Source organism: Carcharodon carcharias, chromosome 15 (assembly GCF_017639515.1).
Source record: "Carcharodon carcharias isolate sCarCar2 chromosome 15, sCarCar2.pri, whole genome shotgun sequence".
Classification (NCBI taxonomy): domain Eukaryota; kingdom Metazoa; phylum Chordata; class Chondrichthyes; order Lamniformes; family Lamnidae; genus Carcharodon; species Carcharodon carcharias.
In genome coordinates this window covers 103,659,480-103,947,837 of record NC_054481.1, presented here as the reverse complement: position 1 = coordinate 103,947,837, position 288,358 = coordinate 103,659,480, and the positions used below count along the sequence as shown (strand labels likewise).

The 288,358-nt window shown below is 45.0% G+C and overlaps 1 protein-coding gene across 4 annotated transcripts; it reads right to left on the bottom strand.

Annotated features, from left to right (window-relative positions):
- Nucleotides 1-72,035: 72,035 nt before the first annotated feature.
- On the bottom strand, nucleotides 72,036-262,335 carry LOC121288594 (kazrin-like). Of its 4 annotated transcripts, none has more exons than XM_041207218.1 (8): nucleotides 262,312-262,335; nucleotides 145,754-145,945; nucleotides 100,496-100,632; nucleotides 98,148-98,318; nucleotides 92,963-93,046; nucleotides 82,518-82,704; nucleotides 80,544-80,674; nucleotides 72,036-75,456 (listed from the first exon to the last, which is right to left on the bottom strand). In XM_041207218.1, exons 2-8 carry the CDS (start codon nucleotides 145,887-145,889, stop codon nucleotides 75,289-75,291), a joined length of 1,014 nt encoding a protein of 337 aa, XP_041063152.1. In that variant the 5' UTR covers nucleotides 145,890-145,945; nucleotides 262,312-262,335; the 3' UTR covers nucleotides 72,036-75,288. The 4 variants fall into 4 exon arrangements, with proteins under 4 accessions (XP_041063152.1, XP_041063151.1, XP_041063153.1 ...); XM_041207217.1 differs by lacking the exon at nucleotides 262,312-262,335 and adding an exon at nucleotides 165,240-165,370; XM_041207219.1 differs by lacking the exons at nucleotides 92,963-93,046; nucleotides 262,312-262,335 and adding an exon at nucleotides 165,240-165,370.
- Nucleotides 262,336-288,358: the final 26,023 nt, after the last annotated feature.

Sequence of the window (288,358 nt, the reverse complement as noted above, 5' to 3'; positions counted from 1 at the left end):
GGCTTTAAGATGCTGCAAACCGTACGCTTCCCATTGGTTCTTGGAGGCGGGAGTGAAATCTGGAATTGTTTGCCAGTTAAATCTAAGCTGCTTCACCAAAATCAGGACCTTGAAATATTTCCATTAACTTTTCAGAGAAAAAAATGAATAAAGCCTTTCCACTGTATTTAACTTTCTGTGGAGAGAGACTTGGTGATAAAGATGTGTGGCTGACTGGATGAGAGATGACTGCCAAACAGGAGTTGAATCAATCCCTCGGCAGACGCAGAGTCATAGAATGAAACAGCACAGGAGGAGGCCACAGTCGGAGATTGACAGGGCTGTTGAAGCTGATATGTTTCAAAACATTCGGGAGGTTCACAATCTTCCCACTAATCCAATCATTTCTATAAAGAGCAAGTTCAAGTGACTGAACAAATTTTATTTTAACATATCAGAACACACTCCTTCAATACTGGGTTCCCAGCACAAACTCATTCTAATCAATTGATCTCAGTATTAAAATGCAAACCTCTGAGTGCTTTCTATTGAATGATACCAAGCTTTAAAATTGGAAGAGAAAATTAACAGGTTGGACCATCACAGGCGGCTATTATTTGCAACATTCATATGAGCATACACAATCGATGGGGCAGAAAAAGGCAAGCTGGGCAATCAAGCCATACCTCATGGAAGCTGAGCTGTTGTGACAAAATACTCCCAAAATGCCCTCCCAACCACTGCTCCCTGCAATCCAGCCCCAAATGCCATGTAATCTGCTGGGAGGGATAAAGAAAAAGCCCAGGGACAATAAGGGAAAAAAGTACTCCGGAAAATACCCCTCAGACCCCCTGAGGTGATCTCAACTAGTTCGGAAGAACACAACTATCTTCTATATGAGTCATCCAGCTCCCTCTTGAAGGCACACAGAGAGTCAGCAGTCACTATGTTAGCTGGATCCTAGAGGCTCACTGCTCTCTGGGAAATGACAACCCACCAACATCCAATCCATTCCTATCTTACACAGTGTAAACTCATGTCCCTGGATCTGCCCAATCTATTAAACTGGATTTATCTATCAATAGGTATGTTATCCAGGCCTTTAATTATGTTAAAGGCCTCTATCAGGTCACCTCTTTTTATGCTACTCTAAAGTAATTAGGCCCTTAAGCCTATTTGAGTAGTTGGTTATCCATGTTAAGTGAGCTGATGTCAACCAGGATAACAGTCGGGACACCACAACTGGCATCAATGCCCCTGGCCTCACAAGGGGGAAATTCAAGCAGGATTCCAGCTCCTGATTATGATATGGTGGCACCTGCACAAACAGATATTGGCTACGAAGAGATTTGGGCTGGGCTGTGATGCCACCTGTGGTCGAATAGTCAACCAACACTCTTGATTTTAACTTGGCCTGCCCCACATAAACAGGGAGGGTGGATTAGTTACTGTGGTGATTGAGAGGATTTAAAAAAATTGTTCAGAAGGGCTGACTTTAAATTCAAACCTGAGCTCAAAGACTTCAGCGAGGTTTTAACAACAGCGGGATACCCTCAGGTTGCAAGGGCCACCAGTGAGACCTGCGGGAGGCAGCACAGGTGGCCAAAGAGGCCGAGCTAAATAATTTTTGTCAAACGTTTCTGAGGATTCTTTGTGGGCCAGAAGCAGGAGTGCTGCCCCTGAGCCTCACAGGGAACTTTTGGGCCTCCCCATCCCTGACAAACCCCCCCCCCACCCCATTTCCCCCGCCAGATCCCCACTGGTAATTCTTAGGAGAACCCCTCCTCTCCCAGCACTCAGTCTTGTGCTTGGAACCATTCCTTTGGGTCCCTGGTGGTATGCGCCCCCTGCCGGATGTTTGCCCCCTGCCTGTTGAATCATACATCATTCCTGCTGACTTTGGGTGGGAGACAGTCCAGACAAATATAATCAAAGCCTCCTATTTAAAAATATCCCAGGCCTCTTGCTGAAGCCTCATGGGTGGGGTCACTCACCCAGCCTGAACTGGACCCAAGTTAAAATTGGGGATTCCCAGTCCAGGCCCAAACTTGGACCAGGTACTTGAAGGTGCCTGTGGCACTGCCTTTAGGAGATGAGGAACTAGAATGGGAAGTAAAGTAATCAGTCCACAGTGATTTTAACCAACAGAAGAGTGATGGTACTTTCCTACCAAATTACTATCTCCATTAACACCTTTGAGGAATCTTTGGTGTAGAATTTGAGCTTCAGCAGTAAAGCTTCAGATGTCTGTTATTACCCCCGCCTGATACTGAGCTTTACTGACATTAACGGAGCTGAGCGGTTGGTTCTTGCCACCGGTTAAAATTCGAGGACAGGCTAGAAATGTCGAGGGAATTCGATGTGATGAAGAATCTCGGCCATTATGAAACCTCCACACACACACAAGTGACAATAGTTCCAAACAGTCTGTCACTGATACATTCACTCTGATCACAGAACAGTACAGAATGATGCAGCACAGTAAGAGGCCATTTGGCCCATTGTACCTGTACTATATCCTGAGTCAAAGAGCCAGCCGCTATTTTAGGCCATCACTGAAAATACACAATTGGCTGCTGTTGGACTCAGTGGGAGGTTACATTTAGACTGCATTAGGCGGCAGTTGGCTGAGCTGTGAATCGCAGCCGGCATGACCCCTATTCGAGTCTGAGCTACAAATCACTCTGTACCAGGTCAACATCCATCCGTTAACTGACACAAGCAAAGAAATCTGGTCATTCACTCCATTGCTGTGCGTGTTGGACTGTGCTGTGGTCGCATTAATGGCTGCCCTGTTTGCTTACAAACAATGACTACAGCTGAATGGTTAATCGTCAGCTGGGAAGTGCATTGAATGCTCTGAGGATGCGAAGGGCTCTATATTAATGCAAGTTCTTCGTTTGTTTCCCAGGAAAGGCTCAACAGAACCCCATGAGCAATTTATAAACCCGGCTCCTCATTGGATCTGCATAGGTAGGGGTAGTAGCACGCAAACCTTGGAATTATTTACAATGCTGTGACTGGGGAATGAACTAGGCTGTACTCCCTTCCACGCTGACTGTGGACTGTGATCACAGTATAAAATAAACAGTGTCACTGGGCCTATCGTACAGTTACAGGAGAAAGTTAAAGGAAAAATCCTCTCAGGCAGTTGAGGCCCTGAGATTTGAACCTATTAAGCAGTGACCCTGAGCTTCAATAGTGCCTGTAAGTCAGCAGGTTTTCCAATACAGCGTGCAGCCTAAATTGCAGCTAATGTGCCATTAATACCCAAATGCTTTACTGTTCCACAGAATCAGGACACAGATATCCCAGCCCCCAATCTACTTCTCAACAGACTTCTGGCACTAAACTGTCCACAATTCCACACTGATTAGCAGTAAACTGGCAGCCACACTGCTGCAGGAACACACAAAGGAACAGGGCAGGGAACATTTTAGTTTACACTGAACCTGTTCTTTACTTAACTTGAGGATGCTTGGTTCTGGGCTGGGGTGGGTGGGTAAATGAATATTTCTCAGTCTGGCACTGATATCCTGACTATGAGATACATAAATCACAACTCAATACTCAATAACAACAATAAGCTTGTATTTATATAGTGCCTTTAACACAGGGGAATGTGCCAAGGGCTTCACTGAAGCATTATCAAACAAAATTTGACACTGCATCACTAAAGGAGATATCAGGATTGGTGATCAAAAGCTTGGTCAGAGAGGTAGGTTTTAAGGAGCATCTTAAAGGAGCAGAGACGCAGCGATGTTTAGGGAAAGGATTCCAGGGCTTAGTGCCTTGAAAACTGACTGCAAGACAACCAATGTTGGAGCGATGAAAACTGGGAATGCACAAGAGGCCAGAATTGGAGGAGGGCAGATATCTCAGAGGGTTGCGGGGCTGGAGGAGGTGACAGGGACTGGGAGGGACCAGGACATGGAGAGACTTGACCACAAGAATGTGAATTTTAAATCAAGTCCTTGCTGGACTGGGAGTCCACATAGGTCAGCGAGTACAGGGATGATGGGTGAACGGGACTAGGTGTGGGTCAGGATGCAGGAAAGAGAGTTTTGGGTAACTTGAATTTTATGGTAGGTGCATAGTGGGAGGCTGGCCTGGAGAGCATTGGAATAGTCGAGTCAAGGTAACAGAGGGATGATAACATTTACACCAGCGTGCATAAAACCATAATTCTGATGCTGGTTTGGATTCTGATTTTTTAGTTTTACTTTTTTATATGAAGCTTGAAACCTTTAGGTTTTTTTAAAATCTGTTCTCGGGATGTGTGTGACACTGTCAAAGCTGCATTTAACATGTGTGGGCCTTCTTGCTTTTTTTTTATAAGTGAGGAGCTTATGATTCCTCTTCAGTGGACATTAAACCAGTTACATAGGATTGAATTTTCATGGAGATTAAAGGGCTGTGGAGCCATTTTAAAATAGCGGGTGGGACCCGATTCTGGGATTCCTGCCCCCATTCCCAGTGTCTCCAATTTTTGCTGGCACGGAATAAAGGTGCGAGTAGTGAGGCAACCTGGCCTGCTCCATTGCGGGGGTAGGCATCTCCTAGCTCTCTCACAATTCTTGTGCATTCGGCCAGCTTCTCCATGACTCATGGCTCATGGATCTCAGAGAAGTTGTGAACCATAGTCTGGATTCGGGAACCTTTTGCGCGGTAACTTCAACAGGTCTTAACCATGCCCTCCCTGCGATGCCAACTCATGCCCTTCCACTCACTCCCATGGCCCCTTAATACCCTCCATACAAACTCCTGACTCTTCCATGCACATTCACTCAGTATACACTTGTACAGAGCCAATGAAACCTATAGTATCAATCATATGTGTGAAACTACTTAGAAAAAAACACCCATTCATATTTTTTTCAAAAACTGGTGTTCCTACAACCATATAAAAGTGTCAATCAAATAGACCATTAAAGTATCAATAACAGAACCTTTAAGCACTTCACATTGACAAAGTAGATCACAGAAAAATAACTTCTTATAACCTCATTCAAATGTCAATCAAGCAAAATCAACATTTCTCTGCACCTGTGTAAACAAACTCACTCACATAACCCTTTTATAAGAATATGGGCCTCTCAGTCAACATGCCTTATGAGGGTTGTCTCAATGTTTATCATTATCACATTGCTGTTTGTGGGAGCTTGTTGTGTGCAGATTGGCTGCTGCATTTCCTACATTACAACAGTGACTACAGTTGAAAAGTAATTCATTGTCTGCAAAGCACTGTGAGACGTCCAGTGGCTGTGAACAGTGCTATATAAATGAAGGTCTTTATTTTATACACAATTTTTAAAATGTTGTTTTGTGATTTTGTTTTTCCCCTTGATAAGTGCTGGAAACTTTGGGCTTCTACTTCGGTCGTGTCGACATCACAGACTAACATCTGTATTCCGCCAACATTTGTATTGTTAGCACAAGTTAACCGGACGCGACCTGCTGAGATGGTACTTCTGATAGTGGAAAGACTTATAAATGGAAATAATCTAGAGATGGGTCTTGAAGATTTCAAGTGATGGGGCTGTGAGTATTTCCTTACAAAGTAAAAGTTCTGTACATCACCATCAAGCACTTATCTGCCGTGCAAAGCACAAGCTAAATTCAGAGTAAAATTTTCTCCATTTTGTCCCAAGAATATACTTTGACCTCAACCTCGGCAGACCTCCCCCCTATACACAAGTAGGACACATCCCCATACCCTGCCTGTCACTCTGTGGTCTCCCTGAATAAAGTTGCCAATTTTATGCAAACTGCGGGGCATCATTTTGTGCGGTGGTTCTCTGTCCATTAGGCAGACTGCTCAACCTCACAGCCACCAGGCACAGGAGATTTGCATACTATCTGTTTAGGCTGGATTGAAACTTAGGTTGCAAAAGTGAAATACACTGCCATATCTAATCCTCTTTTTTATCATGTAATATGTGGTGAGCCTGCATTAGGGTTACGGTTAGGGTTGGTTTAGACTAGGGTCTTGGTCGAGTGGAAAATGGGAGGGGGACATCCATAAGTACCTTTGTCAATGTTTTCCTCAACGTTGGAATCTTCACATGTTTTTATTATGTTTCAAATCTGATCTTGAGAGGCAGGTGAGCAGGGTGAGCAAGGAATTGACATACCACTGTATCTCGGAGAATGTTTTCATGTAAGGAAGTGAGAGGGGAAGGTTTTTGATCCTCAGTTGCAGTACTGAGGGAAAACACGTTACACCGAGACCTTTTCTGCTCTCTCAGGTGGACGTAAAAGATCGCACAGCACAATTTCGAAGAAGAGCAGGAGAGTTATTCCCAGTGTTCTGGCCAATCTTTACCCCTCAATCAACATCACGAAAAGCAGATTATCTGGTCATAATCATACTGCTGTTTGTGGGAGCTTGGTGTGTGCAAATTGGCTGCTGCATTCCTACATTACAACAGTGACTACACTTCAAAAGCATTTCATTAGCTGTACAGCTCTGTGACACGTGCAGTAGCTATGAAAGACGTTATATAAATGCATGTCTCTCTTTTTTATATATGATTGGGAGCTAAAAGAAATGAAAAATAATCAGTTGGGGAGGAAAAATGCATTGAGACTTTAAACACTTTAAACAAGGGAAAACAAATGAACAAACAAAATGTAATTGTAAAGATGTGGTTGACAGTGTAATACTTGTGTTGTGCAAATGGTTCTGTAGGGTAGTCTGCCAGGCAGCACCACCACATTAAAGTTAAATACTTAATGGGATATTTTACTGATACTTGCTGATTTACCTGCACACCCCAATGGATGCCCCGGTTCCTTTAACAGCTTGACAGTACCCAGTCCTACCTGGCAGGGTTGATGATTAAGTTTAGCTCTTCAAAGAGATGCCGCCTGATAATGTGCTTGTTGCTGGGAATTCCTAGGGCCGTTGCCATGGCTTCCGAGTTAAAGGTCGGTTCAAGGACGAGCACTGCACCATGGATACCGCTATTCAGAAGGTTGTCTGCATATTCCTGATTAGGACAGAAAAAAGGCCCAGGCTATGATGAGTCAGCATTGTGAAAACTCTCTGACAGTCACAGGCAACAATAAAGGAGAGTTAAGAAGGAAAGGAGTGCATTTTATTCAAAGTACACGTCCATTCTATATTTTAATGACTATATGTTTTGGGAGATTATATTACCACAGGTTTAACTGAATGGAGGGCTGTCGAGTTGCTTACTGACATTCCTGCCAGGGAGTCCTCAAGCAGCACCATAGAGAACACGAGAGGCTGGGAGTTGATCCAGAGCCACACATATTGCTTCCAGCTGGGTGCGCTTGCAGTAACTCGCCTGGTATTGAGTGCCTCTGATCTGAGACAAATCCAAAGCTGCATTCCCCATCCTCAACCTCACCCCTTCCCCCATAAAGGAAACACTGGGGGTAACGGTGGCTTTGCATGATAGTGTAAACTGAGCGATAGCAAGTCGGCACCCATCTGCTCCCATTTTTATTTCCGGAGCTATCAGCTGACCGCAAGGTCAGGAAAACCTGAGGGAGGCCTACATGACGTTCCTGCTTGTTGCCTGCCACCCTGACGAAAGTAAACTCTCAAATGGGCTGCTGTGTTGGGGGGTGCTGGGTGGGGAGCATCCAGTTCCTAAGGAGAGGCAAACTGGAAAAAAAGGATTTAGGGCTCCGTGAAAGCTTGCTGATTTCCAACCACACATCCTCTCAGGCGGTGGAAGGGCAGCTACAGTCGTGGAGCCAGCAGATATTAGAATATGTGGCATCTGTTTGCTTTCTCAATGTCTGTCAGTTTTGTTCAGCACGTCTACGTTCACTCCAGAGAGTGAGCACATTAGCAAGACTCATTAAGGAGCACTGCACTGTCAGAAGTGTCATCCTTCATGTGAGACAATGATTGTTCCAAGGCCCTGCGTGCAGTCAATGTTGAAGATCCCCTGGCTCTCTTCGGGGAAGAGATATGATTCTCCTCATGCCCCCTGGCCAACATTGCTCCCTCAACCAAAGCCATCCAAATCTATTAATGAAAAATAAAATGCTGCATTTTGAAAACAGAGAAACAGAAAATGCTGTCACCACCCATCAAGAGAAAAGATAGGTTAGCATTCAAGCTCTGACAGAAAAAGAAGCTCTCAGTTCTCAGAAAGGATCACACCCTGAGCTGTTATCAACAACTTGTATTTATATAGCACCTTTATTATACAGAAAAAAAAGTCCCAAGGCACTTCACTGGAGTGTTAGCAAACAAACATTGACACCGAGCTGCATAAGGAGATATTGGGATAGGAGGAAAGGAAGAGAAGCGGAGATATGTAGGGAGGTGGTGACTGACCTATTGTGCCATCCACTCAAAAAAAAACTGGCTTTAGATTTTCCAGGTGAACATCTTCACTGGGTACATGAGTGACAATGTTGAATAATTTATTTCCTTTATTTTTACAGTTTACAATATGCCCAGCCATATATTTGGGGAAGCATTGTATATTCCCCTCCACATCTTGGCAGGGTGAGGTGTGGGAAGATCCTGATGCAACCTCAGCAGCGAATCTATTCATTCATGCATATCACTTATTGCTTGCAGATTCTTTCTCTGTACCAATTAGTGCAGATTTTAATCGCTCCACCATTGGTGGCCATGCCTTCAGTTGCCTAAGCCCTTAACTCTGGAATTCCTTTTCTGCGCCTCTCTAGCTCTCTACCTCGCTTTCCTTCTTTAAGACACTCCTTAAGTCTCCCTCTTTGACCAAGCTTTGTGTCATCTGACCTAATATCTCCTTATGTGGCTCCATGTCACATTTTGTTTTATAAAGCTCCTGTGAAGCGCCTTGAAACGTTTAACCATGTTCAAGGTGCTATATAAATGTAAATTGTTGTTGTAGCTGCCACGCCTTCCTGAATTGACTCATGGCTGTGAAGTATTTTGGAGAGTCCTGAGGAGATGGACTACTAAATAAATACAAAATATTTCTTTATTTGCCAGAGGCTGAAACGAGCCAACATTTGCAAAAACTGAGTGAAGATTCAGCCAGACCCACTGGGTAAGGTTGCCAACTCTCCTGGGTAATCCTGGAGACTCCGGGAATTAAAGGTTGCTCCCATGGAAATGGCTGGGGTCAATCCAGGAGGAAAACCGCAGGGGCATTATGTGTGTGCTTTATTTTAAATAATTTTTTTTGAGCATTTTCACTCTTGGTCATGACAATATTGGAGATGGGGAAACAACTGTTTGACCAACAGTCAAGAATTGTCCAATCAGATAATGAAGAACCTTTTTGCTTTCCAGTTGGTGGGCGAAGGTGTCATGGTGATGAACCGTTGAGCAACCAATGGGAGGAACGTGGGAGCAGGGCAGTTTACGGCGGCAGGTCACATGATGAACGCAGAGTTGGCAATCCCCCTTTTAGATGCAGGAGACAGGAAAACAATACCATAGCCCCCATGCTATCTCCTGCACAGCCTTACAAATTTGTGTCCAGTGCTAATGCTCCTCCTCAGGAGCCGGCATCAACCTGCCCAGGGTTGGCGGCGGGAGTTCCAGCCAGATGGGCAGAGACAAAAATAGTGTTGGGGCCTAGGTAATGTCACCTGACCTCCGACTCGCATGGATGCATGTGGCTCTGGCCTGTTTCTGGTGGTTTCTGGCCAGCAGGACTCCAAGTCCTGGAAAATTGGAACAGACGCCAAGGCAGTGGTAAATCGATAGGCCGAACAGCTGCTCCATTTCAGTGCTGCCAGTGCCGGTAGTGAGCTGAAAATCGCCCTACAATTTTTCCCTGACATTCCCCTCTCCTTATCCTCGGGGAAGTGTTGACCCACATTACTCAAAGTAACAGAAAGAAAATGTCACGCAGACAGAGTCAGTGATCGGCCTCTAACATTAGCCATATACAGATCTGTATCCTGTGTGGTAGAATGCCTGGGATTACCTACCTTCAGATCAATCTCCCTCACCCACTTAATGACCCTCTGGTTGGTCCAGACCAGCGGATCCACATTGTGATTTTCACACCAGGCTCTTCTTTCATGTAAAATCTGTAAACAAGAGGCACTAGATAAATACAAAATATTTCTTTATTTCCCAGAGTCTGAAACTAGTCAAAATTTACAAAAACTGAGTGAAGATTGGGCCAGATCCACTGGGTAGGGTTGCCAACACTCCAGGGTAATCCTGGGGCTTCCAGGAGTTAAAGGTTAATCTCATGGAAATGGCTGAGATCAATCCAGCAGAAAAATTGCAGGGGCATTATGTGTGTGCTTTTTACAATAATTTTCTTTAAACATTTTGTAAGGAATATATCTTTATTTTCTGTTGGACTCTTGATTAGAACTACAGTGGCTACAGCTTGAAAGACACGTCCAGTGGAACAGGATGAGAGATATATACAATGTTGCAGTCCTGGAACAGAGTGTGCCATGAAAGACTGGATGGTGCCGAAAAGGAGTCCTAGGCCAAGGGAGGTGCCTGACAACAGCATTTTAATTGGCTCCTGACCAGGGTTTTGTGTGGTAGCAGTGAAGCAGAAAGCTCCTGGCCTGCAAAGAGAAAACATCTAAAATCTCTTTTTCTCATTTCTCTGTAACCTGCTCTCTCTCTAAGGAAGCCACTGTAAAAAGGAAAAGAGGAAAACCACTGTTAGAGACATTGAAAAGCAAGTTCTCAACCAGTGAACTAAATACTGAAAGTGCTGGAAGACCACCTCATGTCACCAACAAGAACTGAAAGGAATTTGGAAGACATCAGTCAAAATCAACCCATCGAATCCTGTACTCTGGTGCTATCGAACTGTTTTATCCCACCCTTAAAATACATGTTTTTGTGTGTCTTATGTGTTGTGTGTGTGTGTATAGGGATTTAAGAAGGGGGTAGAGGTTAAATTACAGTGTTAGTAATTAGCAGTTCCTATTTCTTTCCTTTGCCACTGGTTAAAGACAATTTGTTCAATAAACAGTTAGTTACTTATTAAGTTTACAAACCTAGTGCTCATATTCTGTTAACCTAAATTAAATAGTTAGGTAGAATTGGGGCAATCTGGTCGTTTGATCAAACTTTTCGTATTTGTTGCAGTTCGGGGAACAGTGGGGCTTGATATTACAACGGACTATCCCCAGTGAGTCGTGACAATTTTCACTTTTTAGTCATGACAATATTGGAGATGGGGAAACAACTGTTTGACCAACAGTCAGGAACCATCTAATCAGATAACGAAGGACCTATTTGCTTCCCAGTTCTGTGGGAAGCTGTCATTACAATGGACTGTCAGGCAACCAATGGGAGGAGCGTGGGCGTGGGGCACCTTCAGGCACCAAGTAACCATTATAGACCCATTACCACACCCATCAGCACTTTGGCAATCTAATTGAGGTGTTTAAAATGATCAAAGAAGTGGGTCCATAAAAAGAAACTATTTCTTTTGGTGGGTCAATCCAGAACAGAGAGTCATAACCTTAAAAAAGGTATTAAAGTGACATGGAACCAGGCGGATAAATGGAGCTATGAAGCAAATCATGATCTAATTGAATGGTGGGATAGGATCGAGCAGCTGAATGGCCTATTCCAGCTCCTATGTTCCAAACATTGCCAATGCAGTCAGAGCTAGAGAGCAAGAAACACGGGCTCAACAGACTCAGGGACTGTTAACATTTCGGGTAGAGACTATGATGATGAGTTGAGAATCAGAATGTTAACTTGACTTTTCATTTACAATTTTCCAGCATGTCCTGTCCTGGACTCATATCGCTGCAGATTGGATGTGGGAGGTGGTGCCACGATGGTATTGTCACTGGACAAATATTCCAGACACCCAGGTTAATGCTCTGGGGACTTGGGTTTGAATCCCACGACGGCAGATGGTGGAATTTGAATTCAATAAAAAAATAAATTGGAATTAAAAATCTAATGATGACCATGAAGACATTGTCATAAAATGCTCTGTAGGGAAAGAAATCTTACCTGTTCTGGCCTATATGTCACTCCAGACCCGCAGCAATATGGTTGACTCTTAGCCTAGCAAGACACTCCCTTCTCAAGGACAATTAGGGATAGGCAATAAATGCTGGCTTAGCCAGTGACACCCTCACCCCTTTAACAAATAAAAAAGGAATTTGGACCTGGCTAAAATGTGGGCAGTTCAACTGCTAACTTGGAAAAATAAAAGCCAGTGAGGAACTGTATGCTGCACTCAAACATTTTTACCTCTTCTAGTCTTCAGTTTAAATATCAAACAAGAGCACAGAAACAGCAGGAAGTCATCCAATGTACAATGACAAGAGCAGAACACTGAAAAATGAGCTGCCTTGTGAGACAACTGAACTATCTCTCCTCATCACAAGGCTTGGAAAATTATTCTAATATTCAGATCATGGGGTGCAAGTTTCTGTAGCTCAGGCTATTTTAATACAAGGTACAATTCCATACTCTTTTCCAAGGTTCATCTAAATGTTCCCTTGTTGAAAGCAAGCACACTCTGCTTTATACCACTTTCATTAAATGTGGTTCCCAGGTATTAATTCATTTGCTCTCCTCTGCCTTCACCACTTCTCAGAATGGTCTCTTTATCTCTGTCTCCTGCCCACACCCTCATTTCCCCTCCCAGCAGTAGAACCACTCTCTCCAGGATCATCTGTCTCTCAAGCATCTTGAGAGGAATCTGCTCCCTCGGAGACAAACAGGAACATTTCAGAAAGACACAAAAGGTTCAGCACATTCTGATAAAGAAGGGAGTGCAGCTCCCAATGTGTGTGAAAATTCTCCAGGGAGGTCAGAAAAATTTTTAAAATGGGATTATACTGTTTTAACGTTTCAGGTGTGATGAATAAACTCCACCTGAAGAGTTAACCTGTTTGTCTTCCTCCAGACTTTATCTAACCTATCCATTTGCTGCGCTTCCATTTCAGATTTCCAACAGTTGATTTTTTTTTTCCCACTATTGCTTGAATCCTTGTCTCTCTCTCTCTCTCTCTCGTACATTCTCTCTATCCAGAAGTTGTCAAAGAAAGAACTTGTAGTTATCAAGCATCTTTCAGGACCTCTGTTCTTCCCAAGCTGCTTTCAGCCAATTAAATATTTTTGAAGCGTATTTGCTGTTGTAATGTCAAAAACATGGCAGCCAATTTGCACACAACAAACTCTGACAAACAGAAATGTGATAACAAGCAAATCACCCGATGCTGGTTGAGGGCTAAATATTTTCAAGGACCCCAGGGACCACTCCCCTGCTCTTCTTCAAAATAGTGCCATGGGATTTCTTTACATCCACATGAGAGGGCAGACTAAGTTTCAGTTTGGCATCTCATCCAAAAGACAGACCATTCAACAGTGCAGCACTCCCTCAGTACTAAGCTTGGAATCCCAGCCTTGATTATGTGCTTAAGTTTCTGGAGCAGGTCTTGAACTCCCAACCTTCTGATTCAGAGACAATTGTACTACCCACTGAGCCACAGCTAACACAGTCAAAGCTATTTGTCTGAGTCCTGCCATATTCTCTATGTTCATGGTCTGTTTGTCTCTTTGTGCATCTCTTTGACTCTCTGGGAGCTGTTATCATACATCCCATCGTTGAAAGAACAAATACCACCTCTCTAGTGAACTGAGGTGTCCTCAGCTTTCCGGCATCTCAAACTAATAAAACCCAGATCAAGAAAAGAAAAATTAAGTTAAATTCTATCATTAAAACTCAATTTAATCTGTAAATCCCCAGGCCGCCACAACCTATAATCAGAGTGACTCACCTGTTCAACCTCACAGTGCAGCAATAGCGCTCCATTGCACCACTTGTCCTGCAGTCTACATTGTATGCCAAACAATAACATAATTACAGTGTTTGGAGTTTGTACAGAAGATGCACACCAATGATCAGGGATTGACCTAAGCTGACCTTGACTGGCATTGTGTGATGCGACTGAGCAGCTGAAAGGTTCGTAACAGCCATGACATTTATAAGAATAAATCAGTGCTCCTTGTGGATTCAGCCTAAACACTTGAGGATGGCACAGGAGTCAGAGAGTCTGGTGCTGGTTTCCTACATGGATGGGAGATAGGGTCTGAGTTACACTCCATGCCAAGGCAGCAGTTGTGACACCACAACTGACGTCACTGCCCTGGGTCAAGTTGGGCGAGTTACTGGAGCCCCTGTAACTGACCCCAGTAAAGATTCAATGCCTTCCAGGGAGAGGTTTGGTAGAGAAGAGAGTGAATGATACAGTACAGAAGGAGGCCATTCAGTTTAATGTATCTATGCTGGTTCTTTTAAAAAGCAATCCAACAGCTCTGCAGATTTTTCCTCTTCAAGTATTCATCTCATTCCCTTTTAAAAGTTACTAATGAATCTGCTGCCACCGCACTTTCAGGCAGCGGGTTCCAGATCACAACAATCCGCTGCATAAAAAAATCTCATTATGCCTCTGGGTCTTTCATTTTAAAGGAAGCAGCAGATGTTCTCATTCTCTCACACACACACACACACACACTTCACCTCTCTGTCGAAGTCCCACTGTCGGAACAGCTCAATGGCAAGCAGGAGGCTGATTTGGTGAAATTTCTTCGACACATTCAAGTACTTCTCCAGGTCCCGCTTCGTCAGTGAGTTCAGCACTCGACCGTCAACAAGGTGATTGTGGAAAGCCTGGGAATACTGCAGGAGGCCCACGTCATTCAGCCATGCCTTAGCAACCCAATGGTGGTCCAGCTCTGAGGCCTTGGACAACCTGCGGAGATAATAACCGGCTCAGACAGAAATGCTGTCAGCTTTGCTGCAATCTCCGCCAGATATAGAGTTAGTTTGACATTTACTTAGTCATGTGAAAAGGTTAGGATGTCTTCAGGGCAAAGAAGTCCAGTGAGGCGTAATCAGCCTTCCGATTGGTTGCCTCCAAAAGAGAACACAGGTCAAAAGTCATCAGAGGCCGTGTCCCCCACAATGCACTGCACATGCAGGGCAGGCAATGAAATGCCTTAATGCTCGGTTTTGCACAGAGTTTAAGAGAGTCTTCACCCATCCTGGGGAGGGAAGGAGGCTGGTAGAGCTCAGTGCCAATTTTGTTAAAACAGTGAGTCATAAGTGACTTACTTTTCATAGTTTATCTTTCTGTCCTTTAATAGCTTGTCTTAGTTTAAGGTAAGATTCAGGATTTACTTTACCTTTGTCTACAATTATTTTAACCAGTCTCCTTAACAGTCTTCATGCTAGCTTATGGAGAATGAGGTATTTAAAAACTATTTTTTGTATGTTGACCTCCCCTCACAGTCGGAACCTTGTTGCCCTCCTCTTAAATCCCTAAACTTTCCCATTTATTCATTTGGAATTTGTGTGAGTGTTTTCACTCCATTTTGGTGACGAGATGTGGGGTCAGAGTGAGAGTGTGGGGTGAGGTTGTGGATGTTGGGATGAGGGTGTTCTGTTGAGGGGGAGAGGAAAGGTGAGGAGGGTGAGGAGGAGGTGTTGGAGAGGTTATTGAGGTGAGGGGAGGGTTACGGTGTTTGGGGAGGGTATTCAGGGAAGGTGTGGGGTAAGGGTGAGGGTGAGATTTTGTGGTGAAGTGCACTGTTAATGGCGGATGGGAGGAATTCCTGTTTCGAACCCTCCAAATGATGAGTCTAAATCCTCGGGGAGCTACTGGGGTAAAGAGCCACATACTGTGGGAGTGGGGGATGTTAGTGAGGGGAATAGGGAATGTCTGGAGTGACATTCCAGATATTCCCATGGGACTAATTTGAGGAAGGCAGGAAGGCTAGGGCTGACAGCAGATCATTCATCCACATTCTCAACTGGGCTGTGCGTGAAGAACAACATGGAACGTTAAAGGGAGTAAAATAGTTTAAATGGCAGATTTTTACCCCAAAATTAAACAGACATCTTCAGTTCATACTGTGACAGTGATAGGTAGAGACATCCCAAACCACTTACTGGAGCACAAATGATTCGTGTAGTGTAGAGTCAGGACTGATGGAGGATGTCTGGTTAAGGCAGCTGATCAACCTCGGTTAGTATAGATGGGATGAAGGGCGATTATTTGTGGGATTCGGGAGTATTCATATGAAATTTTCCTAAGGGGGCTAAATATTGAGGTAGAGTCCACTAGTCAGGGGCTGGGAAAGGAGTGGTCTTGATGGACTTACTGGCCTTTACACAGCCCGTGCTAGTTAAGAAGCCAAATTTGCCATATGGCAAATCTGCCATATTTGTTCATTGCTCAGTGTGACAACCACAATTATCAGCAAGAAACTGGCCCAAAATGGGCCCCACTGTGATGTATATTGTACAGTGAGGCTAGTCAGTGTTAAGGATGTCAATGACTATATAGTATTCATGCAGTTTACTGGTGAGTTTCTTGCTTCCTGGACAGTTTCCTACCCTCCATTAGGGGGAGATGAAGCATAGTGATAGTGTCACTAGAACCAGTAATCCAGGGGCCCAAGCTAATGCTCTGGGGACATGGGTTCAAATCCAACCATGGGAGCTGGTGGAATTCGAATTCAATTAAGAAATCTGGAATTGAAAGCTAGTCTCGGTAATAGTGATTGTGAAACTCTCATTGATTGTCGTGAAAAGCCATTTGGCTCACTAATGCCCCCCCTCCCACCCCCACCACCCACCATGTTAGGGAAAGAAATCCGCCATCCTTACCTGGTCTGGCCTACATGTGACTCCAGATCCCACAGCAATGTGGTTGACTCTTAACTGGCTGCTGCAATGGCCTAGCAAGCCTCACAGTTGATGTGCAAAAAATACTGTCCTTGCCACTGATGCCCAAATCCGGAGGGAAAATCTGATTCTGAGTGGGAGGAATCCCGGCTCCTCCCGTGACATGTCTATCCCTCCAAGTCTACCTCCTCTGGTTCTCTGAATGAGCCAACATGGCCAGTCAACCAATGCAGCCCTGAATTACTGCATATGGGCTGGGTAAGATGTTGTTACAAAGTCTACCAGGGGGCAGCTAACTTGATTCCAATGTCTATTGCCACCCATGTGAACAGTTATCTGGTCCCTAAAGGTGTTACTCACTCCCTCACCTCCCTCCGCAAGGAGACCAGAATATCGAATGTAATGTGTTTCCAGGATATGGGGTAGACGGATCAAAAGTTTTAAATAGTTTGAAAGGAGCAAGAGTAAAACACTATCCCTGCCAAAAAGTGGAGAATTGGCTTAGAAGTCTCGCTTTGTTGGCACTTGAGACATACTGTGGGATATTTTATTTTGGCCTGAAGTTTGCAATCAATGGTGATATGACAGTGCTCACTGCTGACCTTGAAGAAATCTATCCAGAAAAGATCTAGTGATCTCTGTAATGTGGATTTCCTCTTTCCTGACATCAGTTTGAATCTGGTGCCAAGCCAAGGGGATCTCCAGGGGTCTGGCAGCAGTGATGTCATTAAGAAGGGCAAGCAGTTTCCACTGTCCTTACCAGGGCCCTGTGGCATCTGTTGTCAGGAGGCTACCAGCCATCTGGCTGTGGTTTACACTGTATGACCTCAAGGCCTCTGCTCACCCTTTCCCATTCTCAGCTTCCCGGTAGTCCTCAATTGCCAGCCGCAGTTTACGCCGGTGCATCGAGCTATTTACTCCCAGGCCCAACTCCAAATCATCATCATTCAGGCTTAACAAGACCTGTGACAGAAAGGAGGAAAGATTAGAACTGATAAGTGCACTATGGTCTGCACTGGAACACACACTGATGTCAACATGGACTGGAGGCTGCACTGGAGTCTGCACGAGAATGTAGACAGGAGGCTGCACTGGATCAGGCACTGGCGTCTGCGCTGGAGCCTGGACACATCAGCAAGGGAGATCGGGACTTGGGTCTAGGCTATCAGTGGGAGCCAAAGCTATAGGCCCAGGTAATTAGGAGTTAGGGCTTCGAATCCAGGTAATCAGTGAGAGCCAGAGGTTTGGATCAAGAAGAATATCTCACTTTAAAATGGAGAAAGAGTTTTATCTAATTTATCTTACTCTAAATAGGCCAGTTGGAAACTAAAACTCACCACATCAGACTAAGTGGTGTGAATTCTCAATTATCCATCAATTTATATTACTCAATGGGCTCAGTGTGGGTCCATCTATCGTGGCAGATAATGAAGGTCTAACAGTATTGAACTATAGTGGGGTTCCTTTATTAAAAGCTTTATAAAATGTGAAACTGTGATTAAACACTAGTAATGGATTCTATATGTGAGGTACTAGGGTGTTAAGGATCATATACCAATTGAAAGATGGTCCTGGCGAATCCTGAGTTCCTCTACACAGTCCAGGTGGACATCGGCTATAAATTAATTCAAAGTCGCTTTAATCAACAAAGTGTTTGGGTCATTTCCTTTGAGCTACAGAGTGCAGTCACCGGCAGCTGAAGTGGTGCTTACTCTCCACGAGGTGTCTCCCTTGTTATGGATCCTGTTTCCTGCAGCCAGTAACTGTGACAGGGTCATGCACCAGTTGGAGATTCAATACACAACATGATGACTTGAACTATTTAGAAACTGCCAGAACCATTAAAGACAGAATTGATTTTATTATCAGTATCATGTCCCCCAGCTGACCCTCTCCAGAGACTGTTCCCACTCCCCGGTTTCCTCACTCCCTCCCTCTCCTAAAGACACAGATTCTGCCTAGGCTATGGTGCCATGAGATTTCCAGTAACTCACCCATGTGGACATAGACTCATAGAGTTGTAATGGCACAGAAGGAGACCAGTTGGCCCATCGAATCCATGTTGATTCTCTGTAGAGCAAACCAGACAGTCCCATTCCACCACCTTAGCCCCATAGCCCTGCATATTTATTTCCCTCAGGTGCCCATCCCATTTCCTTTTGAGATCATTGATCATCTTTGCTTCCATTACCCTTATACTCACTATGTAAAAAAGTTCTTCCTCACATCTCTTGCCCAAAACCTTCAATCTGTTTCCCCTTAGTCTTTGTACCATCAAATAATGGAAACAGTTTCTCTTTGACACTGGGGGCATTTGCTGTTCTTTTTGAAATAATGCCCTGGGTCCATTGCCTGGCCCAGTCTGAGCAGGCAAACAAGGTTTTAGTTCTGATGAAGAGTCATACAGACTCGAAATGTTAACTCTGTCTTCCTCTCCATAGATGCTGTCAGACTTGCTGAGTTTTTGTTTTTGTTTCAGATTTCCAGCATCCGCAGTATTTTGCTTTTATCTTAGGGTTTTAGTTTAACTGCTCATTCAAAGGTCAGAGCATTAATCCGCAGTTTGGAACTGGGCTAACACATTCTGCTATCTTACCTTTATGCCACTATTAGCACCTTTAGTCTTTAACACTGCCATTAACACTCCCTTTGTCCTGTGTCCATGACATCTTTGTCAATCTCTCCTGAGCTCCCACCTATTCCTTGACTTTCTATTTTGCTCCGCCAACCCCCCCGGCTTAAACAGTATAAAATTCATCACTTTCTACTTCTCTTTAGCTCTGAAGAAGTCATACAGACTTGAAACGTTAACTCTGTTTCTCTGCCAGACTGGCTGAGTCTTTCCAACATTTTCTATTTTTATGAAACATTCTCTAGTTTGGGGCTTGAACACACAATCCTCTGACTGGGAGGTGAGACACATGGGCAGACAGGAGAGGGTCACTTACTTACACTGACCAACCCGTAACACAGCCTATGACCAGAGGCAGGAATAAATATCTGACCTTCAACCCTCAGCTCCACCTCTCCTCCAGGCTTTGCAGACTTTGACCCCAGTAATTCAAAGTGAATCACACAACTAACAGCCTTGGATTAGTGAAAATCCGAAGAGGATGAAATCTATTAGCGCTGTTTCACACAAAGCCTCTTAATTGTACTTATACTTCATATTCTGACCGTTTATCTGCAGTGGGTGTAACTGCTGAGAGTGCATGGTGTTGCCTGAAGGACACAGGCATCAGAGAGAGAATCTGTTGTGCTCATGAAATCTGCAGTAATTAGGTGGCATCAAGCTTAGGTATGATTCGCCTGTAGGTTGTAGGAGGGAGAGAAAATAGAGAGTTCGCGTGGGGACAGGGGGTGAGCGGGGGGAGGGGTTGGTGGGTGTGGTGTTAGAGCAGGAACCAGTGCATAATGGTTCTTGAATGCAACAGACTGAAGATATGGGAGCAACAAGAGTGCGTGGGAGAGGATATTTGGAGTTAATAAATGGGGTTAATAGCCTAGTCTACTTCAAAACCTCGGGTGGTTGTTATTAGAACTGAGCATGGTCCCAATCCAGTTGTTCTTCATCTGTGAAGATCATGAAGAGCGGATAGAGAGAGCATGTTTCCTCATGTGGGGAAGACCATAACTAGAGGTCATCAGTATAAGATAGTTACCAAGAAATCCCATAGAGAATTCAGGAGAAACTTCTTTACCCAAGGAGTGGTGAGAATGTGGAATGCGCTCCCACAGAGAGTGGTTGAAGCAAATAGCAAAAATGCATTTAAGGGGAAGCTAGGCCAGCAGGTGAGAGAGAGGGAATAGGGGGATACAATGGTAGATTTAAATGAGAAAAGATGGGAGGAAGCTCAAGTGGAGCATTAACACTGGTATGGACTGGTTGGGCTGAATGGCCTGTTTATTTGCGGTATATCCTATGCACTTGACAAATTTGGAGGCTTTTCAGCTCACTGATCTCTGTGTAATGCTGTGTTATAGTCCACGTCTTCCCTAAGTGCTGAGGTTGCCCCGACTCCTCACTCACTGGGAGCTGTTTCTGCAGCAACATGTGCCAACATTTACCGCAGCTTCAATGCCGATCCTGCCGACAGACACTTAACACTGAAATTTCCTACCGATCTCCCTCAGTGTATGCTGGAAGGTAAAATCCAGCTTCATCCAGCCGGAATCAGTGTGAACAATCAGAGGCCGAGGGAATGCTGAGCTTATGACACTTTCCTGGGGCGCAGAGGGCAGAATTTTGAGGTCGTTGGGCAGGCATGGCAGCCGGGAAATGGTCCACCACCTGCGATCGTCCCCTGACCTTCGTTCTACGCTGGCCGGCCAATTAAGGCCCGCCCAGCATGAAAAGCAGCTCTCTATTGGTCAGCAAGCGGCGGGCGGGGGTGGGGGGGGCCTGTCGGCTGCTGGGTCCAATGGCAACTGGGCGGCCAGTTTAAAACTGGCACGGCCAGGCCCTGGAAGGCTGCCAGCGATGAGGAGAACTCCAGTGTTGTGAGCAGGTGAGTATAAGTTATGGAGAGTAATGTGGCTGCAGACGTCAGGCAGGGGGGCAGGTCGGGTGAGTGCCTCGTGGTCCTCCTGGAGGAGGTGGCTGCCAGGAGGGACACCCCTGTCCCCAGGGATAGAAGGAGGAGGGTAACAAAAAGAGCTTGGGAGGAGGTGGCAGTGCTGGTCAGCAGCCATGATGTGGTGCGGCGCACCTGGGTCCAGTGCTGCAAGAGGTTTAATGACCTGCTGCGCTCAGGAGGGGTGAGCACCGTGTTGTGTGGTGAAGTGTTAAGGTCTGGCCATCCGCCTGTGGAGCTCAGGGGTGTCAGAGCCTGAGTGCCAACTGTCAATGACGTTGGAGCTGCCAAGGGGGTAAGCCCTGGCGGCTTGGCTTGAGTGTCTTGCGGCTCGAGGGTCTTGACTCAGATGAGCCCTGCGAGATGTTCCTCAGCTGGGGTTAGCCAGGTTGCAATGGTGCTGCGGGTAGAGAGTGGACTCATCAATGCTCCTCTGTCCTTTCAGGAGAAGACGGCCCATAACAACATTGAAAGGTTGCGGACTGGCAGATGCCCCGCTAACCTCCTAATCCTTTCCAGATACAAGCAGGATATCTTGGACCCGGAGAGGCACCATGCACCTCGGTCAACCGGCTGCGGAGAAGCTGGGGTGTCAGAAGAAGGTAAGGGTGCAGTGCACAGAGGCGAGAGCGTCTAATGGTGCAAGCATTCTTGTGTAGTCTCATCATTGATGGGACCTCAAACCTGGAGCCCCCATTGATCATTGAAAGATGATGGCACCATGATGCAGATCTCCATTGTCTCACCAGGGTGCCTGGCATGCACAGTGACAGTGTGGTGACTTAAACTAATGACATGTCATTGTCCTCACTTATACTTGCCACCACACATCCAATCGCAGGGCCCCAAAGACCCACCCCTGATGCCAGAGGACCGCCAGGCTCCAGGTGTACCTGCGTCAGACCTGCTCTCCGAACCAGGCACCAGCGCAGATACCAGCACCTCGGTGGGCATTAGATCTTCCGCTAGAGTGTCGGTGCACAGCAGTAAGGCCACTTCACACTCACTTGAGGAGCAGTTGGAGGCAGAGAGTGCCCAGGGCACTGGCAGTCAGAGGACTGCTGGAGACCAGGCCGATGCTGAGCCATAGGCAGATGATGAGCCTCTGGAGTTGTCCATTAAGTGGCAGATGCTGGATGTCCAGCGGGATGTGCGGGAGGATCTGGCGGAGATCCATGAGGATATGCGTGCCATGGTCTCCGTTATGGAGGAGTCCATGCGGAGCATTGGCACTGCGTTGACCCTCATGGCCGAGCGCACTGCTTCATCCATTGAGAGGGTGGCGAGTCTCATGGAGAGGCAGCTCCAAGGACAGAATCAGGTGTTCCTGGGGTTGCACACGGACCTGCAAACCCTCACACAGGCACTGACCTCAGGTGGTCAGCGTCAGTGTGGGAGATGGATGAGGTATCCAATATCCCAGCTAGGTGCCTGTCCATCAATGTGAGCAGGGAGGTCCAGAGCGACCTCACACTGGTACACTGGCTGCCTGTCATCTCTGCGGGCTCCTGTCAGGGCACTCTGGATGATGACAGCAGCTCCTCCGCCCCTCTGCCAGTGACCATGGCATCTGATGAGGCTGCAGCGACTGGGGAGATGCCAGCCATGGCACTGGCCAGAGAACGACCATCAAGGTCACCAAGGCCAACAAGACAGCAGAGTCAGCGGGCTGTCTCCAATGCTGGTGCCAGCGAGGGGATGGGCGGGCACCAAGAATTAGCACTCGTAAACCTAAGTTTAAGGCACCATAGGCACAAGATGGACAGGTCACAGGTGATCTTCTGTTGTGCAATGTTTTGTTTATGTTCACTGGTCTGGGGTTGAAGACCAGAGAAGGTTCTGTTAATTTGTTTTGAGTGTCAACACAAGATAAATTTTCTTTTGTCATAATGACCTGAGTACGCTTCACCTTTTTTATTTAATGTGGTGCAGGGTATGCCAGAATGCTGGGCGTGGGCAGATCGAAACTTTATTGTACAGGCACCGAATGGACTTTGGGGTCAAAGGAAAGTGTCATTTCAGACATCTGGGATGCAGGCGGCAGCCCTGGCATTTGTTGGAAGCAGATCTTTGGCAGTCTAGCTTAAGGAGCATTGGATTAAGGTGTCACTGGTGTCCCTGCCTCCCTGGAGGTTACCGAGATCTGTCTCCATGCCCTCAGCACTCTCTTCACCATGCTCCTCTTCTGACTCACTACTGGGTTCATCTTCTGTGGCCTGTGCAGCTGCTTTAAGATCCTCTTCCTCCAGTGGGTTCCCCCTTGCCAGTGCCAGATTGTGGAGAGTGCAGCATGCGACCATGATCAGTGACACCCATTCTGGGGGTAATTGGATTGCGCCCCCGAACAGTCCAGGCATTGGAAGCGCATCTTGAGAAGACCTGTGGTCCTCTCTATCATCACCCTTGCGGAGGCATGGCTCGTATTGTAACGCTCTGTTCTTGGGTGGCTGAGAGGTGTCATGAGCCACCTTTTCAATGGATAGCCCTCATCGCCCAGCAGCCATCATTCCAGCCGGGCTGGAGCACTGAGGAGCCCTCGGCACCTGGAAGTGTCTGAGGATGTAGGCAACATGGGAGCTGCCAGGCTACCTTGCACAGACTTGCAGAATCTGCATCCTGTGATCACACACTATCCACACGTTCATGGGGTGGAATCCCTTCCTGTTGACGAAGGCACTGGGCTCACCCGCTGGTGCCTTGATGCTACGTGTGCGGTCGATTGCACCCTGGACGCGGGGGAACCCAGCAATCGCTGCAAAGCCTCTGGCTCACTCAGCCTGGCTGGCCTCATCCATAAAGAATAAAGGTCAGGACCTGCCTGAACAGAGCTTCTGACACCAGCTTGATGCAATTATGGACGGCTGATTGGGAGACTGTACAAAGACCCCCCATTGACCCCTGGAAAGAGCCGACGCATAGAAATTGATCGTGACTTTCAGAGCCACTGGCATGGGGTGTCCAACCATAGAGTCGGAGCTGATCTCAGGCCCAATCATCTGACAAATGGAGGTTACGGCCTACCTCGAGAGGCGGAGCCTCCTTCAGCATTGCACCTTTGGCATATTGAGGTATCTGCTTTGCCGCCTGTAAACCCTGGTAGCAGGATAGTGGCGTCTTCTGTGGCCCATTCCGCCTTGGACAACCTGCTGGCCCTGTGCCCCTTGTGCCTGCGCCTCTCCTCCCACAGGCCCCACCCCTGGAAGCTGCATAGGGACACCTGGCCTCCTCTCCCTTCTGCCCCTCTCTTCCTTCTCAGAGGACCACAGCGGAGACCACAACCTCCATTACCAGGGTAAGGGAAGGATGTCTGATACCTGGAAGGGTCCACACGGTCTGAATCTTCCGGAGGCCTTTGGAGACACCAAGGAGACCTGAAATGAAGCCTAGAAATGCTACCAATGAAGCACTGAATAGAGATGAAGCTTACTAGTACCAATAAGTCACCAGCAGCAACCTATCGACCAAAGTCCTCACTACTCACGCTGGCAATGCTGCTGACTCTTTCTATCCTGTCCTTGGATGAGGTTTTTGAAATTGTGGGTTGCCCGCCTGCCCGTTTTGCCCTTGCAACGAGTGTGAAATCGCACGGGCAACGAAAGATCGCCATCAAGTGGCTTCTTAATGGCCTTAAGCAGCCTGTTAATTGATGGTGGGTGTGGCTCCGGCACCCACTCACACCCGCTGACCAAAATATCGCGCACTATTTTACATCCGATTGGGTCGCCCGCCCGTGGAATGTAAAATTCTGCCTTAATTTTCTGCTATGTGTTCCCATGCTGATTCTGATTTTGTGCCCAGCATCAATTGGTGAATGATTAAAGGGGCAGGAAATAGAATAAATGGGTATGCTAATCGCCATGGTAACAGGACAGCTGCAAACATCAAACAGCGCGCAGCCTGAACAGGCAACCAGCTCCTTTCATACTTAGAGCAGCAAAGTAATCCCACCTCAGTGCCACCTGGATATGCAACTCTGACTTTCCCTGGGTCCCATGGGTTGGCTGCCAGAGAGAACAGAAAACATGGGCCTTGTTCCTTCTGCACCTTCAACAGGCCCTTCATTCATCAGCGAGAGACTGGGAAATAGGACAAGGGGAGCAGGGAGGTCGTAGGTCATAGGTCACTACTTCACCAAGGCAAAAGTCAAGGGCCTTTAGTGTCACAGAAATAATGGGGAAAATCTGAACTGTGTTTGGCTTTAAGCACAAACCCCACTCCCCCACCTGAATGACTAATAAACTCTGGGAGGCGATGGGCCCCTTTATTAAAACCTCTGTGTGGCAAAGTTTCAAAGGCACACATGATCCTAATTTAAATACAGGTGGGAAAGGCCATTTGACTAACGCCAGTTTGTTAATCCTGAAAGAACACTCACTCCCCACGTCCCTGCATCCAGCTGTTAAATAGGTCCAGATGTTCTGCCTCCACTGGCCTACACTCCACATCCCAGGAGGGAAAAAAAACACTAAAACATGGGAAATAAGGAAACTGGTCCCGAACTGGTCTTGTATACCTTAAAATGGAACACCCGTAAAACCAGGGCTTAAGAGTACTGGTCCGAACAGTTTTTTCTTTCTGGGATCCTGAATGCTTCATTTGGGGTTTCAGGATTAATCCTGATGGTCACTAGGAACACTAGCTATTCTTCATTCGGACATACCAGGAGAAGATTTCAATCGGTGGAGGCTCATATTCTTACCCTTCCACTTTTGACATTTTCTGTGCAGGATTTGATGTACATCGGCATCGCCATGACAACCTCCAGCCAGGCCTGCACGGTACCAGCTTTCCATTGGGACATTGGCATCGTTCTTGCAATCTCCACTTGCTGTAACCTGTCCAGCTGCTCATCCCCTTCTGATAAGCTGAGACTCAGGTGTGTAGGGCTGGACAGACTGTCCGAATCTGTAGGGAATGGAAAAGATTAACATCAGTGACATCACGGATCCACATTTTGTATTCAGATCCAAGTTTATGATAGATTTTGCAGCAAAACGCAGCTGTTTTTTCTTTCAGTTCACCCTCAGGGTTCAAAGTGACCGTGACGAATTAAGCAGAAGTTTATTGTGCATACTGTTATAGAAACACGTGCATAGGAGTAGGCCATTCAGCCCCTCGAGCCGGTTCCATCATTCAGTTGGATCATGGCTGATCAATACTTCAGCTCTCTTTACTCACCTTGATCCAGGTCGCTTGATAACTGTACCTAATAAAAATCTGTTGATCTCATCTGTGAAAATTTCATTTGATCCACAGCCTTTTGGGGAGAGAGTTCTGGATTCCCACTGCTGTCTGTGTGACAAAGTGCTTCCTGATTTCCCTCATCAATATCCTAGCTCCAATGTTAAGGTTGTGTCACCTTGATCTTGTTTCCACCAACCAGAGGAAATAACATGTCTGTATTGACCTTGTAATTTTAAACACCACAACTGGATCACCCCAACCTTCTCTAAACCCACAGGAATAAGAGTTATGTTTATGCATTCTGTGTGAGGGATGTGGGGGGAAGGGGTGGGAGGGGGCAGGTATGGTTGGGAATGGTGAGGGTCTGTGGGGAGTGGGGGGAAGCGGTGTGGGCATGTCAAGGTGTAGCAGTGGGGGAGGGGGTGTGGGAGCAGATATTTTTGGGGCTGGGGGTAGGGCTTGAGGGAGGAATGCAAGGGGTGGGGAGTGCAGTGTGTGCAGAGATATGGGGGGTGGGAAGGGGTTGAGGGGAGGGGCTGTGGGTTTGGGTGAAGGGGTGTAGAGGTGGGGAATGAAGTGTGGGAAGGAGGTGAGAGGACGAGCTGTGGAGGGTGTTGGAGGGAAGGGGTGTGGGGTTGTTTGGGGTGCAGGAGGGGGTCTGGTAGTGGGGGAAGGAGATCTGAGGCCGGGAGGGGGAGAGGTGGGGGAAGTGTGAGGCTGGAGTCAAGGAGCATAGAGGTGGGGGAAGCACTGTGAGGAGGGGGTCAGGGAGGGGCTGTGGGTGTGCAGGTATGGGGGTGGGGGGAGGAGATGTGAGGCCGAGGGGTGGCGGAGAGTGTGTAAGGGTGAGTGGCTAGGGGAGCGACTCTGGGGTTGGGGGGAAGGGTGTGGGGGTGGGCGTGTGGAAGGGAGTGTGGTGGTGGGGAAGATGGTGTGGGTGTTAGGGAATGGGGTATGAGGGCAGGGGCATTGTGGGGGAGTTGTAGTGGTTGGGGTGTGGAGACAGTGGGTTGGGGGAGGGGGCTGTGGGGATCAGGATGTGCGGTTTGTCAGGGAGAAGGGGTGTGGAGGCAGGGGAGTGCCAAAGTTCCTGATACAGACTGCTGATACAATGATTCCTGTTCAAATTGCGAATGGATGGACATTGAATGAAGCCATTTTGAGGCTGAGGTTGAGGTTGTGCTGACCTGATAATGGAGGCTTACAAAGGAAAAGTGGCTGAGGGGAGAAGTATAGGAGCTGATCCCGAGTGGTACAGCAGCAGTAAAGGAAGACTTGCATTTGGAACCAGACCCAGTACAGGGGAGTAGAGGTAGGCAGAAGAGTTATAAGGCATGTTTAGGTGCAGTACCAGAGAGGTACAGGAGAAATATGGGAATGATATGAAAGTGTTACAGGTGTTTTATAGGAGAAGAATGAGGGACATATAGAAGAGATTCAGGAGTAATATAGGAATGGTGCAGATGTGGTATGGGAGCGGCATAGGGGGACATAGGCGCATTATCAGAGAGGTACAGGGGAGCAGCTTTTTGTCAATTTGGACATCAACAATGACTAAAGAAAGATAAAGGGAGAAAGCTGAAGAAGCAAAATAAAATAGTATGTCATAGTGAGGAGTATCGGGGTATTAACAGTAATATTGAGAGGAGTGGGGTATTAACTAATATCGAGGTGAGAGGGTTGTTAACAGTAATACTGAGGAGTGTGGCATATTAAAAGCAATACTGAGGGGAGTGGGGCATTAATGCTAACAATGAAGGTAGTAAGGTATTAACAATAATATGGAGGGAAGTGGGGTATTAACACTAATATTGAGGCTAGTAAAGTATTAACAGTAATATTGAGGGGAGTGGGGGTATTAACATATATTGAGGATAGTAAGGTATCAGCAGTAATACTGAAGGGTATGGGGTATTAAAAGTAATACTGAGGGGAATGGGGTATTAACAGTAATGCTGAGGGGAGTGGGGTATTCACACTAATATTGAGGGGACTGGGGTATTAACATTGATACTGAGGGGAGTGGAGTATTAACAGTAACTTTTGAAGGGAGTCGTGTATAAACAGTAATAGTGAGGAGACTGCGGTATTAACACTAATATTGAGGGTAGTAAAGTATTAACAGATACTGAGGGGTGTGGGGTATTAACAGTAATACTGAAGGGAGTGGGGTATTAACACTAATATTGAGGGGAGTGGGGTATTAACAGTAATATTGAGGGGAGTGGGATATTAACAGTAATACTGAGGGGAGTGGAATGTTAACAGTAATACTGAGGGGAGTGGGGTGTTAATACTGATATTGAGGGTATTAGTTACTGTTAACAGTAATATTGAGAGCTGTGGTTTATTAACAGTAATATTAAAGGGAGTAGGGTATCTACAAGATGCACTGCAGGAACGCACCAAAGCTCCTTAGGCAGCATCTTCCAAACACATGACTGCAACTATTTGGAAGCACAAGAGCAGCAGATAGATGGGAACACCACCACCTGGAAGTTCCCCTCCAAGCCACTCATCATCCTGATTTGGAAAGATATCACCGTTCCTTCATTGTCGTTGGGTCAAAATTCTGGAACTCCCTCACTAACGGCACCATGGGTACACCTAAATCACATGGACTGCTGCAGTTCAAGAAGGCAGCTCAGCATCACCTTCTCAAAGGCAATTAGGGATGGGCAACAAATGCTGGCCTAGCCAGCGATGCTTACATGGTGTAAATGAAAAATAAAAAAGAATACTTAGGAGTGTGGGGTATTAACAGCAATACTGAGGTGAGTATATATTAACCGTAATAGAGAGGGAAGTGGAGTATCAACAGTGATATTGAGGCAAGTGGGGTTTTAACAGTAATATTCTTAGGAATGGGGTATTAACAGTGATATTAAGGGGAGTGGGGTATTAAAAGGGATATTGAAGGGAGTGGGGTATTAACAGTAATACGGGAGTGGGACAGCAACAGTAATGCTGAAGAGAGTGGGGTATTAACAGTAATACTGAGAGGTTGGGGCATTAGCAATGATATTGAGGGGAGTGGGGTATTAACAGTGATATTGAGGGGAGTGGGGTTTTAACAGTAATACAGGGAGTGGGGCATTAACAGTAACACTGAAGAGAGCAGGGTTTTGACAGTAATACTGAGGGGCATATGGTATTAACAGTGATATTGCAGGGAGTTGGTATTAACAGTGATATTGAGGGGAGTGGGTTATTAACAGTAGGACTGAGGGAAACGAGGTGTTTATAGTAATATTGACTGTAGTATTAACAGTGATATTGAGGGGCATGTGATACTAACAGTATTATTGTGGGGAGTTGTGTGCTGACAGTGATATTGAGGGTGTGGGCAATTAACAATGATATTGAGGGGTGTGGGTTATTAACAATAATACTAAGCGGACCGAGGTAGTAATAGTAATATTGACGTGTGGTATTAACAGTGATATTGAGGGGCATATGATTGGGGTATTAACATTAGTGGTGGGTGGAGAGGTGTATTAATAGTAATACTGAGGGGAGTAGGGTATTAACAGTGATATTGAGGGGAGTCGAGTATTAACAGTGATATTGAGGGAAGTGGGGTATTAACAGTAATACTGAGGGAAGTGAGGTATTAACAGTAATACTGAGGGAGTGGGGTATTAACAATGATATTGTGGGGAGTGGGATATTAATACTGATTATGAGAGGAGTCGGGTATTAGCAGTGATTTGAAGGGAGTGCGGTATTAACAATGATATCGAGGGGAATGGGCTATTAACAGTAATACTGAGGGAAGTGGGACATTAATAGTAATACTGAGGTTAGTGGGGTAAACAGTTATAGTGAGGGGCGTGTGATATTAACATTAATACTGAGGGGTGGGGGGTATTAACAGTAATAGTGAGGCTATTGGGGTATTAACATTAATACTGAATGGAGTGGTGTATTAGCAGTAATACTGATGGGAGTATGGTATTAATAGTAATACTGAAGGGAATGGGGCCTTAACAGTGATATTAAGGGAAGTGGGGTATTAATAGTAACACTGAATGGAGTGTGGCATTAACAGTAATACTGAGGGAAGTGAGGTATTAACGATGATATTCTGGGGAGTGGGGTATTAGCAGTGATATTGAGAGTTATGGGGTGTTAACAGTGATGTTGGGGGGAGTAGGGTATTAACAGTAATACTGAGGGAAGTGAGGTATTAACGATGATATTCTGGGGAGTGGGGTATTAGCAATGATATTGAGAGGAGTGGGGTATTAACAGTGATATTGGGGTAGTGGGTTATTAACAATGATATTGAAAGGAGTAGGGTATTAACAGTGAAATTGAGGGGAGTGGGGTATTAACAGTAATACTGAAGGGAGTGGGGTATTAACAGTGATACTGAGGGGTGTGGGTTATTAACAGTAACATGGAGGGGAGTTGGCTATTGGCAGTGATAGTGAGGGAGAAGGGTATTAACAATGTATTGAGAGTAGGGTATCAACAGTGATATAGAGGTGAGTTGTGTATTAATAGTAATGCTGAGGGAAGTGGGTATTAACAACGATGTTGAGGGGAATGATGTATTAACAGTGATAATAATAGTCATACTGAAGGGAGTGGGGTATTAACTGTAATACTGAGGGGAGTGGGGTTTTTACAGAAAAATTGAAGGGTGTTGGGTATTAACAGTAATATTGAATGGAGTGGGGTATTAACAGTAACATTGAGGGGAGTTGGATATTAACATTAATACTCAGGGGAGTGAGGTATTAACAATGATATTGAAAGGAGTAGAATATTAACAGTGATATTGAGGGGAGTGGGTTATTAACAGTAATATTGAGGAGTGTCAGGTATTAACAGCAATATTGAGGGGTGTGGGGTATTAATAGTCATACAGAAGGGAGGGGGTATTAACAGTAATGTTGAGAGAAGTGCATATTAACAATGATAATGAGGGGAGTGGGGTATTAACATTGATATTGTGGGGAGTTGAGTATTAACAGTAACACTGAAGGAAGTGGGGTATTAACCATAATACTGAAGCCAGTGGCGTATTAACAGTGATGTTGAGGGGAGTGTGGTATTAACAGTAATATTGAGGGGTGTTGGGTATTAACAGTAATGTTGTGGGGAGTGTGGTATTAATAGTAATGCTGAAGGGAGTGGATTATTAACAGCAATACTGAGGAAATGGGGTATTAACGATGATATTGAGGAGAATGGGGTAGTGACAGTAATGCTGAAGGGAGTAGGATATTAACAGTGATATTGAGGGGAGTTGGGTATTAACAGTAATACTGAGGGGAATGGGGTATTAATAGTAATATTGAGGAGAGTCAGGTATTAACAGTAATATTATGGGGAATGTGGTATTAATAGTAATGCTGAAGGGAGTGAAGTATTAACAGTAATACTGAGGAAATGTAGTATTAATGATGATATTAAGAGCAGCGGGGTATTAATGCTGATATTGAGGAGAATGGGGTATTGACAGTAAGGCTGAAGGGAATGGGGTATTAACAGTGATACTGAGGGGAGCAGGGTATTAACAGTGATATTGAGGGAGTGGGGTATTAACAGCAATACTGATGGGAGTGGGTATTAATAGTCATACTGAAAGTAGGGACTATTAACAGTAATACTTAGGAGAGTGGTTATTATCAATGGTATTGAGGGGAATGTGTATCAACACTGATATTAAGGGGATTGGGGTATTAACAGTAAAACTATAGGGACTGGGGTATTAACAGTGATATTGAGGGGTGTGGGCTATTAACAGTAATATTGAGGGGAGTTGGTATTAACAGTAATATTGAGGGGGATATTAACAATGATACTGAAGGGAGTGGGATATTAACAGTGATACTGAGGGGTGTGGGGTATTAACAGTAATACTAAGGGGAGTTGGTACTAACAGTAGTATTGAGGGGATTGGGGTAATAATAGTCATACTGAAGGGAGTGAGGTATAAACAGTAATACCGAGGAGAGTGGGGTTTTTTACAGTAATATTGAGGGGAGTGGGGTATTAACCGTAATACTGAAGGGAGTGGTGTATTAACAGTAATATTGAGGGGTGTCAGGTATTAACAGTTATATTGAGGGGAATTATGTATTAATAGTCATACTGAAGGGAGTGGAGTATTAACAGTAATACTGAGGAAATAGGGTATTAGCAATGATATTGAGAGGAGTAGAGTATTAATAGTGATATTGAGGGGAGTGGGGTATTAACAGTAATACTGGGAGTGGGGTATTAACAGTGATATTGAGGGGAGTGGGGTATTAACAGTAATACTGGGAGTGAGGTATTAACAGTGATATTGAGGGTAATTTGGTATTAACAGTGATATTGAGGGGACTGGGCTATTAACAGTAATACTGAAGGGAATGGGGTATTAACAGAGATATTAGGGGGAGTGGGGTATGAACAATACTATTGAGGAAATGGGGTATTAACAATGCTATTAGGGGGAGTGGGGTATTAACAGTGATATTGAGGGGACTGAGGTATTAACAGTGATAATGAGCGGAGTAGGGTATTAACTGATATTGATGGGAGTGGGGTATTAACAGTAATACTGAGGGGAGTGGGGTTTTTACAGTAATGTTGAGGGGAATGGGGTATTAACATTGATACTGATGTGTTGTATTAACAGTAATATTGCGGGAAGTGGGGTATTAACATAATAATAAAGAGGTTCTGGCTTCAAGAAAATTGAATTTTTCCAGCTATTTTTATTTTTGTGACTTTATTGGGCATTTTTCATGACTTCAAGATGTCCCAGAATGCTTTACAGCCAATGAAGTACTTTTGAAGTGTTGTCACTGTTGGAATGGTGGCAGCAATTTGCACACAGCAAGCTCCCAATAACAACAATGTGATAACAATGAGATAATCTGTTTTGTGATGATGTTGATTGAGGGGTAGAAATTGGCCAGGACACCGGATGAGCACTCTTCAAAGTGTTTCCATGGGATCTCTTCAGATTTAACCTGACAGATTTCTGCAAGTGCCTCCATCATTTTGTTTCTATTTCCGACATCTGTTGTGTTTGGCTGTTTGGTTTTCATGTGCAGTGGAAATTTGGAATTGTACCTGTCTCCATTTATGCTGCCCATCCTATACTTGAGCCTCATCCTCATTTGGAGCGTGCAGAAAGATACTTGGTTGGAGAAGATTGTGTGGTGGAGAATGGTGAGGCTATGGGTATTTGAAACTATAAGGGTGCAAAATTTGGCTCTGTAGTGTCACTGAACGTCCTCCTAGTTGGATGTGTGGCACCTCCAGCTGATTCTAGCGCAGCTCACACATTGCCCCATGTTGAGAAGGACACTTGTGAGTGCACTGGAAGATTGCAAAGTGGCAATATCACAACCTCATTTAGCCTTTGTAATGCCCAAATTTCAAATTTAAACCACGCAGATCCATTGGATGAAGTTATTCACCAAAGAATCTGCAAGATAGCACCCAGCACGAGTGTTATTTAAAGGGTCTGGTACCCAACTCGCAGGTAAAATCAATTTAAAATAACATCTGCTATTGCAAAGCCTCTGGAAGAACAGTGGGGTGTTTCAGGGCAATGTTGTAGTGTGTTTTGGGGAATGTTAGGGTGAGTTTCTGGTTTTGGCAGGGAGCAACACCTCATCCTCACAGGGCAGGCAGGGGATTTGGTGATCTGCCCACACAAAGGCTGCCCTAGGTCTGGGATGAGCATTGGCAGTGCCTCTGGGTCAGCAATATGACAAGTAAATGGAGCAAAAGGTGCAGCAAGGGAGAGGTCTGCACAAGCCCGCTGCCAACTTAGAGGCAGACTCCTCCATGATCTTTGACAGTGACAGAAGACTGTCTGGCACGTCAACTAACGCACCCAGCATCTCCCCCGTGCATGTCCATTAGCGTTCTCCTGTGTACCATTCCAAACAGTCCCTCACCTGAGTCCTCTGCAGCAGAACTCACCTGCCACCTTGCCCTCTGGTGAGTTGGCACATGGAACATCTTTCCTCCCTGGAGTGGCTGCAGCTCACATGTAGCTGGTGATTCATCACATGCAGACTGAGATTCTAAACTAGCCTTTAAGGTAAGTGCAGTGCCAGTATCTGAGCTGGTGTTTACGAATGTCAGTTTAAGTGATGGGGTCTCTTTATTAGAGCTATTCTTCTGCTCTCTTCTTCTTTGGACTGCTGTGTCTGGGCAGGGATGGATGGGGCTGGGGCTGGTGCCTGAAAGCAGAAAGTCTGAAGGGGAGAGCTGGTGTGAGTGGGGATGGGTGGGGTGAAGCAAGAGGTCCATGGTCACACCATCAGCAGCTTGCTCATCATGCCAGGCAGCAGGATGAGGGTGAGCTGAGAGTTTAGAAGCGGCATAAGGTATGAACACATCCTCAATGTTCTCAGTGATGCTCGATCCCATGGGTTCCACTGCAGCCAGTTCCATGAGGCAGAAGGCCATCACCTCCATAAAGCTTAGGAGATGCAGGCATCCTTGATCCTTGCTGGTTCTGTTCTACCCCCTTCTATTATGTGCCACTTTGTCCTGCAAGAGAGAGGGTAGAATATCAATGATTGTGTTGCACTGTGTTTGGGTGATGTGCCTGCCCACAGCTGAAGGTATGTGGAAGCAATGGGAGCTAGATTTGAGGCTGGCAGCATTGGTAGGTGTGTGAGGGTGAGGTGGAGTCTCTGGATGTCAGGCATGAATCCTGAGGGATTACTGACGAGTGAGTAATGGGGATTGTCTGGTGGGTTGAGCAGCATTTGAAGTTTTTGGAGCAGCGAGTAGAGGATGTCATGTGAAGATGCATTCACTGACCTTGACCACCCGCATGAGGTCATTAGATTTCTTGTGGCGCTGCTGCCAGGTCCTCAGGTCCAGATGCCAGGAATTGACCTTCTTGGCCATCTTCTCCCAATCCCAGTTTTTGAGAGACTCGGCCTTCTGTGGGATCAGGGTGTCTCTCCTCATCTCCACCTGCACCATGGAAGCCTATAGTGCTATATCTATAGACCCTAGAGCCCTCTCTTTGCCTTGGTGTTTCATTTTCCTTGTTTGATATTGCAGCAATAGCATTCAGCAGCTGCCGCTTGTAATTCAGTGCAGTGCCCCTTTAAGAGGGACAGGCTGCCTTCATGAACAGGAAGTTGGCTGCAGCACATGCTGCCTGGCAGCCAACAGTTTGGAAGTTATTTGCCCAGTGTTACAATCAACCAAATTAGAAGGTAGCACCCAATTTGCATTTGACCTCCACCTTAAAGATCACAGGCAGATCACAAAACACAACAATCCCAAGCCCAAAAAATGGTGGGGACATATTTTTAGCCTCTGAGCTGGATTTTCATGGAATCAGAATGACTCCAGAGGCCTTTAAAAATGCTGCATTGGAAGTCCCACCCCCATTTCCTGTTGATAAAATTTTCACCAGTAGGGGAAAGGGGGCACAGGTGCAAAATACAAATCTGCCAGGCCATTTGAAAATAGTGCTGAGTTAAAACAGACCCCCTTTCCGCTGTTCCAAAGGCCTTAACCCGCACTTTGGGACAAAAAGAAACACACACTGCTGGAGTGCATTGATTAACAGGTCATCTGGTGTAACTTAGAAAAAAAATTACCATCTGTTCCTGCAGTTTCAATCGACTTCATTGTTGACATTTCCCAAGGGCTATTGTAACAGATGAGCCCATTATGAATGCTTGTCTGAGTTTCAAAAGGTCCAAAACCACTTATCTTAGCAAGGGGGCCGCGTTCACATTTTGATCAACAGTTTTAAGAGGCTATTAAAGAAATGGCTGTGCTGATGTATTTACTAAATAGAAGCTTGTTTATTTTTATAACATGTTGACCACTTGAGGGGATTTAAAATTTTTGAAAGGGTTTCCTGAATGAGAGTTTTATTTCTGTATCTGGCGTGTATGAGTGAGAGCTCTATTAAATTGTTAGGAGCTTTTTCTTATCTCCACATGGCTCCTGAGGTCTGCCCATAGTGGATACTGGGTGAATGCCTATGGAGGTGGCATGAGGGGCATGGGTGGGGGTGTGAGGTAGCATGGTGGGGGCATTTGGATGGGCAGGGTGTGAGGGATCAGGGCTAGTGGGCCTTTGATAAAACCATTTTCAAATGGCCTGGCAGATATGTGTTTTGCACATACGCGATGCACACCCAACCCCCATTCTCCTACCAAAATCTCAGAGAACTGAGGCAAGCCTTCAAACCAGCTCGCCACAGCACCTGCCCGCCTCTGAGGCCACTTCCGAACTGCCTCCTCGGAATGAAATGTGTGTGTGAGACAGGATGTCGATATCGTGGTGGGTCTGCCGAGCCGGGAAATGACCCAACTTGAACTGGTAGTGAAAATCCGGCCCTATGACTCAAATGTGCTGTGCATCGGAGCACCTGCTGTTCTCATTCAAATTCTAACCCCTATTCAGGGAGTTGCTGAACAATGAAACCCTATTAGTGTGTGTGGTTATCACACAGCAACATGCTCATGTCACACGTTGATTAAGGATTGAAAATACCAGTTACCAGCATTCTAAAAATATATTATTCATATTTTAATTAAGTCCTTTATACAAATCCCTGCCCTAGCCAAGAAAACTTCAACTGATCATCCCTGAATCCCTGCTGCAGTAACACAGATCAGATCCTATCCATCAAGCTAACCTTTCGGTTTTTACATCAAAACACTGCTTCCATCCACCACTGCTGGAAAATCTTTTCCCAAAGACAGCATACTTCAATTTTATATCTATCAGCTATTTAATTTCTGGATTCCAATTAATAAATTTCTATTCTAAATATTGAGTTCCAGTATTTGGCCTTGAACTCCGGGGCATTAGAGTCACTGTTAATTTAGTACTAATTGCTAGAGAGTGTTTGGAGGGTGTGAATTACAAAGCAGCCAAGTGAGAAGCCCAGTATGGAGGGAGCATGGACCCATTTTGTAGCCTCGTCTCCAGCCTGCGTTCCTTTTGAGTGAGGCATCCTGGTGGGAGTATGAATTCACCTTGACACTGTCTCCAAAACTGGAGTCAATGGGATTCAAGGGGAAAACTCTCCGCTGGTTGGAGTCATACCTAGCACAAAGGAAGATGGTTGTGGTTGTTGGAAGTCAGTCATCGCAGCTCTAGGACATTACTGAAGGAGTTCCTCAGGGTAGTGTCCTCGGCACAACCATCTTCAGCTGCTTCATCAATGACCTTCTTTCCATCATAAGGTCAGAAGTGGGAATGTTCGCTGACAATTGCACAATGTTCAGCACCATTTGCAACTTCTCAGATACTGAAGCAGTCCATGTCCAAATGCAGCAAGACCTGGACAATATGCAGGCTTCAGCTGTCCAGTGGCAAGCAATAATCACACAAGTGTAAGGCAATGATCATCTCCAACAGGGGAGAATCTAACCATCGCCTCTTGACATTCAATGGGATTACTCTCCCTGAATCCCCCACTATCAACATCTTGGAGGTTACCATTGACCAGAAACTGAACTGGACCAGCCATATAAATGCTGTGGCTACAAGAGCAGGTTAGAGATAGGAATCCTATGGTGAGTAACTCACCTCCTGACCTCCCATAGCTTGTCCACCATCTACAAGGCACAAGTCAGGAGTGAGAAGGAATACTCTCCATTTGCTTGGATGAGTGCAGCTCCATCAACACTCAAGAAGCTCAACACTATCCAGGGCAAAGCAGCCCGCTTGTTTGGCACCCCATTCACAAACATTCTCCCCCTCTACCACCAACGAACAGTAGCAGCAGTGTGTACCACCTACAAGATGCACTGCAGGATCTCACCAAGCCTCTTTAGACAGCACCTTCCAAACCCACAACCACTACCATCCAGAAGGACAAGGGCAGCGGACACATGGGAACACCACAGCCTGGAAGTTCCCCTCCAAGTCACTCACCATCCTGACTTGGAAATATATCGCCGTTCCTTCACTGTCGCTGGGTCAAAACCCTGGAACTCCTTTCCTGACAGCACAGTGGGTGTATTTACACCACATGAACTGCAGCAGTTCAAGAAGGCAGCTCACCACGTGCTCGAAGGCAATTGGGGAAGGGGCAATAAATGCTGGCCCAGTCAGCGACACCCACATCCCATGAAAGAATAATATAAAAATATTGGGGCATGGGCTCAAAACCCAGATGGAATCATGAGATGAAAACTCCCTTTCCTTCATGTGAGAGATCTGGTGTGAGATGGAGCTGGGTATGCACGTGTGCACGGAACATATGGAGCAGAACTGCATGCAACTGGAAACAAATTCAAGAACAGATTGGCAACCTGAGTCTGATTAGGTGAGTGGAGTGAGGTACTGGAAGCTTTACTCCATATCTCAACCCTGCTGTACCTGAGCAAAATACACGTAATGCAATGTTAAGTGCACAAACAATTCATGAAACTGAAAAAATGAGAGATTTTAATTTAATACCAGTGCTCTAGATCTGCACCAGAATCACTGCAAGGGAATAATAACATTGCATGAGCTGGAAGAGGTTCAACACCCCCTCAGCAGCTCCACTTGTAGCTCTGTTTATAATTGCATGTTGTGTCTGAGCCACTCGGGCACATGTGTTTGTGTGTGTCTATGGGTGGAAATTTTCGTGCCCCTTGGTGGCGGGCATGAGTGGATAATATGGTGAGGCCAAAAATCAGTTTCACAACGTCGTGAAACCAGTATGTAACCGTCCGCTCTGCCCATCAATAGCAGACTGCATTCCCTGCCGTCAGGAACTTCATTGTAATACATTTGTATACTAGTGTAAGCCCAGCTCGCCGGAATCATCCCCCTACGCTAGATCATCTGGGCACGTTGGCGTCATTGCACGTCTGATGTGTGTCACAACTGAACATAAGCGACATGCACCTGGTGAGCTGCACTTTGCTCAGGACTTTGAGGCTTGTTTGCCTATCTTGCTTTGGGCAGCACTCACAATCACTAGTGCCAGACTTTGCACACAGCACCACATCACTTTTAGGGGGGACTCATGGGCAGGTCTCTACCTACCCGGACCAGCCATTAGGCAGGGGAGGCTTTTCAATGGCTGCAGGGCTAGGCCTTGCTTGGGGAAGGGGGAGAAGTGGCCTCAGGTAAGGGGAGAGGTTGCAGGGTGAAGGCTGTACTGGGGAAGAAGGGTTTCCCAGGGTTTGTGTGGGGCACAACTTGTTCTGTGCAAGTGGCCTCAAAATGGCGAGGGCTGAGGAGGCAGTCTCCAGAGGAGATGAGGCCTGTTGGAGATGTGAGGGTGTGCGTGTGAGAATGGGTGGTGATGTCCCTTGAGGTGGCAGCGAGTGAGATGCCAAGTGAATGTGTGATGGGTTTGAATGTGTGAGTTTAGAGTGCTGAGGTGGTTGTGTTACTGGACAGCACGGATGAGATCATTCATCCTCTTTTTGCATTGAATGGCCAATCTCCTCTGTGCATCATTGGCACTGATCACCACTGCCACCACCTGCCAAGCTAGAGTGGTAATGTAGCTGCCCCTCCTGCAGCCAGAGCGGAGGTAGAGGACATCATGGTGGGTCTCCACGGCGTCCAAAAGGTGCTCAAGGGATGCATCACTAAATTGGGCAGCTGCAGGCTTCTGTGCAGCAGTCCTGGGCTGGGGGCACTGAGAGGTGCGCGTGTGGCACTTGACCTAAGGAAGTGGCGAGGTGATGGTGTGGCAGGCAAATGAGAGACCACCCGCCATCGAAATAGCATGTTTCCCAGGAATGCATGATTTGGGGCGATACGGTGTGAAAAGCCGCCATTGCAGCCAGCAGGTAAAACGTTCTTTGTCTGCCTGCTACCACATTTAGCGCAAATCGGGGACCATACTGCCCTATGTGTCTGTATGTGTTTGTAGATCAGTTGGACATGACTGTGATGCCTTCCATCAACGAATAGCCTTCCTATGATTTTGGAATGAAATGGACCTTGGGAAAGGTTACAGAAGCCAATCAGTACCAATGTACCACACCCAACAGGAGCCAACACCTTCAGAAGACAACAGAAGAAAAGTGCAGAAAATTGTCAAACACAACGCTGGTTACAACGCTGATATTACAATGTCGGTGAGTGGGCCACCATTTGAAGTCACTGACTCTATGTGTGAATCATACTAGTGGCATCTGACATCACTTTCAATTCATTCACAGCGAGGTCAGGGACAATATGAGTTTTGCATCCACTCTGATTCTAAAACAACCATGCCATCACTCCCAGAATGGACCGGGGGAGAGAGCAGCAGTGACAACAATTGCCGAGTCGCGGTTGGTTAATGTGTTTCACATTTTTAGAGGGATGAGTTAAGAGGGAAGACTTGGTAAGAAATTAGGGTCTCCCCATCAGCAAAAGGTGCCCTTCATAAGCATTTGCTGACAATCCAAGGTACACTGTTCACAATCAGAGACGCATCTCTGACACGCAGCCACATGCTCATAATCAGAGCTGCAGAAAAATAGTTAAAAACCTCAATAAAGTCAGCCGACACAGATTTTTTTTTTAAACTTATCCAAAACTGAATTAATTTCGATTCCTCAGCTGTGACAGGCATTTTATCTAATGCTTAGGGGAAAACAAGTTAATAAACAATAATTTTTTGCACCTTGTAGCAGGATGTTCCAGACTGTCAGAAACACAACTCATCTGTACGGGACCAAGGGTGTTAAGGTTGTGACATATTAAGCACAAGATATACCCCAGGTAGACATTATCCTATCCCAGACTGGATAGAACTCACCTCTGTCGAGAATCCTCCTCATCTCCAAGCACACGTCAAAGGGCTTTATCCTTGTCAGAGAGCTTCCTTGACCAGGACAATGCAGCACGAGCCCAGTGAGGAAGGAAGCAGTGCTGAGTCTGCTTCTAAGGAATTAAGTGGGGCAAGTGGGTGTGTTTCAATGGGGGAGCATTTGGGAAACAATGATCACAATATAATTAGGCTCAGGGTAATCATGGAGAAGGACAAGGAACATTCAAATTTGAAAATACTCAACTGAACAAGGGATAATTTCAGTGAGTTGGAAGAGGATTTGGCTCAGGCGGATAATAAGTGAAAGCCAGCATGGATTTGTAAAAAGCAAACCAGGTTTGACTAAACTGACTGGTTCTTTGATGAAGTAACAAGAGAGGGTTGATGAGGATAGTGCAGTTGATTTTGAGTATATGAACTTTCAAAGGTGTTAAGATACTACATGATAAACCTGTTAGCAAAATTAAAGCCATTAGCATTAAAAGGGTAGTGGCTGCAGGAACACAAGATCATAAGAAATAAGAGGAGTTAACCATATGGCCTGTCAAGCCTGCTCCACCATTCAATACGATCAATGCTGATCTTGGGCTTCAACTCCATTTTCCTGCCCACTCCCCATATCCCTTAATTTCTTGCGAGACCAAAAAGCAGACAGAATGCAGAGTAGTGATGAACTTTTACTTCATGTTAGAAGGAAGTGTGTAATGGTGTTCCACAGCAGTCAATGTTGGGATCATGCTCCTTTAGGTAGATATTAATGGCTTGGATTTGGATGTACAGGCCATAATTTCACTGTTTGCAGATGACACAAAACTCAGACATGTAGTAAACAGAGAGGACAATAATAGACTTCAGGTGGACACAGACAGACCGGTAAAATAGGCAGACACATGGTAAATGAAATTTAATGGACAATAATGTGAAGCAATTAATTTTGATAAGAAGAATTAGGAGAGGCAATATAAACGAAATGGTATAATCTTAAAAGGGGTGCAAGAACTCAAACACCTGAGGGTGTATTTACACAAATCTTTGAAGGTGGTGGGACAAGGTGAGAAAGCTGTTAAAATAAGCTTTTGGGAGCCTTGACTTCATTAATGGAGGCATAGAGGACAAAACCAAAGAAGTTATGCTGAACCGTTATATAGCACTGATTAGGCCCAAGCTGGAATATTATGGCCAATTCTGGATATCACATTTCAGGAAGGAAGGCAAGGTCTTAGAGAGGGTGCAGATTTACTAGAATGGTACCGGGATGAGGGGCTTCAGTTATGTGGAGAGACTGGAGAAACTGAGGTTGTTCTCCTCATAGCAGAGAAGCTTAAAGGGAGATAAAAACAAAAAACTGCGGATGCTGGAAATCCAAAACAAAAACAGAATTACCTGGAAAAACTCAGCAGGTCTGGCAGCATCGGCGGAGAAGAAAAGAGTTGACGTTTCGAGTCCTCATGACCCTTCAGCAGAACCTTCTGTTGAAGGGTCATGAGGACTCGAAACGTCAACTCTTTTCTTCTCCGCCGATGCTGCCAGACCTGCTGAGTTTTTCCAGGTAATTCTGTTTTTGTCTAAGCTTAAAGGGAGATTTGATTGAGGTCAAAATCGTGAAGAGTTTTGATAGAATAAATAAGGAGAAATTGCCAATGGCAGAAAGGCACAGATTTAAGGTAATTGGCAAAAGAACCCAAGGCAAAATGGGAAAACCGCTTTTTACACTGTCAATTGTAATGATCTGGAATGCATTGCCTGAAAGGGTGATGGAATTTGATTTAAGAAGCATTTTCAAAAAGAAACTGGATGAACACTTGAAGGGGAAAAATATTCAAGGCTGTGGTGATGGAGCAGGGGGATGTGAATAATTGGATAGCTCTTTCAAAGAGCCAGCACAGACACGATGAGTCGAATGGTCTCCCCTGTACTGTATCATCTTACGACTCATTGTTTCCTGCTCCTGACATCACTGTTCCATGTTGGGCTACAGTTCTGCCAGTCCTCTAAGGACATTGCTTATCTTCCATGTGTGCACCTAGACTGAGTGTGTTGGTGGGTTGTTCGATCACAGACGCATCACAGCCCAGCTGGATCCTGCACTTTCCCAGTGTCTGCATGTATGCATTTTGCATTTGGAACCACCACATAGTGAGTGGGAGTGGGGACTCTGGCTGATTTTACTCTCCTTATCACATGGGTGCTGAGGCCAAAGTCGTGCTCCAAACATGCACTTTGGCTGAGATAAGGAATTCAAGAGTTGAACCCAGGGTCTTCTGATCAGCGTTGTTCAGAGTTACGCTGGGTGATACATTCATTCACTAAGCCATTACCATGGATCTGTCTCAGTTTTAAATAAATGCAGGGGAGTGGGACTAAATTGATAGCTGCAACACCACTCAAGAAGCTCAACATCATCCACTTGATTGGCACCCCATCCACTACCTTAAACATTCATTCCCTCGATGCACAGTGGCAGCAGTGTGTACCAAATACAAGATGCATTGCAGGAACACACTGAGGCTCCTCAGACAGCATCTTCCAAACCCATGACCGCTATCATTTAGAAGGACAAGGGCAGCAGATGCATGGAAACACCACCACCTGCAAGTTCCCCTCCAAGTCACACACCACCCTGACTTGGAACTAGATTGCTGTTCCTTCACTGTCGCTGGGTTAAAATCCTGGAACTCCCTTCCTTATAGCAATGTGGGTGCATCTACACTATATAAATTAGTTCAAGAAGGTGGCTCATCATCATTTCCTCAAGGGCAATTAGGGATAGGCATCATATGAGCCCACATCCTGTGAAAGAATAAAAAACAAAGATGACAGACACATTGAGCTGAATGGCCTCCTTCTGTGCTGTATCATTCTATAATTCTATTCTATGATTTATTCTATCTCCTCCTCCCTGTCACTGTTGGAGATCCTAGACCAGAGGAAGCTTTAAGATAATGGAATGGTTGTGGAACTGCTAGAGTGAAGTGTACAGTAATTCATTTGGACAATTTAACAACAGTACTGAATTATACTTGAGGCTGAGGTAGAAGGTATCAGATGGTGCATTGGCTCATTTATAAAACAGTAGAATCTCTAAATTTGTTACAGGGCAATCTACTCTTATAGATTCTACATGCAGCCTCTGGCTGCACCTTCTATTCTGAGCATCCCGAGTGATTTACTCCTCACATAATGACAGCAAGTGCCAGTACGAAGCAATCTTAAAGGGTTCTTTGGCTAATTACAGACAGAATGTGTGACAAACGCACACAGCTGGAGAACATTAAGTCATTCATTTCCAGCGCAGTCAGGAAGCTATAATGATACAAAGAAAAATTCCACCTTGTTCAGAGCTGAAGGCTTCGGAATGTCAGAAGCTTGGTAAAGCCAGGGCCTATAATAGGGAGCAGTCATTCCCTTGGTAACCGTGCTGCGCGTGTGTAGTGATCAGCTCCTTCTTATAGACTCTCTCTTTAGCACACAGCCCTAGCTTTTGCTTAGAGCACCTCTAACATTTTGCTCACACTCCATAACAACATACTCCTAACTCAAAGTTCTGGCCTGTGCAACCACCCTGAGCAACACTTCCATTGGTGACAGATTCTAAAGTTGGCTAAAAGGCTGAGAACATTAAAAATGTTGTTGTTGTCATGGAAACAACTGGGCTTAATCTAGGGATGAAACAAATGCTTGCGATCATAAGTGGGAGGTTTTTTTTAAATTTACTATTCAAATAATTCTCCCTGGAAATCTGCACAGAGCTGATTAGCATAATTATTAGTATGCTTGCACTCAGTTTTTAATCCCAGTTTATTTCTCTCCTGAAAGTGCCGACTCTTGGCTCAGATACAGCTCCACTAGAACACAGCTTCTCCCCAATGCAAGTGGTAGTCACATGAGAGTCTAGTCAGAATGCCCCCAGGCCTTATTCCTCAGTCCAATCCTATCCACACACACAGACACACACTCACAACTTGCAGTGGTACTGGCTGGAGAACCATCTGGAGTGGGAAGACTGGCTGATTTTCCTTCACCCACCCCAGGGGCAGAGCCTAAATGTGCCACTCCGAATGTCACCAAGATAGGATTCAGCCAGCTTGGAACAGATCTGCACCTTGTGGTCTGCATGGCTTTGTAACCACACAGGTGCTGAACAGCCCCCTAGGCTGCTGAGGGAGCTGTAAGATTGCCTCAGAAAGTTGTGGGCTCAACCCCCACTCCTGGACTTGAGTGCGTAATGCAGGATGACACGCCAGTGCCATACTGAGGGAACACTGCGCTATCAGAAGTGCCATCTTCAAAGAGGAGGGGGCAATCCCCATGTTCTGGGCAAAATTCTTCCCTCCAGCAAAATCATGGAAAAGCAACGGAATCAATCGTTCATCTCCTTTTTTGTTTGAGGAACTTTGATGTGCTCCCCATGGCTCCATGTTTATCTACTTAACCACGGTGGCTGTGCTGAAAGTCTGTCATGTGATGTGTCACGCTGAGGATGTTAGAAGGCAATCTATAAATGCAAATTCTTTCCTACTCCCTCTTTTGCTGGACAAGCTCTATTTCACTGGATAATGCTTTTATATAGTACTTTCATTAAAAATAAGCACAAAGTGGACCCACCCTTGTGAAGAAAACACTCAAACATGGGGAAACAACTTCTTTCACAACATGCTGCTCGCTCAGATGATTGGGCCTTGTGTGGGAGGAAGCCATTGAAAGGTGCAATCTATTAATACTTTTCAATTTAGCTCTCACAGATTGCTCTCCCTCATCATTTTCCATAGATTCAAAAGCATTGAGAAGACAATGAATCACCTGCTAGGTCAGGGTGCCTTTGAGGACTCGGTTTGACTCCAACTCAGTCAGAAAGGAGAAAAGACCTCCCTCCCCTACTGATAAATAATTGGTCGTCCAACAGTCTGTACTCCTCCGTGTTCACTGATTCTTGCTGACTTTGGGAATCAAGTGCTTGGGAGATGAGCATAAAGAGATTTAAGCTCAGTGTCTAGAGTTGAGGTTAAGGTGAGGGCTTTAAAACTGTGGCTCCCTCACTTTTTCAGTTTGCTACACTATTATTTTATTTGTTAACTTCCAAACACGTTATTTCGGTTGCATAAACCAATTGTAAAAGACACTTTCTGCAAGGGCAGCACTGTTTTCCCTCAATAGTTGGGACCGGGGTGCAGAAGGTCGTGGTAGTGAGGGCAGTGGGGGTTGGGAGTGTTAATATTTCAAAGGGACCCCCATGCCCTCCTCACACTGAAAATGTGAAAAATCACAGGTTATGTGATCTTGAGAAAATTACGGTGATAATCATGGGTCTTTTGATCTACATATAGATTGGATGAATCGTATTTGCAAAGGTAGCCTGGAAGATGGGTTCATACAGTGTATTCAGGATAGTTTCTTAGAGCAGCATGTTCTAGAGCCAACCAGAGAGCAGGCTATTCTAGACTTGGTAATGTGCAATGAAACAGGATTATTTAACGACCTCGTAGTAAGTGAGCCCCTAGGTAGCAGTGATCATAACATGATTGGGTTTCACATTCAATTTGAGGGAGAGATGAGTGGATCTAAAACTGGCGTTTTAAATTTAAATACTAGTAATTATAAGGGTAAGAGGACAGAGCTTGCTAAAGTGAACAGGGAAATTAGATTATGGGTCAGTAGAGATGCAGTGGAAGACATTTTAGGAGATATTTCATAACACTCAGCAAAGATACATTCCAGTGAGAAAGAAAGACTCTAGAAGAAGGATGCATCATTTGTGGTGAATTAAGGAAGTTAAAGCTAGTATCAAAGTTAAAAAAAAACATACAATTTTGAGAAGATTAGTGGCAGGTCAAAAGACTGGACAGAATATAAAAACCAGCAAAGAATGATTAAAAAATTAATATGGAGGGAGAAATTAAGTACGAGAGAAAGATAGCTAGAAATATATAAACAGATTATAAGAGTTTCTACAGGCATTTAAAAAGGAAAGGAGTAACTAGAATGAGTGTTGGCCCTCTACAAAGTGAGTCTGGGGAATTAACAACGAGAAATAGGAAATGGCGGGTGCATTGAATAGAGATTTTATGTCTGTCTTTACTGTGGAAGGCACAAATAACATCCCAGAAATAATTGTAAATCAAGAGGTAAAAGAGAGGGAGGAACTTAAAACAATTGTAATCACCAGGGAGAGGGTACTGAGAGAATTATTAGAACTAAAGGCTGACAACTCCATAGTCCGAATGGATTTCATCCTTGGGACTTTAAAGAGGAGCTGCTGAGGATATAATTGCTTGGCTGGTCCAGTTCCTACAAAAGGCAGTGGAAGCAAGGCCTTTAAATATTTTTTAAAGCGCAGCTAGATAGATTGCTGAATAACAAGGGGGTGAAAGGTTATCAGGGGGAGGCAGGAGGTTACAATCAGATCAGCCATGATCTTGTTGAATAGCAGGGTAGGCTTGATGGGCTGAGTAGCCTACTCCTGCTCCTAGTTTGTATGTAATTCAATTTCTGGTCAATGGTAACCCCAGGATGTTGATAGTCAGGGATTCGGTGATGGTAATGCCATTGAATGTCAAGGGAAGATGATTGGATTCTCTGTTGTTGGAGATGGTCATTGCCTGGCACTTGTGTGGCATGAATGTTACTTGCCCAAGCCTGAATATTGCCCAGGTCTTGCTGTATACGGACATGGAATGCTGTGGTATTCAAGGAGTTGGTAATACTGTTGAACATTATGCAATAATCTGTGAACATTCCCACTTCTGATTTTATTATGGAGGGAAGGTCATTGATGAAGCAGCTGAAAATGGATGGACCTAGGACACTACCCTGAGGAACTCCATTACGGCCTGGAGCTGAGATGACTGACCTCCAACAACCACAACCATCTTCCTTTGTGCTAGGTATGACTCCAACCAGAGGAGAGCTTTTCTCCTGATTCCCATTGACTCCAATTTTGCTAGGGCTCCTTGATGCCACACTTAGTCAAATGCTGCTTTGATGTCAAGAACAGTCACTCTCAGCTCACCCCTGGAGTTCAACTCTTTTGTCCATGTTTGGGCCAAGGCTGTAATGAGGTCAGGAATGGAGTGGTCCTGGTGGAACCAGATGCCACATCAAAGGCTACTACACAAAATGAGAGCTCATAATGTACGGGGGCAGCAAATGAGCATGGATAGAGGACTGGTTAGCTAACAGGAGACAGAGGGTAGAGATAAATGGACACTAGTGAAACAGATGGGTTTTTACAAGTCCGTAGTCACATGGCCAGCATTACTGAGACTAGCTTTTTAATTCCAGATTTGTTTAATTAACCAAATGTAAATTCTCCATCTGCTGTTGTGGGATTATAAGCTTATGTTTCCAGATCATTAGTCCAGGCCTCTAGATTTTAAATCCAGTAACATATAATATCTTATCTTTTACCCCACTAGGAGTTTCAAGATGGAGGTGGATGCTGTTCTGGGTGAGGTGGGTGTCAGGCTGGGTGAGTATTGTTGTGGGTGAGGTGGGTGAGTATTGGATTGGGTGAGGTGGGTGCTGTTCTGGGTGAGGTGGGTGTCAGGCTGGGTGAGTATTGGAGTGGGTGAGGTGGGTGAGTATTGGATTGGGTGAGGTGGGTGCTGTTCTGGGTGAGGTGGGTGTCAGGCTGGGTGAGGCAGATGCTGTTCTGGGTGAGGTGGGTGAGTATTGGATTGGGTGAGGTGGGTGCTGTTCTGGGTGAGGTGGGTGTCAGGCTGGGTGAGTATTGGAGTGGGTGAGGTGGGTGAGTATTGGATTGGGTGAGGTGGGTGCTGTTCTGGGTGAGGTGGGTGTCAGGCTGGGTGAGTATTGGAGTGGGTGAGGTGGGTGAGTATTGGATTGGGTGAGGTGGGTGCTGTTCTGGGTGAGGTGGGTGTCGGGCTGGGTGAGTATTGGAGTGGGTGAGGTGGGTGTCGGGCTGGGTGAGGCAGATGCTGTTCTGGGTGAGGTGGGTGAGTATTGGATTGGGTGAGTAGGTGTTGGGTTGAAGGAGAGTCATATGGACTCAAAACGTTAACTCTGTTTCTGTCTGCACAGCTGCTGCCAGGCCTGAATTTTTCCAGGACTTTCTGTTTTTATTTACCAGAATGGAGCTGGGTATCAAAGACTTCAGTTATGTGAAGAGACTAGAGTAGTTGGGATTGTTCTCCCTACAATAGAGGTCATGATAAAGGTGTTCAAAATCATGAAGTGTATTGATAGAATAGATTAGGAAAATTGGTTTAGAGGCAGTGGGGTCAGTAACCAGACAGAGGGTAGAGATTTAGGATAATTGGCAAAAGAGCCAGAAGGGAGATGAGGTGAATTTCTCTGATGCAGCGAACTGTTACAATCTAGAATGCACTGCCTGAAAGGGTGGTGGAAGCAGATTAAACGATAACTTTCAAAAGGGAGTTTAACTACTTAAAGGAGAAACATTTGAAGGGCTATGGAGAAAAAGCAGGGGAACGGGACTAATTGGATTCTATGGCAGGGATTTTTTGTTCCCGCCCAGGGCGGGAATCATTGTGGGCAGAGTGGAAAATATGATGGACGCAAAAGGAATTTCCGGTCCCACGGCGGGTGGGACTGGAAAATTCTGGCCTGTGACTCTATGACTCCTGGGGCAGAATTCATAGGTATCAGTTAATGTCCAGCCCCTCACCCAAGAGGACATTTTTTAAAAGTGTGACCGTAGATATTAAGTGTCACAGCCAAACCGGAGATTGTGTACCCGTATTTTTCATTTAGTGTCACTGGATAATTCCAGGAGTAAGAACTTGGAATTTTTTTGCCCTCCGTAGCTGCAAGGACCCTGAGTAAATCATAGTAGCCATACTGCTTTCTCAGCTGAGATGAACTAACTCAGCACTGGCTGAAGATTGAACATTGGAGCATCCAGGTTTGTATGGCTTACTACTACACTGGATACCAGGGATCACTGGTGGTAAATGTATTGCTTCCAGAGTTACCAGTCACGATAAGGCTTGGACTCTACAAACATTTTCTGTCAATCCGCTGGCCCATTCCAGTCTGTATAACACAGCAAGTGAATAAACAAAGAGGAAACTGTTAAGAGTATTCCACCTAATAGCAGAGAAGTACAATCTGTTGAATCATCCTAAAGATTCAATTAGGTGGATGTGTTTTCAAGCGGTTCACAAAACAGATGCACGGCACCATTTTAAAGACTGGAAAATTAAGTAGCTATTGTGAAATGAGACAAAACAAACAGGAGTCCCAAACCTCTGGGCAGGGGTTTACCTTCACTTGCAAAGGGAGACAGATATAAGCCATTCTGTAGAACGTATTGACATACGTTATTATAACCCTAGTAGTGTGATTCCATGACTCACAGATATCAATGTGCTGTTTGTTGGGTTTGTGACCTCGTACAGTTATGGGAATGAGGCACTTGCTGAAGAGGACAATAGAGGTTGAAACTTTGGTGCACCTGGCAGCTAGTTTCAAAGTAGGTGGAAGACCTGTGGAGACAAAGTCCAGTCTTCACATTGAGGATACCCTCCACCAATGTGCTAAATCGGATAGATTTTGAACAGATCTAGCAGCTCAAGACTGGACAACCATGAGGCTCTGAGCTATCAGCAGCAGCAGGATTGTACTCAAATACAAACTGTAACCTCATAGCCCAGCATATCCCCCACTCTACCATTACCACTAAGCTAAGGGATCAACCATGGTTCAATGAAGAGTGCAGGAGGGCATGCCAGGAGCAGCACCAGGCATACTAATAAATGAGGTGTCAACCTGGTGAAGCTACAACACAGGACTACTTGCGTGTCAAACAGCATAAGCAGCAAGTGATAAACAGAGCCAAGCGATTCCACAACCAACATATCAGATCTAAGCTCTACAGTCTTGCCACCTCCTTTCGTGAATGGTGGTGGACAATTAAACAACTTACTGGAGGAGAGGCTCCACAAATATCCCCATCCTCAATGATGGGGGAGCCCAGTACATCAGTGCAAAAGAGAAGGCTGAAGCATTTGCAACAATCTTCAGCCAGAAATGCCAAGTGGATGATCCATCTCAGCCTTCTCTGGAGTTCCCCAACATCACAGATGCCAGTCTTCAGCCAATTTGATTCACTCCACGTGATATCAAGGAACGGCTGAAGGCACTGGATACTGCAAAGGCTATGGGCCCTGACAGCACTCCGGCAACAGTACTGAAGACTTGTGCTCCAAAACTTGTCGCACCCCTAGTCACAATGTTCGGCACCATTTGCGACTCCTCAGAGACTGAAGCAGTTCATGTACAAATGCAGCAAGGCAAAGCCAGGCTTGGGCTGACGAATGACAAGTATCATTCAAGCCACACAAGTGCCAGGCAATGACCATCTCCAACAAGACAGAATCTAACCATCTTCCTCTGAGATTCAATAGCATTACCATTGCTGAATCTCCCACTATCAACATCCTGGGGGTTACCATTGACCAGAAACTGAACTGGACTAGCCATATAAATACAGTGGCTACAAGAGCAGGTCAGCGGCTAGGAATCCTGCAGCGAGTAACTCACCTCCTGACTCCCCAAAGCCTGTCCACCATCTACAAGGAACAAGTCAGGAGTGTGATGGAATACTCTCCACTTGCCTGGATGAGTGCAGCTCCAACAACACTCAAGAAGCTTGACACCATCCAAAGCAAAGCAGTCCACTTGATTGGCACCCCATCCACAAATGTTCACTCCCTCCACCACCGATGCATAGTGGCAGCAGTGTATACCATCTACAAGATGCACTGCAGAAACTCACCAAGGCTCTTTTGATAGCACCTTCCAAACCCACGACTGCAACCACCTAGAAGGACAAGGGCAGCAGACACGTGGGAACAGCAACCACCTGGAAGTTCCCCTCCAAGCCACTCACCATCCTGACTTGGAAATATATCACCGTTCTTTCACAGTTGCTGGGTCAAAATCCTGGAACTCCCTCCCTAACAGCACTGTGGGTGTACCTACGCCATATGGGCTGCAGCGATTGAAGAAGGCAGCTCACCACCACCTTCTCAAGGGCAATTAGAGATGGGCAATTAATGCTGGCCTATCCACTAACACCCACATCTCATGAAAGTATTAAAAAAAAACCCTCAATGTACCTGACGGTAAGCTGGATGATATTATGCTTTTTAAGGACAGGAGTAGTATACTTTGCAACACAATGGATTGTTTGGCTATCCTGAGGCTCTTTAAGGTTACAAATGTTACGGACAGGATTTCACTAAAGTCCAATGGGTCTTTAAAACCAGCAGGAAATAACTGCCTTAGCCTTTTAAGAAATGTTTTACACCTTTTACTAAATGTGACATTTGAAGGTGTGACAGTTAATGGTTATAATGCAGCAAAACATCCCAAGACACTTTTCAGGAATATCATCAGACAAAATTTGACACTGAGCCACATAAGGAGATATTAGGATGGATCAAAGAGGTAGGTTTTAAAGAAAGACAAAGAGATAGAGAAGTGGAGAGGTTTGCTAAGGGAATTCCAAAGCGTAGGGACTTGGCAGATGAAGGCACAGCCAACATTGGTGAGGCAAAAAAAACTGGGGATGGGCAAGATGCCAGAATTAGAGAAGCATTGAGATCTCAGAGGGTTGTAGGAGATTGTAGAGTTAGGAATGGGGGAGGCCAAGGAGAGATTTGAAAATAAGGATCAGAATTTTAAAATCAAGGCATTGCGGGACTGCTGACCACTAGTGCCATTGCTTATAGTAAATGAGAAGCAGTTAAAGCACAATGTATTATTCTGCTATTAATTTGTGCAATTTATGCTGCTTTCATACTACAAGAGATCTAAACCTGTTCACTAACTCCCAACACACAGGTGGCATGCAGCCAATTGCAAATCTGAAGATAAGCCAACTGGATTGACTAAGACTGTCTGTCAAGGAAGATGTGATTAAAAAAAAAATAAACTTAAAGAGTAAAAGCGTATCCCGTTAATCCTAAGTGTAATTTCTATGCCTTTCTGGGTCAAATAGAGATTGCTTATTCTTAAACATATCCTTGGATCAATTAAAGATCAGGCTGGCTTTCTTTTTCTAAACTCTATGATACCAAAATTTGCACGTGTGACAGTTAGATATCTGAAGTGCGAGAGATAAGTCTCAGCTTCGTTGAGTTTACCATGTTAGTAGATGTAAGTGTATGAGGAAGTAAGTGTGCCACATGCAGGTAGTGTGTGCTACATGTATAATCCTTAACATATTACCGACCATTGTCTGTTGTCAGTTGATAATTAAACACAGTGTCTCCGGCCAACGCAAGATGGCCTTTGACACACGGGTCTGCAGATGCACAGAAAACCCATGACGCTGAGTCCCAGCGTGTGACTTTGATTTATTTAACCACGGTCTGCGACCTTAATTGCAGAGCTGACTCTGACCTGCACCCTGAATAAAACTTTTTTTTTGCTGTGTGTAATTCATCGTTAAAATTTTGGGAGAGAAATAGGATCAGGATCCGCCTTATCCTCAGGATATTGAACTTAGTATGTCCATGACTGAAAATGCAAAACGCTGAAGCAAAATTTAGGATCTGAGGTTAGGGAGGATATGATATCCGAATGAGAGAATCATCTGAGTGCTCGTCCTTAACTTGTCTGCAGGTTAGCTGGACAAAGTCATTCAAAACTAAATCAAAAATATTAAGCCTTCTTAATTTAAGTGTCTCAGGGATGTGGCAGATATGATGATTCAAATTATCTTCCAAACAAGCTTTGCCAACACATTTCTAAGAAAAACATTTCATAGCTAGATTGACAAGTGTGATTAAGTTCACTGTCGCGTTGCAATGATGTCACGGAGTAAAACAGCACAACAGTGCAGACAGCCAATGCAGCCATAAATAAAAGGGTCTTTTTCATCTACAAGATGTTCAACAGTGTCGGGAAAGAGACTTGCAGAACTTGTTGGTCTAGGTCACCTAGTGGACAGAGCCTGAAACCACACTGTGACAGTTGACAGAGCAAAATTGAATGGAATATCTCAATTTATAATTGTAAAGTCATAGGGCAGAATCGTCCCACATTTGCACTAAGTGTGGTAGCAGGCAGGACGAATTTACCCGCTGGCCGCAATGGCGAGTTTTCAAGCTATATCGTCCCAAACCCGCTGCCTATGTTTCCATGACGGGTGGGCACTCATTTGCCCACCATGCCATCACATTGCTGCTTCATAATGCCGGGCGCCATATTTAAAGTCCAGCGGCGCGCTCACATCTCAGTGCTTCCAGCCCACAACTGTTCCGGTCTGCAGGGAAGATGTCCATGAAAGGCAAAAAGACTGCAGCTCCCAGGTTTAATGATGCTTGACTGGAATGCCATTTGGATGCCATGGAGGTCTGCCATGATGTCCTCTACCACCGCTCTGGCAGGCAGCGGCTTCACCACTCCAGCATGGCAGGCGTGGCAGTGGTGGTCAGTGCCAATGCTGCACAGAAGAGGTTGGCCATCCAATGCCACTGAGGATGAATAATCTCATCCGTGCAGCCAGAGTATGGCAACCATCTCATCACTCTAAACTCACACACTCAAGCCCACCACACATTCACTGGCATCTCACTCACTGCCAGCTCAAAGGACATCACCACCCATTCTCACACACACACCCTCACGTGTCCATCTGACCTCCTCTCCTTGGACTGCCTCCTCACCCCTTACCATCTTGAGGCCACATGCACAGATCAACACATGTCTCTCACACACCCTGGGATACCCTCCTTTCCCAGTACAGCCCTAGCCCTGCAGCCTCTTCACTTGCCTGAGGCCACTTCTCCCCCTTCCACAAGCAAGCCCTAGCCCTGCAGCCATTGAAAGGCCACCTACATATGGCTGATCTGAGGTAGAGACCTACCCATGAGCCCCCCTAAAAGTGACGTGGCGCTGTCTGTGAAGCCTGGCGCTGATGACTGTGAGTGCTGCCCGAAGCAAGGTAGGCAAACAAACCTTGAAGTCCTGAGTGAAGTACAGCCCACCAGGTGCACGTCGCTTATGTGTTGTTGTGAAACACGTTGGTGTGTATTCCTGCCGACGTGGGAAGGTGATCCAATGGGGTGGGTGGGATGAGCCCAGTGGGCTGCCCTTATAACGATATGCAGATGAATTACAATGAGGTCCGATGGCGGGAAACATAGCCTGCATCGGCGGGCTGAGCAGATGATCGCAAACTGGCTCCACGCCACTGTGAAGCCGATCACACCATATTGTCCGCTCATGCCAACAAGCACGCCTGATGCCAGCAGGCACGGAGCATCCTGGGCGTAGGGTCACAGGGTGGAATTTTCCCCTCCAGCCTGTGGAGCGGTGGTGGGCGGGACCACAAAATTCGACGAGAGGCCAAAAATCAGAAACCTGCTGTCGGGAAAAGAGTTTGGAATTTTCCCCTCACCACTTTCATGGTGCTGACGGCAGGTTGGATTTCCCACTGATCCATGGCGGGAACCCCATTTGCATACATTCCCATGTCATGAGTGCTCGCCGAATCACAAAGCCCCTCCCAATCCAGTGCCACGTCAGTGGGAAATTAGACTGGGCTGAAACACGTTTGGAAATAAGTGCCATGCAGCTGTCGGCCTTCACTTTGCTCCTGAGTTTGGGGCGAGTGCAACAGGGAAAGCCTACCTGCAACAGCGCTGCTCCAGTTTTTCACCAATCAACACTGACACCACACTGGACTGGGGTGTAGGTTTGCTCTGCCCACTGGCTTTCTCCATTCAACAAGAGGGTGTCTTCTACAGGGCTCGGGCAAGGGTGCATATGATACAGAGGCCACCACTGTGACCGTGGGGAAAGGAGAAAAGGAAGCCAGAGACATGGGGTGGGGTGGGGGGGTGTATTTGGGCAATGGTGGCAATAGAGGTGAGGGGTGGGGTGGGGGAGAGAGACGATGGCAGGCAGAGGGGAGACCTAGGTTGGGGAAGCTGGAGTCCAACAATGCAGACTGGAAAACAGACACTTTAGGGGTTGGAATTGGAACAGAATTGCCCAAATTGAAGGAAGTGCACGTGGACTCTGGAATACGAGGGGATTGTGTTAGTGTGGCAGAAGAGGGTAAGCTTGGATAGAGACTCATGGAGGTAGGGGGAGGAGGAAGGCTTGCACATGAGGGACGGATTGCACAGAGACTCATGGAGTTGGGGGTGATGGGGGGAGTAAGAGATACTCTAATGTCAGCAGTAAAGGAGGAATGGGAAAGCTTATTGAAAGACAGTCATAGTCCCTGGTCCGGGGCCAAGCAGTCAGGGTGCAAGAGTAAAGGTATTCCTGGGGTTGAATAAGCCTCATAGTCACAGTGAGAGAGTAAAGTCAGTCCTAGGGCTATGCATGGCATGCACGTTGTACTCCCGCTCCAGGGAGGGGCAAGGGCTCTATGCTAGCTGAGCAGGGTGTGGCCATGGTCTCATTGTCGCTGGCCATGGTTCTTGTCTGGCTTGGTACTGGGCTGTAGATGGGATGGTCATGGTTAGGGGAGGCATCGGCAGCCTGTAAAGGTGGAGAATATAATACAGAGGGGGGTATTCGAAAATATCCTGGGTGGAGGGGGTCTCCTTTGTGACCTTGCAGACAGCCTCAAGATGGGGAGGGGTGAGGTCCACAGTGGGCATGTTAAAGGTTCAAGTGGGAAGGTTGGAATATCGACCACAATTACAATGGGATCCAGGATTATTGGGAGAGGCTGGAGAATAACAGGAGGGAGTTCTACCTGCACACCATGGGGTTCCAGGAAGATTGGAGGGACAGTGACACTCACCGTGGGAACGTTGAAGCTGGCCTAAAAATCTTAACACCACCACCTTGTCAACACAAGTAATGGTGCAGTAACAAATCAAAAGTGGAAAAGAATTTGGACGGGGGGGACTAAGTCAATGTGGGAGAGGCCAGGGCTGCACTCGGGCCCACCTCAAACTGCTTGGACTCTAAACATGGAAATGGAGTCAGAGCTGATAGAAAAGAGGAAGATTTCTTTGAGAATGTTCCATTGGAGCCATTGCCTTTTTTTGGGCTTTAATGAGAGACTGCAGGATTAACTAGTTTTACAATGCAGTCGCCCCATTTGAGCTTCAACAGAGAGGTATGTGAGAATGGAAATGAGGGCAAGCGTATATGAAGCACAGCTGCTGCATATGTGTTAGAGCAGTGAATGCCTGTAATGTGCTTCATCCAACTGACATAGATCACAGGCCAAAGGGCAATCCATCATTGCTGAAATGTTAATTAAGGTTGATCAGTAAACAAGATAATAGAGGTCTATTATTAATGTCTTGCAACTATCATTCTCCAGGGAGGAGGAGGATTGAATAATGGAGACTGTGGTCAATGTTGCCTTATTGATGGCACTGAGGAGGATGAGAAGGGCCCGGTGCCGCCGAGCCCAGCTTCGAGAGAAGGCCCAGCCTGAGGTCCAAGGTCCAAGAGAGCCTCAGCATCAACCAGAGTATGAGGAGGTTAGACTCATCCCATGTAGGCGACTCACTCAACCAAATGTCTAACGAAGGAGACTCTCCTATCTGGTGATGAGTGACAGACAATGCCGTGCCCATCAGTGCTTGTCGAGATGGTGGATCACATCTGCCACACTCTGTGGGAGGATCTAATGCCCCATGTACTGGGAGGACATCTTCTCTGAAGGTCACCACCACACTCGACGTATTTTGCCTGTGCATCGTTCCAGGGGTCCACAGGGACCTATGCAGCATCTCACAGTCCTCAGCACAAAAATATCTCAAGGTGGTGACAGATGCCCTCTACAGTAATTGTGTGAAATACATCATTGTGTGAAATTCGCATCATTGTGTGAAGTTGGCCAGGCTGCTAGATTGCAGGGGTTTGCAGCTATCTCAGGCTTCCCTAGAGTTCAGGGTGCAATCGATTGCACACATATGGCATTGAGGGCTCCATGGGTCCAGCCCCTGATGTTCATTAACAGGAAAAAGGTTCCACCATCAACATTCAATTGGTGGGCAATCATCAGAAGCACATCCTGTACGTTTGTGTCAGGTACCCTGGAAGTTTCCATGACTCATACATCCTAAGTCACTCCCAGGTGCCTCCCATATTCTAAGGGCCTCAGCGATTACAGGGCTGGCTGTTTGGGGATAAGGGGTACCCACTGAAACGACTGCTCATGGCACAAGTGCATCATCCTCAGAGTGCCTCGGAGGAGAGATACGACGCTGCATGTAAGGCAACACGATCAATCATTGAGTAGACCATCGGCATCCTGAAGATGTGCTTTTGATGCTTGGACTGCAGGGGTTCTGCAGTACTCTCCACAGAGGGAGTCCCTCATCATCATGGTGTGTCGTGCCCTTCACAATCTGGCGCTTGAAAGGGGGGATCCCTTGCCAGAGGGAGACATGGAGGAAGCTGAGAGCTCCTCGGATGTGAAAAACAGGAAGGACAGGAACATGCGATGGGAGAGGAGGGTCAGTTTCCATGTGAGGGTGTCCTCGAGGAAGAACAATGTGGAAGATGTGCCCATGACACCCTGATAGCTACAAGATTCCAGGGATTAAGGTACAGGCAACAGGACACATCCACCTTCCTTCCATCCCTTAGCGCTATGCCTGTGGACTGAAAGGCCTTTACAACCAGTGACATCGAGAACAATCTGAGCATTCAGCCTTGCACCTTCAAACCTCATGATTTACTCTGTTCTGTTCATTGGAAAGGTCATCGCTGCGCTCTGGGAAGTGACAGTCACAACAGCAGATGCTGTGTCAGAAGTCTTGATGCAGCGGTGGTCACCTTTGAGAAGCTTTTAGCAGACATAGATGCATGCATGGTTGAAGAGAGCATTGTGGCTGCAGGTCTTGTGCTTTGGCACTACCAACGAAGGCAGCCTTCTCCATCGGAGAGACAATTACAGTTACCCTCCAAGGCTAGTGAGGACGCATAATTCCCAAGCTGTCTTGTAAGGAGTATGGTTATGAATGCATTTTGCAGACACTTCAGTAAGGAGTTTGATACATCTCCCTGACACAACAAAAGGGCAGAGTGACTATCACAAGCCAACTACACATCACTTGCACGTGAGGCTCACATAGGAAGGTGAATACTGAGTGGGAGCATGGCTCACCCTCACAATAAGAGGGCATATAGATGCATATGCATGACTCTTTCAAATGACAACCCCTTTCTCATGAACAGCAAATCTATTTACAAAGGTGCATGATATTAACAGTGATTGAACATCTGTGACCTAGAAGTGATTTCAAAGCTTAACTGTTCTTACCCTACCTTGACATCCACAGCAGAGGTGGAAGCAGCCTGCCCTGTCATCTTTGATGACTTTGGCGGGCATCACCTAGCCTGTACAGCGGCAGGTGATGGGGTCACAGTCAGAGGGGATTGGGATTGGCTGGGTTCTCTCAGTCACCTGGGTGGTTGGCCCCGGGGTGTTCAGCTACTGGTCCCCCTCCCAGTGGGTGCCCAAGCGCCCCTGCCTGACTTCCTGAGAAAGGGCACCTGGAGGCAGATCAAGGTGCCCTGCCCCACTCTCGCCTAGCCACTGATGGATCCCACCAATGCCTATAGCGATGGAGCGCAGGCCCGAGCGCAAACCTGGCAGGATACAGGTCTCCAAGGCCACCTTCCTATGGAGACCTCAAGACGTTCGCAAGTCGGAGCCACAACATCAGAGAGACCACAAACGGACTTCTCCATTCTTCACTCTAGTCTGTTGACTGCTTCTCGCAACTCTACCTGATTTTCTGCCATCTGTCGTTGGATCTCCAGCATTCTTGCTTTCAGAGACTCATCATCAGACTCAGACTCAGCGGGTGTCTGTTCTCCAACAGTCCTCCGAGTGCTATAAACCTGGGCTGTCACTGCCTCCGACTGCTGTGGAGACATGTTTGTGAAGTATTCCCCAGAACCTACTCTATAACCAGGACCCACCTGGGTGTGTCTCTCTGAGCCGGTGGAGGGTGCACGTGAATGCATTGACAGATCTTCTTCAGATGGCTCCTCAGCTTCCTTGTCTGAGGTGGCCTGGGGGCTGGGGCTTATGTTGGGACCCAACGTGTGTCTGGACCTGCTGGTGCCTATAAGAGAGAGCAGACAGATTTAGTTCAGGAACAGACTGAATACAACATTGCATGTCACTCACTGAGAATATCAGGATGTGATGAACTCATGCAGGGCTCATCTGTCCTGCCTTCCTGGGAGAAGCCGATCTTGCCATCCTCACAGAAATGGTCCCTGCCTTCCCCTGCTAACTCCCCGGCATCCTCCTCAAATTTTGTTAGCTCCACAATGTTGACCCTCCCTCCTGCCCTCTTGGATCTCTCCCTCTTGTTGTGCGCAAGTTTGGCCTGGATGAAGACAAGTGGATGGAATGTGATAAGAGGAAATGGAGAAGAGGTTGGGAAGCATGCATGCCTGCTGTGTGCTGAGTCCTTGTCAGTAAGGGCTGAGGATGGCGTTGGTGCAGCATGATAGATGAAATGCTGGTGATGTTAAAGTGTCTGTGAGACAATCAGTAGTGATGTGTGCTCCTCTAATACTGTGCGAGATCCCTGAGCAGTGGAACCCTTTGAGTGCATGATGCCATTAAGAGAATGAGAGATTGGAGTGAGCTGAAGGTTGACTTACCCTGGTGGAGTGAATTAGATCATTTATCCTCTTCCTACATTGGATGGTGTTTCTAGGACATTACCCAATGCACTGATCGCTCTTACAATGGCCTTCCAGGCCAGCGAGGTGAGTTGGTGGGCCTCCTGGAGCCATTCCTGGGGTAGCGGACATCCCAGTGTTGCTGCACACCATTGATGAGGGGCCCCAGGGGGTCATTATTAAACTTTGGATCAGCTCTCTTCTTTGTTGCAGCCATTTCAAAATGTCTTCTGAAAGCTGTGCTGGAGAGAGTGAGGGCGGCGTTTAAATATGGCATCCGGACCTTCAAGTCCATTAGGTGATGGAGGGGCGGGTGAATCAGTTTCCAGCCCACCACATGATTTGGAAACTCGCCCATGCGCCCGCCATACACTTAGTCACAAAAATGGAAAAGTCCACCCCATATTGTCTATGACTCAGATTTAAATGTGACCGAAAATGGTGACAACTGGGAATAAGATTTGTGGTTAGGACATGGTATCTACTCAAGATTTTTTAATATACATTTCCGACCTTTCTGCTTGTCCCATTATCTCTGCTTTTCGGTCTTGTTTCTGTCTTTTGATTCCTGTCTGCTGCTGACCAATCCTGTCAGTCAAGATTGTGCTTAAGGCAAACAAACTAATGGCTGTTTGAATCTGTAACCATCGTTAATGGAGCTGGAGGTCCATTGTAACTGAGGACAGAGCTTTGGAGAGTGGGAACTATTGACTCAGTTACTGACTCTACAGCCTCAAAGACTTTAGCACAACAGGCTGTGTCATCACCTCACTGAAAGCTGAAAGCTCAATAACAACTGAAGCGGTGCCATCTCTCTTTTTGTCTGCCACCTCCTGCATCTAGTGAGCAGGAACTGCTTAGATCCTTAGACTAATCCTATCCTGCGGGATGTCACATCTGTTTAACCATAAAATGTTTAGGACTGAAGGTTTATGTAAAGTCTGGGTTTATGGTCTGGGCCCTGGGGGCATTTGTCACTGCCAGACATCTGCTGACCAAATGCTATCGGCTCCTTGTTTATGGTAGTGCTGTGATCCGATTGGCTGTTAGTAGGCAATAATCCCCATTAAAGTCTTATATTCGTTAAATGCTCTTCAAATTTCTGAAGGAATGTGGCAAAATGTTATGAGGGCGTGTACTGAAAATGGCTATAGTGTTAAAAACATAACCAACTTCATTACAGAATTGAGACCTAGAGATAATTAGAAAGAATGAAGGCAAAGCTTCAAAGCTTTTCTCACGCTCAGGACATTCCAAAGCAATTCACGGCCAGCAGATTATTTTCAACGTGCAATCATTTTTCTTTGGTAGCAAGTTCCCACAAACAGCAATGAAATATGCGACCAATTAATCAGTTTTGGTGCTGCTGGTTAAGGTAAGAATATTGGTCAGACCAATCTTTTGCAAGTAGCTTTATAAAATCTTCTACAATCACCTGACAGATAAGATGGGACCTTGGTTTAATATCCCTTACGAAAGACGGCACCTCTAAAAGTGCAGAACTTGCTCAGCACTGCACTGGTGATTGTGTGTGAAAGTCCCATGCCCTTCTGACTCGGAGATGCAGGCTAACAACTGAACCAAGTTCATACAAACAGGAGGACCTCTGTTGTTCAATGCAAATGCTCTTCCACCTCCATCCAGTATTTCGCCAATCTTTTGTAAGATTCTTCTGCCTGCGTCATGGTATATTTGAGCTTGTCTCAATTTGCAGGAGTTGGCTGGATGGAGGTAATGTCCTCAGTGTGTTCCCAATTGCAGTTGCGCTCCTTTAGATGGAAATCAACCATTTAATGGCCTCACCCTGCTTCCGCTGGTATTAACCCAGCAGTGGTGGGGGGGGGGGGGGGGGGGGGGGGGGGGGGGGGGGGGGACGTTTGCTTGTAGGCTCCGGGGTGGGGGAGGGGAGTTCCCTGCTCAAAAGCCAGATTGAGGGACCTGGCCTTGGGAAGGAAGAGGGTTCTGCTGAGAGCCAACCCCTGTCCTTGCTGCCCAACCCCCAATATCCCTCCCGCCACTTACCCGTGCCTGAGTCCCTCTTCGATCAGAGGACTTGGGTAGATGTAGTACCAGCTGCAGCCACCACCTCCCTGGTGGCGCAGCTGAGCACAGAAGAGCAGCCAGTTTCAGGTTGGCCAACGGTTCTTGGTAGGTGGGACTTCTGCCCTCGGGGTCTTTGATTCCTGGGGAAAGCCAGCCAAAGTGCCGGATTGGCACAAGGCGCTGTGGGCCTTCCCAAAAAGAGGCAATGAGGGGGTCTTGCTGGCTCTCTGGCGGGTGGCCGAGACTCCCATTGGCTTCACAAGATTCTGCCCATTGTTCCACAAGATTCTGCCCATTGTTCCAGGTCACTGACCATTCATTGGAAGAATAGCCATTGACTGAAAGTGAAAGGTTAACTCTCTTTTCTCTCTCCAGATACTGCCAGACCTGCTGCGTGGTCCCCCAGCATTTTCTGTTCTTTTTTCAGATTTCCAGCATCTGCAGTATTCTGCTTTTACCCTAGCTACAGACATTGTCTTTGCACTTGCTGGAAGGCATGGGCTCCTTAATGGGGTATGGTCCACAGGAAGCTGCAGTCGTCAGTAACTCACTCAAATAACCATTCTTCATAAATGAATCTGGACAGTAAGTGGTAGCAGGATATCTTACCATGGGGTGGATCACGTCTGAATCTAGTCCTTTTGTTTTTAGGCAGATATTAATGAACATGGGCTAGTTCAAAAGAAGGTTGGCCTGAAGCTGAGAATATGAACTCGGTTACTGGAAGAGAAGGGGGCACACCCTTACTGTATGAGATTGGTCAAAAGAGTTTAAGTCTTCCGGAATAATGGAAGATCACAAAAAACAAAACTGTAACCGTTTAGGCAATAAATAGGCATCAGGAACATTGGCAACTACCTGTTCTAGTTACCTGCCACAAACAAGAGCCTTCCACGTATGTAGATTAATAAATTTCAGTAACATACACCATTCCCAGTTAAAGAGGAAAGCCAATGGTCTTTCTGACAATGCCATCAGCTACTGATAGAGAACCTGGATTAACTTTCCCTAATATCCTCCATTCCACTCTAGGGCATCTGCTTTCCATCCAGTATCTTACCAAAGCCAGAACGGAGATCAGAAACTCAAGTGCATGGAGAAATTGTAGGCACATACCTGTACCCTACTGCTCCATTTCATGGCGTCTTGATGTTACACAATGTGCCAGTGCCAGCCTGCGAACACTTTCATGAAGATGTAAAAGTTGAATGAACGATTTGGGATTCCATTTCTATCCATTGATAAATATTCACCGACTTTCCTCCTCTGGAGGATAGCTGGAGAGAATGTGCCCGTTTCTTTGCTGCTCATTCATCTCAAGATTTTGGTCTGGACGCTGAGCTAAACTAACTGAAATCAGAGGGGTCTGTGACAGAGCTATGTCCGTAAACCAATAAGGAGGATGGGTAAACGTCCAGTCGCTCACCAACCGTAGAGGTGGTGCAGAGATGACCACAGCTTCACTGAGTTGCAACCATTAAAATTTGGACCAACTCCCTTCAAAGCTGTCAAGAGTACCACGTTCTGGATTTTCAAAAGTTCACCTAAAAGAGGTGTCAGTTGTTACCATTGGATCAGTAGGAGGGAGGAGGGACCTGTTCAGCATGGAACTCTCTCTGTACCTCGTCAGCACATCTTCCAGTAAGTTCACTAAAAAACAGAATGCCAGTTTTTGTGGAGAGATGCTGCTGGCTGAGAACACAGCACTCGGAAGTTGTGATGGGTGCTAACTTTGAAGGAAGGTGAAAATGAAAGGAATTATTTTTTGCTGTCTTTTTTTTCTTCCCTTGAGGGTGCAGACATGCTTGTTGCCTATGCTTTCATGGGTGCTGGTTACATTCAGGTACTTCAGCCAGGTGATCACACTTGGAGTGTGAGTCAGCTAAGGTCCATATTGCTGAAAGGATGTAGAAAGCTTTGGAAAAAATGCAAAAAAGCTTGATTTACAAGGATGAGACCAGAACTAAGAGGGTATAACCATCAGAAAGGACTTCGCAGGCTGGGCTCCTTTCTCTAAAAAACAGAAGAGTGAGAGTTGATCTGATAGAGGATATCGTACACATATGTAAGTGCATGAGGGAGAATGCAATAGAAGGACATGTTGAGATGAAGATCAGACGAGACTTGTGCAGAGACCAAACACTGGCATAGTCCTGTTGGGCTGAAAGGCCTGTTTCTGTGTAGTAAAATCTGTATAATTTGATGCAATAGACAGTGAGTGTCAATGGGCTATTTCAGTGCCAGGCAGCGAGGGGACCCCAGCCAAAATGACCTTAACCTTGGTCAGCCTATTCAAGACTCACAATAGCAATTAGGAATGAAAACTCTGGTTGGCTTTCCCAGGCCATTGACATTGATGGTAACAGCATGCCTGCTCCAGCTCAGACCAGTTAACCCAGTACAATTTGGGGATCAGAACTGGGTGGCATGACTCAGAAACTCAATGGATAAACTCACTGAATCAACGGAAGAGCTTTTTACTGAGGAAACATGTTTTTTTCCCCCTAAAAGCAGGTAAGGTGCCCACCTAGAGGATCCCAGAAAGATCAATCAGCCCCTCAGCTAGGCAGCTATCATGGACCTCTCAACTAACAGTTCAATGGTTATTTGAATGGGCAGAGAGGTCTGAGCCATGCTAACTGCCTTCCTGCCTACTATTGGCTGGACAGCAATGCACAGGACATGGGCGAAAAATTAAACCGATGCAGTGGGGTCAGAAAGAGGAGGCAATATAAAATCATTTAACCAAGGATTGTCAAGACATATGTCAGCCATAAACTGTGGAATAAAATTACCTTCATCACCCTGTCATTGCACTTGTAAATTGTATCGATGCACTTCAGACAGAGTGGAGAGAAAGCAGACTCACCCAACCAACGACTCAGGATAGCTGTTCTCTTGGGTACGGCTAACATGACAGCTTTCCCGACACATGCAGAGTTTAGGAAGGGTTAATGTCAATGAGTTTTGACACATTGGGAGGGAGGGTGAAAAGTTCTTCACTGACACACACGCACAAAGTTCAACCAATGCTGAACAGACTTTAAATATTGAACAAAACACAACACAATGGAAGGTGAGAAGACGGACATTATAAAATGGTTAGAAATGTAGTTTTCCTTTTGCAAAAAAAGCTTATAATTTTGATAAGAATGAATTGTCAGAATTTTCCACAAATCAATTCATCCATTTTTGTTTTTATAGTCACAATTTTCAGATGAATTTTTTAAAATGTTGAAAAATCTAAGAACACAACAGCTGCTGTGTTGAGCATTGAAGTTCTACAGTATGAGAAACTTTTGATCTCTGACTTGCTTCTCAACCATCTACTTGTGTCTGCAGCTCTGCTGGTACAAGATCCCAGAACAATGTACGGCTACGTTGTTCTGTACAAGTTTTCAACAGTTGTTTATACTTAGCCTGAGAATGGTGTAACACAGAGATTTGCATGCCAGGGGTAGAAACTATGTCTTGTGGTTGGTTGCACCTGCTACACACATTTGGAGGCTCGCCAAAACTACTGGCGGTTAATCCTCAGAAAGCATGGCTGTACCTCTGTACCTCAAATAGAGAGGTACCTGGTTGTTGCAGTGTTCAGGTAGGGTGGGGGGGGGGGGGTTTGCAGACTGGCAGTGGAAGCTTTTCCTGCATGCAAGTTAAAACCGCTTTCTTCAAACTTCGTCAAACTGTCCCTCAAACATCTAACATGCAATGGTTCAGTGAAATTTTTAGAAGCCTAGGGCTGTTGAGAACTTTTATTCCTGTGGCAGTAAACTGGAAACTACGGAATTAAGTTCTTGCTGACTCAAAACCATCTCAAAACAACGGCACTAAAGACAAACTCGCCCAAGTCCTAGTTTGATCTTCAGACCTCATTTACGCCTGATATTAGAAACTTCATCAGACACTGAACGTGCTAAAATGGACCTGAGGAACACAATGTTGAAATAATGCTGCTAGTTAACTGACAAATTTAGGATTCGTTTCTTTCAAAACTTCCCCCTCTCATTTGTTGCCAGACCTCCTCCATCTCTTTCGCATGGGATTTGGGCTGCAAACTTCTCCCAAAGCTTTCTCATGATTGACCAGACTAACTGCTACCCCAGCAGTCAGGAGGGGATTCTGAACCTTTCAATGAGGGTGAAGGTCATAGAGTGTCACTTAACTATGGGATTCAAGCTCTTTGTTCAAACGGTCTGGCAGTTTTGCTGTCAGGGCCACCCCTGCTCCATCTGCACACATCCATAGTTGGGGGTAATGCAGGGGAACGCTGCGATTGAATTCATAGTTGCACAGGTCTATTGTGAGGAACTTCTGTACACAGCAGACTCTAGGCTCCAGAAAGGATTCCGCAGGCCACCTGGCAGGTTCAGAAAACAAATAACACTTCCCTCAAATATCCATTCGATTCTCCCATCGTTTCCACATTATTTGTCTCCACAATCACCCTGGGCCAATTGTTTCCCCTCCACACCAGCACTTCAGTCCCTCTATAAAGCAGTTAGAGCTAAACTGCTCCGCCTTCCCTCAAGTTTCCAGGTTTGAGAGTTAAGTGGCAACCTCAAAATTGTGTTCAATTTATCTAATTGCTCAAGAATTTTGAATCTCTACCCCCAGCTGAATTAGCTTTCTACCCACCTCCGTGGAAGGGTCTCACAGATGCTGTCAGACCTGCTGAGTTTTTTCAGCAATTTTTGTTTTTGTTTCAGACTTCCAGCATCCGCAGTATTTTGCTTTTAGCTTTCCATCCAGTTCCCTATTGACCAATGCCCTGATTATGAATTTATTTGTTGTTTGCCGTATGCAAACTGCCTGCTGTATTTACCCACAGAACAGTGACTGCACTTTAAAGCGATCCATTGGTAAAGTCATTTGGGACATTCCGAGGTGGTTATAAATGCAAGCTCTTTCTTTAAATTCAATGGGTTTATAGGTGGAATGTGTCCCTACAGGGGAGAACATGTACACCAGGTCAGGAAAACCTGGTTTGCCTGCTCGGAAGACTCAGACATGGAGAATGGGTTTCCACAAGAGTCAGACACTGAGCGGCAATCTTTGATTTTCCAGCCAGGGTTTGTCATTGCTCAGTAGCTCCACTGGGGAGGTAGTGGCTGCAGCCTGGAAATCACCTACCCAAGGCCCAGAATCACCAAGGGACCCAGGCAACACTTGATGATGGCAAGAGGGGGATCGGCAGCAAGGGCAGAGGGGTAGCTCACAGAGGATACCACCCATCCTCCTGCACCCCCTCCATCATCCCCCTGCCCCACCCCACACCCCCGCCCCTGTCCTCCCCACCCAATGCTGGTCCCTTGATTGCCTGACAGCGAGGGGTCCCACCCCTGGGAGCCCGCAAGCAACCATGACAAGGTTTGTTCTTTGGGCTTTCTGCCTGGCAAGTCCCTCACCCACTGCTAGATGAATAGCAGCCAGGGTGGAAAGAGGCCCTTAAGCAGGCATTAATTGCTCACTTAAGGGTCTCAATTGGCGGCGGGGTGGCAATGTTGTCCACTAGCCTTCCCGCCATGGACTTCATTGGGGCAGAGGCAGGAAGGCAGCAGGTTCCCCACCCACCATCCTCCTATTTGACTAAATGCTCCCGCCAAACTTGCCATCAGGAAGGGCATTAAATTCCACCCATTAAATTTAAAGGTGTTATAGTCTCCATCAAAAAGGTTAAAAATACCGCCTGATCAGCCACAAAACTACAACATTCTGCAGCTAAGTTACAAACCAACAAGCATTTTAAAATTAGCCATTTGACAGGAGGAAGGAGTTTTGAGGAACTATGCTGGGCACCGATTAACCTTTGGTCAGAAAGGATATCCTATCCATAGATATTGTAAACATTCCAAACAAAATAAAATGGGCCTGCCTAGACTATACTAATGCCTGATCAACACCTCCATTAAAACCTATTGTCCAGTTATATTACAGAACTGTTCCCATTGCAATGTAATTGTTCCCACTGCAATGTAATTTAATTTACCCATGTCCCTGAATTTTCCCTATTGTGAGGTGAACTCATAAACAATGCATGACTTGGGAAACTGGGCTGCCTCCCTTCTAGCCTTGAATGACAGTGGCCTGGACAGAAAATGAGAGAACATGACCCTGCATGACCAACCTACTGACTCTCTCACTCATGGGAAAGGACCTAATCTGCTATTGATGGTAACTCTGTCTGCAAAAATTACAGACCTTTCAAATGGTATAGTCCTGGTGCCGACATCTCTGGGTGCATTACTCTGGGCTGTTTGCATGCAAAATTGATATTGGATTATGTTGCTGGGGGAAACATAAGGAAGCAGAAATTTTATTTACAAAAAAGGAATGGGGGAGTAGTGTTAAAGCAAATACAGGCACTGTTGAAGAGGCAGCAAGATGTGGCAGTGCAGCGAAGCTTCAACACATTGTGCCCTGAATGACATAGGAACAGGAGTAGGACACTTAGCTCAGAGTCTGTTCCAGCTTTCAATTAGATCATGGATAACCCCCATCTCAACTCTACTAGCTCCTTAAGCCTTTATATCCAATGATGCGGACATTGGGTATCTATAATTGGAATGCTTTATTCATCAGAACAAACATCAGTTTCTCTTTGATGAGTAGAAAATTCCTTGAAAACTCCAACTTTCCCCCCAGGGCCCCACAACCAAGAATCAATATCAGTGTTTAAAGGGTCAAGTACTTTCACAGACTGAAGAGTTCAGGTTTTATCAGAGTTTATGTCTGGCATGCAGTGGAGAGAGATCTAAAATTTTCTCTCTCTCTCTCTCAATATCACAAAGGCCTGTGCTACATTTTTAATGAAAGTGGAAATCACTACCATGAATAAGCTTAGTAGAACTCTGGAATGTTGCTCCTGGGACTTGGAATGAAGACAGCGTGCTATCTGAACATGCTGTTAATTAGTACAAACGTTCAAATGAGACCTAACAGCCAACGATTATAACGCTAGGCCTCGACCTCCAGCTTTAAGCAAACATACAGATGAAAGAACTTGAAACAAGTCACTGCCTTAGACATCTGGCTGTATGGCAACTCTTGCCTGCAATTTGTGCTGATTGTCTACACGAGCTTCCCAACATTAAATCTTCACCTCTTTGAATTATCAAAAGGAGAGTTTCCTTAAGCTTTAATGGAAGGGGCACATCTAATAAACCAACCAGCCCAGACATATTGGAGCATCAAAAAGAAAGACCTGTATTTACATAGAACCTCATCACCTCTCACAAATACCTCAAAGCACTTCACAACCAATCAATTACTTCTGAAGTGGGGTCACTGTTGTTCTGCTGGCAGATGTAGCAGACATTTAATGCACACAATTTCACAAACAGCAATGATGAAAAAAACCCCAGTAAATTTGCTTTTGGCAGTGTTGATCGAAGGATAAATGTTGAAGGAGTGAATTCTCGTCAGGACTCCAAGAAAGCTTCCTGTTCTTTGGACGGTACCACAGGATCTTTAACATCCACCTGAACTAGGACATACAAATGGGGCCACAGTTTAACCTATCATCTAAAAGGTAGTAGAGCACTCAAATATCAGTTTTAATTTTATGCTTAAGTCCTGTAGCAAGACTTAAGCCCTTGTGGCTCAGTAGACAATGTTGGCAACTGAACCAAGCTAAGACCTAAACATTGGGTTAGGTTTTTGGACAATCTGATGATTAAGTTTAGAATGTAAGTGGTTTCAAAAACAGCACTGATGGAGCAATACAAGCAAAAATAAACTGCACTGTTGCAACACTTGAATGTGTTGTAAAAATGAGCAGAACGATTGCTGGTTGTGTCACTGAATAGGTTCGAGGGGTGGTCGGATGGTCACAGGTGACCAAGTCCACTCAAAAATCTGATCCTCCAATTGAAAGGGAACTTTTGGATAAGTGGTTTCTGGGAGCCAAAGCAGGAACTGGGAAGCTAATGAGTACTTCAAAAAGCAGCAATTATCAGAATCACGACACTGTTATATCTGAGAGTGCATTGTAAAGGGCTCTGTGAATCCAAATTGGGGAAACTCAGTTCTATTTGAAACTGCCTATGTTGACTGCAATAGGTGTAGATGCTGGAGAACAGCACACTGAAGCTACTGAGAGAATGGAACGCCAGATTAAGAAAAAAATAAATTGGAGGGAAGCGATATAATGAGGCAAAGGGGCATAATCTTAAAATTAGAGCTAGGACATTGGGAAGCAAATTCAGAAAGCACTTTTTCCACACAAAAGGTAGCAGAAATCTGGAATACTCTCCCTCAAAAGGTTGAAATTGCAAGGATAGTTGAAGCTTTCAAGGCTGAGATATACTGGTCTGTTAGGTAAGGGAGCAAGGAGTATGGCCCAAAGATGGACAAATGCAACCATGATCTAACTGGGTAGCAGAATAGGCTTGAGAAGCTACAAGGGCTACTCCTGATTTAATGTTCCTATCATATTTTACATCTCATTAACTAAAATCAAATGGCTGCTCTATCCCCTCCCTCATATTAATCCATCAGTTTATGGCTTTATGGTGGGGGGAGAGAGCAGATAAAATCAGCCAAGGTTTCTGCACCTGATCACTGTCTAGTAATCTGTGTTTGTGTGGACATTGGGCAAGGACAGGACCAGAGTCAGCAATGATGCTTTCCATATTAAATACTCAGTCTAAAAGTACACAGAATAGAATATCTGTTTAGCCAAGGTGCCAGTGTGTGCTGGTGCCTTTGGAACTGTACCCAAGATCCATCAGCTCCTCTGTAGCATTATAGAATATTCTGGCATAGAAACAAGCCATATGGCCCAGATAATCTGTCCTGTGTTTTTCTCCACATTGCTTCCTAGTCATCTCCTGCTTGCTTCACATACTCCATTTCTCTTTTTCAACATGTATGTTTTTTAAACAGACTTTGAGTAGACAACAGTTTGTGGTGGAGAACTCCATTTTCTAACTGCCTTCTGTGGGGAAAAGAACGTTCTAACCTCCTCTTTGATTCTTTTTGTGATCATTTTAAATTTGGACCTTCTTGTTTCTGCTTTGCCAACTTTATTGCTAGTTTCTTCATCATAACTCTTCACTTATCCTGAAGATCTCTAGCAGGCCACCTCACAACCAACTCAGCTCCAGGGGGTGAATCCCTAACTTCTCCAGGAGACCAGGGGAGAAGCTTGCTGTACAAAGAAAATAACACCTGAAGACAGACACTAAGTTCTGTGAGCCGCTCTGCTATAGTGTCTTAAACCTCGATAGAGGAAACCACAGAGAAAATGTGCCATTTATTTTAAAATAGGTTTTATTTTAATTTGCTTGCAATTGAAGCCGCACTGCTGAGCTTTTGGTAGCATTCACAGTGCGGGGATAAAACAATTTGACTCTAAACTTGCCCAGCATAAATTTTCTATTTAGTTTCTTAAATAAATCCATTTTCTTTCCGTATCGGTAGCATTATTTTACCTAATTTACAAAAAAACAAAAGAACCCCCGAGTGAATGGGAATGCTTTTAAAAAGATGTCGAACTTGCAAGTGATTTTAAATTCCAGTATGCTGCCTTACATCACATGCAGGCACCAGGCTCAGGGAAAACTGCACAGCCCTTCTGATACTTTTTGAGTTAATGTGCGATCGCTTTATTCCAAGAGGTTTTTCTTTTGCATTGCTCTACAGAGAATGGGGAGGTCTGGCTTTCAAAGGCCAAGAGGAAACCATCTCGATGTATTAATACATTTCACCTTGTCAGAGTTGAGATCGGTAACTCCAATCCTCTTCAGTCTCAGTGCAATGTCGCGCAGAACTGGGGCGGAGACCATTCCCCTCCCCACATCTCAAATCATGGTGACCTGACCCTTCCCACAGCCCATGAGGCAGGAAACCTTTCTCTCCTACCTGGCAACTCCTGGGGCAAGGGTTCCATCCCTCCCCAGAATTTCTATGCTTCCCAGAATTGAGTGAACAACTGCCTAGAGTTGAACCCAGGCCTCTAAAGGCCAAGGGGCAGTCACATTAATGAGAAGATATTGGTTTCCCTTATAGTGATGGCTGCTTCACAAGTTGGACAGGCCTGCAACGCTCTGAGGCAGAGCGGAATTGAAATGACTTGCAAGTTCGACAACATCTTAACAGGAATAAAAACTGTCTCCTTGGGAAATAAAACACAAGACTTACAAAAATGTCCAACATCCCATGCGAGGTCAGCCCTGCAGCTGCTCTTCCAACAGCATGTGAAGTCACCAGCTCTCCAATTCTGACAGCTCCCTTTGCAAAGCAAGATGGGGAGCTGTATTTCAACAGCTCCCCATATGATGGCGGTGTGTTAGTTTGACATTACTCGCAGTTTGACAATCTTTAAAGAGACCGTATCCCTTTGCCTGGTCTATATATACAGAATATTTGGAACAGGTCAATCCCCATCAATAAGATCAGTGTGCAGGTTGCAATATCCAACAGCTAAATATTCACAGATTTTTTAATCTCAAATTTATTTATTTATTTTAACCTTGAATCATTTGGATTTTGAAATGGTTTAAATAGCTTATGTCATCTTTGGTTTCTTTGCAGGGCATCAGTGCATTGAGAACACACAGCAGTGACAGAGGCAGAGAACTATCTCACTGTTTCCAGTGCCTTGGAAGCAGTTGGCCCATTTCTTACAGCTTTGAAGATTTACGTATTACTGCAATTTCGCAACCAAAATTCACCCAGGGCTACACTTTTGGATGATGTTTACATGTAATAAGAGTTATGATTTGGAAGCAAGGTTTCGAATTTGCTTACTCTCCCAATGATTTATGAACCAATCCTTCTGAGTGGAAGGATTCACAGCTAGCCATTGTAAGTAACTAGGCAATTATTGGCCAGTCTGTATGATTGTAGAGGGGGACAGTGTAGTGGTGGCTCATGTAGTCAATGCTGATCAAGAGAATGTACCTTACGATAGCATCAGATCAAAAAATAATAAGGGAGGAGTATTAAGTGGGTGTGCATTTGATCTTATGATTCTCCTCACAATGAGTTCCTCATCTTGGTCCTGTCACTGTGGGGGGCACACCAAGTGGAGTCCAGCTAATTACCCACACAGCAGGCATCACTTTGGGTCTCAAATATGCATGTTGGGGAAACACTGGGTGACAGCTGTGAGGATTGGTGTATGCTATGAGGAAGCCTTGTTTAAAATGATTGGGTTCTGAGGACTTGTTATAAAAAGGCCATTCCTTCATGCCAAATGGACTGTGTTGCATTTCACCCTAAAAGATGTAGTATCTTTCAGTATCAGTTCAAGAAATCAAAACAGTGTAGGATTCCCAAGAGCAGCATCTCAATATCTTTCTATTGTTCTTGCACCGAGTGGACTACAATGCAGAATACCAAAATTGAATTGGAATGGAAACTGAAGTGTAAAAATATGTCAGTGGAAAGAAGGTTTTACGTGGGAATGTTCAGAGTCTTATTCTCTGCTGACCAGTAGAAATGACAAGTGACAGACGCCAGTCACCTCTCAAAAATTCAGTCAAATCTCAACAATCCACATGTGGGCCAATGAATGCCTTAACCTTTGACTGAAACTGGTCTGTGGAATTCCTCAGTGCCCCCACCCCAACAAAAAACTTCCATAGGGCATTCTCCTGATGGTTCAGGGAACGACAAGTGTGTTAGATGTTAAAGTAAGCTGTAACTTACTTTACAGTAAAGTAAAAGTAAGATATTTATAAGATAAAAGGAGAAATTTTGCAGTGAGATCTCTGATATCTGTTGGCAACAATCTTGGACTGTGATGAGGGTTAATTTTTCCCTCCCTGGGTCTAAATCTTTATTACACCACTCACGGTCCCTGTAATTTTACATCTGCTTTCTCTATATCAATTAGTACCACTGTGGATCTAACATGCTGTAGACCATAAAGCTAGGACGAGGTCCCTTTAACAGAACCATCTCATTAATCTGGACAAAGCATGCTCAGCCAATGAATGTGATGCATCAAAGATACTATCAACACACTAATAGCTCATTATATGATTAGGAAGCTGACCTCTGGATGAACAGAAGGGTGGGGTTAAAGGAGATGGAGGTCTTGAGCATGCCCAGTTGAAATGAGGAAGTTCTCTTAAATTGTCAAACCGATGGAACACAACACACACTGGGACATGGGAATAACAAATAGGAGAAAATACCTTACAAAGAAGCACAAAGTGCACGATTGCAGTTATTTACAGTTACAGTACACAGCTGTCCTTCAGGGTTCCAGTCTCAGTAAGATTAAAACACAGCCGTGTCCCTCCACAGATTCACAGGTGACATTATCCACAAAGATTTTTATATATATATATATATATATATATATATGTATATATATACACATTAATTACAGAGTGCGCTGGGCCAGCCCCAGGGCTCACATATTTCTTAAGTTTAAAAACAGACAGACCTACACACACACATTCAATGAGCACACAAGTGTACTTGCACACACAAACACACACAGCCCCAAAGAGCACATGCGCACACACACGTACACACAAGCATGTACACACACACACACACACAAAAAGGTTGAGTGGATGGCTGTTTATCACCAATCTGCATCTTCCTCTACGTAATAATCGGTAGAAGTACCATCAAACAGGCCGGGATCCAGAGATTTCCGTTGCTTGCCCCTGGCAAACACCCGCGAAATGGAGCCAAACACCAACTTCTCTTTCTTCTTCTTTCTCTTTTGTTCTTCTAGGTCTTCGAGAGACTGGATAATTAAAACAAAAACATTCATTTGTTGCTTTTTATTTTCTAGCTGTACAGCATGGCATAAAAGGGCGAACTTCCTCTCCTCCCCCGAAAATGGGATTTTAGCTGTTCTCCAGGACTTCACCCAAGCTGTCGTGTGTCAGGAGGCTATTCAGCCTTGGAGTCAATGCAGCCAAGCCCATTTATATCCTTGCCCAATGTACACACTTTCCGACAAGGGTTCACTGGTAATTAGGAGGGGGAAGCCCTGGCTGATAATGCTCCTGAGATAAGGGTGAGACTAAGGCCAAACATAACATCTTCTACTGCTACCCTGGCTGCGAGTAGCTGATTCAGCACAAACCAGGGATTGAATCTGGTGGCTTCCTGGTCTGTAAAGCTCCCTTCCACATCCAGCAGCAAAGGAGTGATGGTGGAGTGCACTGCTTCTCAACAGTAGCTGGACTAGGGAAAGGGAGCCTGATGACTGACTAGTCTTGCTCTACAACCATTCTAAAAGCCACACTAGCAGCAAAGATGGGGCCTTTCAGCATAAAAACCTGCCAGGGAATGAGAGAGATGATTCTGAGTAAGAACATGTTCAAATTTGCCAAAAAGGAAAATTCATCTCGCATTGCTATTAATTGACCCCTGAACTGCACTGTGGGGATAAATGGTTTCTGAATGGCTGGACTTCATTTTATCAGGCACACAGATTGTCTGATAGCTGTAAACAAGCAGTGCTACACACGTGATGGCCACCACTCTGCATTATTTTTTACATTGATCAACACACAGCTTCTTCCAATCAGGCCCACTGGTGGGGCTGCAGGGAGGGTGGCTGTGGAAAACAGCTCCACCTTTTTGGCAGTTTTAAAACAAGGAACGATTGGGTACCTCTAGAGCTTCTGCATCCAGCTCCTTAAGATATTATGGCTTTGATGGAGTACCACCACACACCTGGCTTTTAAAGAACTTAACTTCCCCTACGTTAGAGCCTCCAATATATTAGGACTAAAGATACCTAGGATCAGTGTGAATTTGTTTTTTTTTGAATATTCATTCTTGGCATGTAGGTGTCACTGGCAAGACCAGCAATAACTTGCATTTACATAGTACTTTAAACATAGAAAAGCATTCCAAGGTACTTCACAAGAGTGTAAGCAGACAAAAGCTGATAACAAGGTAAAGAAGAAGATATTAAGACAAATGACTAACAGATTGATCAAAGAGTTATAAAGAGGATCTTTAGGGAAGAGAGAGGTGAAGGGGTTTAAGCAGGGAACTCCAGAACTAAGAGTCTGGACAATTGAAAGCACGGTTACTAACAGCTGGGTGAAAGGAATGGGAGGACTTCAAACCCATGGGAGTGAATAAGTAATGGGAGGGAATAAGTAATTGGGAGGCTGGAGTTGACTGAAGTTTCAACCTGAAATATTCCAACCTAACTTTACAAATACCCATTGTATTCATCCAGCCTTGAGATCCTGGTTAGAATCAATGAAGAGTCTCACTTCAGACAGACACATTTTCCAAAGCAAGCAGGCTTTGGTCAAGCTTGACTCACCAGTGACCAATAATCTGAAGCTCAGAGTTACTCAGAATGCAGCACTAAATAAAGTAACTAGATACAGGCAGGAAAAGGTGAGAGAAATCCAGTGTCTGGAGAGACGGTAACCAGAGAACACAGGTGTAAGGTAATCGACAAAAGAACCAGAGGCGGCATGAAGAAAATAAAACTTATGCTGCGAGTTGTTTTGATCTGTAATGCACCGTCTGCAAGGATAGCGGAAGCAAATTCAATAGTAACTTTTAAAAGTGAAGTGGATAAATGCTTTCTGGGGAAACATCAGTTGGTCAACAGGGAAAGAGCAGGGGAGTGGGAATATTTGGGTCATTTTATAGACAGTCGATACAAGCACATTGGGCTTGAAGCCCTCTTTCTGCGCTGTATAATTCTATGATTTTACAGAATAGAATACTGATATGGGGGTGTGGGAAGGGTGGGCTTCCGAGACTACAGTCCAGAGGGCTTTTCTTTTAAAAAAGAGTTCCAACCGTAATCTAATCAAGAGGTTAAAACAGTTTATAAATCGAATAGGATACTTGGAAATTAGTTAAAGATAAATCAAAAATTATTGCTGTAAAGAGGGACATGTTGGCAAAGCTTTTCATCCTGCACTCATCTGGACAAATGCAAGAATACCAAATTTCAAATTATCACAACAATTTATACTGCAGTAGAAAAGGGTGCTGATTGGTTGGTAAGTCAACTCAAAAGAAAGCGGCTTTTGCATGTAGTATAAATAGTTGTGATCGTTTGAAATTTGGCTTTCTTGCATTTGTTCTGATGAGTGCACGATGAAAAGCTTTGGCAGCATTTTTTTCATTCTTTCACGGGACGTGGGCTTTGCAGGCTGGGCCAGCATTTATTGCCCATCCCTAGTTGCCCTTGAGGTGGTGGTGGTGAGCTGCCTTCTTGAGCCGCTGCAGTCCATGTCATGTAGATACATCCACAGTGCCATTAGGAAAGGAGTTCCAGGATTTTGAGCCAGTGACAATGAAGGAACGGCGATATATTTCCAAGTCAGGATGGTGAGTGACTTGGAGGGGAACTTCCAGGTTGTGGTGTTCCCATGTGTCCGCTGCCCTTGTTCTTCTAGATGGTAGTGGTTGTGGGTTTGAAAGGTGCTGTAGAAGGAGCCTTTATGAATTCCTGCAGTGCATCTTGTAGGTGGCACACACTGCTGCTACTGTGCGGTGGAGGGAGTGAATGTTTGTGGATGTGGTGCCAATCAAGTGGGCTGCACTCATCCAGGCAAGTGGGAAGTATTCCATCACACTCCTGATTTGTGCCTTGTAGATGGTGGACAGGCTTTGCGGAGTCAGGAAGTGAGTTACCTGTCGCAGGAATCTTAGCCTCTGACCGGCTCTTGTAGCCACGGTATTTATATGGCTAGTCCAGTTCAGTTTCTGGTCAATGGTAACCTACAGGATGTTGACAGTGGGGGATTCAGTGAGCAATCAAAAATTAATCTCACTGCCCTGTGCTCTGCCCATAGCCCTGTATCTTCCTCTGCCAACCTCTCTCCTGGCTCTTTTAGTGCTAATTTTAAATTGGTCTACTCCCTAACCAGAGGGGGTAGTTTTTCCCTATTGACTATCAAAAACATCTCTGATCACACCTCTACTTAGTCTTGTCTGCTCTATGCAAAAGCAAAATACCACAGATGCTGGAAATCTGAAACAAAAGACAAAACAGAAGTTGAGAGGAGATTTGACAAATGTGTTCAAAAACACAAGGGGCCTGGTCAGAGTAAGTAGTGAGAAACTTCCCATTAGCCGAAGGGCCAAGAACCAGAGGAAATTGATTTAAAGCGATTGGCAAAAGAACCAAAAGTGAAATCAGGAAAGTCTTTTTTACACAGTGAGTGGTTAAGATCTGGAATGCACTGCCTAAAAGCGTGGTGGAGGCAGATTCAATTCGGCTTTCAAAAGGAATTGGGTCATGATCTGAATATAAAACAACTCCAGAGCTACAAGAAAAAGATGGGGAGTGGGATAAGCCGAGTTGTTCTTGTAGAGAACCGACATAGACACGGTGGGCCAAATAGCCTCCCTTTGTGCTGTAACCATTCTATGATTCTGTTAAAAACTCAGCAGGTAAAACAGCATCAGGGGAGAGAGGAACAGAGTTAAAGTCTCAGGTCCATGACCTATTCTGATGAAAGGCCATCGACCTGAAACGTCAACTCTGTTTCTCTCCTCAGATGCTGCCTGACCTGCTGAGTATTTCCAGCATTTTCTGTTCTTACTTCGCTGCTCTGTTTGTTTAATGTGAGGGTTTCCCTTTGTTCCTGTTGCCAGGATCAGCACCAGCTACACTGCACTCTGCATGCAGTCACATTAGACAATTAATAACGGTGCTGTGATGACTGTGGGCTTCTGCAAAAATTAGGTGCAGTAGATTGTCCACAATACAATGCACATTCCATCCAAACAAAAACAACCTTCAAATTAAACAATTAAGCTTCATTGTAATTTGATGCTTTACAAATGAAAAAAAAACAGGATTTTTCCATTCATTTCCCATAAATTTTGTGTATGGGCTCCCGAGGTAGATTTTGACTTTGCACAAGAGCATAAGAAATAGGAACAGAAGTATGATGTTCAGCCCACTGGGCATGTTCCGCCATTTAATAATCAGATCGTGGTCTTAACTCCACTTTCCTACCTGCTCCCCCATAATCCTCGACTCCCTTGTTGATCAAAATCTATCTAACTCAAGGGTCTCATCCTTGAATATATTCAATGACTTGGCCTCCACTGCTCTCTGGGGAAGAGAATTCAGAATGACCCCATGACTATGTAAGAAGGATCAGATAACTGTTTAACACTATTCCCCATTTTTATCTCCATGACATCCCCTGTAAGGGCAGCTGATCCAATATTGCCCATTTAGCCTTTCGTCCAAAGTCAAAAATGACCGCCTTTGTGCAAGGAAGCCAGAACTAATAACTATTGCGATCTGCTCCCTTCGCAAGAAGCACAGTTTCCAGCCAGAGTTCCAGAAGGTGAACTAGAGGGCAATTAGAGTGAGCTGGCACTCCCATGGAGGAACCTCTCTAAACTCTCCAGTCTTAGATAGCACCTTCCAAATCCATGACTGCTATCACTTAGAAGGTCAAGGGCAGCAAAGACTTGGGAACACCACTACCTGCAAGTTCCTCTCCAAGGCACTCACCACCCTGACTTGGAAATATATCGCCGTTCCCTCACTATCGCTATGTCAAAATCCTGGAACTCCCTCCCTAACAGCACTGTGGGTATACCAACACCACATGGACTGCAGCAATTCAAGAAGGCAGCTCACCACCACCTTCGCAAGGGCAATTAGGGATGGGCAATAAATGCTGGCCCAGCCAGTGATGCCCACAACTCATGAATGAATAAAACTCAGAGCTCCCAATCTTACCATCATTTGTTATAAAATTGAGTACACCATGAATTGGGTGCCCTGATCTTTTTGGTGGACTGGTGCAGGTTATTGTTTGAGAGATTTGTCCAGTTACTGAATGTGGAATAGATCCCGCAAGTGTTTCTTACATTACAGAGCGAGTGCGTCCGGTGTCGTGGTGAGTTGATGTCGCTTGGTGTGGACGACCTTTCACCCTCAAGCACCGAGGCGTCTGAGATGATGGATGGTTGCCTTGAGTGACATGGACTGACTCGCACTCCTGTGTGAAGATTAAGCATAAAGATTAATCAGTGCGTGACTGCTCACCTTGAAACTCAACTAAAGTCATCTGGCCCTGCTCTTTCTGAGCTGAAGGCAGCAAGATTTAGCAATGGGACGGAAGGTTCAGGTCAGGCCAGGGTTTGTCAAAGAGTGGAGAAATCTTTCAAAGAAACCAGAACAAAAAGATCTCCCCCAACAACCTACTCCCACCCAACTCCCTTGGTTGAGTGGATAAACGCACCAGGTGCTACGGCACCCAGAGTAAAATACCATGTTCAATCCCTGCTCCATGTTAACTGATCACTGCTGAAGGGGCAATGGAGCGCTACAGTTGTACTAAACTTCTCTGGGTTTTCAGAGTTTGACTGCTGATCACTGTTCAGTGGTCCCAGCCACAAAGTGCATCAAGGTGGACAGGATCTGACTCGGTTCTAATGCTCTCCCATGTTGAAATAGCCTGCCAACACCAACTACTTTGCTAAGCACTCCCAACATTGGCTAGATACTGGGTAAAGCTCCTTCTGTACTGCCTCACTTAGCTCCAGAGTGTTAGTTACAGAGTAATGCAACATCACGCTGTTGAACAATAACCCTAGACTCAGTGGCGCCTTGTGCCTAGCATGACAATCCCCTTTATTACACCCACTACTCATTGCCCCTAAGAGTGAGACTGCCAATTAGTGACAAATTGTGAACAAATGTGTGCTGTGGGTTCACAGACTCTAGGTAAGTATGCTCAGCGTACACCAATACATGGCGCACAAGGCTCTTTTAATCTCATAGCGCAAAATTAGTAAATTTAAAGCCCAGTTGGTAAATTTAAAAGAACAATCTTCCATTTTACTCAAAACATCAAATGTGCCTGTTAGCTATTCTATATTCATTGGATTTGTTACTGAGTCATTTACAGCACAGAAGGAGATCATTTTGGCCAATTGTTCATATATTTAGAAAGATTTCATGCCAGGTTCACTATCATTCACTGTACTTCCCCATCTGTTAAACCCTTTGAGACCAAAACAGACTTTGAGCCACCAATAGCTCACATTAAAATACAAAAGGAATCAGGTGTAACCCAGTGAGAGTTGCTGGAATCTAGTTGAGGGGTTTGGACAAGTAACAATTAAGTGAGGGCCAACCAGTAGCATTTTGCTTTCATTACAGTAGCATTTCACACTTGTTTTAGGATTCCAGTCTGTATACCTACTTTTGCTGAGGAAACAGATGGAAACGTGTTTGTACTCGAAAGAGTTACTTTTGCTGAGGAAAATCAGTGTTCCCTCAGTGCGGCGTCCCATCTCTTCCCTCTCTCTCATTCCTACATGAGTCTGACTGGGTTTGAGTCTCTCTCTTTATAGATAACTTCTAAATGTGGAAATCAAACAAATGCCATCAATATGTATCGTCAAGTGTATTAGGGATATAGACTCAGGATCATCACTAGAAGAATGAAGGGAAGTTCAAGGATTAGTTCCACAAGAAGGTTCTTAGAACATAGAATGCTTTACCACAGGAGAGACAGGCTAAGGTGTCAAAAGGGAACTGGATAAATATTTCAAAAGGAAGGATATAGAAGGATATGGCAAATAGCAGGAAAATGGGATTGGAATAGACTGCTTTAGTTGAAGAGCTAGTGCCAGCAAGGAACAATGGGTTCAATAGTCTTATTCTGCACTGCAAATCTATAGTTTGGTAGAAAGGTCCAAAGATGTTAGTATGGGATTTATTGAAGGGAATCAGTGGTTTTCTTAGAGAAATATTCCCTGTTATTCCATCAAACTCAGGCACCACAAGAGACATAACTGACAAACATGAAGAATCTTCAATCTCTGACCTCTTACCTTGCCTGTCTACCGAGTGATGATGTGTGTGATACAACGTTTGCTGGCTCTGTCGGATCGCAGCAGTGAGTGGGAGGTCTGACTGCGTCACCCACTCCTGATTCCCGTTCAGCATACTCTCGCTCGGCATTGCCAGTGAGTGTCTCTTGGGGACGTCCTTGGTAAGCGTGGCTAAGGACTGCTTGGCCTGCAAGAAAAACAGAAGCTGGATGAAATCCTGTGAGCAGCCAGGCAACTGCGTGGTCTGAAAAGGGACCTCTGTACGGAATGAACAACTACAATGGGGAAAAGCGTGCAGGGCTCCCAACTTCATCTACAGCACAATCACCAAAAAAGGTTAAACGTGTTTCAAACCAAGTCATTCAGCAAGGACCTAACACTTCCTAGTTATTGAGAAACTCATGCAAGACTGCATGCATTCACAAAAACATACAATATTACCTCTGATCAGGATTCGATTACTCTGAAACGTCAGTACTATAGATGGTGGGCCTACTAGAGAATTACTTGTGTTGGCCTCACACTGACCTGGACATCCATTTGGGGTCTTAAGTTGACAGTCCAATTTTGATGGTTACCATTGCAGGACTGAGGCAGCTTCCCAAGTGGGGTAAGCAGGTGTAACAATTTTCTGAAGAGCTGTTCTTAGGGAATTGGGGGTGTTCGCAGCTCTAGCCAGAATACTCCTGGATAATAGGGGAACAAAAGAAATCTCCTGCTGAATGGATCATCTTGGCTGGGCCTTCTTGAAACCTTGTTGGCAAGACAAAATCCAACGGCCTTGAGCGTGGAAGTTAAACAAAAAATATTTAAATACCCCAATGGTTCCATGGGTGAATGCAACACCCAGTGTGCTGAAGCACCCTGTAATGTGCCAATTTGCCAATGAGTCCCTGTCCAATCCTACTGGCCTCAGTGGCCTTAGCATAGAGTGAGGCGTGGAAAAGATTAACAGTCCCTATTTCTCATCACAATCCAATGTCTCCAGCTAGAAAGCCAGTGTGTGTGTGTGTGTGTGTGTGTGTGTGTGTGTGTGTGTGTGTGTGGAGCTGTTAGATGATGGCATGTTTGGTTTTGGTACTGATATCACTCATAATTGCAGGGTCCAGAGCTATGAGGCTGACACATTGGGCACGAAAATTTGTGTCAGGATTTAGATGGCAACCAGCACTTTTGGTATTGCATCCAGCGTCTTCAGGAGCAGAGCTGGCAGGGTGGGGTGGGGGGTAGAAAACAGATTGAAGAATGATTTCTCTGGTTACTATGGTGAGCTCTGCTAGGGATACGAAGAAAGACTGCTTGACTTGCAATTTATAAAGCTGGCTGAAAATTGTAAAATCAATTGGACCACCCTCAGCACAAGGTAGTGGGAAAGGATACCAGTTAGATCAGGCTTGTCCCTTTAAGGGGACACAATTGAATGTAGCTTTGTATCATAACCATAAGCGAAGAGGCAGAAGCAGTATTTAGAATTTTCCCACTCAAAGTGATCAAATGCCACTTGAAAAAAAATTGAAAGTATTATCTGCAATGGAGCAGGCAGCACCTTGGGAACACTGCCAACAAGCCATAGAAAGAAAACATAAATGCTCAGAAAGAAGGCACTTGTCACATCTGAAACAGGGATTGCATGCTTGAAGAGGCTGCAGACTGATACACAAAGACCCATGGCTTCTTTCCCAAACAATGGAACACAACTTGTCTAACATTGTACTGGGCCATCTGAGCACCAACTATTGAGGACTCTGGCTGGCAGAGTGGGGATACAGCTTGGGGATGAAGGCATGTTTAGTTGCAGGCATTAACCTGGGTCCTCCAGAGGTGAAGAGTTTTCCCCCTAGAGTTTTTGAACACTGCAGATCAGCAGCCTTTTGCATTGTGCCTACCAGTCCACATTACTGACCATTTCACAGACTCCGAATGCCAGAGGTGAAGGCAAACTAGACTACCACCACATTTAGACATCACTACAGCACCTGGGAGGTTGGAACCATTTTGCGTGTGCTTGTGGTTTATTTTGTATTTCCCGTTTTGTAGACAGAACTGCTGAGTGTTTGTACTGATCCTTGAGCTGCTAGTTATTGTCATCCCAACACTGCAACATACCCTGAGGAACTAGTACGCAGGACGTTGAGCATGCTTAAAGAAACAGTACATCTTCACAGGGTGCCAATACCTAACACACATGCTCTTGCATTAACCTTAGAAATGATTAGTTTGACTTTAAAATTTTGCAAACTGGCTTGAAACTACCACTGGGCCGCACTGGTTAAGTACCAGGTCACCGTAAAACCATAAAAATAGCATGTAAGAAGACATTAACACATGGACAGATCTGAAATGTTGGACAGTGTGGCTAGCTTTTGGGATTCCAAGTCAAAAGATGTGCAGGTCTAACACCTGTAAATGTTGTCTTCTATTGGTCATGGTGGGCAGGGTATTGCCTAAAACTGTAACATCCAATCTCCTAAACAATCCAGAAAGTGTATCAGCAGGGTAACATCACGACAGATAAACAGAATGCTTCAGTGCAGAGTCTTGCTGAAGTTTTGCCTTTACAGTTTGTTTTTTCTCTCTCCCAGCTGCATTTTATTCCTCATTGCTCCATTATATGATGCAGCCTGATATCCTGTGACAAACTGTTTGTACTGGAGCCTCCATTATCCACACTAGAATCACCCATCAGAGATTGGGTGGAACAAACTAATGCTCAAGATATTACCTCACTGCCCAGCTTCTATGGTTTGGATTTTACTGCTTCTCAGCACATTGTTTCTTTTGCTACTTGTATTGTAAAGTGTTTATTTCTTTGTGCAGAGCTTTGTGATACCATACATGCAAGCGCTCAGGGATTCATCATTATCTAATTACCCATTAGGGAGAAGGAGAGGGGGCTAATCCATTATAGGTGATAATGGAAATTCCAATAGATTTTTTCTGATCTGCAGTGACCTGTGTGGTTCACACATGTACAGAATGTTATAACTGATTAATGATATTTTTAAAATCCTTGTAAACAGGCTTGGCAATGTAATTATTAGAATGGGAGTTGATGTCAACATCCCGAGTAATGCCAGGCTCCATTTGATTCCTTCTTTATAATATATTCCTGACATTGCAGAAGAAAGAGGCATGCTGTTGAAGGTTCTGTCTTTCATTCATCAGGACTGATGCAAGACTGCCAAATTTCAATGGGAAGAACAATATATATTGTATGAGAAAAGGGTGCTGATTGGTTGGCAACTCAATCCTGACAGGTCAAGGCCTTGCCATGGAGAATGGGAACTACTGTCCCCAGGTTTTTGTTTAATTCAAAGAAGTGCAATGCCTGGACACGTTCTTTCTGCTTGCAGAGGACAGGTCACTGCATATGAATGTATGCAGCCAGAGTCAACTTGCCAACCAATCAGCACTCTTTTCTCATGCAGTATAAATTGTTGTTCCCTTTGAAATTTGGTATTCTTGCATCTATTCTGATGAGTGCAAGATGAAAAGCTTTGACAGCATGTTTCTTTTCTCTGCATGACTCAAGTTCTGTATTACCAAGCGATTATACATTCCTGTTACATTAGACTGCATAAAATATCATAAATGGCCTAATGATTCCTGTATCTAGATCTCCATGAGGATTAGGACCTATTGCCACATGACAGAGAGGAGTCCTTGGTGGAGTGGAAGTAGGAGGATTGGAGATTTGAGTTGGGTTATGGAGGTAGCACTTACCAGACCTAAACTTATAGTTAAGGGGAGAAACAAAGATTCCCCGGCTGGTGACGGGGTGGGCAAAAATACACATGGACCAATCAACCTTCCTAGTGGGATGGGATAGGGTCGGGGGGGATTAGGTGAGGGCGAAGAGGAGAAATGCAGTTTCCAGCTGGTCTTCTTACTGAAAGTGGTTTGTGTTATGTGTTGTGTTTTGGTAAGTACTAGCAAAACCAAGGTGACATACCGATTTTGGGTTGCATTAGCTGTGGAAATACCTCAGGTTCCAGGAAAATTTATCAATGTTGCCAAAAATCCACAAACGCTGCAGACTGATTGAAGTTCAGGGATTCAATGTAACTAAAGCAGTCTGTGAAAAATGCACAAGTTTAGATTTGGGTTTCAAGATTTCCATTCCCTATTCAGTGAGCTTCCAATGTGAAGTCAATTGAAGAGCGGGAAAAAAAAAAAGACCCGGAAGCAGTAACCACCACCTAGAAAAGTGGGAGAAAAAGAAAAAGAGGAGCCAGAGCCAGCAACCATCAGCTAGAAGAGTGGGCAAAAAGGGGACCCGGAAGCAGTAACCACCAAACAGAAGTGAGGGAGAGAAAGAAAAGGAGCTGGGGGCAGCAACCACCACCTAGAAGAGCTATTCAATCCAGTCCAGTCTGTGGCTCCAGAGCAGAACAGCTGTGTTCTGAGAGAAACCAAAGTGTGATATCACAAGAAAAAAAGATGTGATTGGTTGGTGAATATTTTGCTCGTTTATCTTCATAACTCACATTTTATTTATAATTGTAAGGTTTTACTAGTTATAGTAAGGTTTAAAAGCAATAGTAAAGGCTACTGGAAGTAGCAGTATTTACTAAAAATAAATTAACACCTAATAAAGATGGCAGGTGATGTATTGTGGCTGCAGTACGTGGGAGTTCATGGACGTTGGCATGATCCAGGCAACACGCCTGAGTAAGTGTCTGCTGCTCAAGGACTCAAGGAGCTTCAGCTCAGAGTCATTGAGCGGGGGGCCAAGCTGCAGACACTGCAATGTATCAAGGAGGTGCAAAGTTACCTGGACACTTTGTACCAGGAGTCAGTCACACCCCTTAGGGTAGGTTTGATCATTGGTCAGGGACAGGAGGGCATGACTGTGAGTGAGGCAGGTATGGGGACCCAGAAGGTGGAAGTGAAGGAGTCTCAGCTTTTGCAACTGTATAACAGGTTCGAGGTTCATGCAGTCTGTATGGATGAAAGTAGTGGTTTGCAAGGTGGACGAGCAAACTGACTATGGTAAAGGATGCCATTCAAACAGGGAAAGTTAATAGGGATGTAGTGGTAGTTGAGGCAGTATAGCCAGGGGGATAGACAGTTCTCAGCAGTTAGGTGCGGGAGTCCAAAAAGTTGTGTTGCTTACCCAATGCCAGGGTATGGGAAATCTTCTCTGGGCTGGAGAGGAACTTGGAAATGGGAGGTGGAGGATCCAGTGGTAGTGGTCCACATAGGTACCAATGACATAGGTAGAACTGAGTTTCTGCTGAGGGAGTATGAGCAGCTAGGGGATAAATAAAAAACAGAACCTCAAAAAGGTAATCTCTGGATTAGTACCTAAGCCACGAGCAAATTAGCACAGGGTAAATCAGATTAGAGAATTAAATGTGTGGCTCAAAAGATTGGTGTGGGAGAAATGGGTTTCAATTCACGGGGCACAGGCACGAGTACTGGGAAAAGTGGGAACTGTACCACTCGGATAATCGTCACCTGAACCATGTGGGACTGGTGTTCTGGCGAGTTACGGCGGTAGTGAGGACTTTTAAACTAAATAGTGGGGGCAAGGGATCAAATTTAGGAAGATGTGGTAAGTTAAATAGAGAAGATAAGGCAAGAGAGCAAGGTTGGAATAAGGAAAACGATGATCAGAGCAAACGTGGCAGGAAGGGACAGAGTGTACAAGCAAAAGAGTGCACCAGCGGGAAAGGCTAGAGGTTACAAAAATAATAAAAAGACAGAACTAAAGGCTCTGTCTCTGAACGCACATAGCATTCGTAACAAAGCAGATGACTTGGCAGCACAAATAGAAATAAACACGTATAATAGCCATTATAGCAACACGGCTGCAGGACCAGAATATACAAGGGTACATGATATTTAGGAAGGGCAGGAAGCTAGGAAAAAGTGGAGGGGTAGCTCTGTTAATTAGGGATGACACTGGTACAATAAAGAGAGAGATGACATTAGTTCTGGAGGTCAAGGTGTAGAATCACATTTGGTAGAGATGAGAAATAGTAATGGTAAAAAGTCACTTGTGGGAGTGGTTTATAAGCCCCTAAAAATAACCACACTGTAGGACGGGATATACAGGATTAAATAATGGGGGTTGAGGGAATGGTATGGTGGTAATCAGGGGTGATTTTAATCTACATACAGATTGGACAAATCAAATTGGCAAGTGTGAATCAGGAGGTGAAAGGGTACTGAACTAAAACTTGACAAGTCCCTAGGTCCTGATAGACTTCATCCTAGGGTCTGAAAAAAAAGTGGTTGCTGAGATAGTAGATGCATTGCTTTTAGTTTTCCAAAATTCCCTAGATTCTGGAAAGGTTCTATCAGATTGGAAAACAATGAATGTGATTCCTCTATTCAAGAAAGGAAGGAGACAGAAAGCAGCAAACTACAGGCCAATTAGCTTAACATGTGTCATAGGGAAAATGCTGGAATCCATTATTAAGGAGGTTATAGCGGTACACTTAGAAGATCTCAATGCAATCAGGCAGAGTCAAAATGGATTTATGAAAGGGAGATCACGTTTGTCTAATTTATTGGGGTTATTTTAGGAAGCAACAAGCAATGTGGATAAAGGGATGTGGGTGTGTTGTACTAGATTTCCAGAAGCTTTTGACAAGGTGCAACATCAAAGGTGGCTTACACAAAATAAGAGGTTATGGTGTAGGGGTAACACATTAGCATGGATGGAGGATTGGTTAGCTAACAGGAAACATAGTAGGCATAAATGGGTCATTTTCAGGTTGGCAAGATGTGATGAGTGGGGTGCCACAGGAATCATTGCTGGGGCCTCAACTATTTACAATTTATAATCAATTACTTGGATAAAGGGACCAAATGTGTGGTTGCAAAATTTGCTGATGATAGGCAGGAAAGTAAGTTGTGAAGGGAACATAAGGAAACTGCAAAGGGACATGGGTAGGTTAAATGAGTGGACAAAAATTTGGCACATGGGAGTATGATGCGGGAAAATGTGAACTTGCCCACTTTGGCAAGAAGAACGGTAAAGCAGTATATTATTTAAGTGGAGAGAGATTGCAGAACTGAGGAACAGAGGGATCTGGATGGGGTGTCCTAGTATATGAATCACTAAACGTTAGCATGCAGGTACAGCAAGTGATTAGAAAGGCTAATGGAATGTTGATGCTTATTGCGAGGGAAATGGAATATAAAAGTAGGGACGTTTGTTGTACAGGGTGTTGGGGAGACCACATCTGGAATACTGTGTACAGTTTTGGTCTCCTTATTTAAGGAAGGGTACAAATGCGTTAGAAGCAGATCAGAGAAGGTTCAATCAACTGATGGGGTTGGGGGAGGGGGGGGTTGGTGTGTGCGTGTGTGTGTGTTTTATCTTGCAAGGAAAGGTTGGAGTTTAGAAGAATGAGAGATGATCCTAACTTGTATGTAATTGTTGCAGAAAGTTGGAAGGACCTGAGCCACGAGCAAGCAGATTTACACAGGTACACTGCCATCAATCTCCTGGTGGCCAAAATACAATGGTACCTATTTACAATGCAGGAAGACAAATGGGAGAGAAACAAAGGAGCAGGTACAGGCAGATAAATGAGGAAAGAAGAAACTTTAAACAAAACACACTGATGTCAAGGAGTGCTTGGGGATGTAGGATATATCTGGACATTATAGTAGGGCACATCTAATTGTTAGTGACAGGTGGGAGGTAGATCAGAATGTTACAGTTAGGGCTGTGCTCATCTGCATGTGTAGAACAGCTGCACACTGTGTTGACGTTAACAGCAGGTTGACTGTGTGTAGCTGTTAATGAACGACTTTCAGCCTGACACCAGGCGCTGCAACTGGATCCTTCCTTCAGGACACCTCACATTTCAGGACACTTGCAGTCTTTTGCTCCTGTCTGAACATGTTCTAAAATCAATTTTAAAATGTCACTGGGATTTTCATATATCAGTGGCTGAGTAAAATGTTCAGCTTATTTGTACTGTGAAAATCACCCAGTGCCTGAAGGGAATGTTTAGTGGCATATATAAACCCTCCCACCTCCAACCACCCCCACCCCCACTCCCATGGTGAAGTACTGGTGGGTGGAAGTGTATCACTGGGCTTAGATTAGTGAGTTCAATATAATGAATATTGGTTAAAGTTTGTCCTTCCACTCCCCCACCTGAGTGCAAGTGCCCAGTATTAACAAGGGTGTCAAAACTAATACACTTATCAAATCTGCAGCTCTCCCTGGAATAAAACAGAAGTTAGTTAAGTATCTTGGCCGGATCTTGTTGAACAAGCGAGTGAAGACTAATTAATCAACCCGAACAGAATTCAATGGATAGATTCACCTACTGACATATTTAAAAGGTGAACAAAGAACATCAGGGACCCATGAATGCTCAGTCTGTATGTCAACCTTAAACACTATTCTCCCCACCTGAGAACTCTTGGGAGAGGGAGAAAAACAGAAAGGCTGGGGGGGGCAAAACAGTGAAAAGTGTGGAGAATTCTCCCCCTTGACCCCATAAGGGGATCAAAGAAGGTTCAGGAGCCCATGAACAGTCAAAATATAACACAAGGCAATGGGTTGTCAAAACTTGGTCATTTTAGAGGTTCAATCGCCAACTAGGTATTTGGTGGCAGATGTTGCGAGGTGTTGGAGGTGAGAGGGTAAATGTGTGAGGCAATTACAGGATTTGGAGTAGGGAGTAAAGCGGGTGATAACTCAGGCGTAAAAAATATAGGGGAAGGTCCCCATCGCCAAAGGGATCCATCCATCCCTAGATTGGGAACTTCACTGAAAACTGAGTGCAAGATGCTCAGAGTGGGTGGCATGAAACAAATGGCATGAAAAGAGTGGCAGATGGGAGCAATAAGAGTGGCATCTAATTGCCAGCACTTGGTTATGAAGGTGCCACATCCTTCTAACAATCAGCAGCTTTCAATACTTGCAGGTGAGCATCTCTTCTCCAACCGGTTTAATATTTTCCCCACTCTCCCTCACACAGGCTACCATTTGCAGCCATATAGGGCAGGATATTGACCCACACCCAAAGTCTGCTCCTCAAGCACTACTCCTGGATTCAGTGCAGCAGTGAGGGATTTGGATGAGGTGTTAAATAGAGGCCAGGCTGTATCCTGTCACAATTCTAGAGGGTTCTAAAAATCCTATGGTTGTGCCTGCGCGTGGCAGGGGTGCACGTATCTGTGTGTGTGGGGATGTGCGTGCATGTGCACTCTAGCCTAACACAGTGCTTAAGATTTATGATTAGTAGTGCTTTAGTATATGTCCCTGCAGAGCCCAGCTTCATCGAGGAGGTTTCAGGCAGGTACAGTTCCTAGCAATGGCTGCTCACTGCTGTAACTAAAGATCTTTGGTTTTAGGGCTATCTCGAGTTGTGATCTCAACACTGGATCAATAGATCAGCTAGACCCGGGCTCAAAACCTCGAGACTCAGCAAGGGTAAGACAAAGCAGTATCCCAGCTACTGTGTCTGTGTGTCAGGACAGGAAAGGGAAGGAGGGCTGAATCCAGGATTGGGATTAACTGTGATGCCCATCACAGTCAAATACTCTGCTGACAACTCATTATCCAGGCTGGGTGTGTTATTGCAGGACAGAGCACTTGGTCTTTCACTGGTACAATCATTGTGCAATTCTTACAAAAAGTGACTTCGTTCTGAAGCTGTGACTAAAGGTTATTTTCAAAGAAACAGACATACTCTTTACAAACTCATGGTCTACACATCCCCACAGCATTGATTTCCAGAACATTTTGACACAGCCAGACCAGCCAGCTCGGACTGAAATATCCCACAGGCATTACACAAGGGGGACGGGTTAGGAAAAGATCTGAGGACAGACACTGAAGATCTCTTCTAAGAGATTTTAAGGAGATTTTTAAAAAAACATTTATTGGTTCTGATGTGGGCATCACTAGCAAGGCCAGCATTCATTGCCCATCTCTGGTTGTCCGCGAGAAGCTGGTGATGAGCTGCCTCTTGAGCCGCTGTAGGCCATGAGGTTAAGGTACACCCACAGTGCTGTTAGGGAGTTTCATGATTCTGGAAGTGGAAGAGGGGTAATCAGGAATATGTAAAGGGAGGTCTGGAGTGTGGAGAATGATGCCTGAAGGTTCCAACACTGCCTTCAGCGGAGTAGGCCGGGTGGGGGCAAGGGAAAACGCACAGTTGACCAGAGTTAGGAGGGGAGAGGACATGAGCGGGAAAACAAGGGTGGAAAAGATTCAACTGATGAGAACCCTGACAAAAACCCTGCCACACACTCTAGTTACACAAAACCTGTCCCAAAGCAGTGTGTGCAGTGCATGAGCATACCAATACTGGTCAAGGTTAGTAACAGGACACAAACGTGCACACCAGCTCAAAAACTATGCTGGAGTTAAAGTGGACTAAGGTGATCGATTGGTGCCAATTGTACAACAGAACACCATTTAAATACACATAGTGCGTGATATATTTTCTCAGTGCACGTCTTACCGCCAGCACCCGAGGGAAGGGCTCCTTCTCAGCTGAACGATCGAAAATGCGATATTCCATTTTCTGGCCCATACGGTTCATTATCTGGGGAGATAGCATGTCAAATAGAATGACCTACTGTGTTCTGCCCTACATGACTTTTGACCTGACCTGCCCTCATTTTTTGCAGGCTAATTCCTGCTTTACCAGTAGGTGGCGCAGTTGGACCAGGATGTTGGAGGGTGACATATATTCCAGGAGGGTAAAAGCTGAGGACTAAAATGAAGCAATGGACGAAAAGAAGAAAAGGATAAAAGGGAAGATGGGAGTCAGTGTATCATGAAAACTATTTTAGACGTAAGAATAGGAGGTGAAAATAATCAACAGCATGCGCTGAAAAGGAGCTGTACAAACTCAACAGAGGACATGGGCAGCCTGCTCTCAGCAAGTCTAAGCAGCAGAATGGAGTAATGAAATTCCTGAGCTTCCTGCAGCCAAGTGAAGGGACCTCCAATCTCCACCCTGAGGGCTTGCCTCTGTCCGTTAGCCAGGCTTTAGAAAAGTATCGTTCTGAACCAACGACGCAGCTGTATGGAAGGAACAAATCTTAAATTGACGTCAAAACCAATCTGTTGCAGCATAAAGACAGCAGCTAAATGAAGTAGTTAACAGTGTGATCCCAATGCGATTTCCTCTACATTGGAGAGACCAAACGCAGACTGGGTGACCGCTTTGCAGAACACCTTCAGTCTGTCCGCAAGCATTACCCAGACCTCCCTGTCGCTTGCTATTTCAACACTCCATCCTGCTCTCATGCCCACATGTCCGTCCTTGGCTTGCTGCATTGTTCCAGTGAAGCTCAACGCAAACTGGAAGAACAGCACCTCATCTTCTGACTAGGCATTTTACAGCCTTCCGGACTGAACATTGAGTTCAACAACTTTAGATCATGAACTCTCTCCGCCATCCCCACCCCCTTTCCGACCCCCCTTTTTTCCAATAATTTATATAGATTTTTCTTTTCCCACCTATTTCCATTATTTTTAAACATATTTCCATCCACTGTTTGATCTCTACCTTTTAGCCTATTTCGATCCCTTCCCCCTACCCCACCCGGGCTATCTGTACCTTGCACGTCCTGCTTTCTACCCTTAATGTCCCCATTAGCACATTCCTTAGCTAATAACACCATCGCCAACACTTCTTTGTCCTTTTGTCTATGACATCTGCTGGTTATCTCCACCTATCACTGGCCCTCTATCCAGCTCTACCTGTCCCAATCCCCCTTAAATCAGTTCATATTTCACCTCTTTTCTATTTTTCCTTAGTTCTGATGAAGTCATACAGACTCGAAAAGTTAACTATGTTCCTCTCCGCAGATGCTGTCAGACCTGCTGAGTCTTTCCAGGTATTTTTGTTTTAGTTAGCAGTGTGGCTCAGCCCTGGGCCTGGTGCTTAGGCTGCCTAGGCCCGGTGAGTGCATTGCACCACCGGCAAGAAATGAAAGTTGCCAGCTTTAGCAAATGAATGTTCAGTGTATCTATACTACATTTCTCTTAAAATAAACAGGTTTACATTGGCATTAAGGAGGTAGACATGTCCAATAAGAGTGCATCTAGAGAATGTCACCCGACTGCATGAAGTGTTGGGCCCGTCTACATAGCAACAAGTCATCTGTACCCACTGCTGCACCATTGGGATTATAAACTGTGCTGCACTGTAGATTCCCCTGTGCTAAATCTGGAAGTGAAAGCCAGTCTCAGCAATAGTGACCATGACAACTATCATTGATTGCTGTAAAAATCCATCTGGTTCACTAATGTCCTTTAGGGAAGGAAATCCACCATCCTTATTCGGTCTGGCCTGCATGTGATTCCAGACCCACAGCAATGTGGTTGACTCATAACTGCCCTCTGAAATGGCCTAGCAAGGCACTCAGTTCAAGGGCAGTTAGGGATGGGTAATAAATGCTGGCCTTGCCAGCGATGCCCACATCCCATGAAAAGGATAAAAATTGATGTGCCCTGAGTCTATACTGGGTACAGTAGGGGGTTTGCCTCTCGGAGTTAACATCAAATGTTGCAACTTTAACTGTGTACATCAAGGAAGGGATGAGTGAATGAATGTCAAACTGCTCGCTAAGATCTCCAATTCACTTCCCAATCTCATGACAAGGTTCAGCTCACCCACTAGAGTCAAGCATCAGCAACAAGGTGAGAGAAACTCAGGACTCTTCACTCACTCCCATCATGGTAACAAGCTTAGGTTACTTGTGCCTTCAATCATGGTCACAGGGTGGGATGTCCTGGCTCGTGTTCTATAAGACACGCTAGTGGTTGATGAGTTTTAAGCCTTGTTTGTCCATTAAAAATGGATATTTCTTGTCCCATACTGTGTCTGGTTTAACACCTATTGCACTCTGATAATCATACTAACTAAACACTCAGCCCTCGGCAATGTTAACAGCTCCTGGCAATGTGTTAAATCCTTAGGATCTTAGTATTGCTCCGGAATTACATTAATACAAGCCGAGCAACTGGTCACAGTTGATACTAAACCTTCAAAGCTGGCCTTCTTTAAGTGGGACTCTTGGCTGGGATTTCAAGCCTTCCTGCAGGGCATCACTGGCAATGGTTCAGAGTATGCTACTGACACCTCCCATCACATCATCATACAGCACAGAAGCAGGTTAGTCAGTTCCTTACTCAGTCTATGTCTGTGCCGCTCTCTGCTGGACCAACACTAATTGGGAACATTGAATGAGTGATCGATCGCCGCATTACTGCATGAATGGATTCAACTAGTACCTTTCCCTGCTCTGTACAGGTAAAGATTGAAGAGGAATGAGGAAAATAATAATTTATAACAGTCTGCACTACTGGAGAATAAGAAACAAAATGCAAGAAGGTAGACAATAGTGTCCGGCAGGTTTCTCCTCCCTCCATTTGCTTGGCTCCCAGAATCTCTCAGTTACTGGACTGGCTGCTTCAGGGTACTTGGGAGAGGAGCTAAAGAGAAAGAGAAAGAGAGAGAGAGAGAGAGAGAATTCACAGAAGGGCAGAGGCGATTTATTCCTTTTAATGCCTGCCCAAACACTCATGATCTGGGGTGTGACTGACAGCTGAGGAAAAAACACACCTGTTTGTACATGCATGTCCAAATCAGGTGTTTGGAAAGTACACTGCCACATTGTTCTTGACTAAAGAGGGCCCAGTTTCCCAGGGAGAACAGGTGCATGCAGCTGTATACTCCAAATCCCTTTGACACTAAAACCTCCTCCCACACACAAGAGAGCATGTGTCTCCCACACTGACACAGATCGACTTGGAGTGAAAAGAACGCCTATTGATGCCAATACACAGCTCGATCCAATGAGCTATTTACAGAACCTAGGGCACATGTCCTCACAGTGAAACCTTCATACTTAATAATGCTGCACATACCCCTCCACCGCCAGTGCACACAGTGCCAGCAGCAAATTGTCAAGCTTTCTTCAACAGCGTCTTCCAAATCCATGACCTCTACCACCTAGAAGGACAAGGGCAGCAGACAGGTGGAAACATCATGAGCTACAAAGTGCAAGATCTCCTCCAAGTCACACAACGTCCTGACTTGGAGCAGTATCATCGTTCACTGTCTCTGGGTCAAAATCCTGGAGCTTCAAATGCGACAACACTGTGGATGTACCTACACCGCATGGACTCTAGTGGTTCAAGAAAGGTAGCTCAAGGGTAATTAAGGATGGCAATAAATGCTGGCCTTGCCAACAATATCCAAATCCCACAAAGGCATAAAAGGAATTCTCGACATAGGCCCTGTACAATGCACAGTGATGTTACACTTTCCCATGCATTCTACCTGCTACACGTATAATCCTGCTCTCTGCACCAGTGTGAACAGTACCATCATGCTCCAGTTAACTATCTGGTCTATAGTTCGTTTTCCCCTTTCCTTTCTTTCTCTATTTCATGAAATGCACAGGCAACTGGTGCCTGCTGAAATCTTGTCAAATAGTAACTTTCAAATGAGAATTGGATAAAGGGAAAATGTTTGTACAGCTAAGGGGAACGAGCAGGGGAGTAGATCTAATGGGATAGCTTTACCAAGGAGCTGACACAGAGAGTAGGTCGAGTGGTCTTCTTCTGTGCAGCATCATTTGAAATGTCCTTTTTTTTTTGAAAAATGAGAATACTATCAGGCAATTTTATCATGGAAACAGAACAGGGAGGCTCAGTCCTGCGATTGTCCAAAATGTAAATGGCACAATTTAAGGCTGAGGAGGGTGAAGAAATAGGCCCTGGACTGTGAACAAGAACAGTAAATCTGCTCTCAAGGCTTGATCAGGGCCACTTTGTAAAGGTATTTCCTCTCCTGCCCAATCTAGAAGCCTGCTCCTGGGCCTCTGCACACCAAGAGGTGAAGGATAACACAAAGACAGCTCTCTCCTTTCTAATTTTACACCACGATCCATTTGTTGATCACCACCGTTAGGTTTTGTGGCTATCGAAAACCTGCATGTTTATTTCCTGTAACTATATCTTTACCAACCTGAGGTTAACAGGAAGGAATTGTAAGAACATCATTTAAATCAGATATATGCATGTCTTTTTTTTAAATTGTAAAGAATTGTTTATGAATGTCAGTGATTCCTCTTCCTGTAGCGCTCACTGCATGAAATGCAGCAGCCCAAGGAGAATCTCTAAAGTTACTCAATGTGTGTATGATCTCTCACTACATCCACCAACAACAAAATGACATATGTGGGGTAAATAAAAACGCACGAGTAACAATGTAGACAAATGCAGGAGGGCAGAAGTGGTGCCTTGAGGGGCAATCTATTGCCATATTGTGTCCCTAGCTCATTTTCCATTACTGGACTGTAACTGGCTGCTTGCATGTCCAAAACAATGACTTAATAGTGTAAAATGATAAAAAGAGCCCACAAATGAACCAGAGCAGCTTGTGCAGGTACTTACTAGCTGAGGACCAGTGCAGTCCCTGGCTGTAAGTCAGGAAGTGCTCCATTCTCCAGTGGGGCCATGTTGAGATCATTAGGAAATGAAAAGGACTCAATAATGACACTGGGCAACCTGCTGTTCATCTCCCTGTTGGTCCATCTGGCCACAGGGCTCTCCATGAATTCAAGGGCCATCAGTGAGGTTCTGCGTCTGATATAGAACTGGGGGCTGTAGTTCCCGTCACTTACCATGGCCAACTCTGCCTCCAGTTCCTTAATCCTGTTTTCTTTCAGGTCCAGCTGCGATCGGAGTGCAGTCACATGATCAGTTGCTTCCTTGGCTTGTCTGCGTAGCTCCCATTTCTCTCGTTCCAGTGAGTCTCTCTCTTTTGCCAAAACCTTCACTGCATCTTCACTCTCCTGTAAAGGGGGGGGGGGGGGGGGGGGGGTGCGGAGGGGGTGCAGAAATGGAGTCTGCAGATTTATCCAGGCAGTTGAAAGGCAGAGCAGGAGGTCTGGACCATGAAGTAAACTTTACACCATTATGAAAACCCACTGAACCTCGCCTTCCACTTGCACATACTAGAAAACGACCCCATGTGATACTGAGGCCTTGTGAATATTTGGCTTGAAAGGTTGTTGCCTCTGAAGGAGAGGAGGGTGTGAGGTAAGGGCAGGGCAAAGAGAGAGGGATGAAGGGAAAAGAAGAGGCGGGGGGTGGAAGGAGCAGCACTCTGATGGCATAAGGTTTGTTGAGTTCAGCTGCCAGGTCACACAATCAACTTTAAAAACAGCAACAACAAAATTTGGAATCAGGACCTTGGGGTCAGGTTACTTGATGACCCTTAGAAACAGAGCTTATGCAATTTAGAAAAACAGACTCTGAAACCAAGAGAGCTGCTGTTAATCACTTCTCTCCATGTTGGGGCCTCAAAGCTTCAGCCGTCTTCATTTGAAGAGAATGAGACAGTAAGAGAGAGCGAGCAAAGGAGAGCGGGACAGCGGGCAAAGGAGAGCGGGACAGCGAGCAAAGGAGAGCGAGCAAAGGGGAGCGAGCAAAGGGGAGCGAGCAAAGGGGAGCGAGCAAAGGGGAGCGAGCAAAGGGGAGCGAGCAAAGGGGAGCGGGCAAAGGGGAGCGAGCAAAGGGGAGCGAGCAAAGGGGAGCAAAGGGGAGCGAGCAAAGGGGAGCGAGCAAAGGGGAGCGGGAGAGCGAGCAAAGGGGAGCGAGCAAAGGGGAGCGGGAGAGTGAGCAAAGGGGAGCGGGAGAGCGAGCAAAGGGGAGCGAGCAAAGGGGAGCGGGAGAGCGAGCAAAGGGGAGCGAGCAAAGGGGAGCGGGAGAGCGAGCAAAGGGGAGCGAGCAAAGGGGAGCGGGAGAGCGAGCAAAGGGGAGCGGGAGAGCGAGCAAAGGGGAGCAAGCAAAGGGGAGCGGGAGAGCGAGCAAAGGGGAGCGGGAGAGCGAGCAAAGGGGAGCGGGAGAGCGAGCAAAGGAGAGCGGGAGAGCGAGCAAAGGAGAGCGGGAGAGCGAGCAAAGGGGAGCGGGAGAGCGAGCGAGCTTGCAAGCTACTCAAACATGTCTTCCCTCAGTGAAAATAAGATAAGGTGAGAGAAAGCACGTGTGCGAGCAAGGGACAGAACGAGATGAACAGAGGAGAGAAAGAGATAATGGAGGACCATTGATGCAGCAGATGAATTGATACATCAGTTCTAGAATGCAACATTTAAGCTTGGGCTTCTTGATAGTGATATACCAGTATTTGTTTTTTTAGTGTAAAACAATTATTGATGTCAGAGGAGATTCAAAGATTCTCACAGTCAACTCTGGTTTTCAAAGATTTCATCTGCCATCTAACAAGGCAACTGCTAAAGACTATTCTCTAATTGATGTTTTGAAACAGAATTAGAGCTTTCTCTCAACAAAGCGAGGGATGTTAATATCAGGAACAGCACATTTTTCAATACATGCACCTAATCAGTGTTAAGTACTTCCAGGTGAGAGGCAGCATGGATTAGATACAGAATAAAGCTCCTTTAAATTCTCCCATTAATATCTCTCAGCTCCAACCTCAGGAGAGTGTCTTCTGAACCAGTAGGACTTCAATTTTTTAAAGGCACCTCTGTTCAATTAGCATCAGTTGCTGCTAAACCATGGAAGAGTTTTGAGATGTGGATTCTCGCTAGAAATCGGACAGAAGCTGCCTCAAAATTGGGAGCCCTGTAATCACTGGAGAGAGAGGATTTTTACTCTGGGCTGCATGTGAGACAAGGCCGATGAGATGAAAGGTCAAAGTATTAACCCAGTGTGGCAGCAGTTTCCTCTCACCTCTCTGACGACCAATGTTCCCTCTAAGCTGCACAGACAACATGTCACTCAGTGAAACAGACAGGCCACCCACAACTAACGTTTCCTTTAATATTTGTGCAAGGGCAGCCACGCAGCAATCGTAAATGAATTGTGTTGTACAACAAACAGACAATGAATAAATATTTGAGAGAACATTGTTGAGGATCATCCCTTGCTTTCCAGCCCTGATGGGAATGTTAACCTGTCTTTTCCCTGTATCAGTTGCGTATTTCCAGCATTTCTCGTTTTTATTTACCTTTCTGTGTTGCTCATAATTCCTTATAAAATCTCGTAGCTGTTCCTCTCGGCTCTCGAGTGTCGCGTACAGCTGCTGCATTTGGTTTACCAGATCGGCCTTCTCTGCTTTTAATCGTTTACGGTCGGTCTTCATGGCTATTGGGGAGCAAAAAAAAGGAGACAATTAGACTGGTGCTCTGACCACAGGCAATGACTGGCCTAGTCTGTTAGGAATGGGGAGGGCCCTTTCACTGGCAGGGACCTATAAGTACCACGACCTGGAAGTTCCCCTCCAAGCCACACACCACCCTGATTTAGAAATATATCACTGTTTCTTCATGGTCACTGGGTGAAAATCCTAGAACTCCCTCCCTGACAGCACTGTTGGTATACCTACCGCACATGGACTGCAGCGGTTCAAGGCAGCAGCTCACCACCACTTTCTCAAAGGCAATTAGGGATGGGAAATAAATGCTGGCCCAGTCAGTGACACCCACATCCCATGAATGAATAGAAAAAGATAATTTATTTTTAAAAGTAGGCTGCTTGTTCAGTCAGACCTCAGTGTATTAAGCATGGAGAAAGAACATGGCTAAGGAGCACAAAGAGTAGAAGTGTTGGGGCAATTATTGTGGTTTAGTGTGGTTTTGGTGGGGACTGTTTGATTTACAACATGCCCCAATTTTACACCAGATTGACTTCAATGGGGTCTATATTCAAGAGAGCTGTAAATCAGATGTCCAGCCCAAACTCCCACATCCTCACTGAGTGGGATGGGTTTAAAGCAGCGCTAGATTTAAGCAAGCACATACATATATGTACATACACACACACAAACAAAAAGGTGTTCACAGACACAGTAACACTTGAACTACAGCAACTATAGCACCACAGAGGTATACATCGCAAGAAGCCATTCAGGCCCTCCTGTCTGTGCTGGGTACTGCCAGAGCAATTCAGAACGAATTCCATTTCTCTGCTCTTTTCCTACAGCTTTGTGTCTTTTCACTATTTCATATATTTAATCAACTTTTCCTTTAAAAGTTGCGATTATCTCTGCTACTTACACAAGTAACGCTCAGTGTGGGAGTACTTTTGAACTGTTGTTTGGATTGGAAAGGGGTGTTTTGGGTGCTGCTGTCTCATCCCCAAATTAAAACATCAAGATCAGTTATCAGTAGCTTGAGAAAAATAAAAATCAATGGGGATGGAGATTTAAATGTTACATTTGGCCTTGTGGCTTCATGGCACATACCTGTGTGATGAAAGAAAAACAGTTTAGATATCCTTGCTTGATCCCTTATTTAAACTCAACTACTTCTTCCACAAAAACTCTCCCACTCCTGATTTGCTATCAGCCGTGTTACACTGTCATACCAAGAAAAGATCTATACCTTTGTGTGAAATAGTTAAATCAAAACTATTTGTGCACCTTCCCTTTTTCACTGCTCGAGTCAGTGACCCCTGGTTACAGACTGCGTTCAAACATATCACTTAGCGTTCAGGTCGTCTGTACTCCTGAGTTTCAGGCTCCTCTGGCCTATTAAAACTAATCGCGCATTTACGGCATATGGTTTCCTGTATACAAGGTGATTTGAAACACATGACTGTGTAATGAAGGCTGGCTGAGGATGGATGGGTGGTGGTGGGGGATGGTGCAGGGAAAGGTGGGAATGGCAGGGATGGGGTGAAGGGAATGCATGAAAGGGTGATTCACACACTTCAAAAGCAAAGAAAAGCTCAGGCAAATTTAGGCGTTCAATCCTTGCACGAGGGATTCTACATTGAGCGAGCATGAAAAGTTAACTCCCAATATTTCCCACCAGTCCCCAAGACATTGATAATTGCTGGGTAGGGAGGGCAAGCTGACAGATTGACAGATTGGGTCGACTCACTAAGACAACAGTTGCCCATTTAGAATTCATATGGTACTGCAGAACAATCCAAGGCCTGTTTCAAGGTCATCGGTCATCTCTGCTCCATGTCAGAGGAGAGTTTCAGAATGACAAGGGAATCCCAGCGGGACCCTGGCAGTCACCACCAGCGTAAGGGAGACAAGTTCAAGCAGCCATGCTTGCATGGGAGCTTCCCCACAAGGGAGAATTTTCCATTTTGGTTTTCCAGTCTGCTTTCGGTGCTCTCACTTTGTACTTTTTTTTTTAAAGAAAAGAATGGTTCAGAGGAACTGAAACAGAAACCCCCCCCCACCCCAGGTGCTGTGTGGTGCACTCTCATATGTACTTTCCTTGTAGCTGCTGTTCCTAGACCAGGCCAGAGATATCTGATCTTTATAGGTATAAAAGGGTATAAAATCTGTGATCTTAGGGTTAACCAGAGGCCTGATTACAGCTCACCAGCCCAGGAAAACATCTGCATCCAGAGATCAGCTTGTTAATATTAAAGATTTCTGACTCCAAAGTGACTGCCCAGTGTCTGTCAGGAACGGCACTGCATCAAATAGAAATAAGCTCATTCACTGTACTGGTTGACAATGGAAAAGAGAAAAATAGATCAGACTTCAGCCAAGTCACTTAATTTTGTGGATGCACAACATTCAGCCCTTCACATTGCTGCATGTGTAGTACTGGTGTGAGAGCAATCCGTACTGTACCCCAGTGTTATACAGTGACAGACCTGTATCCACCAGTACTGTACCCCAATGTTACGCAGTGACAGATATGTACCCACTAATATTTCACTCTAATGTCATTCAGCTGAAAATGCCCTGTCCAGACACAGCCCAAATTTGGGAGAGCACAGAAGGGCCAATATTAAAACATGCGCTCTTGTTAAAGAGCAGTGCGGTCTGTGCATTGGGATCATCTATTGGGAATTTCAATGGCGAGGTCAATTTATCCTGCATGGTTTTCCACATAACAGATGGATGGAAAATTGTGTGGAATGCTCTAACCTCTAGGCCGGGTACACATTCCTGTCCTTATGAAGTTCTACATAAGTTCAAATCTACAAAAAATTGGTTCTAATGTACAACTGCCCTTCTAGATGCTTTTCACAACTCAAATGAGCATAACATTGAAATTTCGCTCACTGACCAGTGAGATTTCTGTACTCAGGTTCTTACTATCCGCCCTCCTACCTCATTTCCCAGAGTGCTGGACCAAACCTTGTTGGCTCCTGGTGATGCTAACATCAGCACCACTACTCAGACCACTAGATGCTGCATGTTTGTCTCTCTCATTCCGTTTCACACTTCTTGAGGTTTGCCATGAGAGAGCAATGGGATTGCACAGTTTTGTCATTTCATTGCCTCGGTGTGTTCCTTAGCAGCTACTCCAAGAGCACTCCTTTACATCAATGCTTTTCTGCCTTGAAACTATTAATATACCAAGAGCACTGAGGATGGTTCAAAATATGCTGTCCAGCCTCAAACCGCCAAAAGCAGCTTAATTAAATAGTGCCACACACTGGACCCAATTCCAAAGCTGTTCCAGCATCCAAATGCTTTTAGTTGCTGTAGCTTGATAAACCTTTTGCACACTGATGGGTTGATTTTTCAATATTGACAATTTTAAAACAGGACAGTCATTCACACACAGCCCACCAGTTGACAGAACCCCTCGGCACATTGTCCTTTCACTACATCCACCCGCCCAAAACAGGTCTGGTGTTGAATGCAGCCTAGGTTGATGATCAAAAAGATATCGTTGATATCTCTTCCACAAGCAATACAGTGATTAGAACAGTTTTAAATCAAATATAACAACTTTATTGCACTGTAGGTTTCTAAGGTGATGCACACAAATTACTTTAAACTGCATCATGTGGACCAAATAGCTGCCATTTTTTGACAAGGGAAATGGGTAACCAGTTAACCTGCAAAACTAGGGAGGAACATTGACCAGAAAAACACTCTGCTGTTTGAGCAGTTCATGGAATCTTAAACATGAACCAGAACAGAAATACAGGGCCTTGGTTTACTTTACAAGGAAGCCATAAATATTGAATGTGTTAGGTTGTGGAATGTACCAATGCAGCACACATACAAGGGAACCTTCTGCGTGTTATGGGGACAATCATATTTCTGGACTCGGGTGCTGCTAGTGTTATGCTTGCAGCAAAGCAGTCAGCATTGCTCCCAGGTGCTGATCTACCCAAAGTGGCTGGTCTGGGAGATTGAAAGGTTGCTACATGCTGTAGATATGGGTTCCTGCTGTTGTGAAACTATCACCATCACTGCTTGCACCCAGAGTGAGCCGAATTAGGGCAAATGAAGAGCAAGTATTGGCCCCTCAGAGAAGCGGAGAATTCATTAGTCAGGTTTAAGTTATCTGGGGTCTGGACTGACTAAATCTTTGTGAGCAGCTCAAAGCCACTTCCATGCCAATGAGAGTGGGGCAATAGGTGATTCACTTGCGAGGGAGGGTGTGTTGGTGTCTCGCTACTAAAGGTAGAACATAAGAGAAGTAGGCCATTCAGCCCCTCAAGCCTGCTCTGCCATTCAACTAGATCATGACAGATCATCGACCTAAACGCCATTTTCCCATGCAATCCCCATATCCCTTGATGTCATTAGTATCTAGAAATCTATCCATCACTGCCTTGAACATACTCAATGACTGAGCCTCCACAGCCCTCTGGGGTAGAGAATTCCAAACATTCACAACCCTCTGAGTGAAGAAATTCCTCATCTCAATCTTAAATGGTCTGCCCCTTATGCTGAGACACTGTCCCCTGGTGCTCGACACCCTTCCCCCATCCCCCACTCCCCAGGGAAACATCCTTTCTGCATTTACCCTGTTTAGCTGTTTAAGTATTTTGTATGTTTCAAATAGATCACTTTTTATTCTTCTAAACTCCAGAGATTACAGGCCCAGTCTCCTCAATATCTCCTCAAAGGACAGTCCCCCATCCCTGGAATCAGTCTGGTGAATCTCCCCTGCACTCCCTTTATGGCAGTATATCCTTTCTTAGGTAAGGGGACCAAAACTGCACACAATACTCCAGGTAAAAGCAAAATACTGTGGATGCTGGAAATCTGAAACAAAAACAGCAAATGCTGGAAAAACTCAGCAGGTCTGACAGCATCTGTGGAGAGAGAAAGAGAGTTGGCATTTTGAGCCCATATGATTCTTCCTCAGAGCTACAGAGAAGTAGAAATGTGATGAAATTTATACTGCTTAAGGGGAGGGGAGCAGGTGAAGCTGGATAGAAGGCCAGCGATGGGTGGGGGCAAAGGAGAGATTGACAAAGAACAAAAGGGCAAAGAGAGTGGTAACGGTAAGGGCTAAAAAAAGGTGCTGATAGTGGCATTAAGGTAAGAAAGCAGAATGGGATAATAGCAAGACAAGAGTAAGCACTTTGAAAGGAACAACATTACCAAGTAACAGATGGCCCTTGTGGGGGTGGTGGTAGGGGGAAGAAGAATTGAAAATGGGATAAAAAGGGAGGATAAAACAATGAATAAATGAAAGAAAAAATGAATTAAAAAAAAAGTGGGTAAAAAAAGTGAATTTTGAAATAAGGGATAAAAAAGGGGTGAAGATAGAGGAGAGAGTTCATGGTCTGAAGCTGTTGAATTCAATGTTAAGTCCAGAAGGCTGTAAAATGCCTAATCGGACGATGAGGTGCTGTTCCTCTAGTTTACATTGGGCTTCGCTGGAACATTGCAGCAGGCCAAGGACGGATATGAGAGCAGGGTGGTGCGTTAAAATGGCAAGCGACAGGAAACTCTGGGTCATGTTTGTGGACAGACCGAAGGTGTTTCGCAAAGCGGTCATCCAGTCTGCATTAGGTCTCCCCAATGTAGAGGAGACCATATTGGGAGCGGTGAATGCAGTAGACTAAATTGAAGGAAGTGCTACTTCACCTGAAAGGAGAGTTTGAGCCCTTGGATAGTGAGGAAGGAAGAGGTAAAGGGACAGCATGGGAAGGTGCCATGTGAAGGGGATGAGGTGTTGGGGGCGTTGAAGGGGCGGACCAGTGTCCCAGAGGGAACAGTCCCTACGGAATGTTGACAGTGGGAGGTGAGGGGAAGATGTGTTTGGTGGTGGCGTCATGGTGGAGTTAGCAGAAATGGCGGAGGATGACCCTTCGAATGCAGAGGCTGGTGGGGTGAAAAGTGAGGACAAGGGGGGCACTTTCATGGTTCTGGGAGGGAGGGGAAAATGTGAGGGCAGAGGTGCAAAAGATGGGTTGGACACGGTCGAAGGCCCTGGCAACCAGAGTTAAGGAAGGAAGACAGACATGTCAGAAGCGCCATTTTTGAAAGTGGCATCATCGGAACAGGTGCGGCCAAGGCGAAGGAACTGAGAGAATGGGATGGAGTCCTTACAGGAACCAGCGTGTAAGAAGCTGTAGTCAAGGTAGCTGTGGGAGTCGGTGGGCTTGTAATGGATATTGGTGGACAGTTTATCACCAAAAATTGAGACAGAGAGGTCAAGGAAGGGGAGGGAAGTGTCAGAGATGGACCATGTGAAAATGATGGAGGGGCGGAAATTAGAAGCAAAATTGATAAATTTTCTCCAGGTCCAGACGAGAGCATGAAGCAGCACCAAAACAGTCATCCATGTACCAAAAAAGTGTTGTGAAAGGGGACCTGAGTAGGACTGGAACAAGGAATGTTCCGCACACCCCATAAAGTGACAGGCATAGCTGGAGCCCATGCAGGTACCCATAGCCACAGCTTTTATTTGGAGGAAGTGAGACAAGTTCAAGGAGAAATTGTTCAGTGAGAGAACTAGTTCAGCCAGGTGGAGAAGAGTGGAGAAGAGTGGTGGTGGATGGGGATTGTTCAGGCCTCTGTTCAAGCAAGGGGAGAGCCCTCAGACCATCCTGTGGGGGATGGAGGTGTAGAGGAATTGGACATCCATGGTGAAGAGGCAGCGGTTAGGGCCTGGGAACTGGAAATTGTTGCTATGATGTAGGGCATCAGATGAATCACGGATGCAGATGGAAGGAGAACGGAGCCAAGACAGGAAGAAATGAGTTCCATGGGGCAGGAACAGGCTGACATGATTGGCCTACCCGGACTGTCCTGTTTGTGAATTTTGGGAAGGAGGTAGAAGCGGGCTGTCCGTGGTTGGGAGACTGAGCGGTTGGAAGCTGTGGGGAGAAGATCTCCAGAGAAAATGAGATCAGTGACAGTCCTGGAAACAACGGCTTGATCAAAAACAATGGCTTGATGTTCAGTGGTGGGGTCATGGTCCAGGGTGAGGTGGGAAGAAGTGTCTGAGAGTTGGCGTTCAGCCTCCGCGAGGTAGAGGTCAGTATGCCAGACAACAACACCACCAACCTTGTCGGCAGATTTGATAACAAAGTCAGGGTTGGACCTAAGAGAGCGAAGGAGACAGGTTAAAGTGGGTGAGAGGAGCAGAGAAATTGAGACAGCTGATGTCACACCGACAGTTCTCAAAGAAATGATCAAGAGCAGGTAAGAGGCCAGAGGAAGGGGTCCAGATGCAGACTAAGTTCTATGCAATTGAAGCAAGACATCTTTACTCCCGAGTCTTTGGAACTCTCTTCCTCAAAAGGCCGTAGAAGCAGAGTCTTTGAATATCTTTAAGGCAGAGGTAGATAGGTTCTTAATAAGCAAGGAGATGAAAGGTTATCAGGGATAGGCAGTAATGTGGAGTTGAGGTTACAATCAGATCAGCCATGATCTTATTATTCAATTATTTGCTCGAAGGGCCAAGAATGAGAGGTGATCCCATTGAAACTTACAACATTTTTTACAGGTGTGACAGGGTGGATGTAGATAGGATGTTTCCCCTGGCTCAGGGCAGGTCATTTAAGACTGAGATGAGGAGGAATTTCTTCACTCAGAGTGGTCATCTTTTAAATTCTCTACCTCAGAGGGCTGGGGAAGCTCAACCATTGAATGTGTTCAAGACAGAAATTGATAGATTTTTGGATATTAATGACATCAAGGGATATGGGGGTAATGGGAGAAAAATGGCAAAGAGCTAGATGGTCAGCCATAATCTGTGTGAATGGCAGAGCAGGCTCAATGGGCTAAATGGCCTACTCCTCCTCCTATATTCTTATGTCACAGCCTGCCAACCTAAGAATGACTCAGTGGAGTCTCTCACTGTTGAGGGTTACAATGTTCAAGGAGGATGTGTGGTTCTCTCATTGTCGGTGTATGGTTTACTGTCGAGGATGGGTGTTTGGGTATCTCACCATTGAAGGTGAGTGTGTGAATCTCTCACTGTGCAGGAATAGATCTGTGGCTTCCTTGCTATCCTGAGGCCAGCTGGTGACGCCCAATGTTGATGCTAGTACACAAAACCAATGCTCACACATCAGATCAAGAGATAAATGATCTTACCATTGGGTCAGACAGGCATGATTCCCCCCCACCTCTTACAAACTGAATTCTTGAGGCTCCAGTCTTGATTCAGAGAGACAATGGATAGAAAAGGTCTTGGCTCTGTTTAAGCAGCACCTTCCTGCAGCCACTCTATAATGTGAAAGGTCCGTAATCTGAAGGGTGGACAGGTCAAGCTGAAATCTTTCATTTCACCTACTTCATTTTGCCATGGTGACAACTTTGAGAATAGCCATCAATCATTCTGCAAATCTGCAATCACATTGAATAATATTGACCTCACACCAGGTACCTCATTAAATGGAGCTCTAACATGACCATGATAGCTAAGATTTTGCTTATACAGGCTGTAACCCCTAGTTCTGGACTCGCCCACCATCGGGAACATCCTTCATGCATCTACCCTGTCTAGTCCTGTTAGAATTTTATAGGTTTCAATGAGATCCCTCCTCACTCTTCTGAACTCCAGCGAGTATAATCCTAACCGACTCAATCTCTCCTCATATGTCAGTCCCGCCATTCCAGGAATCAGTCTGGTAAACCTTCACTGCACTCTCTCTATAGCAAGAACATCCTTCCTCAGATAAGAAACCAAAACTGCACATAATATTCCAAGTGTGGTCTCATCAAGGCCCTGTATAATTGCAGCAAGACATCCCTACTTCTGTACTCGGAATCCTCTCGCTATGAAGGCCAACATACCATTTGCCCTCTTTACTGCCTGTTGCACCTGCATGCTTACCTTCAATGACTGGTGTTTGAGGACACCCAGGTCTCGTTGCACATTCCCCTCTCTCAATTTATAGCCATTCGCATAATAATCTGCCTTCCTGTTTTTGCTACCAAAGTAGATAACCTCACATTTATCCACATTATACTGGATCTGCCATGCATTTGCCCACTTAGCTTGTCCAAATCACACTGAAGCATCTCTGCATCCTCCTCACAGCTCACCCTCCCACCCAGCTTTTTGCCATCTGCAAATTTGGAGATACTGCAAATTTGGAGATATTACATTTAGTTCCTTCATCTAAATCATTAATATATATTGTGAATAGTTGGGTTACCAGCACTGATCTCTGCTGCATAAAGAGTCAGTGCCTGCCATTCGGAAAAAAGACCCATTTATTCCTACTCTTTGTTTCTTGTCTGCCAACCAGTTTTCTATCCATCTCAATACACTACCCCCAATCCCATGCGCTTTAATTTTACATGCTAATCTCTTATGTGGGACTTTGTCGAAAACCTTCTTAAAGTCCAAATAAACCACATCCACTGGCTCCCCCTCATCAACTCTACTAGTCAAATCCTCGAAAAATTCCAGTAGATTTGTCAAGCATGATTTCCCTTTCGAAACTCTGTCCGATTCTGCCATTGCTTTCCAAGTGCTCAGCTATTAAATCTTTTATAATGGACTCTAGAATTTTCCCCACTACTGACATCAGGTTGACTGGTCTATAAATTCCTTGTTTTCTCGCTATCTCCCTTTTTAAACAGTGGGGTTACACTAACTGGCCGGGTGGTTAATAGTGAGGTTGAGTGTCTTGCGCTACAAGAAGACATAGACGGGATGGTCACATGGGCAGATAAGTGGCAGATGGAATTTAACTCTGAAGAGTGTGAGGTGATACATTTCGGAAGGAGTAATTTGACAAGTCAGTATTCAATGAACGGCATGACACAAGGAAGCTCTGAGGAACAAAGGGGCCTTGGCGTGTGTGTCCATAGATCTCTGAAGGCGGAGGGGCATGTTAGTGGGGTGGTGAAAAAGGCATATGGGACACTTGCCTTTATCAATTGAGGCATAGATTACAAAAGTAGAGAGATCATATTGGAGTTGTATAGACCCTTGGTGAGGCAACAACTGGAGTACTGTGTGCAGTTCTGGTCGCCACATTATAGGAAGGATGTGATTGCACTGGAGGGGGTGCAGAGGAGATTAACCAGGATGTTGCCTGGGATGAAACATTTAAGTTATGAAGAGAGGTTGGTTAGACTTAGGTTGTTTTTGTTGAAGCAGAGAAGACTAAAGGGTGACCTGATCAAGGTGTACAAGATTATGAGAGGCATGGACAGGGTGGATAGGGAGCAGCTGTTTCCCTTAGTTGAAGGGTCAGTCACAAGGGGTCATAAATTCAAGGCGAGGGGCAGGAGGTTTAGGGGGGATTTGAGGAAAAACTTTTTTACCCAGAGGGTGGTGACGGTCTGGAATGCACTGCCTGGGAGGGTGGTGGAGCCGGGTTGCCTCACATCCTTTAAAAAGTACCTGGATGAGCACTTGGCACGTCATAACATTCAAGGTTATGGGCCAAGTGCTGGTAAATGGGATTAGGTAGGTAAGTCAGGTGTTTCTCACGTGCCGGTGCAGGCTCGATGGGCCGAAGGGCCTCTTCTGCACTATGAGATTCTGTGATTCTGTGAACACCATTTCCCCACAAATACTGATTCTTTTGGTTTCTCCCTCTCACTGAACCCCGTGTTCCCTAACATTTCTGGTATGTTATTTGTGTCCTCTGAAGCATAATATCCTCACTTTTATGTTCAATTCTTCTTATAATAAAGGATAGCATTCCATTAGCCTTCCTGATTACATGCTGTACCGGCATACTAACTTTTTGTGACTCATGCACGAGAATGTCTAGATCCCTCAGCACCTCAGAATTCTGCAATCGTTCCCCATAAGTAATATTCTTTTTTATTCTTCCCGCCAAAGTGAATAACTTCACATTTTCCCACATTATACTCCATCTACCAGATTTTTGCCCACTCACTCAACTTATCTATATCTGTCTGCAAACTCCTTATATCTTCTTCACAACATACTTTCCTATCTACCTTTGTGCCGTGTGCAAAGTTAGCTACCATGCCTTCACTCCCCTCATCTAAGTCATTGATGTAAATTGTAAAATTTGAGGCCCCAGCACAGACCCCTGTGGGTCTCTAGTAGTCACATCCTGCTAATCAGACAAAAGCCCATTCATGTACATTCTTGTTTTCTACCAGCCAGTCAAACCTCTATCCAGGCTAATATGTTATCCACTACACCATCAGCTTTTATTTTCTGCAATAACCTTTGATGTCGCACCTTATCAAATGCCAAGTACAGTATGACACAGGCTCCCCTGCAGAATTAACCACGCCAGATTCCAGAAAGACAATTTTCTCACAAAAGGAATGGCTCTTCGGTGGCAATTACCTCACTGGCAAAATTTTCTGGCTCATTATGATGATTTTAAGTGCAACTATTCTTCCACAATTATCACGACTTTCTGATGCTTTCTATGCTTTTGCGCTATCTTGCAGCTGCTAATTGGCACTGGTGGCATAATATCTGGATGCACATGACTACCATCCAATCCCCTCATTCAGAGAGGTTTACATTTTCAGAGAGTAAATCTATATAATGAGTAAAGGATATTGCCTGCTTTAATACTGACCCATTCAGGCCCAGAGGTTGCGGGTTCTATCTCAGCTGTGTATCTTTTTAACAAGTTTCACCAGAGGCGGCAGCTGAAATGCTATTATCGGCATCGCTGCCCTTGAACTAGGGAGGAAAGCAAATCAGCTGTACTTCCTGCTCCTGATCGACTAGCTCCTCCTGTTGGCAAGTTTACATGCACGTGTGGATGTTGGCTGAGAGTAGAATCCGTTGTGGTTAGGATGTGGATTTCATGGGTTCCGAGGACCCTTCAGTATGTTTCCCATGTGGCCACTCATAGGAAGCTGCTCAATTGTAGGAGATTCATTGCCAGGCCTGATCCTGTCTTCACATGCCACACACATTCCAACAGTGGAAGGTTGAATGAACTCTGGCTGACATTTCCCTTCTCTAGTCCAGGCACACTAAGGTCACTCTCAGCATCTGCCCTGCCACCCAGGCTGGGAGCAGTAGGCCTGGAATGGCACCTTGGCCCCTTTGTGTGCTGGATCATACCAGGCTGTCAGGGAACTGAATTTTCACAAAAAGACACACACTACAAACAGACAACATAGGCCTTAAGATTTAACTCCAGAACACCAATGAGGCAATATTCAAACATATCTGATATCCAGGGCTGAAAATACTGGTGGAGGGCAGTGTATCAATTGAAGAACACTATTGAAGTGCCCACCATTTTGGAGATGACGAATTTGGGACCCAGGGAGGATGCCACCCCCAAAAGTTGGGCAGAAATTAGGCTCATTTACAGCCTTCCAGGCAGCCCCCAGATTCCTGATCTGACCAGAGGCAGATCAATTGCCTGGAGGCAGGCATCCAGCTGTAGGCTGCGGGGGGCAGTGGTCCAGGCAGGTCTACGAGCCCTCCCTATGTGCTTGGGTGGGGTTTCAGCTAGAGGCCAACCTGTAAAGAGCCTGTAAAGGCTCTCATAGTGGTGGTCTGGCCACTTTTTCTGCTTTTACTCAAGTTTTTAAAAAGTGGCCGAGGGGGAGCCTCCATGATGACGATGCTGCCTCTCAGTTACCACCTTGTGCCTCAGCTGGGTGCTCCTCTGAAGCTGGAAGGCCTCTAATTGGCCCTCTAGCTTTGAGAACAAACCCGGTTCCCGTTTCCCAAATCCATGACGAAAATTCAGCCCTTTTGCTTCACAGTGTGACTATGTTTTCTGTGAACTGAAAAAGTCAATGGCCTTCAGCTTGTATATTGAGTGTTCTGGATCGCGTTAACACTAATTCAGGGTTTGACTTTGTTCAATGCGTCGCAAGCGTACTTATCCACACCAGCCAAATGCACATGCTTGCTGCTTGAAGGTCCCAGCTGTTTATCAAAAAATACTTTTCAATAAAAAAAAAAAACCCTCCAGACAGTGATTAGAACTCCAGCTCAGTCAGAAAAGGACTGGTAGATCATCACATCAATTCCAATCTCAGTGGATAAAAATCCACTCACGCATTACCTTTTAAACTCTGACCACCTTCTACTTGTGGTTAGCTAGATTTTCACTTCCCCATTTGTCAAACATCCCAATATCAAAGAGCTCAGGGAAAACTAAATTATCTGAAGAACTTTTAATATTCGTGTCTCAAAGGTCTGGGAATTGATCTCCGCAAACTGGAATCATTAATCCAGACACTATTCTTCCTGCAAGTCAAGCAAACCAAACGAGTAATCATTCAGCACTGTGACTGTAACAGGAATCACAAAAACCATCAACGTAATGGGCCGCCTCACCAAATAGCTTCTGTGCCAAAATGAGATGACTCAGACTACCATCCATTTGGTGAATCTAATTTTCACCGGATTGTTCCTTTATACAACAGGTTTTGCCCTGGTAAAGGTATCGGTGGGCTCAGGTCCCCTCACAGTGGCAAGAATTTAATGAGATTGCCAGGCTAAGAACTGAAGGGCAGATTACCAATACACGAAGGGCTTCTCTCCCTGTTCTCTAGCCAGTTTTACGTTTTGGATATTCTGCCGGTCCTGTGCTCATGATTTGTTGCTGGGATCCAGTTCCATTTGTGCCAGGGACCCTGCAATATCTCAGCCAATTGTTGGGGGGGGTGGGGGTGGTGCATAGAAATAGGGGGAAGAAAATGGTGCCATTGGGTCATGAGGAAAAGTCATCATGAGAGAGAGAGAGCTGGGTGGTCTGCATGCATGAACTTGTCAACACAGGAGCCTCCGAATAGCCACCAGGAGCAGATTTGCTAGCTAACTTACTTCCCTCCCTGGCCCAAGTACGCAGAGGCCAATGATACTGTTCCAACCATTGTCATGGCTGAGACTAGTTAACTGGGTGCACAGTCAGGACAGAACATGTGACCTTTGTGCCTCTATAAGTCATTATTGCATGAGGCAATACCTTTACTATGAGATCCTCTAAATATCCTTTAGTTATATTCCAAATCATTGAATCAAGGCCGAATGTTTACGATTTGGGTGCAAGAAAATCAAAATGAGTTTCAAAAAGCACTGGAGATGCTGACCCATACACCCAGGAAAACCTGAGGTATAAATCTTGTCCTTTCAGGTACATACATTTCCATCACTCTCTCCTGCAACTTGTGTGTCAGAGCACTGACAGTGTTCCTGTATCTCATCAGAGTGCCTACTCCCTTGTGTGAGGGATGAGTGAGTGGTTGCAGGCTATTAAATCACAAAGCTGAGCCCAGTTCTGTTCAGATAACAGGTAACTAACTATAGGCCAGTTAGCTTAACATCCGTCATTGGGAAAATGTTAGAGTATATTATAAAGGGTGTAGATTAGAATCTGGGAAATTCCTGCATGGTTAAGTTTCATGGCCAATGTAATTAAAAGAGCATTTAGAAATGCATAATATACGTAAATGCATAAGCAGAGTCAGCATGGCTTCACGGAGGGGAAATCATGCCTGCCAAATTTATTCTAATTCTTTGAGGGGATAACAAGCAGGATTGATAAAGGGGAACCAGTAGATGTAATATATTTGGATTTCCAAAAGACATTCGATAAGGTACTGGAACATAAGACTGCTTAATAAGATAAGAACCCATGGTGTTGGGGGTAGTATATTAGCATGGAAAGAGGATTGGCTAACTAATAGAAGACAGAGTTGGGATAAGGGGGCATTTTCAGAATGGCAATCTGTAACTAGTGGAGTACCACGGGGATCAGTGCTGGGGCCACAATTATTTACAATATATATTAATGACTTGGATGGGGCAAGTGAATGTACTTTCGCCAATTTTGCGGATTACACAAAAATAGATGGGAAGGCAAGCGGTGAGGACGACACAACGAGTCTACAGAGGGATATAGGCAGGTCAAGTGAGTGGGAAAAACTGGGCAGATGGAATATAATGTGGGAAAATGTGAGGTTTTGCACTTTGGCAGGAAGAATAGAGGAGCTAAATATTATTTAAATGGAGAAAGACTGCAGAAAGCTACAGCACGGAGGGATTTGGAGGACCTCGTGCATGAATCACAAAAAGCTAAGTTCAGCAGGTAATGGTGGCGGGGGGGGAGCAAATGGAATGTTGGCCTTTATTTCAAAGGGAATGGAGTATAAAAATAGGGAAGTCTTGCTAAAACTATGCAAGGAACTAGTTAGACCATGCCTAGAATACGGTGAACAGTTTTGGTCCCCTTATCAAGGGAAAGATATACTGTAATTGGAGGCAGTCCAAGAAGGTTCACTAGGTTGATCCTGGGTATGGAGGGATTTTCTTATGAGGAGAAGTTGAGTAGGTTGGGCCTGTACTCATTGGAGTTTAGAAGAATGAGAGGCAACTTTATTGAAACATAAAAGATTCTTAGGGGGCTTGACAGGGTAGATGCTGAGAGGTTGTTTCCCCTTGTGGGAAAGTCTAGGACCAAAGGGCATAATCGCAGAGTTAAGGGGTCACCTTTAAGTCAGAGATAAGGAGGAATTTCTTCTCTGAGGGTAGTGTATCTGTGGAATTCTTTGCCGCAGAGGACTTATAGAGGCTGGGTCGTTAAGTTTATTCAAGGCTGAGATAGACAGATTTTTAATCAGTAAGGGAATCATGGGTTATGGGGAAAAGGCAGGAAAGTGGAGTTGAGGGTTATTAGATCAGCCATGATCTCATTGAATGGCAGAGCAGACTTGATGGGCCGAATGGCTTACTTGTGCTCCCACGTCTCATGGATCTAACAACCTGTACATTAGTACTATCCATCACAGAGCGCTGGACAGGAATCGGGAGCTGAGTCTTCTTCTAACTTGGGAGGGACTGAGGGTAACTGGCGCACCACCTTTTTCAACCCAGCTGAGATTAGCTAATGCAGCATGAATGGGCCTTAGAATCTGGGAAGCTCCTGGATGGTTAAGTTTCATGGCCAATGTAATCTCCTGGTTGGGTTTCCATTGACTGAGGGATTGCTGGGACAAGAATTTTCCAGAGGTTTTCCCCTATCCCTTATAGCCCCTGTGGTTAATTTTCCCCCCTCCCTTACTTTTGCCTCTCCCAGGAGATTATATGGCCAACATGGGATATGGCACGTCATGACCCCAGGCACCACGAGTATGGATATGTTTGATGGATCTAACGGTATTTTCCCTGCCTATCATTTTCGTGCATTCTCCATATGAACGAATACCACAGAGGGCAGCTGAAAATAACATTCCTCTCTCAGCCAACATCACCAAAAAAAATTAACTGGTTTTTCCTCTCATCCTTATTTGTGGGATGTTGCTAACTCAGAATAGCCAAGATAACAAAAGTCATTGTCCCTCAAAATAATTCATGACAAGTGTTTTGTAGGCATTTTGATGGGATAAGGTGCTAAAATGCAAGAACTCTTCACTCCCCTACACTAAACGGAATTGCTTCACAGGATACAGTCTCAGCTACTGCATCTCAAGTGGAGATAGACATCAGCTCTTTATTTATCATGAATAATTCTGCCCACAGATCTCAGGGGTAGACCGATTTGTCCTCGTGGTGGCTGAATTTCATTATGAAAACAGACATTAAATGTTGCAATCTATGAAAATGTATTTTTCTTATGAAATTTTTATTTGATAGATTCCCATTTCACTGCACACTGTGGGACTCCATTAGAAAAAGTCATCCCTGAGTAGGTTAAAATCTGCCCATTATCCTAATACATGTGTACACTATTCAGAGCATCATTAGGGAACTAGGACCTTCATAAATATTCAAACTAATGAATCTAAATGATACATGAATAATTTTTGCTAGTCTCTCAGTTCTGTATGTCATAGTGACATGGGTTTAACACTCAGGGTGCCAGCTGTTATATTCATAGCTGTTCCCAAAACTACTCCCCTACCAACCCCTGCCACCCTAACTCTTTCTATTGGGTGTCTTGCCCAAGTAACCATACTTGATTTGAACCAACGCAATGAGCAGGATGGGCTATTTAGCTATGGAGTGCATCTTACCTAAGCCTATCAGCAATGACACCATACAAGAGCTAAGCTGCGTCAACAAGCTTCACTGAAGATGAAGATGGCCCCAAAGTTCCTTGCTATTTTCACTGCCGAAAATCAGGATGATTCATGATAACACTTTCAAAATATGATAATAGCTGGATGCAATTCTGGTGGAGGCCATTGCCATCATTTTTAATGCCCCAAAAATCAATGTGCTTCAATTCCCACTCATGATTGGGCCCTTTCTGTCGAGGTGTTGTCCCCCTCTCAGTTGCCCGATACTGAAGTCTGAATGCATTTAAACGAGATCAAGTGATGGTGCAGCGTTGAATTTCCTGGCTTAACACAAAACAAGTAGTAAGCTCACTGTCCTTTAATTTCCTGGGTCCGCCCCACTGCTCCTTCATAAAGGTTAGCTCTAATTTAGCTACTTTCCACTACTCCCATCTTTAAAATGTCCTATAGATAGAGGAAATGACATGTGATTCACTGGTCCCCCTTTTAACTTCCTCAGGCGATCAGTGACTGCTTTATCCAAAATTTCTATTTCTTTTTTTATACGATCCTCTGCAGAAATTCAACATGAGATGAGGAGTTTCCTCACATAGCCAAGTGAACAAAAAAAAACCCACTTTCTGACAGGGTTAGATGAAATCGAGTGGGAGGAGGCTTGAGTGGAGCATAAACATCAGCACAGATCAGTGGGGTTGGCTTGTTTTTGTGCTGTAAATAGTGTGATGCACTAGGGGTAAGACTCTCAGGGCCAAAATCCAGCTCCCTACCACATGGCATCAACTTTATCCTTTGCCAGATTCCCCATGCGGAGGCCCAGCAGTCTGTCCCTGCAATGTGCACTCTCTTTGAGGAGGGTTTGAAGGTCAGTCTCATTGAATTTGTCAGCTTTTTGGTTACTACTTGCAAAGGCCTTTGCCCCTTTTTCAGCTGTCTGAATGGAAGACATTCTGGAAAAGTGGAAGCAAATCACAGATGTGCCAACTAGTGCAGCTACCTGGCAGTTAGCTCAGTGATCCAAATATTTCCTACTTCCCTGCTGCTCCTGCAGCCTGCTGCTGCAATCGTCAGCCAGAATAGGCTTGGCATAGACAGGCACAATTCTAGATTCATTGTGCAATCCAGTAAAATTTGTCATGTGGAATTTTGGGCCCAAAAGCTTTAGGTCCCCATATAGAAGGTGAAATGCACAAAGGAGAATGGTGCCAGGTCCCCTGTCTAGCCTATGCTGTGATCACCAGTCTGAGGCGATACACCTCAGCTGCACTTAGTCCTTCTGGGTCACATACAGGAGTTTTTTTAAAAAGCAGCTGGTCGTCCCACTACTTATCCAGTGGCCCTTGCAGGAAACCGTCAGCATGGGCTCAGCTGTGGTACTCTCCATGGTCGAACGAGCTGACTGACATAGTCTCTAGGTGGAGAGTGAGGAAGCCTGGAGCTTACGGAACTGCAGCCTACCACAGAATCGAAACAGCATAGTCAGATTTAGTGAAACTATAATTGTCTTATATAGTTGGCCAAATCATCAATGGGTTGTCCAGAGACTCCCCAACCACATTTATGTTCCCTTCCTAAAACCTGCAGGAAGACAGTAGAAAAATGGCAAAAAAAGTCAAAAGCTCGATAGAATAATTCACTTCCTGGCATTCTGATGAAGGGAAGAGGCGGCTTTGTGTCGTTTACATTTGAGCAATGTTTCCAGACACAGAGTGGCAACATTAACCGGCAACCATTTTAACCTTTTTCCTTTCCCTCTCACATTTAAGATTCTGTCCTTGTTCTTTCCTCTGATATTCCTTTGAAATATTTATTATTTTACTTTTCAGCTCATTAAAATGCATGCTGCTCAAAACCCATTCTGAGTACACTTTAGAATGCCGTTTGTTTTGTGGGGGGTCGGGGGGGGTGCGTGGAGGTGGTGGTGTGGGAGGACAACTGAACTTTTATGACCCAAAAGGTATAAATTCCTCACAAGTTAAACAAAATTAGCGTTTAAACTTCACTTCACAACGTAAAGCAAATAAGCAGCCTGGGTCTTGGCCTAGTCATTATTGTGTGAACACATTAAAATAAATCTTTCAAGATGCGAAATAACTGAATGAAAGGGCTTTCTAATTCAATTCTACTCGACTCATTATAAACAGATCGTACAGGTCGTCCAGGCTCATGTTTACTGTGTTAATTCAGACCAGTGGTAACCAAGGAAACACTGGAGAATCCATGAGGATAAGTGCTGTTATCTGACCTTTGCCACTAATGCCAAAAAACTGTTGAAAGTCAAAGGTTGCAAATTAGGCTGTGTTTCCCGATCCACAATGTCACCAATTTAGCCCTGGTTTGGACTTTCCTTAAATCAGCCCCTGCCCCGAGGGATGCCACCTTCTTCCAAGTCTAAAATCTGACAGGGCACATGGTCATGGCTCATGGATTGCTTTGATGACAATTAATATTCATAACAAGCCCCAATCACTTCAATAATTAATGCCTCCCACATCACAAGCACAGTAGTACGCAGAGAAAGCTGACCTTTATTTAAAAAACTTTAGCTGTCGGATTTACCTCTTAGTTATTTCTAGTAACCAATTCAAACCCAAAATCTAACGTAGCATCTCAACTTCTGCTCTAGCTTACGGCAATGATGCACTGCCACTTCAAAATGTCCTCTATTTTGTGTGTGTGTGTGTGTGTGTGTGTGTGTGTGTGTGTGTGTGTGGGGTTGGGAATGGAGGATGGAAGAGAGGGGTGCAAGAGGAATAGCAGAGATAAGGGGCCTTCTTAAAGGTTTAATGGCACTCAACTCAGGGAAGGTAGTGGTGAGCTGCTTTCTTGAACCGCTGCAGTCCATGAGGGTATAGGAACACCCACAATGCTGTTAAGAAGAGAGTTCCAGCATATTGACCCAGTGACGGTGAAAGAACAGCGATATAATTCCAAGTCAGGATGGCGTGTGGCTTGGAGGGGAACTTGCAAGTGGTTGTGTTCTCAGGCACCTGCTTCCCTTGCTCTTCCAGGAGGTTGAGGTTTGGAAGGTGCTGTTGAAGAAACCTTTATGAGTTGCTGCAGTGCATCTTGTAAATGGTACACAAAGCGCCACAGCACCCTGGTGGTGGAAGCAGCAAATGTTTAAGGTGGTGAATGGGGTGCCAATCAAGCGAGATGCTTTGTCCTGGGCGGGACATTGATTGATAGCTATGATTCTGTGGGTATGACTATAAAGAGCTGTTGCTTGACTAGTCAATGGGCCACCTTTTTCAATTTTGTCACGTGTGAGGATGACAGGGGTTGACTGGGCTGGCTGCTCCTTCGTTGTGTCCATGCCTTGGTGGATGCCAGGTGATCCATCCAGTTTTATTAGTATACTTTTCTGCGAGTGGCTTGATATGAGTGACTAGCCAGGCTACTTCAGAGGGCGATTAAAGTAACCACATTGCTGCAAGCTTGGAGTCTCATATGGGTCAGGCTGGGCAAGGATAGCAGATTTCCTTCCCTAAAGGATATTAATGAATTACAACAGTTGGTTAGTTTTCATTGCCATCATTACTGATACTGATTTGTGCACCAGTTAGTAAGTTTTGCCAGGCTGAGAGCTCAAGTTTGGATTACAGACTATACGTGCCATCAATTTGGTAATCCCTACCACCTCAGCTTTCTTCAACACAGCAATCACTTTTACATTTCTGCATTTTCACTGGCCTTCAAACAAATCAAAAATTGACACCTTATCTTGGAGTTTGATGTTGGCGAGGAAATGCTAATCAACATAAAAGGATTAGAGGCTTTGAACTTCAGCACAAGGCTGGGAAGACACAAGGCTGTTGAGTTTTGATCTCTAATGAGATTAAAAACCCACCCCTTTAGGGCAGCTTTCCAAATATTGCCCCTTTTGTTCGGACCTGAGAACAGAAGCCGTTTGTCTGTGCCTAAACAAGAATTCCAAGCAGTGCTGGCTCCATGCATGGTTCGACCTGACTTTCTGACGTGTTCATGTTCTGTTCAGTTGATTCGCTGACGGACAACAGTTCCAAAGAGTGGTCCAACAAGGCAAACATTTCATGCTACATCTAGAAAGCCACGCCCTGAGTACAAGTAGCAGGAGGTTGAGGGGACGCAGCTGTCATCTCATCTGAAGTGAGCCTTGTCAGTATGACAAAGGGACTTAGGTCATCATTACAGCCTTCGAGGGTCTTAGGGAGTGCTCAGGCACGATCACACTATATTAACTGCAGATAAAAAAGACCAGCATACAGCTTACAGCCTCTGCTGCTTTCTGCACTTCAAATTTCAAACACACTGCAACAAACATTCATGTCAGACAAATAACCTGCTTCCTACAAATTTACTTCATCGTTTGGCACAGGTCTTTGTTGTCCTGAGAATTGCAGTCTCCACTTGTAACCATTTTAATTCTTATGTTTATACAATGACAGATGTAGATGATTATTTGTCTCCCCCTTGTGTGGGACCTTTGTGCTAATCAAAACGAGGTATGTAAGTTTTAGGAAATTAGAATGTCTTTCTTTTTGGTACAAGCATCAGCATGAAACACATCCCAAGTGATGCCCAATCAGCAGAATTAACATGTGAATTGTCCCTTTTGTTTGCTGCACTAATGTTCCCTTTAGCTTACCCCTCAGACTTTACAGATCTATACAGTGCTGTGAGGTATATGGGGTGGCCCGGCCTCAACTCTAATGATCCTTGCCAAAGCCTCTGACAGTGGCAACAAACACTGTCTTCAAGGGCAAAGGCTCCATTTTCCCTGCTTTCCAGCAGGCAAAACCCTCAGCCCACCCACATAGACTGGCAATACAATTCACTGCCTGACAAAGCATCACTTTTAAACAATGAGACTGCTGTCTGCTCCTTTAACTAAAAGAATTTGGAATGGAATCGAAATGGTGCAGATCCATCATACGTTGCCCCTTTTAACTCCCACATTCCACCTCTCTGAAAACTTCCTTCTTTACATTGTATCCCTAAGGAGGATGACCCCTCTTATTCTTTGATCATTTGCTTTTATATCAGTCCTTCCTAAAGTCCATTAACTCCTAAATTATACATGACCTTCCACGTTCTAGCCGAATCCATTGTTGCCAGTATGGTTTTTAACATGGCAGTTTCCTTATTGATCTCACTGCCTACCTTTGGGACTTTGACTGCTGCTCATGGACACTTGGGTGGATTACCTATTATTGTCTTGGACATCTCCAAAAGCACTAACAGGGTCTGAGGCAGTGCACCTCTAAACAAGTTATCATATGGCCTCCCATTGCATTATAGTATTTTCGTCTCAAATTTCTCAGTCTGTGCTGTAGGGGATCGCTCACCCTCTGATTCTTTGCCAAGTAACTCAGGGGTTCCTCAGTGCTGTCTCCTCTTCTATTTTGTTCCTCCAGACTTTTGGTAATGATTCCACTTATCATATATCAACTTACAGCAGATCGTATGCCCCAGTGATCCTTCAGTCCCCACCATTATCCAATGGCTGGATGTCTATATCTCTCAACTGGCTGAGAAGAATCTGGTTTCTTTCACTTCTTTAAAGACCTGTTCAGCAGCAGAAGGAAACCCATGGTACCAACACCATTTAAAAGGGATCAACTACTTACAGGTTAGTTGTTGGCTGACTTCTGCTGTTGCTATGATTTAAAAGTGTTTGGTGCTTTCAGTAATTATTTCAAGTTGCAAAAATCTACAGAGTGGTGTGGCAGGTGAAGGACTTTTTGCTGACTTCAAGCCTTCTACACAAAATAGTTGCACCCAGACATGGATGCACTAGTAGACTTGTAATAAAGCCTGCCTTGGAGAATGTATAGAGGCTGCACAGAAAGAATAAGATGCAGGAAGAGGGAGGAGGAGGAGGAATGGACAGGAAGGGGTCTCACCAGGAGGCCACATCACCCAGAGCGTTCAGGGAGGAATTTTCAGACTTGGACCTCTGAGGAATAATAATTGAGATGTCTGTGCTTCAGTAAGGATGTCTCCACTGAAATTTGCCACCAGCTGTAGCTTCTTAAACAGGACAAGGACTGAATTGACAGTGGCTGTGAAGGTGACCATGGTGATTAATCTTTACGCATCTGGCTCCTTCCTTGGTGGAGATATTAGCTACGTCTCAGTTTGTCATTCACTGTTATGTAATGGAGATCAGTGACGCTCTCTATTCAAAGACAGCTTGCTACATTTTACTCTCTCTGATGAGAGACAAGCAGAGTGAGTATGTGGCTTTGCTAGGATCGCACTGTTCAGGATGTCAGTGATTGCACACACATCACTTATCAGGTGCTGCGTATCAACTCTGCCCTATACTGGGAACAAAGGGATTCCACTTCTTAAACATCCAGCTGATGTGTAATCATGAGCAATGTGTAGGATATAGCATGTGAAGATCTATTCAATGACCTTGACCATTCATGTTAAGTCACTGAGCTTCTTGCAGCACTCCATCCAGGTCCTCGGGGTTCAACTTCAGGCATTGAGCTATCTATTACCACTGCTTTTTGACTATGTATCTGGAGTGCCTCCTACCCCCTGCAGATACCTGACATCTCTCCTACTTTCCATCTCTTCCACCAAGATCTCTAGTGCAGCATCAAAAGCCTTAGAGCCCCCTCTCTCTCCTGTTGTGCCATTCCTCAATCTTTTTCCCAGGTCTGCTTCTCTTCAGCCGTGATTCCCAGCACTTGTTCCAGCACTATTTCACCTATTCAATTAAGAGCAGCAGACCAGCTTCGAGTGGTACATCCAGCTGATGACAAATGGCATTAGTGCTGGCTGGACAAGAGATCATTCAATGAGCACGAAGCTGACATGCTGCCTGCATTACAATGAATAGGTATGGGTTAATTACACAGTGATCCTCACAATGAAGGCTGTTTAATTTAACCCCCACAACGTCCCTTATAAATCCAGCCAAGAATTTCAAGCTCTTCCATTTGATGGCTATTATCTTTAGTTCCTCATCTACTGATGGTCTCACACTTCCCATTTCTTATAAACTCCAATGGAATTCTATTTCCTACATTGTTAAATCAGCCTTGAAGAAGCCGTATCTGCCCTTCCATGACAAACAGGAAAAAAGCACAAGCATGTCCAAGAACGGAATAATCTTCCTGTCCTAGAAGGCTCTCCAACAATCAATGTTCACATTCCAGGGGTTACTCCTCTAAGTCCTCCATACACTCTTCGAGTGGCTCTTAAAACCCTCCACCCATTCTCCTTGTAATGTTTTTTTAAAATCCATCTCTCACATTCCTGAAGAAGACATAGAAGGAAAGCTGGGTGATCCCTCTCTGACCTCCACATTCCATCCCCTCTGTCACATCCTTGCTGGTTTCTCTGAACTTTCCTCTCGTCTCACCTAAGCTACAAATACATCAGACTACATACGTTACCCTGAATCCTCTGTGTTATAACCATCACAATGTCTCCTATTGTAAATTGTGCTTCCTCAGAACCTTGGTGTTTCAATTTTGTTTTTTATTGCACAATCACCTGGCCTTCACAGTCTGAGCTTGGTAACACGTAGCCCGTAGTTTACCTCATCGTCTCTTCAATTCCTTTCGAACCTGATGGTGTCCTGCATCAAACACCATGGTTTTAATGCCCTGTTGAAGCTCACATTACAGATCTGATTCTATGGTCCCATGCTCCATGCAGAGAAGCCATAGTCAAAGGGTCCACGGGTCAGAGATAGGGCTATGAAACTGTAGCCCTAATCCTTTCACCCACTCTTGCTGAGAGAAACAAGAGAGAAAAGTTCAGAGTGATGCTGACTGTACTAGTGTTGACTGGCAATAGGGAGACCAGAAAGGTTGCGAATGAGGGGAGGTGTTGGAAAGCAGAGATGGGAGGGGGATCATGAAATGAACTGTAACACATTTCTGCATTTGTGAGAAACAGAAAAAACTAGATGCAACACACACAATACAATTCAGCGAAAAATAGGACACCAGCAGCTGTGTTCTGAACAGCTTCTTGTGTAATCTTCCATTTATACAAAGCATAGTCAGAAATTAAAGGAGGCATTGAAACCAAGTGAATGATATTGGTATCAGGCAGTGTAAGAAGAGGAGGCTACAGACAAGTGCAGCATAAACGCAGCTCTCAAAAACCCAAGCCAGCTGGTCAATGGTGCAGTAACTAAAATCACTAAGCAGGCAGGGTTACCATCCTGTCTGCTCCTTAACCTGACCACCCTACATTGAGTGGTCCAGCCAGAGTTGTGGGAATTTCTAAAATGGAATCTTGGCACCCAATACTTGGATTTTCAAACACCTATCCACTTTTGTCACTTGCTGTTGACTCCCCAGATGTGGAGGGGTTATTAATGACTGAAAACTTCAATGACTGTTGCATTAATCAACTTGAACTTATATAGCATCTTTAATGTACAAAATTGTCCCAAAGCACTATAGTTAGAGCAGGCGGTGGCACAGTGGTATCATCACTGGATGAGTAATACAGAGACCCAGGGTAATGCTCCAGGATCTGGGGTTTGAATCCCACCACAGCAGATGACGAAATAAATTCAATAAAACTCTGGAATCAGAAATCTAATGAAGGCCATGTAACTATTGCCGATTGTCTTAAAAACCCGTATGGTTTATTAATGTCCATCGTCCTTACCTGGTCTGCCCTACATGTGACTCCAGACCCACAGCAATGTGGCTGACTCAAACTGCCCTCTGAAATGGTCTAGCAAGCCACTCGGTTGTATCAAGTGCTACAAAGTCTCCCTCCCGAACAGCACTGTGGGTATATCTACACCCCATGGACTGCAGTGGTTCAGGAAGGCAGCTCACCACCACCTTCTCAAGGACAATTAGGGATGGGCAATAAATGTTGGCTTAGTCAGCAATGTCCATATCCCATGTATGAATGAAAAAAAACATGAACAAAATGGACACCAAGCCAAACAAAGAAATATTGCGAGGGCTGGCCAAAAGCCTGGTCAAACAGGCAAGCTTTAAGTTCTTAGCAGGAGGATAGGGAGTTGGAAAGGTGGTGACGTTTATGGACAGAATGCCTTTTGCATATCCTAGATTTTCATTGCTCTATCACTGGCAGCCATGCCTTCAGCTGCCTAGGCCCTAAGCTCTGGAATTCCCTCCCTAAGCCTCCCACTTCTCTTTCCTTCCTTAAGACACTCCTTAAAAGCTATCTTTTTGACTATGAATTAGTCACCTGTCCTAATATCTCATGTGGTTTGGTGTCAAATTTTGTTTGATAATGCTATCAAATTGTTCTTGAATTCCAGAGAATGGAGCCAAGACTGCTGAAGGTAGTGCTGCCAATGGTAGGACAAAAGGGGGGTGGGGATGCACAAAAGGCCAAAATCAGGGGGAATGGAGAGCTTGTAATAGAGCTGTTGGAGTTTACAGAAATAGAGAGGACCCATCTCATGAAGCAACTTAAACTTTAAATTGGAACTACTGGGAGACTGGGAACCAATGTAGGCCACAAGAACAGGGATGATGGGTGAGCAGGGCTTGGTATGGAATAGGATAGAGGCAGTAGAGTTTTGAATGAGCTGATGTCTATGGAGGGTGTATCATGGGAAACCAGCCAAGAGAGCACTGGAATTATGGAGCTTATTAAGTCATGAATGGGGAAATCAGGCCATTATCCCAATCTATGATGCTTTTTATTTACCTGGCTTCTTTTTCCAGTTTTGGAACAGACAGCCTGAGACATCCACAAATCACTGTGGTGTAGGGTCTGTGTCATGTCCAGCAACAGCTTGTGTAATGCCTTAGCTCCTGGTTATTGGTCACAGATGTTCCTATTGAGTAATTGGAGATGTAGATTAAATTACTCGTTAAAGCTGATTAGTCAGACCCAGTGCATCTCATTTACCAAAGAAAATGATTTATACAAATGGTTCTGTGTAGCTGGGTTTAGCTCCCTCTATAATCCGATTTGCATTTTTGGTACAACTGCAGATTTTGGACTGCAAAATAATTTGAACAAATGCAACACATGGTGTGGCATCAGGGTAGTTCCCCAGCTCGATTCTCAGTTTGGGCAGATTTCATGTTCTCGATTGCAATCTAATCACCCCAAATGCTCAGCATTCTCATAACTCCCTCCAATTCAGTATCCACCCTGGCCGCAGCACTGCGAAGTCATGACTGCCATCCTCTGTGACTGCCACCATGGTGCAAAATCCTTCCTCATTCTGTTTGATCTCTCTTCATCCTTCGACACAAAATGACCACACACCATCTTCCTTTAACGTCTCTCCTCTGTTGTCAAGCTCAGTGGGACTGCTCTCACTTAGTCTCATTCATTTCCAATTGCAGCCACTGAATCTTCAGGAATGGCTGCTCTTCCTGCTAAAGCTCGAGACCACCGTCCCTGCCGAATCATGGATCTATTCTTGGTCCCCTCATCTTCATCTACATGCTGTCCCTGAGAAGTACTATTGGCATACTTGAGATCAGCTTCCACATGCACACTGACAAGACCCAGCTCTATCTCTGCCACTTCTGTTGTCAAACTACTTGTCCAACATCCAATCTTGGATGAGCCACAGTTTCCTCCAGTTGAGCACTGGGAAGATTAAAGCCATCCTACCTCAGCCTTTGTGCTACTGAAACCCTCTATTAAAAAAAATAATTTACAGGATATGGGTGTTACTGGCAAGGCTAGCATTTATTGCCCATCCCCAACTGCCCTTGAGAAAGTGGTGGTGGGCCACCTTCTTGAAATTCTTGCAATCCACGTGATAAAGGTACTCCTTTGGTGCTATTAGGGAGGGAGTTCCAGGATTTTGATCCAGTGACAATGAAGGAACAGCGATATGTTCCCAGGTCAGGATAGGCATGCAACAGCAGACTCAGCTATTTCAATGTTCTTTTGGCCAACCTGCTATCCTCCATAAACAACAGCTCATCCAAGATTTTGCTGTCCGTCTCCTAACCTGCACCAAGTCCCACTCACCCCATTGTCCCTTGAATACAGTGGCTACCAAAGTAATGTCTCAAATTTAAAATTCACTGTGTCTCCTGTCAATGCAGGATGGCCACCGATACTGTCTGCCCATGTGCATTCGTCACCACATGCGCAGTAAACCAATTACATCACTGGCCAGGGCAGAGTGCTAGAAAAATCCATCAAATAAAAAAAACCTCTGTGATAGAGGGGAGGGGAATATCAAAACAAAGAAACTTTGTTTTCCCTTCCTGATTACATAAACAAAGCATTAAAAACCCCCTGAAAGACATGGGCTGTGTATATAACTGCTGTGACAAGCCTGTTGCATTGAATGGAGATCAAGGGGAAAGTGCTACATGCGCCCAGTCTCTGGCACACATTTAACTTTGTGTCAAGGTTTTTTTTGGAAACTTATTTCTGTTAAACTGTGCACTTTTGTAAACTGTGCGCTTTGTTTTATTTTGGAAATTTGGTTTAACCCTTTTTTAGCTTTGATTCTGATGTCTGGCGCTGGCAATGACGTTATGGGGTAAAACTATACAACTGTGCATGCACCACGTTGGCAGGAAACGCAGCCTTTAAAATTCTGTTTAAATATTATGGCCTCACCCCTCCAAATCGCTAATCTCTTTCATTCCCAAACCACATATCCCACTAAGCTCTGCATTCCTCCGAATGTACTTCTTTTGCAGCCCCTCTCCTTTAGCCCCCCCATTAAGTGATTCCTTCAGCTGCCTAGCTCTGATAATCGGGAATTCCTTCCCCAAATCCCTTTGTGTCTCCACCAGTTGCTCACCTGCAAAACTCATCTCTTCGACCAAGTTTTTGGTCATCCCTCCTAATATCAACTTCTTTGGCTTGTCATCCATTTTTTCAATTATGCCTCTTGTGCCTTGTGTGTGTCAGCCATGGCTCAGTTGGTAGCACTCATACCTTTGTGTTACAAGGTTGTGGGTTCAAATCCCACTCCAAGACTTGAGCACATATATCAAGGCTGACATTCCAGTGTAGTACGGAGAGAATGCTCCACTGGCAAAGGTGCTGTCTTTTGGATAAGACATTAAGCAGAGGTCCCGTCTGCCCTCTCAGGTGGATGTAAAATATCCCATGACACTATTTTGAAGAAGAGCAGGAGAGTTATACCTGGTGTCCTGGCCATGATGTATCCCTCAATCAATATCACAAAAACAGGTTGTCCAGTCATTACCAGATTAATGATTGTGGGAGCTTTTTGTGTGCAAATTGGCTACCATGTTTCCCACATTACAACAGTGACTACACTTCAAAAATACTTCATTGACTGTAAAATACTTTGGGATGTCTGGTGGTCATGAAAGATGCTGCATAAATGCATGTCTTTCTTTTGCAAAGCATCTATACCACTTTTACATTAAAGGCAATATATAAATGAGTGCCATTGTTGTTGGACAGAAAACGCACGTGCATGTATGGCTGTGAATTATTTTGGCCTCAGTGGTGATGTCCACCTCTAACAAATAGCTGGATGACACTTACTATATAGGCTGAGACATGAAAAATGTCTACATTGCAGAAAATGTCGACCTTCAGAATAAGAGGAGGAGTAGAGAGATTGAACCAAAAAAAGTGCTTAGTAGTGTTTTAAAAATAAATAGCACTCATCCCTCGGTCATCTCGAGGTGGGTCATCCAAAACTCAAATAGATCTGGGTAAACTTGGCATAGTGTTTAAAATTCATTTGCTAGATTTGGATCAATAGGAGTGATGATTGGAACTCAGTGCAGCAGTGTAACCATTCAAAAACACACAGGATTGAGCAGAGGCAAAGAAACGATATCTGTTCCTTGACACTAATGGGTTGTGGAGTCGTTAGGGGGGAAAATCTCAACTAATTATATATCCTATCTACTAGATCCAATTATAGATAGAAGGTCTCCATAATAGAGCACAAGTACAGCTGTGGTTGAATCTCTAAATGGACTGTACAGTGGTTGGAGTGTGGCCTGGTAATTACATACACCATTGATCAAACCAAATTATAAAATGGATAAAGAATTAATCAGACAAGATAATCAGGACACTGGCTCATTTCATTTCATGTTAGTTGTGTTATGGATTTGAACTGTGGAGGTCACATTCCTCCAATGACATCGAAGTAAAATCATACATGGCAAAGCATAGGCTCAAACCATGAAACAAGAGCATTCCTCTCTTGATGTTTTCCTGGCAGTAACTGTCTCATTAAATGTTTGGGGCCAGCTTAAAAAGCTGTAGCTCGCAGGCCCCTCAGAGAGCTTAGGTGCCTACCACCTGCCAAAGCACGTGATGGGCCCTTTGATATTAAAGCATTAATTTATAATAGAAACATGTAGGACATTTCAAATCTGGTTTGACATTTTCTTCTTGAAAAAACATTTCAATTTTCTAACCTGCACAAAGATCCTCCCCGCCAGCTTGCTCTGTGTGACATCAGTGATAGGAACTGCCCTGTGCATCAAACAGCTCCATTGAAGTGTACCCAGGTGGCTTCCTGGACTTGGGCACTTCTGGAGCAGTTCCTACCCTCATTCTTTTCAATAAAGCCACTATAGACAGTCCTTCTCTGAATATGTCAAGGTGAGAGAGAAAGAAAGAGAGAGAGAGAGAAAGAGAGAGAGAAAGAGAGAGAAAGGAGAGAGAGAGAAAGGAGAGAGAGAGAAAGGAGAGAGAGAGAAAGGAGAGAGAGAGAAAGGAGAGAGAGAGAAAGGAAAGAGAGAAAGGACAGAGAGAGAGAAAGGGCAGAGAGAGAGAGAGAAAGGACAGAGAGAGAGAAAAAGAGAGAGAGAGAGAAAAGGAGAGAGAGAAAGGACAGAGAGAGAAAGAGAGAAAGGGGAGAGAGAGAGAGAGAGAGAAAGGAGAAAGAGAGAAAGGGGAGAGAGAGAGAGAGAGAAAGGAGAGAGAGAGAGAAAGGAGACAGACAGACAGGAAGAAAGAAAGACAGAAAGAAAAAAGACAGAAAGAAAAAAGACAGAAAGAAAAAAAGACAGAAAGAGGAGAGAGAGAGAGGAGAGAGATTACAGATTCAGCTACTCTTTCTTTACCCGGTGTGGAAAAGGAAAGTATGTTGAACAATGACTATGCTCCACTGCACCACGCACCCACCCTGCCCTATTGTCGAGATGGTTCATCATCTTTATGACATTTTTCAACGGCCACAAATTCCCAGCCTAATCTTCTTTTGGAGCACCATCTCCAGAAGGACTACAGCAGGTCAAGGAAAAGGCCCAAGGCAAGACCAACTCCTTGGCAACTACAACAACAACAACTCACATTTATGAGCGTCTTCAATGTGGTAAAATATCCCAAGACACTTCATAGGAGAGTAATTGGACAAACTTTGACACACAGGAATGGACATATGGTCGCCAATCCTCCAGAACTATTCTGGATTATGTTTCTTGTTAGCTGTGCAGCATCAGCCTGAAAATCCCCTCACAAGTTGGCCCCTTTTAAGTTACCTTATGTGTGTGGCTACAGAGAACCATTTAAAGGGCTGTGCACTTAAATAAATCATCCCCGCAAACCAGGAAAAAAAAATCAGAGGGAATGTTGGTCCTGAAATGAATCTCCTAGACACTGATGAGAGCAAAATCAGAGGGGCATTAAAAATAAGTGTTTTCATTTTCTTCTGAGGCTTTCAGTTATTAATTATATTTAAAGTGGGGAAGAAATGGCTGTTTGACTCCGTGGGCCAGTTGGAGGCAGGTCATGTGATGAAACCTCCTGAAATGTATTCAACCAGAGTTGACAACCTAAATGGATAGTAAATACAAATTGGTAAGGCCACCGGAGAATAAGTAACACAAAAAGATAAAAGGAGATTCCAGATATCTGTTCTTGTCTTATGGTATAATAAGTTCAAAAGGGAAAATTAACAGCGGTCCTGCATTTAGCAAGCTTAGTGGTTTAATCAAGAAAAGATTCTGTATTCTAAAGCTTTAGTTTAACATTTTCCAAGCTGGGATACTTAGTGTCTAGTCCGCTATGGAGGTCCTTGCTCCAAATGGTGCTATGGGAAAAGCATTCACTGTTCCGCATCCTGGGATGATGCCAGATGCTGTCACTGTTGCAACTGTACAGAATGAGTACAAACCATAGTGAGTGACTATGCAGCAACATGAGGCAAGCGTGTTCATTCAGAAAGAGGCAGCAGCAGGGTGATTGAATTGGATGGGAATTCAAATGCTGCAATCTGGCTTTGGTTGGGAATCTGAATAAGCCCTGATTGAAGAGCACAGGTTGTTGGCAAAACAGATACATCAGGGCTGAGCTCAAAATCATGTTAATTCCTCACAGTGGAAATAGATTGATGGAGTATCCCGCTTTTTATAAAGTTGCTGGAATCTGCAGTATGGGTGCCACTGTTGATGAAATAAACCCATGCACGGGCACTGTTGTAGCAATGCCCCCTCTAAGTCGGGAGGGCGAGTTTAAGTCCCACTCCAGAGACCTGAGAACATAAATCAGACTGATACTTTAATGCAGTACTGAGGGAGTGTTGAACTGCAGAGATGACATCTTTCCTCTCAAATAGATGTAAAACATCCCAGGGTTCTATTCAAAGAGGAACGGCAGAGTTTTTCCTGTCCTCCTGGTTTTATCCTTTTGCACATTACTGTCTGTGAAACTTTACTGTTTGCAAACTGAGTGCCACGTTTCCTATGTTACATCAACCACCATACTTCAAAGACATAAGGTATAAGGTCCAACGTTGGCTGTAAAGCATTTAGGATATCCTGATGACATGAAAGGTGCTATATGAATGCATGTCTTGCTTTCTATCAGGACAGAAAGGCATGAAGAGCTGGTCATAGACCAGTGCTGGGTACACACATCACAGTGAAGCAAAGGTGCAGTTAAGGTCAGCTAGGGGCAAGTATATGCAATCTGTGAATCAACGTGCATACATTATTTTTTGCCTGTTTTTAATAATTTGCACATACCTGTTACTGACACAATGCAGGAGTTCCTTTTACAGCGTGTGCTAGGAGTGAGCTATAATTGTTCATGCTGAATACTGTTCTTGCTCCATTACTGAGGCACCACAATCCTCCTGGAAGTTGCTATGGATACCACTCAGTGAGAAGCTGAAGGTAAATGCTGCCGTGTTTTGAATAGTTCCAGAGTAATCATTCACTCCATGCATTCTTCAAATTGGGAACAGGTTACAAGGACTTATTTTCTGTTTCCCACAGAGCCCTTGGCCTCAAGTGTTCTTTAGCAGAACTAAACCAAGGTCTCTGTGAATGAGATGAAAGGGGTTGCAGGTCCCTTCTTGAGTCTGTGTTGAGCTAGCTGATCTCGGCTGTGCTGGCAACAGAAGCCTTGGACATGGAGGAGAAATAAATCAGCCCGCATTCCTGTTTCTGACTGCTGTTCATTGATTCCTGCTGAAAATTGTACACGTAGTGATGATGACAGCAGACAAGATTGGGTTTGGATGTGATGGCCCCATGTTAGAACAGCCTAAATAATGTCTACAAAAATAGAAGAGGTGAAAAAAAAACTTCTCTTTTGGCCAGCTTAAGGTGTAGCAGGATGGAAATGAAACAGCAGATAGGAAAGTCAGCAAGGAAATGAAAACGACAGCATACACAGGGAGTGTTATCTATTCCACCCCCTCAGCAACTGATTGCGAGGAGTTAGTTAGCCTCACAATATGTGGAAGGTAAATTAACCTCAGTAAATAAAGTGTATGCCCTCAGCAGGATTGTATGGACATGAAACTGGACCTTGAAGAAAACAACCAGAAGTATTTGCTGACAATCAGCTGGACATGAAGGATGACTAATGAAAGGGACCTCCAACCAGCATGTGAAATGATGAAGTTGATTATATTAAACAACAAGGTGATAGATTAGGGGACAAGTTATTCATGAGTGACAGGGAAAGATGCTGGGTGTTTTTGTCTGGAAAAATTCAGGACAATAGGAAAAGGAAGCAGGCAAAGAAAGTGATTGAATAATGTGATGGAACAGGCAGGGGTAGTACATCCTGTTACCTCATCTTATTCCTCTTGCTCGTGCCCTCTACTCAGGGCCTCAGGCCTTCACCTTAATAAAGAGACCGCAGAACTATTACCACATTCGGCTTAATGCAATTTTTTACTGCCCGCTAGATTACCTGTGGGCAGTCTGTGCTCACATTCTGTGGATTGATTGGATAATAAATGGCTTCCATTAATCACCTCAGTCAACGTAATAACATTGATTTCACTCAAGGCTTTCTGGTTACAGAGTTGGAGAACAATGAATAGACTTTAAGGCTCTCTTTTTCCAGCTGTCACTCAGGTTTTCAGCAACCTTTGTGCCAATTGTTTTGCTATTTATTTTTCCTCTGAAGCGCCATTAACGCCAACAAGAGGATTCCCAATAGGAATCTCCAGAATTATAGTGAGTTATGTTAAGGTAAACTGTGGTAGATAGTTTCTACTGGTCAGCGAGATGGTTACAAAGGACAAAAATTTAAGATAACATAAGTGGTATGACAATGGAGGTTAGAAAGATGGTGTTTGGAATCTGGAATTGTCTGCTACAAACGACCATTCCATTGTTTTAAAAGGGAATAACAGTTGCTTGAGAGACACAAATATTCAATATTATATGGAGTGCAAAGGAGAATGAATGGCTGATAGGAAGAAAAATACTGGCACCAGTTTGATGGGCTGAATGGCCTGTTTCTGTGCTGGAAAACATTCATTGATTTTATGAAGTCATGGCAGCCTGGACCTGCCAATCTCACATCGACACCCAGGAGGGAGGGTATAGTGGCAACTCTGGATAGGAATCAGCAGCAGCAGCTCCTCTCTAGCCCACTGGTGTTGAATCTCCAAAGACTGGTCCAGCACAGACCAAGGATGGAACTGGGGAACCTTTCTTGTCTGTGTGGATCAGTACCATACTCACTGGAATATCTACTGACCTGACCATTGAGCAGAAGCGCCTCAGTATTTAGTTACAAAAAAGTAGTGTGGCATTTAAAAAAAGACACTCCAATCACGCTTCATACTATCACGAGATAATTATGGATGAGGAAGGCTGTTCGGCCCATCTTAATTCAACCATCCTCAAACCTTCCCTCCCCACTATAGTATCCAAATGTTTCTTAAATGATTCCAGGGATTTTGCTCCCATGCTCTTCTTGAAAATCTATTCCACACATCGATTACTCTTTGGGGGTAATCTTGACTTTGGACAACAACGTATAATGGGCAATATCAATTCAGCCACCTCTTATATATTTCTCCTGATTTTCAAGCCCATTGTGTAGCAGAGTTTTTTTTATTCATTATTGGGATGTGGGCATCGCTGGCTAGGTCAGCATTTATTGCCCATCCCTAATTGCTCTGGAAGTGGTGGTGGTGAGCTGCCTTCTTGAACCACTGCAGTCCATGTGGTGTAGATACACTCACAGTGCTATCAGGAAGAGAGTTCCAGGATTTTGACCCAGCCACAGTGAAGGAATGGCAATGTATTTCCAAGTCAGGATGGTAAGTGGCTTGGAGTGGAACTTCCAGGTATTGGTGTTCCCATGGGCAGGATTTTCCCTTCACTGGGCAGGGGGGGGGGGGTGCCCCAGAAGTGGTTGCGAAATGGACTGCCGCCCGCGATCGGGCCCCAACTGCAATTTCATGCTGGCGGGTCAATTAGGGCATGGAATGCAGCTCTGCGCTGCCTGGGAAGGGGCGTGCGGATACCTGTTGGCCGCCGGGTCCAATGGCCGGTTTAAAAGTGCACCAAGCAGCCCAGGAAGGTTGCCATGGAGGACATTCCCTGAGCTGGCACGATGGGCCCAGAGTGCAGCTGGACATGACAGGCGGGAGGGTAGGTCGGGTGGGCACACAGTCCCCTGTTTCGCTGATGAGTGCCTTGCTGTCCTCCTGGGAGGCGGTGGCCACCAGGAGGGACACCCTTGTCCCCAGGGATGGGAGGGGGAGGCCACCGCACCTCACCAAGAGGGAGGAGGTTGCAGTGTTGGTCAGCAGTCGAACAGCACTCCTGGGTATAGTGCCGGAAGTGCTTCAGTGACCTGCTGCGTTCAGGAAGGGTGAGTGCCATTTGGCAGGGGTCAGTGTGTGGATGTGTTGTCTGGCCATCCCCCCATGGATCTCAGGGGTGCTAGGGTCTGAGTGCCAACTGTCAGTCACACCGGCGCTGGCCAAGGAGGTGGGTTCTGGCTGCTTGGATTGAGTGCCTTGAGGCTCGAGGGCCACAACGCAGAAGTGCCCTGCCCAGGTGCTCCTCAGCTGGGGTTTCCCAGGTTGCAATGGTGCTGCATGTACAATGCTCCTCTGTTGTTTCAAGAGAAGGCTGTCCACAACAATTTAGAAAAGTTGTGGACCAGCAGCGACCCCGCTGGCCTCCTAATCTTTTTGGAGGTAAGAGCAAGATGCCCTGGAACTTGAGAACCAGCACGCCCCACGTGTAACCAGGTATGAAGAGGCTGGGGTGCCAGGCGAAGGCACCTCGGTGCACAGAGGCGAGAATTTCAGCTTGTGCAACCATTCTAGTGTAGTCTTTTCATTGATGTGAGCCTCGAACCTGGAGTCCCCCCTGATCATTGGAAAATGAAGACACCATGATGTAGATCTCCATTATCTCACCAGGGGGCCTGGCATGCACAGTGACAGTGTGATGATTTTAACTAATAACATGTCCATCTTCTCCATTTTAGGTTTGCCACCAGGCATTAGATCTCCAGACCCTAAAAGGCCACCCCTGACACCGGAGGAACACCGGGCATCATTTGCACCTGCGTCACACCTGCTCTCTGAACCAGGCATTAGCGCAATTGCCAGCACCTCGGTGGGCATTAGAGCGGCGGCTAATATATTGATGCACATTGGTGAGGGCACTTCACAATCGCTTGAGATGCAAGCGGAGGCAGAGAGTGCCCAGGGCGACGGCAGTCGGAGGACAGGTGGGGAAAAGGACGATGCTCAGTCAAAGGCTGATGAGGAGCTTCTGGAGTCGCCTATTAGGTGTCAGATGCTGGATGTCCAGTGAGATGTCCGGAAGGATGTGGTAGAGATTCATGAGCGTATACATGCCATGGTCTCCATGATGGAGAAGTCCATGCAGAGCGTGATCACTGCGTTGACCATCATGGCCAAGCGCACTGCCTCCTCCATTGGGAAAGTGGCTACTCTCAGAGAAGCAGCTCCAGCGACAGAATGAGGAGTTCCTGGGGCTGCGCTCGGATCTGCAAGCCCTCACACAGACACTGACCTCAAGTGATCAGCGTGGGAGATGGATGAGGCACCCAGTATCCCAGATGGGTGCCCATCCATCAATGGTGTGCAGGGAGGTCTGGAGGGACCTCATGTTGGCCCATGAGCTGCCTGTCGTCTCCGCAGGCTCCTCTCAGGGCGCTGTGGATGAGGGCAGCAGCTCCTCCGCCAGAGACCGCGGCATCTGATGAGGTGTGGTGATGCCAGCCATGGCACTAGCCGCTCCCTCCCAGGCAGGGCCAGCACAGGCTCCACTGGCTACAGGACGACCGCCAAGATCATCAAGGCCAACAGGACAGCAGAGTTAACAGGCTGTCTCCATTTCTGGTGCCAGCAAAGGGGGAGAAACACCTAGATGTAGCACTCGCAAACATAAGTTAAAGGCACCATGAGCATGAGAATTAGTTTTTGTTAACTTTATGTATGCTGGTCCGATCTTGAATACCAGAAACATTTCTGTTAAGATTATTAAATTATGTTTTTGTCTTCATGGCCTGAGTATACTTCACCTTTTTATTTCATTGATGCGGGAAACACAAGTATGTAATGCTGGACTTAGATGTCTCTGAACTTCATTGCACAAGCACTGTGTTCTTTGTGTTAAAATGAAAGGGTCCTTTCAGACAACCAGGATGGAGGTGGCAGTCCTGGCATACGTTGAAGCTGATCGTTGGTAACCTAGCTGAAGGAGCGTTGAATCAAGGCATCCCTAGTCTCCCTGCATGTTACCGAGGTCTGGCTCCACACAGTCAGCATTCTTCTCACCGTGCTCATCGTCGGACCCACTACTGGTCTCATCATCTGTAGCCTGTGCAGCTGCCTTAAGATCCTCTTCCTCCAGTGGGTCCCCCCCCTTGCCAGTGCCAGATTGTGGTGTGTGCAGCATGCGACCATGATCAGTACACCCGCTCTGGGGGGTATTATAGTGCTCCCCGTGAAAGTTCCAGGCATTGGAAGCACATCTTGAGAAGACCTATGGTTCTCTCTACCACCGCCCTTGTGGAGGCATGACTCGTAATGTAACACCTCTCTGACTTTTTTCCTGGGTGGCAGAGACAAATCATGAGCCACCTCTTCAACGGATAGACCTTGTCAGCCAGCAGCCATCCATCCAGTCGGGCTGGAGCACTGAAGAGTCTTGGCGCCTGGGAGTGTCTCAGGATGTAAGCATTATGGGAGCTGCCAGGGTACCTTGCACAGACTTGCAGAATGTGCATCCTGTGGTCACACTATCTGTATGTTCATGGAGTGGAATCCCTTCCTGTTGACAAAGGCACCCAGCTGACCCACTGGCTACTTGATAGTTACGTGTGCAGTCAATGGCACCCTGGACGCGGGGGAACCCAGCAATCGCTGCAAAGCCTCACTCAGCTTGGCTGGCCTCATCCATATGGTAAAGAGTAAAGGTCAGTGCCCACCTGAACAGAGCTTCTGTCACCAGCCTGACACAACTGTGGACAGCTGATTGGGAGACTCCACGCAGATCCCCATCTGAGCCCTGGAAAGAGCCGGAGGCAAAGAAGTTGAGGCCACTGTGACTTTCAGAACCACTGGCATGGGGTGTCCACCCACACAGTTAGAACTGATCTCAGGCCCAATCATCTGGCAAATGGAAGTCATGGTTTCCCTCGAGAGGTGGAGCCTCCTTTGGCATTGCACCTTGGACATATTGAGGTAGCTGCATCGCAGCCTGTAAATCCTGGTAGCAGGGTAGTGGCATCTTCTGCTGCGTCATCAGCCTTTGACTACCTGTTGGCCTTGAGCCTGCACCTTTCCATCCACAGGTCCCTCCCCAGGAATCTGTATAGGGACACCAGGCCTCCTGTCCCTTCTACCCCTCTCTTCCTCCTCAGAGGAGGTGCCTCCAGTGGAGACCTCGATCCCCATTACCAGGGTAAGGGAGGGCTGTCTGATACCTGGAAGGGTCCACACGGTCTGAATCCTCCGGGGGCCGGCAGGCAGCAATGCTTCCTGAAATGAATCCTGGAAATGCTAAGAATGAAGCCCCAAAAGGAAGTGAAGCTGCCAAGTACCAATAAGCAACCAGCTGCAAACCATCTTCAAAACTCCTCACACAGGCAATGCTGCTGACCCTTTTTATCCCGCCCTTGGATGAGGTTTTTGAAAACGTTGGCTGGCTGGCTGCCTGCCCGTTTTCCCTGTGCCTTAAGTGGCCACTTAATGGCAGGCGCCACTCCAGCACTCATTGAGCGAAATATCACATGAGTACGTGATGAGGTCCAGACGTCATTGCGCACTATTTTGCTCCCATTCGGGTCTATTGAAGCCCCTCTCAACGCTGTGCATAATGTTGAGGCCATGTTGAGTATGTATGTTGCTTATCTTTTTCTTCTTACATGCAGTGCTTTACACTTGACTGCATTAAATTTCAACTTCTATTGTTCTGACCAACCACATTTTATCCAAGTCATTTGTAGTTTCTGTGATGCCTCCTCTAAATTCACTGCCGCTCTTGGTTTGTCATCATCTACAAAGTGGGCTAATTTGCTGCGAATTCCTCAATCTAGGCCATTTATGTAAATTAGAATCAGTCATGGTCTCAACATTAAGCCTAGGCTACCTCCCCACCAATTCAGTATTCCCCGCCACCCCTCCCACATCATTGAATACCATTAATGAATACTTGTCGTTTTCTACCCTTCAGCCAATTTCTAAGCCATTCTCACTCACCCTGAATCCCCACCATCATCAAGTTTAACTAATAGCCTTCCACACAAAACTTTACCTTGACCTTTCGAAAGTTTAAGGTACACACATCACAGGGCTAATAGACATAACCACAGTCTACTTGGGTTGTCATTTCCTGAAAAAGGAAGTTGAGGATGTTGATCAGCCTGGATCTTCCTCTTCTGAATACATGTGAACTAGATTATTGTTGTACTGTACTGATAAACCTCAAATTTAGTCCTGATAATCAATTTTCACACAAAGAAAGGCAACGTGTCAAATTGGCCATGTCAATTTGGGTATTTGTTTTCCTCCCACTTTATTACAGACACTGCCTGCTTTCAGATGGATAGTGTGTGAGGGAGCTGAAGCAACACTCACACTGTTGAAATAAAAAGTTTGCTGGAGGTTCATTGCTGCAGATACTGTTGTTAATTCAGCTCCATCTCCTGGATGTGGAGGTTGGAAGTCTACTGAGATAAATCAGCCGATCCCAAGAGCATTACTAGAAGACGCCACATATGACCCTATATCTCATCATGCTGTTACACAGTGCAGTGCCCACTGGGCAAACAAAAATAGATGTTCTTACATCAGCAAAGTTCCTTTTCTTCCTTTAACATTTCTATTTGAGCTTCCTCGAAGGATTAGGGGCCACAGACCAGCACGTGCACCATACGCACAGTTAAGGTTTCAGGCTAAATTCCTAGTCTGTGGTAAGATGGTTGATCTCAGCTAGGAAGACACATTTGGCCTCAGTGCCCTGTTCTAAGGTTGGGGGTGATGGGTAGGGGGCAGAGAGAGAGAGGTGGGGTGTGGCAGGGAGGGAGAAAAAAAGCTTAGTTATCCAGTTGGTCATGTTCCCTCTGGACAAATACCCCATTGGTATTCACTGATTGATCGCAATTAAAGAATGGTTATCTGGATGAAATAGCTGGCGAGCTGTGGAAGTATATTCAGTGTGAAATACTGCCTTCAGTTGCAGACTGTTACCAGTTAACAGCATAAAATACAGGGAACACAGGGAAAGAATTTGACCAGGGACAGATATTTGTATAATCACATAGCCCAATAACTTGCTGTTAACTACAGCTAGCTACTTATATTTTGAAATGTAAACAAATAGATTTGCAGCCACATGGGATCAATTTGCTTTCAAAGCCTTGCATTGATCGTGTGTGGTGTTAAAAAACTTCAGTAAACCCAGCTGTCAGCGAAGAGCTTCCTGGATGATGGCGGATATGCCCAGGCTTCTTGATCCACTGTCACTCTTGTGACTTTCTGTGGCAACTCAAGGGTGGATTGGCAACACTGCAGCCAATAAAGGAAATCAAGATCACACCTCAAAGCAGGGGCATACCCAGAATTTTAGATAGACTCCCACCAGCTGCTACTGAATCAGGGACTGCAGAATGGAGAAGGGCTGAGGCAACACACTTCTAAACAGGGAGTTGCACATAACTAGTTGGATTTTGGGGTCTCCTCCAGCCCCGCAACCCTTGAAGTATCTGGCTTCTTGAGTATCACCAATTTTAATCCCTCCACCACTGGTGGCCATTTCTTCCATTGCTTAGGCCTAAGCTTGGGAATACGTTTCCTACACCACCTTAACTCACTTTCATCCTTTAAGACACTTAAAACCTACCTCTTTGACCAAGCTCTTGGCCATGGTACATTGTTACATTTTGTTTTATAATGCTCCTGTGAAGTGCCTTGGGGAGAAAAATCAGCCAGTTTTCCTGCTCCTGACCCTGCTTGTTTGCTTGCACGCACTTTTGAAAAGGTGTATGAGTACAGGTTCTGGCTTGGCTGTGATCCCCACCACCTGCCACCCCTCCCAAGGTTAACTAGTTCAATGACACTTGTGGTCTTGCAATGGTCCTAGAAAGTGTTTGGAAGTCACAGAGTAAAATCCCAGCGTGAGTCAGTGCCTTCAGGAGAGGAAAGGAAAAAACTAGTTAGAACAACAACTTCTATTTACGTAGCATTAGCAGTGCTATCAATCAGCACTCCCCTCTTGAGAAAGTCCCACTCCATAACCCATACTGTCTCAATTGATGCATATGAACTTCAATGATTTCAGTCCAAGTTATTGCACAGAATTCCATAATAGTATGCTGCTGGACATCCAGTTCTATCCTGTTAGATTTTGCACTGGTTCAGACTGCTTCTTTTGTTCTAGAAAAAGTCAGCTCTTCATTAAATTCACAAACTAAGTTCTTGGATGAATATGTACAGGCCTGACTATCCCAAGTGCCAGGAATGTCTCCTTGAAGTGACAAATGCAATCAAACTGTATCTCCCTACTTGTAGGTTCCTGTGAATCTTTTTCCATAAAGAGAAAATAAATTAGGAGATTGTCTCATTAAGTACAGACATCATTTGCGTTTAAAGGAGAAGGTGGCTCTCAGAAGAAGTACTTCAATTTATTTCCCACCATCCTCCCACAAGTAAGTCTCTGTTGAGTTGAGTTTTTGCTGCCTTGTGCAGACAAAGCACAAGAAAACTTAGAGAATTGGCAACAGTGCCTTCAAATGTGACACCTTTTGTGCCTGCCACACTGTTTAAAAAAATAAAATCACCAACTTTTCCTGCTCTTTTTCTGAAGGCGCTGACTTTTGTAAGAGTATAGTTCCATAGGCAATTAGTGCTCACAGGTACTCTTCAAGGAATTCTTAAGACAGTGGGAGTGGGTGTGATGTTGAACCATGGGAAGCATTGTAGCTGGACCTTTTTTAACCAATAGTTATATATAGACATGCACACAAACCTATGTCCACAGACACATATACACTTACTTTTTTTATTCATTCACGGGGCGTGGGCTTCACTGGCTGGACCATGAATTTTTGTCCATCCTTAGCTGCCCTTGAAAAGGTGGTGAGCTGCCTTCTTGAACTGTTGCAGTCCATGTGGTGTAGGTACACCCACAGTGCTGTTAGGAAGGGAGTTTCAGGATTTTGACCCAGCGATAGTGAAGGAAAACTGACATATTTCCAAGTCAGGATAGTGAGTGACTTGGAGGTGGTGGTGTTCCCATCTATCTGCTGCTCCTGTCCTTCTAGATGGTGGTGGTCATAGGTGCCTTGGTGAATTTCTGCAGTGCATCCTGTAAATGGTACACACTGCTGCTACTGTGCATCGGTGGTGGAGGGAGTGAATGTTTGTGGATGTGTTGCCAATCAAGTGGGCTACTTTGTGCTGGATGGTGTCAAGCATCTTCAGTGTTGTTGGAGCTATACTCATCCAGACAAGTGGGGAATATTCCATCACATTCCTGACCTGTTCCTTGTAGATGGTGGACAGGCTTTGGGGAATCAGGAGGCAAGTTACTCATCATAGGATTCCTAGCCTCTGGCCTGCGCTTGTAGCCAGTGTTTATGTGGCCAGTCCAGTTGAGTTTCTGGTCACTCGTAACCCCCAGGATGTTGATAGTAGCAGATTCAGCGATTGTAATGCCATTAAACGTCAAGGGGTGATGGTGAGATTTTCTCTTATTGGGGATGGTCATTGCCTGGCACCTGTGTGGTGCGAAAGTTACTTGCCACTTGTCAACCCAAGCCTGGATATTGTCCAGGTCTTGCTGCATTTGGACATGGACTACTTCAGTACCAGAGGAGTTGCGAATGGTGAACATTGGGCAATCAGTAAACATCCCCACTTCTAACCTAATGACAGAAGGAAGGTCATTGATGAAGCAGCTGAAGGTGGTTGGGCCGAGGACACTACTCGGAGGAACTCCTGCAGTGATGCCCTAGAGCTGAGATGACTGACCTCCAATAACCACAGCCATCTTCCTTTGTGCTAGGTATGACTCCAACCTGTGGAAAGTTTTCCCCAATTCCCATCGACTCCAGTTTTGCTCGGGCTCCTTGATGCCACCCTCTGTCAAATACGGCCTTGATGTCAAGGGCAGTCACTCTCGCGTCACCACTGGAGTACAATTCTTTTATCCATGTTTGAACCAAGGTTGTAATGATGTCAGGAGCTGAGTAGCCCTGGCAGAACCCAAACTGGGAGTCAGTGAGCAGGTTATTGCTAAGCAAGTGCTAATTGATAGCATTGTTGATGACCTCTTCCATTACTTTACTGATGATTGAGAGTAGACTGATGGGGCGGTAATTGACCGGGTTGGATTTGTCCTGCTTTTTGTGTACAGGACATACCTGGGCAATTTTTCACATAGCCAGGTAGATGCCAGTGTTGTAGCTGTACTGGAACAGCTTGGCTAGAGCAAGTATCTCAACTCCAGTTGATTTTTCCTCCCCTGTTTGCATAGTTGCTCTGCCTAATTTTATTTACCTGGTTAATATCTGCCATTGCAGCATAGACCAGAGAAGTAACTTGAGGCTTTCCTGGGCTATACTTCTCACCAGCCCCCACACTCTTTACTGAGAGGACTTCAGGTTCCATAGTAACAACATAAGAAGATGGATTGCTTTCACAATTATTTTGGTTGAATTCTTTGTTCATTGGGGTAAGGGCACTGGTGCTGGGAGGCCACAACGACAAGCAACTGTTCTCAGAATTACCCCTTCGACCCTCTCCCACCTGAATTTGCAGTAAAAAGGTCAACATTGGGTCAGTGAAGCTATAGGCAAATATCGGAGCTCAACAGATGGACAATTACCAATCCCTCTCATGACAAGGTTATTGTTCCTAATAATGCCACTACAGACTGATAAATACAGAAACCAATTGTCACATTTCCATTTGTAAAGAATCACAATATGTGGAGTTACCACAAAATAGCTACAGCCAATATTCTTTGGCTTGAAAAATTAATGTTTTCAGTTAAACACAAAATAAGTGTAAGTGGGTGTCCCAGCCTGGCTCACAACTGCATTGCACACCTTCCCCTTCGCGCACGCGTTGCTATGTCCTTGCCTGAAGTCATTAACTCCTTGCTGGGGTGAGCTCCACCCAGGTTGGCATCTTGCATGTCGTGGCCTGCACAATGAGTGCTGGGTGGATTTTCGACCATGGAGTGCATAACAATTCAGCTGGATTCCCACACATGCAGTCACTGGACAGTAACCAGGAGAGTGAACCCCGACACATTGTCCTTCCTCCATGGACACTAAAAGCTAACAACAGTACTCCGACTACCACCCTGGCTCGGATCAGCTAATTCTGCACGAACTGGAAATCAAACCTGGGACAGTATAAGTTACTGCAAATGGTTTGCTGAACTGAAAGTTGGAAGCCAGGTACACATTTAATGTGAGTTCCAATATTCCAATGTAAAGCACAGCTGTTCTACTCACCCTGTAGGGCCTCTTTGGCTCGGGCCAGCTCGGTCTCCTTCTGAGCAAGCTGCACTTTCAGCTCAGTCACTGACAGGATCTCAGCCGATTTCCCTGCATTCGAATCCTCCAACTCCTTTGTCAGCATTTCCTTCATCTGTCTCAGCCACTGCACCTCCTCTTGGAGTTGGGAAACCTCCTCACGTAGAAGCACTGTCAACAAACCAAATACACACCTAGCATCAGACAGACAGCTCTGGAAAAAGCACTGCAAGCTCATTGGGTTTGGAGAGGGCAGAGTGAAGGGGGGTGATGGTGAAGGGTGAGGAAAAGGCAGGTTAACACCTCAAACTCTGATCAAGGATCTCCAACTGAAAAAGAAAATTCTTTCCAACAATGACTGACACAAATTGTCCCTTCATTACTGAACTATACTTTAGAATTGCACAGGAGGCCATTCTTTTCTGGCTCGAAGAGCAATCTAGTTAGCCCCATTCCATTGCTTTTTCCCCAAAATCCAGTAATTCTTTTCTCTTTCAGGCATTTATCCAATTCCCTTCTGAAGACTACTCCTGAATCTGTATCCCTCAGCCTACCAGGCATTGCCACTGTTCATTTGGAAATTGAAAGCAAAACTTTTAATATGAATCCATGTGGCCATCTGTAAAGCTTTCTGTCATGTGCATGTCGAGTGGGAATGCAGGAAGTTCACATGAAGAGCTGGGGCAGTGCTGATGCCATGAAACTAATTTCAGATTTTTAAAACTCATTCAGGAGATGGGGGCATCACTGGCTAGGCCAGCATTTATTACCCATCCTTAATTACCCTTGTTCAGAGGACATTTAAGAGTCAACCACATTACTGTGGGTCTGGAGTCATATGCAGGCCAGACCAGGTAAGGGCAGCAGATTTCCTTCCCTAAAGGATGTTAGCAAACCAGATGGGTTTTTACAACAATCGACAATGGTTTCATGGTCATTAGACTTTTTAACTCCAGATATTTATTGAAATTCAAATTCCATCTGCCATGGCGGCATTCAAACCCTGGACCCCAAAGCACTACACTGGGTGTCTGGATTACTATATGCAACAGATATATATACACAACAGATATACAACATGCAGTAAACTGCAGCTAATATACAGAATTGCTGGCTCGTGTTCCATTTTATAACAATCTGGAATGTGAGCATTGGCAGGTTATTGGCATCACAGCCAATTCAGATTCAGTTACTTCCTCACTGGCTACAGACTTATTGCTCCCTAGGCTGGCTTCCCACTTACCACGCACCCATGACTTTGCTCTCCGTATCCTAACTCACACCAAGTCCTGTTCATCCACAACTCTGCTGACATGCATTGGTTCCCGCTCAGCAATTTTGTATTCAAATCCCACCATAGCCTCATCAATCCCTATCCCTGTAACCTTCTCCAGCCCTACGACCCTCCAAAATCTCTGCACTCCTCCAATTGCGACCCTCACATCTCCAATTTTTTTTTTCTCCGCCATTGGCAGCCTCTGCCTCTATTTTTTTCCTTCTTTAAGCCTCTCCTTAAAACTTTTACATAGTGTTGCAAGATTCGCCTTTAGTATTCCACCTAGTACATTATTTGCATTGACACAGCCTCCTCTCATTCACCCCCTTTTATGGGTAAGGAATATGAGATTTGTTCAACAAAGGATCAGAGTTAAGGACTTTCTCTGCACCCGTTCTGGCCTTGGTTACTTCCCTTGAGCTTCAACAACTAAAATTGAACACAGGGTCCTTGTCAGACTTGCTGAGCTTGGCCAGCAGGAGGTTCCAAAAATCTACTAGGGATCATTGGTGAGGTGCAGTGGCTATACTAGCAGAAGGTGGTTCCATCTCAAAATAATACACACTGCACTTCCCACCCCTACACGGAGATAACGGAAATGAAGATTGGGAGAGCTGTTATCAGGAGAGATAGATTAAAGTGCTGTGATCTGGAATGCACTGACTTAAAGTAGATTCCATAGTTGCTTCCAAAGGGAATTGGAAAAACACTCACAGAAGAAAGACTTGCAGGGCAATGGGGAAAGAGCAGGGGACTGGGACTAACTGGATAGCTCTTTCAAAGAGCTGGCACAGCACTATGGGTTGATTGGCATCCTCTTTTGCTGTATGATTCTATGTATGATGAGCAGCTGGATTGATATTGCCTGTTACACAGAATGGCACAAACTTAAAACGATCCCCACTATCTCCAGGGGAGGAAGACGAGAGAGAAATCTGAAGAAGAGAAAACAGAGAGAAAGTCCCTGGTCTGGTCACATCTATGGTTTTCACTCTTGCCAAACATCTGTCTTTGTCTCCCCTTCAGTGCAGCCAATGGAACCTCACTTAATTGGCAGTTGTTCATATGTGAGCATTGATAGGCTATTCAAAGAGACTGCTGCAGTTCCATACAACAGAACGCTAGTTACTGCATGTCAAACTACAACACTGTGCAAAACATCCCGAGAGGTTTTAACAATATAACAAGGCGCTATATCAATGCACATATCGGTCTATCAAAACCTGAGTGTTAAAAATTTTGTAAATTTTCCAATGAACGGGCAGAGCCAAATGAGAGGGTGGGAAGAAAATCAAAGGCCCAACTCCCTCCAGTCTGAATGGATGCAGCATTGTCAGCAGATTGATTGGAGGTGACTGACGGAGTGAAATGGACCATCACGGCTGACATTCCCACCCATCAAGGTCGCATCCTGCCTGAGTCAATGGATCAAAGCAGTACAATAGCTGGGAAATGTCAAGTAGGGACAAGACATAGAACGTCATTAATTTTACACGAGCTGGGAGAAGCAAAGAGCCATACAACCCTACCTACATCTTTAAAATCAACCCCTTTACCCACCCCCAAATCCAAAATCAGGTACTGGGGTCTGTGGTTAACTAAACTGCCACCTTCTCTCCTCAACCCAGTCCCACCACCAAGCTCCCCCATCCCCAGAGCAAAGCAGCCCAGGAACTTCCAAAAGAAATTCATATAAGTTGAGCTAATAAGCTGTGGTTCAATACCAAAGCAGAGCTACTAAAATAAACCCTGTGGCTTCAAGAAAGCATCTTTCTGTTCGATCTTCTATTGATATTGACAATTGTACCTTATAAGCAGCTGCTGACAGAGACCCAGAGTTTGATTTGAAATTTAAACTGCAACAATGGATTCCCTCAGTAATAGCTGTGGGAATCACAGCTTTCCAGTTTATAATGGGAGCAAAAATTAGGACAGAAAGGCACAGGGCTCATGGGAATCTTCAGCAAGTAAAAAGACTTTTTTAAGGTGTTAGCAGTGGACAATGAAAAACACAACTGCTTGCCAAAGATTCATGAGTAACCGGGCTCCACACATCAGCTGTCATTCAGTGGGTAGCACCCTTGCCTTGAGTTGGAAAGGCATGGGTTCAAGTCCCACTCCATAGACTTGAACACACAATCTCAGTTGACACTCTAGTGTAGTATTGAGGGAGTGCTGCACTGTCAGAGGTGCAATCTTTTGGATGAAATGATAAACCAAGTCCCCATCTACCCCCTCAGGTGAATGGAAAAGGCACTATTTCGAATAAGAGTAGACGAATTCTCCACAGAGTCGTAGCAATTATTTATTCCTGAAGCAACATCAATATCCGTTCATTATCTCATTGCTGTGCACAAATTGCCTGTTGCACTTCATAAAAAGTACTTCACTGGTCATAGAGCAACATAAGCCAAGCTGATGCTCTATAAAAGCAAGTCTTTCTTTCAAACCAGCCTAAACGCCTGATCCTCAGTGTTGAAACAGGAATTGTTTTTGATTTCAAAAGAAAACTCTAGTAGACAAATGAGACAGTAACAAATAGAAAATGTTGGAAAGACTCAGCAATTCAGGCAGCAGCTGTGGAGAGAGAACTAGAGTTGTCTTTCAGGTCGATAATCTGTCGCCAGAACAGGAAAATATTACAGATGTAACAGGTTTTGGGCATGGACAAGTGCAGAGGGAAGATCTGTTATAAGGAGGTCTGTGATAAGGTGGCAGGCAGAAGAGCTATGAAATGATAAAAGGGATAATGGTACAAGGCAAAATGAGATGGCACACAGGAACACAATAAGTAGGAGCAGGAGTAGACCACATGGCCCTTCCAGCCTGCCCCACCATTCAATGCGATCATTGCTGATCTTGGGCTTCAACTCCATTTTCCTGCCCATTCCCCATATCCCTTGGTTCCCCAAGGCACCAAAAATCCATCTATCCCAGCCATAAAAATTTCAACAATGGAGCATCCACAACCCTCTGGGGTAGAGAAGTCCCAAGATTCATGACCCTTGATAATGGGAGAAGATACAAAACCTGTGAACAGCAGAATCATTACCAGCACCTGTCCAAAAAAAATGGCAGCAGTGGTTATGAACCGAATTTGTTGAATTCTGTGTTGAATCCAGAAGACTTTAAAATGCCTAATCGAAAGATGAGATGCAGTTCTTCAGGCTTCCACTGAGCTTCATTAGAAGAGAGCAGGAGGCCGAGGACAGAAGTCAAGAATAAAGTGGGACGGAGCATATAGCCTTTTTTCATAAATGAGAAAAGTAATCTTTAACTTTGGTTGAATATTTGCTGTTGATGTCGGGGAGGATACGGACCTTGGAGTCATTTTAGTCACATGAGCTTTACCTCGTGCCAAGGTCAGGGCAACAAGATTACTGAGGTGGCTCTACATTGGCTGTTTGTACACGAGCAGACAATCTCTGCATGTACCCGCCCTGCCCCTGCTGCCCTTAAGGGCAGCACCATTTGCGACAGGATATTTAGATACAGGCTGCGTCCAGTTAAGTACCTGTTAAAGTTGAGGTCATGGGAGAGCAGTGGTCAACCTGAGACTCGTGACCTGTGCATGGCAATCTCCCTTTCCCCTTTGCTGGTGCTATTGTTGCTGCATTTTCCTGGGTCCGGAGACTAACAGATAGCACATGAACATAACAGAGCCTGATCTGTGAGCTTATAGCATGACATGAACTGTGTGCTGGGGAGAGAGAGAGAGAGCATGAGAGACCGAGCGAGGGGGGGGGAGAGAGCATGAGAGACCGAGCGAGGGGGGGGAGAGAGCATGAGAGACCGAGCGAGGGGGGGGAGTGAGAGAGCGAGCGAGCGAGGGGGGGGAGTGAGAGAGCGAGCGAGCGAGGAGGGGAGAGAGAGAGCGAGCGAGCGAGTGGGGGGAGAGAGAGAGCGGGCGAGCGAGGGGGGGGAGAGAGAGCGCGGGCGAGCGAGGGGGGAGAGAGAGAGCGCGGGCGAGCGAGGGGGGAGAGAGAGAGAGCGGGCGAGCGAGGGGGGAGAGAGAGAGCGCGGGCGAGCGAGGGGGGAGAGAGAGAGCGCGGGCGAGCGAGGGGGGAGAGAGAGAGAGCGGGCGAGCGAGGGGGGGGAGAGAGAGAGCGGGCGAGCGAGGGGGGGAGAGAGAGAGCGGGCGAGCGAGGGGGGGGAGAGAGAGAGCGGGCGAGCGAGGGGGGGGAGAGAGAGAGCGGGCGAGCGAGGGGGGGAGAGAGAGAGCGGGCGAGCGAGGGGGGGAGAGAGAGCGCGGGCGAGCGAGGGGGGGGAAGAGAGAGAGCGAGGGGGGGGAGAGAGAGCGAGCGAGCGAGGGGGGGAGAGAGAGAGAGCGAGCGAGCGAGGGGGGGGAGAGAGAGAGCGAGCGAGCGAAGGGGGGAGAGAGAGAGCGAGCGAGCGAGGGGGGGAGAGAGAGAGCGAGCGAGGGGGGAGAGAGAGAGCGAGCGAGCGAGGGGGGGGAAGAGAGAGAGCGAGCGAGCGAGGGGGGGGAGAGAGAGCGAGCGAGCGAGGGGGGGAGAGAGAGAGAGCGAGCGAGCGAGGGGGGGGAGAGAGAGAGCGAGCGAGCGAGGGGGGGAGAGAGAGAGCGAGCGAGCGAGGGGGGGGAGAGAGAGAGCGAGCGAGGGGGGAGAGAGAGAGCGAGCGAGGGGGGAGAGAGAGAGAGCGAGCGAGGGGGGAGAGAGAGCGAGCGAGCGAAGGGGGGGAGAGCGAGCGAGCGAGGGGGGGGGGGAGAGCGAGCGAGGGGGGGGAGAGCGAGCGAGCGAGGGGGGGGAGAGCGAGCGAGCGAGGGGGGGGGAGAGCGAGCGAGCGAGGGGGGGGAGAGCGAGCGAGCGAGGGGGGGAGAGCGAGCGAGCGAGGGGGGGAGAGCGAGCGAGCGAGGGGGGGGAGAGCGAGCAAGCGAGGGGGGGGAGAGCGAGCGAACGGGGGGGGGAGAGGGCGGGCGCGAGGGGGGGAGAGGGTGGGCGCGAGGGGCAGGGGGAGGCAGAGCGGGCGCGAGGGGCAGGGGGAGGCAGAGCGGGCGCGAGGGGCAGGGGAGACAGAGCGGGCGCGAGGGGCAGGGGAGACAGAGCGGGCGCGAGGGGCAGAGGGAGGCAGAGCGGGCGCGAGGGGCAGGGGAGGCAGAGCGGGCGCGAGGGGCAGGGGGAGGCAGAGCGGGCGCGAGGGGCAGGGGGAGGCAGAGCGGGCGCGAGGGGCAGGGGGAGGCAGAGCGGGCGCGAGGGGCAGGGGGAGGCAGAGCGGGCGCGAGGGGCAGGGGGAGGCAGAGCGGGCGCGAGGGGCAGGGGGAGGCAGAGCGGGCGCGAGGGGCAGGGGGAGGCAGAGCGGGCGCGAGGGGCAGGGGGAGGCAGAGCGGGCGCGAGGGGCAGGGGGAGGCAGAGCGGGCGCGAGGGGCAGGGGGAGGCAGAGCGGGCGCGAGGGGCAGGGGGAGGCAGAGCGGGCGCGAGGGGCAGGGGGAGGCAGAGCGGGCGCGAGGGGCAGGGGAGGCAGAGCGGGCGCGAGGGGCAGGGGGAGGCAGAGCGGGCGCGAGGGGCAGGGGGAGGCAGAGCGGGCGCGAGGGGCAGGGGGAGGCAGAGCGGGCGCGAGGGGCAGGGGGAGGCAGAGCGGGCGCGAGGGGCAAGGGAGGCAGAGCGGGCGCGAGGGGCAGGGGGAGGCAGAGCGGGCGCAAGGGGCAGGGGAGGCAGAGCGGGTGCGAGGGGCAGGGGGAGGCAGAGCGGGCGCGAGGAGCAGGGGGAGGCAGAGCGGGCGCGAGGGGCAGGGGGAGGGAGAGCGCGAGCGAGGAGCAGGGGGAGGCAGAGCGGGCGCGAGGGGCAGGGGGAGGGAGAGCGCGAGCGAGCGCGCGACGGGCAGGAGGAGGGAGAGCGAGAATGAGCACGCGACGGAGAGAGCGGGAGCGAACGCGCGACGGGTAGGGAGAGCGAAAGCGAGCGTGCGTGCGAGGGGGAGAGAGCGAGCGTGCGCGGGGGAGAGAGAGAGGGGGAGAGAGCGCGCGAGGGGGAGATAGGGAGGGAGGGTGCACGTGAGGGGGTGAGTGAGGGAGGGAAGGAGGTTTTAACCTAACCCATTAATTGGGAAATGGGCTGGTTCGGGACAGATACCCAATTTACAGCCCATTAAAGTCTAAGAAGAATGCAATCAGGCGGGATGTAAAATGGCTGATCAAGTTAAAATTGCGGCTTATGTGTTTATCAGTATGGCCAAGGTACTTTTGTGGCAGAGGCTCACAAGACCAAGGGAATCTGTGGGAAGGGGAGGGGGCAAGGAGAGCAGGAGAGAAGGAGTTGTGCATTTGATGTGGCCATTCACCAGGGCAAAAGCTGCTTTTATTTCTCCTCTCGTGCTGTGACCCAATGTGATGTTCCAACAATAAAAAGGGTGGGTAGGTAAATTCTAATCTGCAAATATTTGGTTTTGAATGTCCATAGGGAGCTCAATTTTGTTGAAAGGTTTTGCCAAGTAATCACAATTAATGTAAAGTGACACCCACACATTCACATTGAGAGAGACTGCCATGTAAAGCTGAAGTGATGGCTATCACATTTCCTTGAATTTTGCTCCTGTGAGTTGCACTCTAGAAACTTCGAATAATCAAACGAGAAATTACACATCCCTGAAAACCAGTCGAATGCTGATATTAAAGCTTAGCGCTCAGTGGTGGCAATTTTTGTGTCAGAATGCAGAATGCTGTGAGTTCAAAGGTTTGAGCATAAAATCTAGGCTGACAGAGCATTAAAAAAAAAGACTTGCATTTACGAAGGCAGTGATGCTTTGTATGACGTGCTTTGCTCATCTACATAACCATGGCACCTGGAGGCGGGTCATTGTACATAAAATGTTTTGAATGTGATAAGATGCTTTCCAAGTCTGCTTTTTGTTGACTGAAAAAAAACAATAAAAGCAGAAACTACCAGTCTAATTTTGGGGAAGTTTTCTGTTTTAGTTTTCAGTCTCCTGTCCTCTCCTAGAGGTTTTTGCCCAAGTACAGTCAGTTTGACAGACATTGGCTCACCATCTACAATCACTCCCCAGGTGCCAATCCAATTAAAGGATTTTGATTTTCCATTTAACCTCAAAGGTTTCACAGCCCTGTCAGATGTTGTCTCCACTGGTCTCAGGGTCCTCAGAGCAGGGGTGAGATGAAACATTGACGCCCCTCACCACCTGGCAGATCCTGCTGGAAGGTTTGTGAGGAGATGCTGGTTGAGGACAGGATGGAGATTGGTTATTCATCATGAGGACTTCTATAATAATGACTCCATCTGCCTGTGTAATACAGAAGAGTCACTGTGCTTAGGGAGAACAAATTTTGACTCTGAAGATTGGAGAATAGAACTGTGCTGTGGACTGATCCAACTGGGGCCCCTTCACTGGCCCTACTCTGACTCCATCCTCATTCTCAGGACCTCCAATACATTGCCAGTCTGGATCCAATGCAGCCTGACTGAACAGGGAAAAAAAATTACAACAGGATCTGGCATTGGTGGTCACTGTAGAGTCCTTGGTAGTCAAGACCACAATGTATATGGTTACAGGTCACCTGTGGGAAGGACATGAGTTGAGCATCACAAACCACTTTACCAATGTGATACCTCCATGGTCACCAGTTCCAGGCAGGTTAATGCCAGGAGATAGCCAACCATATGGTGCCTGGATCATTCCAAGGATGCAATTGCCTTTAGCCTGTCCCAACCAGGAAACCCACTGGCATCACAATCCTGACCCAGCCTTCCTAAGCAGCTTAGTTGAAGGGGTAACCTAGGGGCTAATAAAAGTGAGGAAATTGAGGTACTCTCAGCAGAGGAAAAGTACTGGAGAAACTCATGGGACTAAAATATCAAATAACCACTCAGCTGTAACAAACCACTACAATGACACACACAAAAAAGGAATGAAACCAGATGAACCACCCAGCATTGACCTAGGCACTGGGAGCAACAATGGCAATCGCAGCCCTGCAAAGTCCTCCTTATGAACATCTGGGAGTTTGAGAGAGCTGCCTCTCAGACTAGTCAAGCAACAGCCTGACATAGTCATCCTCACAGAATCATACCTTAAAGATAATGCCCCAAACTCCACCATCACCATCCCTGGATACGCCCTGTCCCACCGGCAGGACAGACCCAGCAGAGGTGGCGGCACAGCAATATACAGTCGGGAGGGAGTTGCCCTGGGAGTCCTCAAAATTGACTCCAGACCCCATAAAGTCTCATGGCATCAGGTCAAACATGGGTAAGGAAACCTGCTGAATACCATGTACCGCCCTCCTTCAGCTGATGAAACAGTGCTCCACCATGCTGAACATCACTTGGAGGAAACACTGAGGGTGGCAAGGGTTCAGAATGTTCCCTGGGTGGGGGGACTTCAATGTCTATCACCAAGAGTGGCTCGGTAGCACCACTACAGACCGAGCTGGCCAGGTTCTAAATGACATAGCTGCTAGGCTGCAGCAGGTGGTGAGGGAACCAACAAGAGAGAAAAACATACTTGATCTCATCCTCACCAACCTGCCTGCTGCAGATGCATCTGTCCATGACAGTATCGGCATAGCCCTTGTGGAGATGAAGTCTCGCTTTCACATTGAGGATACCGTCCAACATGTTGTGTGGCATTACCACCATGCTAAATGGGATAGATTCCGAACAGATCTAGCAACTCAAGACTGGGCATCCATGAGGCGCTGTGGGCCATCAGCAGCAGCAGAATTATACTTGAACACAATCTGTAACCTCATGAACCAGCATGTCCCCCACTCTGCCATTACCATCAAACCAGGGGATCAACCCTGGTTCAATGAAGAATGCAGGAGGGCAGTACCAGGCAAACCTAAAAATGAGGTGCCAACCTGGTGAAGCTATAAAACAGGACTACTTGCGTGCCAAACAGCATAAGCAGCAAGTGATAGATAGAGCTAAGTGATCCCACAACCAACAGATCAGATCTAAGCTCTACAGTCTTGCCACATCCAGTCGTGAATGGTGGAGGACAATTATACAACTCAATGGAGGGGGGGGCTCTACAAATATCCCCATCCTCAATGATGGAGGAGCCCAGTGCAAAAGAAAAGGCTGAAGCGTTCGTAGCAATCTTCAGCCAGAAGTGCCGAATGGATGATCCATCTTGGCCTCCTCTGGAGGTCCCCAGCATCACAGATGCCAGTTTTCAGCCAATTCGATTCACTTCACATGATCAAGAAAGGGCTGAAGGCACTGGATACTGCAAAGGCTATGGGCCCTGACAACAATCCGGCAAGAGTACTGAAGACTTGCATTCCAGAACTTGCCGCACCCGTAGCCAAGCTGTTCCAGTACAGCTACAACACTGGCATCTACCCGGCTATGTGGAAAATTGCCCAGGTATGTCCTATACACAAAAAGCAGGACAAATTCAACCCAGCCAATCACTGCCCTATCAGTCTACTCTCGATCATCAGTGAAGTAATGGAAGGGGTCATCAACAATGTGATCAAGCTGCACTTGCTTAGCAATAACCTGCTCACTGATGCCCCGTTTGGGTTCCACCAGGGCCACTCAACTCCTGGCCTCATTTACAGCCTTGGTTCAAACATGAACAAAAGGGCTGAACTCCCGAGGTGAGGCGAAAGTGACTGCCTTAACATCAAGGCAGCATTTGACCGAGTGTGGCATCAAGGAGCCCTAACAAGACTGGAGTCAATGGGAATCAGGGGGAAAACTCTCCACTGGTTGGAGCCATACCCAGCACAAAGGAAGATGGCTGTGGTTGTTGGAGGTCAGTCATCTCAGCTCCAGGACATCACTGCAGTAGTTCCTTAGAGTAGTCCTAGGCCCGACCATCTTCAGTTGCTTCATCAATGATCTTCCTTACTTCATAAGGTCAGAAGTGGGGATATTCGCCAATGATTGCACAATGTTCAGCACCATTCATGACTCCTCAGATACTGAAGCAGTCCATGCCCAAATGCAGCAAGACCTGGACAATATCCAGCCTTGGGCTGACAAGTAACATTCACGCCACACAAGTGCCAGGCAATGACCATCTCCAACAAGAGAGAATCTAACCATCACCACTTGATGTTCAATGGCATTACCATCACTGAATCCCCCACTATCAACATTCTGGGGTTACCATTGTGCAGAAACTGAACTGGACTAGCCATATAAATACTGTGGCTACAAGAGCAGGTCAGAGGCTAGGAATCGTGCAATGAGTAACTTGCCTCCTGAGTCCCCAAAGCTTGTCCACCATCTACAAGGCACAAGTCTGGAATGTGATGGAATAATCCCCACTTGCCTGGATGAGTGCAGCTCCAACAACACTGAAGAAGCTTGACACCGTCCAGGACAAAACAGTCCGCTCGATTGGCACCACATCAACAAACATTCACTCCCTCCACCACTGACGCACAGTTGCAGCAGTGTGTATCATCTACAAGATGCACTGCAGGAATGCACCAAGGCTCCTTAGACAGCACCTTCCAAACCACGACCGCCATCACCTAGAAGGACAAGGGCAGCATATAGATGGGAACACCACCACCTGGAAGTTCCCCTCCAAGTCACTCACCATCCTGACTTAGAAATACATTGCCGTTCCTTCACTGTCGCTGGGTCAAAATCCTGGAACTCCCATCTTAACACCACTGTGGGTCTACCTACACCACATGGTCTGCAGCGGTTCAAGAAGGCAGCTCACCACCACCTTCTCAAGGGAAACTAGGCAATAAATGCTGGCCCAGTCAGCAAAGCCCACATCCCGAGAATTAATTTAAAAAAAATTTAGTCTCCATTTAAGCAAGGATATACTTGCATTAGCTATAATTACAGCGAAGGTTCTGTAGATTGGTCCAGGGAATTGAGGGTTGTCCTATAATAAGGGGCTGAGTAAATTGGGTCTACATTTGCATGAGTTTACAAGAATGAGAGATGATTTCATTGAAACATTCAAGATTATTAAAGAGGCTTAAAAGGGTAGACACCGAGATATTGTTTCCCCTGGCTAGAGAATCTAGAACAAAGGGGCAGTTTCAGGATAAGGGGTCGGTTATTTAGGACAGAGATGGGGAGAAATTTCTTCACTCAAAAGATTGTGAACCTTTGGAATTGTCTACCCTGGAGGGCTGTAGATGCTCCCTCAATTGTGGTGATATTTTCCCAGAGTAAAGTTGACACAGGGTGAAGGTTTCCCCTGTCCCTCGAGTTATGTCAGTGACAGCACTGTGCTCTAGGATTCAGCATTGCCTGTATCTGGCAGAGCTGAACATGGCACAGGGTCTAGCCAAAACCTTTTGTTTTCCAAGATCACATCCCCTTCTGGGAACGGCCCAACCCTCAGCCCTTTGGGACCGAGGTTGGGCAAAAGACCCCAAGGGCCACCTACCAGTCCTAACTCACCCACTTCATTGACCAGCGCAAAACACTTATCAGAATTAATGGGCATTTATGGAAAATATAAATATTTTGCTGCTTTTTCCTTACTAAATGTAATAAATTTATGCATTTTTTTTCTCAAATATCACAGGTAAATTATTTATTCATGCTGCTTGCGCTTATGACCCCTAATGCTGCATCAGGAGCCAGTCTGGGTGTATGACTCTGTGGGAGTTTTGGGGGGGACGGTGGTGATGAGGGTTTTGTCCTGTTCTCTCACATGGCCTTGACTGTGGCATTGCGCACCAGCGACTTGCGCTTTGGATCAGCCAGTGGACCACATGGCAGACCATAGCAGATGACCGACGGTCCGCGGACCACACCTTGAAAACCACTGCTTCAGAAGATCATTATTGTGTCTATGAATAGCGTAAGGGAGGGGATTCTGACTGCATGGTGTTGCTCTGAAAACTTGGAACCTTTCCTTTTTGTCAAAACAGTTGACCACCATGCTGGATGGTGCATTCCTCCAACTGAGCCTCTTGGGATCAACTGAAAGATTTAGTGGAACAATGCACGCCCAGGGCAGGACTGAGCAATGGGAATAAAAAAACGAGTTGACGTTCTGAGTCCTCATGACCCTTCTGTCGAAGGGTCATGAGGACTCAAAACGTCAACTCTTTTCTTCTCCGCCGATGCTGCCAGACCTGCTGAGTTTTTCCAGGTAATTCTGTTTTTGTTCTGAGCAATGGGAAAATGTCTAACAATCATTTTACCGATAACCTAAACCCAGCATATGGGCTTATTTTCTGAATTAGCATGGTTAGAAACTTCTGCACAGCAGAAATCAGATTAAGAACGTGGGTGGTGAAGCCGCATGATGTTTCTCCTTCTCATAGACATAGTGTGGAGCATAACAAGAGCCACCCTAGACTCCTGATACACAACCCTATCATGTGAAACTCTGCACTAGAAGGGAAAAATTCATAAAATTTATTTGCACAGTCTATTCCTGCAAATAATCATGTGTAACATTTTGTGCTTAAAAAAATGAAGCCATGTACATAAAAGTGAGTAAGTGACCTGGTAAATTCCCAGATATTATCAACAAAGAGACAATAATCTGCCTTCCAGTTCCTTCTGGTCCTGTACTCTTATACACAAGAACTTTACAACAGAATGAAAGTGCCACAGCACAATGGCCAGACAGATCAAAACAACCATTTGTGTAACCACACATTCAGCAACAGCACCAGAGCTCAAAGTACATCTATTAAATCAGCTCAACAAACATGTGAAACTTCCTCCAGCTCATATCAGGCTAACCCTTAAAGGGATGAGTTTGTATTGGACAACACAGCATTACCTCACCCCTTTAAGGGTTAAGCTGACAAACTGCAGGAAATTCTCACATGTTCACTAAACCACAGGCTTGACTGCATGTCAACATGTAGGATGCTTTCTACAAGTAGCACACTCTCCATCTCTTCGACCCCCAGTCCTTTGCTGAGTTGTCTCTCATATACATTTAAAAACACAAAAGATCAAAGTAGCTCCTTCCTTTCCATAAGCCTTCCCCAAATTAATAACATTGTCTTTTGACATTCTTGTATGTTCCAGGGGAAGTCCCACAATTGCTAGCCACATCAGCCAAACCAACACCCCTACCACCGTCCCAATGCCTCACATGTAAGCTTAGACAGCGTCAGAGGACTATTTAACCACAGATGGCATCACAGCCATGACCAATCCTGTTCACCAACTTCATCACACACTTTTCTCCTTGGCAAAGGTCACTGGATCGTGATCAGAATAATACCAGGGTTAGAAAGGTCAAATCACAAGGACAAGTTGCAAAGGCCAGGCTTGATTTCCCTTGAGTATAGAAGATGGAGGAAGATGATCTAATTGAAGTGTTTAAGATGATTAAAAGCACAGATAGGATCAATAGATATAAATTATTTCCTCTGGTGGGCGGAGTCCAGAACAAGGGGGCATAACCTTAAAATTAGAGCCAAGCTGTTTAGAGCTGACGTCAGGAAGCAATTCACACATAGGGTGAATTACCCTCAGGTAAAGGGTAGTAAACCTGGAATTCACCCACAAAAAGCTGCAGGGGGGAGGCCCAATTAAAAATTCCGTTAGGCAAGATTATGAAAAAAAAACTTGCATTTATAGTGCCTTTACATCTGAATAAGCAAGGGCAGATAAATGGAGATAAGCTACGGGTCAGCTCTGAATGGGTGCAACAGGTTAAGGGGGCTCAAAACAAAAACAGAATTACCTGGAAAAACTCAGCAGGTCTGGCAGCATCGGCGGAGGAGAAAAGAGTTGACGTTTCGAGTCCTCATGACCCTTCGACAGAACTTGAGTTCGAGTCCAGGAAAGAGCTGAAATATAAGCTGGTTTAAGGTGTGTGTGTGGGGGGCGGAGAGATAGAGAGACAGAGAGGTGGAGGGGGGGGGGGGGTGGTGTGGTTGTAGGGACAAACAAGCAGTGATAGAAGCAGATCATCAAAAGATGTCAACGACAATAGTACAATAGAACACATAGGTGTTAAAGTTAAAGTTGGTGATATTATCTAAACGAATGTGCTAATTAAGAATGGATGGTAGGGCACTCAAGGTATAGCTCTAGTGGGGTTTTTTTTAATAATGGAAATAGATGGGAAAAGGAAAATCTTTATAATTTATTGGAAAAAAAAAGGAAGGGGGAAACAGAAAGGGGGTGGGGATGGGGGAGGGAGCTCACGACCTAAAGTTGTTGAATTCAATATTCAGTCCGGAAGGCTGTAAAGTCCCTAGTCGGAAGATGAGGTGTTGTTCCTCCAGTTTGCGTTGGGCTTCACTGGAACAATGCAGCAAGCCAAGGACAGACATGTGGGCAAGACAGCAGGGTGGAGTGTTAAAATGGCAAGCGACAGGGAGGTTTGGGTCATTCTTGCGGACAGACCGCAGGTGTTCTGCAAAGCGGTCGCCCAGTTTACGTTTGGTCTCCCCAATGTAGAGGAGACCACATTGGGAGCAACGAATGCAGTAGACTAAGTTGGGGGAAATGCAAGTGAAATGCTTCACTTGAAAGGAGTGTTTGGGTCCTTGGATGGTGAGGAGAGAGGAAGTGAAGGGGCAGGTGTTGCATCTTTTGCGTGGGCATGGGGTTGTGCCATAGGAGGGGGTTGAGGAGTGGGGGGTGATGGAGGAGTGGACCAGGGTGTCCCGGAGGGAGCGATCCCTACGGAATGCCGATAAGGGGGGTGAAGGGAAGATGTGTTTGGTGGTGGCATCATGCTGGAGTTGGCGGAAATGGCGGAGGATGATCCTTTGAATGCGGAGGCTGGTGGGGTGATAAGTGAGGACAAGGGGGACCCTATCATGTTTCTGGGAGGGAGGAGAAGGCGTGAGGGCAGATGCGCGGGAGATGGGCCGGACACGGTTGAGGGCCCTGTCAACGACCGTGGGTGGAAAACCTCGGTTAAGGAAGAAGTACGACATGTCAGAGGAACTGTTTTTGAATGTAGCATCATCGGAACAGATGCGACGGAGGCGAAGGAACTGAGAGAATGGGATGGAGTCCTTACAGGAAGCGGGGTGTGAGGAGCTGTAGTCGAGATAGCTGTGGGAGTCGGTGGGTTTGTAATGGATATTGGTGGACAGCCTATCACCAGAGATTGAGACAGAGAGGTCAAGGAAGGGAAGGGAAGTGTCAGAGATGGACCACGTGAAAATGATGGAGGGGTGGAGATTGGAAGCAAAATTAATAAATTTTTCCAAGTCCTGACGAGAGCATGAAGCGGCACCGAAGTAATCATCGATGTACCGGAGAAAGAGTTGTGGAAGGGGGCCGGAGTAGGACTGCAACAAGGAATGTTCCACATACCCCATAAAGAGACAGGCATAGCTGGGGCCCATGCGGGTACCCATAGCCACACCTTTTATTTGGAGGAAGTGAGAGGAGTTGAAGGAGAAATTGTTCAGCGTGAGAACAAGTTCAGCCAGACGGAGGAGAGTAGTGGTGGATGGGGATTGTTCGGGCCTCTGTTCGAGGAAGAAGCTAAGGGCCCTCAGACCATCCTGGTGGGGGATGGAGGTGTAGAGGGATTGGACGTCCATGGTGAAGAGGAAGCGGTAGGGGCCAGGGAACTGGAAATTGTTGATGTGACGTAAGGTGTCAGAGGAATCACGGATGTAGGTGGGAAGGGACTGGACAAGGGGAGAGAGAAGGGAGTCAAGATAACGAGAAATGAGTTCTGTGGGGCAGGAGCAAGCTGAGACGATCGGTCTACCAGGGCAGTTCTGTTTGTGGATTTTGGGTAGGAGATACCCAAAATCCACAAACAGAACTGCCCTGGTAGACCGATCGTCTCAGCTTGCTCCTGCCCCACAGAACTCATTTCTCGTTATCTTGACTCCCTTCTCTCTCCCCTTGTCCAGTCCCTTCCCACCTACATCCGTGATTCCTCTGACACCTTACGTCACATCAACAATTTCCAGTTCCCTGGCCCCTACCGCTTCCTCTTCACCATGGACGTCCAATCCCTCTACACCTCCATCCCCCACCAGGATGGTCTGAGGGCCCTTAGCTTCTTCCTCGAACAGAGGCCCGAACAATCCCCATCCACCACTACTCTCCTCCGTCTGGCTGAACTTGTTCTCACGCTGAACAATTTCTCCTTCAACTCCTCTCACTTCCTCCAAATAAAAGGTGTGGCTATGGGTACCCGCATGGGCCCCAGCTATGCCTGTCTCTTTATGGGGTATGTGGAACATTCCTTGTTGCAGTCCTACTCCGGCCCCCTTCCACAACTCTTTCTCCGGTACATCGATGATTACTTTGGTGCCGCTTCATGCTCTCGTCAGGACTTGGAAAAATTTATTAATTTTGCTTCCAATCTCCACCCCTCCATCATTTTCATGTGGTCCATCTCTGACACTTCCCTTCCCTTCCTTGACCTCTCTGTCTCAATCTCTGGTGATAGGCTGTCCACCAATATCCATTACAAACCCACCGACTCCCACAGCTATCTCGACTACAGCTCCTCACACCCCGCTTCCTGTAAGGACTCCATCCCATTCTCTCAGTTCCTTCGCCTCCGTCGCATCTGTTCTGATGATGCTACATTCAAAAACAGTTCCTCTGACATGTCGTACTTCTTCCTTAACCGAGGTTTTCCACCCACGGTCGTTGACAGGGCCCTCAACCGTGTCCGGCCCATCTCCCGCGCATCCGCCCTCACGCCTTCTCCTCCCTCCCAGAAACATGATAGGGTCCCCCTTGTCCTCACTTATCACCCCACCAGCCTCCGCATTCAAAGGATCATCCTCCGCCATTTCCGCCAACTCCAGCATGATGCCACCACCAAACACATCTTCCCTTCACCCCCCTTATCGGCATTCCGTAGGGATCGCTCCCTCTGGGACACCCTGGTCCACTCCTCCATCACCCCCCACTCCTCAACCCCCTCCTATGGCACAACCCCATGCCCACGCAAAAGATGCAACACCTGCCCCTTCACTTCCTCTCTCCTCACCGTCCAAGGACCCAAACACTCCTTTCAAGTGAAGCAGCATTTCACTTGCATTTCCCCCAACTTAGTCTACTGCATTCGTTGCTCCCAATGTGGTCTCCTCTACATTGGAGAGACCAAACGTAAACTGGGCGACCGCTTTGCAGAACACCTGCGGTCTGTCCGCAAGAATGACCCAAACCTCCCTGTCGCTTGCCATTTTAACACTCCACCCTGCTCTCTTGCCCACATGTCTGTCCTTGGCTTGCTGCATTGTTCCAGTGAAGCCCAACGTAAACTGGAGGAACAACACCTCATCTTCCGACTAGGGACTTTACAGCCTTCCGGACTGAATATTGAATTCAACAACTTTAGGTCGTGAGCTCCCTCCCCCATCCCCACCCCCTTTCTGTTTCCCCCTTCCTTTTTTTTTCCAATAAATTATAAAGATTTTCCTTTTCCCATCTATTTCCATTATTAAAAAAAACCCCACTAGAGCTATACCTTGAGTGCCCTACCATCCATTCTTAATTAGCACATTCGTTTAGGTAATATCACCAACTTTAACTTTAACACCTATGTGTTCTATTGTATTATTGTCGTTGACATCTTTTGATGATCTGCTTCTATCACTGCTTGTTTGTCCCTACAACCACACCACCCCCCCCCTCCACCTCTCTGTCTCTCTATCTCTCCGCCCCCCCCACACACACACCTTAAACCAGCTTATATTTCAGCTCTTTCCTGGACTCGAACTCAAGTTCTGTCGAAGGGTCATGAGGACTCGAAACGTCAACTCTTCTCCGCCGATGCTGCCAGACCTGCTGAGTTTTTCCAGGTAATTCTGTTTTTGTTTTGGATTTCCAGCATCCGCAGTTTTTTTGTTTTTATCATAGGTTAAGGGGGCTGAATGGCCTTCTAATACTCGGCAGAAAAACCAGGAACTCTGGCAGATTCCTCCCGACTCCCCCAACCCAGAATTGTTCCAACCTTTATGGGGAAAGGCAGATGAGATGTAATTGGGGACTCAAGTTCACAGCCGGTGTAAAATAAAACAAATGGGTTTCCTACAGTGACTGGCCGAGTGACGGCGGGAAAGGTGACAGGTTCAGCGCAAGGTAAAGCAAACCACCTCAGCCCAGCTGCCCAGAGTAGGAGAGGGGGCTGGAGGCACAGGCTGACACCCAGGAGCAGGCCCTGGACTCGGTTGCCATGCTTACCGCCTGTGCCGGTGGCTGGAACCTGCTCCTCTGACTAACACACACACACACACACACACACAGCCTGCAAACGCTCTGCTTTCAAACACCCGAACCGAAAAATAACCCTCCAACACAAACAAGCTACACTTACAGTCTTCCCTGTCTGACTTCATGGTCAATGTGTGTTGTATTGAAGGTTCTGTCTGTCTCTCTGCTGCGGCGGCTGCTGCTTCTCTCAATCTCACTCTGCTCCTCCCAGTTCAGGACGAAACTGGTTGAACTTTACCTGTGCTGGCAGGAATTTGACCCCCCCCCAGCAGGTTTTACTCTCTGTACTCCAACATGTCGTCATGGGAGGCGGTGAAAAGTTTGGAGATTTTTTTTCTCTCAGCATTAACTCTTGGTCTAGTGTTACACACAAGAGCTGAAGGCTCTGAACTGGCTACAGCTGGTACCTCAGGGGTGTTCTCCCCCCCCCCCTAATTTTTAGTGCTGGTAATTGGATCCTACAACATGTCTCTTTGTCTCAGGTTCCAGGCTGCTCTTCAACCAGGTGATGTTGATCTTTATTTCTCAAAAGGAACTCTCACAAACACCAGTTCACTGATAACTGCAGCCACTTAGCATTCTCAGCACAGTTACCAAGCACCATTTTAAGCCCAGCCTCAGAGGGCGAAGCTGCTTTTGCATTCAATCTGGATTTAATTATAGATTTGGGGTGCATGGTTAAACATAACTGAATAATTCTGGCAGCAGGCTCATGGTCCCAGGTTTTGTGGAACTGGCAGAATTAAACACTGGTAGGTAGCCTAATGGCACCAGTATCCGGGAATCTGGATTAAAGCAAGGCTAATATAAACAAAGAAAGGACTTACTTCTGCATAGCACCATTTGTGATGTCCCAAATTGTTTTGTAGTCACTTAAGTATTTTTGAAATGTAATGTCTGTTGTAATGTCAAAAATATGGCAACCAATTTGTGCATACCAAGGTTCCACAAATAGCAATAACCAGATAACCTGTTTTTCTAAGTGACATTGGTTGAGGGATTTTACGCAGTAAATGGTTAAGATCTGGAATGTACCATCTGAGAGTGTGGCAGAGGCAGATTCAATCAAGGCCTTCAAAGAGAATTGGATAGGAATCATAGAATCGTTTCAGCACAGGAGACTATTCGGCCTGTCATGTCTGTGCTGGCTGTCTGATGGAACAATTCACCTAGTGTCACTCCCCTGCCTTTTCCCTGTAACCCTGTAATTTTTTTTTCAGATCATAATCCAATTCCCTTTAGAAAGCCTCAATTGACCCTGCTTCCACAACACACACACTGCATTCCAGATCCTAACCATTCGCTGCGTGAAAAGGTTTTTCCTCATGTCGCCATTGCGTTTTTTGGCAATTACCTTAAATCTCTGCCCTCTGGTTCGCGATCCTTCCATCAATAGAAACAGTTTCTCCCTATTTATTCTGGCTAGATCCCTCATGATTTTGAATACCTCTAACAAATCTCTCAACCTTCTCTTCTGGAAGGACCAACTTCTCCAATCTTTCGACATAACTGAAAACTTCCTCATCCCTGGAATCTCTCTAATGTCTTCATATGCTTCCTGAGGTGTGTCCAGAAATGGATGCAATACTCCAGTTGAGGTCAAAGAGAAAAGAATTGCAGGGCTACAGGGAAAAGGTAGGGAGTGGCACTAAGTGAATTGCTCTTGTAGAGAGATGACATGGACCACAATGGGCTGAATGGCCTCCTTCTTTCCTGTATTCTATAGATGTTTTCTAGGATACTGGGGAGAATTCCCCTGCTTTTCTTTGAATAGTGCCACAGGATCTATTACACTCACCTAAGAGAGCAGATGGGGCCTCGGTTTAACTTCTCATCTGAAAGATGGCTGAAATTTAGTTTCCAGCGTGAAGACATGTTCTCACTCTGAGAGCTGCTCGACTGAAAGTCTGAAGCAATTACTGCTCGCAGCTTCCCTTACAGTGCGATCAATCTGCAATGTTTCAAACATTTCCTAGTATTTGGGGAATTCCAACAGTATGTCAAGTTGGCCCAGGAGTTCATTAGACTGTAACAATGTGAGGATGTGCAGAAGCTTTCTTCATGTATTTTCAGACTGAGTGGACTAGTCATTTCAAAATATACCCATAAAATTTCACGCTCAAAGATTGCTCAATTTGTGGTCGAACATGAAGTCAGTTCAGTACTACTGCCAAATAATTATTCATAATGTCATGCCATTGACCTCCCATTGTTGCCGCTGACCACAGTCCACAGAGCTCAGGGTGAAGGGTCAAGTACCAATGCCAACAGTAAGGCAATGGGCAAGATATCAATGCCTCTCCGTTTCTCTGAGGCTTCTGTTAATGTTGTGATAGGAAATAAAGGAACTCATTATTATACTTATTTAATGCCTCAGGACCACCTGGATCACTTCACGGCTAATTTACCTTTGAAACGCAGTCACTGTCTATAGATACACACGGTAGCCATTTTGAACATGGCAAGCTCCCACAGTTAGCAATGTGATGACTGACCAGTTAGTCTATTGGTTAAGAGATGAATGTTGGCCAGGAAACTGGAACAAAAACAAAAAACTGCGGATGCTGGAAATCCAAAACAAAAACAGAATTACCTGGAAAAACACAGCAGGTCTGGCAGCATCGGCGGAGAAGAACAAAGTTGATGTTTCAAGTCCTCATGACCCTTCAACAGAACTGAGTAAAAGGGATGCCCTGCACTCCTGCAAACAATGCCATGATTCTTCAGTGACAGGGCCTTAAGTTTAAGGACAACGCTTCTGACAATGCAGCATTCCCTCAGCACAACACTTATGTGCTAGCTTAAATGATGTGCTTCACGGCTGAAAGCCACAATCTGCTGATTCGTGAAAAAGTGCTGTCAACTGAACCAAACTGACACTGGATTATCCCTACTTTGGCAATGCTGTAGTTCATTTTGGAAGGTAGCAAACATAATCCAGATATTCAAGCAAGGAGGGAGAGAGAAAATAGAGAAACATACAACTGTTTGCCTGACATCAATAGTAGGGAAAATACTAGAATCTATTATTAGGGACATTATTGGGCAGAGAAAACCCAGGTTTATAAAAGAAAAATCCTGTTTAACAAAATTCTAAGCTGTTTAATTTTTTTGAAGCAACTAGTAGGATGGATATGGGGGAAACCAATGGATATAGTGTCTTTGGATTTTCAAAAAGCAGTCAATAAGATGCTGCACAAGATTAGGGCTAATGGGGAGGGGGTAATTCATGGACTGAGGATTGGTTAATGGACAGAAAACAGACTGTAGGAATAAAAGGGCTATTTTTGGGTTGGTAGGCTGTACTAGCACAGTACGAGAATCAGTGCTTGGGCCTCAACTATTTACAATCTACATTCATGACTTAGATGAAGGGACTGAGTGGAATGTATCCAAGTTTGCTGACAATACAAAGTTAGATGGGAAAATAAGCTCTGAGGAGGACGTAAATTGGCTGAAAAAGGATTTGGCCAGGTTAAGTGAATAGGCGCATAATGAATGGTACATAATGTGGAAAAATATTAAGTTATCCAATCTAGTTGGTAAAGCAGAAAAGAAAATATTTTTCAAATGGTGAGATACTGGGAAATCTTGGTATTCTGAGGGACCTATGTGTCCTTGCACATGAATCACTGAAATTTAACATGCAGCTACAAAAAGCAACGAGGAAAGCAAATGGTACATTAGCCTTTTTCAAAAAGAGATTGGAATTTAAGAATAAAGAAATATTACTGCAATTGTAAAGGGCTCTGGTGGGATCACACCTGGAGTGCTGTCGACAGTTTTAACCTCCTTAGCTAAGGAAGGATGCATAAGCCTTAGAAGTAATGCATCAAAGATTCATTGAGGTAAGGGGATTGTCCTATGAGGAGAGATTGATTGGACTAGGCTCATATTCCCTTCTGGATAGGGAATCGAGGATATGGGGATAGTGCAGGAAGGTGTGGCTAAGGTAGGAGATCAGCCATGATCTTAATGGTGGGGCAGGCTCGAAAGGCCTTCTGCCTGCTCCTATTTCTTATGTAATTCATTTTCTCAGGCAGGCTGGTCGCAAGGTGTGCAAAAGGAAATCACGCCTTTGGAGTAAGGGATGGGGTTCTCTCCTGAGATGAAGCTGAAGCACTTTGTTAGGACAGTATAGACAGACTTTACTCTGCATCTAACCATTCTGTACCTAATGGAGAATCTAATGGCACAGTGTAGACAGAGCATTACTCTGCATCTAGCTGGACTTCTTGACCTAGGAATGTTTGATGGGACAGTGTAGGGAATACTTTACTCTCCAAATGACTCTGGACTGCTTGCTGCTTACATTAGGGGCCAAATTTTTAAACAGCAGTGGAGGTGGGCCTGCAAATTCCCACCAACGGCTGGTATGTTGGCATCTCTCTCCTACCTACATCAGTAGCTCCCGCCTCTGACAAAAGGACTGTTGATTGGTCATTGCTGGATGGCCTCCTATTGGCCTGCAGCCACAATGAGCATGTACCCTGGTCACTAATTGGCCTGCTTGTCACGGGGTCAGGTCCTGGAAATGCAACCGATGTCAGGGTCCTGACCCCAGAACAAAATCAGTTTCAGACGTCTGAAATGGAAATTGTTTCCAAAAGTGGAAAATGCTTTGAAAGACAGTGTTCCATTCCTCCAGTGGCTTAAGGAGCTATAAAACAAAAGAGAAAAATCTTTAACAAAAACAGAATTACCTGGAAAAACTCAGCAGGTCTGGCAGCATCGGCGGAGAAGAAAAGAGTTGACGTTTCGAGTCCTCATGACCCTTCGACAGAACTTGAGTTCGAATCCAAGAAAGAGTTGAAATATAAGCTGGTTTAAGGTGTGTGTGTGGGGGGCGGAGAGATAGAGAGAGAGAGAGGTGGGGGGGGTGTGGTTGTGGGGACAAACAAGCAGTGATAGAAGCAGATCATCAAAAGATGTCAACGACAATAGTACAATAGAACACATAGGTGTTAAAGGGTGTTAAAGTTAAAGTTGGTGATATTATCTAAACGAATGTGCTAATTAAGAATGGATGGTAGGGCACTCAAGGTATAGCTCTAGTGGGGTTTTTTTTATATAATGGAAATAGGTGGGAAAAGGAAAATCTTTATAATTTATTGGAAAAACAAGGAAGGGGGAAACAGAAAGGGGGTGGGGATGGGGGAGGGAGCTCACGACCTAAAGTTGTTGAATTCAATATTCAGTCCGGAAGGCTGTAAAGTCTCTAGTCGGAAGATGAGGTGTTGTTCCTCCAGTTTACGTTGGGCTTCACTGGAACAATGCAGCAAGCCAAGGACGGACATGTGGGCAAGAGAGCAGGGTGGAGTGTTAAAATGGCAAGCGACAGGGAGGTTTGGGTCATTCTTGCGGACAGACCGCAGGTGTTCTGCAAAGCGGTCGCCCAGTTTACGTTTGGTCTCTCCAATGTAGAGGAGACCACATTGGGAGCAACGAATGCAATAGACTAAGTTGGGGGAAATGCAAGTGAAATGCTGCTTCACTTGAAAGGAGTGTTTGGGTCCTTGGACGGTGAGGAGAGAGGAAGTGAAGGGGCAGGTGTTGCATCTTTTGCGTGGGCATGGGGTGGTGCCATAGGAGGGGGTTGAGGAGTAGGGGGTGATGGAGGAGTGGACCAGGGTGTCCCGGAGGGAGCGATCCCTACGGAATGCCGATAAGGGGGGTGAAGGGAAAATGTGTTTGGTGGTGGCATCATGCTGGAGTTGGCGGAAATGGCGGAGGATGATCCTTTGAATGCGGAGGCTCTTTGTTCTGAGGGGGCAGGCAAATGACCTCAAGATAATCAAGAATGAATGAGACAATTCCACTGACTCCACCAGCTGCTGCTATTTGAAATAATCCAACAGCCACAATGGTAAATACCCAATGTAAAAGCAAATGGGGGCAGAACCCGCAGTGTAAGCATCAGCGTTTCTGCATGCACCAACACCCTGCAGGCTTACAGTATGAAGGGGAAACACAGTTCCACAACAAAGTTAAGTTCTCGAGATTCCTGAAGGAAGCAGTTTACAGAGAGGAGGCAGTGCCAGCAGGTATTGCACAGTTTCAGGAGGAAGTTGCACAGCTGATGTTATGTGGTGTGTCTTGCTGTCAGTGTGGAGCAACAGTTACTGTGTACCAATCAGAAGCAAAACCAGAACAGGAGAGAGAGAAAGAGAGAGAGAGAGAGAGCGATAACCCTTTAAATGCTGGTTTGACTTTACAGAGTTTAGATTTATTATTTTAAAATGCAGTCAATGTCCCCTGCCCCCCAACTTCCTCCCCCACCTCACTTCAACAGTGCCTTCCAAACCTGTGACCTCTACCATCTATAAGAACAAAGGCAGCAGACTAAATGGGAACACCACTACCTGCTAATTGCCCTCCAAGTCACACAGCATCCTGACTTGGAACAATACCGCAGTTCAATCACTGTCGCTGGATCAAAATCCTGGAATTCCCTTCCCGGCAGCACTGTGGGTGTACCTGCACCAGGTGGGCTGCAGCAGTTCAAAAAGGCAGCTCACCAGCACCTTCTCGAGGGCAATTAGGGATGGACAACAAATGTTGGCTTTGCTAGCGATGCCAACATCCCATGAAAGAATAAAAGACATCTGTTGACACTTTCCAGATAGTACTGTAATGAAGTGACATCAACTCCCTCCTCCCCCAACCAAGATTAACTTAAGGTACAATGGGGAGATTTCCATGTCTTACACTGTTCAGAAATACCAAGAAGTAAAATGGAAACTGTTTTTCCTCATCCTATTTTAAAATGGAAACCAAGATACAAATTGTCCACTGATGCTGATGTGGAAATAGGTTGCGAGACTGGACATAAGAACATAAGAACTAGGAGCAGGAGTAGGCAATTCAGCCACTCAAGCCTGCTCCATCATTCAATACGATCATGGCTGATCTCATTTTGGCCTCAACTCCAATTTCCTGCCCTTTCCCAATAACCTTTCAACCCGTTACTAATTAAAAATCTGTCTATCTCCTCCTTAAATTTATTCAGCATCCCGGCATCCATTGCACTCTGAGATAGCGAATTCCACAGATTCACAGCCCTTTGCGAAAAGTAATTCCTCCTCATCTCTGATTTAAATCTACCCCCCATTAGACTAAAACTATGGCCTCTCATTCTAGAATGCCCCACAAGGGGAAACACAATGATCATGATCTGCAATCTCCCCAATATTTGCATTATTGATCAAAAATTGAAAGGTCTGGTTATACAGCCTCTTGGGCTGGTTTAAGGCTGGGAAGTACTGCCATGATTCTGGTTGGAGATCTGAACTCAATGGCTGCATTATCCACATACACCACTAAATCATGCAAATCTACAAAAAGCTGTCTCATCCTAATGTCCTAAGGTAATACAGTCCAGGAATGCTATTTTAATCCCTTCATAGACTTATTTTATTGTAATCGGCAGTGTACTGAGTAAAAGTGTAATTGCCAATTCTTGGTGTGCTATTCCAAATATGTTTTATCATTGGATTCAGATACTGAGACTCATTTGCTCATAGAAGTTGCCCTTTTGCCATAAACATAAGACAGACATGTTATATCCTCAGTTATAAAGACAGATGGAGAAGTTAGAACTGTTTTCATTGGAGAAGAGAAGGCCAAGAGGATAGAGGTATTCAAAATCAGGGGCCTGGACACAGTAGATAGGGAGAAACCGTTCCCACTTGGGAAAGGATCGAGAACACGAGGGAACAGATTTAACGTAATTTATGACGTGAGAAAAAACTTTTTCATACAGTGATTGGTTAAGGTCTGAATGCCCTGCCTGAGAGTGTGATCGAGGCATTCAAAAGGGAGTTAGACTTAGTTAAAAGGGAACAATGTATAGGATTACAGAGAGAAGGCAGGAGAATTGTTTATCCGGAGTGCCGGTGTAGACACGATGGGCCGAACGGCCTTCTGCGCTGTAAAGATTCTGTGAAACTTCTATGTTGGCTGAGAGATGAGTGATTAGAAAGGTGTTAAGTCTGTTCCTGCATTATGAGTCCGGGGTTCTTCATCTGGATTGTGTGTGTAAAGATATGTATCATGTTCAAATCCATCCATGGCCTTGTCCCCTCCCAATCTCTGTAACATCCTCCAGCCCTACAGCCCCTCTGAGATCTCTGTATTCCTCTTATATTGATCTCTTGAGCATCCCTTTCCTTTGCCCTACCATTGATGGCAGTTCTTTTAGCTGTCTAGGCAATAAAATCTGCAATTCACCAAGACTCCTTCGACAGCATCTTCCAAACCCACAGCCTCTACCACCAAGATGGACAAGGACAGCAGATACATGGGAACACCACCATTTGCAAGTTCCCTCCAAGTCACACACCATCCTAACTTGGAAATATATCACCGTTCCTTTACTGTCACTGGGTCAAAATCCTGGAACTCCCTTCCTAACAGCAGTGTGGGTATACCGACACCACAGGGACTGCAGAGGTTCAAGGCAGCTCACCACCACCTTCTCAAGGGCAACTAGGGATGGGTAATAAATCCTGTTGTAGCCAGCGACGCCCACATACCATAAACACATAAAAAAAAGTTCCTTCCTTAAACTTCTCTCCTTCTTCAAGATGCTCATTGAATCTTACCTCTTAGACCAGGATTTTCTGTTCCTGCCTGCGGCGGGCATCATCGTGCATGGGACGGGAAATTTGGAGAGTGACCAGAAGTCAGTTGTCTTTTGACCACTCTCCAAATTTTCCCCTCCCGCCTGCGATGACCCCCACTGCTGGCAGGACTGGAAAATCCCACCCTTAATGTCTCCTTCAACTTGGTGTTAATTTTCTTTTGTCCGATTATGCTTCTGTGAAACATTTTAGGACATTTTGCTACACTAAAAGGTGCTCTATACACTTAAGTTATTCTTGATGGGAAAGGGAGAGAGAGGGATGCACACACACCTGGCCCCCCAGGTTAGTAAAGTTTTAGACTCAGCAATGGTATTTGGTACTTAGGGTTTCCCTCCATAGTCTTTCACTAGGGAATTTTCATAGGAGGTGCCCGATTTGATTTGACCCCAAAAGTCTGGATGGGGTGCAGAAGAGATTCACCAGGATGTTGCCTGGGATGAAACATTTAAGTTACGAAGAGAGGATGGATAGACTTGGGTTGTTTTTGTTGCAGCAGGGAAGACTGAGAGGCAACCTGATCAAGGTGTACAAGGATTATGAGGGGCATGGACAGGGTGGATAGGGAGCTGTTCCCCTTCGTTGAAGGGTCAGTCATGAGGGGACAAGTTCAAGGTGAGGGGCAGGAGGTTTAGGGGGAATGTGAGGAAAAACTTTTTTACCCAGAGGGTGGTGATGATTTAGAATGTGCTGCCTGAGAGGGTGGTGGAGGCGGGTTGCCTCACATCCTTTAAGAAGTACCTGGATGAGCTTTTGGCACGTCATAATATTCAAGGCTATGGGCCAAGTGCTGGTAAATGGGATAAGGTAGTTAAGTCAGGTGTTTCTCATGTGTCGGTGCAGACTTGATGGGCCGAAGGGCCTCTTCTGCACTCTGTGATTCTGTATGCAGTCAACACTGAGTGTCTCGGCTGACAGAAAATCAATAGCCATTTGAGCAATACTAAAGGGAGTCTGTTCATTTCCTTGCCCATGGAACCCTACCACAGTATGAGCCAACACCCCTCAGAAGAGAGAAAGGAACAAAATTCAGAGGAACTGAAAATAAGGCTGTTGGGAGACTCATACTTAGTGAAGTCACAGATAGTTTGGATGAATGGAGACTGTGATGAAGGCAGTCTCCTCCTCCCTGTTATTTACTTTACTCTGGAAGCTTGGGACAAGAGTATCTCTTTAAATATTCCAGACAGCTTGGAACTGGTTTGTCTGATCTGAACAGTTAATGAGTTTATGCAATTCCCTTAATGAGTCACAAAAGGACAGAGAAAAATATAAAAATACTAAAAACTTGGATTGGAATACCGAACTCTTGGCAGTGCCAGGTGGAGAAGGAGAGAAGGGAATGAAAAAAATGAGAGACTGGCATTCATAAAACACTTTATCTTGCCTCTCAGGAATGTCTCAAAGCAATTCACATATAATACACTACTTTGAACTGAGTAACAACTTTGGGGTAGGTTTTGACCTTGTGCAATAGCGTAAAACAGGTGATTTCAATGGAAATAAAAATTAGGAGAGATTTAAAATGGGTCCCTGACTCACCTGTCCATTTTACACAATCATACAAAGTGAAGATTTATCCCATTAGGCAGGAAATTCTGGCAACCATTCTACACACAGTAAGATTCCACAAGCGAGCAGACAAATGGCCAACTAATCTGTTTTTGGCTGAGGGAGAAATGCTGACCAGTACAACAGGAGAACTCCCTGCCCATGGGACCTTTTACCTGAGGCAGTGTACAAGGAGCTTTACTAAGCCATGTTGCAGTTGGCCAGAGAACAGTCGATACCGCCACCGGATACAAGTACAAACAATGGATTCCTGGCACAGACATTGCTCTATGTCTTTGCTACAGAGAAAAAGCCCCCGTGTGGTAGGGGTGCAGAAGAGCTTGTTGAAATTGAGGCTGAGGCTCCGAGAGAACAAAACTGATGTTCCATGGATAAGATAAAGAGTTGATGAGAGACCAATCATTCATTTGAAACCATTAAAGAAAATTAAATTGCCATCCGTCATTCCTCAGTCTTGTGCAATGAATTTCAGCCTCAGGTGACATTACATTTGTCTTCCTAATGAAATTTGTGAAATGCTGGCTGATACACAGGGCTGAGAGCCAGATTTACCTACAAAGTCTGAAAGAGTGCTTTGCCTAAGTACTATATGTCTGGGAAGCTCAGTATTCAGGCAATTCCCTTATTCGAACCACTGTATTCCCGCAGGCTTTTGGAATGTTCTTCTCTTATTTTGATCAGATTGTTTATGATGTAACAACAGTAAAACAGTGCAGCCAGCGGCTCAGTGAATAAAGATACCAGCCACTCTGGTTATAATTGCATAGTGCAGCAGCCCAACTCTCTCAGCCTAGGCTGTTAACCAGGGTAATGCTGGGCCAGGCAAGGGTGAAAGTCAAAGAATAAAATACTGTGGATGCTGGAAATCAGAAACGCTGGAAAACACCCAGGAGGTCAATGCAGCATCCATGCAGAGAGGAACAGGGAATGTTTCAGATCAATAGCCTGTCATGACAACTGGAAGGACAGTGTGTGTAGTGGGTGAGGGGCAGGCAGCAAGGGGCTCGGCAATGCAGCCTACTGCTATTCACCAGATGAAGAATGGGTGCTTGAACAAAATAGTAATTAGGGCAGCAGGGCAAAGGTGGGGATTAAGGTGAGTGAAAGGGGAGTGTGGGCACAATGGAATCTAAATTAACTTGATCTTGTGCTAATAAAACACCGGGGAGATGCATATACACAGAGGAGTTTGTTATTGTTCCTGCATTAGAACACTCTGTCAATATCAGTGCAAGAACATGCAGTCCTGACCCATCTCCCTTTTGTCTTACAGAGTTGGCTGATTGCAATGTCTGGCGGAGGCACCAACATCCTCCAAGGAGGCCCTTACTGGTTACCCCCAGGAGGGTGGGAAGGTCACCAGCAGCAAAACTATATGGGAACTCCATGCCAATGGTCCTCAGATTGGCTCCCACATCTTCAGGTTGGTTGGGATTCTACTGCTGCTTGCCCAGACCTTCCCTCTCCCTAACCTGCATTCTCCCAAACAAGGTTTCGAACCATTGAAACAGTAAGCTTGCCTCTGAGTCAGAGGTTGTATGTCCAGCCTCTTTTTTGGGGGGTTAATTTTGACATTGTGTAAAATAGGTGTTGGTGAATCAGAAGTAGTTTTAGATTGCTCCTGATTTTCATTACTGATTGCAGTGAGAATGACTTGAGAGCAGATCTAGGGCAATCAATCATGGGCATGTTTACTACCAGCCAGCAGCAGCTGTACTTAGTAACCTGGTGTTCTGTGGCATAAAATTACACTCACTCATGAGGGGAGTTGGTGGTGGCGTAGTGGTATTGTCAGAGACCCGGGGTTTGATGGCAGATGGTGAAATTTGAATCCAATATAAAACCTGGGATTTAAAAAGTCATTGTTATAAAAACTCATCTGGTTCACTAATGCCCTTTAGGGAAGTAAATCTGCCGTCCCTTATCTGGTTTGGCCTACATGTGACTCCAGACCTGCAGCAATGTGGCTGACTCTTAAATGTCCTCTGAAATGGCCTAGCAAATCACTCAGCTCACAAGGGCAATTAGGGGTGGGACAATAAATGTTGGCCTAGCCAGCCACACTTCCGTTCCATGTACTGAATTTAAAAAAACCTCCCCCCCTCTCCCCAACATAAAAGAAACCCTGGGGGTAATCTTGACACTGAAATAGTGTAAAATGAATGATAGTGAGAAGGCAGCTCAACTTACATCTACTCCAATTTTTATTTCCATTACCGGAAGCTCCATTCTTAACCGGGACCTTTGGCCTATTCTGCTGAGTATTAAAGATCCCACTGCACTATCTGAGGAATTATCCTGTTCTCCTGGCCAACATTCCTCCCTCAAACAGTCTTACTGAATAACTGATTAAAATGGTTTCTCATCTCCTTGTTGTGAAACTGATTTTCACAAAATGGCTGCTGCTTCACCTACATAACAGTCGAAATGCCCTTCAAAGTATTTTATTTTATGTGAAGCATTATGGCAGTCTTCCTGAGGGAAGCAATAAGATGCTCTCGTCATGAATGTACTTCAACATGTGCAGATTGTCTGCTGTTTTTGAACCCACTACAGGTTAAGAGACTTGACTTAATGACTGACCCACTTCCACTGGAATATGAATGCTGCAGAAAATAACCACTCAGATTATAATGGTGATGTGTGGGAGACTCAGAAGGAGCTGTAAGTTGATGCTAATAGCTCTGTTGACCAAGTGAAATCTATGTGTCAGGAATCAGTGTGAAAGTATCTTCAAACATAAAGGGGACCTCAGATACTCAACTAAAATATCCAACTGAATTGCAGAACAGCCTCGAGGGGCCGGATAGCCTCCTCCTGTCACAATGAAACCAAGACCTGGAATTTCTGAAGGCTTTGACAGTTTTGCTGCAAATATACCACTTCAGAAGCAATATGCTTGTTCCCTGCAGATCATTAAGTGCATGCTTTGCTCTGAGGTAGGAGTGGCCCATTAAGGAGCTGCTTTTGCATGTGAAGTAATTTATGACAACATAATGTAGGCATGAGATAATAACACACCTATTTTACATAACCCAGAGGAAGACAAAGTATACTCTTATGAATCATCATTTTGTGGGAGGTCTGGGCGTCACCTGGTTTAGTTGCAATCGTGATGCTTACTATACGTTGCCTGTTGGCTCATATTCAAAGTAAAAATGTTTAGCCAAATGTATCCAAGCGGGAAGCTAAAAGAAAAAGCTTTTAATTATTAAAATGTATCATCTCCATTCCAGCTGATCTCTGCACTTTACGGTAAACTCATCAAAATCATCCTTTCCCAGGATATCAATTCCATGGAACTCCTTCCCCTTCCCCCACAATCTTTCCTTTCTGCTACAACCTGCAGACTTTCAAAACCAAAGGCTTGTCGTCAGCTAACCACTGCTTCTCGATTTATTCCGATTTTTCAATTCCTTTCAACCTTGGTGGTGTCCTGTGCTTACAGGCTTTTCCTGTTCCCATGGAAACCTCAACTGGCCCCTTAAAGGCTGTAGTTCAGGGGTTAGGCAGACATCAGAGTGAAGCTCAGGATTTGCAGCAGGGACATGGGAGAAGGAGCTTTTATCCTGTAAGTTCCTCATCCTCAATTCTGGGAAAGATGGTGGCATAGTGGTAATGTCACTGGACTAGTAATCCAGAGACCCAGGCTGATGCCCTTGGGACAAGAGTTCAAAAGCTGGTGGAATTTAAATTCAATTAATAAAATCTGGAATAAAGCAAAATACTGCGGATGCTGGAAATCTGAAACAAAAACAAAAATTGCTGGAAAAACTCAGCAGGTCTGACAGCATCTGCAGAGAGAAAGACAGGGTTAACGTTTTGAGCCCTTATGACTCTGAAGAATTTGTCCGTAATCCATCTCCCACACCACCGCAATTCATCTCCCAGTCTGAAAAACATCCAACCATCCATCATCAAATTTTGCTACCTGTCAAAGAGCTATTTTGTTTCCATACTGCCATTTTCCCCCTAATTCCACGGGCTTTCATTTTAATAAGCATCCTGTGCGGCACTTAGTCAATGTCTTCTGAAAGTCTATATGTTACCTAATCAACACAAATCAATCAAGTTAGTGATTTATCTTTCAAATGAAACTTTACTTTATCCTTGATAATGGCTTCTAGAGACTGTATGACTCTGAAGAACATTTGAATAAAATCTGGAATTGAAAACTAGTTTCACCATTACTGAGACTAGCTTTCAATTGTCATAAAAAACCCAATTAGTTCACTAATGTCCCTCAGGGAAGGAATTCTGCCATCCTTACCTGGTCTGGCCTACATGTCACTCCAGATCCACTGTAATGTGGTTGACTCCTAACTGCCCATTGAAATAGCCCAGTAGGCCACTAAGTTCAAGGGCAATTAGGGATGGGTAACAAATACTGGTCTTGTTAATGATTCCTACATCCCATCAAAGAGTGTAAAAAAAAAGTTGTCCAACTTTTAAAATTATTTATGGATTCAATTTCCACCATCTTTTTTAAGTGGAGTGTTCCAGATTCCAACATCTCTCCCCCTAAATCTTTTTCAATGATTTTGAATCCATGGACTCTATTTATTGACCAACTCACCAGAGGAAATACTTTGTCCCAGTTAACCTAAAACTTCTCACCATCTTGAAAACCTCTATTCAGCTATTACTCAACCTTTTCTATTCCAAGGAGAACAGTTCTAACTTTTCCAACTTCTCATAGCTTAAGTCCCTCATTGTTGGTAACGTTCTGATAACCTCCTCGTTACCCTTTTTAATACTTCTGTGTCTTTCCTGGAGTGAGGTTTCCAGAATTGTCCACAGTAAACCAGCTGAGGACTAACAAGTGATTTATAAAGTTCTAGCAATCTCTTTACTTTTATATTTTATTCATAAACCCATGTGTTCTTTTAACCACCTCATTACCTTGCCCTGCCACCTTGAAGGATTAAATGGACATCAAGACCTTGATCTGCTTATCTACATTTTAAAAAATCTGTCCATTTATAATATACTCTCTTTTCACATTAGTCCTCCGATTGTGCAGACTCTACACTTCTCCACATTGAACTCCATCTGCAATGCTTCTGCCCATTTCATCATCTTACGACATTCTGAAGCCCATAACTATCTTCATCATGGTATACTGCTTTGCCAAGTTTTGATCATCTGCAAACTTTACAATGCTGTTTCCTCCACCTCCCAGACCACTGCAATCCATCTCTGTCTGAAAAACATCCAACCATCTATCGTTGCATTTTGCTAACTGTCAAAACAGCCATTTTGTTTCCATACTGCCATTTTCCCCCTAATTCCATGAGCTTTCATCTTAATAAGCATCCTGTGTGGCACTTAGTCAATGCTTTCTGAAAGTCTATCTGTTACCTAATCAACAAAAATCAATCAAGTTAGTCAGACGTGATTTACCTTTCAAATAAAACTTTATTTTATCCTTGATAATGACTTCTAGAAACTTCCTGAGCACCGATATTAGGCTGTCTGGCTCATAGTTTCTTTTATCCTTCTCCTCTCTCCGGAGTAGTGGTGTAAAGTGAACAGCCCTCCAGCTCTGCCCCTAAGGATTGAAAGATTGTGACCAGTGCCTTTACTACTTCTACGTTTGCTCCTTTGTACCATCTAGGATGTATTGCATCTGGACCAAGTGACTTACTTAATCTCTTCAGCATTTCTTCTCTATCTATTGTTATCCTCTCTACAACTTCCTTCTCTTTTAGTGTAACTTTCACATCATCTGCTTCCTTGGTATTGCTGCCTCCACATGAAGATTTGCCTTTTGGTCTGTAATTGGCCCAAACTTTCTTCCTAGGAAACCACTTACATTTTATATATTTATAAAATATTGGAGGGTTGATCTGTATCTTGACTCCATCAACCCATCTTGGTTTTCTAATCTGTAATATCTTTACCTCATAAAAAATCTATCAATGTTTCAAAATTTTCAATGACCGCCCCCCCCCACCCCCCCCCACCCCCCCTCCACCACCCCCCCCCTCCACCACCACCACCACCACCACCACCACCTCAACATCTTTTTGCAGGGCAGAGTTCCAGATTTCCACAACCCTTTGTGCAAAGAGGTGCTTCCTGTCGTCAGCCCTTATATCTCTAATTTTAAAGTTACGTACCCTTGGGCAGGATTTTCTGGCCCGATACTGCTTCTTGCAAACATTGTTGCGAGCAGGCAGGAAAATATGGAGAGCCATTAAAAGTCAACAGCTCTCCAAATTTTCCCGTCCCGCTCGCGACGATGTCCATTAGTGGTGGGGCCAGAAAGTTCCGGCCACTGTTTTGGATTCCTCCATCAGAGGAAGTGGTTTCTCTCTATCTACCTACCAGCTCCTTCAACCAACTTAAACACCTCAATTAGATCACTCCTTAATCTTTTATATTCAAAGGAATACAAGCCTAGTCTATGCAGCATTGTTTGTTCTGCCTAGAGTTTGTGCCCACCTTGTAAACTGTTTAACTGTGGGATAGGACAGATCTATCAGGACGAACATCAACATCAATCCTGAAATCAGATTGAGAAGCCTTGGTTTGGGATGTGGGTGGGAGGAGAGTCGTAGGGAGGGAGGGCAGTGTGAGAAAGCATGGTCAGGAACCTGATTTCTGCCTAAACTTCTTTTTGAGTTAAAATGTCTCTCGGAGATGCTGCTGCAGATGCCATGGGGCTTCTGAGCAACGTTTTATGCAATGCACGTGTACATTTGTATTAGTGGGAAAAAATGAATGAAGAGCTTTACTCAAAGAATGATCTCCAGAGACTAAACATTCCAAATGAAATTCTCTCCAGTAAAACTAAATTACAGCCTCTCACCAGCAATAGTCAGGCAGCTATCAGCTCGAATCTGATCAAGGGATGCCAAGTTCAAGTCAGTCGATCTCAATTTATGACCCACAAGCCAGAAAGAACTTGGTGGCCTGAATTTTTCTTTTTTTATCTTCCATTTTCTCCTTTTCCCAAAGTTAAGTACAGCAAGATGAGTGTGGGGGAGGGGGGGGAGGAGGAGGGGGGGGAGCGGGAGGGGGCACGGGTTTGCATGATGGGAGGCCATTCAGCTCATCTGGCCCACTCTTTTACAGAAACTTATGATTTCCCCCATCAACAGCACCTAACTGGCATTTGAATGACTCCAGAGTTTTCAGCCTAGACTGTGCTCTCCCAGCCTGCTCCAAATCATGTGAGATAGTGGCAGAAATAGTGGGGAAATTGGTCATATCCTCCCCAGCTGGGGAAGTGCTACTGCACAATACCCCACCCTCTGGCCCATGTAAATGTCAATGGGGAGGCAGGGCCTGGGAACCAGGCTAATTTCCCTCCATTTTCCCTTTTTGGTCTGCTTCTGATCTGGAAAGTGAAGCTCCTTCCCCCACTGCTAAGGGAAAAGTCAGGGTCCAAGGAAGGGAAAGGAACCCAATTCCACCCCTACCCTCCCACCACCTCCCCCACTCGAGTGAAGGGCAGACCTTGAGGAAGGAGAGGTCACTGGAATCCCTGAAGAGCCAAGCCTGGTGTGGAGAAAGGGAGGGCATTCCCTCGCTACTGAGATAGTTTGCAGAATTCCTTCCTCCTATTTCCCTGCCTTCCCAGAAAGAAAAAACAGTTTGGACCAGTACTCTTATTAGCACATTCGTTTAGATAATATCACCAACTTTAACTTTAACACCTATGTGCTCTATTGTACTATTGTCGTTGACATCTTTTGATGATCTGCTTCTATCACTGCTTGTTTGTCCCTACAACCACACCACCCCCCCCTCCACCTCTCTGTCTCGCTATCTCTCCGCCCCCCACACACACACCTTAAACCAGCTTATATTTCAACTCTTTCTTGGACTCGAACTCAAGTTCTGTCGAAGGGTCATGAGGACTCGAAACGTCAACTCTTTTCTTCTCCGCCGATGCTGCCAGACCTGAGTTTTTCCAGGTAATTCTGTTTTTGTTCTCTTATTTCCCAGTTTTAACAGTGTTCCATTTTAAGGTATACAATACCAGTTCAGATCAATATTCTTATTTCCCTGTTTTTACTGTTTTTCCTTTCTGGGTTTGCTCCGTCAACCCCTTCCCGGTTCCCTCCCCTTTGCCACTCTCTCACCCTCTCTTGTCCATCTTCCACCATTTCCCCTTCCACAATTTTCCCTTTCCTTCTCTTCACTGTCTACATCCATCTCTCCTTCCCAATCCATTTCCTTTTGCCCCCTCTCTGCCTTAGTTCAATTACCCCCCAGGTGAGCAAATACTATAGATGGTCTTGACCCTCCATGTTCAACCGTGCAAGAGACTGATTAGTGTTAATGAAAAAACTTTACTGTTGGGCAGCTGACACCTTTGTTGGAGTTAGTGGGCTCCAGGAATATTTCAATATTTATGGAGGTTTGTTCAAAGCCTGTTACAGAGGGGTGCTTAGAAGAATGTCCATATTTATAGAGGCTTGCAGGAAGGCTATCAATATTTACAGAGGTTCAGAGTGTGTCGATATTTGAAGGGGACTGCAGAGTGTGTGCAGATTTTGTAGTGGCTGCAGATAAGTCTGCAAACAACTGCTTTAAAAGAAAAGGTTCTGCAACATTTGTGCCACATTGTCGTCATAGCGACCCATACAGATGTCACGTGTAGGATTAACAAACAAGGTTTACTTCACCCACAAATCCAGAAAAAGAAGTCTCCCAATTCCTCTGTTGCCTCAACATTCTCTTTTTAAGTGTGGCTGACATTATGAAGCATTTAAACAATGGACTGTAGCAACAACAAATGTAGACTTCATCTGCGCCCTGGCCTGAAAGGCCCTCTGTGTGAGAGCCAGTACAGAAAGTGTACTGTTTAACGAACAGTCTATCACTTGTGCTAAAAACAGTAGTGAATGCCAGGGCTCAGCCTTGCATTGCAAACAGTCCTAATCAGCAACCTCACCATAAACCAATACAGCAACAAAGACACCACCAGTAATACAATTATTACACTACAGACACATCACAGAGCTACAAACCAATTGGATGGCAAGTGAATACCTCCGCCCAGTTTGAATTTAAAAGCAGGCACTGCAAGGGCCAATGAGATGGAGGAAATTGTTGGCATGCCTTTAGATCATGTTTACTTTTGAATGAGAGCCTACAGGAAGGAACATTACACAAATTGAAGATAGAGTTGCCAACCCTCCGGGTTTGGCCTGGAGGCTCCAAGACTTTAAGATCAGTTGCCAGGATGCTGTAGTGTGCAATTCTGGAGAAAATTAAATCATTGGGACATTAAAAAAGATTTTTTTTAAATCATTTTCTTTGAACATTTCTCTTTACCAAAATAAAACTTGAAAATGGGAAAAATGGTTGTTTGGCTGACAGTCACAAACATTATCTAATTGGATAATACATCTTTTTGCTTTCCAATTGGCATAGGAAGGCAGTACGTCACAAGGATGGATGTGTTGGCCAAATAATAGCTGTGGAATGTGGGGACAAGTCATGTGATGAAAACTCTGCCATAATTTTCATAGGAGTTGAGGGCTAGGATTTTTAAGATGGCGGGGTTTCGCATCTCACTAACTGAAGAGTCGGCGGATAACCCATCCCCACTGATACTGCCTGCCCTGGAGCCATTTAATACTCTAACAAACATTACTTGACTTGAGGCAGGACTTCTGCCCCTCACTTGAGAGGAAGTCCCAACTTAGAGAGGTGCTGGTCAATCTGATTGGCCAGCAGCTCTCTAGTCCCTGCAACACCATGAGCTGCAGTGAACTGGACTGGGGCTGTAAACAGTCCCCAGAACTGGTCCCGAGAGTCCAGGACCAGGTAAGCGTGGGGGTTTCAGGGTGGGGTGGGGAGGTGAAGCCCAAGGGGGTACAGAGAGGGGGGTGGGGTGTTGGTAGAGAGGCCAGGAAGGAGTGAAAATCTGCAGGGGCTGGACCTTCTTGGGAGGGGGGGAGCCCAATGCAACCCCTTCCCTGCCCGCCCAAAGCCTGAGCATGGTTCATTTTCCAGCTTTCCCCCGCCCCTGAACTCCTCCCTCCAGCCTGAAAATTGAGGCTGGTTGGGAAACGGACCTTAAGTGGTCAATGGTTGGCCACTTAAGGGCCTCAACTGAGGTAAGGACTGACGGGCGGGCAGGCGGACGAGCTGGCTTAGGCTTCGCCCATCCAAGAGTAAAATTACGGAGAGGTCAGGGTGGGCAGAAACCTGGCGGGAAGGCTGTCCGAGAAATGTTATGGTCACCCCTCTGCCTAAAAACCTGCCGGCGGGGGAATGGAAAATTCTGCCCGGGATTTAGCTTTGCACCAACCAGCTGAAACACAATTAAACATTTTCAGCTGATTTCTTTTGAACTCTCAACCTGGCAGGATCAGTTAGTATTACCTGGATGTCCAGAATCTGCTCTATTTCCATGGCTTTGAGATTTATTTTTCTAGTTTAGGAGTCCAGGAGCTCAGCATGCCTCAGGGCTGCAGGAAGGCAGGGGTTCCAATCCAAGCATGGAAGTTGATTTAGTTGATTTTTTAAAATCCAACTAGAATAATCAGGAGTTAAAAAATCACTGCGTCAGATCTCGGGAACTTGATGACTTGCCAATTTTTCACTGTGAGAGCGGGGATAAGTCCCCATGAGGAGTAACCCAGGTTCCTCGGTCAAACTTTTATTTTAAATCAACAACTTAACTTTAAGAGTTTCCAGGAATTTAAAAATAAGTGTAGAGCTTTGCTGAGGACTCCATGGGGTCAACTTTTAGGCTTAGTTATATCCCAGGAATAGATGTGGACTTGTGGAGGACCATGTGATCGAGGGGAGATCAATGTTCTCTACCCCTGTGTGTGGTCTAAGTAGGTTTGGGGTAGACAGTGGAATTCTCACCAAAAATAGGCTGGAGCCTAATTATAATATTGTGGAAATGACAAGTTAAACCTACATCATTCCCTGACCATTAGCCTGGCACAGTGCTAAATTGTTCAGAGGTTATGGGAAGCCTAGGTTGCTAGGCCCTGAGCTGTATTCACAAGGAATTTTAAAGGGCATTACACAAAAATCCATTCAGTTGTATTGGGCCATTTCTGCACCAATTTTACTTCAATATTTGTGCTCCTTTTCGCTGTTGTTTAATTTCCCTGTTGCTGCTTCTTTTATCCTCCAGCTTCACTACTGCTACTAAAGGCATCCCCAAAGCTTTGGGGGAAGGGGATAACAAAGGAGAGATGCCAGGATGTGCCAGAGACTTACCGTGTCCACCCGCTGGTACTCACATGCGCCAACAAATGTATACATACCTTGCTTTGGCAGATGATCAGTATTCTAAAGGCTCCTCTTCCTGGAGAGGTTGTGTCAACAGGCTTAAAGGCATAATCACATTGCTGTTAGTGGAAGCTTGCTGTGCACAAATTGGCCACTGCATTTCCAAATTGGAAAAGTGGCTACACTTCAAAAGTATTTTATTGGCTACAGGGTGTTTTGTGATGTCCTGAGGTTGCAAAAGGCACTCTAGAAATGCAATTCTTTCCTATTTAGTTTTACACATAGATCACGTGAATGCCTGTTTATCCTCATAGCTCTTTAGAAGCACCCCACTCAATCACAGCACCACAACCTCTGAGTGGTACCACATAAAAAGGGGGAATGCCAGGATGATCAACAGCCTGGAAATCTTATGATTGGTAGCATCACAACCAAATATCTACTGTCATCATTGTACCTACCTGGTAATAACTGAGGGGAATGTTCCTCACAGGGTTCCAGGTCAGCAAGGAGCCAGAGACAGCACTGTGCCACTGCACCTACTGCTAATATGCACCAGAGGACTGGCACAGCCTATGACAGTGAAAGTCAGGGAGTCTCAGGGCCCTCTGCACCTCCTTGAAGGTATGTTGCAATGCTGATCTGCCAGACTGGCATCCTGCAGCAACAAACAACCTCCAAGTAACAGCGATAAAAACAAAAAAACTGCGGATGCTGGAAATCCAAAACAAAAACAGAATTACCTGGAAAAACTCAGCAGGTCTGGCAGCATCGGCGGAGAAGAAAAGAGTTGACCTTTCGAGTCCTCATGACCCTTCGACAGAACTTGAGTTCGAGTCCAGGAAAGAGCTGAAATATAAGCTGGTTTAAGGTGTGTGTGTGGGGGGGCGGAGAGATAGAGAGACAGAGAGGTGGAGGGGGTTGGTGTGGTTGTAGCGACAAACAAGCAGTGATAGAAGCAGATCATCAAAAGATGTCAACAACAATAGTACAATAGAACACATAGGTGTTAAAGTTAAAGTTGGTGATATTATCTAAACGAATGTGCTAATTAAGAATTATATAAAATATAAAAAAAACCCACTAGAGCTATACCTTGAGTGCCCTACCATCCATTCTTAATTAGCACATTCGTTTAGATAATATCACCAACTTTAACTTTAACACCTATGTGTTCTATTGTACTATTGTTGTTGACATCTTTTGATGATCTGCTTCTATCACTGCTTGTTTGTCGCTACAACCACACCAACCCCCTCCACCTCTCTGTCTCTCTATCTCTCCGCCCCCCACACACACACCTTAAACCAGCTTATATTTCAGCTCTTTCCTGGACTCGAACTCAAGTTCTGTCGAAGGGTCATGAGGACTCGAAACGTCAACTCTTTTCTTCTCCGCCGATGCTGCCAGACCTGCTGAGTTTTTCCAGGTAATTCTGTTTTTGTTTTCCAAGTAACAGCCTCCACTTTAGCAACTATTAAACAGGTGGTTGATTTTCTATTTATCTGCATATTTGTTTTCCTTACCCTGAAGTGAAGTGGGATACTAGGCTAGAGGATAGACCAATAGAGAAGCAGTGGCAGACACTTAAGGGGATATTTCAGAATATTCAGAATAAGTATATTCCTGCTATAAGGGAAAATTCTCAGGGAAGGACCCACCATCCATGGTTAACTAAAGAAGTTAAGAAAAGCATCAAACTTAAGGAAAAAGCATATAATTGCGTAAAGATGAGTGCCAGGACTGATGATTGGTCAGCATATAAAGAACGGCAGAGAATGACTAAAAGTTAATCAGCAGAAATAAATTAGAGTATGTGAGGAAGCTAGCTAGAATTGTAAAAAGCAGATAGCAAGAGATTCTACAGGTATTTAAAAAGGAAAACATTAAGTAAAGTGAGTGTTAGTTCTCTACAGAGTGACAGTGGGGAGTTAATAGTAGATAATAAGGAAATGGTAGAAGAAATGAATAAATATTTTGCTTCTGTGTTCACTATAGAGGAAACAAAAAACATTCCAGAAATAGCAGTAAATCAGGAGGTGAAAGGGAGAGATTGTTGAAATTGTAATCACTGGAGAAACGGTACTGAGCAAACTGACGGAGCTGCAGGCTGACAAGTCTCCTGATGGACTTCATCGTAGAGTCTTAAAAGAGGTGGCTAATGAGGTAGTAGATGCACTGGTGTTAATTTTCCAAACTTTGCTAGATTCTGGAAAGGTTCCATCAGACTAGAAAGTAGCAAATATAACCCCTCTATTCAAGGAGGCAGAGAGGCAGAAAACAGGAAACTATAGACCAGTTAGCTTGATGTCTGTTGCGGGGAAGTTATTAGAATTGATCATCAAGGAGGTTACAGCTGGGCACTTAGAAAAGCTTAAGGCAACTGGAAAAAATCAGCATGGTTTTGTGAAAATCATATTTAACCAATTTATTGGAGTTTTTTGAAGGAGTAACATGTGCAGTGGATAAAGGGGAGTCTGTCCACATACTGTACTAGGATTTCTAGAAGGCATTTGATAAGGTGGCACATCAAAGGTTATTACAGAAAATAAAAGCTCATGGTGTAGGGGTTACATATTAGCATGGATAGGAGATTGGCTGGCTGGCTGAAAAGAGAGTATGCATAAATGGGTCTGATTGGCAGGATTTGACAGGTGGAGTCCCATAGGGGCCTGTGCTGGGGCCTCAACATTTTATAATTTACATCAATGACTTAGATGAGGGGAGCGATGGCTTGGTAGCTAAATTTGCAGATGACACAAAGATAGGTAGGAAAGAATGTTGTGAAGAGGACATAAGGAGGTTGCAGACAGATATAGGCAGGTTGAGTGAATGGGCAAAGATATGACAAATGGAGTTTAATGTGGGAAAATGTGAAGTTGTTCACTTTAGCAGGAAGAATAAAAAAGTAGAGTATTACTTAAATAGAGAACGTCTGCATAATTCTGAGGTGCTTAGAGATCTAGGTGTTCTAGTACGAGTCACAAAAAGTTAGTATGCGGGTACAGCAAGTACTTAAGAAGGCTAATGGAATGCTATCCTTTATTACAAGAGGAATTGAACATAAAAGTAAGGATGTTATGCTTCAGTTATATAGAGCATTGGTGAGACCCCATCTTGAATACTGGGCAGAATTTTGCATATGGTGGGTGGGCTCTGTGGGAGCGGGCGGGTCATTTTACGTGGGCGGGCCAATTAAGGCTCGTCCAGTGTCAGATGCAACCGGTAGCACTCAGCGCTACCTGTGTGGGCGGGAGGAGGAGGGAGAGTCGGGGCCAGCGCTCTTTCGTGTGCATCGCTTCAATCTCCCTGAGTCACAGAGCTGCCTCAGGGAGACTGACGGGCTTCTGAAATAACAAAATGAAAGGTTTATATACTTATTTAAACATGTCCCCTCATGTGACTGTGTCACATGAGATGGGATATGTTTTTATTTAAAATGAATTTTTTTTTATTATTTAATAAAAGCTTTAGGAAACCTCATCCTGCTTGTGGATGAGGTTTCCTAAAAAACGCAAAGGCCGCTTGGCCTTTTCATCTGCCCTTCAACCTTAAGGTTGGACAGGTAACGATGACAATACCTTAATTAAATCCTTAATGGCCTTAACAGGCCGTTTACATATTGTCGGGAGTGCAGACGACTCCGGCACACACCCGGTGAACAAAACATTGCAACTATGCATGATGGTGTCAGGATGCATGCCTGAATCATTACGCGTCATTTTATGCGTTGGCGTGTCGGGCCCGGGCCCGCCCCCGCACGCCGACAGAAAAATCCTGCCCACTGTGTGCAGGTTTGGTCTCCTTATTTAAGGAAGGATGTAAATGTGTTGGAGGCAGTTCAGAGGAGGTTTACTAGATTGATACCTGGAATAAGCAGGTTGTCTTATGAGGAAAGCTTGGACAGACTAGGCTTGTTTCCACTGGAGTTTAGAAGAGTGAGGGGTGATTTGATTGAAGTATACAAGATCCTGAATGGTCTTAACAAGGTGGATGTCGAAAGGATGTTTCCTCTTGTGGGTGAGTCCAGAACTAGGAGGCACTCTTTCAAAATTAGGAGTCACCCTTTTAGGACAGATATGAGGAGAAACTTTTTCTCTCAGACAGTTGTGCGACTTTGGAACTCTCTGCCTCAGAAGGCGGTGGAGGTGGGGGTCATTGAATATTTTCAAGGCAGAGGTAGATAGATTCTGATTAGGCAAGGGAATTAAAGGTTATCGGGGGTAGATGGGAATGTGGAATTTGAAACACAAGTAGACTATGATCTTATTGAATGGCAGAGCAGGCTCAAGGGGCGGAATGGTCTACTCCTGTTCCTATTTCTGATATGTCTTATGTTTCATTCTTGCTCATTAGTTCTCAGCCCCTTTCTACTTGACCAATACATTGAGAAACCTTTTTAGCTTTCCAAGATTACAACAAATTTTGTCCCCATTCTGCCTCTGCGTTTTAATTATTCTTGTCCATTTAGATATTGGGTGAGAATTGTTACCATTGTGCCCAGTTGGCAGTATTTCCACAAGTTACAGCAAAAGGAACTCATGACAAAAAACTATAGCGAAGTCTCCAGATAAAAGCTGGATTATTTCTCACGCAAAATGCAGTAAGTGGAGGATAGTTACGCAATAATGGTGGGAACATCACCACCTCCTAGTCATACACCATCCTAATTTGAAACTATAATTTGTTCCTTCAACATCACTGGGTCAAATTCCCTGGAACTGCCTCCCTAACAGCACTATGGATTTACCTACACCACATGGACTGCAGCAGTTAAAGGCAGCAGCTCACCACCTCTTCTCATAGGCAATTAGGGATGGGTGATAAATGTTGGACTTTCCAGTGATACCCCTATCACATCAATAAATTTAAATAATACAAATTGTATGTGTAAAATTAATCCCAGTCAGTTAGAGCAGTACAGGCTCCAGAAGTGATTGATGGGGGAAATTACTCAATCATTTCAAATCTGGCTGTGACTTGCAGTGCCACCATGCGCAGCCTTAAATCTCAAATGCAGATCTCCTGTCCCACCACTCATCCAAATGTGCAGTCAGAGCTCTGAATAATTGTGCAAATACACCAACCCCAGCAAACAGAGTGCCTTTGCACATTACTATTTCTGGTGAAATTTGCACCAATCATTAGCCGTTTCAAACTAACCCACATGCATTTATCTAGTAAGCACTTGTCAAACAAGCGAGGAAGTTACAAGGCTCAATCCACGGTCTGTACTAAGCTAGAACACAAGTTGAAGCACTTTGGAGTTAATGCCCCTCATTTAGGGAGATTCAGCTGAGCTTCTAGCTGGCATCTGTGAATCCACCAAGAGTTAGCGACTTCTATAGCAGGAAGAGAGCAAATCTAGGATACTACAGAAGAACAACATCATAAGAAATAGGAGCAGGAGCAACATTATTTGATAATTTCATGACTGATCTTCAACCTCAACTTCACTTACCCCACCAATCCCCATGTTCAATGATTCCCATAGAGTCCAAAGATCAATCAATTGCAGCCTTGAATATTCTCAACAACTGGACATCCACAGCCCTCTGGAGTTGAGAATTACAAAGATTCACAACCCTCTGAGTGAAGAAATTTCTCCTTGTCCCAGTCCAAAATGGCTGCTCCCTTATCCTGAGACTATGGCCCCTGAGTCTAGATTATCCAGCCAAGGAAAATAGCCCTTCAGCATCTACCCTACCTAGCCCTCTCAGGATTTTATAATTTCCAATGAGATCGCCTCTCATTCTTCGAAACACCCAGGGATGATAGGCCTATTCTATTTAATCTCTCTTCATAGACAACCTCCTCATCCGAGGAATCAATCTAGTTAATCTTTAAAAACAAAAAACTGTGGATGCTGGAAATCCAAAACAAAAACAGAATTACCTGGAAAAACTCAGCATGTCTGGCAGCATTGGCGGAGAAGAAAAGAGTTGACATTTCGAGTCCTCATGACCCTTCAACAGAACTGTTGAACATCTAACCCACCTATCCACAGTATTCCCTTGGTGCATTTTTAGTAACCCTGAATCACACTGGTTCTTGTCAACCAATCCAGTTCCTTTTTTGAAACTCATTAGGATTTCTTGTTCCACTCTCCTGTTGATAATCTACCACTCATTCTGCATTTTCTAGTCCTATCATTGACCTTAATTTCCAAGTATGACTCCTTGTGCTTAAATTCTGTGTATGGTAGAAAAGCTTATTTGGATCCAATTTGTCCAATGCTTCAGCCATGTGGAGGCTCTTGCCTGCTATTGGTTTTGGCTCACTGGGGTGTGATTGTCTCTTTGTCGGAACTTTCAGGCTTGTGGCCTGCTTGCCAGCAGCAGAGGTTGAATCAGCCATGCCACTGGGACTCAGCCAGTGCCCCAGGGACGTAAGAAATTTGATCCTGCTGCCAAATTCCCTCACTGTACGCATCTACAGAAAATTTCAGCCCTGCTCACTCAGCATTCCATGAAGCCAAAGCCTAAGTGAAAATATGTGCATGTGTACACATGTATGTATATGGGTGTAAGAGCACATCTGCACGCACAACAGGTTTAGCGTGTGTGCGTGTGCGCGCGCATACATAACCATAAGCTGGTTGGGAGCAGGATTCTGGTCCCCGGTGTGATGCTCAATTAGTGTTAAAAGTGTATCGTGTCTCAGAATTTTGGCATCTCCTTTTAGTCGGAATACTGGTTGGTTCTTGATGTCTTTGCCCAGCACAAGTCGCCACTTTTGTGCAAAGAAAGCAGAGAATTAGGGGAAAAAAAGGGAGGGGGAAACATAAAGGGGTAATTTTGAGGGTCTGCTGGTGTGGAATGTGGTAATGGAAAAGGAATTATAATCTTGCTGCCCCAATTTTCAGCCGTCCTCACTCAAGGTTCCATGCGGGAGTGAACCCTACAGAATTAGCCCCATTTCTCCCTAATGGGACACCTGCCATGGCATTACTTGTGTGAAGGTTGAGGCAGGTTTGTACTCTCTCTCCCTGTGCTGGGCCCACTCCCTTGTGTTGCTGTGCCTGTCCCCAGTCTCCTATGTGCCTGCCATCACTACTCCAGCTTTCTCTCCCTGTCACAAACAAAACTTTTCAAAATCTCGAAACAATCAATGTCCTATCTAGGTCAAACCTGGAAAGCCAATGATATCACTGGAGAGCAGAGATGATACAGGAGAAGAGGTTAGGAGGCTCCATGTAGGGGGGATTCCTGGCTTACCATGGGCAATGAGGATTTGATTTATTAGAACTCATGTAAGTTGCTCTCATTCTGTAAAAATTGAACCCCAATTAATTCTGACCCCTATTTAACTGTGAGCACATTGGTCCAGACACATCAATCAAATCACAAACCAACAAATGATCACCATCGTTCAGGCTGCTAGCGATACTCAGAATGACATGATTATTATCAGCCAATAGAGTGACAGAACACAACATTAAGGTCACATGATACCTATTGGACAGTGACGTTGATGGAAAGTGACATTGGGATCAGTGGTTCATACTGACCAATTCAATTGCTAGAAAGTGACATTGTACTCACACAATATTGGCCAGTGAGTTTATTAGAACACAGAGCTACAGTCATGTGATTCCTATTGGAGAATAAGCAAGGTCTAAACCCTCAGCAATTCTTCTTAAATAAATGCCAGATTACAACAAAATACAATATTGTGATTCTAAAATCAACTGTTGGATACATAACTGGTAGTAGAATCAGCAGCTTCCGTTTAAAATAAGGGGTCTCCCATTTAAGACAGAGATGAAAGAAAACTTTTACTCTCAGAGGGTTGTGAATCTTTGGAACTTTCTTCCCCAAAGAGTACTGGAGGCAGAGTCAATGATATTTTTAAGACAGAGGTAGATTCTTGACCAGCAAGGGAGTCAAAGATTATCAGGGGTAGGTGGAATGTGGAGTTGAGGCCACAACCAGATCAATCATGATCTTATTGAATTACGGAGCAGGCTCGAGAGGGTGAATGGCCTACTCCTGCTCCTGGTTCATACGTTTGCATGTTTCCAATTGGATTCATTAATCCTCTATATATTTGAGCAATGGTCCTTGGAAAAGCAAAATGCCCCCGGTAATGAAGCCAAAGAAGAGCAGCACCAGGGAGAGATGCACAGGGCGTTTGGGTAAGTGAAAGAATGGTTTGTAATCACAATTCTGCTGCACTCCCACATTGACAGCACAATGCAGTGCAGATAAGTGGCCGACTCATCCTGAATCTGACTCCAATTTGACAAGTGGGATTTCATATGATTCCATCGCATAACTCATCTCTCATTGTACAGCACATGGGGCACTGTACAAATGGCAAATTACATAGGAGGGAGAAGACAGAGACAGAGTACACGTGGAATGAGCATCCTGAACAGAATGGTGACTCAATTTTTATTCTTCATTTAATGATTGCTCTCACCCTGAGCTGACCCTTGCCCAGGGAACACCTCAACAGGTTAATGTCTCCTCCTCCTGTACTCACTCCCACACCTCTACAGGTACTAACTCTGCTCTTGCTCATGGCTTATGGGGACTCATTCTGAGGCTGTTTTACTCTGTGTTTCCGCTACTTTCTGCCACAACCAGATGTGTCACTGGGGGAGCAACCAGGCAGGTTTTCACAAAATTAGAATTTCTTTTCTCATTGAAGTGCAAGGGATATTCTGTGACCAGAAAAATGATGACTGTGTGTAAAAGGCCTTGATTGAGATAACTGTGAAGAGATGAAGATAAAAGGATGAGAGCAACAGACAAAAACACTTGGCAAAATGGACAGCACAAGATAGAGAGTGAGAGAGAGGGGGGAAGAGATAAAGAAAAAGAAAGAAAGCGAGAAAGAAAGACTGGCCGAGCAAGAAAGAGAAAGGGAGAGAGGAAAGAGAGAGGGAGGACAGAGAAAGAGAGAGAGAACGCAAGTGCAGAAGAGAAAGAGGGGTGAGAGAGTGGAGGGAGAGAGAGAGAGGAGAGAGAGCGATAGCTAGTGATACACATAAACAGCATACATGAAGTTAACTCCCATCTGTACTGTCCTGATTTCACTACCAGCTCTGAAAAGACAAATGGACTGTTCTGGTAACCATTATTTTTTTAAACAAATCTCCACCAGCAAATCATGGTGCTTTCTAGCAATTCCAATTTATTACAAGTCTGAGGTTACATTCCTTGAATATTTCATTCTCTTTGAATTCTCACATTAAACAGGATTCAGACACATTAATGGGACAGATTGCTCTGACAAGTTTCTCTCAGATGTATCCAAATTGGTTAAAAGTAGAGAGTTAAATGGACTAACCTGTTTGGGTGGCAAACTCAGCCTTTCATGCTGAACAAGCACCCAAGCAGAAAAAAGATTTGGACAGAATATAAACTGCCGACAAAGTCACCTAGATCACTAATTGCAAGCTGAATAACCGCAGGGCTTTCTGGAATAGAGGTCCAGAGACCCATATCATCTGCTAGTTTCCAAAGCACATCTTGTGCACCCAAAGCTGCTGATTTTACTCTCCCTCATAACTCAGGAGTTCAAGCCAATTGTATGGGGGCTGTTGCTCATTCTGGCTAGTCATGCAGGTAGACAACTTCATAATCGAAGGAGTGGCAAATCTCTAGCGTATGCTTGAGCCAGCACACTACATTATTGGGCAGGCACATGGTAAGGCAGTCTTCTGCCTGCTCTTGCTTCCCTGTGCCTCTGGTAGACTGCACCATAGGGTTTTACAACTACCCCAGCTCTCCTGGTGCTCAGAAACTGAGCAAGTGTCCTTAGACATTGGTCCTTAAATACACAGCTCAGTAGGGTGCCATCACCTGAACCCCCATCAACCAAGGGGCTGGGAGCAAACTGCTGACACCTGTTGAATGTGCATAACTAGCAAGGCTTTGGGCAACTTCAGGAGGAAGATAATGCAGGTGACAGAACTGGTGCTGTAGTGAGAGTCAGCCACAATGAGTTTGGTGAGATGCTAATGAGAAATCCCTGGGGTAGATCTAGACTTTGTGTGACAGTGTAAAGTGGGTGATAAAGAGAGGCAGCTCATTTTACATCTCCCCCACCCATCCCCACCAACACCCCAATTTTTATTTCCATGAACTTCAAAGGGAGTGCTGCCCACTGGCTTATCACCCACTTTGCACTGTCACAGTCAATTTCTACCCCTTGCATTTTGTTACACATTTTAATATTTAGAAATCCCACTTTAGTAATAAGTATTTGAACAAGGTATAAGTCCCAGCTCCCAGGATGCTCCTGAAATTTCAGTTCATATGGAAAAGCCTCTTTGGCCCATTTCACAGAAAGATAATGCATAGAAGGAAATGTGGAGTCATTCGGCCTATCGTGCCTGTGCTGGCTCTTTGAAAGTGCAATCCAATCAGTAATCTGAGGTGCAATACACCTTTAAGAGAATGTGAGCAGATTGACCACGTGCCTGTATGACCCAATAGCTGTGTAGCATGGACTTACAATGTTAATGTTAGTCTAGAGTAGGGTCTGGTTGGAGAAGCACCCATCATGTTAGTGCTCTGTTGTCTGTGTAAATAAATAGCATGTGCTTCATTTCATATTGGTCTCTGCACCTGCAGCATATTGTGATCCACTCACCCACCAAGTGATAAGCGTGCAAATGGGTTCGTAAGCAAAGCGACCCCACAGTAGAACATAACTGGCAACGAGGAAAAACATGACCAATCGATGACACCAAGGAAAGCCGCGAAATCTCAATTGAAGTGAATTAGCTGCGCCTTGCAGTTAGTACAGTAAGTACAGCCTTCATTATAGTCATCGAAGTTATCTGCCTCCAGTGTGCCACAATTTGGCTGCATTGAATCATTTGATTTAGACCACCGATGACTGGTCACATTCTATTGACATTTTTCTTTTGGCTAACGACATATCAGGGGAAGAGACAGGCAATCCTCTTATCAACATGCGACAGTAAAACAAACGGCCTAATTCGTAGTCTAAGGGCACCCTACGCCCCAGATTTCAAGAGCTTTGATGAGTTGGTGAATCTTGTGAAAAGCCACTTTCAGCCAAAACCCTCCTTAACAATGCAGCATTTTAAATTCAATTTGAGGCGTCACGCCCCTGAAGAGACAGTCGCTTGCTATGTAGCAGCCTTAAAACAACTAACCGAACACTCAGAGTTCAGGACATCGATTAGTGACACTTTAAGAGACCGATTAGTATGTGGGATTAATGAAGATGCCATTCAAAAAAGGTTGTTGTCAGAAACAAATTTAGACTTCAGCAAGGCACTGGAGTTAGCACTCACAATGGAGAGCGCAGTCAGGAATTCAGAAGCAATCAAGGGAGCTCAAAATGGCACCGTCATTCGTGATGGGAGAGAGGCACCGGTTAGAAATGGCGTGAAAGCACAGGGCTCTGCAGAAATGTGGGAAACAGCCACCATTAACAGACCAGCAAAAAGCAATGGTTTAATGAATAAAACCCGCAATAATAATAGCAAAAATGGATCCAGACAACCTGCAAGCAATTGACAATTTAAAAGAACCAAGCGTTTCTACTGCCAACGGAATGGGCACATTATGCGATATTGCAAAGACAGATTGAGACAAAATTTCAAACAAAAAGGCAAAAATTCTGAAATTCATATAATGGAGGAACCTGAAGAAACAGTCAGATATTTACTTGCGACACAACTTACAAATGGGTAAAACAGAGCCAATCTACGTGACAGTAGAAGTCAACGGAATACCCATCCGAATGGAGGTGGATACAGGCGCATCCACAACAGTTATAGGGGAACACCCGTTTAAGTATCTGAATGGAGGAGGCCACTCACTAAAGCTGGAAAACTCAGATACTAAATTAAAGATGTATACTGGCGAAGACATACAAGTAAGAGGTATATGCAAGGTTCCAGTACAATATAGAAACCAGCCTGCTAATCTACCCTTGATAGTGGTAGCAGGGGAGGGTCCAACTCTACTTGGTTGGAACTGGCTTAAGGAAATAAAATTGGAATGGACCGAGATTTTTCAACCCAGAACCCAGAATGAAAGATCTGCATGAAATATGCCTCTGTATTCAGAGGAGAGCTGGGGAAGATTCAGGGGCTGCAAGCTAAAATCCATGTAGATCTTTGAGCAACCCCCAGATACTTGAAGGTGAGGCCTGTCCCCGATGCATTACGAGAAAAAGTGGATATTGAAATAGATAGGCTGGAAAGGTTGGGAATCTTACAACCTGTAAAATTTTCTGAATCGGCAGAACCCATGTTTCCAATACTAAAGCCTGACCAGAGTGTGCAAATATGCAGGGCTACAAGTTGATTGTTGCTTGACAGGCACCCTATACCAAAAATTGATGAATTGTACTCCAGGCTGGCAGGGAGAACTGCACATATGAAGCTCGACATGAGCCACGCATACCAGCAACTCAAGCTAGAAAAGGACTCTCGGGATTTTGTGACTGTCAACATACATCGGGGGCTATACAGTATACCAGGTCACCTTTGGAATCTTATTGGCTTGTGCCATTTTCCAAAGGACTATAGAAAATTTACTTTAAGTCTACCCCATGTGGTGGTTTATTCTGATGATGTCCTGGTAACAGGACTAACTGATGAAGAACACCTAGCTAACTTGGAGGTGGTATTGAAGCATTTCTCACAAGCCAGAGTACGCTTGAAAAGGGAAAAATGTATCTTCCAAGCAAAAGAAGTGATTTACCTGGGCTATAGGGTCGACTCATAGGACCTTCACCCAGTAGAAGACAAGTTGAGAGCTATTCGTGAGGCGCCAGCCCTGAAAAATGCCACAGAACTCAAGTTCTTCTTGAGAATGGTTAACTACCATGGTCGTTTTCTCCCATATTTGTCAATGGTGCTGGCTCCATTATACAGGTTACTCAAGAAAAACCACAGGTGGACTTGGCAAGCTCCACAACAACAGGCTTTAATTGCAGTAAAGCAGTTATTACATTCTTCGGCCCTGTTGGTACAGTTCGACCCAAAGAAAGAATTGATTTTAACCTGTGATGCGTCCCCTTATGGAGTAGGGACAGTGCTCTCCTACTGGATAGCGGATGGCTCCAAACAGCCCATTGGCTACATCTCAAGAACACTCAGTGCGGCAGAACAGGATGCTCACAAATAGAGAAAGACGGCTTATCCATTGTATTTGGCGTTAAGAAATTCCACCAATACATCCATGGTCACCACTTCACCCTTGTATCTGACCACAAGCCACTACTAGGCTTGTTTGGGGAAGATAAGGCAACACCCCCAATTGCCTCAGCACGTATCCAAAGGTGGCACTGATTCTAGCTGCTTATAAATATACTTTTATCCACCAGCCGGGAAGCCAGATTGCCATTGCTGACATGCTGAGCCAATTACTTCTAAAGGAATGTGAACGTTCACATCCCTCAAGAACATGTCATGCTATTAAACTTTCTGGATTCATCACCAGAGAATGCCAAACAGATCAGAAAGTGGACTGGACAGACTGCAATCTAGATTTTTCTCACGTCAGGGAACAAGTCTTGCAGGGATGGTCTAATGAGACAAAGTCAGACGAAATGAATGTCCATTTTAACAGTAGATATGAGCTCACCTGCCAGGATGGCATTTTACTGTGGGGAGCGAGAGTCATTGTGCCTCCAAAAGGAAGACAACCATTATTGATAGAATTGCAATGCGCTCACCCCGGCATTTCTAGAATGAAAATGTTGGTGTGCAGCTACTTTTGGTGGCCAGGGATGGACACTGAAATTGGAAACCTGGTTAAGAGCTTTGTACAGTGCCAACAGGTGGAGAAATTGCCTCCTTCTACTCTAGTGCATCCCTGGGAATGACCAGGGAGGCCATGGGTCCGCCTCCACATTGACTACATGTGGCCTTTTTTGGGCACAATGTTCCTCTTACTTATAGACACTCATCCCGAATGGATGGATGTATACAAGGTGAGATCACCCACATCTGTTGCCACCATGGACAGATTGCGTCAGAGTTTTGTGATACACAGTTTACCTGAGATAAGAATGTCTGATAATGGAACGGCATTCACCAGCTTGGAATTCCAAAGATTTACAAGTCTGAATGGCATAACACGTCAAGACCTCTTCATACCATCCTGCATCCAATAGGCTGGCCAAGAGGGCAGTCCAGGCCTTCAAGGCCGGAATGAAAAAACTAGATGGCAAGTCTATAGTAACTCGCTTATCACGTTTCCTGCTCAGCTACTGAACTCGCCACACATGACTGGTATTGTCTCAGGACACGTTTGAGTCTCATAAGGCCAAATTTAGGGGAGAGGGTAGAGAGAAGTCAGGAGGCCCAGAAAAATAAACATGATTACCGCAGTCCTTTCAGGAGACATGTAGATCACCTCAGGAAAAGGGAAACAGATTCACAAGAAAAGATGTGCCAAACATTTCTGTTTGGAGTCTACACCAAAGGTAGAAGGAACTCCCCTTGGTTTGGAAGTACCTGTAGGATCCGTTGAGTCTGAACTTGAGCCTGAGAGAGTTGAAGAGGCAAACTTACAGTTTCCTACTGGGGAGCCTAGTGGACAGGTAACTCCTGAGAGGGAGGCCTCAGATAAACCATCTGAAGTCGATATGTTTGAAAAAGCCTCCAGAGAGACTGAATTTGTAAATAGTTTATTTATGCAAATAGTTAATATATTGTAAATTGTACTTTCAAGTAAAGGAAGAGGGGTGTGATAATCTGAGTAACAATATACCTTTAAGAGAATGTGAGCAGATTGGCCATGTGACCCAATAGCTGTGTAGCGCGGGCCAAAATGTTAATGTTAGTCTAGAGTAGGGTCTGGTTGGAGAAGCACACATCATGTTAGTGCTCTGTTGTCCGTGTAAATAAATAGCATGTGCTTCATTTCATATTGGTCTCTGCATCTGCAGTGTACTGTGATCCACTCATCAGCCGACAGATAAGCGTGCAAACGGGTCCACAAGCAAAGCGACCCTACAATAGAACATAACACCTGCTTTTCCCCATAATCCAGCAATTTTTTCCTTTCCAGGTACTTATCCAATTCTTTTTTAAAAGTTATTATTTAATCTGCCTCCACTGTCCATTCAGGCAGTGAATTCCAGATCAAAATAACTCGCTAGGTTTTTAAAAAAACATTCCTTGTCTTGCCTCTGGTTCTTTTGCCAATTATCTCCAACCTATGTCCTCTGGTTACTGGTCCACCTGCCAGTGGAAACAATTTCTCCTATGTTTATGAGGGGGATACTTTTTGACCGATCATTTGTTCCAAGTTGGCATTTCTTGACCTGGAGAAAACCACCACAGTTTCCTGAAGAGTCACTGTCTGCAAAAAGAGCAACGGCTCTTGGAGAATGCCTTCCAATCTTCTTTCAATTTTGCGCTTTTAGCTCAGAATATTTACTGACGGCATTAAGCAACAGGGTGGGGGTGGGGTGTCAGTTTCTATGGCAATGCTCTTTGCCTGCTCAGAATGACAGTGGAAGATGGAGAGGTTCTCTGCATGCTGGGTTTGAGGATAAATAGCCAGGAAGGCAGAGAGAAATCTCACCCTTTGTGAGGAGAGAGCAATGAGCCGGGCACATGTTCCTGTTAGAAATGGCGGATTTGTTTTTTGCACTGTTACCCACAACAATGCCATTCCTCACCGCCACCCACCCCACACCTGTAACAAGGTTGTTCAAACCATAGGAAAACTAAGTTAAACACTCTTCCCCCAAAAGTTTGTGTGGATGCTGGATCAGTTGAAGGTTTTGAGACTGAAAGTGGTGGATTTTTATTAGATTAAACGGTTTTGGAGCAAAAGCAACCGTTAGGTTGGACGGGCAGTGAAAAATTTAAGTTGATTGATTACTTAATGGCCTTAACAGGCCTTCTAATTGTCGGCAGGTGCGCTGCCAACTCTGGCGCGTGCCCATCGACTGAACTATCGCGCGACTGCGCGTTGGCGTCAGCATGCTCGGCCGATGTCAACGCATGTCATTTCAGGCTCGAGCAGGTCGGGCACGTGCCCGTCCGCCAGGCGAAAAATTCTGCCCATAGGATATAAACAGGCACAGAAACAGGTCATTCAGCCCAACCAGTCTGTGCTGGTGTTTATGCTCCACTCAAACCTCCTTTCATCTTTTCTCATCTAAATATACCATCATAACCCTATATTTCTTTCTGCCTCATAGGCTTGTCTAGCTTCCCATTAAATACTATTCATTTCAACCACTCCCTGTGGTAGTGAGTTCCACATTCTCACCATTGTTTGGGTAAGGAAGTTTCTTCTGCATTCCCTGCTAGGGTTTGAGATACAGATCAGCCAAGATCTTACTGAATGGTGGGACAGGTTCAATGACCTCAATGACCTACTCCTGTTCCTATGTCCCTGTGCAAATCTGATAGGCTGAATGGCCTATATCTGCGTTGGAAGATTCTATGATTCAATGGATGGTGGCCATTTCAGTGGACTGTTGGAAACTGCGGAAGAGTCCTCCAGCAAAAGTGAGGTAGGGAGAAAACAGGGACCAGCAGGACAGAGTCATAGAAAACACTAGTAATATACAGCAAGTTAGTCAGCATTTCTGATGAACATGCTATAGCCTGTCTGATCTCTTCACAGATGTTGACTGACCTGTGCTTTATTACCAAATTTTGGCACTTGCTTCTTTTCATTAACACAAGAGCAAAGGTGGTAGTGGAGCAGGGGGATGGGGAAGGGAATATTATAATTGAATACAAAATTATTTAAAGAACTCAAAGCATGTTATGGGGAAGCAATAGATAGTTCTGATGCATTTGTTTTTCTGATAACAATGCCATACATCCTTATAGATAAGGAAAACATTGGATTCAGATTTTTTTTTTGCATATATGAAGAAATCTGGATGAAGGCTGCCCCTATCTTCCACTGCCATGTGTACACACAGATACAACCACGTAGAGGTACACCATCATGCAAGCAGCATGGGTTACTGCTCTGCACACACCTCAGATGCTAGGGCATCTGACAGGACAAATAGGTACAGAAAGTGCTTGAGTTGTTTCTCTATTTCTATTTCTAGTGTAAGGTCCAGGGTGGGGAGTGGGAATGAGAATTGGGAGAAGCTGGTATCACATTATTCATTAGGAAGGGACCAAGCTCCTATTCCTGGGACTCAAGAGTGGCCTTGCAAGTGTGTTAAGAAACCAGGCCTTTGTCACAGGTTTTCCAATGGCACTAGTTGTTAGCAAAAACTAAAAGGCCAGGGCCTGGATGTGTTTGCTTAGCCAACGTCCTTCACTTGCACCAGCACTAATTCAGCCTTACTATCCACTGTAGTGTGAGAGTGCTGCACTGTTGGAGGTGCTGTCTTTTGGATGTGATGTTAAACCAATACCTCACTTGCCAGATGCAAAAGATCCCATGAACTATTTCGAAGAAGAGCCGGGGAGTTCTACCCTGTGTCCTGGCCAATATTTATCTCTCGTCAACATCACTAACAACAGGTTGTTTGATCATTTGTCTCATTGCTGCTTGTGGGAGCTTGCTGTGTGCAAAGAATTCCTGTATTCCAACAGTGACTACAATTCAAAAAGTACTTCATTGGTTATAAAGTACTTTGGGACATGCTGAGCTCGTGAAAGGCGCAAATCTTTCAGCACAAAGCAAATCTCTTGCTATGATGATTAATAATGAAACACCCAGGAACATACCCTGCAGTCATTCCCCCACACCAGACTGAATACTCATTAATTCATCAGGCAGTAACAGGATGGGGAGGACTTGGGCCAAGGTTTCATTTTAAATAATATATAAATCCCATATGCTGGTATTCTCTGTCCATTGCCAGTACTGTGACTCTGCCTGCCACACCTGATACCCCTGCACTGATGGCACAATGCCCCTGACTAGGTCAGGCAGCTCCTGGATGCCAATGGTTACTTGGCAGATTGCATCAACCAATGATGAATTGCCCATCTGCAGGCTCAGAACAGGTCCGTGTAGAGATGTATTACACATGGCACAGTGCACCGCTGCATCAGCAGAACAGGGAGGAGGCTGCTGGTGAAGCCTAGCCCTGCATCGCTCCAAAGCATAACGCAGATGGGCAGCCCCTGCCTTCAACAACAGCGCTGAGATAAGACAGCAGGTAGCAACAAAAAAGAAGGATTTGCATTTATATAGAGCCTTTCACAGCCACTGAACATCTCAAAGCGCTCACATGTAAAATCATGAAAAGGAACACACAATAAATAATATGAAAATAGTTGTCAAAATGATACACAGTAGATAGCATAAGAGTAAACGACATTGAACGATTATGAAAGTCATAAAACACTGATGTTATTTTAGTACATGAGCCACAGGGACAATTCAGAAACTACCTCCCTGTGTTTTTGCTGCAGTGAAGTTTTGTATAATATCTGGGCCGTTATGTGTTAGAGTCAGTAAGAAGTGAATTTTATCTTCTTCTCCCACCTCAGCTAAGACGGTGCTTGGGTGAGTGGGGCAGGTAAGCAGGAGGATACTGAGGCCAAAAAATGTTGCCATGGATTACAGCTCATACAGTGACTGCCTCATCCACTTCTTGAGAAGCAGTCACTGTTATAATGTAGGAAACACATTAAAGCTGCATGAACACGGGGACCACCCCACAACACCCCCTTTACCAGGTGGTTTCTTTGTGCCGCCGCTGGCACTGCACCACCAGGCAGCAAAGGCTTTAAGCGCAGATACCTTCATGTTGCCATTTTGTTCTGTGGGTGGGGCGCCCAGGGCATCAAGCTCGAAGGTTGTCTGCCCAGTCCAGCATTGTGACTTTTGCGCCTCTGTCCTTATTAAACTGACACCCCACAATATTGGGGGAAGGTCCACAGTAACAAGTTGCAAGCACGACCACTGGGAAAACTGTTCCTGCTCTACGTCACACATGCTGCAATGCTTCGCTGCTGCTGCTGCGTTGTACATTCCTTACAGTAATGTGAACCAGGTGAATTCTGCTGCATTTTGCAGAATAGAATATACAGGAAGGACTTGCATACATCTGCTGCAAAAATGGAGCAGTAAGCAGGCAGTCTGCACTGTGGAGGTTTTAATGTAAATATGAGAACAATTGACTGAGAGTTTGAGTGAGTGAACACAAGAGAATGTGTTTCAGTGTGTACGAGGCAGTCATTATATGGAGCTGTAATCCAGGGAATGCTCAGCTGCCTGCAGCATTTTTCGGCCTCAGTACCCTCCTGCTTACCTGCCTCACTCACCCAAGCACCGTCTTTGCATATATCCAGATGAGGGAGTTTCGTCATGGAGGTCACTGATTTAATAAGATCCCCGTTGACACAGGGCAAAAAACTAGGACATGTGCTGGCAAACAAAGATCAGAGAAGGAATAAAGACAGATAGTGTCAAAGAAATGGCGTCCCTTCAAATTTATTCATGCCCAGTAACAGACTAGCGTGGATTGGCAGATACACACAATGACATGAGAGTGTAGAGTGAGCTTAAACCCATGACCTCCTAAACCAGCACTGCATGAAGGCCAATTAGTAAAAGTCCATTTACCTGTCTGGCACCTCTCTTACTGTACATGGAATGTAATGAGCTGCTGTGGCCATCTCTGGAGGCACCAAGAATCATCTAATGAGGGGAGATTTGCTGGCATCACTGGGGGCAGTAATCCTGCTTGATGGCAAATTTAAATCTGCTGTCAGAGACGCGGGCCTCCATAGCATCTGGTTATGTGCTGGCCAAGTAATCAGGTCGCCTGCACAAGCCAGTAAATATGATTCCCTGATCAGATGTACCATCATGAAAAGGAACACTTGCAATACATAGAAAAATAGTTGTCAAAATGATACACAGTAGATAGCACAAGAGTAAATGACATTGAACGATCATGAAAGTCGTAAAACACTGATGTTATTTCAGTACATGAGTTGCAGGAACAATTCAGAAACTACCTCCCTGTGTTTTTGCTGCAGTGAAGTCCTGTAGAATATCTGGGCCGTCATGTTTAGAGTCGGTAAGAACTGAAGTTTATCTTCTCTTTCTCCCACCTCAGCCAAGACGGTGCTTGGGTGAATGAGGCAGGTAAGCAGGAGGGTACTGAGGCCGAAAAATGTTGCAAGCAGCTGAGCATTCCCTGGATTACAGCTCCATATAATGACTGCCTCGTACACATTGAACTCGAACTCTCAGTCAGTTGCTCTCATATTTATTCGTTCTCACTCAGTATTTCACCCTCACTTTCCCCTTTACTTACTCACCCTTCCTTCTCTGTCTCACCTGCGATCTCCCTGTTGTTTATTCAATCACTTGCTTAATCACACTTTCTCTCAATCTCACTAACTCCCTCTCTCTCACATAGCAACTCAATCCTTTTATTCCATATTCACTCTGTTATTCAGTCTCTCATTCACTTTTTGCACTTTTCAATTCACTCACAGGCAAGCTCACACATTCAGTCATTAATTTGCAGTCTCATCACTTACCCCCTTTATCCGAGGAGAGAGTGATCTGTACCCTGATCCTAGGGCCAGAGAGGATTGGATTCTAGCCTTGTGTATGGGGATATACTCTCACCTATTCTAATGCCACTATCTTTTAAGTCCTTTTGCCCTGTGAAACCCAGACACAGACCCCCACACTCACAGTCAGCATGTATCAGCAGTCTAAAAGTTAGTTAGAAAATTAGCATTCTAGATGCTTGAAAAGCAGAGGTTTCCCACCTGGCACAGATTACCACAAACTTTGTCCACTGGCCCTGAGTACCCGAGTTTCTCTTTCCTTTACCAGAGGCAAATAGTCTTTTTAAACAATATAAATGCGGACTGCCTATTTAATATATCACAATAAACCAACAGAAAAATCAATTATCTCCCCAGATTATGCCAGTAATGTATTGCACATCAGTGCATCTCAGGGAGCAATGGCATTACTGGATCACATCCCTGATTGACTTAAGGCGCAATTCAATTCGACAGGCTGCACTGTCTGAGCTCCTCCTCTGCCTGATGATCATCCATTTCCCAGTCAAACTGCCTCACACAGGAAGAATTTCCACTTTAAAACAGTGTATGAACTCCGCCAGCAAGCTGGGAGCCACGCCCCAACCCCGCCAGCAAGCCGGGAGCCACGCCCCAACCCCGCCAGCAAGCCGGGAGCCACGCCCCAACCCCGCCAGCAAGCCGGGAGCCACGCCCCAACCCCGCCAGCAAGCCGGGAGCCACGCCCCAACCCCGCCAGCAGGCCGGGAGCCACGCCCCAACCCCGCCAGCAGGCCGGGAGCCACACCCCAACCCCGCCAGCCGGCCGGGAGCCACGCCCCAACCCCGCCAGCCAGCCGGGAGCCACGCCCCAACCCCGCCAGCCAGCCGGGAGCCACGCCCCAATCCCGCCAGCAAGCCGGGAGCCACGCCCCAACCCCGCCAGCAAGCCGGGAGTCACGCCCCAACCCCGCCAGCAAGCCGGGAGCCACGCCCCAACCCCGCCAGCAATCCAGGAGCCACGCCCCAACCTCGCCAGCAATCCAGGAGCCACGCCCCAACCCCGCCAGCAAGCCGGGAGCCACACCCCAACCCCGCCAGCAAGCCGGGAGCCACACCCCAACCCCGCCAGCCAGCCGGGAGCCACGCCCCAACCCCGCCAGCCAGCCGGGAGCCACACCCCAACCCCGCCAGCAAGCCGGGAGCTACACTCCAACACAAATGAGCGAGCGTGGAGAATTGGAGGGCTATGGTCTCAAGGGCATTGGGCTCATTTTACTGGATAATGATTCTCAATACTCAATCTGGTGTCAAATCCGCCAATGTGTGATTTTGGATAATATGAAAAGCATTAGTAATTAGTGTCATGGCAGGTTGTAAAATGGAACTCAATAGATCCAATTAATTTGCAGGCCAGTACCACAAAGTACCCTGAGAAGTTGCCCGATAATTGTAAAAGCCCAAGTGGTTCACTAATGTCTATCACTAAGGGAAGCAGCTACTTGTGCCTGCTCTGGTCTAAACGTGATCCACAACACATGGTTGACACTTCATGCCTTCTGAAGTGGTCCACCCACCAACCACCTTCCCAGGATAATTAAAGCAGACATGCCAATGTCACCCACGCCCTGAGAGGAAACAAAGAAATGGCTGGGAATCTCTTTGAGAACATCTTTTGCATTGTATTCCATATCAGTTTGTGAAAACACAGAACACTATCATGGAGTTGATGGGCTGAAAGGCCTCCTTCTGTGCTGTAATGACTGAGTAACAGGGGAAGAAATATATGCATATTAGTGGCCATCTTGGAAGTCACTGCTCTTGCCCTGCTTAAAATGCCAGGGTGCCCTCTTTTAGGGATGTGGAAAGGAGCAACATACCCCCCCTTTGTCCCTCACTACGATGTGATGTCCCCAATACTTCACCCTCCTTTCTCCAACTTAATGCATCAGTAGCAGTCTTGAACACAGATCTGAATCTCACCAATCAGTTATGCTTCAACAGCATTCCTCCATGGAGGATTTAGATAGACCGTGACAGCTCCGAGTGACGCAGGAATGTAACCGCCACCACCTCCCAATCCCTTCATGCTTAAAGAAAGCTTCAGCAAGGCATGCCTGGGTGGAATTGACATGTTGAGTTACCCACAGGGCACATTCTCTGCTGTGTATAAATGCTCTGTCATTTCAGTTTCACAGCTTTCCCATAGAAGCATCAGAAGGGAGGCTGAAGCAATGAGACAGGAGCTGATATGCCTCACGTGCCTTGAAGCTGTGGCCTTGATATTGATGGAGCCCAAGCTGGCATCCAACCCACACCGTATGTTACTGATCCAGCATGCTGTCACCAGCGCGAAACCAAGCAGCCGTGCTTATTTTCAGAAAGTTTAATGTTTACATCTCAATTACCAGCCATGTGCAGAAGAATGTTCCTTACCATCATATGCAACCACCTTGCAACCCGCACTTTAAATTATTAATCTAATTTGTGCGCACTTGAAGAAGGTTTCACCCTGACTACACATTCTCCAATGCAACCTCTTCTCATCTCATCAATACTATTAAAACGATTACTACCAGAACCACCGATAGAACAACCCGTATTATTCCTGCTACTACTACAATTACTACAACAACTAGTATTTACACAGCTCTGTAAACATCCTAAAGAACACCCCAAGGCCCTGCATGATGGCTTCAGAGACTCTTCTCATATATATTGCCTTAGCAACCCAAAGTTCACCTCTGCTGGATTCCCCATAGCTGTCACTTTCCCTGTGGAGCAGGGTGGGGAGAGACCAGGCATCACTGGAAAGCACTACATTTTCCCCTCTCAAAACTCAGTTTGATAGAGGAGCATTAGTCGGTGAAGGAGAACCAGTGTCTCATGGTTGCTGTCAAGGACTGTTTAGTACCCAACTGGTGTTTTTATTTGAGATATGGCACTCCAGCCTGAAGTATCTGTTGGAGCGGTGTTACTGAAGTGGGGGGCAAAGACAGGACCTTCAGGTAATGCTGGTGGGGAGCAATGGCGTAGTGGTATTGTTGCTGGACTAGTAATCCAGAGATCTAGGGTAATGCTCTGGGGACCTGGGTTCAAACCCCACCACATTAGAAGATGGAACTTGAATTCAATAGAAATCTGGAATTAAAAAGTCTATTTGTCAATTGTTGTAAAAACCCATTTGGTTCACTAATGTGCTTTAGGAAGGTATCGTCCTTACCTGGTCTGACCTACATGTGACTCCAGACCCACAGCAATGTTGTTGACTCTTAAATGCCCTCTGAAGTGGCCTAGCAAGCCACTCAGTTACAACAAATCGTTACAAAATCACAAAAAAGGAATGAAACCAGACGGACCCTTCATCGACCTTGGCACCTGAAACAACAACGGTAATTGTAGCCCTGTCGACCCTGCAAAGTCCTCCTTACTAACACCTGGGACCTAATGCCAAAATTGGGAGAGCTGACTAGTCAAGCAACAGCCTGACATAGTCATCCTCACAGAATCATACCTTACAGATAACGTCCCAGACTCCACCATCACGATCCCTGGGTATGTCCTGTCCCACCAACAGAACAGGCCCAGCAGAGGTGGCGGCACAGTGGTATACAGTCAGGAGGGAGTTGCCGAGAGTCCTCAACATCAACGTCGGACCCCATGAAGTCTCATGGCATCAGGCCAAACATGGGGAAGGAAATCTCCTGCTGATTACCATGTACCGCCCTCCCTCAGCTGATGAATCAGTGCTCCTCCATGTTGAACATCACTTGGAGGAAGCACTGAGGGTGGCAAAGGTGCAGAATGTGCTCTGGGTGGGGGACTTCAATGTTTAGCACCAATACAGACCGAGCTGGCTGAGTCCTAAATGACATAGCTGCTAGACTGGCTCTTGCGGCTGGTGGTGAGGGAAAAACATACTTGACCTCATCCTCACCAACCTGCCTGCTACAGATGTATCTGTCCATGACAGTATCGGTAGGAGTGAGCACCGTACAGTCCTTATAGAGACAAAGTCCTACCTTCATATTGAAGATACCCTCCATTGTGTTCTGCGGCACTACCACCGTGCTAAATGGAATTGATTTCGAGCACATCTAGCAACTCAAGACTGGGCATCATGAGGCATTGTGAGCCATCAGCAGCAGCAGAATTGTACTCAAACACAATCTATGACCTCATGACCCAGCATTCCCACTCTACGATTACCATCAAGCCAGGGGATCAATGAAGAGTGCAGTAGGGTATGCCAGAAGCAGCACCAGGCATACTTAAAAATGAGCTGCCAACCTGGTGAAGCTATAACACAAGACTACTTGTGTGCCAAACAGCATAAGTAGCAAGTAATAGACAGAGCTAAGCAATCCCACAACCAATGGTTCAGATCTAAGCTCTGCAGTCCTGCCACATCCAGTCATGAATGGTGGTGGACAATTAAAAAACTCACCGGAGGAGAAGGCTCCACAAATATCCCATCCTCAATAATGGAGGAGCCCAGCACAGCAGTGCAAAAGATAAGGCTGAAGCATTCGCAACAATCTTCAACCAGAAGTATCGAGTGGGTGATCCACATCGGCATCCTCCAGAGGTCCCCAGCATCACAGAAGCCAGTCTTCAGCCAATTCGATTCACTCCACGTGATGTCAAGAAAGGGCTGAAGGTACTGGATACTGCAAAGGCTATGGGCCCTGACAATATTCCACCAATAGTACTGAAGACTTGTGCTCCAGAGCTTGCCACGCCCCAAGCCAAGCTGTTCCCGTACAGCTACAACACTGGCATCTACCCGGCAATGTGGAAAATTGCCCACATATGTCCAGTATAGAAAAAGCAGAACGAATCCAACCCGGCTAATTACCACCCCATCAGTCTACCCTCCATCATCAGTAAAGAAATGGAAGGGGTCATCAACAGTGCTACCAAGCAGCACTTGCTTAGCAATAACCTGCTCACTGATGCCCAGTTTGGGTTCCATTCAGCTCTTGACCTCATTACAGTCTTGGTTCAAACATGGACAAAAGAACTGAACTCCCGAGGTGAGGTGAGAGTGACAGCCCTTGACCTCAAGGCAGCATTTGACTGAGTGCGGCATCAAGGAGCCCTAGCAAAATTGGAGTCAATGGAAATCAGGGGGAAAACTCTCTGCTGGTTGGAGTCATACCTAGCAAAAAAGAAAGAAGATTGTGGTTGTTTGAGGTCAGTCATCCCAGCTCCAGAACAGCACTGCAGGAGTTCCGCAGGGTAGTGTCCTAGGCCTAAACATCTTCAGCTACTTCATCAATGACCTTCTTTTCATCGTAAGGACAGAAGTGGGGATGTTCGCTGATGATTACACAATGTTCAGCACCATTCGCGACTCCTTAGGTACTGAAGCAGTCCATGTTTAAATTCAGCAAGACCTAGACAATATACAGGCTTGGGCTGACAAGTGGCAAGTGACATTCGTGCCACACAAGTCTCAGGCAATGACCATCTCCAACAAGAGAGAATCTAACCTTGCCCCTTGATGTTCAATGGCATTACCATCACTGAATCCCCCACTATCAACATCCTGGGGGTTACCATTGACCAGAAACTGAACTGGACTAGCCATATAAATATTGTGGCTACAAGAGCAGGTCAGAGACTAGGAATCGTGCAACGGGTAACTCACGCCCTGATTCCCTAAAGCCTGTCCACCATCTACAAGTTAGGAGTGTGATGGAATATGCCCCACTTGCCAGGATGAGTGCAGCTCCTACAACACTGAAGAAGCTGGGCATCGTCCAGGACAAAGCAGTTCGCTTGATTGGCACCACATCCACAAACATTCATTCCCTCCACCACTAATACACAGTAGCAGCAGTGTGTACCATCTACAAGATGCATTGCAGGAATTCACCAAGGCTCCGTAGACAGCATCTTCCAAAGCCATGATCACTATCACCTAGAAAGACAAGGGCAGCAGATAGATGGGAACACCCCACCACCTGGGAGTTCCTCTCCAAGTCACTCACCGTCCTGACTTGGAAATATACCACAGTTCTTTCACTGTCACTGCGTCAAAGTCCTGGAACTCCCTTCCTCACAGCACTGTGGGTGTATCTACACCACATGGACTGCAGCAGTTCAAGAAGGCAGCTCACCACCACCTTCTCAAGGGCAACCACAGATGAGCAATAAATGCTGGCTCAGCCAGCAAAGCCCACATCCCATGAATGAATAAAAAAAACCCTTCAGGCTGCTGAAGCAGTATTCATTTTTGTTATGAAAGTATATCATATAGTCAAAGAGTGGAAAGGCTGCCAGTTTGTTAGCCCAACACATCATGGCCTCAGCTGTAAGCTATTCTTCCAAACCCCTCGACACCAGCACGTCAGACGGTATCTGTATCTGCATAGTCTCAAGATTCTACCTTCCCTTCCTCTTGGAACCTCCTGATATGAGGCCATCCCAGTATCTCCCCCACCCCTCAAACTGCCCCCTAATATGGAACATGCACTGTGTGCAGCCGTTGAGTTTTCAGTTACAATGGCATCTCCACTTCACCATGAATAGCAGAATTCGGTGCAATGGAGAGAGCAAGGATCTCTCACATAAGCAGCTCTGACACCAGCAATATGAACAGAATGGGCCCCACTGGTGGAAATGGCCTGAAGTCAGGAAAGGTGCTCTATCAATGCATTTTCTCTCCTTTTTGTGATGAAGTTTTCCTGGGTGCTGGTTGTGAGTTAGTCATCCAATGACCACAAGGGATGGCACAAGGGAATGATACACAGACGGAAGGGTTGTGACCCCTCAGTACAGCTCAGATAAGAACTATGGTCACTCTGAATGTGAAATTGTATCTGACAGTGTAACAGGGTTCAGTTTCTGCCGGTCTCGGGTCTCCTCTCCCCTCAGGGAACATAATGACCACAGGGAAGCCAGGATGAGGAGAGCTTGATTGGTACCCCATTCATTCACTCCCTCCACCACTGACGCACAGTGGCAGCGGTGTACCATATACAAAATGCACTGCACCAACTCACCAGGGCCCCTTCAATAGCACCTTCCAAATTTGTGACCTCTAACACCTAGAAGGACAAGGGTAGCAAATGCATGGGAACACCACCACCTGCAAGTTCCCTTCCAAGCTACACACAATTCTGACTTGTAACTATATCGCCATTCCTTCACTGTCACTATGTCAAAATCCTGGAACTCCCTTCCTAACAGCACTGTGAGCCTACATACACCATATGGTTTGCAGTGGTTCAAGAAGCAGCAAACCACCACTTTCTCAAGGGCAATTAGCAATGGGCCACAAATGAGCCCACATCCTGTGAAATAATGAGAAAAAGCTTTAGGTTGCTATGGCAATATGAGCAGAGTCTCTGAAACCACCGCAAAGAAAAGGCAACATGGCAAGTTTCAAACAAGAGAAAACAACTTTGGGGGCAGGTGGGTCAAAAATGAAACAACTTGCAGCCCTGCTCACCTTCTCCTTACTTTACTTTAGCCGATGCAACATCTGCCCATTCAGCTTCTCCAAAATCACAATTCATGGCCCCAAACACTCCTTCTGCATGAGACAGCAATTTACACATACCTTCGCCAAGCCAACATACTTTGTCATGTACAAAAACCAAAAATACCTGGAAAAACTCAGCAGGTCTGACAGCACCTGCAGAGAGGGATACAGTTGACGCTTCAAGTCCGTATGACCCTTCATCAGAACTAAGACATATAGAAATGAGATGAACTATAAGCGGGTAGAAGTGTGCGGGACAGCAGAGCTCGATAGGGGACCAGTGATAGTTGGAGGCTAAGGAGAGACTGCCAAAGATGTCATAGACAAAAGGACAGAGGGGTGTTGATGGTGGTGATATTATCTAAAGGATGTGCTTTAGATAACATCACCACCATCAACACCCCTTTGTCCTTTTGTCTATGTCATCTTTGGCAGCCTCTCCTTGGCCTCCACCTATCACTGGCCCCCTATCAAGCTCTCCTGTCCCACCCACTTCTACCAGCTTATATTTCATCTCCTTTTTATATGTCTTAGTTCTGATGAAGGATCATACGGACTTGAAACGTCAACTGTATCCCTCTCTGCAGAGATAAAAACAAAAAAACTGCGGATGCTGGAAATCCAAAACAAAAACAGAATTACCTGGAAAAACTCAGCAGGTCTGGCAGCATCGGCGGAGAAGAAAAGAGTTGATGTTTCGAGTCCTCATGACCCTTCGACAGAACTTGCGTTCGAGTCAACTCTTTCTTGGACTCGAACGCAAGTTCTGTCGAAGGGTCATGAGGACTCGAAACATCAACTCTTTTCTTCTCCGCCGATGCTGCCAGACCTGCTGAGTTTTTCCAGGTAATTCTGTTTTTGTTTTCCCTCTCTGCAGATGCTGTCAGACCAGCTGAGTTTTTCCAGGTATTTTTGTTTCTGTTCTAGATTTCCAGCATCCGCAGTATTTTGCTTTTATACTTTCTCATGTACTTTGTAACATACTTTTCCCCTGTACAGAGCAGAGAGTGAACACAGGTTAACGTCCATTTTATGGAAACAACAGTTTTGTCCACAAGGATGACATGAGCTGATTGTCGCTGCAACTCTTCGCCCGCAACACCATTCACCCCCAATTCTGAGCTTGGTTCCTTTGACTGTCCACTTTGTTCCAATGAATCTCAATGCCAACACAAGGAATAGCATCCTAAACAAAAATAAAAATAAAAATACCTGGAAAATCTCAGCAGATCTGACAGCATCTGCGGAGAGGAATACAGTTAACGTTTCAAGTCTGTATGACTCCTCAACAGAACTAAGGAAAAATAGAAGAGAGATGAAACATAAGCTGGTTTAAGGGGAGGTGGGTCAGGTAGAATAGAGCTGGATAGAGGGCCAGTGATAGGTGGAGATTGCCAAAAGATGTCATAGACAAAAGGACAAAGAGGTGTTGACAGTGGTGATATTAGCTAAGAAATGTGCTAATAGGTGACATTAAGGGTAGAAAGCAGGACGAGCCAAGTACAGATAGTGGGGGTGGGGTGGGGGGAATGGATCAAAATAGGCTAAAAGGTAGAGATAAAACAATGGATGGAAATACATTTAAAAATAATGGAAATAGGTGGGAAAAGAAAAATATATATAAATTATTGGAAAAATGGGGGATTGGAAAGGGAGGGAGGGGGAATGGCGGAGAGAGTTCATGATCTAAGGTTGTTGAACTCAATATTCACTCCGGAAGGCTGTAAAGTGCCTAGTCGGAAGATGAGGTGCTGTTCCTCCAGTTTGCATTGAGCTTCACTGGAACAATGCAGCAGGCCAAGGACGGACATGTGGACATGAGAGCAGGGTGGTGTGTTGAAATGGCAAGCGACAGGGAGGTCTGGGTCATGCTTGTGGACAGACTGAAGGTGTTCCGCAAAGCGGTCACCCAGTCTACGTTTGGTCTCTCCAATGTAGAGGAAACCACATTGGGAGCAGCGAATAGAATAGACCAAATTGAGGGAAGTGCAAGTAAAATGCTGCTTCACTTGAAAGGAGTGTTTGGGCCCTTGGATGGTGAGGAGAGGGGAAGTAAAGGGGCAGGTGTTGCACCTTCTGCGGTTGCATGGGAAGGTGCCGTGGGAGGATGTTGAGGTGTAGGGGGTGATGGAGGAGTGGGCCAGGGTGTCCTAGAGGGAACGATCCCTGCGGAATGCCGCCGGGGGAGCAGTGAAGGGAAGATCTGTTTGGTGATGGCATCATGCTGGAGTTGGCAGAAATGGCGGAGGATGATCCTTTGAATGCGGAGGCTGGTGGGGTGATAAGTGAGGACAAGGGAGATCCTATCATGGTTCTGGGAGTGAGAGTAAGGTGTGAGGGTGGATGCGCGGGAGATGGGCCGGACACGGTTAAGGGCCCTGTCAACCACTGTGGGTGGAAAACCTCGGTTAAGGAAGAAGGAAGACATGTCAGAGGAACTGTTTTTGAAAGTGGCATCATCATAAGAGATGCAATGGAGGCGAAGGAACTGAGAGAATGGGATGGAGTCCTTACAGGAGGCGGGGTGTGAGGAGCTGTAGTCAAGGTAGCTGTGGGAGTCGATAGGCTTGTAATGAATATTGGTGGACAGTCTATCACCAGAAATTGAGACAGAGAGGTCAAGGAAGGAAAGGGAAGCGTCAGAGATGAACCATGTGAAAATGATGGAGGGGTGGAAATTGGAAGCAAAATTAATAAATTTTTCCAGGTCCAGACGAGAGCATGAAGCAGCACTGGAGAAGTCATCGATATACCGGAGAAAGAGTTGTGGGAGGGGGCCAGAGTAGGACTGGAACAAGGAATGTTCCAGATACCCCATAAAGAGACAGGCATAGCTGGGGCCCATGCGGGTACCCATAGCCACACCTTTTATTTGGAGGAAGTGAGAGGAGTTAAAGGAGAAATTGTTCAGTGAGAGACAAGTTCAGCCAGACGGAGGAGAATAGTGGTGGATGGGGATTGTTCAGGCCTCTGTTCGAGGAAGAAGCGGAGAGCCCTCAGACCATCCTGGTGGGGGCTGGAGGTGTAGAGGGATTGGATGTCCATGGTGAAGAGGAGCTGGTTGGGGCCAGGGAACTGGAAATTGTTGATATGATGTAGGGTGTCAGAGGATTCACGGATGTAGGTGGGAAGGGACTGGACTAGGGGAGAGAGAATGGAGTCAAGATAGGAAGAAATGAGTTCTGTGAGGCAGGAACAGGCTGACACGATCGGTCTGCCGGGATGGTCCTGTTTGTGGATTTTGGGTAGGAGGTAGAAGCAGGCAGTCTGAGGTTGGGAGACTATGAGGTTGGAAGCTGTGGAAGGAAGATCTCCAGAGGAGATGAAGTCAGTAACAGTCCTGGAAAGAATGGCTTGATGTTCAGTGGTGGGGACATGGTCCGGGGGAGGTAGGAGGAAGTGTCTGCGAGTTGACGTTCAGCCTCCGCGAGGTAGAGGTCAGTGCGCCAGACAACAACAGCACCACCCTTGTCAGCAGGTTTGATGACAATGTCAGGGTTGGACCTGAGAGAACGGAGTGCAGCAAGTTCAGAGAGAGACAAGTTAGAGTGGGTGAAAGGAGCAGAGAAATTAAGACGACTGATGTCATGCCGACAGTTCTCAATTAACTGCATCTTAACTAGCATCTTAACCTTCCACTAGACATTTAGAGCTCTCAGGCTTTCGCACTGACTTTTAGCGACCTCAGACCTCCCAGTTTGTCTTTGTCAGGATATTCTGGCAATATGCACTGTGTGTGGCTGTGTTTCCAAGGTGCCATGAGGGAGAAGTGGGTTGGTTCTTGGAGTGGGGATCCTCCATTGGAATACCATGTTGGTCGTTTATTTTATTTCCATTCCCCCTTGTTCTGCTCCTTTTTAAATGCTGTTCATCTGTAACAACTCTTGCACTTCCAATGAAGGGTCCACACCTGAAATGTCAACTTGTCGCCACGGCTTCTCCCGAGTGGTTACAGCATTTTCTGTTTCTGTCACTTCATCATTGCCTGGCAGGAGTGAGAACTGAACGGTGATGAAGCATGGAGGAGAGAGAGAACCCTGGACTGAAAATGTTTCTTCCTGACAACATTCACATCATCCCACAAATCAGCTGCTGAAAACATGTCAAGGTAGCTTTTCCTCAGTCTGTTGTGTCTGATGGGTTTATACAAAAGACACTTTCTCATAAGGTCCCAGTTGGGTTTGATTGATAGGATCAAACAAAAGCCACTATCCCGCTACCCAGCAGTCACCTTTCAGTTAATGACACCCCTGCTTCAAGTAGCAATGAGTCAATAACATGACAGGGTCCATGCTATGAAACCCATTCCTTTTGATTGTATGGTTGTTTGAATAGAACCAACAACCATGGGCAAGCAACTGCGGTCACCGTCATCCAGGAATAGATGGGGAATGTCCACTTCAACCTTTGACCCACCAGAGGAACTACTGCTTCATGTTTACTGTTTATCCAGAGACATCAACAGGCATTTCCAGCTCAGGGACTGTAATGGGTTAAATGCAGAGCTCTACGCTGACCCATCAAACACTCCATGGCAGGTACAGGATGAGTCAGAGAGATAGAGTAAATCTCCTTTTACATTGTTCGAGCAATGTACTCCCTATGGCACCATGGGATGTGGATGTCGTTGGCAAAGCCAGCATTTGTTGCCCATCCCTAATTACCTAGAACTGAATGGCTTGCTAGGCCATTGGTAGGTTAGGCAGTTAAATGTCAACCATATTGCTGTAGATCTGTAGTCGTATGTAGGCCAGAATAGGTAAGGGTGGCAGGTTTCATTGCCTAAAGGGTATTAGTGAACCAGATGGATTTTTATGACAATCAATGATAGTTTCATGGTCACCATTAAACTTAGACTAGCTTTCAATTTCAAATTTATTTAAATAATTGAATTTAAATTCCATCAGCTGCCGCAGTGGGATTTGAACCCATGTCCCCAGTACATTAGCCTCGACTACTGGACTATTAGTCCAGTGACATTATCACGATACCACCATCTCCTCCTAAATGGTAATAGTTTCTACATTCTACATGTGCCCAGTGCAGCGGTTCCCAACCTATCAGTCGTAACCCCAATTGGGGCCACAGACAGAGTTGTGAGCTGCTCCAAGACTGCACCCCGCACCGGCACTGAGGCCCAGGTGGCATCCGGCCCTGCCTTTCGCCTGCTTGTCTTTCAGTCTCTCTCTAATGCACTTTGTCACTGCATTATTGGAGTGAAATAAGTTAGTTCTATGAAAAAACATTTCAACCGTCCTCCCCATTATTTCTGCCTGATCCAATCTCAGCACTGGCGGCCTTCTTCTCAGCAAGACCACTACTGCAAACCTGCTTGGACTTGGGTTCTCAGAGCTGCTGCGCCTCTCTGCTGGCCTGTGTGCGGGGGTTGGGGCCAGAGCTGATTACAGTGAGTGTGTGGTGGGGGAGAGAAGGGCTGATAACACTGTGTGTTGTGTGTGTGTGTGTGTGTGTGTGTGTGTGTAATATTAGTCTGCATTGGGGTGGGGGGGGGGGGGGAGGGTAGGGAGAGGGAGTCTGAAATCCTCAGTGGAAAATTAGAAGTTTTTTTTAACTCATTTCACATTAAAACCAATAATGTCAAGATGGTCTTTAGGGAGCTTTGTGTGATGTTGCTATAGATCAGTATTGCTGAATGCAAATGTGATCATCAATAATATTTGCTGCTTTCTGGCCAAGGTCCATGAGCTAGAGCAGCTCAGATGAAGTAATGATGAGCACATAAATAATAGTAATTTTACAAAGTACTTCAACAGCACCAATTTTCATCTTTATATGATATAGTGTACATTGCTGTATAATATAAACTTCAGTAATTAATTACTGTGCTGTTTTAATGCTGCTTTGTTTTTGTTGGTGTCTGGGGTCATGTTAATTTTAAAGTGTTAAAATAGGGTCACATTGGAAAATATTTTGGGAAGCACCAGCCTGGGGTTATCAACCCTCCTGATTTGTCCTGAAGTTTTCAGGAATTAAAGATCAATCTCCAGGAAACTGCTGTGAGCAATTCAGGAGAGAAATCATAGGGACATAAAATTTTCTTTTAAGATATGGTCACATCCTTACAGCCTCTATTAAGGCCACTCCATTGCACTTATCCTGCATTTTAGGCCTGACTAAGTGGTTACTTCGCAATATGTGGGCACGAGCAGGGGAGAGAGCTCATCCTGAGTGAGAGACAGCCAGAGTGGGTATTGGCAATTTGGTGCACAGGGGAAGAAGTGTTCTTTGCAATTTTTTCCTTGCTATCTAACTTCTTAAATCTTCAGAGTGTGGTCTTGCCCTGCTGCAGCAGTAGAGGCTACAAGGAAAAGGAATGTCTGGTAAGTAGTGGGTAAAGTCGGGTAAGTACTTACTACTGTTATCGCTTATAGTTTAAGGTCTTTTTGTGGTTCATAGTTTGTATATTGTATAATAACGAGGATCAGGAAAGAAGGGCCCTACAGTAATTGATTTAAAAGGTTTAATTTAAAGGGATAAGTCGTGGCAGGAGAGCTCAAAGCCCTGGTATGCTCCATGTGGGAAGCTGGGAACGTTTCCAGTGCCTGGGAACAGCATGTGTGCAGGAAATGTGTCCAGCTGCAGCTCCTGGAAGCTCAGGTTTCAGAGCTGGAACGGTGGCTGGGGACACTGTGGAGCATCTGCGAGTCTGAGAGCATCGTGGATAGCATGGTTAGAGAGGTGGTCACACTGCAGATGAAGGGACTTGAGGAAGGAAGGGAATGGGTGACTATCAGGCAGCCCAAGAGAAACAGGTAGATAGTTCAGGAGTCCCCTGGGGTCTCGCTCGCAAATCGGTATTCTGTTTTGGAGGCCGATGAGGGTGCTGGTTCCTCCAAGGAGTGCAGACAGAGCCAAGCTTCTGGCATCACGATCAGCCTATCTGTATAAGAGGGGAGGAAGGGAGGAAAAGCAATAGTAATAGGGAATTGTATAGTCAGGGGAACAGATGGGCGGTACTGTGGCCGTCAATACGACTCTAAGATGCTATGTTGCCTCCCTGGTGCCAGAGTCCGAGATGTCACTGAACGGCTGCAGGGCATCCTGAAGGGGGAGGGTGATAAAGCAGAGTTCATGGTACATATTGGTACCAATGATATAGGTAGAAAGAGGGATGAGGTATTGCATTAAGAATTCAGGGGGTTAGGCAGTAGACTAAAAAGCAAGACCTCTTGGGTTGTAACCTCTGGATTACTACCAGTGCCATGTGCTTGTGAGCTCAGAAATAGGAGAATAGTGCAGATGAATACGTGGCTTAAGAGTTGATGTAGGAGGGCGGGTTTTACATTCCTGGATCACTGGGACTGTTTCTGGGGAAGGTGGGACCTGTACAAGCGGGAGGGTCTACATCTGAACCAGAGCGGGACTAACATCCTTACGGGCAGGTTTGCTAGTGCTATTGGAGCTTAAACTAATTCGGCTGGGGGAGGGAACACAGAATGTTAGCAGAATAGGGATACAAGATAATACAGTAAAACAATCAAGTCAGAGGGAGTCCAGCTGCATTAAGTTTCAAGGGAGTAAGGCAAGGCTGGATGGCCTCTACTTTAATGCCAGGAGTATTCCAGGTAAAACGGATGAGTTAAGGGTGAGGATTGACATGTGGAATTGTGATATAGTTGCCATCATTGAGACGTGGTTGAGGGAGGGGCAGGATTGGCAGCTCAACATTCCAGGATATAGAATCTTCTGGCGAGAAGGTAAAAGAGGAGGAGGCATTGCATTATTAGTTAAGGAGTCAGTTACTGCAGTAAGCAGACATGATATCTTGGAGGGGGCATCAAATGAAGCTTTGTGGGTAGAGCTTAGGAATAAAAAAGGGGCAGCCACATTGTTAGGTGTTTATTATAAACCCCCAGATAGTCAGTGGGAAATTGAGGAGCATATATGTGCACAAGTTGCGGAGGTGTGTAAAAACAATAATAGGGTAATTATATTAGGTGATTTCAACTTTCCCAACATTAATTGGATGGAATGGATTTCTTGAAATGTGTACAGGGGAACTTTTTAGGTCAATATGTTGAGGGTCCAGCAAGGGACGGTGCATTGCTGGACCTAATTCTGGGGAATGAAGCCAGACAGGTGGCTGAGGTGGTGGTGGGGGAGCTTTTTAGTGATAGTTTGTTATGAAAAAGAAATAGTCAAGTTGCAAAAAAAATGTTTTGGATTCGGGGAGAGTGGATATTAGTAAAATAAGGCAGGATCTGGCCAAGGCAGACTGGAAACAGCTACTTGTGGGGAAATCTACAAAGAAGAGTGGGGTCGCTCAAAAAGGAAATGGGGAGGGTACAGGCTCAACATGTTCCCTCTAGGGTGATAGGAAGGAGTAACAAGCCCAGAGAACCATGGATGACCAGGGATATTCAGGTTACGATGAGAAGGAAAAGAGAGGCTTTTAGCAGGTACAAGGGAAGCAAATCAGCGGAGGCATTAGTGAAGTACAGAAAGTGCAGGGTGGAGCTTAAGAAAGAAATTAGGAGAGCAAAGAGGGGATCTGAGAAAGCTGTGGCTGGTAAAAGTAGGGAAAATCCCAAGATGTTCTATAAGGATATCAATGGGAAGAGGATAACCAGGGAAAGAGTAAGGCCCATCAGGGACCAAGGGGGCAATCTATGGTTGGAGTCAGAGGACATCGCTAGAGTGTTGAATGAATGCTTCACATCCATCTTCACCCAAGAGAATGAGGATGAAGGTATCAAACTCGGGAACAGAGACTGCGAGGTTCTTGAGCAAATTGATATAGGGTGTGACAAGGTATTGGAGGTGTTGGCAAGCTTAGAAGTAGACAAATCTCCAGGTCTGGATGATTTGTGTCCCAGACTGCTGAAGGAGGCAAGGGAGGAAATCGCAGGGGCTCTGACCCAAATTTTTAATTTCTCTCTGGCCACAGGGGAGGTGCCAGAGGACTGGAGAACCGCTAATGGTGGTTCCGCTATTTAAGAAAGGTTGTAGAGATAAGCCAGGGAACTACAGGCCAGTGAATCTCACGTCAGTGGTGGGGAAACTATTGGAGAAAATTCTGGAGGGGAGAATCTATCTCCACTTGGAGAGACAAGGTTTGATCAGGGATAGTCAGCATGGCTTTGTCAGAGGGAGGTCATGCCTAACAAATTTGATTGAATTTTTTGAGGAGGTGACCAGGTGTGTAGATGAGGGTAGTGCAGTTGATGTAGTTTTTATGCATTTCAGCAAAGCCTTTGATGAGGTCCCACATGGGAGACTTATAAAGAAGGCAAATGCACATGGGATACAGAGTAATTTGATAAGGTGGATTCAAAATTAGTTGTAGGAGACAGAGGATGATGACAGAAGGAAGCTTTAGTGACTGGAAGCCAGTGACCAGTTGCGTACCACAGGATCTGTGCTCGGTCCCCTATTATGTGTCATTTATATCAACAACACACATGACTATGTGGGGGGTAGGATTAGTAAGTTTGCGGATGACACAAAGACTGGCCGGGTGGTTAATAGTGGGGTTGAGTGTATTGCGCTACTAGAAGACATAGACGGGATGGTCACATGGGCAGATAAATGGCAGATGGAACTTAACCCTGAAAAGTGTGAGGTGATACACTTTGGAAGGAGTAATTTGACAAGGAAGTATTCAATGAACGGCATGACACTAGGAAGTTCTGAGGAACAAAGGAACCTTTGCGTGTGTGTCCATTGATCTCTGAAGGTGGAGTGGCATGTTAGTGGGATGGTGAAGAAGGCATATGGGACACTTGCCTTTATCAATCGAGGTATAGATTACAAAAGTAGGGATGTCATGTTGGAGTTGTATAGAACCTTGGTGAGGCCACAGCTGGAGTACTGTGTGCAGTTCTGGTCGCCACATTATAGGAAGGATGGGATTGCACTGGAGGGGGTGCAGAGGAGATTCACCAGGATATTGCCTTGGATGAAATGTTTAAGGTATGAAGAGAGTTTGGGTTAGACTTGGGTTGTTTTTGTTGGAGCAGAGAAGACTGAGGGGGCGGCCTGATCGAGGTGTACAAGATTATAAGGGGCATGGACAGAATGGATAGGGAGCAGCTATTCCCCTTAGTTGAAGGGTCAGTCACAAAGGGACAAAAGTTCATGGTGAGGAACAGGAGGTTTAGGGGGGGTGTGAGGAAAAACTTTTTATCCAGAGGGTAGTGACGGTCTGGAATGCACTTCCTGGGAGGGTGGTGGAGGCGGGTTGCCTCAGATCCTTTAAAAAGTACCTGGATGAGCACTTGGCACATCATAACATTCAAGGCTATGGGCCAAGTGCTGGTAAATGGGATTGGGTAGGTAGGTCAGGTGTTTCTCATGTGTCGGTGCAGACTCAATGGGCCGAAAGGCCTCTTCTGCACTGTGTGATTCTGTGATATATCTTAGTTTGAAGATTATAATTGCAATTCAAGTGCTTCCTTGGAATCTGCATTGGAAGCTTGGCCAAAACCTCAGTACCATTTGTTATTCCAGTAAAGCAAATTATTGGTTCTTTTAAAAGGCAGAAGCTGTTCATGTGTTTTTCCCTTACATTTAAATCTTCCAGATAACATTGTGATTTTAATTATGATCACTGCATCTGAAACAGACGTCTTGAAATGTGGATTGACAGAATATGAGATAAACTGTTAATGCCTCTGCTTTCTGAACCATTAAAGAGAAATGTTTGTAAGTAAAACCTAGGCATTAGCAATCCTGCTTACAAGGTGTCTGAGATGATGACTCTCTGCAACATGAAGAAATTCTCAAGCCTCAAATTGCATTGCAGACCTCTTTTACTCCAAAATGGCAATCTGAACTAAAAGGATGTAGAAGATATTTATATCATCTACACCCAACACTGAATCATGAACATCCACCAGAGAGTGGTTCATCCAAAACTCCTGAAAATATGTATAAAAAATAGGCTTGGAATAAGCCTCATATGGACTGATTTTATTTCCATTCTATGTATTACATTTAATATCTGACTGTATCTTGTTGTTTCTGCATTATAAATCTGTAAATAAATTTATTACTTTTAACCTAGACAATTTTGCCTGATACGATGATATTTTCTGCTTTTAAAGGCTGCAAAAAATTATGCTGAGCAGCACATGATCTCCAGTGTACTATATACCGCAATTAGAAGGTAATTGTTAATCGTGGGAACGCTATTCCAAACATGGCCTGGATAACAAATATTATTGCACCTTGGAGGTTTGATGAAAGCAGCTTTCACCACTGAGAACATAAAACAAAAATGTTGCTCGAATGCCTAATCCCTAACACGAATCGGAGCTGGGGAAGGTGGGGTGGTGAAAGTCACAGGTTCCTCCCTTCCTTCACCCTACATGAGGCTCTGTATCCACTAGTGCTGCTATGCCATCAGAGTTATCACACAAGCTATGTCCACCATTCTATCTTGGTGTCTTAAATTAAAAACAATAAGGACATCTGTTTGTATCCTCACAGATTTCTGCCCCCACTTGAATGTGCTGACTCATGACTGCGGGGCAGGTTCCAAACTGGTGGTCACCCTCCAGTACCTCAACCAAATGCCCACTCTTCTCCTGTGAGTCAAGATGTCAAGTGTTGGCAGGAAATTCAGCCATGTAGGGTTGAGTCAGCTGAGCCCATCCTCGTGCTTACATGCATTCCAGCAGAGGGAACTGGATGCTGATCCCCAGCTGAGTTTCTCCTCCCTTGTCCTGAAGCAGCGAGGCTCCACACAACAATGGGTATGACAGTGTTGTGGTTATGGCACTGGGCCTACGGTTCAACAAGTCCTGTAAAATTTTGGGCTGTACCAGAAGGTTGACCATAAAGGTTGCCATATTGTTGTAAAACTGTGCCAGCTGTAGTGCAATTGGTAGCATTTTCCCCTGTCAGAACATTGTTGGTCAGGTCCTACTCCACGACTTGAGCGCAACTATCTATGCTGATCCTCCAGTGCCGTATTGAGGGAATATTACACTGGCAGATGTGTCACCTTTTGAATGAGGCTGCTCTCTCATAGTGGTCTTAAAAGATCCCATGGACCTATTTTGCAGAAGAACAGGGGAATAATCCCTGGCCAGTTTTTATCTTTCAATCAACACTACAAAAACAGACCATTTGGTCAATATCATATTGCTGTCTGTGGGAGCTTGCTGTGCACAAATTGGCTGCCACATTCTTGCATTATAACAGTGTCTACACTTCAAAAGTATTTCATTGGCTATAAAGCTTTTTGGAGCGTCCAGTGGTTGTGAAAAGCTAAATAAATGCAGGTCCTTCCTTTTTCTTTTATAAACCCAACTATTCCCTAGAAGGGAATGTCATACACAAAGAGAACAAGAACAGCCTTGTGAGTGTTGCCCATACCCAGGGAATAAACCATAAAACACTACCGTCCCTGCAGAGATCAGTTCATCCAGACAAGAGGTTATACATTAGGGCCCAGGCCCAAGCTCTGTATTTTCTCCACTGAGCCACCTATTTGTACAGTAGGCTTGACATCAAATTGTAAGGTTTATCATTAACTTTGTGCTCGAGGTCTCCCATTTGCAGAGGTTTCTTTTTATGAGGGTCTGGAAAGGCTGCTTGACCGAGCAAGATCAATCAGTCCTCCTTTCCACATGAGCGCGATCGCCTCTGTGCAGTTATCAGCATCTTCTATTTGACTGATGCCTGTGTACATTTTGGTGACTTACTCTTTCTGAGGTGGCCAGCATAGCCAGCTATTTTAATGAATAGCAATGTTCTGCTGGAAAGGTCACAAGAAGGTTGACCTTTCCAGCTGTGCCAAGCTTCTCATTGACTCACCCAATCAACAGAAATGCGATGGGAGCACACTGAAGGAAGAACAAGTACAAAGACTACTCACTGCAGGCCAGCTCACCTTAACAAGCCTTATCCCATCACCATCTGACATGCACTGAGTTTAGAAAAAAAGGTTAGTGTTCACAGTGCCTTTCAGTACCTCAGGACATCCCAAAGTGCCTTACAGCTAGTGTAGTCACTATTGTAATCTAGTAACCACAGCAGCCAATTTGCACACAGCAAGCTCCCACAAACAGCAATGAGGTAACGATCAGATAATCTGTTTTAGTGATGTTGGTTGAAGGATAAATAATGGCCAGCACATAGGGGATAACTCCCCTGCACTTCGTCAAAAAATTTCCATAGGATCTTTTATATTCACCTGAGGGGGCATAATATCTTGCATAAAGAACAGTACTTCAGACAGCAAAGCACTGCCTCAGTACTGCACTGGAGTGTTAGCCTGCACTTTTGAGCTCAAGGGCAACGTTTTCCACCCGTCAGGGGGGATGTACAGGAGCAGGTGCAGGCGGACGGTTCCCGATTGGCGCTCCCGGTCAGGGACAGGCTGCCGTTTTACATGGGCGGGCGAATTAAGGCGCGCTCAGTGTGACATCCGCCAGGGAGCGATGCGCTCCCTGTGCGGGCGAGAGGGGATTCCCTGAGCTGGGAGTGTGCTCTTTCGTGCACGCGCACAGATCTCCCTGAGGCAAAGTGCTACCTCAAGGAGATCGGCTCAGGTTTGAAACATTGAATAAAGATTAGAAAAAAACTTACTGACATGTCCCCTCATGTACCACTGTCACATGAGCAGGGACATGTCAATTTCTTTTATTTAGACATTTAATACAAATTTTAAATATCCTCATGAAACCTCATCCCACCTGTGGATGAGGTTTCATGTTTTCTTGGAAGTCCGCCTGGGTTTCCGGCCTGCCCGCCAACCTTAAGGTTGGACGGGCAGGTCAGTTGATTGATTCAATTGGTTTATTAACGGCCTTAAGTGGCCATTGACAGGTTGGCGGGCGCACAGCCGAGTCAGCTGCACGCCCGCCAACCTGAAAACGTAAATGAGGGGGGTGATGTTGGGACACCTGTCCAACATCACCCCGCGTCATTTGACATGTCGGCGAGCGCCCCCCCCTGCTCACTGACTGGAAGATGCAGCCCCAACTCTCTGTAGGTGACATGGATCTACAACCTTCTGACTCAGAGGTGGCATACCACTGGGCCACACCTGACACCTCATCACAGTGAGGAATATTAGCAAACACATCCCATCACCATCAAACGGGCACTGGATTTACACTGCGAAGCAGCCTCGACACGAAGGATCTCTCGCAATCCATGTTGGACATGTTGTTCTGAATTTACCCGACTTAGATTGCCCCAGAATTTGCTGGAGTTGGGCATCCCACTGTGTGCCTGTTAGGTAGACACTTTCCCTCACTCTTCAGCTCAAAACAATTTTTGAGCTACAGAGCAAGCTGCCATTGTCATGAGGTAAACAATCCAACAACTTGTGACAATTTACAAATCAAAGTGTACCTCCTCCTCGCCACAAGTTGATGGATGATTACACATTAATAATAGCAAACAGCACTGAAATGATGCTGCAGCTGGTACGACTTTGGAAGGACTTTACTTTGTACCTAACCCATGCTGTAGCTGACCAGGGAATGCTTGATGTTGACACAGGAGGCAAACACTGGAAGAGAGAGTGCTCTCCTCTCAGCACTGACATCCCTCACCTCTGACGAGCACGAAAAATTTAATTGAAAACTTCCCACGCGTAAAGTCATTCTCATGAATCCCGCTAAACATTCTCACACTAAGATTCGAATCCACAGATGTTTAAGATTAAATTTCATGCTCTGCTTCCTGTGACACGACAGCTCGTTAATCCGTGTGTGAACAGTATCTCTCTGGCTGTAAATGAAGTCTTTATAAGGTTCCAAATCAGTAGATGTAGGCAAAGCAAAACAGAAAACAAAGAGAGGGGGAGAGGGAGAGAGCTAGTAAATGGTGTGAGGGAGAACTGGGTCCCCAGTGTAATTAGGAGCTGCTGTTACTGTACAACGCTGAATGAACCACTGAGCAACATCTACATGCAGAGCCCTGATGAAGGAATCCTCCTGAACTGTTAACCCTCTGCTGAATGTCTAGCTGTGCATTATTGCCACCATTTCCTTCTTCTGCGTCCCTCAAACCTTTCTTCCTCCTCTCCCTGAGTCACTGGTTCCTACTGGGGTCTCATTCCTGTGATAGCATTAAGCATACCCATGGCAGTCTGTCACTGTAACATAGCCAAATTCTTCAGCTCATCAGCCCCCCGCCTTCCTAATGTCTGTAACCTCCTCCAGCCCTACAACCCTCCGAGATATCTGCGCTCCTCCAGTTCTGATCCCTTCTGCATCTTTGATTTTAATCACTTCATCACTGGCAGCCGTGCCTTCACCTGGCCAAGATGTAGTCTCTGGAATTCCATCGCTAAACTTCTTTGGTTCTCGATCTCCCACTCCACCTTTAACATGCTCCTTAAGCCTACCTCTTTGATCAAGTTTTTGGTCATCTGCCCTAAATTCTCCTTATTTAGTTCAGTGTCAAATTTTGTTTGGGAAGTATCTTTTACCCTAGGTTAAAGGCGCTGTATAGATGTAATTATTTTTAGGTCTCTCGGGAGTCCACACCCCAATGTCCCCTCACACAAACACACACATCTGAGGGGTGTCATTGATCTTGCAGAACCATCTCTCCTCTCGCCCCAGGTCAATTAATACTCTTCAACTACGGTCTCATGGAATTTCAATGAAGAGTTAACACCTGGTTTGTTAACCTGCCATTTCCTTTTTACATCCTGGCTAATTTTTCAATTTCCAGTATTTTAAAGAAAATTTAAAAAACCCGAACTAACTGGAGACAAAACCAGCATCACATGATGCTTCACAGAGGTGACATCAATAAATGGATGGCAAAACAAAGAAAGAGATATAAGGAAAGGTGGCCCAAAGCCCTAATTTCAGCCAGTTTCCCTAATCCAAAGCCTGATCTACTGGTTTCCCAAATCTGGAATTATAACGCCTGCTGGTCTTCTGGATTAAAGCTCTGATTCTTAGATCCCAAATATAAATATAAAAGCTGCAGAGACAGTAATTTGGAGCAGAAAATGGGCATTCAGATTGCAGCACTTGATTTTTCCAGATCAGGAATCCAGTGAGACTTCAGTTCAACCAAATCTAATACAAAATGCTCAAATACATTTGAACTGGTTTTATGCAAAACTCCAATTCCTGAAAGTTCTGCCAGATGATCAGAGAGGTGGATTGTGGGTGCAGATCATTGGGGTTTTACTGAAAATCAGTGTAAATACACTGGATTTGTTTATTGACCGATCCTTCTGTTCTGAAGAGAGAGAATTTTTTTTGAGGCAGTGGAGTGTTGCTGGTCAGCGGTTTTGCATTGATGGCCTCAGAGCCACATTATTCAAGCCTCGCATGACAGCAGAGGGAACAGTGTAGCAGTACTTGACTTCCTGTAGGGAAGTTTTTGTCTGACTGAGAGATGGGGGCAACAACAAAGTGTGTGGAGTAAGAAGGGGTGGCACTCGGCCTATTGTGCATCTTCAGTCAAAAGGCCACGTACCTCCTGCATGGGTCATGGGAGGAGGGTCTAACTGTGGCAAACAGCTCCCAAGAAAGACAAATTGAAAATTTCTCTTTGAAGGTAATTGAGTGGAAACTCTGGGATATTAAACTGAACATGCAGAGACACATCATTCAACCCTAACAAGTTGCATTCTGCAGATAATGGAGAACGTGCCCTTGGAGCTCAGGATCACTCCTGGCTACTTGGTCAATAATCATTAATGAATATTGGAAATGTAATACAGTATTTCCAGCTCTAAAAAGAGAACTGACAAATAGTGAAGGGGACGATGTTAAATAAGGGAGCTAGATAACAAATTGCATCAAATAATCTAAAGGGAACAAAGGTCATCCAGTCATAGAAATACCTGGAAAAACTCAGCAGGTCTGGCAGCATCGGTGGAGGAGAGCATAGTTGACGTTTCGAGACCTCATAGCCCTTCAAAAGAACTAAGTAAAAATAGGAAAGGGGTGAAATATAAGCTGGTTTAAGGGGGGGAGGGGGTTCATTGTTGGGACAAGCAGCTAGTAATAGGTGGAGAGGTGGAGATAACCAAAAGGACAAAGAGGTGTTGAACAACCCTCCCACCCCCGCCCCGGCCCTTAAACCAGTTTATATTTCACCACTTTCCTATTTTTACTTAGTTCTGTTGAAGGGTCATGAGGACTCGAAACGTCAACTGTGCTCTCCTCCGCCGATGCTGCCAGACCTGCTGAGTTTTTCCAGTTATTTCTGTTTCTGTTTTTGTTTTGGATTTCCAGCATCTGCAGTTTTTCGCTTTTATATCATCTAGTCATACCTGCCTATCCCATACCATCCAGAGCCTACACGTGACTATTCTATCATGGACATCCTTCCTGGAATGATCCACTCGAAGGAATACCATTTCCCTTTCCTATCCTCACCAGCAATGTTAAATTTCTCTGTAACCTAAGCCCTTCAACACTATCTCAGCTCTGTTGAAAAAGATACTCAGAAGTATCATCACAGTGTCATGGCGGTGTTACTCTCCCAGGGTTAAGCAGACAGGTCACCACCTCAGCATCCCATTCGATTCCGAACAAGGGCCATTCAACACAAGCACAGGAAGAGATGATTTCTTGTGGGCGTCTGAAGTCACCAATATGACACCAATATGACCAGAAACAGTCCCACTGGTGATGATAATCTAATTTCTCTTTGGGATGTCCCATGATTGTGCAAGGCACTGTATCAACACAAGTTTTTTTCTTCTTTATACTGACTGCAGCTGGGAGCAACTGTACTGCAAGCAACAAATTGACATCTGAAAGCTCAACAGGAACGCAGGACTGACAATCTCATTGATTTCATGAGCTGATGTCTAGTCTATGGTTGGTAGGGAACTGGAGTCACTCACTTGGCATTCACAATTCTCCACACTCTTTATCTGGAACGGGGAGGCATGAGTAAAATGGAGGGATTGATGTATGGGCACAGATTGCTATTTGAATGGTCCCACAATAGCCCCCACACCCTCTAGTACCCTTGCTGCCTTTCAGCTACTAACAGTGTTTTTTGCTTCATTACATTACATTAGCAGGCCTCACCGCAATACAACGCAAGTAAGTGTGGTAAGCCTGTGGAGACAGGGCCCATTCCTTGCAAAATGGTCCTTACCTCTAAAGGTGAAAACATGAATGATAGCAACTAGAACTGTGAGATACGGCTACAATCCTAGATCACCCTACCTAACGCAGTGTGGGCGTACCTACACCACGGGGACTGCAGTGGTTCAAGAAGGCAACTCACCACTACCTTCTCAAGGGCAAATAGGGATGGACAATAAATGCTGGCACAGCTAGCGACACCTACATTCCGTAAATGAATGAAGAAAAAGATATTGGGAAATATCCCCACAGAAATAACTTGTCATTGTGTAAAGTGAAGTGAAAGTACCTTGGGCCCTGTGTTCCTTTCAGTAAACACTGACAATTTCTTACAGTTATAAATGATAAGTCGCTGTTCCCAGGTAAGATGGCCTTGTCCAGGCCAGCAGCAGAGAGCTCAAGATCTCTTCAGGCAAATCAATATATCAAAACATTTCACATCACAACCAGCATAATCATTGAAAACTACAGCTCACACTCACTTCTGTTCTTTCTCCTCCACATAATCAAAACACATTCTATTCCAAGAGGATCAAGTTGTGCTGCCTTTTACCTCATTCCATGTGAAAGCTCTAGCCTGAATATTTTGCACCAAACTGTCTCAGTTCATGAATAATTCACCATTTGCTGTTTGCTGCTCTTTTCTGTTTTTCCTAGTGTCCATCTGTCTAGTGTTGACCTTCGTTATTATTGCCCCGGCATCTCGACCGCTGTTCAGGTGTGACCCTGGTCAGTGAGTGTTGGATGGATATTGAGCATGGAGGGCTTCACAGCAAAGCCCAGCAGTAGTCACTGGGCAGTGAGTGATCAGGGGCCCTCTTTGGTGTTTCATAGAGGTGTAATGGGACCAAAATTGGATGCAAACCTTTGGGTTGCTGCATCTGATACACCCAAAGGGGCAGAACCAGAGTAAAGATTGCTCTACATTCCACCATCACGCAGGCTAATGCCAGGTACAGCAACATGTCCTTGAGCAAGGGGACTCATGCTCTGCTCTGCTGCTTTTAGTGGCATGGATGAAGATGTTGGGCGATAATGCTTTGTGAATGAAAAAACTGTCGATTGCATTGGACCAATGATTTCACTGGCTGAGCCACTGCAGCGAGGTGCTGAGGACTGCTCACAAACCTGAAAAAACATCCACTGGCACAGATAGGACAGGACCATATACGGGTGTGTGCAAATTCAGCTACACCTGTATCCAACATTTACAGCTGGGATATTGTCCCACACGTCATGGGTCAACTTCCAGGTCCTCACCCAACTGGCCATTTGTCAGCCTAGGCAATGCATGTAAAGAGGCTATTTAACTATGGAGGGGCATCACAGCTGAGTGTGATCCAATCCTCACCCAACATACACGTGAGCACTGGATAGAGATCAGGAGCAGAGAGCCTGACCAATCTCCCTCCTCCGTACCTGGGTAGTCCTGAGACCAATTTGCTGTGCCCCAATCACCACCTCAACCACAACTTGCATATGATAGGGTTGCCAATCCTCCAGGATTGACCTGGAGTCTGCAGTTGGCAATTAATCTCCAGGATTCTGCTGTGGCCAAGCCAGAAAAAAAATCATTAGGGGATTTTAAAAAATTGTATGCTGCTTTCATTTCCTTTGAACATTTTCATTTATCAGTTGTAAAAATATTGGAGATGGGAAAATTGGCTTTTTGACTGACAGTCAAGAATTATTCAACTGAGTAACAAACAGCCCCTGCACTTCACACTCGAAGGCCATGCATCACAAGTGTAGCCGCGTGCGATGACTGAAGGTGGGGCCAAGAGCTGCAACCTCCAGGAATCCCTCCAGCCAGAGTTGACAACCCGAAAGGAGGGGGTGGGTTTGGCGAATTTATTTTTATTGATGGAGACAGCTCCTCTCACACCAGTCAATAGTCTGAAAAGCCGCAGATTGCAAAATCAATTCAGTGCAGCAATATCAACAGCAAACCACACCACTCAGCCTGTGCTTGGCTGGAGCAGGTCCCTGGAGAAGAGGCAGTGTATACATTGACTAAGATATGAGAAAGTGCACAAGCCACTACTCAACCCGTGGTTCAGCCATGTAGGGCTAGGGGAGGTGTAAGGTCACATCCAGGGACTGGCTTGGAACTTGATCATGGGGTCCAAAGGTGAAGGATTGCTAATTGAAGCAAGAAATTTGCAAACATCCTTATCTGACCTCGATTTCTGGGGCCTGAATCCAAGAATTCCCAATGAAGAACAAGAAATTAGGAAAGTTAATAGAATGTTTTTGTTTATTGCGAGGAGAATTGAATACAAAGGTAGGGAGGTTCTGCTTCAGTTATACAGGGCATTGGTACACATCTGGAGTACTGTGTACAGTATTGGTCTCCTTATTTAAGGAAGGATGTAAATGCATTGGAAGCAGTTCAGAGAAGGTTTACCAGACTAATTCCTGGAAGTTGTCTTGTGAGGAAAGGTTGGATAGGCTAGGCTTGTATCCACTGGAGTTTAGAAGAGTAAGAGGTGACTTAATTGAAACATATAAGATCCCGAGGGGTCTTGACAGGGTGGGTGTGAAAAGGATGTTTTGTCTTGTGAGAGAGCCTAGAACTAGAACTCACTGCTTAAAAATAAGGGTTGGCCCATTTAAAACAGGGACAAGGAGATTTTTTTTTCTTGCAGAGGGTGGTGAGTCTTTGGAACTTTCTTCCTCAAAAGGTGGTGGAAGCAGAATATTTTTAAGGCAGAGCTGGAAGATTCTTGATTAACAAGGGGGTGAAAGGTTATTGGGGATAGGTGCGAAATGTGGAGTTGAGGTTATAATCAGTTCAGCCAAGATCTTATTGAATGGTGGAGCAGGTTTCTAGCATCTGCAGTATTTTGTGTGAGGTCCAGTGACAGTTGAATAGAATGCATTGTGGACAACTCTCACTGGTTGGCAAACTGGGCTTCTTTTAACTCTTAATGGCTTTGCAGATAGACAAAAAAAATGTCCTCTTTCCTCTTATAACTTCCACTCTGCTCAAGTTCCATTATCATTCTGTGTCCTATCTTTTCCACTTTCTCTTTCTATTTCACTCTCATACATCTTTACTGATTTTTCTCTCTCTTTCTGTCGCCCAGTCTCCCTTATTCAAAGGATCCCAATCATTAAATCCTAACCACGGTGACAACATATGCTGCTCTGATGATGTAGCAGATGAGGGAATAGGAGCAGAAAAATGCAGGAAATAGCAGGTCAGGCAGCATCTGTGGAGGGAGGAATAAGGTTAACATTTCAGGTCGATGATCAGAATTGGAAGAGGTTAGAGATGGAACATGTTTTAAGTCAGTGCAGAGGCAGACAAGGGGGGAAGAGGAGGAAAGAACAAAAGGGAAGGTCTATGGAAGGCAGAGGAGATTAAATGACAAAAGGTTTGATGGTGCAAGGGAAAAAGGGATGGTAATAGGACAAGTAAAGAAACAAATGATGGGTCTAGAAGAGCATCGCCAATAGGTGCTGACCAAAACAAAATTGGCGCAGTGATTTTTATGTTAAATTGTTGAACTCAATGTAGAGTCTGGAAGCTGTAAAGTGCCTAACTCAGAGGTCAGGTGCTGCTCCTCAAACTTTTGTTGAGCTTTATAGGAACAGTGCAAGTGACCGAGGACAGAGAAGTCAGAGCGGGTTTGAGACAGAGAATTAAAATGACAGGTGACCAGGAGCCCGGAACATGCTTGTGGACTGAATGGTGGTCCACAAAGCGGTCACCCAGTCTGTGATTAGTCTCCCCAGTGTATACAAACCTAAAAGTACTACAGAACCTTACTGCTCCACTTGGGAGGAGTGTTTTGCCTTTGTTACAGCAGGAGAGGAATATTAGACAAGGAGGGGGGAGATTTCTGACAAACTATATCCTATAATAAAAGGTTTTAGTTAACAGGAATCATCCTAGATATAGAACATCTGGCGAATACAATGATATTGCAGTGCTTTAGTTCATCTTATACAAACCTTTCCAAAATTATTTATTGAAAAACTCTGAGATAAATGATTGAACCAATTTGGGTTTGTTAAAGGAAGGTCTTGCCTCATAAATTTGATTGAATTCTTTGAGGAAGTGACAAGAAAGATTGGTGAAGGTAGTGCAATGGATGTTGTGTACATGGATTTTAGCAAGGCATTTGACAAGGTCCCACGTGGCAGATTGGTAAGGAAAGTAAAAGCCCTTGGGATTCAGGGTAATGTGGCAAACTGGATAAAAGGTTGGCTTTGTAACAGGAAACAAAGGGTAATGATCGATGGATGCCCTTGTGAATGGAAAGTTGTCTCAAGTGGTGTTCCACAGGGCTCGGTGTTGGGATCCTTGCTGTGTGTGTTATATATTAACGATTTGGACATGAATCTGGGGGTCATGATTGGGAAATTTGCAGATGACACAAAGATTGGCTGAATAGTGGATAGTGTGGAGGATAGCCATAATCTCCAAAACGATATAGATGGGGTAGTGGAGTGGGCGGTAAAGTGGCAGATGGATTTTAACATAGAGAAGTGTGAGGTCATACATTTAGGGAGGTCAGACAGTTACAGGGATTACAAAATAAATGGGAATATACTAAGAGGGGTAGATGAAGTGAGGGATCTTGGCATACAAGTGTACAGATCGCTGAAGGCAGCAGTTCAAGTAGGCAAGGCTGTAAAGAAGGCATATGGAATGCTCTCCTTCATTGGCAGAGGTATAGAATATAAAAGTAAGAATATAATGTTGGAATTGTATAAAACACTGGTGAGGCCACAACTGGAGTATTGTGTGCAGTTCTGGTCACATTACAGGAAGGCCGTAATAGCTCTGGAGAGAGTGCAGAGGAGGTTTACAAGAATGTTGACAGAGTTAGAAAAGTGTAGCTATGAGGAGAGATTGGATAGGTTAGGGTTATTTTCCTTAGAACAAAGATGGCTAAGAGGTGACTTGATTGAGGTGTACAAAATTATGAGGGGAATAGATAGAGTGGACAGGATAAAATTGTTTCCCTTGGTATAGAATTCTAGAACCAGGGGACATAGATTCAAGATAAGTGGCAGAAGGTGTAAGGGGACATGAGGAAGAACTTTTTTACGTAGAAGGTGGTGGGTGTCTGGAATTCGCTGCTCAATTTGGTGGTAGAAACAGAAACTTTAAACTTTTAAAAAGTACCTGGATCTGCACCTAAAGCATTGTAAGCTGCAGGGCTAAGGGCCGGGTGCGGGAAGGTGGGATTAGAAAGGGCTTCTGGGTGTCCTCGGGCTGGCATAGACAAGATGGGCCAAATGGCCTCCTTCTATGCTGTAACTTTTCTGTGGTTCTATGGTTCTAATTCAGACTGAAGCTTGAAAATCAGCTCATTAGAACATAAGAAATAGGAAGAGGGGTAGGCCAAACTCCCCTGAGCCTGCTCCACCATCCAGTAAGATCATGGCTGATTTTTGACCTCAACTTCACTTTACTGCCAGATTCCCACATCTCCTTGATTTCCTTCGTGGTCAGAAGTGCATCAGTCGCAGTTTTGAATATATTCAATGACTTGAGCATTCACAACTCTCTGGGGTAGAGAATTCCAAAGATCCTTGACCCGTTGAGTGAAGAAATTTCTCCTCAGTCCTAAAGGCTAACCCATTATCCTGAGAATGTGACCCCCTCGGTTTAGACTTCAGTCATGGTAGATTTTCCTTTTGGACTGTAACTTAAAACCTGATGATCTCAATCCTGAACTTTATTTTTTAAATTTTTTAAAGAAAATCATGTTTTGCTCTCTGATCATTCTAAGTTGTGCATGATCAGTAATGAACATCAAGCTGCCTGTTAGTAAAAAAGGACAGCTGATCATTTATGATATACTACTTAGCTGGATTTTAACTTAGCTGACCCACAAGGAGCAAGGAAGGTGCAGTGGGATTGCATAACCCTGGGATCCTGGAAGTTGCGATTTTCCTGTACACTGCACGTGCCTCACTTCACCAATTGGTTCCTCACCTGGAAGAGTCAATATGATCAACAGGCTTGGCTTAAATAGTGAGGCAGGCATTGGTGAAGGTGCCAGACCTGGTAGGCCTGCACTCTGGGTAGAGGAGGAAGGAGGGAGGGGTGTTGATCTCGGGAGGGAGCAGGAGATTGGATGGGTTGATCAGAGGAGTCAATCATGACAGCTAGTCAATCATGACTGATTATGTCAGCCTGTTCCTGCCCATGGAACTCATTTCTTCATATCTTGACTCCGTTCTCTCTCCCATTGTCCAATCTCTTCTCACCTACATCCGCAATTCATCTGATGTCCTACATCATATCAACAATTTCCAGTTCCCTGGCCCTATCTCCTCTTCACCATGGAATGTCCAATCCCTCTGCTCCTCCACCCCCCACCAGAATGGTCTGAGGGCTCTCTGCTTCTTCTTTGAACAGAGGCCCAAACAATCCCCATCCACCGCCACTCTCCTCCATTTGGCTGAACTTGTTCTCTCACTGAAGAATTTCTCCTTAAACCTGTCTCACTTCCTCTAAATAAAAGGTGTGGCTATGGGTACCTGCATGGGCCCCAGTTGTACCTGTCTCTTTATGGGGATGTGGAACGTTCCTTGATTCAGGCTCCCTCCCACAACTCTTTCTTTGGTACATCGATGACTGTTTCAGTGCCACTTCATGCTCTCGACTGGACCTGGAAAAATGTGTCAATTTTGCTTCCAATTTCCACCCCTCCATCATTTTCAAGTGGTCTATCTCCGACACTTCCCTTCCCTTCCTTGACCTCTCTGTCTCAATTTTTGGTGATACACTGTCCACCAATATTCATAACAAGCCCACCGACTCCCACAGCTACCTCGACTACAGCTCCTCACACCCCTCTTCCTGTAAGGACTCCATCCCATTCTCTCAGTTCCTTTGCCTCCGTCACATCTGTTCCAGTGATGCCACTTTCCAAATGGCGCTTCTGATGTGTCTTCCTTTTCCTTAACCGAGGTTTCCCACCCACGGTGGTTGACAGGGCCTTCAACCGTGTCCGACCCATCTCCCGTACCTCTGCCCTCACACCTTCCTCTCCCTCCCAGAACCATGACAGGGCCCTTGTCCTCACTTTTGACCTCACCAGCCTCCACATTCAAAGAAACATCCTCCGCCATTTCCACCAACTCCAGCATGATGCCAACACCAAACACATCTTCCCTCCACCCCTCCTGTCGTCATTCCGCAGGGATCGTTCCCTCCAGGACACCCTGGTCCACTCCTCCATCACCCCCAACACCTCATCCCCTTTCCACGGCATCTTCCCATGCAATCGCAGAAGATGCCCCTTTACCTCCTCCCTCCTCACCATCCAAGGGCCCAAACACCTTTCAGGTGAAACAGTGCTTCACTTGCACATCCTTCAATTTGGTCTACTGCATTCACTGCTCCCAATGCAGTCTCCTCCACATTGGAGAGACCAAACGCAGACTGGGTGACCGCTTTGAGCAACACCTTCGGTCTGTCTGGAAGCATGACCCAGACCTTCCTGCTGCTCACCATTTCAACACACCACCCTGCGCTTATGCCCACATGTCCGTCCTTGGCCTGCTGCAATGTTCCAGTGAAGCCCAACATAAACTGGAGGAACAGCACCTCATCTTCCGATTAGGCACTTTACAGGCTTCTGGACTTAACATTGAGTTCAACAACTTCAGACCATGGACTCTCTCCTGCATCTTCACCCCTTTTTTTTAATCCCCTTTTTTCAATATTCATTTTTATTTTTTTTAATTTTTATTTTTTATCCACTTATTTTTATTCATTTTCATTTTTATTCATTGTTTTATCCCCACTTTTTATCTTATTTTCTATCCTTTTTTCTCACCGCCGTCCCCTCCCTCTACACTTCCACTTGGGCCATCTGTTACTGGTTCATGTTGTTCTTTCCAGAGTGCTTACCCTTGTCCGGCTATTATCACATTCTGCTTTCTGACCATAATGCCACCATCAGCACCTCCTTTAGCCCATATCACTACCATTAACACCCTTTTGTCTATTTGTTCATGACACCTCTCCTTTGCCTCCACCTATCGCTGGCCTTCTATCTAGCTTCACCTGCTCCATCCTCCTTAAACAGTATAAATTTCATCACATTTTTACTTCCCTTTAGCTCTGAAGAAGAGTCTCAAAATGTTATGACTCGAAATGTTGACTCTGTCTTTCTCTCCACTGATGCTGTTAGACCTGCTGAGCTTTTCCAACATTTTCTGTTTTATGATGGTTAGGAGTGTTGATTGTTCGTGGTGAGGGGAACTCTACCTCTATCAATCCTGAGGTGCTAAGGTTGGGGGTGGGGGGAAGTCGGAGGTTTCAGTTTGGTCGGGGAGTGAGATTCGGGGTCCAGTAGAGGGTGGTGGATCTGAGGCCTGGGAAGACAATTCAAGGCTTAGGAAGGAGATTGAGGGCTTGGTAAATGGACACTCATATGGCAGCACATGCCTTGAGGTGGAGAAGGGATTGTAGTTAGTGAGTGAGCATCACAGCCAAATCTGATTCCAAACTCAAAGTCCACACCCACACACACATCCTGATTGTTTATATCCCTCTCTTCCTAACCCAGTGGCTGTGAAGCCAATTTTAGTGTCCTTATTATCAGTCCAGTTGAGATCTGCTAACGCAACACAAGCCAAGGACTGAAGGATGGCAGCTTTGTAGCCCGAACAACTCCACATGAGAGCAAATGTACTCATTAAGTTACCTTGGGAACCCAGAGTTGATTAAATCCACACAGACGCAGGGCAGCAGAGCAGCAAAGCCCAGAAACAAAACAGTTAAAAATCTGGTGCGACAACAGGAATATTAAGGCACATGTATAAAGTGTATAAGAGGGACAGCTCCATGGAGTGCAGACAGAATTAGAGAATGTCGAGTGCACACACGACACCATAAGTTCACAAGCCACAAAGTGGTGAGGGAGCAATTAAGATGTCTGTCGAGTTGATTAAAGCTGCGTCTCAGTCATCAGTGTGTTGCTCTGCAGTTTGCGCCATGACTGTTGACAGTTGTGGGTGCAATTTAAGATAGTTTAAACAGGACAGCTCAAGAGTGTTGAGCTGTAATTGTGCACAGTGTCAGAGCTGAACCATTGCCTGATTGCCTTCAATCCCAAACGGTAATACCCCAGAACATCACTCTCCGAACATTATCTGTTTTTAATTATGATATTAATCATTTGGTCATTACGCAGCATTTCACAAGCAGTGTAATACAAATGAATAAACTATTGATTGTGGTGTTAATGGCACACTCGCAATAACCCAGTCATTATGGTTACACCATGGATCCATGACTAACTGTGTTGCTGCATGTCAGTCTCATTTATACTTCTCAAGTGACCTCTCCATTCACTACCTGCTCTGTCTGCTGTAGACGTGACTGACTGCACTTCAATCAGAATGAAGCTCCTCCATGTCAGAATGCCATTCAGATTCAGACACTATCTGCCTCATTGCATGGCTCGGTGGGCAAATGCATTGTATAGCTTGATACTCAGCTACATGGCCCAAAAACATCCTAGATTTGGTCACTAATCGGTGATGAATTGTTTATTTTTCACATCATGGGCAGTAGCTGGGACCCTACAATTTACCTCCGTGTCCCTGGAGAGGAGAATTAGCCAGAGTTGATCCTTATCCTATCCAGTCGAGCGAGAACAGAATCATACTCAAGTGTGGCTGGTCAGATAGCCTAGCCTGTGTGACACATGATGGCTGCTCCAGTGGAACTTGATCCCCGCAGAAGCCAATGCCTTCAGCACAAGATGGGCTTTTGTTCATCAAACAGTTAGGATCAATGGCTGAATTCAATTCAGCAACAATCTTGGCTCAATTCTGCACATCTTTATATTCTCTTAAAACAATCTGTTAGCCCAGCAGTCCAACCTAAGTAGGTGCCTATCTAATCAGTCCTTTATACACAATTCAGATATGGAACATCTGTGTAATAGTGTGATGTGATATACCTCACAGCCCAGACAATGGATACAAGCACTATACAACCATAACAACTGATATAGCACCTTTAATTCAATGGAACGCACCAAGGTGCTTCATGGGAGCAACATAAAACAAAGTATGACGATACTGAGCCACATATTGGTCAAAGAAGTAGGTTTGGAGAGGAAAGTGAGGTAGAGAAGCGGAAAGGAGTAGGGCCTGGGGCCTGGGCAACTGAAGGCATGACCACCAACGGTGGAGCAATTGTGATTGGGTGTCCACAAGAAGCCAGAATGAGAGGAACACAGATATTTTGACGAAATTGGGGTGGGTTGGGGTGGGGAATGGAGATTTGAAAACAAGGATAAGAATTTTAAAGTCAAAATGTTACTTGACTGGGATCCAATGTAGGTCTGAGAGTGCAGGAGTGACAGGGAAATGGGACTTGCTGCGAGGTAAAATGATCTCAAGTTTACAGAGGGTAGAATTTGGAAGACCAGCCAGGAGTGCACTGGAACAGTCAAGTATAAGCGTAATGAAAGCATGGATGAGGGTTTCAGCAGATGAGCTAGATAGGGGCAAATTGAACAACAATGGATGCCTACACTAAAGTGTTTTAAATGATATGTACTACATCCAAGCTAGGGGGTTTCTTAATGTTGTAGACCAATGACCTAATCTGCTGTTTTCATTTAATTTACATGTCGAGTGGCAGTTTCAGAGTGGCTGCTGTAACACCGCTTTCTCAGCAGCTATTGGTAGTTGCCCTTCCCTCACCCCCTCCCATGTCATAGGTGCTGAAACTCAGATGTCTGGGTTGTCATGAGCAAATGAAAGACACTGCATCAGTACAATATCTTTCTCTCTCCTGGGCTGTTTCTTTGTGTTTGGGGCAGATTAGAAAACTTCAGAGCTCCTCATTTCTCCACAGAATACCCAAGGCTGACCGTACCCAACTCCAGAAAGTTCTGTTGAAGAGTCATACGGACTCAAAGCATTAACTGTGTTCCTCTCCGCAGATGCTGCCAGACCTGCTGAGTTTTTCCAGAAATTTTTGTTTTTGTTTTGGATTTCCAGCATCTGCAGTTTTTTGCTTTTACCCAACTCCAATTTGAGGAACAGATTCACTACAGAAGTTCCATTAAATTTCTACAGCTACACACCATTTCCAAATTGGAATGAGACAAGACTACCTTAGTCATGCAATAAATGCAGTGCCATGTATTAAACAGTGCCCTTCCCCCATTCCACCTTAATTTAAACTAATTGTGGAAAGATAGAACAGGATAGAGCAAAGAAAACTGGCCAACATCAACCAGCTATTTTAAAAACAGGGCAGATAAAAGTCAAGAGCTAATAAAACCCATTACAACAAGCTTACATGTGTTCATGTTGGTTTCCCTCCAATATGAGGGACTGATGGTTGCATCTATACAGCTGTTTTCATTTATCAAGGCCATTGCCCAGTTGTCAGCTTTGTTTTAACCTGTTGTTCAGTATTTGCTAGTTTTCTTGGTTAATGTAAGGACCTTAAACGAATTGGACTTTGAACCCGTAAGCCAAAGCATAAGAGCCTTAACTACAGCACTAAGTATGGTTGATGAATGTCATAGAATCATAGGGTGGTATCATCCCAGATTTGCATGGAGTGCAGTAGCGGGTGAGTAAAAGGTCATTTTACCCACTTGGCGCAATGGTGGCTTTTCATGCTGTGTCATCCCAATTTCGCCTCATTAATTAGGCAGCCACAGCAAATATGCCGTCTCGCTGGCAGGTGGCCTCTGAATTGCCTGCCTCGCCAGTACCTCACCATTTCCTCACTCCGGGTGCCATATCTAAACTACAGTCGCCCACACAGTTCTCAATGCCTGTAGCCCTGGACTGCTCCAGTGAAGCCTGAAGAGTTCAGTGACCAAGTCATTGGAATGCCTTTCAGAGGCCCTCCCTGAGGTCCTCCACCCCCCACCCTGGCCGCAGGAGTCCAGCAATCTCACCACTCCAGCTTGGGAGGTGGAGACAGTGGTGATCAATGCCAATGCTGCACAGAAGAGCTTGGCTATCTAATGCAGAAAGAGGATGAATGATCACATCTGTGCTACCAGGGTAAGGCAACCATCTCATCACTCTAAATTCACACACTCACAAGCCCATCACACATTCACTGGCATCTCACTCACTGCTAGCTCAAGGGACATCACCACTCACTCTCAACACACACATCCTCACATTTCTTTCTGGCCTCATCTCCTCTGAAGACTGCCACCTCAGCCCTCATCATCCTGAGGCTACTTGCACAGATCAACATGTGCCCCCACACACACCCTCCCTTCCCTAGTGCAACCCTCACCCTGCAGCCTCTTCCCTTGCCTGAGGCCACTTCTCCCCCTTCCTCAAGCAAGCCCTAGCCCTGCAGCCATTGAAAAGCCACCCCTGCCTCATGGCTGGTCTGGTAGGTAGAGACCTGGCTGTGAACCCCCCTGAAAGTGATGTGGTACTGCCTGCGAAGCTTGGCACTGATGACTGCGAGTGCTGCCTGAAGCTAGGTAGGCAAATAAACCTTGAAGTCCCGAGCCAAGTGCAGCTTGCCAGATGCGTGTCGCTTATGTACAGTTGTGAAGCATGTCGGTGTGCAATCACATGCTCAGATGATCCAGCATGGGGGGATGATTCCGCTGAGCAAGGCTTCTAATGATAAGCAGATGTATTACAATGACGGTCCCGACGTCTGGTGGGAGGAAACGTGGCCCACCATTGACGGGCAGAGCAGACAATTGCAAACTGGTTTCACAATGTCATGAAACTGATTTTTGGCCTTCCTGCCTTATTGTTTGCTCACGTCCGCCATGACACCTGATGCCAGTGGGTACAGAAAATTCTGCCCATAGAGTCTTCATTACAGCACAGAGGTCATTTGGCCCATCAGGAATCAAGAGTATGTTACACTGGTGCACCATTCTTATCTAAAGCTGGGGTTGAGCTAAGTTATCGGAGCTGTGTAGAGGGAATTTTACTCTATATCTAACACAATACCATATGTGACCTAGGAGAACTTTATGGGAGCATATAGAGAGGGACTTACTCTGTATCTATCCGTGACGTATGTAACCTCAGGGGTTTCTTTACCCGCACTGAAATTCTTCAGCCAATGAGCTTAAGTTTAGTGTTGAAGGGGCACAGTTGGACCTAACATCCTCCCATTGAACTCACAGTCTCACTTTTACCCCTATCTTTGATCCCCAACACACCAAATAGAATATAACTGGATCACACAATCTAAAGGGACTTTACATGTTCCTGTTCATCATAATGGAAATGGGCGGATGAATCATTTGCCTATGATTGCTGGGCATGATGAGCCTGTGATAACACAGTGGAGACACACTCTTCAGCACAAGTGCAGGCTTCAGTGTACAAATAGGGTGCAATAGATATCTAATGGGAAATGGCATGAAAAAAACTGCTTTGATCCAGTCATGCCTCCCCAAACCATCCGCCCCGCCCCCAAAGGTGCTCACTCATAGTGAGGTATGGTAGAAAATGCCCTCAAGCTGTCCTTTCTTCATGCTGTGAGCCCACAGTGAATGGCTGCAGGCTATTGAACTGTAGTGGCATCAGTGATACCTGATCCTGTCTTCGTGCAATGTCCAGGATTGTGATCAGGGGCAGGAACCAACATAACTTACCCCCCCACTCCACCACCCTCCCCACACGTACCTCCCTCAACACCACCTCTCCTCACACATACCTCCTCAACCCCACCTCTCCTGAGTCCAGGGACACTGAGGCCATCTGTAACAAATTCAGGTCTGGCAGCATCTGTGGCGAGAGAAACAGAATTAACATTTCGATTTCGTATGACTGTTCTTCAGAGCCATACAGACTCAAAATGTTAACTCTGTTTCTTTCTCCACAGATGCTGCCAGACCTGCTGAATTTTTTCAGCATTTTCTGTTTTAATTTCAGATTTCCAGCATTCGCAGTATTTTGCTCTTAGCCGAATATAACAATTCTGTGCCAGAGTAACAGATTCACCTGTTCTCCGTCTCGGTGCACTTGCAAAAGTAAACAGTGTCAGGGTGAATATTCCTCAAACAGGAACATTTCCCTTAACAAACGTTGTACAACTGTAGAACTCAGCGCAATACCAAGGAGATAATGGAATAACATCCTTCATACCTAAAGGAAGATGTGGAATTGAAACAATGATCCAGTGGCATGAAGCTCTATTTATTAGTACAAGTAATTAAAAGCACGTCTCCTTCTGGAATTCAGAGTCACTGAAATACTGGAGATTAATCGAAATCCTGGTATGAATCATTACACTATTCACCAAGCTGAGAAATAATTAGGATTTGACATTTCAGCAGGAGTCCATGAGAATCACTAACGCACTCATACAGCCCAACAGTCAAGAGTATTGTGGAATCGATGGGTGATTTATCAGCTTCTCAGAGGAATAAAAGGGAAGCTGTACCCATGCAGTGTCTATCGATTATGTCTGCACACAGCCACTCTTGTCTGTTAACTCTTCCAGGGAGACACTCATCAGAAACAAATACAGGTTGGGAGAAGCACTAGGTTCACTTGGACAAGGAGGCAGGGTTCATTCATGAGACTTCTGAATACTTCAATGTTTCTTGTTGCAGGTGTCCTGTTGTAACATTACCAGCAAGGACTCACCTGAAGAGCACTAGGAAATCACAGGCATCGTTCTTATTATTTTCCATCTATGTGGGTTCCCAATAATATAGTATCTACAACAACTTGTACTTATATAGCACCTTTACTGTCATAAACTGACCCAAGCCCCTAACAGGAGCATCATAAAACACAGTTTAAGAATAAGAGGTCTCCCTTTTAGGACTGAGATGAGGAAAATGTTTTCAGTTAGTATGTGGAATTTTCTTCCCCAGAGAAGCTTGGTCATTGGATTTATTCAAGGCTGAGTTAGGCAGATTTTTAATTGACAAGGGAGTCAAGGATTATGGGGGGATGGGGCAGATGGAAATGTGGAGTTGACACCACAATTAAATCAGCCTTGATCTTATTGAAAACGGAGCAGGCTCAAACGGCCAAATGGCCTACTCCTGCTCCAAAGTCCTATGTTCCTATGTAAACTTTGAGACCAAGCCACACAAGGGAATATTACGACAGGTGACCAAAGGCATGGTCAAAGAGCTAGGCTTTAAGTACCTTCTTAATGAGGGAAAGGGAGACAGAGAAATTTTGGGAGGGAATTCCAGAATTTAGTGCCTAGCCATTAAACAATAAGAGAAAATAATTTGATTTGTCATGGCTGAAAACAACCCGTTCATTTACAGCTTAAAAACTCTATCATACAGATTGTCCGACTTCGATCTGGGACCTAGCCCATTGTCTAACTGCAATAGATTGTTGTCTATTCAATTCTGAGCTGGGCTACAAACCCCTAGATTCTAAGCATCACCACTGTTTAGGTCCCTCTCTACAATACCGAAGCATAAAATATAGCAGCACAGAAACAAGATATTTGGTCCATTAAGCCAGCAACACTATTTTTCTTCATAGGCCACCCTGTGTATTCCCACTTTCCCAATATCCTTGAATACTCCCTTTTCTTCGGAGTGAGTATTGACCGCACTGTGTGAGCCAATGTTTTGGAGATTGGGAGGGATATTTGGTAGAACTTATAACAAACAGCTTAATTTATAGCAAAGCAAATCTATTTATTCAGAAAACAGAATCTCTACAGTAAACATTATTCATGATCAAAAGTACAGCAAAGTCTCCTGATAAAAGTTAGTTTGCTCCGCCAGCAAAATGCAGTGAGTGGAGGATAGTTACATACTAGAAATTATGTGTATAAAATCAATCTTAGTCACTTAGTGCAGTCGGCAGGCATGATTGATGGGCATTTATCCAATTCTCTCCATTCTGGCTGGGAGTTGTGATCCCACCATAAGCCCTCTTTATTCAAGCTCATTTTTAAAAAAATCTTGCAAGCTGGGAATTTGCTCCAGACTGCTCCTGTTCCATTTCTGTAGCTTTGCTGAACACATGGCAGAAACACTGGTTATATGTGTAAACAAGATTTCTGCTGGATTTCTAATGTTATAGTGGTGGAGTGGGAACATTTTTGAAGTAGTTGCCAGCTGATAGACTCTGCTTTAACTATGGTTTGGAATAGAGAATTGCATATTCCAAATATCCTCTGCGTAAGGAATTATTTTCCCAAACTCCCCCTTAATTCTTTTTGTAATCATCTTAAAGTCGGGCCACCTCATTACCACATACTGAAGTCTCTATCACTCTTTACCCCATCCTTGACCTTGAAGATGTCTATCAGGTTATCCCTTTAGCTCTGTTGAAAATGTCCTATCTTCTCATAACGGGATCCCTTCATATCTGGCAACCTCCTGATGAATCTAAACTGTGCCTTCACTTGTTCTAGAATGGGCTCCTCATACTTACACAACTGCAGCCTAACTAAGTATTAAATAAATGCAGTGTCATCGCCTTGGTTTCATATTCCACGCTTTTAGATATAAAACCAAGGATTCTCTTTGCCTTTTCATTGTCTTATACACTTACACTGCCATCTTTAGTGACCTGTGCATTTGCACAAACATGGTTCCGCTGCTCCTCTCCTCAATTTAAACATGGTGCATTCCCTACATTGAACTGCATTTGCCACCTATCTGCCCATGCTACTAACCTATTTATCCTTGGGCAGTATTTCACAATCTTAATCACAGTTGTCCATACCCGGATTACAAGGCCATCAGCAAATTTCAATATTGTTAATATCAATTACGAACCGATGGACATACGAAATAGGAGCAGAAGTAGACCATTCGGCCCCTCAATCCTGCTCTGCCATTCAATAAATTGGCTGATCTGTTTGTGTTTCAAATTCCACATTCCCATCTACCACCAAAAACCTTTGACTCCCTTGTCTAACAAGGATCTATCTACCTCTGCCTTAAAAATATTCAATAACCTCACTTCCATCGCCTTCTGAGGCAGAGAGTTCCAAAGTCACACAACCCTCTGACAGAAAACATTTCTCCTCATCTCTGTCCTAAAAAGGCAACCCCTAATTTTAAAACAGTGCCCCTAGTTCAGGACTCTCCCACAAAGGAAAACATTCTTTCCACATTCACCTTGTCAATACCATTCAGGATCTTATATACTTCAATCAAGTCTAAACTCTTCTAAACTCCAGTGGAGACAAGCCTAGTCTGTCCAAGCTTCCATCATAAGGCAACCTGCTCATTCCAAGTATCAATCTAGTAAACTTCCTCTGGAAAATCCAGTGCATTTATGAATACATTAAAAATAAGAGCAGCCCCCAAAATAGAACATCATTCACACCTTTCCATTAAGAAACTTCCCTTTATTCCCAACCTTGTTTTCTGTCCCTTAATCTCTCTCTCCATTTACCTACACTGCTTACTTTTCTCTGCCATTATTTTCGTTCTGTCTTATCCAGGAAGGAAAGAAAGAATTTGCTTTTGTACAGCACGTTTCATGACCTCAGGATTTCCAAAGTTCTAACTTATTTATCTTTATGCTTTTAGAAAATCCATATAAACTACACCCATTGCATTTCCATTCTCTATTGCCACTGTTGGGGGTTGGTTAGTTCAGTTGGCTAGGTGGCTACAGCTTAATGCCGAATAACACCAAGAGTGTGAATTTGATCTCCATGTTGGGTGAAGTTGTTGTTGGGGCCTGCCTCCCTGCCTTGCCCTATTGTGATATCCCGGCCTATGTCATGATTAGCAACCCTCAGACAACGAGAACACTACATGGAGACAGAGATACTGCCATCGTTAATTCTTCAAAGAATTGATAAGACTGGTCAAGCATGACATACCACAACATTGTAATTTCCAAACTTACTGGTATTGAAACCCTTAGCTAAGCCTTTGTCACCTCCAGGTTCAACTCTATCCACATTGACCTTCTGAGTTCCACCCTGCATAAAACTACAAATTGACCTGTTACGTTAGAACCCCTGTCCTTGCAAACCTCCACTGGCTTCCCAATCCACAATATGTCAAATTTGAAATCTCTGTTTTCATCCTCATACAGGCTTCTGCTCTTCCAACTCTGGGTTTCCTTTGCATCCCTTCTTCACTTTACCTATGGTGATGGATCCATCAGTTGTATTGACCCCAAATTCTGTAGCGTTCTGCCTAAACTGTTCCCCCTTGCTATCTCTCTCCTATCCCTTAAAAACCTCTTTAAAACATGATCTCTGACTTTCCTTCAGTCACACCCCTAACTCTCTTGTCAGTCACACCCCTAACTCTCTTGTATCTCCTCTTCACCTCAGGTAAGCACCTTGGGATGTTGTAAATGTTTTAAAGGTGTGATATAATTGCTCATTGCTGCTGTTGTTTGAACACAGTTCTACCAGTGCCAAGAGCCCTCTCGAGTTCCTAATGGTAGTTCTGAATGAGCCAAGATAGGGAGTGCACGTCATTACTGTACTGCAGAGGGATCAGTGCCCAATTCTGTCTTCAAGAGCTGTCAACACATAGGCTAAAGTGTGCTGCAGAATCGCACCAAGAGAGTATAAATTCAATCCAAAAGGGGTCATTGGAAAATAGTCAGGCTACTGCAGTGCAGTACTGAGGCTGTGTTACTCTGTCGGAGGTGCCACCTTGCGGATAAGCTATTAAACAAAGGCCCCATCTGCTTTTTCAGTGGGGTGTAAAAGATCTCATAGAATTATTTCAAAGAAGAGCAGGGGAGTTCTCCCAGTGTTCTGTCAAACATGTATCATTCAATCAACATCACTAAAGCATCATTTATGTGGTTGTCAACAAGTTGCTGTTTAAACATTGGGAACTTGAGCTTGCTGCACACAAACTCACTGCCGCGATTTCTACATCACAATAGTAACTACATTTTTAGAAAATACTTAATTAGCGAGAATGCACTTTATAAATCTTTCAATCTTTACCTATTCTGGTGGGATGCATCAGTTAAAGTAGGTAATTAAGCTGATATGGGTCAGTAGTTGCCTTCAAAACCTCACTCTAGTCAATAAGTCAAACTAATTTTTTTTAAAAATATACGGTCATGGGATGTAGGCATTGCTAGCTAGGTCAGCATTTATTGCCCATCCGTAATTGCCCTTGAGGTGGCGGTGAGTTGCCTTCTTGAACTGCTGCTGTCCCTGTGTTATAGGTAAACCCACAGTACTGTCAGGAAGGGAGTTCCAGGAGTTTGACTCAGTGACAGTGAAGGAACAATGATATAGTACCAAGTCAGGATAGTGTTCCTATGCATTTGTTGCCTTTGTCCTTCTAGGCGTTAGAGGTTGTAGGCTTGAACAACGCTGTCGAAGGAGCCTTGGTGAGTTGCTGCAGAGCATCTTGTAGATGGTACATACTGCTGCCACCGTGCATCAGTGGTGTAGGGGGTGAATGTTGAAGGTGGTGGATAGGGTGCCAATCAAGTGGGCTGCTTTGTCCTGGATGGTATCAAGCTCCTTGAGTGTTGTTGGAGCTTCACTCATCCAGGCGAGTAAAGAGTATTCCATCACACTTGTGCCTTGTAGATGGTGGACAGATTTGGGGAGTCAGGAGACGAGTTACAGAATTTCCAGCCTCTGACCTGCTCTTGTAGCCACAGTATTCATATGGCTAGTCCGGTTCAGTTTCTGGTCAATGATAACCTCCAGGATGTCGATAGTGGGGAATTCAGTGATGGTAGTGCCATTGAATGTCATGGGGAGATGGTTAGAATCTCTCTTGTTGGAGATAATCATTGCCTGGCACTTGTGTGGGTTGAATGTTACTTGCCGCTTATCAGCCCAAGCCTGAACATCGTCCAGGTCTTGCTGCATATGGACATGGACTGCTTCAGTCAACATCTGTGGCATTCACATGTACCATTACATTCTAATCTTTTCATTCCCAGGAGGTTAATAGAAGCTCCATTCATTACAGTACAACCTGAATGGTGTGTGTTTGATAGGCGTCCGCTACGTCTGCAGTCTCTCCCAGTGTGTCAGCCGTGGGTCAGCTGATGGCACTGATGGCTCTAAGTCAGAAGGTTGTGGATTCAAGTCCCATTCCAGGGGCGGAATTTTACAGACTCTCCCACTGACAGGATTTTCCAGTCCTGCCAAAGTCAATGGACTTTTGAATGGCCTCCACCGCTACAGCCCTCCTCCGCTACGACGGGGCCGTAAAATTCCATCCCAGGATTTAAGCCTATCAATCTAGGCTGACACTCCAGTGCATTAATGAAGCTGTGCCACACAGTGAGAGGTGCCACCATTTAGATGAGGTGTAAAAAAAAAATCCCATCTGCCCTCTCAAGTGGATGTAAAAAAATCCCATGGCACTCATTTGAAGGGGAGCAGGGAAATATCCCTGGTGAGCTGGCCAATATTTATCCCCCAAACGAACATCATAAAAATCATTATCTAGTCGTTATCACATTGCCGTATGTGGGATTTTGCTTTGCACAAGTTACCTATTGCATTTCCTATATTCCAACTGTGACTACACTTTAAAAGTACTTCATTGGCTGTAAAGTGCTTTGGGACGGTTGGTGCTGTGAACGGCACTATATAAATGCAATTTTCTTCCTAACAATCTTGGACTGGCAGTAACAGACTACTTACTCTATCTCTGGACTATTATATTTTTTTCTGGATTTCCAACATTGCCAACGTGACATATTGATATTCCATTGGGGAACATCTTAAGCATCCTTCACACATCCCAGGCCTGTGACCCATTCTGTCCTGTCTCACTGAAACACCCATTAGCTGAGTCCTGGAATTATGGAGAGCTTTTTCAATGTTGCCCAAAGGCGACTAAGATTAAACTACAAAATACTGAAGCTTCTCCAGGTCAGCAAACTCTCAAGAGCGTCATTCACCACATCAGAACAGGACAGGAAGTCAGAATAAATGGCCTTTGAGATCAACACAGCCTGATATGTAACTACATTGCATACTTTAGAGCTGACTTGGTATATATTACCACAAATATTGGCCACCCGCCAGTATCTTACCCAAGGTGGCTATTCTTTATGAGCAATACTAGACAGTGATTTTTTTGTCCATGTGGACCATTACAGATGCCCTCAACTCTGTTCCCACCAGACAATTACCCTTTCCAGCGGGAGCATGGGGGAAGAGAACAATGGATAGAGGAGTGGGAATCCTGGCTGAATTTTCAGTCCATTTGTACCAGGTCAGCTGTAACACACCTGTCATGGCCCAATTGACCTAGCACAGATAGAAGTGGAACTCGAGACTTTGGTATAGTTCAGAAACACAGTGGCCATTTTAATTTCCTCAAGGCAATTTTCTAGGAGATACACCATTTAGTGAGTAATAGAGATGCGTATTCTGTGAGGATAGCAATCCTGGGGAAAGCTGATTTTTGTCAGTATTAAGCATACTTAATACTGTTCCATTTGCCATGTAGAGTGGCCTTAACGTTGTTCAGCAATGCAGGGCCACTGCACTGCAAGCAGCATACTCACTCCTTTGGTCCATTTTCCAGAGAATTGCTACATTGAAAAACCAGAGATTTTCTGCTGCAGTTGGATGTCCTGTTGCTCTATAGCTGCCATACCAACCACATCAAATAGATTAACTTTAATTATGTACAACATCATTGGTCCAGGAAAGGTTTAGTGGGCAAGTTGCATTGAGACTGCTGAATGGGAGGTTGCAACCAAAGGATGAAGAGTCACAGTGGGAGTGGGAGTGGGGGGGTGGGGGGCAGAGCCAAACAGAGTGGGAGTCCAATGGATCCAAGCTAGGAATGGGGAGGAGAGACAGAACATGAGACAGAGAAGGCAGGAAAGAAAATCAAGATGAGAGAGAGAGAGAGAGAGAGAAAGAGACAAAGAAAAATCTGAGGGATAAAGAAAGAGAGAGGGGAAAAGAAAGGATGAGAGAGAGGAAGGGAGGTGACACTAACAGGATCCGCTGACAATAGTAACTCAGGTAGATGATAGGGAGCAAGGAGCTTACAATGCGAGCCAGGAAAAATGAGTCGAAAAAGATGCAGATGGAGAGACTGACAGCCCCTCAGGCTCTGTGCTTGAAGTCCTGTTGGTTATGAATAATTTTGACTTGAAGCTGGGGCATGGTTTTAATACTGTTATATCGATGGCAGCTGTAACAGTCAGGCTCCTGAGAAACTTAAGGATTTCTAGCTGCGCTGGCTATGAAATGGATGGCACTGAGGAGATTGAAGGAATTGATTTCCACAACACACATGCAGGCAGTGATATGCAAACTGCAGCTCTTAAAGAGCAACACATCAATTATCAGAATGAAAGAGTATCAAGCATATCGCATGCTGACACAGATACATTGCACTCTTCAAACTGCACAGCACTCGACGTTTTCACAACCAACCATCCAGCAGGACCCATTGGCAGGCTCCCCACGATGCTGCTGAAAGGCCCATCGAGAGTGAGAGCCGTCTTCACAAGACACTGCATTCATTTATCTCTCATTAATCTTTTACACTGAAGCTTCTCTTAAAACCAAAGCATTGCCTTTGGGGGGAATACAGGACAAGACAGTCCTTCGTTAAAGTTCTGGGAAATTTGGCACAGCTTGGAGGGAAAGGGTGGAGTCAGAGGCATGATTGGGTGAAAAAGACTTGGACTTATATAGTGCCTTTCACAACCACAAGGCATCCCAAAGCATTTTATAACCAATGGGGCAGAAATTTTCGCTTGGCAGGCGGGCGCGCCCAACCTGCTGGAGCGTGAAATGATGCGTGTTGACATCATCGCGTAGTCGTGCGATAGTTTGGTCGGCGGGCACGTGCCGGAGGTGGCAACGCACCCGCCGACACTTAAAAGACCTGTTAAGGCCATTAAGTTAAAAATTAACATAATTTTTTTGCTGCCCATCCAACCTCACGGTTGGCGGGCAAGCGAAAAGGCCAGTCAGCCTTTGCATTTTTTTGGAAACCTCATCCATGGGCGGGATGAGGCTTCCAAAAGCAAATAAAAATAAAATAAAAACTTTAATTTTTCATAAATAACATGTCCCTGCTCATGTGAAAGAGTCACATGAGGGGACATGTTTTATTACATTTTTATTTTCTTTAGTTCTTTTTATATTGCTCCATCTCCCTGAGACAGCTCTGTGCCTCAGGGAGATTATGAAGTGCTCACTCGCACGCATGTGCGAAGTTTGCACTCAGCCAGCTAGCACTCCCCGCCACCTCCTGCCAAAGGCAGCGCTCAATGCTGCCACTCACGTTTCATGCTGGGCGGGCCTTAATTGGTCCGCCAGTGTGAAATCGCGGTATGGTGCCGATCGCGGGTGGCGGTCGGTTTCCTGACTGCCCCCACCTGCCCCCACCAATCCCGCCTGCCAAGGACAAAATTCTGCCCCTGGAGTACTTTGGAAGTGTAGAACCTGACTGTAATGTAGGAAATGTGGGATGCAATTTCCATTCCTGATCTAGTTGCCCTGACAAAAAAAGTGTGGGGACATGATTGGGCTTTCTGTGGTGCCCCCACAGTTGAACAACCTGTTGACATTTGCTGTCCTGGGATAGATACAGTAGGGTTACTTGTAGGGAACCAAACCCTAGCAAGAAATCAGCTGGAGAGAAAATGGGAGGAAATGAAGTTACTGCCTTCTCAGAACAGAGATAAAGTGTGAAGAATAGTCAGGGGGGGTTGGGGGGTGGTTACACTCTGGGGAATCACTGGTGCCTCAGGGAGGAACAGCTGTCCCAGAAGCAGCAGATAGCAGAATCACCCCAAGAAAAGGCATGAAGAGCACTACAGTGTATCCAGTGACAGCTGAGCCACATAAACCAAGAAGGTCCCAGGTTCAATTCCCCCCCCCCATGCCAGGTTAGTGGATCTCAGTTGGAGCTGTGATGAGCATCAATGGTCCTGGAGTCAGAAGATGTGAGCAGTGCCTCAGTGGGTAGCACTCTTGCGGGCTGAGTCAGAATGTAGTGGCTTCAAGTTCCCCCATAAGACCTGAGCACATATTGTATTCTGACACTCCAGTGCATTACTGAAGGAGTACTGTCAGAGGTGCTGTGTTCTGAATGCACCTCTCAGGTGGATGTAAAAAGATGCCATGGCACTATTTAAAAGAGTTCCTTCTGGTGTCCTAAAAATATTTATCCCACGATCAACATCACTATACCAGATTATATGTTTTTTGTTGTTTGTGGGATCTTCCTGTGCAAGAGAAGCTGCCACATTTCCTGCATTACAACAGTGACTTCAAAAAGTACTCCATTGGCTGCAAAGCGTTTTGGGATATCCGGAGGGCACGAAAGGCGCAATATAAATGCAAGTCTTTCTTCCTTCAGGGAGATGAATAAACCATAGCTCATGCTTCTGATCCCACTTGAAAAATCCAGCTGTACAGACAGCTGAACAAGGATGGCAAGTGGCCCTGGATAGGATGCATTCCCCATCCCTTTCTAGAGGCACACCATCAGTGCAGCAGAGTTACAGCAGGATAAACTGGCCCCAGTCCTTTTGACACTCTGCCAAGACTAGCACTTGTATATCCACAGGTCTACTACCCACTCCCTAATCCAGGGACCTACAGCTTAGCTATAGCAGCCCTACTGTCACCTCTACTGGTGATGAAACCAAGCATCTTCCTGTTCTGAATGACTCAGTGCTCCCATCAATGGCACAGCTGCCCACTGAACCATCAGGGGGCTTTTCTCAAACTCCTCATTGGCAAGTTAGAATTAGCCGCATGGGGCTGATTAAGAAGAAAAATCTGCAGATCCCCATTGAAATACATTCAAAATCAGTCATTGTCCCGGAAGATAGATCATGATCTTCATCGATGAAAATCTATCACTCCACTTTCAGGAAAGGCTTTTCATATGAGGGATGTATGGAATAGCACAGCAGGTATGCACACACTGCTTCCCTGTCTCTCTAAGTTAATGCTCACCATTGCCATAGAGACATTAGATTGTTTAAGCTTTGCTGTCAATTTTGCCCCAAGCGACTTTGTAAATTACTATGTTGAACTGGAGAAAAGGAGTGAATATTTCATTATAACTTTCCCATTGTACTGTAAATACACAAGGGAAGAGGAACCAAGCTGCATACATTCCAATTACAAGTGGCGACATTGGCTGGATTCTCTCTTCAGGGCAGTTAAGGGGTCAGACTTGTACCTGTCCCTTTAAATCTGCCCTAACCCATTTCCTGGGTTAGATATCATTGCAGCTACACAGACTGTCCTACTGGGATTTCCATTCCTAAGACAGAGCCACTGTAGCACCAAATAGTGCTGAAGACTTGTGCTCCAGAACTTGCTGCGCCCCTAGCCAAGCTGTTCCAGTACAGCTACAACACTGGCATCTACCGGGCTATGTGGAAAATTGCCCAGGTATGTCCTATACACAAAAGCAGGACAAATCCAACACAGCCAATTACCGCCCCATCAGTTGACTCTCGATCATCAAGAAAGTAATGGAAGGGCTCATCAATAGTGCTATCAAGAGACACTTGCTTCATGATAACCTGCTCACTGATGCCCAGTTTGGGCTCCGCCAGGGCCACTCAGCTCATGACCTCATTACAGCCTTGGTTCAAACATGGACAAATGAGCTGAACTCCAGAGGTGAGGTGAGAGTGACTACCCTTGACATCAAGGCAGCATTTGACCGAGTGTGACATCAAGGAGCTCTAGCAAAACTGGAATCAATGGGAGTCAAGGGGAAAGATGGTTGTGGCTGTTGGTGGTCAGTCATCTCAGCTCCAGGACATAATTGCAGGAGTTCCTCATAGTAATGTCCTCGGCCCAACCATCTTCAGCTGCTTCATTAATGACCTTCCTTCCATCATAAGGTCAGAAGTGAGAATGTTTGCTGATGATTGCACCATGTTCAACACCATTCACGACTCTTCCGATACTTAAGCAGTCCATGTCCAAAGGCAACAAGACCTGGACAATATCCAGGCTTGGGCTGATAAATGGCAAGTAACATTCGCACCACACAAGTGTCAGGCAATGAGCATCTCCAAAAAGAGAGAACCCTTGATGTTCAATGGCATTACCATCTCTGAATCCCCCACTATCAACATCCTGGGGGTTACCATTGACCAGAAACTGAGCTGGACTAGCCATGTAAATACTGTGACTATAAGAGCAGGTCAGAGGCTAGGAATCCTGCGACGAGTAACTCACCTCCTGACTCCCCGAAGCCTGTCCACCAAGTCAGGAGTGTGATGAAATTCTCCTAGATGAGTGCAGCTCCCACAACACTCAAGAAGCTTGACACCATCCCAGGACAAAGCAGCCCGCTTGATTGGCACCACATCCACAAACATTCACTCCCTCCATCACTAACACACAGTAGCAGCACTGTGTACCATCTACAAAATGCACTGCAGAAATTCACTAAGGCTCCTTAGACAGCATCTTTCAAACCCACGACCACTACCATCGAGGACAAGGACAGCAGATAGATGGGAACACCACCACCTGGAAGTTCCCCTCCAAGTCACTCAACATCAGGACTTGGAAATATATCGCCATTCCTTCACTGTCACTGGATTCTGTCAAAATCCTGGAACTCCCTTCCTAACAGCACTGTGGGTGTACCTATACCACATGGACTGCAGCGGTTCAAGAAAGCAGCTCACCACCACCTTCTCAAGGGCAACTAGAGATGGGCAATAAATGCTGGCCTAGCCAGCGAAGCCCACATCCCATGACTGAATAAAAGAAAACGGGGAACTGGAAAAGGCTAGAAGCACCCCAAAGATGCCATCAAAGTTCCACTTGGGAATCTTGGCCGAGGTTTTCAGCTGCTCAATGTTTGGGTCAAATTGGAAGGAGAGGCGGTGCCACTAATAAGGTTCTCTCTTTCTACCTCCGTGTAATGGGCCAACTGCCACCTTCCCCCTGGGAGACAGTAGAAAAATGGGGCAAATCCTTCCAGAGGAGAGGCTAACCATGCATTTGGCTGTTAGTGTGTTGGCTTTTTTAAAAAATTCATTCATGGGATGTAGGCTTCGCTGGCTAGGCCAGAATTTAATGCCCATTTCTTGTTGCCCTTGAGAAGGTGGTGGCGAGCTGCCTTCTTGAACCACTGCAGTCCATGTGGTGTAGGTATACCCACAGTGCTGTTAGGAAGAGAGTTCCAGGATTTTGACCCAGCGACAGTGAGGAAAAGGCGAAATATTTCCAAGTCAGGGTGGTGAGCGGTTTGGAGGGGAACTTGCAGGTGGTGGTGTTCCCATGTGTCTGCTGTCCTTGTCCTTCTAGATGGTAACGGTCGTGGGTTTGGAATGTCCTGTCTAAGGAGCCTTGGTGAGTTTCTGCAGTGCATCTTGTAGATGGTACACACTGCCACCGCTGTGCGTCAGTGGTGGAGGGAGTGGATGTTTGTGGATGGGGTGCCAATCAAGCAAGCTGCTTTGTCCTGGATGGTATCAAGCTTCTTGAGTGCTGTTGGAGCTGCACTCATCCAGCAAGTGGAGAGTATTCCATCAAACTCCTGACTTGTGCCTTGTAGATGAAGGACTGGCTTTGGGGAGTCAGGAGGTGAATTACTGGCCATAGGATTCCTAGCCTCTGATCTACTGTTGTAGCCACAGTATTTATATGGCTAGCCCAGTTTTGTTTTTGGTCAATGGTAATCCCCAGGATGTTGATAGTGGGGGATTCAGTGATGGTGATACCATTGAATGTCAAGGGAAGATGGTTAGATTCTCTCTTTTTGGAGATGGTCATTGCCTGGCACTTGTGTGGCGTGAATGTTACTTGCCACTTGTCAGCCCAAGCCTGGATATTGTCTGCTGCATTTGAATATGGACTGTTTCAGCATCTGAGGAGTTGCAAATGGTGCTAAACATTGTGCATTGCCAGCGAATATCTCCACTTCTGACCTTATGATGGAAGGAAGGTCATTGATGAAGCAGCTGAAGATGGTTGGGCTGAGGACACTACCCTGAGGAACTCCTGCAGTGATGTCCTGGAACTGAGATGTTTGACCTCCAACAACCACAACCATCTTCCTTTGTGCTAGGTATGAATCCAACCAGCGGAGAGCTTTCCCCCAATTGCCATTGACTCCAGTTTTGCTAGCACTCCTTGATGCCGCACTCGGTCAAATGCTGCCTTGATGTCAAGGGCAGTCACTCTCGCCTCACCTCGGGAGTTCAGCTCTTTTGTCCATGTTGGAACCAAGGCTGTAATGAGGTCATGAGCTGAGTGACCCTGGCAGAACCCAAACCGAGCAGGTTATTGCTAAGCAAGTGCTCCTTGACAGCACTGTTGATGACTTCTTCCATCACTTTACTGATGATAGAGAGTAGACTGATGAGGCGGTAATGCGCCAGGTTGGATTTGTCGTGCTTTTTGTGTGCAGGACATACCTGGGTAATTTTCCACATTGCCAGGTAGATGCCAGTATTGTAGTTGTACTGGAACAGCTTGGCTAGTGATGCAGCATGTTCAGGAGAACAAGTCTTCAATTCTATTGCTGGAATATTGTTCGGGCCCACAGGCTTTTCAGTATCCAGTTCCTCTAACCGTTTCTTGATATCACGTGGACTGAATCGAATTGGCTAAAGACAGGCAGGGAGGGGTGGTATGTGGTAATTAGCAGAAGGCTTCCTTTCTCATGTTTGACCTGATGCCACGAGATTTCATGGGATCTGCAGTCAATGTTGAGGACTCCCTCCCAACTGTATACCACTGTGTCACCACCTCTGCTGTGTCTGTCCTGCCGGTGGGACAGGACACACTCAGGGATGGTGATGATAGTGTCTGGGACATGATCTGTAAGGTATGATCCTGTGAGTATGATACTATATCAGGCTGTTGCTTGACTAGTCTGTGAGCCAGCTCTCTCAATTTTGACACAAGCCCCCGGATGTTAGTAAGAAGGACTTTGCAGGATCGACAGGGCTGAGTTTGCCATTGCCATTTCCAGTGCCTCAGACAATGCCAGGTGGTCTGACTGGTTTCATTCCTTATTGACTTTCTATTGGTTTAATACAAATGAATAACTTGCTAGGCCATTTCAGAATGCATTTAACAATCATCCACATTGCTGCAGATCTGGAGTCACATCTCAGCCAGACCAGGTAAGGGCGGCAGATTTCCTTCCCTAAAGGGCATTACTTTTTGTGACAATCGACAATGGTCATCATTAGACTTTTAATTCCAGGTTTTTGTTGACTGAATTAAAATTCCTTCATGGCCGTAGCAGGATTCAAATCTAGGTCCCTCGAGCATTACCCTGGGACTCTGGATTACTAGTCCAGTGACAATACCACTATGCCATCACCTCCCCACAACCATTTGGATGCCATTTCTTTCACCAGTTCCCAGGAATATCTGATGGCTTGGAAGGCAGTCACAGGCTGCAAGTTTCAAACAAGTACATGCTCGCTCATTTACCTGTCCCTCCAAAGTGGTGACATCTAGCCGTCAACGCAAATGAGACATGGGTTCCGGCACTGAGGAGGAAAGAAAAAGGGAGAGAGAAAAATGTGCCCTACAGGACTCTTCTTCGGTTAGGAAAAGTCATATTGGTCTTGAAACGTTAACTCTCTTTCTCTCTCCACAGATGCTGACAGACCTGTTGAGTTTCCCCAGCACTTTGCTTTTATTTCACACCTCTAGCATCCGTTGTATTTTGATTTTATTATAGTACAGAACTTGTCCTCCATCAACACTCCAATATAATTGGGGGTGGGGAAGTAACAAAGGTAAAGCGGGAAGGAACAAGACCAAACATCCCAAATGGGTTTCCACAATAACCCTAACAGGAAACCAGACAGAAACTCAATCCAACCAGTGAGCTTGCTTTCACACCACAGAATTCTGGCTGCCAAATAACGCTCTGTACCTGTCACATGATGCTGCAGCTCTTCAGATCGAACATCACAATCATCTGCAACAAAAAAGCAAGACTATTAATAGTGTGTTGCACAAAATAAATACCTGAATAAACATATGTGTGCACACCTGTGCGGCGTGCACACACACACACAGTCTCAGGTTCCGTTTTGAGTCTATGCTCATTGGTTGGTCCTGTTCCACGTGTTGGTTAAAGAGCTTTAATTGGGTTTAATCCCTTTAGGTTTGGATGAAGAGAGAAAACACTTTACAAACAAGAAATATTTTTGACAGGCCCCTTACAGAGTGGGGAAACTGTTTTGTTCAGTGGTAGCCTCATTTATTGCCAGCCCACCCCTCAAGCCCAGGATTCCAACCAAGCTCTTATCTTGGGTATTCTGGGTGCTTTCACCATTGCTTTGACACAACATCCTGCTTCTGTTGTTTGCTGTTCATGTCCAGACTACAGGGCACTAGGCACACTGGAATCCAATTTATGTAAAGCCCCATAGGTATCATAGGGCTGGCTCCCATACCCTCCCCTCTTCCTGTTTACATTACATTACTACAGCCAACTCCCTTTTTCCCTCTGTTTTGTGGGTCTGCAATGCTGTCAGTGCCTGGGAGATGAACTTATTCATATGATGGAGTGTCCCTGCCATAGGAAGATCTGGATATCTGCAGTTAAGGATATAAAAATGTCCATTGACAGGCCCCGGGGTGTGGTGCAACTATTCTGCCACTCTCCAGCAAGGAGCTGAGAGCAAAGCTGGCATTCAGCGTAAATACAGACATTAGGAAACAGTGGATTAAAGGCAAGGCTCAATTTACAGACAGTGCTGGTTGCCTTGGATCTAACAGGCAAAAGATATCCCGCATAATTAAATAGTCACTGATTACAGAACAAGGTGGTCATCATAACTCACTCTAAAACATTCCACCACCCCTTACTGCCACCCTCCCAAGGTGGGTGTGTGTCTGATATATACCACGCCTCTTCTTCAATGTCCAATATTTCCCACATGTCTTGTGCAACTTCCATATGCCTCACACTCCTCACATTTGCTGGCTTGTGGGCTTTTTTTGCTTAATAAAAAATTATATTAAGTGTTCAATATAGAAACACAAAATGTTACCGCTGAATGAGGTCATTTAGCCCATTGGACCTGTGCTGGCCCTCTGAAGGAACTACTCACTCATTGTCCAGACCTCTCCTCATATCATTTTAAATGTTTCATGTCCAAATATTGTATCTGCAGTATTATCCTTCTTAAAAACAATCAAGGATTCAGCCTCTGCCACTGCTTCTGATAAAGCATTCCAAATCTTAACAACCGTCTATGTAAAAAAACAAATCCTCTTCTTTTTCTCATGATCTTAAATATATTTAAAATCTTTATTGGATTAGGGAAAAACAGCATGCAAAATTTGAACCTCATTTACCTCATTGAATCAGGGTAGAGTCAGGAATAAAAGAGAGGGATACAGAGACATTCAGCCTCATCACAGTGGGCGAGGGAGCTGCATGGTGAGGTACTGAGCAATGAAGAGCCAAATTCAGCTTCCCCGATCTGTGTTGCACTGGGCTATTTTAACCAAAGCAGGATTTGGACTTTTGGAACTGGCTTCAGCACCCCTCGATTAGAAAAAGGAAAAAGAAAAAGTATTCACTCCTGATCACTGTCTCGTGGCACTGACAGAAAAGTTCATGTGCTTGCACATCAGGAGAGGACATGACTGTGATGCTCTCTGTTATCAAATAGTCCTGCTGACACTCAAGGTCGAGGATGACCTAGATGCATCACTGCCTTCAGGAGACAAGGGAAGAGAGACAGAGAGAGAGGGGAATGTTCTACACTGGAACAAGCTCAACCAATTTAGCTGCATTCCTGGTCACTCACTCCCAAGCTTCTTAACTGCCCGTTTCCCACACGTTAATAAGGGTTAACCCTATTGATAGCTACTGAGCATGTGTGTAAGGAGCTATGTTACAGTGATGCCACTCACGGAGAGAAAATGACTGAGAAGCATCTTAGTGAATAGCTCCAGCTATGTCTTGATCTTGTTTAACCTTTGCAAATAGTTAGTATGCAAATAAATGTACTTTCAACAAAAAAACCAATGCATCCAGCAAGATCTCTTCTAGATTAAGAAGCTAACGAATCTTAAGATACAACCACGATAACAGATGATGACAGCAGTGCCTACACCCACTGAGAAACAGTGGGAAATGGCAGGAAAAGCCTCATGTGAAGCTCAGCAGGTGAAGGACTGGACCTCTTTCTTACCATGTTAAAGTGGAAGACCGAATCATTCAGAGACATATAGATCATATAAGGAGGAGTTAGTACTAACTATAACAGCAATCATACTGGAGACGACAAAATAACAAGGGCAGCCAAGTGACTGGCAAAACAGGCAGACCTGGGAAAGACAACATCAAACCAGGGTGAGAAATGGCTACTACTTTGCCCCTAACAGAAATATTTCATGATAAAGAGGGCCCAGAAAGTCTGAGCAATGACAAAACTGGCAAAGACATTTTACCCGGTGCCACAGCCCCTCAGGTCTTCCAAGTGAAGAGAACAAAGATTAAGTTAGTATGTTGTTATACGCTGCTGGAAGTTTAGCAGACAATGTGCTAGCCAGGCAGGGGATGAACAAAGAAACAGCCTCCTATGAGGATGTCATTGGAGCGTTTGAGTCATACTTCAGTCTTCATAAAAATATTGTCATAGAGGGCGAAATTTCATCGGCACAGTCAAAAACATGGTGAAGGGAGTGACTCATACAATGACTTGTACCACCTGCCAAAAATTGAGAGTATGGAACAGTTGGATCCTGATCCTTAGTTTAGTTAGACTAATGGATCCAGGTTGCACGCTTGTTTCGGGATGACTGAGTTGGTACCATAGATAGAGTAGATCAGCAGACAGTTCTTATGTAGAATATATTCTATTTATTCACAAAGGAACTCAGCAGTTACAACTCAAGCCCTGTATCTACATTACAGACTCTTAACTCAAGACTAATCCTACCAACTACTGACAACTAAGGTAGCCTGCGCTTCTCTGCTATTGGATAATAAGATCATGTGAGCTTCCATTATACGTTCTTCTTAAAGGTATATTACACATCAGGTTACTACATCCCTCCTCCTTTACTCAGAAATACTTTTCAAAGTTGCAATTATAATTTTTTTCAAAATATCAAATTCAGTCTTTTTGGGGGTTTCCTTATGCGTGTAGAACATCTCAGCTCCACAGCTTCAGATGTTTTATTAAGAACCTCTTTTCTGGGTGTTGTCTGAACACTAGTTCTTTGGTGAGTACCTGCAAATCTGTTTCCTCAACTCTTGCAGGTACAGCCAATCCTTCAGGCATATCTGTACTCAGTTGAGTTCCTTCAACAGGAGATGCTGACACAGTTGTGAACACTGGAGGAATCATTTCCTGATACTTTGTTTCTCTCCTCCTTTTATGATCTATATGTTTCCGTATGATTCGGTCTTCCATTTCACATGGTAAGAAAGAGGTCCAGTCACTGCACTTATTTCACCTGATAACCATTTGGGTCCTTCAGCAAAATTTTTCACATATACCATCTCACCTATGGTAAACTTTGTCACAACTCTGCCAGTCATGTCCAGTTTTCTGACTTCCCTGACTCCTTTCCACCTTCCCCTCTAAATTTGGCATTATGAAGCTCAGTCTTGTTCTGAGATGGCATTTCATCAACAATTCGGCAGTGTGACACCTGTTGTCATATGAGGGGTGCTCCTATAATGGAAAAGAAAAGGTGCTAACTTGGTCACTATGGAGTCTCCTATTAATTTCTTCATGCCAGTTTTGAATGTTTGAACCACTCTCTCGGCCAGTCCATTCGAAGAACAGTGGTATGGTGAAGTTTTTATATGAGTGATACTGTTAAGGTTGATAAACCGTTGAAACTCAGCACTCACTTTTGTCGTTATCTGAAGTGACCACTTCTGGTAGTCCATTGATAGCGAAACTTTGACGTTGCTTGTCAATTGTCGCAGAAGGTGTCGGTGACTTCAACTCATTTTTGTCCATCCATTTAGAGTGAGCGTCAAAAATAAGAAGCAACATTATTCCCATAAATGTTCCCACATAGTCAATATGTAATCGCATCCATGGCCTTCCTGGCCACTCCCAAAAGTGTAACAGAGCTGTTGGAGGTAACTTTTGCACTTGCTGATACTGCATACAGCTTCTCACTAAGCTCTCAATTTTGCCATCCATTCCAGGCTACCATAAATAGCTGCGTGCTTTGGCCATCCTTTGAGAAATACCTGGATGTGTACTATGTAGTTCAGTTAACAATGGGTTTTGTCCTTTTGGAAGAACAATCACTCGAGCTCCTTACAATAAGATACCATCCTGGCTGATTATCTCATATCTTCTAAGAAAACATGGTTTCATTTCATGAGATTCCTGTTCTTGTGAACAACTGTAAAGAACTTGTTCTCGTACTTTGGATAAGACTGGACCTCAACTTGTACAATCTCTAATCTGTCTAGCACATACCGGTGATGAATCTAAGAAGCTCAATAATAAAACAAATTCTTGAGGACTGGAACATCCTCATCCTTTTCTTTCAAAGGCAAACAACTAAGTGCATCAGTGTTTGCAATCTGATTTCCAGACCTGTGGATGAATGTATACTCATACGCTGCCAGAATCAATGCCCATCTCTGTATTCTTGTTGAGGTTATGGGTGGTATAGGCTTGTCCTCGCTGAACAATCCTAGCAAAGGCTTGTGGTCTGAAAAGATAGTAAAATGACAACCATGTACATACTGGTGAAATTTCTTGACACTAAAGATAATTGATAAGCCTTCTTTTTCTGTGAGTATGCCTTTTCCGTTGTGCTGAGTGTTCTGGATACATAACCAATAGGTTGCTCTGAACTATCATCCATTCGATGGGAGAGCACTGCTCCCACTCCATAGGAAGATGCATCATATGACAACACCAACTCTGTTCTTTGGTCAAGATGTACTAATAAGGTGGATGAGTGTAACAGTTGTTTCACTTTTGTGAAAGCTTCTTTCTGCAGTGTTTGCCAAGACCAACATTGTTTTTTCTTGAGTAGGTAATACAGGGGTGCCAGTTCTGTCGACAAATTAGACAAGAAGCGTCCATAGTAATTGATCATTCCCAAGAATGATTTAAGCTCAGAGGTGTTCTTTGGCGCTGGTGTCTCTCTAATGGCTCTCACTTTTCCCTCAACCGGGTGGAGGCCCCGTAAATCTACCCTGTGACCTAAGTAAATTACCTCTTTCACTTGGAATGTGCACTTTTCGTATTTTAAACCTGTGAAAAACATTCCAAAACTTCTTCCAAGTTTGCTAAATGCTCTTTTTCAGTGGGTCCTGTCACCAGAACATCATCTAAATAAACTACAATATGAGGCAATCCCTGTAGTAAACTTTCCAATGTTCTCTGGAATATGGCACATGCTGATGATACACCAAAAGGCAAACAGATATATTGGTACAATCTTTTGTGTGTATTAATTACAACAAGTTTCTGGGAGGCCTTCTCTAACTCCAATTGCTGATAAGCTTAGTGCACAGGTCTTCATTTTTTGAAATAGGGTGCCTGTCTAACTTAGCCACTTTATTAGCTGTCAGTTTGTAGTCTCCACAAATTCAATCATTTTGGTCAGGTTTCAGTATGAGGACTATTGGTGCTGTCCATTCTGAGAACTGCACAGGTTGTATAACTCTCAGTTTCTCAAATCTATCCAATTTGGCATCTACCTTTTCCCACATTGCATAAGGTACTGGTCTTGCTTTCAAAAATCTGGGGGTAGCGCCTGGATCCACATGAATTTTTGCGTGTAGTCCCTGGATCTTCCCGTGTGCACCTTGGAAATCTGAGGCGTATTTTTGTAGTAGCTCATGTAGCCCACTGGCTCTGAGTTGGAAGATCTCAGTCCAATCCAATTTAATTTCTTTCAACCAGTTTCGTCCAAGGAGACTTGGCCCCTCACCTGCTACCACCATCAAGGGTAATTTTACTGATTGACTTCCGTACTGTACAGTAACCCTGCTTATGCCTTGATGTCTCCTCATGTGTAAGTTTTCAATTTGGCATCTGTTTCTTCCAAATTTAATTTACATTCTCCATAATTCAGGCGTGTAAAGGAATGCTCACCTATTACCATAGTGGATGCTCCCTGTGTCCACCTCCATTCTGATAAGTCTATCATTCACCCTCACTGTTACATAGGTAGGTTCTGTTCTTCCTAACTTTAAATTCGACAACAAAAAAATATCAGGACCTGTTACTTCAGGCTCTCCTACATTATGGATCTCACAAGGTTTTTTCTTTTGATTGAAAATCTGCCTGATTCTATACTTGCAATGTCCGTTCTGAAGACAGTAAAACATTCGATGTTTTTAAATTTCCACTCAATACAAGGTTGTCTGCTTCCACTTCTGTCACCATTATTCCATGTGTTAGCTGCTGAGTCATTTCTTTTTATTTGTCCGCAAGCGGTGGCTGTTTTCCACTTCTCATCAGAGCTGTGCATTTTCGCACCCTTTTTGGCTGGGGCCAACGTGGAGGATGACACCATTTTGCCCTCCCTGTATGGCTTTCGAGTTCTTCACTGCGCTTTCCATGGCCAGTGCTATTTCTAGCGCCTTCTGAAAATTCAAATTTTGTTTCAAACAGTAATCTTGTCTGAAATGCATCTTCATTTATACTGCACACCAAACGATCTCTAAGCGTATCATTTATAGATGTACCAAGCTCGCAATATTCTGTTAACTGTTTCAGACTTGCCACATAACAAGCAACTATTTCCCCTGGGGCTCTATTTCTTGAATTAAATATGAACCGTTGTATAATTTACAGAGGGCTTGGGCTGGTAATGACTCTTCACAAAGTTCGCTAAGTCATCAAAACTTTTCAAATCCAGGGCACTGGGTGCCATCAAACTTCGAATCAATCCATAGATCTTCGACATGTGGATAAGAGGATCGTGTGCCTCCTCCTCCTCCCCCGCAATGTCATTAGCTTGGAAAGAACGCTAGGCGTTCAACATAATGAGACCAATCGTCCACAGTTGGGTTGAAGGAATCAACTCTTCCAAACTGCAGCATGCTTCGAGGGGATTGCTTTGACGATTAGGACGGAAATTCAGCTTACAATTACCGTGCGCTGTATGGCCCGATTTCGGTACACTTGATGTCCTTCCTCACTTTTTCTCTTGTCGCCAGTTTTTTGGGTCCTGGTCCTTAGTTTAGTTAGACTAATGGATCCGGGGTGCACGCTTGTTTCGGGATGGACGAGCTGGTACCATAGACAGAGTAGATCAACAGAGAGTTCTTAAGTGGAACACATTCTATTTATTTACTAAGAAACTCAGCAGTTACACTTGTGTGCCTACAATTCAAACCCTATCTCTACATTACAGACTCCAACTCTAAACCACTTCTACTGACTACTAAGGTAGCCCGCGCCACTCTGCTACTAGATAATAGGATCATTTGATCTTCCATTGTACATCTCTTCTTAAAGGTATATTACATATCAGATTACCACAGGAATACTAAAAGATGACCTGATCAGAGATAGAATAGCCATTATCATTTTAGATGAGAATCTCCCTGACTTATTACAATCTTGGGAAGATTTAAATTTAAGCAAAGCTGTATAACTGGCCAACCAGGCCGAAGGGCAGAGGCAGAGCAAAGCTTCTGTCGGAGATGCGAGGGAAATTTCCCGAGAACATCCCATTCAATGTGTGTGCTGTAAAATCATAAGTATAACAAGGCAGCAACCGGGGAAATGCCCTGAAAAGGCGCCATCCTCCATTTTCCAATGTCATTGCTGTGACAGGAAGAAAGTCCACAGGCAGGAAGGATACCCCACCCAAATTGCGCAATACCATGGCTGTGGCAAGTTAGACCACTTTAAAGTGGTCTGCGATTCCAGGGAATCTGTATTTACAAGACAGAGGGATAAATCTGTTAAAGGATCCTCCACTCAAGAAATTCAAGACTTTGACAACCAGGAAATCATCTTCTGAGGAGAAAAAAAGGAAAATAAAAACCAGTATTGAAATGCTGACACTGATATAAATGGACACCTGAACAAACTCAAGCTAGAATGGTACTTCAGTGTTATCTGACAGAGTTTCAGGGCTGAAGAAAGTGACATTGCAACCGTCCTCTATTCAACTTCAAGGATCACAGGAGGATATTGCAGATCTTTCACTGCTCTTTGGGGACAGGTTAGAAGAAACGGGAACAGGAAATACCAAGAATGATGGTGACCACCTGAAAGTTGATATTTGAGGCCTTAATTTGCTCTTTCAGGAAAGAATGCAAGAGAATGAAGCTGCTGAGATCTATGGAAGAAGAGTTCCTGGACCTTACTACACTGATTCCACTGCCAATGATCAAGAAGTCTTTGTTGTGTCTGCTGAGGAGAATTCCCCATTTGGTTGAAGAAGATAGTAAAGAGATGAATTTGTCAGCTTACTCCACTAACATGAAACAACAATTGCAAACAGTCAACAAAAAGCTATCTAGTGAGAATGAGATACTTAAATACAAATTGGATCAAACCAATCATGAATAATCTTGTTGTAAAAGAACCTTTAGGGATGAATGACCATAATAAGATAGAATTTTACATTGGGCAGAATTTTCCATGCCCGCTGACGTTGGGCATGTTTGATGGCGTAAGCTGGCAATATGGTGAGAAGGCTAAAAATCAGTTTCACAATTTTGTGAAACCAGTTTGCATTCATCCGTTCTGCCCTTTGATGGTGAGCCACATTTTCCTGTAAGCTAGACCCCACGCTTGGATCTCATCAGCAAGTCATGGAAGCGCTCAAGCGTTCTTTTAGTAAAGAATCAGAGGCCCAAACTGCAAAGCTTCTACAGCTGAAGAATACCTTTGAAAACTTAGGGCAGAATTTTATGGCCCCTCCTCCAATGGACTTTTGAGCAGCTCACCGCATCTTACGGTCCTGCCTCTGCCATGACAGGGCTGTAAAATTCCATCCTTAAGGTCAAGCATCAAATAAACTATGAAAATAGGAAAATACTTTGATTTTATGAAAATATTTAATATTTAAAATTAAGCATGAGTTGAAGAAGTCTAACTACCTCAAAGAGAAGGCTGAACCACAAACCCAACTATCACACAGCACTACCAAACCACAGAGGGATTTACACATTAAAAATGGTGCAATAAAGGAAAGTGAACATATTGCAGTACATGAGTGTATAAACGCTGTACTGCATCTAAGAAACTGGCCTACAGATTCAGACTAAAGATTTGGCTACAGAGCAACTGAGTGGTTCAAGAAGGCAGCTCACCACCACCTTCTCAAGGGCAATAAATACTGGCCTAGCCAGCGATGCCCACCTCCCACGAATGAATAAAAAAAATCTGAAGAAGTACTGTCTTTCCTATTACTACTGAGTGTTTTGTAATAAAAATGTCCTTTGCTGATGTTGAACTCTCAAGCAAGTCTGCAAACCAGAGTACTACGCAGGAAATTCCAATAGATCTCAATCCTGAAGTTTATATTCCATTGTTAATGATGGTGCAATCCTCCTTTCTGCAGCTGACCCCAAGATATCATTGTAGTGGAGCAGCCTCACACTGAAGCAAACATGGAGTTGATACCACTACATATAGAAAGAGAAACTCCTTCCTCGTCCCCTGCAGTGTATTCAGGATGTTCTTCATTCTTCTTTTCGTCTACCAGATTCATTCCTCTCTCAGGTATTGGATGCTTCTCTTATCATCACAGCAGCAGTGAATGATACAGCTGCAAAGTTCTTCATTGGAGCCAAAAGTGCTTCATTTCATCAAGCCTGTGTTTTCACCTTTCCCCAGTAAGCAAAGCAGAAGATGAGAGGGAGAATTTCAGTTCATTGTTTTTCTTTTCAAAGAGCTGTGATCGTTCAAGTCTGGAGGGTTCTCTCTTGAATCAGTTTCTCTGTGATTGGTCTTCACTGCCTTTACATTCAGGTCATTGGAAGATTCACAACCCAAGACCCAGATGTCATGACGTCTGCTATCCCACTCCACCAATATGTTTTCCTTCCAAGGAGATGCTAAAGGAACACATACATCCTCCATGTCCTCCAACAGAGCCAACAACTCTGTTGGTGATTGACACCTTAAACAAAAGTGATTTCGAGAGGGGGTGCAGGGGGGAAGTAAGAGTTGGGTAGAAACTATAAATAGTACATCACGTTAATAGTTTGTGGGAAGAGTGAACTTGAAGGGAGCTGTAGAGTAAAGGGTTAACTCTAATAATAGCTACTGAGCATGTGTGTAAGGAGCTATATCACAGTGATGTCACTCACTGAGAGAAGATGACTGAGAAGCATCTTAGAGAGCAGTTCTATCTATGTCTTGATCTTGTTTACCCTTTGTAAGCAGCTGGTATGTAAATAAATAAATGTGTTTTGAATAAAAAACCTTTGCCCTCAGCAAGATCTGTTCTAGAGTGAGAAGCTAACAAATCCTGAGATAAAGCCACAATAACAGACACATGCCATGTCTGAGGGACAGCAAGTTCCTTCCACATTTCCTACAATTACTTCATAAAGTCAGCCATTTGCAGAATTGACAAATGATGCATTTCAATTAAAAGGTTTTTATAGTTCAAAGATTTTTCAAATCAATAAGTATTTTGCCAAATAAACATGAGTGCACTGCAAAAACTTATTGCTGTTCAAAAATTCGGCTTTCTGCCGTTTAGTTACCAATATAAATTTGGCTTTTTCTTAAAAACCTGTAGCTTCCAGCTAACTTCTGGTGCTGACATCTGGTGACTCTCTAAACTGTCCCGAGACAAAAGCAATTTAAAAATGAGACGGGCTTATTTCTTGAAACATAGCTATCTTCTACAAGGGGAGGCCCTAACACAGATTACTGTTCAAAGACTGATCTATATTGTGCTGAGCTACCACCAGACATCCTACTCCCTCAGGCTCAGTTTAGAATCCCTTGCTAGGCCTTGTTGCCTTGGCAAAGGGCACTGTGGAAACTTTTCACCACATCTTTAGAGAGAGGAGAGGGTAAGGGTAAGGACAGAGGCTGTGATGGATAATAACCAGTTATTACAAAATTAACTTAGAAATAAAATCACAGCCGAGCCACGTAAATCCCTGTGCACCTCAATGTGGTTCAAATACTTGGGTCACCTCTAAGAGTAACCTAAATGCCTGGTGTGAGAATGGATGTTTTTTTTAATGTTTTAGGGAATATTATTCTGTAAAGAAGGCTGGGGGTGTTTGTGTGTGAGAGAGAGAGATTTAATTAAGCTGGACAAGAGGTTGATGGGAGTCAGGCTGTCTGGGTGTTTGGAAACATGAAAATGTTAAGGTGTTAAGTTTGAGGTACAAGTAAACAGGTTAGATCTAACATTTGCATTTTTAAAAATTCAAAAGAACTTGGATATTGGCAAATAGAGAATAAACTAGAATGAACTTTATATTTACAAAAGACTTGTGTATATATATTTCAAGGTTAATGCATGTGCACTATGGTATAATAGTTTTGTTTGTATAGTTAAATGTAGTAAGGAATGAGAAATGGAATCATGATGGTTCATTTTTTGTTAAGCAGGGAGATGTGAGAATGGATGTTTTTATATTTTGGGGAAAATTGTGTTATTCTGTAAAGAAGGCTGGGTGTCTGTGTGTGATTTAATTAAGCTGGGCAAGAGGTTGATTGGAGTCAGGCAGTCTGGGTGTTTGGAAACATGAAAAGGTTAGAGGTGTTAAGTTTGAGGTACAAGTAAACAGGTTAGATCTAACATTTGTATTTTTAGATAAGCTGAGAGGTTGCTTGAATTTCAATGGGAAATCAGAGGTAGCAAGGAAAATGTTTGCACCTTGCAGGAGTCCATAGGTAAATAGTAATGAGGATATTATATTTTTATTGACCCACATAAGATGGAAACACGAAAGATCTTATATTTGGAAGGGTTCAGTTTCAAAGGGGTATGAAAACAATGGGATACATGAGATATAAGGGAATAAAGGTATTTTAGAGTTACCGTGGATAGCTGTTGAGGTAGAGAGAGCTAGAGAGAACTATTAAACTGGATAGCTGTCAAGCCATTAAGCTGGAGATAACTGGAGCTGTTTGAGCTGTTGAGAAGCCCTGGGCTGCAGCAAGCAGTTTTATTCTGAAGTGAATTCCACAGCAGAGTGGAAGAGAGTATAGCTCATGTGGTACACTTTTATTGAAGCTACAGCAGTCTGCCTTGTGTGATATTATTAAATTCCATATTTAAATATCTATAAGGGAGTGTTGCCTGGAAAGTGCTACTTGTGGGTTTGACCAAGTAGAGTGTTTTGGGGTAATGTTTGTATGACTATCCTTAATTGTGTAACTATAATCTTGTGTGCTTAAATTTTCTTTGTTTTTGTTAGTAAAACTTTTAATTTTCAAAAACCCAAAAGTGTTATTGGACCTCTTACTGCTGAGATTGGTATGTCTTCTTCTCGTTATTAGAATACAAAAAATGTAGGCCTTTAAACCTTAAAAAATGTGGCCCTTAAACCAAGTTTCCCTCTGGGATTTGGTTTGCACAACAAGTAACACCTGCTGTGGTCATAACAAAATTTGGGGGCTCTTTGCAGGATTATTAAAATTCCTTGATTGGGTTGGAGTTTGCGAATCCAAGGTATATGAATACGAGAGGGGAGCTGAACTCAGGAGTTTTGTGTTGAAGGTTTTTAAAGTAGTTAGACTACGAGATGGCTTTAGCAATTGCTACAACTTTTCTGGGACTGGAAAATGTATCTATGGAGTATTTGAAATCTCTGACTAAAACTCAGTTGAAAGAATTAGCAGAAAAAGTGCAGCTGGAGATAAAAGCGGAATTTCATAAGGCTGATGTGGTTAAAGTACTTACCCAGGATTTAAAATTGGAAGAAGGGAAACCTGAAAGTAGTGTGGCACAGCTGGGGGTAGTAAGACTTCAGATGAAAATGAAGAAGCTTAAACTTGAACAAGCAATGAAACTGAAATTTGAAGAAAGAGAAAAGGAAAGAGAAATGAAAAAACTCAAGTTAGGAAGAAAAGAGAAGGAAAAAGAAAAGGGAAGATTAAAATAAATAAAAAAGCTTCGATGGGAAAAGAAGGAGCAGGAAAAAGAAAAGGAAAGCTTATAAGAGATAGAAGAGCAAAGGGTTGAACTTGAACTTCAGAGACAGAGAAGTTAGCAATTGAGGAACGAGACAGGGAAAAGATAGGGAGCTTCAAAGAGAGAAAGAAGCTAGACGGTATGAATTGTCTAAAGTGAAACTTAGAATGAATGAAGAAAGGAGAGATAGTGATTCAGATGGTGACTTTGATTCCTTGGACGAATTTGACTTAACTAAGAATCAGCGGTTAGTGCCTAAATTTACAGAGGATGGAGTTGAAAGATATTTTACCTCATTTGAAAAGATAGCAATAAATTGAATTGGCCAAGACATGCTTGGGTTATCATGTTACAGAGTGTTTTTTCAGGTACAACAATGAATGTATATGCAAGCTTATCAGGAGAGCAGTCAGCAAATTACGAAACAGTAAAGAAGGCAATACTAAATGCTTATGAGCTTGTCCCTGGAGCTTATCAGTTGAAGTTTAGGACTTTAAGGAAAAGATTTATGTAGAGTTTGCAAGAGAAAAAGAGATAATCTGGGATCAGTAGTTCAGGGTATTAAAGTTAGATAAGACTTTTGAATATGTAAGAAAGGTTATGATTATGGAAGAATTTAGAAATAGCATTCCAGTAAACATTCAGACATATTTAGACGAAAGACAAAGCAAAATGATCAGGGAAGCTGCAGTTTTAGCTGATACGTATGATATTTAACATAAACAGTTAAGTGTAGGCAAAGGGTCATACGGTAATCAGCAGGGAAGCTAGAGGTTTAGAAAATCTAGGACAGAATTTTTTGCTTGGTGTATGGGTGTACACTCGAGTATAAAATAGCGCATGTTGATGTCGGGCAAGCGTCCCGATGTCATCACGCACTCGTCAGATATTTTGGTTGGCGGGCACGTGCTAATCTCGGAACCGTGCCCGCTGACAATTAAGAGGGCTACTAAACCCATTGAAGGCACAATTAACTGGAATTTTTCGCTGCCCATCCAAATTTACGGTTGGCAGATGGGTGAATCTGCCAGGCGGACTTTGCATTTTCAGAAAATCTCATCCAAGGGCGGGATGAGGTTTCTGTCATTAAACTAAAAAATAATAAAAAAGTTTGGACAGAATTTTCATGCTGTATATGTTCAGGTGACGGTTTCTGATGCATGAGCATTTTTTCCCAATTTTTAAGATCTTTATTTTGTGTATTTAAATTCTTCAGCTCCCTGAAGCAGCCCTCTGTCTTCAGGGAACTTTCATTTTGCACTCCCCCACGCCGACTTCAGCGCACCCACCCCCAACCCAGACAATGCTGATTGTATCAGCATGAAATCGTGGTTGGGGGCTGATCGCAGTCGGCAGTCCATTTCCTGACCGGTCCTGGGCCCACCATTCACTCCCACCCGCCGAGCCGAAAATTCAGGACCTTGTGATTGTAAAAATGTTAGTAATAAAGATCAAGCTGAAGGACGCCAGTCTATTAAAGTTGGAAAGGTGGAAAATAGAGTTGAAGGGAGGAAACTTATAAGTTACCATTGTAATAAGGCTGGACACATGAGATTAAGTTGTTGGAGGTTAAACAGGAAACCAATTGCGGTAATGAGGACATAGAAAATTTCTGGAAATAAGAGTACTGTGGGCTCTAAGATCCAGAGGCAAGAAAAACCAATGGTTTGTGTACAGATGGAGCAGGAAGAATCAGTGGTAGCTAGAGAAGTTTGAATGTGTTCACAACTTACCCAAAGGAGTTCTGAAGGGCAGGTTAAAGGAGTGTTTAAAGATTTTATATGGAAAGGACATAGCCATGTGTACAGGGAAGGGCAGGAAAGGATATCAAACATTTAAGGGATACTGGGGCTAGCCAGTCCTTAATGTTATGGGATAGTGCTACCTGTTGTCCAAGAGGGTTCCTGCAGGACAAGATGTTAATTAAAGAAATCCATGGCAAAGTCAAACCAATTTTATTGTGTAAGGTAAAGTTAAAAAGTGATTTTAAAACAGGAGAGATGATTGCTGGGGTAGTGGAGAAATTGTCCATTACAGGGGTTCAATTTATGCTAGGGAATGATATAGCTGGATCACAAATATGGACGATGCCTAAGTTGTAGAGCAGCCTGTTGAGGCACAGGCAACAGACGTGTTACAGAAAGAGCATTGTTTCTAGATTGTGTGGTAACGAGATCACAAACACATAAATTTAAACAGGAAGAAGAGGAATCTAAGAAACAGGGGAGGATACTGAAAGTCAGTTGGCTAGATCAATCTTTGAAAAGGTTAATCAGGAAGAGGAGAGTAAAGAGAATGAGGTTGAGGTGTTTAGTCCACTGCAATTAGTGGAGTTACAGCAGAAGGATTCAGATTTAAAGAAATATCAGACAGATTATTCTGAAACAGAAGCAGAGAGCATTCCAGAGTGTTATTACATTAAGAACAATGTGTTAATGAGGAAATGGAGACTGCCTCATATTCCAGCAGATGAGAATTGGGAGGTAGTGCACCAAGTAGTAATACCATCTGGGTATCGGAATGAAATTTTGAGAGTGGCTCATGAAATTCCAATGGCTGGACATTTGGGTATTAGGAAAACTCAAGCTAAGATACAAAAACATTTCTATTGGCCTGAACTACATAAAGACGTAGACAAATTCTGTCAAACATGTCACACGTTAGGTGATAGGAAAGCCGCAGGCAGTAATTAAGCCTGCACCTTTAACTCCAATTCCAGTATTTGAAGAACCTTTTAGCAGGGTCCTAATTGATTGTGCAGGACTCCTCCCTAAGATTAAAAGTGGAAATCAGTACTTTCTGACAATTGTGGATGTGTCCACCAGATTTCCAGAAGCAATACCTTTAAGGAAAATTACAGCTAAGATGAATGTGGAGGAGTTAACCAAATTCTTTACAAGGTATGGATTACCAAAAGAAATACAGTCAGATCAGGGATCAAATTTCATGTCACAGCTGTTGAAGGAACTAATGAACAGCCTAGGAATAAAACAATTTAGGTCGTTAGCCTATCACAAATCCCAGGCATGTTAGAAAGATGGCAACAGACTTTAAAGAATATTATTAGAGCATGTCATCAATATTATCCACATGATTGGGATTGAGGGATTCCATTCTTGTTATTTACTATTAGGGACACACCTAATGAGTCAACAGGGTTCAGTCCTTTCGAGTTAATTTATGGTCATTAAATAAGGGACTACTCAAACTGAGGCAGGAGAACTTAGTGGGAGTTTTGTAAAAATACTCCTGGGTTATGTGACAGAATTCAGAGAGAGATTGAGTAAGGCGTATGAATTAGCTAGAAAACATTTAAAGATAGCTCAACAAATGATGAAGGCAAAGGCAGACAAGAGGGCAAAGATTCACAGTTTTGTACTGGGGAAAAAGTGCAGTATTGCTGCCAGTGTCAGGTGAACTGCTGAAGGCAAGGTTTAGTGAATCATACGAGATTGAAAAGAGACTGAGTGAAGTAAACTACGTAGTAAGTACCCTAGATAGAAGGAATAAGCAGTGAATGTGCCATGTGAATGTGCTAAAAAAAAACTTCAGCAGAGAGGATAGACAGGAGGAGGTAATGGTAGTTGTAAGTAAAGAAACAGAGGTAGGAATTAAGGATTCTGAAATTCATCTTCCTCTGATTAAATTGGACAATGAGGGAGTGATTCAGGATTTAGGTATAATATTGGATTATCTTCCAGAAAAGTGTCAGAATGATTTTAAAAAGCTATTGCAGTCACACAAAGCAATTTGTGGAAATAAACTGGGGAAAACAGATTTAGCTGCACATGATGTTGATGTGGGGAGTTCAGGTTCAATAAGGCAACAGCCATTTGGATTAAATCTGGTAAAATTAGCTTAAGTGCAAAAAGAAATTGATTTCATGCTCCAAATGATATCATAGAGCTCAGTCAAAAAAATTGGAGTTCACCTATTGTAATGGTAGAAACTGGATGGATCGCAAAGACTATGTATTGATTACTGAAAAGTGAATGCAGTAACAAAAGCAGATTCATATCCTATTCCATGATTGCAGGATTGTACCGAGAAAGTGGGACAGTCAACATTTATCACAAAAATTGACTTGTTGTGAAGATATTGGCAAGTACCCTTTTCAGAAAGGGCAAAATGAATATCAGCTTTCGTGATGCTGGATGGTCTGTACCAATGCAAAGTAATGCCCTTGGTATGAAAAATGCACTAACAATATTTCAGAGACTAACAAAGTGATGGAAGAACTGAGCAATTGTGCTGTTCATATTGATGACTTAATAGTATTCAGTCAAACACAGGAAGAACATTTACGACACTTAAAGGAACTGTTTGATCAGCTGCAGGAAGCCAATTTGGTTGTGAATTTAGCTAAAAGTGAATTTGCGAAAGCGCAAGTTACATATATAGGCCACGCTGTTGGACATGGTCAAGTGGCCCCACAGGATGCCCAGAGTCTACGATGAAACTGGAAGTTTTGAGATTTCTAGGCATGGAGTGGGTTTTATCGGAAGTTTGTGCCAAACTTCAGCAGTGTAGTTGCTCCACTGACTGAATTATTAAAAAAGAACAGAAAATTCCAGTGGACACAGGAGTGTCAGGATGCTTGACAGCTTGAAAGCAGTACTAACAACTACACCTGTTCTATCAACACCTGATGTTGACTATTGATGCCAGTGATATCGGTATTGGTGCCGCATTGCTACAAGAAGATGGACTAGGAACTGAGAGGCCGGTAGGGTATTTCTCATGGAAATTGAATGTACACCAGAAGAAATAGTCAACTATAGAGAAAGAGACTTTAAGTTTGGTGTCAGCTTTGCAGTATTTTGAAGTGTATATTGCAAACAATTCTTCAGAGACAGTTACATATACTGACCACAATCCTTTGAAGTTTCTGGACAAATTTCGGAACAGAAATGCAAGATTGTTTTGGTAGAGTTTATTATTGTACCGTTCAATTTACAAATTATATATGTGGCTGGACAAGAAAATTTGATTGCAGATGCAATGTCAAGAGTTTAAAATTCAAAAGAACTTGGATATTGGCAAAAAGAGAATAAACTGGAATGAACTTTATATTTACAAAAGACTTGTGCATATATTTTCATGGTTAATTCATGTGCACTATGGTGCAATAGTTTTGTTTGTATAGTTAAATGTAGTAATGAATATGAAATGGGTTGAAAAATGAAACCATCTTTTTGGAATCATGATGGTTCACTTTTTGTTAAGCAGGGAGATGTGAGAATGGATGTTATCTTTATTTTGTGGAATAATGTGTTATTCTGTAAAGAACGCTGGGTATCTGTGTGTGATTTAATTAAGCTGGGCAAGAGGTTGATAGGAGTCAGGCTGTCTGGGTGTTTGGAAACATGAAAAGTTTAGAGGTGTTAAGTTTGAGGTACAAGTAAACAGGTTAAATCTAACATTTGCATTTTTAGGTAAGCTGAGAGATTGCTTGAATTTCAAAGGGGAATCAGAGGTAACAAGGAAATTGTTTGCATCTTGCAGGAGTCCATAGGTAAATAGTAGTGGGGATATGATATTGTCATTGGCCTAAAAGCAAAGACAAGATGGAAACATGAAAGATCTTATATTTGGAAGGATAAAAGCAAAAAACTACGGATGCTGGAAATCCAAACTAAAAACTAAAATACCTGGAAAAGCTCAGCAGGTCTGACAGCATCTGTGGAGAGGAACACAGTTAATGTTTCGAGTCCGTATGACTCTTCAACAGAACTAAGGAAAAATAGAAAAGAGGTGAAATATCAACTGGTTTGGGGGGGCGGGGGGGGGGGGCGCGTTGGTGGTGGTGGGACAGGTAGAGCTGGATACAGGGACAGTGATAGGTGGAGATAACCAAAAGATGTCATAGACGAAAGGACAAAGAGGTGTTGAAGCTGGTAATATTATCTAAGGAAGTAAACACCTTGTCAAACCTTAGATGATATCACCAGCTTCAACACCTCTTTGTCCTTTTGTCTATGACATCTTTTGGTTATCTCCACCTATCACTGGCCCTCTATCCAGCTCTACCTGTCCCACCACCCACCGCCCCCCGCCCCCAACCCAGCTTATATTTCACCTCTTTTCAATTTTTCCTTAGTTCTGTTGAAGAGTCATATGGACTCGAAACGTTAACTGTGTTCCTCTCTGCAGATGCTGTCAGACCTACTGAGTTTTTCCAGGTATTTTTGTTTTTGTTTGATATTTGGAAGGGTTTGAGTTTCAAAGGGGTGTGAGAACAATGGGACTGAGATGAAAGGGAATGAAGGTATATTAGAGTTACAGTGGATAGCTGTTGAGGTAGAGAGAGCTAGAGATAGCTACTGAGCTGGATAGCTGTCGAGCTGTTAAGCTGGAGATGGCTGGAGATAACTGGAGCTGTTTGAGCTGTTGAGAAGTCTTGGGCTGCAGCAAGCAGTTTTATTCTGAAGTGAATTCTACAGCAGAGTGGAAGAGGGTACAGAACATGTGGTACATCTTTATTGAAGCTACAGCAACCTGCCTTGTGCGATATTACCGAAAATATCTATAAGAGAGAGTTGCCTGGAAGGTGTTTACTTGTGAGTTTGACAAGTAGAGCGTTTTGGGGGAACATTTGTAAGACTAACATTAATTGTGTAACTGTAATCTTGCATGCTTAAGTTTTTCTTTGTTTTTGTTAATAAAACTTTTACTTTTCATTTTCAAAAACCCAAAAGTGTTATTGGACCTCTTACTGCTGAGATTGGTATGTCTTCTTCTTGTAATTAGAAAACAAAAAAAGGGTTGTGGCCTGTAAGCCAAGTTTCCCTCTGGGACTTGGTTTGCGCAGCAAGTAACACCGGCTATGGTCACAACACTGGTGCCAGAGATGCCACCCCTTCCACCAGCGCTAGTGGTGCTTTGTTTACTTGGTCATTTTACTCTGACCATGGGGCATCGCCTTCGACCATAAAGTAAAAGCGCCTTCCTTTTACTGCAGGTTCTAAAATGTCAGACCATCTCTGGCAATATAACTGGATGACAGCATTAAATAATTAGAGAAAAGAAGTTCAGTCGCAGTGGGTTCCTCGGCGTTACTTGCACAGCCATATTGGAAGGGGATGAAGTGCAAACTGCCTGCCCACCCTGCTCCTCTAGGCCAGTGTGGCTCACAGGCACAAGGCCTGCCAGGGAAGCTGGGAAAACACCAGAACCCACTGGCTCAAACTGCCTTCCATTCTCCAGTAATCCACACGTTTTTATCTAAACTTTTCTCCCAGTTCCCACCCCTACCCCCCACCCCCTCAATCTCTCCAGAAAGTCCTAACTCTTCCTGGTTTAGAGGATGCATCACCTAAACAGCCATTGATGTGGAATCCAGACAGTGAAAGTTAGCCAGCTATTTGGTTGCAGGGGGCCATATTTCCTGAGGCTGACTATCTCTTCACCTGAACTCCACATGCATGCACTTTCCAAACAGGGATCACTTGATAGCAGTCAGGAACTGGAACCTTAGCTGATTCTCCTCCTCCTTGGCTTGGTGATGTAAAGGGCAATTGTAGCTTTCTCTAACTCATCACTGCCTGGCAACCAAATGCTGGAACCTTCTCTTCTGTGTGGTCCAGTTTCACACTGGAAAGTCTATTTCCCCACTGAGTCATTTGAGCAATTATAATGAACTATTCTATCTTCCAGATCCCCTGCTCTACAGAAATGCTGATTCCCCAATGAGAAGAGAGACAGAGGAATTGTGGTAATGTCACTGAATTAGTAATCCAGAGTCCCAATGCCCTTGAGACATGGGTTCAAATCAGACCATAGCAGCCGGTGGAATTTAAATTAATAAAATCTGGAATTAAAAGCTAGTCTCAATAATGGTGACCACAAAACTATCAATTTTTGTAAAAACTCATCTGGTTCACAAATGTCCTTTAGGGAAGGAAATCTGCTATCCTTACCCAGTCTGGCCTACATGTGACTCCAGACCCACAGCAATGTGGCTGGCTTTTAACTGCCCTCTGAAATGGTCTAGCAAGCCACTCAGTTCATGGGAAATTAGAGATGGGCAACAAATGCTGGTCTTGCTAGTGACGCCCACATTCCATGAAAGAACAAAGAAAAATTCACAATGATCTGGATTTTAATAAACCCTCATACCCATGATGGTCCTAAATTCTGCCAGATTCCACTGAGAGAGAGCATGCAGCATCCCTGCCCATCCCCACCCAGGAGCCCCGCCTCACCCTGGCAGCTCAACCCCATGTTGAGTGCATTTACATTTGGTGTTCTCAGTTTGTTAGATGTGCATGAACTGTGAAATTTAACACATTCGTAACATCACGGCTCTGGTCACACCGGCTGGGTAGTAGCCATCTTTCAGTGGGCTCAAGCAGACTGACAGAAAGCAGCATCAATTGGAACTGTGTAAACAGGGAGAAAACATGAGCGGTGTGGCAACAGTCAATAACCAGATCCCTCTCTCCTCAGTTTATAAACCGTGCGGCCAGTTTCTGTGAGAATGGCTCACAATCTGAGCCTTGGCCTGTAGCGCCCAAGCAGTCCAGTGATGGGAAGTACTGAAATGCATGGGGTCCAAAGTGTCAAAGACTTGTGCCATGATGTCAATACAGGAATCACCCTGTTATAGGAACTGCATATTAACTGGGGTTCAGGTAGAACAATTGGCATCATGAAGGACCCAGTGATAATAAAGGATGTTCGTGGCTCCCTCCCATCATTAATCTGCAGAGTTTACCTTACATTTTGCCACTGGCTGCACAAGAAGAAGGTGGGACAAGAACAAATTAAAATAAAAACAGCTGAAGCTTTGAAACAATTTAAAGAGGGACAGCACTTGGGCTGGACAAACAGAAGAGAAATACTCAGAATTACCTTTGTTCCATAAAGGTGCATTCAACCATCTAGACGAGGCCTATGGCTTAGTTGGTTGCACACTTGCCTGAGTGCCTGTTGGTTCACTGGCACTCCAGAGATTTGAACATAGAATCCAGGCTGGCTCGTCAGTGTGGTACTGTGGGAGTGCTGCACTGTCAGAGGTGCTGATTTTAGAATTGGATAATCAACATTGTCTGCCTTCTCAGATGGACATAAAAGATCCTATGGCATTATTTCAAAGCAGAGCAGGGCTGTTCTCCTTGGTGCCCTCACCAACATTTATCCCTCAACTAACAGCAATGAAACTGATAGTTATCACATAGCTGCTTGTGGGATCTCGCTGTGCTCAAATTGGCTGCTGCACTTCATACATTACAACAGTGACTACACTTCAAAATTTGCTGTAAGGTAATCTGGGAAGTCCTGAGGTCATGAAAGGTGTGATAGAAATAATTTGTATTTTTTCCTTCCACAGAAGGGGTTAATTCTATATATAATCACTACACCCTTTTATTTCTTCATAAATGCTTTATTTTTTGAGTATTATTTCTGTCACACGGGACTGAATATTACTGGGTGGGGGGGTGGGAGGGGCGTATTGGTTACCCCCTGGAAGGAAAGTCAGTCATGCTCCAACCAATGCTCAACAAGGCCACCCGCAACAGTTACATGCCCCTGCCCCCCTCCCCCATCACCCCAGTAAAACACACTCAGCGGAGGTGGGGGGGGGGGGGGAGGCGGGGTGGCAAAAATCCAGCCCATGGAATGAGGAGTGAGAAACACAGAATCCTGTCTCTGAGCTTCTTAAATCCCCCACCCACTCTTTCAACACCCAACCTGCCCCAACCTGGTTACCTTCAATATGAGTAGGACCCTGCCCTGTGCAGTCAGCTGGGGATTGTTCAGAAACTGAACTTGCAACTGTCTGTCTGAGAGCTGATCGACACTCTGATTTAGCAATCACTAATCCCCTGCTGAGTTTTCCCATCTACTCAATAATGCATATGTCCTTGAATGGTACATTTTGTCAGTAATAGCCAGAAATTAGTCCAAAATAGTTGCAAAAACACATTATTCTCACTGCTATTTCTCCTTCCAGCCATTAAGCAGCCTGTCAGAGATGTAGCAGAGTTACAATGAGGCAGTCCACGCCTTGACTTCTGTTCATCCTGACCACAGGCATACAGCTCAAATAAAATGTTTAATAAGGACATCCTTGCTGACATTCCTCAACTTGTGCATTTCTAGCAAATTCTGTTTTCAAATTAAGGAAAGACAACACCAAGGGATACAGTATGCCTCTTCCAGCATCAATCATTCCCAGGTCAGTAACAGTACAGGCCAGATAGAGAGTGAGGCTCCCACCGCATTGCCCCACCAAATACTCTCAGGTCAGGCATAGCATAGGCTGTGAATCCAACTCTCGCACCAGGATCATGCCCATCAGTCCCCTCCATTGCTGACCATGGCTGGGATATGTAGTGCTGCGGAAAGGCATCTAAACTCCTTGGGAAGAGCAGGCAGCTGATCTGATAAGGATGCATCTCTGATGCCAATATCCAGCTCTTGAGGAGGGTGGGGGTGGTAAGGAGAGCAGAGAATTGCACGATCCCTCTTGCAACACTATTTTAAAAACATTTTTCACCTGACCTGGATCCCTATAGCGGGGCCCATGTGCTCCTCAGGGGATCAGTATGTTTCATGTTGAAGTACCAGGGTGAAAACTTACCTCAGCTGCTTTTGAGACCATGGTAGTGTGAACTGCCAGAGCAGGGAGGCTCTACCCTCAGAGGTGATGACTGGAGAGCACCACACGCAGCCTGAGGCGGTCCTTTCAGGGACTCAGGCTTACGGCCTTTCCACCAGATCCCCAACAGTTAAGGATAGAGTCCGCCAGAACAGCCAGACAATTTCAACACAGGAGTAGAACTTACTCAAAAGTGCCCTAACGGTGTAATTTTACTGATCTCAGAAGAACACAAGGTTGGCTTTACAGTTTCCTATTTGAAGTTTTAGGAATATTGCTGACATGTTGACAGACATGTTGTCAAAGCTTTTTGTCTTGTTTTCATCAGGACAAATGCAAGAATGCCAAATTTCCAACAATCACAACCATTTATACTACAGGAGAAAAGGGTGCTGATTGGTTGGCAAGTCAACTCTGATTGGCTGCAGCATTGCCATGGAGAAAGTAACGGGGAACAGGAAAATGTCAACTGGCCCAACATTTCATGATTGCCCTGAACAGCTTTCTGCTTTTGTTTTAAAACATCTCCTTTATTCTCGTCTCTGTCCATTCTCTTCTTCAGACTGAGAAACTCAGTGTTAATTATTGGGTGCCTCTCACCCTCTGGCTGTCTATCTTTTCACCAAACTCTTTAAGCGTTCTTACATCAAGCATACAAGAAATGTCAACCCTGTCCATCTAGGCTGGATTTGAAATGAAAGAACTTATGATGGCCACGTGCACTTATTTTAATCCATTTGGACAAGCTTGATTCCTGATCTATGTAGAGCTGACCTCAGTCAGGGTAATGATGGGAAGTTACAACTGTCCTCAGAAGCCTTGGGCTGGGGAGGAGGTTGAAGTTAACCAGTGCTCCTGCTCCTATTCCCACTTAATGTCTGGAACAAGTACATGTGCAGATGTTGAATGAAGATAGAAGTAGATTCAGCTGTCATGTCCTTCATAGTTGAATAGCCAACCACCAGTCATTGTCCAGGTTGACACATGAAAAAAATGTTTGGTTGTGATGGGCTGGGGGGTGGTCATAGTCAGGAATCAGAGAAATGGGGAGAAAGTGGGGTAAAAAAATAAATAATGATAGAAATGTGGAAGCATTCACTCCCCACCACATGCCCTCCTCAGCCAATGTAACGGCAATAATAGGGAAAGACCTACATCAGCCATTAAAGTATTCAGACAGGGCATGACTATAACAATGGGAGATCCAACATCACATCTTTTAATACAGAACCAAATCAGGTAGTCAATCCTCTCAAGGCTTCTAAAGGCTTCTAACTAACTCTGATTGAAGTTTGGAACAATGGATCTGAATCATAGTGAAACACACCAACATAGACAAACAGGACTTGGTGCTTAAAGCTCATTACAAACTGTTTTTGCTTTTGCTGACAAAAATCTTTGAATGAAAAACAGTTGTTAGAATTTTTGCAAATCTGTAGTAAATATTTTCCAAGGTTCAACATCACCAGCCACTCCTGTAAGTAGAACTTTTTCCCCCTAGGATCTGGAGAATTCCTTTCCTGTCTAAAATCTAGTTGAATGATCATGGCACCCTAAGCATGTTACAAAGACCCTTTGTTGTGCTGCCATGTGTGTTCTCCTGTCTTTACAAAAAACAGACCAAAAAGCTTTCTAGTGAGGTGAGACCAGATTATTGACCAATAGAACAATTTATTTTACATGAAATAAATAAGTGCACAAAACACATAATTCTTGAGAGATAATTCTAATCCTTACTGTTTTTCTTAAAAATAATTTTAAAATGCCTCTGCCAGCGGTCTCGGCAAAGCTCACTTTGAGGCCTGCTGGTGCCTAACATCAGGCTGCATGTGTTCACATCTAAAGATTTACACGGGAGAGAGAGAGAGAGAGAAAGAGAGAGAGAGGGAAAAAAGTGAAAGACAAAGGGATAGAAAAAAGAGGGAAAGAAAGAGAGAAAGGAAGAGAAAGAAAGAGAGAGAGGAAAGTGAAGGAGAAAGGGATATAAAAAAGACAGAAAGGAGAGAGAGAAAAAAAGGAAAGAAAGAGAGAGAGAAAATAAAGAAAAAGAGAGAGAAAAGGGAAAGAAACTGAGACAGAAAGTGAGAGAGAGAAAGGGAGCTAGAGAGCAAGAGAGATAGAGAGAGGGGATGGTCCTCTGAACCCTCCCTCAATCATACGTCCACGATTGGTGCATCAAGCCAAAGTTAAAAGTCCCAAATTTGTACAGTAACCAGGATTAACCCTATCCCTTTAATTGATGTGCTTATATATTATAGAACAGCATCTACTGGATAACCCAACCGTTGTGGAA

Bases quoted from the DNA above. Each gene is read 5' to 3' on its own strand.
- LOC121288594 (XM_041207217.1), bottom strand. From the start codon at position 165,261: ATGAAGTCAGACAGGGAAGACT. The intron at 80,675-82,517 runs GTAAGAGGTCAG...ATCTTCACACAG, and splicing joins TCACTCGGTAGACAGGCAAG to GAGTGCGAGTCAGTCCATGT. The intron at 75,457-80,543 runs GTAAGAAACACT...TTAATTATCCAG, and splicing joins GGACGCACTCGCTCTGTAAT to TCTCTCGAAGACCTAGAAGA.